The 241,497-nt window shown below is 45.0% G+C and overlaps 1 protein-coding gene across 2 annotated transcripts; it reads left to right on the top strand.

The window, feature by feature from the left end:
* The first annotated feature begins 87,770 nt into the window (after nt 1-87,770).
* PDC (phosducin) lies at nt 87,771-221,796 on the top strand. 2 transcript variants are annotated; one of them, XM_085601664.1, is made up of 4 exons: nt 87,771-88,013; nt 131,916-132,003; nt 194,965-195,125; nt 215,353-221,796. In XM_085601664.1, exons 2-4 carry the CDS (start codon nt 131,937-131,939, stop codon nt 215,875-215,877), a joined length of 753 nt encoding a protein of 250 aa, XP_085457790.1. In that variant the 5' UTR covers nt 87,771-88,013; nt 131,916-131,936; the 3' UTR covers nt 215,878-221,796. The 2 variants fall into 2 exon arrangements, with proteins under 2 accessions (XP_085457790.1, XP_085457789.1); XM_085601663.1 differs by having other exon boundaries at nt 87,772-88,018.
* Nucleotides 221,797-241,497: the final 19,701 nt, after the last annotated feature.

Below are 241,497 nucleotides of genomic sequence, written 5' to 3' on the forward strand. Positions count from 1 at the left end.
CCACATCATGCAAATCACACATATGAGTCTCTGCAAACACTACTCCATGTACATTAGCACATTACACTCTTCTGTGCATGTAACCCAGCTGCCTGAAGTACACAGTTGCATACACCATTGTGAGCTGTCAGATGATCACACACCTATATGTCACACAGGTCTTGTCTCTCACAGTCACATCTCAGATGTCCTGCTGACCCTCAAAATCATGGACACCCCAGTTGCACGTAACAGAAAGCAACACTATAATGACACAGAGGTAGACACCTGAAGGTACATGTCATGAAGCACAACCTGTAAGTTGATACACAGGAGTGAGATTACAGAGTGTGTCTAAATGCCCTTGAGGAGGCATGACTGCCCAGGTCTACGTGAAACAGTGTTTGGCCCTGGACAGTAGTCAGGTGGCTAAGCAAGTGTGACATACTTGATATACATACTCCTGAGGCCCACAAATTAGAGTCCCCTGCTGCATGGGTTTGTTTTAAATACCCCAGGCACATGTGGCGAGTCAGACCAGCAATTGGAACACATATCAAGGGCACACACAGATCACATGTCAGATAACAGGCATTGGGCAAACAATTGAACCACCCATGAAACACACAACAGAGTCACGGGAACAGATGCTGTCCGGTAGCTGAAGCACAGCTGACTTCCGGGACACAGTGCCCTAGTGACACAAACAACAGACTGTAGGGGCCACACCTGTGGAACGGATGAGGAGGGTGCATCACACAATTGAGGGACCTGAGTATTGGACTACAAGACCTACGTAATGTGGAAGTGTGACCAGACCAAAAGACTGCAATTCTCATGTCAGACATAGTACACAGATTAGGCATAAATTTACCCCCTTCTTGCTGCTGTCTGCCCTTCAGCTGCCTATCCAGGTCCGGGAAGACCTCCGCCAAGATCCGGAGCATGTGAGGGGTCAGGGTCCTGTTTCCGCCCCTCCTGCGTGGAGGTGACAGCTTCAGTTGGACCCTTGCGATACTCCGGGTCCAGCCCGAAGGTCCTGCCACCTCTTCTGACAGTTGCGGATCCGGCGCTTGTAGACCCCCACCGAACGAACTGCCCGGGCGATGGTCAGCCATATCTCCTGCTTCTGGTGGGCATCAACCTGTGAGGATGACAAAGTTAAAAGTACATTAACACACATGCCCCATATTTGTGCTGCACACATTTGGATATACATGTCATCATCACAAAGAGCAATTAGTTACACAGGTAGTGCAACCATGGGGAAGGACAAATCACCTGTATGTCTGACATGTTAACAATGCCTGGGAAGTTACATCTTACACTAATGCACTTTAGCAGCAGAACACCATTTCATTACATGTCCCTCCACACTTTGGGTGATGAAAGTAGTCAGTGAGAATGCTTGCCACTGGTGTACACACTGCTAGTACTGCTAGTCAGACAACATGCACAGTGAGGAAGGCAGTGGACTGCACACTCACCTGCTCCCCTGGTTTCCCATACAGCTTGCTGTACTGTGGAAGGAGCCCATCCAGCAGGGCCTGGTTCTCCTCCTCAGTGAAGGCTGGGGCCCTCTACAGAGTACGTGCCATAGCAGGAGCAAGAGGATGCAGAGACAGCAGCAGTGGTAGCAGGGATGTGGTCCAGGAGCATGTAGTGCAGGCAAGTGAGCTCCCTGGGGGCCAGCCAGCCTTATATCTGTGCCGCAGAGGCAGAATCTGTGCCTGGTGTCCCAAGTGACAGGTCCAACACGTTTGCATTCTATGAATCTGGCCAATCCATGGAAATGTACGACTCGTGCACGCCTTCCGCATCGTTCAAATCTTCACCTTCATGACAAACTAGTAGTTGCAACATTGTTGTAGGCATCTAACTGAATTTCCAGCGCACAAGTTTTGAATCCGCATCCGTCTCCATGACAGTCCAGAGCCAATGGGTGCATCTGGCTTGGTCAACTGACTGTACAACACGTATTTTGAAAATACACATGCACCCGTCTCCATACGATTCAATGGCCAAGGCGTACGCCTGTCTCGGACCATGCCTGCCCGATGCGTATGCATGATAGTCACCCGCGTCGGACCTCATTGCAGTCAATGGCAAAGCGTACGCACGGCTCGGTCATGAATCGTGCAATGCGTACGCATTGTCACCTGCGTCGGACCTCATTGCAGTCAATGGCAAAGTGTACGCACGGCTCGGTCATGAACCGTGCAATGCGTACGCATTGTTACCTGCGTCGGACCGCATTGCAGTCAATGGCAAAGCATAGGCATGGCTCGGTCATGAACCGTGCAATGCGTACGCATTGTCACCCGCGTCGGACCTCATTGCAGTCAATGGCAAAGCGTACGTACGGCTCGGTCATGAACCGTGCAATGCGTACGCATTGTCACCCGCGTCGGACCTCATTGCAGTCAATGGCAAAGCGTACGCACGGCTCGGTCATGAACCGTGCAATGCGTACGCATTGTCACCTGCGTCGGACCTCATTGCAGTCAATGGCAAAGTGTACACACGGCTCGGTCATGAACCGTTCAATGCGTACGCATTGTCACCCACGTTGGACCTCATTGGTGTGACTATTCGATGGATTCAACACACAATTACTTGCCAGCGACACCTGTGCACACCTACCACACTACAGCATTGGCCACACAGTGTCCCATGGCATGTAAGGCTGCATTCCCTGTGTGTTGGGGGGGGCACATTTGGTTTGTTGGGTGGCACTTTTGTTCAGCCACTCTCAGGCTGTGCACGTATACATAGGGGCAGATTCCTTTGTGTGTCGTGCACATTACCACTGTGATGTGCAAATGCACAGTAATGAGCATGAGTCACGGACACAGTTTCATGTTGGATCTGTTTGGGACATGTCACATACACCCTGAGTCCTGGGGGTGATGGCATATACGTCACAGTGAGATCTGTTGCCACAATTCTGATGTGCACCCACAGTCTGTGTGCATGTTGTGTCTCAGGTGTGGCTGATCAAATGTGCCCAATGGGAGACATTCTCCACATCCATGTGGTATATGCATCTACCTGGATGGTGTGTGTGTGTGTCTAAGAGACGTACACGTAGGGCCTGCAGGGACAACAGTGGCCACTACCTGTGGGACTCACGCTTGCCTTGTGGTGTGTACGTGATATGCCATGTCCATGGCATTGTCGATGTGGCAATACAGGGACCCTGGGTATCTGCATGGCAAAGATCTTGAATGCCTGGGAGACATCAGGCCTCACTTGTCACTGTGGTGTGTGTTTGTAACGTCACAGACAGTACATAGGTCGGCTGGCACAGCCAGATGATTGGCCATTGCACTACATGTGACTCATGTGGACATGTGGAATTGAGATGTGATGTGATGGACATGTAGGTGACATGTGTCCATGCCCAACAGCACACACCTCAGTACATTGTGTAATGTCATGATCTATCATGTGATGTTGAGACTGGTCATGGCCACATGTGTGGATGAACCGACAATCTTCCTTTGTTCATCTCTGTTCTGCAGGGCACCAGCTGTCCGTCGCCCATTCCCAGACCTTGCAACCATGCAGGAACGCGACTGCATCAGACGGTACCGCTTCACCAGGCCACTGATTGAGGAGTTGGCTGAGCAGTTGGCACCACATCTGCTACCTGGCCGGACATACCCTACAGCACTGACCCCAGAGGTGAAGGTGATGGCAGCCCTGCTCTTCTTTGCTACTGGTATCTTCCAGTACACTGTGGCTACAGCAGGTGGTATGTCGCAAACTATGTTTAGTCGTGTGCTACGCGATATCTTGGAGGGGATGTTGCATTTCCTTGACCTGTACATCAAGTTCCCTAACCCAGCTGAACTCCCTGAAATAAAGGAAGCCTTTTATACACTGGGGAGGATGCCGAACGTCATCGGATCTATTGATGGGACACATGTGGCCCTGATACCACCACAGGCACATGAGCAGGCATACCGTAACAGGAAACATTTCCACTCGATCAATGCTCTGGTGGTATGTCTTGCAGACATGTGTATCACACATGTGTGTGCACGGTTCCCTGGTTCTGCGCACAATGCCTACATAATGAGGAGTAGTCGCATTGAAACGCTGATGTCACAGATGCCAGCTCAGCATGCCTGGCTTGTCGGTGTGTACGGACTGTTTCTAATTGTGTGGGTTTGTCAATGTTGTATTCCGCACTCCTACAAAACTCAGCTACTTGTTCATTTTTGTGTGTGTAGGTGACTCCGGATACCCCAACATGCCGTGGTTGCTGACACCCCTCCGGAACCCTGTGACACCAGCCGAGATGCGCTACAATGAGGCACATGGTCGGAGCAGGAGGGTGATTGAGCGGACATTCGACCTCCTGAAAAGCTGCTTTCGCTGCCTGGGCAAGACCGGAGGGGCCCTCCCATATGATCCTGCAAAAGTGTGCAAAATAATCCTTGTATGCTGCATGCTACACAACATGGCAGTGTGGAAGAAGGTGCCTCTCATCCAGGATGACGATGACGATGACCAACCTCCGCACCTGTGGAGGATCCCGGCCTGGGCCAAGATGCCAGTGATGATGAGGATGAGGGTGACGTCCGCTCACAGCTCATCAACAACTTCTTCACCTGAATGTGAGATTCCAGGGTTGTTATGTCAATGTATGGAGTTAGCCTGGAATGTGTTGTGGCTGCTCTGTTGCTGTCTGAGTGTGTCTGTGTGCCACTTGACTGGATGTGTGCAGTGATGTGTCCATTCAGGTGGTGTGTATTCCACAATAGGGTAGTACTGCTAACTTGTTTTTGTGTAGGTTTATTGTGACATGTTTGGTGCATGTGTATTGCATTTCTCTCCCGTTTTGCTGTGCTTCTGACTGTGTCTTGTGTCTGTCCATCACAGGGTAATTTCCCTGTTGTTTGTTCAACTCTGACCCCCAACACCCAGAATCCGACACCAGTGTGGGAGCAGTCAATTGACATCAAGTGATGTGCCACACACCCCTGGACTACAAATCTCAGACAGTCTGTGACCGTGTGTCCACCGTAATGTACAATTGCCTTGCAACAATTTTTTAATTAACATGTTGCTGCTGTGTAATGAACCTGTGCTATGCTTTGTTAGGTGTGTTGTCTGTCTGCCCACATCTGAGTGACATTTGCTTACCTCACCTGTGGACTTGTTACCACTGACTGTGGATAAGTGTTGTGGTTGTGCATACCTATGTGCTTCAGGTCAACATCATTGTGTGTGATGAGTAACATGGCCATGGTGAGTATGTGTTGTGTTGCCATAGTGGTGTGTCTCCCTCACATGTGTCACATCACCATGACTCACCTGACATTGGTCACATTGTTGCAGTATTTGGCATGCACTGTGTTGTGTAGCAGATCGACATCTCCATGACACCTGACAATTTGGAATCACAACAGAGGCAAGTATGGTGTACTGGTGAGTTTATTTTTGAACATGTGTGATGAAAGTGCACAGGGTGGTGGGTGCTGTACATTGGTTTGGGAATCCAAAGTTAGAGCTGGAAGTGCTGGTAGATGAAATGTCCAGAGTGAAGTCCACAGTCATCTGGTACATTGGCCCAACATGAACCCTCCATGCCATGTGGGCGAGTTGTGTGCGATTGGACAAGGTGAACGGGTTGCGCACAAAGAACATTGTCCAGAACAGGTTTAGAGGCTCTGGGGGATGTGCTGTGACATCTGCCTCTCACATGTCCTTCTTCGGACGACCCCTCTTCTTCCTGGGGGATGAACCTCAGGTGCAGGCCTCTGCGTTTCAGGGGACTCTCCGTCAGAGTCCTCGTCCCTCCCTGTGGCGCTGGCAGATGGTGTTGCAACAGATGTTGTGGCCACACAGGGAGGTGTGGACAGGTTTGTGTTGATCTGGCGGAGTCATTGGAGTATGTCCCGATGCACCGCAGTATGGGCATCCCACTTGGCCTCCATGCGGGCATTGTGGGCAGCCTGCTCCTGTTGCATGTCCTTGAGGATCCCCACTACCTGGCCAAATCCTCCGGTGCTATCCTGGTACGCATCTATGATGCGTGCCAGTTGGGGGTCATCATGCAGTCCAGACCCCTCTGCAAGGCGCGCCCTCTGCCTCCCACCCCTCCCAGCACCCCTATCCACACGGGCAGGACCAGCGGCGGGACGCACAGGTGACACTGGGACCCCTTGGGTGGTATTTGCTGTAGCTTCCGGGGGTCCTGTATCCCTGTGCTGTGGGTGTTCAGTGGCCTTGGTCTGTCCGTGTTGATGGGGGTGCCCTGTCGGTGTCCAGATGCTGGAGGCGTGGGTACAGGGGGTGCAGATGTTGATGCTGCTGGTGCTGCATGATGACTCACACCGGAGGGGCCAGGTTGGTCGTCGTCATCCGAAGAGGACAGAGTCAAACCAGAGAGCTCAGTGTCCACCAGAGTCTGGGCCTGGGAATCCTCTTCATTTGGTGCTGGGTCCCCAGCACCACCTGTGTTTGGAAGAGACACACAATGTGAGTTATGTTTCTACAGGCATCAATGGTTCACCAACATGACATTTTCTACTGTACGAACAGATGCCTGCCTGTACACTGCTTTTTAGGTCTCGCCTTGCTATCGCGTAAGCGATCGCAAAGCGAGACTATTGTAAGGGGGTTTTAAAAGTGCTCCCAAAAAACGGATTGCATGGCTAGCACGCGCACAATCACGCGCATCGTGCCGCCATGCAATCCGTTTGGCATCACACTTCAAAGGGTCCGCTCCCCCGCCTGGAATGCGCTCCCCCACCCCCAAGCGCGCGCGCGCCACACTCCGCCGGGCTTGTCTTGTTTCACACGGTTCTGTCAATGCGGCACACACATCTAATGTGTCCATGTTTTTGCCAAGGTAGTTCCGCCACGGCGCGCGATGCGCATACCTCTAAGGTGCCTGTGTTTTTCATGAGGTTCTCTCGACAACATGCACACCTTGAATGTGGTCACGATTTTTTGACGAGGATCTTTCATCAGCAAAGATACCCATCCTCAACACTTAATTCACAAAGCATACACCTAAAACTAGCCAAACCCTGCGTGCCAGCCCCATGTTACACATTTGCTGCCAAACTCTGAATAAAAGCAGTGGATTGGCGGTAGTCGAAGCAGTCTGATCCAGGAATCACTCAAACTGCATCTCGGCTTAACACACAAGTGCTTCTGGTCAAAATAGCAAAACCGGCACACAAAACACACAAAAAACTACTCTACATCGAAGCACAAAATATCCGTTAACACTCTACAGCTCCATGTATAAACGTGCATGCATACACTTTCTGCCATGCATCTGTAAAAAGGTCTATGCACAGTAACACAAAAGCTGTATGCATTTTCCTAACCACGAATTGCAATTTTACATGTTACTTATTAATAGGCTGTCTGGAATTCGGTTAAAACCGACTCTCCCCGATAGTACCCTACCGGGTGAAAATCAGCTGACTCGGTTTAAACCGAGTGTCACTGATTTTCCTTGCTATAGTGCCACTTGGCCACTTGATGGAGCCAAAGCGTTAGATGCAAAGCCCCAATGTAGTTGCTGTCCGGACTTTGTCTGAACTCTTGCAGACTATGAAGCCGCAGGGTGGATTGGAAACGCTCGTATGTTCCTGAAATTAATCGTTTTCAGCTGGATTTTCATGATCTCCGAATGATTACATCATAAGCTGCCAATAGGCCTACAGAGTCTGGCTGCACTGTTGGCAGTGCCCCACAAGCTAGAAGTCTTATGTTTGCCCTGGCTGGCAGTTACTTTATTCCATGAACCCCTTACCCTGTCTCACCTTGCCAGGCACACGCCTGAAAAGATGTGCGTCTGGAAGCAAGGCAGTTGTCTACGCTTTTCTGTACTACAACGTGCCTAAGCACACCAACACGTCTGTCGTGGCACAATTGGTGCCCCCTCGAACCCATGCATGACACCCAACACTTCCCTCAAAACTCACACCATAAACCCGCCTACTAATGGTGCAGCTGAGTAACTTCTTACCCTACTACCCAGAAGGCACTTTGTGTCCTCGATGGGAGCATGACGAGATAAAATACAGTTTCCGTCCACGAGATAAAATATAGCTTCCGTCCCCCCTGTGTGTGGCACTGCTCCTCAGTATTTTGAATAGTTGATGTCTGTGGGACTCCCAGAGGGGTTCTGCTGTACAATCTCAGTTTATTTAGTGGACTGTGGTCGAGCTTCGAGAAACGGCCCATTCTTAACATTAAATCCTGCCCTGGAAGTAGTTTACTTATGTTGAGGGAAATGGAAGTCTGTCGGGTTTCTGTCGGCACGTCTGGTCCTCTGGGTAAAGGCACTGTTAGTGTCTTTGGACGGGGCACATGTGATTGCGTGCTTGTTAAGGATTCAGCACGAAGTAAGTTATTTGCTGGCTTTGCCGTCACGGGGTTTTGGTTAACTGAAATGGGTAGCTGTGCTTGTTAAAGCAGCGTCCTGAATGTTGGCTTACGTTTTGTAAATGGTTCATTGATAAACTAACGGCACGGTATGTTTGGACCGGATGTTTCAGTAGAACAGCGGGTTAGGCATCAGTGCTGAAGGGGCCCAGTGTGCTTTCATGTGACCAGTCATTATAACCCTGTCTGTATCTTGAATCCCCTCTGCTGGCCTCCAGTGAGAGGAAAGTGGCCTTTAAAACCAATTACCAGAGGGCAGGCGGGCAACTAGAGCCAAATTTCGGCGGGGCTGGAAAAGATTTCGGGGGGGGCTAAGTCTTCCAGCCATAGGCAGAGTGGCTGTAAGAAGGGGCGAAAACGCAACAAAAGCCTCATTAACGAGTAAATGGTCTTTTAAAGACCTGTGAAGTACTCGGGTCCGGCTGCAATTAGACGGACGCCAGCCCGCGAGGCTGTCTCAGCCGGGCTGACACACATGACGGGGGGGGCTGAAGCCCGGTGAGCCCAATGGGTGTTGCGCGCCTGCCAGAGGGGTCACATGTTCCATCTGACCAGAAGCCTCCGTTCTGTCACCCAGGGCTTACTGGCTACCGTTTAGGTATGAGAGATGGGGGTTCCGGGTGGGGGTCGATCTTTTAATCTTTTAATGTCTTGGCTCCTTCCTTTGGACTTTCTTTCTCGTTGTTAATTTCTGTAATCTCATTTTCACAGCAATCTCCATCTGATCGCTTTCATGCCGGGACCTTTGATTGCAAAAGCGGGCAAACTAGGCTGGCATTGTGTAGTGGATTACAAACGGCAGCTGCCGTCCCCTCATTTTACTATTGCTGAAAGCGTGCAGTGAACTTTTTTGTGCAGGTGGAAGTTTCCAAGGTGACTGACTCAGGCGCTTTCTGCTTGGATGGGAGCATACTCCTCTATGCCTTTGGCACTGCAACATGTTCCCTGTTAGAATGCTTGCCACTTGGTAAGCAGAGAAGTGTTGAGGACCAATTCAGGACATTTTATTTCACAATGCATGAGAAATGGCTAGCTATGATGCATAGAAATGTCCCTTCACCAACCATTGCGTTTGAAACCAATGAAGCCTCACTTTGGTATGTTATGTTATGTTATGTTATCAGGTGTTTTATTGAGCGCTCAGCTACTCAAGCAGAGTGTCCCGGCGCTATTAGACCCATACCCGCAGAGCCCCGGCGAGAAAGAAGGGGCTTAATGGCCAAACAGACACGTTTTGAGCTCCTTTCTAAATGACAGTAAGCTCTCGCTCTTCCTTAAGGACAGCGGGAGGGAATTCCAGGCCCGGGGTGCAAGATATTTAAAAGACCGCCCACCAATCCGGGCACGCCTAATTGTCGGGATCGTGGCCAAAGACAATGATGCCGAACGCAAGGCTCTAGAAGGCAAATGAAAACCAATTCTCTTCCTCAAATAGAGGGCACCAGTGCCATGAAGTGCCTTAAACGCCATGGTGAGAGCCTTGAATTCAATGCGTTTCTGAATTGGCAACCAGCGAAGAGACTCCAACAGTCCCGCCGCATGGGAGCTATGGCCGAGGCCAAAGATTGCCCGTGCGGCCGAGTTCTGCACTACCTGCAAGCGTGACAGAAGGAACTTCGGAAGACCCAGGTAGAGGATGTTAGCATAGTCCAGCCTTGAACCTATCATAGCCTGTACCGTAATTTTCCTACTCTGCGCAAGTGTTAGATCCCTTCCGTAAAGGGGAATTTTCGCCAGACTTTGAGAAGTACAGCTTCATTTTTGACCGCTTTAACACTTCTGAGGGCATATGCACCCAGTTCAACTCATATGTTTCAGAACCTGGCCCAGACAATGTCAACCTTGAGGTGCACCGGTATTGGCATGGAAAGCTACGTCAGTGGCCAGAGTTGGCAAATTGTGTACTGTCTGTTTTGACGTTGCCAGTCTCAAGTGCCAATGTCGAGAGGGCCTTTTCCCAAATAAAAGTGTACATGGGTAGGAAAGAGAGAGCGCGAATGACCAAAGATTCACTGAAGAAATATTGTATGGTGTACTACAATAAATTCGACTTGTAAAAATGTATGTTAACCTCATATACACTGTACATAGACTGTCTATATTCCATGCACCAATTAAGAAAGCAAACAATAATAAAAGCAAAGCGTCCCATAAACACCGGTAAAACACCGTTTCAGTTGTTTTTTATGGCGCGAAAATTAGTAACCACTGAAAAGCACTGTTTTTTTGAGGTATTGAAATCTCTGGAAAACACTGAAAAAACACCACCAGAATTTACCAAAAATAGAAATTGAAAACAGGAAAGCCTACTTATTAAACAACAAGTATTACCAGCGAAACTCTGAATGGCAAGCACATGGTCTTCTAAATGGCAAGGACATACTCAATTTCCCAGCACAAACAGGGATATTCAGCCCCTTTTGTCCAGTCTGTGTGAAACAGTTCACTTTTTCTTGCGACACGAGCCTGGCACTCCAAACCATCATCAGACTGACAACAATACCGGCTCTTTCCACATATGAGTCTGTCACTCTTTTCACTACTGGCAAGACATCCGGGGTTGCTAGGTGATGACGCAACCAATAGGCACGCAGTGCCACACACTAAGAAGAATGCTCTTTCGAACACGGTCTTTTGGACGGGAGCCTCGCTCAGGTGCTACACAATTCATTTTGAAAACAGTACTCGGACCAGCCAGTTGTTGGTATGCATTGAGCCGCCCAGAAACAAATCTACCCAAACAAGCAGTACAGGGAAGCAGCACTAACTTCCTGCTTTACTGCTGCTTGTAAAAACAGTCTAACAGCTAATGTTCTTCAGCATCCTGCCTGAAAAATGATGAAACGCAGAGCAGTAGCACCATTCTCCCTTTTCTTCCTTTCTGTAAACAGTTTCTCTTAAGTTTCTCTTAAGTACAATGGCATCACTTTTACGGTCACCCAGGGTCAGACAGGGGCAATAAACAGGCCTCGCTGTCTAAAATAAACAAGCATTTGCAATGCAATAGGTCTCGCATCCCCCACCACCAGATCCCGTTGCTCCTTTTTTTCACTTTTCCTCCACATCCCATCTCACCTTGTTTCACTTTTCCATTCACAGACATTGAGAGCATCGATGTCCTGCACAGGAGACAGCAACATACCAGACACACTAATTTCCGCTCAAGTATACAAGCATTTCATAAGCGTATTTAATTTGAGCGTAGCTGCTTTTTTAAATATAAATACTTGTCACCTTATTTACTTTACTTTTTTCGTTAACAAATAATCAAATTCTCTTTAGGAAGCTCATTGTACAAGATGGCGGCCATGTGAAATAGCCTTGTTTTAGTCCTTCGACTCTGTCCATGACAGAAGCCGTCGCTTCTCATCTCACAGCATGCTCCGCTCTAGCAAACAGCTTGCTGTGAGTGCGAGAATTGGTGATCATTAATTATTTTGTTTATGCAGGTACAGGTTAGACATTTTACAACATGTGATTTTTTTGAAATTCAGCGGCTGGTTTCGGGTAGTTCAGACTGGCGGGGATACTGGGTGACAGAGAAGTGGTGCCTTGCTGAGGATCTGCAAATTCTTCTGCATTCTCTTTGCTGAATTTACACGGATAGAGCTACCACCATGTTGTTGCGAAATTGGCAGTTTATCAGTTGCCCAACGACAGCGACATCATTCTGTAGCTAAGTTCCCTCCAGGGTGCACATTCCTCTCTAATGCCGCACACTAAAATGCCTCGGGTGCACAGACCAACAGGCTGGGAATATGCTGATGTGCAATCCACCTATCCTTTAAAAAAACGAAAAAAAGAAAATGACTTTCAGTCCAAAAGCACATGGACAGTTACATAAATGTAAGAATCACATTTATTTATAAAGAACTATAGGGCGCTGTGAGAAGTTGGCCTGGTATATGATGCTCACTAGTTAAAGTGATCACCTTGTACCATGCCAAGCAACCCTTATGGTGTGGTTGTAAGTCAACCTTTTCGGACTAGCTGCCCTAGTGGTAGCGTAGGCTAAGCAGTCTTTGAGGCTAAACTCGTGAAGCGTGTTAAGCCAGCTGTTTTACCAAATGCAACCCCCTTTTATACCAATGAAAGGACACCACACAGATATATATTCAAAATATATATGTATTTATTTCTCAAAGTAACCCCTAGTCTCTTTATGAGCACAGGAGCACAAATTGTCAAACAAGATTACAGTAGAATACACAGAAGTTGCACTTTATATGGATAGGCCCTGGTGGCCACTCGAACCATATACTAAAATAGTGGTATAAGTACCACGAACAGAAAAGGGAAAAGGCCTAGGGCCTCTAGAATCGCTGGGCCTACAAGGAGCTAACTTCAGTTAGTGACCAGGAGGTCCACGGGTGGCGTGTGCAGAGCAAATAGTCACACGCGTGCTCCCATAGGTTTCAATGGGTGCGTAAAAAGTACAAAGTTACTGCAAAGAGGATCTTCCGGATGGACTAGGAACTCAAGATTTGGAACACAGGCACTAGAGATGTAATACTACACTTGGGCACAGGTGTGCCAGCTTTACCTCACCCACAGGAAGCGGGTGCATAGGCCTCGAAGTGCGTCGGGTTTCTTCTATCTGTTTCGTGGAGCCTGAAGACAAAGATGCTGCAGGCGGTCGGTCCGGGAGAGATGCAGTGGATCCAAGAGTGGATCGGAGATGTTGAAGACCTGTAAGCAGAGGGGACAGTGTTCACAGTCACTAGCCAGTGACCGGCGTGGCACCAGGTGGGTACCAGGCAATGTCGGGTGCAAACAGGAAGAAAGGTGTAGCTTGTCTCTGCAGCCACGTGGTTCCTGGAGGTCGACGACGTCCAGGAGTCAGTTCACGAGCTGTCCCACGCAGGCTCTCGCTGTCGGCGGTGTCGGCGACTTGATCAAAGCAAACAAGCCTTGGCAAAAGCAATTGTTGTAGGAGATGAAATAAGCTGATGGTTCTGACCAGCAAGGTCAGAAGGACTGCTCCTTTGGAGGGGAGCAAGGGCCAGTCTGGAGCAACCAGACCAGCGGTGTATTTCTTGAAGTTCGTCGCCAAGATGGCTACTAGCCAGCGGGCCAGCAACCGGTTAGGCGCATCGAGTGGCAAAATGCAGAAGGGCCCCACGCAGATCGTGGAGATGCTGGAGGGCTCACCTTTGGTGCAGATGCTGCTCGGGTGTTGGGCTTCTCAGATCCCAAAGCACAACTTGGAGGGAGCCTCGGTTGTTGCACTTGTCAGCTTGTCGTAGTTGTTCCAAGATGGCTGGCTCCACGTGTCTCGGTGCCTCCACGGGTCTCCTCTTTTCAGGGACTGTGGATCGGGCGGTGAGAGGTCTGGAGGTCCAGGTCTTGTCAGTCTCTGGGCTCGGGCTCCGGCGGGAGGCAGCGGCAAAGCAGACGTTGATTCGCTGGATGGTGCTTGCGTTAGCAAGGTGGTCACTCCCTCACAGGAGCTGGTTTGCTGACACACACACAGTCATCCACAACCACTCCACAGTCCTCTGAGACCTCTCCCTCCCAGCCCCCTTCCCTTGCCTCACCTGCAACCCCATCCCCCCAGAAGCTCTTCCTCTGTGACCTTGGCCTCTTCCCCACCGACCCAGCAGATACTGATTACAAGGGGAAGAGGAAGTCCCCACACACAGAAGGGAGTGCCCCTCATACCCGGACACCCTCCCCCAGGCGCAGTCAGACAGAGACGCCCACCCGCAAGTCCCCCCGGTGCAAGAAGAGCAAGACCCCCCAACACCACGCAGCTCCAAGGCAAAGTCTCCATCCTCCAACCCCCAGGCCACCACTCCAGGGGTTCCCCTGCCACTCCCTGCCCTGGGTTCCTCCACACACAGATACACCATCCCCAAAATGCTAAGGCCATCCCCCCTAGCACTTGCTCCTCCACACCTGGTCAGGCAGTTAGTGCCACTGATGTGGGGACCGTGTCCCCACCCCCTGCCCTGCAGACCTCACCTGTCCCCCATTCTGCTCCCATGGATGTAGGCACTGCTTTGGAGTCCACGCCCACCCCGTCTGACTTGGGCACTGCAGTGGTGAGCCAATCCACTCCATCTGACCTGCCCACTGGAGTTGTGCCGGCACCCACCCCATCTGACTTGTGCCCCACAGTTGTGACAGCACCCACCACTTCAGTCATCTCCACTGCAGTTGCAGGGGAGATTGGCTTCAGTTCTCTGTGCAGCAGAGCGTCGAAGTTCCCGTCTTCTTCTTAGTGTTAAGTTGATTCCAGGATGTCTGAAGTCTTAGGACACAGCTCCTACCTTTAAGCGGATTCTAGGGGCCGGACTACCTGCTAGGTCCCTCCCTATGGGTGGGACCAGGAAGGGGGGTGGTCCCCTCCCCATAGAGCTTTCTGTACTCTGGAAGGAGCCCGTCCAGCAGGGCCTGGTTCTCCTCCTCAGTGAAGGCTGGGGCCCTCTCCAGTGTACGTGCCATAGCAGGAGCCAGAGGATGCAGAGACAGCAGCAGTGGTAGCAGGGATGTGGTCCAGTAGCATGTAGTGCAGGCAAGTGAGCTCCCTGGGGTCCAGCCAGCCTTATATCTGTGCCGCAGAGGCAGACTCTGTGCTATGTGTCCAAAGTGATAGGTCCAACACTGTTTCATTCTATGAACCTGGCCAATCCATTCAAAAGTACGACTCGTACACGCCTTTCGCATCGTTCAAATCTTCAACTTCATGGAACACTTGAAATTGCAACATTGTTGTAGGCATCCAACTGAATTTCCAGTGCACAACTCGTACAAGTTTTGAATCCGCATCCGTCTCCATGACAGTCCTGAGCCAATGGGTGCGCCCGGCTCATTCAACTGACTGTACAATGCGTATTTTGAATGTACACATGCACGCGTCTCCATACGATTCAATGGCCTAGCCGTACGCCTGACTCGGACCATGCCTGTCCGACGCGTATGCATGAAAGTCACCCACGTCGGACCTCATTGGATTCAATGACAAGGCGTACACGCGGCTCGGACATGACCCGTGCAATGCGTACGCATTGTCACCCGCGTCGGACCTCACTGGATTCAATGACAAGGCGTACGCACGGCTCCGACATGACCCGTGCAATGTGTACGCATTGTCACCTGCGTCGGATCTCATTGGATTCAATGACAAGGCGTACGCATGGCTCGGACATGACCCGTGCAATGCGTATGCATTGTCACCCGCGTCAGACGTCATTGGATTCAATGACAAGGCATACGCACGGCTCGGACATGACCTGTGCAATGCGTACGCATTGTCACCCGCGTCAGAACTCATTGGATTCAATGACAAGGCGTACGCACGGCTCGGACATATCTGTGTGCATGTTGTGTCTCAGATGTGGATGATCACATGTTACCAATGGGTGACAGTCTCCACATCCATGTGGTACATGCATCAACCTTGATGGGGTGTGTGTCTAAGAGACGTACATGTAGGGCCGGCATGAACAACAGTGGCCACTACCTGTGGGACTTACGCTTGCCTTGTGGTGTGTACGTGCTACGCCATGTCCATTGCTGTGTTGATGTGGCAATACAGGGAGCCTGGGTTTCTGCATGGCAAAGATCTGTGATGCCTGGGAGACATGAGTCCTCACTTGTCACTGGGGTGGGTTTTTTTAACGTTGCAGCAGCACATAGGTTGGGTGACACAGCCAGATGATTAGCCCATTGCACTACATGGGACTCATGTGGACATGTGGAATTGAGATGTGAGGTGGTGGTCCTGTAGGTGACATATGTGTCCATGTCCAACAGCACACACCTCAGTACATTGTGTAATGTCATGAACTAGCATGTGATAGTGATCGTGGTCATGGCCACATGGGGGGATGTACTGACAATCTTCCTTTGTGCATCTCTGTACTGCAGGGCACCACCTGTCCATGGTCCATTACAAGACCTTGCAACCATGCAGGAACGCGACAGCATCAGACAGTACCGCCTCACCAGGCCACTGATTGAGGAGTTGGCGGAGCAGTTGGCGCCACATCTGCTACCTGGCCGGACATACCCTACAGCACTGACCCCAGAGGTGAGGGTGATGGCAGCCCTGCACTTCTTTGCTACTGGTACCTTCCAGTACACTGTGGCCACTGCTGGTGGGATGTCGCAAACGATGTTTAGTCGGGTGCTATGTGATGTCTTGGAGGGGATGTTGCACTTCCTCGATCTGTATATCAAGTTCCGGAGCCAAGATGAACTCCCTGAAATTAAGGATGCCTTTTATACACTGGGGAGGATGCCGAACGTCATTGGATCCATTGATGGGACACATGTTGCCCTGATACCACCACAGGCACATGAGCAGGCATACCGTAACAGGAAGCACTACCATTCGATCAATGCTCTGGTAGTCTGTCTTGCTGACATGTGGATCACACATGTGTGTGCACGGTTCCCTGGTTCGGTGCACGATGCCTACATTATGAGGAGTAGTCACATTGCAACGCTGATGTCACAGATGCTAGCTCAGCGTGCCTGGCTTGTCGGTGTGTACTGACTGTTCCTCATTGTGTGTGTTTGTCAGTGTTGCATTCCGCACTCCTACAAAACTCATCTACTTCTTCATTTTTGTGTGTGTAGGTGACTCCGGATACCCCAACATGCCGTGGTTGCTGACAGCCCTCAGGAGCCCTGTGACACCAGCCGAGCTGCGCTACAATGAGGCACATGGTCGGAGCAGGAGGGTGATTGAGTGGACATTCGGCCTCCTGAAAAGCCGCTTTCGCTGCCTGGACAAGACCGGAGGGGCCCTCCCATATGAGCCTGCAAAGGTGTGCAAAATATTACTGGTCTGCTGCATGCTACACAACATGGCGGTGCGGAAGGTTTGTGCCTCTCATCCTGGATGAGGATGACGACGACCAACGTCCGGCACTCGTGGGGGATCCCGGCCTGGGCCAAGATGCCAGTGATGATGAAGATGATGGTGACGTCTGCTCCCAGCTCATCAACAACTTCTTCACCTGAATGTGAGTTTCCAGGGTTGTTATGTGAATGTATGGAGGTAGCCAGGAATGTATTGAGCCAGCTCTGTTGCTGTCTGAGTGTGTCTGTGTGCCACTTGACTGGATGTGTGCTGTGATGTGTCCATTCAGCGGGTGTGTACTCCACAATAGGGTAGTACTGCTAACTAGTGTTTGTGTAGGTGTTTTGCAACATGTTTTGTGCATGTTTATTGCATTTCTCTCTGTGCTTTTGACTGTATCTTGTCTGTCCTTCCCAGGGTCCTTTGCCTGTTGTGTGGTCAACACTTACCCACAACACCCAGAAGCCAACACCAGTGTGGAAGTTGACAATTCCCATCAACTGATGTACCACACATCCCTGGACTTCCATTCTCCAACACATTGTGAGCGTGTGTCCACTGTTACGTAGAATTACCATGCAACTATTGTGGAATAAACGTGTTGCTGATGTGTAATGAACCCGTGCTACGCTTTGTTAAGTGTGTTGTCTGTCTTTCCACATCTGAGTGACATCTGCTTACCTCACCTGTACTGGTAGATGAAATCTCCAGAGTAAAGTCCACAGTCGTCTGCTACATTGGCCCAACATGAACCCTCCATGTCATGTGGGTGAGTTGTGTGCGATTGGACAAGGTGAGCGGGTTGCGCACAAAGAACATTGTCCAGAACAGGTTTGGAGGCCCAGGGGGATGTGCTGGGACATCTGCCTCTCACATGTCCTTTTTCGGACGACCCCTCTTCTTCTGGGGGGGGATCCTCATGTGCAGGCCTCTGCAGTGCAGGGGACTCTCCGCCAGAGTCCTCCTCTCTCCCTGTGGCGCTGGCAGATGGTGTTGCGACAGATGTTGTGGGAACACAGGGGGGTGAGGACAGGTTGGTGTTGATCTGGCGGAGGCATTGTAGTATGTCCCGATGCACCGCAGTAAGGGCATCCCACTTTGCCTCCATGCGGGCATGGTGGGCGACCTGCTCCTGTTGCATGTCCTTGAGGATCCCCACTACCTGGCCAAATCCTCCGGTGCTATCCTGGTACGCATCTATGATACGTGCCAATTGGGGGTCATCATACAGTACAGACCCCTCTGCAAGGCGTGCCCTGTGCCCCCCACTCCTCCCAGCACCCCACTCCACACGGGCAGGACCAGCGGCGGTACGCACAGGTGACCCTGGGACCCCTTCAGTGGTGTTGCTGGTGGTGTTTTGCTGTAGCTTCCGGGGGGTCCTGTGTCCCTGTGCTGTGGGTGTTGATTGTCCTTGGTCTGTCCATGTTGGCGGGGGTGCCCTGTCGGTGTCCAGATGCTGGAGGCGTGGGTACAGGGGGGGCAGATGTTGCTGCTGCTGGTGCTGCATGATGGCTCACACCGGAGGGGCCAGGTTGGTCGTCATCATCCGAAGAGGACAGTGAGAGAGTCAAACCAGAGAGCTCAGTCTCCAACAGAGTCTGGGACTGGGTATCCTGGTCATTTGGCACTGGGTGCCCAGCACGACCTGTGTTTGGAAGAGACACACAATGTGATTTATGTTTCTACATGCATCGTTGGTTCACAAACATGAGATTTTCTACTTTTAAAACAGATGCCTGCATGTACACTGCTTTTTCCCAGCTTGTCACAGACAGAGTTTGATCTTGTTGTTGGCCATTTGCCAGCATGGCCTTGTGCTCCCCACAACAGAGCCCAGTGTCAGACATCTTGTCGGTCCCTTCCCACTCCCTGTGAGGCAAGTATGTTTCAGGTTGATCTTGCTGGGACATGTGGGTGAGTGTAGGTTGTCTGTGACTGCGAGTCCCATCATACTCTTGGCTACACCCCCCTTCCCAGCATGCCCATGCTTCCTCCCTCTTGACTCTGCTTCCCTGTGAAGGGGTGTGACAGCAATGGCAAGATGGCTGACTGTGAAATCCTGGTGTTTGTTTGGCTACAAGCCCCAAGTGAGCCCCTGTGCTTCAAACAGCAGCATGCAGTACGGGGTATCTTTTGCTGATATTTCAATGAGGTGTGTGTCAATGCATTGTACCCGGTGAGTTGTGTGGAGTTTGTGTTGGGGGGGTGTCTCCCCATGCTGATTAGTATGGTCAGGGCTGTCAGTCCTCCTTCCCATCATGACACGTGCTTCCATTGTAGGGCATGCAAGTTGTCTTTCAGGATGTCAGTCAGTGGTGTCCTGCTTCTGATTTGCGCACATGTCCTAGCAGGGCCTTGTGCTCCCCACAGCAGGACCCAGTGTCAGCCATCTTGTCAGTCATTTTCCACTCCCTGTGATGTGGGTATGTTTCAGAGAGGTCTTGATGGGCCAATCAGGAGGGGGAGCATTATCTGTGACTACAAACACCATCATGCTTTTGGATACACTCACTTCACCTGCATCCCCACTATTCCTTCCTGACAGTCAGCTGCACTGTGAGGTGGTGTGTTTGTGGTGTCAAACTGTCTGGCTGGGTGTATTTGGCTTAGTGCCACTGGCATGCTGTATTTGTCTGTAGGTTGGTGCATGTCATGACACAGTCCCCAGTCACTATGAGATGACAGATATTGTGTGTGTGTGACTGGCATACACATCTTGGTTTGATTATCTATTGGTTAGTGTAGCTTTGCTTGGGGTGCATGGTTTCACTGTCCCCTTGCCACACAATCTTGGGTATGTTGTTTGTGTACTCACCAGTCTCTGGGATGTCTGTTAGGCCATGGACGCTCTCTGGTGGTAGGATGACCCGCACCTTCTCCTCCCAGGTCCTGAGGTAGACTGGTTTGGCAGGAGGGCCACCGCCGGTGCACTGACTCAAGGCGCGATCTTTTTCGATGAGTTTCTTGACCCTCCTGCGCACATCATACCACCTGTTCTGGATATCGTCCTTTGTGCGCAACGTTGGTGCTTGTGCGTTCACCTTGTCCACAATCCTGGCCCACATCTTGGTTTTCTGTGAGATGGGGGTCCTTTGAACCAATGTACCTAACAAACGTGGCTCTACTCTGATGATCTCATCTACTAGCACTTCTAACTCCCTATCTGTGAACTTTGGATTCTTCTTTGGAGCCATAGTGATGGGTGGTGGTGGTGGGGATGTGTGTGTGAGGGTGCAAGTGATTGTGGGTTGGTGTTGGTTTTGCTGGGTGTATGTGTGTGTGCTTTTGTAGGAGGTGCTGACTGTGTGTGAGTTGTGTGATGTGTGAGTTGTGAGTGTGTCTGTGGTTGCTGTATACTGGTGTTTGCTGCTGGCTGTGTCTCCTGTTTGCAAGGGATGATGGTAGTGATTGTAGTCCTTTATATAGTTGTAGTTGTGGGTGTGTCTTTGTCCAATTAATTTGTTTAGGGTATTTATTGGCTTAGTCATTGCTTGTTTGGTCCTTTTTCTGTCTTTTTTCCTTTGTGTTTTGTAGGCATGAATGAGACGTTCATGTGACGGAAACGGATGCTGCTGTTGTCTCGTGCAGGCTTCTCCGCCTCGTTCACGCTGCCTGTCTTCTGTGTTTGGTAGGCGATGTTCACGGCGGTCTCTATTGCTTGTGTGCCGGGTTGTCTGTGCGTGTCGATCGTGCGGCTTGGTCTCTGTGCGAGTCGGTCTAGTTTTACATGCATTGCATCGTACTGAGCTAATCGTACATCGCGGGTACGGGTCGGTCGGGTTGTTTCCGGGTTCGTGTCAGTCGGTGAAAATCGCGTTGGTTTTCCGGCCGGATCACTATTTTCCCTCCGGCTCGGTCGTACGGCTTGTATTCCGTACGTGTCGGTTGGAATTCACTCGCGTTGCATCGTACTGCACGGGTCGTACGGCGCTGGTCCGTGTCGGTCGGTATTCGGTCCGGGGCCGTGTCGGTCGGTTCGTTTTGCCGCCGGAATCGGAATCAACCCCTAATTATTAATAAAAATAAATTAACTACTTAACACCTTTTTCTCCTATAAACCCCAAACCACACACATAAAATAAATTACACAATTACCATAATGAATGACCAATCAATTAATAAAAAGTAGTTAACTACCAATTATTAATTCATAGATTAAAAATAAATTACTTCCCACCCTTTACACCTTAAAACACACACCTAAAATTAATTACACAATTACCATAATTAATTACAAATTAAATAATTATTATTAATTAACAACAAATTATTAATTAATTAATTAATAACAAATTACTTTACACATTTAACACTATAACATCTCAATTGAACAATTAATAAATCGAAAATAATCAATGAATTTAATATAAATACATTACTTCCCACCCTATTCCCCTATAAAGCCACAACCAGCTACGGAATGAAAAATGCAAAATTAAAAAAAATTAAACTTGTAAAAATTTAACACATATATTAAAAATACAAACAATTCTATACAAAAACATACATCACATACATTTAAAACATATACTAAAATACATAACTCTAATTAAAAAAATCGATATTTTTAACAGCTATACTTTTGCAAATTATATTAAACACTTCGATATTTTTAAAATCGATATTACTTACCTTAATTTGATATTCTTGACCAAGATATTCCTGCTGTCGATATTTCTGAACCACAATATTTCTGACTCAATATTTGTGCAACTCGATATTTTAAACTCGATATTCTGTCTCCACACACTTTGATCTTTGAGCTTTTGGATATTTGAAAGAACCTCTCATTCTTTGGGAAAGGCCAACAAAGTGGTCAGTGATGAGTATTTTGCTTGTGCAAAAGTTTTATTAAGCTCAAAAGATTTGTGAAATGTAGCTAATTTTGTGGCAGCTACATGTCACGTAATTATTCTCTGATGAAGACTGCCCTGAGAAGAAAATGTCCTCTGGGAGCAGAAAACGTCACATGGGAGACATTTTATCTTTGAACCAGTCATCTTATCAGTATTTTGCCTTGGAAGATGAGTGGCTGCCATTTGTGACACTGTAAAATTTATTTTTGTGAAATGTGACATCATTTAATGTAATTCTTACGAAATTTCATAAAAGGACATTTTTGCTAGTTTTTGTGTTCCATTTTATGAGTGTTAAAACAGCTGGCTACAATGTAATAGGATAGTTTAAGTGTGCCCAGGTCCGTCACATGGCTTGGTGAAGATCAGTGAAAGGCTTTAGGGTACTGGAGTAGTTATTCGAAGAAGGGAGATAGAGCAGCCAAAGCTCACCTAAAGCAATTATTGTCTTTTAAAAACATGATTGGATCCTTGAAGAAATTGCTCCAGGGCAATTGTTGGATCATTTTTTTGCACGGATACCCTGGCCGTGGAGAGGAGCACCATTTCAAGATTCAGAAAGGCTGCAGGGGAACGATTCCCTACAGGTCAGCATGGACTTCCAGCACATATTGCAGCTTGTGTTGTTTATCCCCACCCTACTGCAGGGAATATAATTAATGTGGCAACTGTGATGATGCATCGAACTTACTAAAAGGAAAAAGTTTAACCTTATTCCCTTGAACATTGTATTTTTCAGAACAACATGTCTCATCAGGCAATTCGATGGTAAAATCGAGCCGCGCCCACTATGAGCGATGATGTAACCCAATAAAATGAATAAATCAAGGGAAATGAGCCGTCCTTGCCTCATCAGCAACAGCCCATGAAGAAGCGGCAGAGCGCTGTTAAACACGTTGGCAGGAGAAGCAGTGGGGAAGCAAAAGACGAGCTGATTTGCCAATACAGAACGGATGGTTGGAGCTCCGTCGTGTGCCCTCTCATTGCTTCAGGGCAATTGTTGAATCAGCCATTAACTTGCCCGTGATCAAGGAGAAAAATCTCCGAAACGCTTAGGGCGCAGTTTTATCTTCAGTGCATGCTGGTTTTACAATAAAGGGACCTGTAGAAATGTTGTGAGACCCGCCTGTGTTCGAGTGAGGTTCCGTCTGTTGGGCAACTTGAGCGTGTATATTTTCTGGCCTGTCCAAGGTCGTGGAACCGCACCACCACCAATAACAGGTGGCCTGCTGCTTTCGGATATACGGAAAGCCTAGCAGAGCACAGGTATGGATGAATTTACCGGCAATGCTGCTTTAGGCTCATTGGAGCTGTGAACATCGAAATGACTGTTAATGTGGCAAAACCAGTCCAAAACTTCAATAAAGAAGGCGCTGACTCCGTGGGTAAATAACCAAAGAAAGATTCTTTTAATTCCACAAGACCTAGATGCGTTTCGGCGGCGGACCGCCTTGCTCACTAAAGCAGGTATCTCATATATATAATTAAAGTAATAATTTAGAATTTTGACATTTATTTTGTTACTTTTATAATTTCAATACAATTTATTTTCATAATTCATAATATTAAATTGGCTTTGTTAGACGGACCGGGAGGGTCGGCCGAGGACAAGGGGAGAGGTCTCCGGGGAGAGCCGTCTCCAGCGATCGTACAGATGAATAACTTCCCCCCCACAGATATACACCACACAAGGATAAGATTTAGCGTTCTTATAGGTGATTTCTTAAGGTACGATGAAATGGTACAAGGAGGTCTGGACTCAGGGGTCCCCTCGATTCGAGTCTCTTGGTTTGGGGAAAGGGGGTAGCGGGACAGTCTGGTTACCAATCTGGTAGCTGAGATGGTATGGTGGATAGCTCACAATCCTCGAGCTCGGTGTTCTAGCTTGGACGGGCCGCGGCAGCGCCAGCAGGTCCCGGTGAAGATGGTCGTTACACGGTCCGCGGCGGCGCCAGCAGGTCCCGGTGAAGGTGGTCGTTACACGGTCCGCGGCAGCGCCAGCAGGTCCCGATGAAGGTGGTCGTTACAACGGTCCGCGGCAGCGCCAGCAGGTCCCGACGAGGATGGATGATGCAGAAGGCCGCGGCAGCGCCAACAGGCAGGACGATAGTTCACAAGCAGGGCTACGGCAGCGCCAGTAGTCCGTCAAGGCTGAGTTCTCTCGGTGTCTCTCGACTCCAGGATACAACTGCCCTCCTGCTCTGGAGCTGCCCTAGTTATAGGTCTGGCGCCCTTTGATGTCCGGACCCTCGCACTTGGAGGTCGGGGGGTCTGGGATGAGGGAGTCCAGACACCCAGCAGGGGGTGGAGCCAGCGCCTGGGGGAGCTGGAGGGTGATCGGCACCTGGCGGGGGAGAGCCCTTGACGCTTCTTTCTCCCATTGACCTGCCAAGTGGTCCGTTCACCTCCTGGGTGGATGGTGGTGCCGGGATGTCGGGGCCGGCCCGGCCCCGGGTTAGGGTCGAGCCGAGGCCATGCGGCCTCGTGGCGCAGCGCCCAAGATGGCGGCTGAGCCGGCCGGGGGAGCCGGTAGTGGTTCGGCCCCAGGATACATGGCTGTCCGGGGGCAGGAGTTCCGTTGGGAGACGGGGTGCGGGTTGCCCTTGGGGGTAACACCTGGGAGTCCGGGGCTTGGGCCCTGTCATGCGGGGAGGGAGCAAGCCCTTCATGTGGCCTGTCCAACAGGCTTAGATTGGAGTGAGAATATTAAATGTCTCCCTTTTAGGTGCCGATTCCGATCCTGTAAAACCCGGGTACAAATGGTCGTACGGAGCGTTTTCTCCGTCCGACTCGTACCCGGGAAAAACACCTTACAAACTCGCAAGTACGATTCGCACAGAAATACCATTTCCGTACGAGTCGTAAAAAACACCGACCGGCAAAAAAATACATACAAATCTGATTCTGGACGGCGCATACGCGACGTCTGGACGGAGTCAGGCAGTGTTTTATGGACCAGCAAGTACGATTCATGCCGACGTCACTCCGCACGTAGCATTTTTTATGGGAGCCAAAAACTGCCGGTAAATTGAGGACGACGCGAACAAGGAGCACCGGTACGCGATGGACAGCGATGGACCCCAACCTACGCGTCATTCCGGCCCTCATAGCCTACGACCTCGTGTTCAGAAACCGACGCAGGCGCCGCAGAAGGTCAGAACAACCCCCAGGGGCAAAGGGGGGGGGGGTGCAAGGGGCAGGAAACATAACCCACACCCCACAAAATACTAATACATCCTGCACATTAATTACCTCCATGGTCTGGTCACTTCGGGGGGCGTGTCCACCAATCCCACATCCCGCCACAACGGAAGTGGACGTGGACGCGTACCCGTCACCACCACAATGGTGGTACGGGACGTACCCACGCCCCTCAGAGCGTGGGTACGGTCCGTACCACCATTGCAGTGGTGATGTAGGGGTACGCGTGTACGGCCCGCACCCAGCCCCCAGAGCGTGGGTACGGTCCGTACCACCATTGCAGTGGTGATGTAGGGGTACGCGTGTACGGCCCGTACCCACGCCCCCAGAACGTGAGTACGGTCCGTACCACCATTGCAGTCGTGATGTAGGGGTACGCGTGTACGGCCCGCACCCACGCCCCCAGAGCGTGGGTACGGTCCGTACCACCATTGCAGTGGTGATGTAGGGGTACGCGTGTACGGCCCGTACCCACGCCCCCAGAGCGTGGGTACAGTCCGTACCACCATTGCAGTGGTGATGTAGGGGTACGCGTGTACGGCCCGTACCCACGCCCCCAGAGCGTGGGTACGGTCCGTACACGCGTACCCCTACATCACCACTACAATGGTGGTACGGACCGTACCCACGCCCCCCAGAGCGTGGGTACGGGCCGTACCACGCGTACCCCTAGGTCACCGCCACAATGGTGGTACGGCCCGTACCCACGCTCCCCAGAGTGTGGGTACGGGCTGTACCACGCGTACCCCTACGTTACCGCCACAATGGTGGTACGGCCCGTACCCATGCTCTGGGGGGCATGGGTATGGGTCGTACCACGCGTACCCCTACGTCACCGCCACAATGGTGGTACGGCCCGTACCCACGCTCCCCAGAGCGTGGGTACGGGCCGTACCACGCGTACCCCTACGTTACCGCCACAATGGTGGTACGGCCCGTACCCATGCTCTGGGGGGCATGGGTACGGGCCGTACCACGCGTACCCCTACGTCACCGCCACTATGGTGGTACGGCCCGTACCCACGCCCCCAGAGCATGGGTACGGGCCGTACCACGCGTACCCCTACGTCACTGCCACTATGGTGGTACGGCCCGTACCCATGCCCCCAGAGCATGGGTACGGGCCGTACCATGCGTACCCCTACATCACCGCCACTATGGTGGTACGGCCCGTACCCACGCCCCCAGAGCATGGGTACGGGCCGTACCACGCGTACCCCTACAGCCCCATTACATGATGGATACAAGGCGTACACACGCCACGGATGTAGGTGTACGGCTTGGTGCAGCACATCAGCTGTAAATTGGGAGTGGTGTATGCCCAGGACAGCAGTGTACCACAGCAAGGGCGCAAGTGGGTGGGTGCAGAGGAATACCAGCAGTGGACAGGGACATGTGAGGGGTGGGTGCATATCACTCCCAGCAGTGGACAGAGACATGGGGGTGGGTGCAGAGGACTCCCAGCAGTGGACAGAGACATGGGGGTGGGTGCAGAGGAATACCACTAGTGGACAGGGACATGTGAGGGGTGGGTGCCCATCACTCCCCGCAGTGGACAGAGACATGGGGGTGGGTGCAGAGGACTCCCAGCAGTGGACAGAGACATGGGGGTGGGTGCAGAGGACTCTCAGCAGTGGACAGAGACATGGGGGTGGGTGCAGAGGACTCCCAGCAGTGGACAGAGCCATGGGGGTGGTTGCAGAGGACTCCCAGCAGTGGACAGAGACATGTGAGGGGCGGGTGCCCATCACTCCCAGCAGTGGTCAGAGACATGGGGTGGGTGCAGAGGACTCCCAGCAGTGGACAGAGACATGGGGGTGGGTGCAGAGGAATACCACCAGTGGACAGGGACATGTGAGGGGTGGGTGCCCATCACTCCCAGCAGTGGACAGAGACATGGGGGTGGGTGCAGAGGACTCTCAGCAGTGGACAGAGACATGGGGGTGGGTGCAGAGGACTCCCAGCAGTGGACAGAGACATGGGGGTGGGTGCAGAGGACTCCCAGCAGTGGACAGAGACATGGGGGTGGGTGCAGAGGACTCCCAGCAGTAGACAGAGCCATGGGGGTGGTTGCAGAGGACTCCCAGCAGTAGACAGAGACATGTGAGGGGCGGGTGCCCATCACTCCCAGCAGTGGACAGAGACATGGGGGTGGGTGCAGAGGACTCCCAGCAGTGGACAGAGACATGTGAGGGGTGGGTGCCCATCACTCCCAGCAGTGGACAGAGACATGGGGGTGGGTGCAGAGGACTCCCAGCAGTGGACCGAGACATGGGGGTGGGTGCAGAGGACCCCCAGCAGTGGACAGAGACATGGGGTGGGTGCAGAGGACTCCCAGCAGTGGACAGAGACATGGGGGTGGGTGCAGAGGTCTCCCAGCAGTGGACAGAGACATGTGAGGGGTGGGTGCCCATCACTCCCAGCAGTGGTCAGAGACATGGGGGTGGGTGTAGGGGACTCCCAGCAGTGGACAGAGACATGGGGGTGGGTGCAGAGGAATACCACCAGTGGACAGGGACATGTGAGGGGTGGGTGCCCATCACTCCCAGCAGTGGACAGAGACATGGGGGTGGGTGCAGAGGACTCCCAGCAGTGGACAGAGACATGGGGGCGGGTGCAGAGGACTCCCAGCAGTGGGCAGAGATATGGGGGTGGGTGCAGAGGAATACCACCAGTGGACAGGGACATGTGAGGGGTGGGTGCCCATCACTCCCAGCAGTGGACAGAGACATGGGGGTGGGTGCAGAGGACTCCCAGCAGTGGACAGAGACATGGGGGTGGGTGCAGAGGACTCCCAGCAGTGGACAGAGACATGGGGGTGGGTGCAGAGGACTCCCAGCAGTGGACAGAGCCATGGGGGTGGTTGCAGAGGACTCCCAGCAGTGGACAGAGACATGTGAGGGGCGGGTGCCCATCACTCCCAGCAGTGGACAGAGACATGGGGGTGGGTGCAGAGGACTCCCAGCAGTGGACAGAGACATGTGAGGGGTGGGTGCCCATCACTCCCAGCAGTGGACAGCGACATGGGGGTGGGTGCAGAGGACTCCCAGCAGTGGACAGAGACATGGGGGTGGGTGCAGAGGACTCCCAGCAGTGGACAGAGACATGGGGGTGGGTGTACATCATTATCAGATGACCACAACTCCATGGGTGAATGTACGAATCCCTAACTTTGGACAATGATGATAGTGCCATAATAACACATCACTGACAGCAGTGTCCCACTCCCAGGAGGATGGATGTCTTTTCCCCACTGCATGACACACCACATGTGTGTGTGTGAGGACAAATAACACATGCATACCCACCCCTGGCAGATGCAGCACAATACACACACTGAGATCATGCCACAAGACTGTATAGTCATGTCACTGCCTAATAAACTAAGAGAGCCAAAGAGAACACACACTGTCACGCACATCCCAGGACTGATAGGAATGTTCAGGTGCTGGGCTAGCCACCAAGATGTTGTCTGTCATGGAAGGAATAGGGTGGAGTTCCCACAGATACAATGGCCACAATTGTGAGTCAGGTGTTCAAATACCCAGCAGTACCATATGTGTACTAGGCTGGGATAACACACATGCATTGTGCAGAAAAGGGACAATTTATCCATGAAGGCATGGCAAAATACTCTATACACAAGTACAGTGAGTACCAAGGATGGCACAGATGATGCAGCCGGAGACATTGCTGAGCAGGCATGGCCAGAGTTGAAGGGATCCATCACCAACAAAGGAAATGTAGACACAATATTAATATTTTATTTATATAATTTACTGAGGTGTATAGTAAATATTTTGTTGATGTAACATATTTTTATTTAATTTAGGTATGTGTATGAAATGTTCTGGGTTTATTTGAAGTAATTGTTTTATGTAAGAAGTGTTCTTTTAAACATTTATCCATGGTTATTTAATTATTTTGGCGATAAGATTGTAGTGGATATTGTGTGAATCGATATTTTTGGCATATATGTTTATTTAAAATTAATAATCATTTTGGGGGGATTTTTTTATTATATAGGTACAAATTGCTTACTTATAACAACAATATTTGTGTTCTCAATATTTGTAGTTTTATTAGTTAAGTATAGGAAGTCAATACTTTTGTTATTGATATTTAGTTTCCAATATTTTTGTGTTTTGGAATTGTATGCATCAATATTATGTGATTGATCCCAAATATCATGCAATAACTTACACTGTCCGTCATGCTCAAAACACCAATTTGCAAATGGGACAGAAACAAAAAAGAGCTATCACGAGAACCGCCGTAGTCGTGGTGGCGATCAGACCACCACCTAACTGCGGGACTGCCCGGAGTTTTTTAAGTGAGGCGGTCTGATCACCACTGTACCGCTGCTACTGCCATGGATCAAGGATCCTGCGGTCGTCTGGCAGCAGTTCAAGGCCAATATATGCTGGTGGTGCCACACTGCCAATGCCGAGCATATTTTGAGTTGACTCACCACGACCCTGTTCATGGTGGTCATCCCCTGGGGCCATTTGTTTTTTAATTAAAAAGGACTCCATTCCTCGGGCCACAATTTAAATAAATCGCCAAACAGGTTTGGGTGCGGGGGAGCCCACCCCCGAGGCCCGGCATCATGCAGTTCCCATCTCCCGGCCTTTTTGATCCCAGGAACCCTATCCCCTGGGACCCAGTGATATTGTGCAGTTGAAGAGGGACATGCCCCTACCCCTCCCGAGCCGATTTCTCCTCCAGGGACCCCATCACCCAGCACCCGGCAACATTTTGCTGGGGGACAGGGGCATACAGCCCCACTCTCCTGGCCAGTTTTGCCCCCAGGGACCCCATCCCCTGGGGCCAGGTGACATTGTGCCGGGAGAGTGAGGCACGCGAATACCCTCCCCAGGCTGATTGCGGGCCTGGGAACCCCCGCTCCCAGGACCCTCAACTTAAAGGCGGGTTCACTGGTGCCCACCAACGGCACCCACCATAGTGTCGCTGGGGTCCGTGGGAGGAGCCCCAAGTCCCCTGTGGTCCCTGCCGGCTCCCCACATACAGCAGGAGCAATATTTTCATCAGTTTCCCTGCCCGTTTCAGAGTGGGCATGAAAAAAAATGTAATGTCTGCTCCCAGAGGGCTGGAGCATTTTTTAACCTCCCTCCAGCTGGAAGTGGACTTGGAATTTGCTCCCGTTTAGCGGACGTTTTCAAAATACTTCTGCCAAGTGAGATCATACGTCAGAAATCGCTATGTGCCAGTGGTGGGCTCCCTGGGACATACCTTGTAACCTGGCCCGGAGAGGGGGGACTGCACGTCCCCCTTTCCCCTACTTAATATGTTTGGCCATAGGGGGGCCTCCCGGGGCCTCTGATGGCTTGGGACAGGGGTTTCGTGGGGTCCCCCCTCCCTATATGTAATATGCTCGGCCCCAAAGGTGGGTTACCCGTGCCCTTTGGTGGGCTCAGGGAGGGTGGCCACGCAACCCCCCCCCCCCCCCTTCTTTACTGATTTTGGCCCTGGGGTGGGCTCCCTGATGGCTCGAAGACGGGGGCTACACGTCCCCCCTTCCCCTATTTAATAAGTTTGGCCATAGGGTGGCCTCTCGGGCCTCTGGTGGCTCGTGGAGGGGGCCACGCAGCTACCTTCACCATTATGAAATCAGCCCCAGGGGTAGACTCCCTGGGGCTTATAGTATAAATGTGGCCCACCCACCATTTTGTTTGATTCCGTAATAGTCTTGCTGGGTTATTTATTAAATGTTTGGCCCCGCAGGGCTCCCTCTTGGTCCCCCATGGGACCTAGGGGGTCAGGGTATCTCTGCCCCCTAATAGTTTTATGTTTTGTAACTTCAGGACAGGGGACGTCTCTGGGTCCTGTAATGGCTGCCAGCTACATTTTTCTCACGTTGCTGACAGCCAATCAGAGCAAAATTGCCCAAGGGATAAAAAGCTCCCCGGGCCAATCAGAACGCTCTATTTTAAAATGGCGCTGCAGCAAGAGTCTCTTGAGACTCTCACGGACCCAACTGCCAAAATATACAATTATTTGTTACTTAAGTAGCTCAAAAACTACTGAACTAATTTGCACCACATTACATAAAATCTCTATACATCTTTTTCTCCTCATGACAAGTGAGAATTTCACCCACTCCTGCTTTTTCTCAGTGTTCTGCGACTGGCAAATTTTCTCATTACAAATACAAAACAATAATTACTTCAAAAAAACAGTTAGGATTGTATTTACTACTTACACCTGATATTGTTCAATTTGTGATCTTTGCATCGGATCAACTGCTCACAATAAAGTGTCACTCACACTATCACACATAAGGCTTGGAAAAGACACAAACAGGCAAAGAAAAACACCAAACTATCACTTGCACAGTAGCAACTTGGCAGTCCTGAAAAGGTGCTATTGCAAGTACCGTCCAGACCTTTGGACAGCTGATGCCATAGTTGCATGTTCGAATTTGTGCAGTACTGTGGCGCCACCTACTGTCTCTAGATGGTAATGCTGGGTGAACTAACGAATGAATAATACAAGTTAAAAGACCAATTTGTTTATTATAATTTATGCCGTTTTATATAGGGCGAACTAAGTGGAAGGTATTGGAGCGCTTTAGATGAGCACCGGATACCTTGCTGAAGGACATAATCTTTTTTAGACACCGGGAGATTAAGGCCCAGATCTACCAAGCATTCGTGTTGTACTTGTGTCCCCTTGTGTGACGCAAGGACAACACAGAGGCTTCAGAAATATTTACAAAGCCATGCAAAGGGGCGGTATGCGCGGCCTTGCGTGGCTTTGCAAAGAAAGGTAATGCAATGCAGCTGCTTGCACTACGTTATGTTACATTTCAACTTGGTGCCTCTAAGGTTTGTTTTAGTGCAAGAAGGTGTTCCGATAAGCTCAAAAACATATCCTGATCATAATGCAGGCACCCTTGCACTATGGCGTAAGGGTGCCTGCGCTGGTGCTAGGCAGCACATAGTACGCCAGAGCAAGGAGAGATCAGAAATGCTCTATATCTTTGTAAATATGCAGCACTTCTGCTCTCCCACTTTCATGCAACGCAACACACCAATGATGCTTGCTGCCATGCGTTGCGTGAAAGATTAGTATATATGCCTGTGAGGAGAGACGGGTTTCAGGGACATACTCCATCATGGCCAACAATGTAGGGCAGACCAGCGAGATCCAGTGCTTCTGGGGGCAGAGATGAGCAAGCGGACACGCCCCCAGGCATTCAAAAACAGGATAGGGAGAACGGCATGGCAACTGAAGAGCAGAGCGGAAGGAGAAATGCAGGAGTGACAGGGAGCACAACCTGATGACGAGAGCGAGAGTACATTATGCGGAGAGGAGTTACAGTGGTCGGCTTTGTGGAAGGAAGAAGAACCGCCTTAGAGGAGATAGCGGCGTGAAGAGTTAGCAAGGCAGTCGGCTGCGCTGATCGAGCAGAGGATGTTGCAGGACGAGAAAGAGTGGAGGAAGCATAGTGCCACCATTGGCAACAAACCCCACCGACACAAACACATAGCATGCATGCTAAGTAAACAACTTTTGTTTGGGTAAATATTGCTGCAGGTTTATTCCATACAAAAGTATGCAATATGGTGGGTTATCTTACGGGCGATCCAAGAGCAGGCAGCTGTAAGCAACTGTGCTGCCTGCCCGCATGATGAGGCAAGCAGCACTGGGGAGAACCCAATCAGTGCTACACCTTATGGGGTAATCCTCTTTCCAGATCACGTGACACATTGGTCCCTTATTACTCACGCCCCTTTCAGGGCAGAGCGTAGCAAGGCAAGCCCCCGGTTGTTCAGGCCCACAACTGCCCGAAGGACTAACAGGATGCCGACGCGGTTTGCTGGAACCTGCCATGAGGCTCCTGGGACTTGGCTCTGGCACCCCTATTGTACCCTGCAGAGGTACCCTTCTGTACCCATTTACTTACTGATCACCCTGTAACTCCGCCACAGCTCTGGAGGTGGCCTCCGTCGCCGCCAGAGCCCCCCACCAAAACAGCTATGGTCTTACCTGCAACCTCTCAACTCTAGAGACTCCTGCAAATCTAGAAAAAAGAAATACATCACCTACTGTTGATAAATGAACCCCATCTTTATCAAAGTATCCTTTCACCTTAGCTTGAATCAACTCATGTCTGATGAAACCCAGACCCCTCTGATCTGTGAACTTATGCATTGAACTAATAACCCACTTCTGGGAATGTTCAACGGCCTCCTCTGATTTAGCCCCGTTCCACACTCTACGTGGAATTATCTCAGACCACCAGAGCTCACATTGCCCGATGTATTTACTGATTTCCCCCAAGTCAGCTTTCATGGCTTGTAAGAGTGACCTCCTCCCCATGGCAATGAGGTCGTTGCCCCCTAGATGTATCACTAAGAAATTAGGGGGGACCCCCCTTTGGACTAGCCTCTGTTCCAATCTGTTCCTGAGGCTGCTCCGTCTCATTCTGGGGAAACCCATCCACACAAACTTAGTTTGTGAAAATCCCCACGTCCAATTCCGGCACGCAGCCCACTGTGCCACCCTGGCGACGAATGAGTGCCCGATCACCCATACATGGAATCCTAGTAAAGTAAAGGACACCATTTTTACACTCTGCTTTTTAATGTTCATCGTAATGATGCATAATTTGACATTAGTACACTCAAAGTCACTGCACACTATAATTACTATATACAAAATTGCTTCCAAGGGTGGATAAAACGCTTGTAGCAGAGAGACTCCCAAAGTCCCACCTTTTTTATACCCTCTGGTTCCATGCCTGCCTTGAATGCAGCTGTGGCCGCCCCAATCCTGAAGGAGGGACTAGAGTATTTTTCGTGAGGATGGGCAAGGCCTGCCCGCGCTAGGCAAGCCCTCATTATGCACTCTATCTGATATTTGGTATGGGGCCCCTGGTCGGTGTGAATCAGGAAGATGCCGGGGACCTTGGGGCGCAGCGCCAAGTACTCTTTTACCATGGCGACTGGGCAGTATCTTTGATCCCCTAGAGGCCTTAGTACCACATCGGCCCCTCGCTCTGTCTGATCAGTTTTGGACTTTCTGATATGAATGGACAGGATACCATCCAGGATGACGTCCTGTCTGCTTAAGGCATTGCCTGACCTATCTGTCTTGGACCTGGCAACCAGTTCACTGATTCAAAAAACCCCAAAGAACGCCAGACAGAAGGCCGCTGAGAAGAGTCTGGCCTCAAACTGTGAATAGGTGAACTGCTCAATCACATCCAACATGCCCTGGAGTGTGGGAAAATCAATGGGGGCCCTGTTGTCTGGGACCCTGAGCTCATCCCTGGCCCAACCCTTGAGGGCCACTCTGATGAGGAAGGACTTGGTTAGATCGTGCCCTCCCCTTAGTCTTGCGTCATGGCTTACTGCCACCAAGTGGCCGAATACCCAAGAATGGCTCCTCTCCTGTTCCTTTGCCAGTAGTACGAATGCCTGCACTCTCTGTTCCAGGGGTAGCGAGGAGTGGCCCTGAGTATGTGAAACTTCCAAGAATGTGGTAAGGTGCGCCTTATATCTCTTCCTGGTACCTGGTGCCAGAGAGCATTCGCCCAGTGCTCTCAATCACTGTTCCACTGCAAGATCCGCCTGAGGAGTGCCGGGAAGGGGGTCATCTACGCTCTCACTCGAGGCAAAGCCTCCCGTAAACGGAGCCACTGAAAATGAGAGAGAGCGTCAGCCGCCACATTCTTGATCCCCTCAATATGCCTTGCCCTAAACTCAACATTGCAGGCAGGCATGCCCTGACTAACTCTTAGCAAACACAGCACCAATAGGCACTTGGTTGTCTGCCCATTGATGGCCTGCACCACCGCCATGTTATCAGACCAGAAATAGGACCTTTCTGGCTGATAACGCATCGGGCCACAAATGTAATACAATGACAATGGGGAACAATTCTAGGACAGGGATGTTTGCCGTGATTTTACACTTGCGCCAGGCATTGGGTCACTCCTGGGCACCCCATTCTGTACCCATTATTGTCCCAAAGCCCTCTCTGCCTAATGCATCCGTGAAATGGCAGAGCTCCGGACTCTCCGCCCAGGGTGCTCTCCAGATCACCATTCCATTAAAATGCATTAGGAACTCGTGCCACATTGCCAGGTCCTTCTTCAAGCCCTTCCCCAGCCGAACCGGGTGATGTTTCTTGCTGACTTTCGCTGTTGTTCTAGCTAGTCTTCTGGCAAACATTCTACCCGCATGAATCACTCTCGCTGCAAAATTCAGCTTTCCCAAGAGGCACTGGATAGCACCCAGTGTGGCTTTGTCCTTCTCTAGCAATGCCTGAATGTCCTGACGCAAAGCCTGCACCTTCTCTGCAGGAAGTCTGGACTTGCCCATAATCGTGTCCAGCTCAATGCCTAAAAAAGTGAGAATCTGCGCTGGACCCTCTGTCTTACCAGGTGCTAACGGAACCCCTAGGTGCCTTGCTAGGTCTTGAAAACACTGCAGGCCCCTGCTACAATCCTGTGTACCTGCTCCCCCGATAAACAGAAAATCGTCCAGTTAGTGGGTCACTCCCTCAACGTTGAATGTCCCAGAGAGCATACATTGAAGGAAAGAGCTGAAGGCCTCGAAGTAGGCGCAAGACATGGCGCACCCCATGGGCATGCATCTGTCAAAGAAGAATTTACCCTGCCACTTGAAACCCAGAAGATGCCGGCTTTCTGGGTGGACCAGCACCAGACGGAATGCTGACTCCATGTCTGCCTTTGCCAGCCATGCCCCCCAGTCCCCTCTCCTCACCATGTCCACTGCCATATCTAGGGAGCAGAAAGAAACCGAACACGTCCCCTCCTCTAACCAGTAGTTAACTGAGTTGCCTTCTGGGTAGGACAGTTGATGGATCAACCGGAAGGACCCTGGCTCTTTCTTAGGTATCACCCCCAGCGGGGAGATTACAAAATTCTGGAGGGGGTGCTGGTTAAAGGGGCCCGCCACCCTGCCCAGGGCAGCTTCCTTCTGAACCTTCTCCATTACTACATCAGGTGCTCTGGCAGACTTAAGGTTCTCTGCATCCATGCAAACTAAAGGACCCAGATGTGGTATTTTGAATCCTTCCATAAAACCCTCTGCTAGGAGCAGTCTGTCCTTGGGGTTCGGGTAGTCTTGGATCAGGGGAAGAAGGTTGGAAATGATGATGGGGGAAGGACCTTTTTCCCTGGGAACCTTGGGGGACACCACCCAGGAGGGTAAGCCGAGAGTGTCAGCGCTGAGTGATAATGGAGGTGCCTGGGAGGATGGGATCCGGGGAGTGCTGGACACCATAACTGGACTACTTGTCCCGCTGTCCATCAAGTGTTGGGGTACCCTTTTGCTTGGCGCTACAAGAGGTGGCCGGATGGGTGGACCCACACTTACTGCAGCTGTGGGCAAACTTGCAAGCTTTGCCCCATGAGCAGGACCCCGCATTGTACAATCTACAGGTGACATTGTTGAATCTTTTACCCCCTTGTTTCTGACCACCTCCCTGACCTCCTCGAAAGGGCTGCTTGAACTGGCCTTTCCTTGCCTGCTTCTGACCCTTGGGTTTGTCTCCCCCCTTCGTGCTCGTGCTTGTCTTATCCTTAATTTCAGACGTGCCTCTCCCCATGTGCTGGACCCAGAGCCGAACCTCCATTTGTTCCCACCCCAGTTCGGGACACATTTCCATCTTTTTACGGAATTCACGTTTATAGTTGTACCAACCCATCCCACCATTCATTTCTGCCTCATTGGTAATGGTGCGGGCGTACTGGAACAACCCTGGCCCCTGTTCTGGGTATGTTTCCATGATCACTGCTGCTAAGATGGCGAAAACTTGCCCCCATGTTGCAACTGTTTTCTCAGGCCAAGCTTGGAATCGCACCTTCTTATCCTCTTTCTTACCTCCCATCTTTCTTGTGTCCACCACCTCTACCCCATGCATCAATAAGGTGAATATGTTGATGATCTCCCACCTCCAGATCCCCTCCTTTGTCTGCTAAGGGCACCTCCCATGCCAGGGAGCAACGCCCAAACACCAATGGTGCCAACGAGACGAGTGGCAGTGGCGCCGCAGGTGCTTTGGCCGGTTCAGCCGAAGGTGTGTGAATGCTAACTTCATGAGGCGCGGTCAGCGCGGGCACAAATTGGGAGGGACCATGGGGTTGGGCACAATTGCCGCAGTCGTCTGAGCAGCTGCCGCCCGCTGTTGCCCCCCCAGCTCTGGGGGAATGCTACTTGACACTGAGCTGCCGAGGATCTGGGTTGCCATTGCCCCCACCCTGCCATCTGCTGAGACCCCGGATTCCCTGCGCTGACGGCTGCCTTGGGAGCTCTGTGGCTGCTCGCGATGCAAGCTTGATCCCCCCAGACCTGTGTAATGGAGGTTGCCCCAATTCCGCCCCAGACAGGGGGAGTGGGTGGGGGGTGCGATGGAATTGTCTAGACGTGATTGAAAGCTGGCCATCAAGCTTAACATAGAGTCCATCATCTTACCCATCTTCTCCATGTTCCTGTCGCCAACAGAAGAAATGTTCGGTGCACCCACTGGTGCAGATAGCGCTGTCCCTGCTTCTTGCAGGTTGGCCACTACCCTGACCTTTGAGGCCAGGGGGTCCGGAGGGAAGTCCTTGTTGGTGGGCTGGCGAGCCCATTTCGGCCTGCCTGGTCCTACATCCACTGGTGCTACATGGGGGCAACTGGTAAGTCCGCCACCACCCCAGAATCTTCTTGCTCTCGGGAGTTGAGCATTCCTTTAGCCCAATCGACTCATTTGGCCTTAGCCATTGCCTTAGAGTCTGCCCAAACTGCATCCTGTGACGTGCCGGGTTGGGACTCATCCACACAGCTGATTTGGAAAAACAAGATGGCAGGAGTTCCTTGGCTATCCATGGCTCCGGACTTGTCGGACTGACGGTCTCTATGCGGGTCCTAAGGGGAATAAAGAATTGGAAATAGCTGCTCCCCACCTTTCCTGCTTGCGCCAACACGTGGCTGTGTCACCGGAGCCCAATGCCCCTACGCCCTGTCGTGTGTCCAACCCGCTTCAGCCCCCATTCTTACTTCCTTTCTTGCTCTCCTGATACCTATCTTGGCGAGAGGGTCCAAGGCGGGGGCTTCTCGTATCCATGATGACTGGAGCGTGCGTGGGTGTGATGCGACTTGCTTGCCGGCCCAAGGGCCTGTACTAGCTGTAATTGAAAATTGCACATCAGTTCACCTTATATAGATTGCTACGATCCCTGAGCCGCGATAAGCCCGAACGCCTCCCCACCCGTGTGCGCCCTGGCCATACCTGATCCTGTTCCCTGAAATCCTCTCTGTGGAGTGCCTAACCGCTTGTTTCAGTGTGTCCTGTAATTAGAAAACATTACATTCCATTTCTGGATATTCCTGCCTCCTGATACCCTGCATCACTGACAGCCGCGCCACAGTGTGCCCCTTTTAACCTGTACCTGTTGCTGAGCCGTGCACAGCCGTGTCTTTAGGCGTCGAACGGTTAATCACTGCGAGTAACTGGAATAGAAAACAAACAGGCATTAACAAAAGCCCCCCCCCTACCTGTACTTCAAACTAGGTCAAAGTGGCTGGTCATACCGTGCTCATAGCCACTGGTCGCTAGACTGCCAATTGGGATATGTGCACAAACATTCATAAATACTTTAACCTTAAGCGCAGGCCAAAGCCCCCCCAGTTCCTTCCTGAAAGAGGTTGGCGCCGAACTTGAGAGAGAGTTACCGTCCCTGTATAACAACATGTGCCACATTAGCAAGCCCTCTTGCAGCCTAAATATGTACATAGCTAACATTCGGTGGGGTCCTTGCTGGAGACCTACTTGCTGTATGTAGTACCACTAGTTCGAAACGCGGTCTGAAAAATTCAACATAAGTTAGATACCTTTGTGGCCACCCTGCCAATACCTCATCCCCCATGACACATGATATTCAGTGCATGTAGAACAGGAACAGCACATTTTTTCCAGTTGAGTAGGCGCACTGCACGATCGGCAGAGGGCACAACAGCCCAAGGGCTCCCAAACCCTCCTGAGCTACTTAGTCTGACAAAATAATATTTCTTTCTAAAGCATTTTGCTGGGCAGCTAGATTTTCTCGTTTTCCGTAAACGCACATTTATATCTTTATCTGACATTTTATTTGAAACTGCACATTATATATGTGGTCCAAGGAGCAAAGCCCAGCTTTTATTGCTGGTGTGTGTTCCTTCAGTGGGGCGCATGAGGTGTTCGCTGTAGTACTGCAGGGCAGGCTTATGTGTTCCAAATCCTGGTTTAAGATTATAAAGACCTGGTGTGTGAGGCCCAGCTTCATTAGTGGTTAGAAACATACCTATGTGAAACTCTCTATGCATAACCAGCATCCAGCTTCACCGTGCACTAGAAAGGGAGCCGCAAAAAGCACTGTCACCGGAAGCAGATGAAAACACTGGAGCGTCGGCAGTGTGGTAACGGAGCCATCCGGCCCGTTCTGCTACGCTGGACACGCATCCACGCACCCGGAGGGCGTGCACGCCCGAAGGTATAAATAAACGGGCGCAAGACCGCTCGTGGTCTTTGGCCCACACGAGTAACCCTGGCTGATGTGTCCCTCATGTTTGCGGCGCCTCACTACACTAGGCCTGCCCCCCCCTCCAATATTCCACATTGGCGACGAGAGCGGAGCCCACCCGCGCATCGCCCCTCCCAAGTACCTGCAGTGCGGCGATCCCGCTGTCGGCGTTCCGAGCAGTCCGCGGAGGCAGGACAGTCCGCGTGTCGTCACACGCGCCCTCGCGCTGACTGTCAGGGCCGATCGTGAAGTTCTGGAGCCCTGGAGGAGGATCTTCGTCCCGCCCACTGCCGGTAAGCTCGCCCCGGAGGGGGAAATCGACCCTCGCGAGCCCGGGCTGTGTCTGGCTGGGGTGGGGAGTGCCTTTTGGTCGTCTGCTGTGCAAGGCCCCCACCTGCCCTGAGTAAGCGTGCGCGAGGGAGGAGAGCTGCAGGGGCGTCCTCGGCAGTGCCTGCCTGAGAAGCTCAGCCCACCGGAACAGGCTGTATTGAAGGGAGCAGCCAGTGGTCTCGCCTGCGCGCAGCGCCAGCCAGGCAGCTACATTCATCCCAAGCGGGGGAGGATAGAGACAGTGGTCTCGCCCGGAGAGCGGACCTGCAGCCACGGCCAGAGAGAAGTGTGGTGACGGAGAGGTGCAGCAGGCATGACCACCCCCAGCACCAGTGGAGGAGGCACCCCGCAACCGCCACAGCAGCGGGCCGCGCAGCCAGCGCCCGCCGCGCCTGGACATGGCGCAGTAGCCCCGCTGCCTCCGTTTAGCGAGCTTTCGGACCCCTCTACGGCGGCAGTGCGATGGCGCTCATGGATCGGACGGTTGGAGCACTACTTTGTTGGGGTGGGAGAGTCAAGAGATCTCTCCTCATGTGCTACGGTGGCGAGGAGCTGTACGACCTCTTCGAGACCCTACCAGACAGAGGGAACGCCAACGACTATGCGGGTGCTATAAGGGCCCTAAATCGCCATTTTGACCCCCAGACTAACCCCGACTTCGAGTGGTTCAAGCTCCGCCAGGCGCGACAAGAAGAAACGGAAACCATCGACGTCTTCTATGCCCGCCTTCGCAAACTCTCGCTATCGTGCACGCTACCGGACCAGAGAGCAGAGATTCGGGCGCAGCTCATCCAGGGTTGCCGGTCGGTCCCACTGCGGCGCCTCATCCTACGGCAGCCAGGCATCTCCCTTGACGAGATCTTGACTCTAGGCCGGTCCCACGAGCTATCCAATGCACGCGCGGACGCGATGGAAGCGGCCCTCAACCGGCCGGCTGCGGCCCCGAAAGCGCCTGCAGTCAAGGAGGAGAGAGTGGATGTACTGCAGAGGCGACCGACCCAGCAGCGCGGAGCCACGAGGGCTCCCCAGAGGGACGCCTGCGGTAACTGCGGCCTAGACCACCCTCCAGGCGGACGGTGCATCGCGAGAGGACAGACGTGTCTGAAGTGTGGACGGGTGAACCATTTCGCGAAGGTCTGTAGAGGCGGAAGAGTGCGAAGCAGTGCCGGGGGCACGCGAGGTGCAGCAGCGAGTGTGCGCCAACTGACGTTGGAGGAATCCACCGCCCAAGGAGACAACACCAAGCTGGAATTCGAGGGCGAGGCGGAGGATGACAAAGTGTTCTTCGTCTCGTTCGTTGGCAGAGAAGGCACGAGGCGCAGGCCGGCGCCCATGTGTGTCATCACGGTGGCCGGGTCTCCGGTGAGCGCTCTCATCGACACTGGGGCGTCGGTGAATGTCATGGATAGCTGCCAGTACGAGAGACTATCGCCACGACCACCCCTGCGACCCTCCAAGGCCCAAATCTTCACATATGACAGCGACAAGCCACTGTCCCTGCGAGGGGTAATCGAAGTTGAAGTCGTTAGTGACGGCAGGAAACTGGCCACGACGTTCCACGTGGCGGAAGGTAAGCGGGGCACCCTGCTGAGCTGTCACACCGCCGAAGATCTGGCGCTGGTGTTCTTCGCGAACCAGGTGCACGACCTGCACGCCAGGGAGATGTTGAAGGACTTCCCCATGCTGTTCCGAGGTCTTGGATGCCTGCGCGGGAAACAGTTCAAACTGCACGTAGACCCTACGGTCCGGCCCATGGCGCTCCGGCACCGGAGGATACCATTCCTCCTGAGACCACGAGTGGAGGAGGAGTTGAAGAAGTTGGAGGACCTGGGGGTGATCGAAAAGGTGTCGGGCCCCACCCCGTGGGTGTCCCCCGTCGTTGTGGCGCCCAAACCCAAGCAGCCAGGCGCCATCTGCTTGTGCGTCGACATGCGCCTCCCGAACAAGGCAGTGAAGCGCGAAAGACACCTCACACCCACCATGGACGATATTGTGGCCGACCTCAACGGCGCCCAGTGGTTCACAAAACTGGATCTCAACGCAGGATACCATCAGCTAGAGCTCCACCCGGACAGCCGCAACATCACCACCTTCTCCACACACGTTGGCCTACGGAGGTACAAGCGGCTGAGTTTCGGGATCTCGTCAGCTGCGGAGGTGTTCCAGAATGCCATACGGGAAACTCTCTCCGGACTCCAGGGAGTCATCAACTTGAGCGACGATATACTGGTATTCTCGAAGACTTTGGAGGAGCATCACCGGCATCTTCGAGACACGCTGCAGCGGCTGGCAGACAGTGGCCTTACCCTGCACGAGGCCAAGTGCTCCTTCTACCAGGAGTCGGTCGAGTTCTTTGGCTACGTCTTCTCCAGGGAAGGGTTGAGAGTCGATCCGAAGAAGGCGGAAGCGATCTGAGCAGCCCCGAGGCCCACATCTGCCACCGAGGTCAGGAGTTTTCTAGGGATGGCAACCTACTGCGGACGATTTATCCCTAATCTCGCGTCCTTGTCGGAGCCGCTCCGGCTCCTCACAAAGAGCGGCCAACCCTGGACCTGGGCAGCGAAGGAAGATCTAGCATTCCAGGCGGTCAAGGACGCGCTCATCGACGACAAGGTCATGGCGTATTTCAGACCACATAGGCGAACAGAGGTGGTGGTGGATGCAAGCCCCGTCGGGCTGGGGGCAGTCCTGATGCAGGAGATGGAAGCGCGGGAGTGGGTCTCCACCGCATATGCCAGCAGGGCCCTGACGGCCACCGAAATACGGTATGCGCAAATCGAGCGAGAGGCGCTGGCCATCAAGTGGGCCTGCCAGCATTTTCACCTCTACCTGTATGGTCACGACTTCCGGGTGGTCACCGACCACAAGCCCCTTGTCCCGCTCTTCGCTGGCACCGCACGACTGGGCCCACCACGGATCGAGAGATTGGCAGTCCAGCTGCAAGCCTACCGGTTCGAGGTAGTCTTCCGACCCGGGGCCAATAACCCTGCTGACTTTCTGTCAAGACACCCGGGCCCAGCCCAATCGGGTCCAGATCCGTCGGATGCGAGCTGCACGGAAGAGTTCGTCCGAATGGTGTCACAAGCGGCGTGCCCGGTGGCACTCACGCTGGAGGACATTGGCAAAGCCACGGAGTTGGACGAGTGCCTCATCAAAGTGAAGCAAACGCTGGTGAACCGCAATTGGCGGAACTTCCTGGACGGGGTGCAGGCCCTCACTGAAGACGAGAGAGTTTTTCAGCAACAGGTGTGGAAGGCGCAGAGTGAGCTCAGCGAGGGGCCACAGGGAGTGGTCTTGAGAGGGGCCTCGCTCGTCATCCCGAGGAGCCTCCAAGGAGAGGTGGTTCGCCTGGCTCACCAAAGGCATCAAGGCGTCTCCAAGACCAAGGCCAGGCTACGCAGCAAAGTGTGGTTTCCTCGGATGGATGCCATGGTAGAGGAAGTCGTCCGCAACTGTCACTCGTGTAACATCACGGGGGGTGAGCCGGCACCACATCCGGTGATCACGGAAGACCCGTGTCTAGAACCCTGGTCCAAGCTGTGTGCGGACTTCGGATCTTTCCCAGATGGGCGACACACCTTGGTGGTAGTGGACTCGCACTCCAAATTCCCGGTGGTGGAAGTGGTGTCCTCCACAGCGTTCAGCCAGGTGAGATCGGCGCTGGACCGCATATTGGCCATGATGGGCCTGCCCGAGGAAGTCCGGTCGGACAATGGGCCGCCCTTTCAAGGAAGAGAGTTCCAAGAATACCTGGCAGCCCGAGGAGTCCGGCACAGGAAGATCACCCCGCAATGGCCCCAGGCCAACGGAGAGGTAGAACGGTTCATGCGCACGATGAACCGGGCGCTGAAGATAGGAGTGGACCAAGGGGAAGACGCGGATCAATGCCTCTCACAGTTCCTCAGTGCGTACCGCCGGACACCTCACTGTACCACTCGGTGCGCGCCTGCACACCTCCTATTCAGGAAGGCCCCCAGAGACAACATCCCGGCGAGTCAGGCGTGGCAGCCTCGGCCGCTGGACCAAGGTGCGGCTCAGGACAGGAGGCGGACCTCCAATGAGAAAGCCAGTCGGGCTCGGAGGGCCCAGGCGAGGAGTCTCCGGGTGGGGGACAAGGTCATCATGAAGGACCGGTATCCAAACTGGAAGTATCGCACCCCGTTTGAACCGGAAGTGTGGGAGGTAGTCAGGGTGCAGGGCACCATGGTGTCGGTCCAGAGAGGAACACGAGTAGTGACACGAAACACATCCTGGTTCAAGCAGGTCACCACGGCCCCACGAGAGACTGACCCGCAGGAGGAGGAACTGGATGCCGGAGAAGGGGGTAGCTCGTCCGGAGGGCATGCGAGCCCACAGCGGAGCACGCCCCCACCGTCTGGCGTGGAAGAACGGGAGAACGGGTCCTCCGAAGGTGCGGGGGTACCCAGTGGAAAAGGAACCTGTGGGACCGGACGAGGAGACGTCCCCCGGAGCCAGCAGTATGGGCTCCGGCCGAATCCGGCCCCTAATCAGAGACTGAGGGACTTTGCGTGGTGTGCGCAAGAGACTGTTCCGTAGCGAGTGATCTCTATATCTGAAAGATTGGAGGGATGTGGTAACGGAGCCATCCGGCCCGTTCCGCTACGCTGGACACGCATCCACGCACCCGGAGGGCGGGCACGCCCGAAGGTATAAATAAACGGCCGCAAGACCGCTCGTGGTCTTTGGCCCACACAAGTAACCCTGGCTGATGTGTCCCTCATGTTTGCGGCGCCTCACTACACTAGGCCTGCCCCCCCCCAATATTCCACAGGCAGCAAGCTCCGAGTGGGGGGGGGATTGAGCAGCTCTACCCGCTGCGAACAACAAAACCTCCCCGTGCCCAGAGACAATGACTCCATAATGAAATAGTGCCGCAACGATGCACTGTTCCCTTGCCGGACACCCAGGCCTCGAGCATGCCACGCGGTGGACGGAGTGCGCCCATGAGCACACACAGCCCCTTGCGTAGTCTCCTATTCTGCTAAGCAATAGATTTCATGCCCTGACTTCTGCCTGTCATAGGTCTCAGACTCGCCTTTGCAGAACCACCAGAACGGCCCCCCCCCGCAGCACTACATTCCCCGACTGGCCATGCGGAATCAATACACGTAATTTACTGACGGGCAGTGATTTGGCATTGCACCTGCGCTTCGAGTTCTGCGTGGGATGGGCACTTCCCGTGGGACGAACCAGAGTGGAGCCGAAGGACTACAGGGCCCAAGGTGCTGTGTGGCCGGAGGGATAAGCGTGAGCCCGCCTGAGGAAGTGAGGAGGAGGGAGTCAGGGGAGCGGAGAATGAGGAGCCCAATGAGGCGTTGGAGGGTAAGAGCCCTGAGAGGAAACGAGGATGTGTGGTGGACACAGGAGGGGGCGACCCTGCCGCAACAAACCCCCCTCGGTCCCAGGCATGACTGCCATCCCTAGGCCTGTGACCAGGAGCGGGGGAGGGGGGAGCCACCCGGTGCTCACCACTCTCTCCCCTGCGTAGCAGCAAGCCCCCTATCGGGCGGCTAACGGGTCTGAATCCGGCACTTCCAGCAACTGACAATGGTGGAGGAAGCCCCTTCGGGGGGGTTCCCGGGGACGGAACGCACGGCGGTGGAGGGGAGCCCCACGCTCTTGACCCCCCCCACCCTGTCACAATTAGCCCCGCACTGCTCCATTGCAGCATGCTGGCTAATGGCCGCCTCCCCCACCATCCGGGGCCCGCAGTACTACCCCACGTCGGATGGCAGGTGTCCCCTAATGCCTTTGGACACCCCGCCTGGAAGCCTGCTTGGGCCTACACCCCGGGTTTGGGCCCTCCTTGCGACAGGGAGCCCCGTTGGATACCTCCCCAGCGACCCTAACGGAGAGCCCGCTACGCTAGCTGGCTCCCCGCTCCCCCCCAGGTGCGACCAGGGCCCGGGTACTGGCCACGACCGCGGTGGGACCAGGGCGGCAGCTCTATGCCCCCTGTCGAGCAAACTCCCCCCCCCCCACAGCAGGCCAATGCCTCGGCAGTAGCTGGGCAAACCGCCTCTAATGGCCTACTGGGAAAAGGGGGGGGGTTCCACTCACTGCATGGAGACAAGTCGCAGCTCCTGGAGGGATCACACCAAGTGGCGTCAAGGGTCGTGGGAAGACGGCGTGTCCGGTGCTAAAGAGGACGACAGGATGGCGGGGGAAGCCTATATACTTTCCCCCACTCCTCGGCGCACAGCAAAGTGATGCACCTAGTGGGCCACAGGCAAGTATGGGGGGACTACTCACTGAGTCCCCACCTTAGAGAGGGGGATGGGTTGGTGACCAGATGGCATTAGAGGGCCGCCCTCTTGAGTGGCCCCCTGTGTGGGCCATGAGCAGCCGCAGTCAACCTCGAACACGATACCAAAAGAGGAGAGATTCCAGGAGCACCAGTTCTGCAACGGCCAGGGAAGTGACTCTGATGCCCGGGTCCAAACGCCAGAGCCCAGGAGACGGGTTATGGCCAGAGGAAAATGCTGGGGGCTGTGCCTTCATTGTGGTGGGGTGGTGGGGCTCACAAAATGCCTAAAGAACACAAGGGGGCCCTTGGTTGCACCAGGGAGATACGTTTCACCTGGGTGTATACAGGTTTCTTTTTTAGGTTGATCATGTCACTGTCCTGCTCTAAATGCTTGGGGGAAGTTCCAATAAGGTCAAGAGAAAGACCAAGGCCAAGATTGACCAAAGCACCCGATACTGATACTACCACCATGGACTGTTTTATAAAAACACTGATACCAAAACCCTTACTGAATAAATATGTGAACCAGTGTTTCTTAGTGGGTCATCATCTTCTTTCACTACCACAATGCCCCTAAGTGATTTACCCAGAATAAAAGGATGCAGCGCCAATGCTGAGACTCAAACCTGGTTAGCACTTCCAAAGTCGGCAGTTTTGGCAATAATGTCACTTCCTCACCACATCAAATTGTATTTTGCTTTGATTGGTCTCTCTTGGTAATAGGTCTTTTACAAATAAAGCACATCTGTTCAGTGGATGATAATTAGGGGTGTAGATTTAGGGTTGGTGTTTGGAGTGTAACACTCCTCACGTAAATGTATTCTTGGATGAAACAGTGTCTGGGGGCCCTGAGTCAAATCTGATATGTCAATTTTGGTTTTCCTCATCTTCCTGATTTCACTAACAGGTTTTAACTTGTTCATTTCTTAGATTGGGAATTTAAATATATATAGTGATCGGTTTATCAAAAAAGTAGCAAAAGTACCCAGATAGTTACTACTTGAATGGATTTTCTTCCGTGGTGGTGGGGAAATTGTCTTCACTGTCCCTTACTGCCAGTGGACAATAAAATAAGCCATCCGACTATCCACTCTAAATAGGGCGGATGGTCAGATGGCTTACCTCAGACGGCGCCTACTCCGTCGGACCGTCAGAGGAGGTTTTACACTGACAGAGTAAATTTTACTCCGTCTGCATAAAACTTGGGGTCTGCTTGACTCAAAATCAAGCGAGCAGTCCAGACTTAAAATCAGACAGACAGACAGACCTTGAGTTTAGCAAACAGGGAATTCTGTCACCATTGCAATGAAGTACCTGTTTGACAAACTCTAAAACAGCTCCATAGACCCACCTAATGCAAATCTTTACTGATCCTGTAACTCATGGACAATTCCATCCCAAACCTTGGTCATCTCACCCATTCTCCTGGCGGCGCACTACATTTTATTTGGGAAATTTGAGATTCACCTGCCCCACCGCCCCCCCCCCACTGAATCTCAGTATGTCTGCTAAATAAAATATGTGTGAAAGGACGTAGTAGAACTACATCCCTCACAGGCACATTCCAAATATTCACCTACAGAGTGCTGTGTTTTCAAACAACACTCCATAGATGGAAAGTTGCTCAGCCCCCTCTTCCTCCTCCCTATGCCATCATACGTTTAGAGCAGAGGACGAGAGGGCTGACCTGCACACAATCAGTGTTCATGAAAACTCAAAGTTGTGTTTTCAAAAACACTGCTAGGTTAAATATTTAGCAATGCAGGTTAAGGCTCACAGCATTATGTAGCACCTCACTAGTGGCAAGGCTGCGCCTTGATGCCTCTGGAGCATGGCTGCCACTCTGACCATAGAAGGTGGACCCTATCACATCTGAGACACCTGAGAGTGCTATAAAGTGCGTTCACATCACACACTGTGCATGTTTCATCTCTAAAATGAATCTGTATGTCTCGGAGACCAAACTCTCAAGGTCTTCAGAGTGAGGCATTAGCTGGAGGACCTCCACGCTTTCACCGACCTCGGCAAAAGAATATACTAATCAAGCCAGCTGATGTTTGAGGGCCACAGAGCTGGCAACGGAGCATTTTCAGACAAGTTCTTTATACAAAGTCTGATGAAGTCCCATGATAGGGACGAAACACATTGGTGGGGCCACTGATGTATCTATTGAAAAATTTTCACAAACTGCACAAATTTACAAAGTTAAAGAAAGTAAAAGAAATGAAAAACTCACCTGCCTTGGATATTGTGCTCATTTTAATACACTGATAGTGGAACATTGCCCGACCATCACCACGGAATTAGCTTTGTTGGCTTTTTGGAGTTGCCTTTCCTCTGATGGACTTATTAAATCACACAGGACGGCATCACAACACATCACTCTAGGTTACACTATTTAACACAACATAGCAGCCAACGTTATGCCACATCTCATGATACCAGACTATTCCATACAAAAGCCATATCACACTACAGCATATCACACTACACCATACTAGACTGCAGCATATTGTATACCCCACCACATGTTACTACAAATTAACATCCACTGTATGACACCATACTACAGCAAGACCTTTTTGTATGTACCACACCACACAACATCACAACACATTACACTAAACAAAACCCCGCCACAACACATCACTAGAAGCAGTTTCCTCTTTTACAAGTGAACTCTTGGGCTTTCAGGGTCTTAAAACAGCCTTAGTGGAACGACCTGATATGGTCAGCTCATCTACCAATGATTGGTCAAGAGAGTGAATACTAGAGTAATGTCCATATGGGTTCAAGGCCAACAAATGTGGCACACGCTCATTGCTAATCTGAGATTAAACCAAAAGAAGTTCAAGAAATTCCTGAAAATCAAATTATTTAACTTGCTTTCAGTTGATCTCCGCAACAATCAGGGGTCAGAACTGTAGAACATTGGAGGCAGTCACTTACTCTACTGATTGGCCTCTAAGCTCCCCCTACATAATCTTTGATCTAGATTTTTTGTCATCTTCTTCAGCGCTCTTAAGTAACAAAAAGCCTACAACTTTACAAATACTCAAAGTAAACACATTACACAAAATACATTTAAAATGTCTCTGAGGAGCTAGTGAACAGAAAAGCATTTAAGTATGTGGGAATATATCATGCTTAAAGCAAAAACAATATAATTCTGCAATTACATTTGATTAATAAAAAACGTTCGATATAATGGGACTCTATATATCAGAGTTCACGTGGGCTATATTCAAAGTATAGAAGTGTGAAATTTGATCTTCTCCACCTTTACAACAAGGTACAACACACCTGCTGCATCATTAATTGAATGATATCTAACTCTAGCATTTAGATTCAAACCATAAATCACCACATCACACCTGAAGTACTGGGTATTTTAGTCCCAGCGGTGCAGGGGCACACACCCTATGACTTCTGGGTTTCACCCTGTTCCGGACCTACAGAAACACAGAGTCTTCTGGGTGAAGTCAAAGAATCGTTTATTGGCTGCAGACCAATGACAGGTATCCTAGAAGTACAACAGCGTGTATGTTCTCAGGAGACTGCTGAAAATCATAGAAACGGGCTTCACTTTAAATAGGCCTTTTCTGGCCTCAAGCATACATTCCTAGGTTTTATGATACGGCCATATACAAGTATATATTACAAAGAAAAGGCAGAGTCATGATGACCATCCCACATTCCAGTTCGGCCAGCCCACAATGATTTACACAGTAAGGTTCAGATCCCACATTTGATGTTGGCAGACCCCCCAATAAACATGAGCATCTCCTGTTTTGGGAAACAAGTCATAAAGCAGGAACAAGCAGGTGTGGAAGAGATTAGCCGGAGGTTTGTGTAGAATGAAAGGGTTTTATGATGGGTCAAGCCCTGATGCTAATCACAGGTGGACGGAGGAAGGGGAGCTCGTGAGACCGGTTTGACCCAGGGCAGCAGAGCCAGCTGCCCAGGTCACAGAGAAGTCACGGGAAAGCACATGTACTGTGAGGCCCGTGTTTGCTCCATTATAGCCTATGTGAGGGCAATGACAAGATGGCCACTGCTTCCAAAATGGAACCCGCGTAGTGAAGCAGAATGACGTGTACACAGTGCATTCATAACTAGAACGGTATATAAAACACTCGTACATGCCGCATTCACCATTTGCGGTTCGCTAATACCAAGATAGACAGGGTTAGGGCCCTGTCCCCTACGCGGTGCGAGAAACTAGAGTACGACAGACCCTCCTTTTGCCCTTACATAGGCAATCACTATACCCATCTCAATCCGAGTCTAGGTCAATGTCCGCAAAGTCATGGAGATGTTGCTGTAGCATCATCCTATTACTTAGCTCGTCCCTCGATACAGGTTTCCTTACACATAAGGTAGCACAGAGGCCACATATCGCAGGAGCACACTGTATGCACAGACAGAACAGGAAAAGAATGGCTAAGATCATTCCAATGACCATCAGAACTTTCCAACCCCAGGCAGATATCAGTTCCCAGAACCACCCCATCAGTGACCAGTCTCCCTTATCCACGTGTATGGCTTCAGATATTTTATGGAGCTTGGAGATGGCTTGATACACTGTTGGAGCGTTATCTGGTATGAAAAATGCAGCAACTGGATTGAATAACCTTGCATACTCCACCGCGGTCTGCAAGGATAACGTCTAGAACCATGCGGTTCTGCAGAGTCATAAGGCGATCCGCTTGGAGCTCAGCTGTCAGATTACTAAGGGCACCAGCCGTTACATTTATAGTGGATTCAACCACACGTGTCAGTTGTCGCAGGTTTCTACTATTCACCATAGGTCCCCAAAACGGCAGGAAACCCAAGAAGAAGTCTCCTGCTTCCTGACCGGCAGTATCCTCCTTACTAATCACACCTCTCACAACTCTGGTCTTGTGATAGTCGGGGGCGGCAGTAAATGTTGGCGGTAGCAGATTCGCAATATAACATGTGCCCGAGAAATCAGGGGGCAACCATGTATATGCTCGGTCATTACAGATGAAATATGTGCCCTTGGCAGCCAGAAACGCAGGGGAGAACTGTGACGGGAAAGTGTACGTTTCAGTACAGTCACTTCTTCCCAGTTGAGCTCTAGGATTCTGACCATTACCCTGTAAGCAGAACCGTCCCATGTGGGGTACGACCCAGATTGGAGAGGAGATTTTTCGCTGTCTTTCACCCAGACTAATACTATACCCCGTCGCGTTCCATCCTACATAAGGTCTCAACTCTTCTTTGGGAATGGACGAGTATGCGTCGATATCTCTACTCATATCGGCAACTCCTTTCATTAAAGCCTTATTATTGGTGATGGGTCTGATGGAACGCGGTTGGCGAGGGGAGTACGTATCTAGAGCATAGAGAAACATGGTCTGGAATGCCCATGACGATCCATTGTAACTATACGGCAGCACCAGGTAGGGAATACCCTTGTTAATGGTATGTGGCATTAACCCACACACCCAGCAATTGGTCGTATTCATTACCAGTTGGTGCTGGTGCAAGAGCTGGATAAACGAGTTATTTACAAACTCCGATCGTCTGGTCTGCTCGTGCTCAGGCAAAGGGTGAAAAGAGTGAGAGGAGGCGGTAGAAGGAGATATAGGCTGTTGAGTGGGTGCAATGGGCTTTTGAGCGGAGAAAAACACAAATCCAACAATAAACATTACTGTACTACACAGTGTAAAAAGGCACAAAAAGACAAAACATTTACTTTTCATAATTTTACATATCCTTGCTTTAAAGTTCATTTCCTCAATGGGTCTCTCCATCTTAAAAAACTCCATCCTCTACTCGGGCCGCTCGCGGCGGATGAGTTTCTTCTGCTAAGGAGTACGCCTGTCAGTCCAGGGAAACGCCCTAGACCAACCAGAACCGTCGACCTAGCGTCTTCGGCCTGTACCCCAAAGTCTTGGCACCGCGACCCTGCGGCAGAACCCGGATGGTGGTTCGAAAAACAAAAATCAAGAAAGTCCTTCAGATGGGAGAGCAAAAATGTTAAAAAGGAAATAGTGAGGAAATCTTTATTTGTCCATGGGCCTTGGTCTCAAATTATAGCGGAGACGGCCAGGTGCTGTTTGGTCTCGGAACAAAAGTTCAGGCTCAGTGGTGTCCAGTCGATTTGATGGTGGAACAGCTTCCTGCAGAATATTGTCACTCTCTTGGTCTGAAACTGTGTCTTTTAGGCGTGCGTCACTGAATGGTACAAAACGAGGTACAGTGTCTGTCTCAGAGTCGGCGATACCCTCCTGGACCCACTGGTCATATGGCAGAGGCAAGGGGACTACTTTGCAGTGGGTGCCATGGATCCAGTGCTTCTTCCCTTTCACTCGCACTGCTGATCTTGTCGACAGTAGAACAAGATGAGGGCCGATCCAGCGAGGCTCGTCGTTGCTCTTGCGTTGGAAATTTCGGACTAGCACCCACGTACCAGGGTTGATAGGGTGTCCAGGAGTTTCAGAGGCTTGAGGGAGAGTATCATGTACCTGTTGGTGCAAAACACGCAGTTTAACAGTCAAATCATACAGGTAATCGAGCAGTGCTGGATGCTCTATCTCACTGAACTTCGTAGGCCTCGGTACACCCCATATGTTGGCCGGACGGCCAAAAACTACCTCGTAAGGACTAAGTCCCACTCGTGAGTGTACGGTCATTCTGGTGGACAGGAGTGCTAGAGGCAGAGCGTCAGGCCATTTAAGACCGGTGCTCGCCTGAATTTTGGCCAGCTTGAGCTTTAAGGCTCCATTGTAGCGCTCTACTAATCCAGCTGATTGGGGGTGATTTGCAGCATGGAATTTCTGCTGGATGCCTAAACCTTCACATACATTCTTCATCACTTTACCCACGAACTCACTTCCATTATCACACCACACCATTCTTGGCATCCCAAACCTAGGGAAAAACTCTTTCACAAGGGCTTTAGCTGTGGATAGGGCAGTGTTATCTTTCAGAGGATAAGCCTCTATCCATTTCGAGAAAGCACAAACAACCACCAGTACATATTTCAGGTTGTTACATCTTTCCATGTGAATAAAGTCCAGCTGCAAAACTTCAAATGGACATGATGGGGGTGCAAAGTGACCGGCTGGAGTTGGGGTTCCCCTACCAGGGTTGTACTTCAAGCATACCATGCAATTCTTGACCACATTCTCTGCACACTTGGGAATCCCAGCATTCTGCCATACTGGAGCCAACAACTTACAAATACCTTTCGTACTAATATGTGCCATTCCATGTGCCATAGTAACCACTGGAAGTACATATGCATCAGGCAATAACCATCGCTTATGTTCTGTCAGATCAATCCAGCAACCATTCTCATCCAACTTACCCATACTTTCTCTCCACTTGCTTAACTCTTCCTCTGTGGCTTCAGCTTGAAGCGACTTCACACTCTCTATTGTGTTTTCACACATCCCAACATCATTAACCCATCTTGCGGGGCCTGCAACATACATTCTAGTCTTCACATTCTGTGCCATTTCTTTCGCGGTCTCATCAGCAAACGCATTCCCACGTCCAACATCATCTGTAACTTTCCTGTGCGCACTGCATTTCATGATCGCAACTTGCAACGGTAGGGTCAGTGACTCAAGGAGATCATTCACCAGCTTGCCATTCTGAATTTTAGCTCCATGTGACGTCAGGAACCCACGCTCTTTCCACAGTCGCCCAGAATTATGAGCCACGCCAAAGGCGTACTGGCTATCTGTGTATATATATATTCACTCTCATTCCTTCAGACAACACACACGCTCTCGTGAGGGCGATTAATTCCGCTGCTTGGGCCGAATTATGTGGCACTCGTGCAGTTTCCACGACCGTGTGTAAAGTCGTGATAGCATATGCAGCAGTCGTGTCACCATTAGGGAGCTTGAAACAGGAACCATCCACCCATAAAGTGCCATCACACTCAGTCAGGGGAGTATCTTTGAGATCCACTCTCCCTTTCGTCTCTTCTTCCGTTCTGAACAGACAATCATGTTGCTCAATCTCATCTGAATCTGCTGGTATTGGCAACAATGTAGCTGGATTCAGCGTATTGCATCTCTTTATGTGTATGTGATTGGCTAACAGTGTGAGCTCATAGCCTGATAATCGCGCACTAGTCAAGTGCTGTGTCTTGGTCCTATTTAATAATGTATCTACAGCATGTGGAACCATAACAATCAATGTGTTGTCCATTACCAAACCAGCAGATTGTCGGATAGACATTGCTGCAGCAGCTGTCGCTCTCAGACAGCTTGGCAATGCCCTCGCTACAGGGTCCAAGGTTGATGAGAAATATGCGCATGGGCGCGGTCTGTCGCCAAAAGGCTGTGTTAACACTGACAACGCACAACCATCTTTCTCGTGAACATACAATGTAAAAGGTTTGCTATAGTCAGGAGTGCCCAACACAGGAGCCGAACACAATGCATTTCGCAATTCCACAAAACTTTTCTGACACTCTTCAGACCATGGGATAGGATTTGGTGTGTCTTTACATGTTAATGCTAACAAAGGTTTTGCCAACAAAGAAAAACTAGGGATCCAATGCCTACAGTATGAGGTGATTCCTAAGAAAGCACGCACTTCTCTCTGTGTTTTCGGCACACTCAACTGTGCAATAGCTTGAATTCTTTCTGGGGTCAGTTTCCTTCCCTCCTTCGATAAGAGATGACCTAAGTAGGTCACCTCTTGTCGACAATATTGCAGCTTAGAGAGAGACACCTTGTGATGGAAAGCAGATAAATGGCGCAACAATGACAATGTGGCTTCTTTGCAGATTTGTTCAGTATCCGCGGCGATTAGTAAATCGTCCACGTACTGAATCAGGAAAGCGCCACTGGGTAAAACAAGTGCATCAAGTTGTGCTTTCAAAGCTTGACTGTATATTGAAGGACTCTCACAGTAGCCCTGGGGAGCGCGTTTGAAGCGGAAGCTTCGGCCTCCCAGACTAAAACCAAAAATGTCTCTGCTCTCTTCTGCAATTGGGATACTAAAGAAAGCATTCTTTAAATCAATCACTGAAAACCATGCAGCAGAGGCTGGAATCATCGTTAACAAGGCAGTTATATCAGGGACAACCGGAAACTGTGGTACAACAATCTTATTAACCTCTCTGAGATCGATCACAAATCTGTAAACAGGTGGCTGTGAAGGGTCCGTTCGTTTTAAGACAGGTAAAATTGGACTATTGCAAACGTTGCCTCTTGTCTCTTCAATCACACCCTTATTAATCAAGTCGCTGACAATGTCTAACAATGCTTTCTGCCCTTCATTAGAGATCTTGTACTGGGGAATACGTGGCAGTCTGACATTAGCCTTTAAAGTCACCACGTATGGCGGTATCTCCAAGAGGCCCACATCATTGGGACCAGTAGCCCAGAGGGCATCCGGAAGGGATGACAGTTCAGGCGGCATTGTATTTTTGGACAAGTACATCGGGGAAATCACTTTCTTGCCTAATGTAAGTTGTACTCCTGAAGGAGAACAATACAGTGTAGCATGCAATCTTTTCAACAAATCTAATCCCAACAAATTCTCACCACAACCTGTTGTCAGAATCAGGGGTGCTTTCAGCTCGCAAGGTCCAACAGAAAGTGACATGGGACTGGAAATCGGGTTCCTAACAGGGGCGCCAGAAAAACCTACTGAAACATTTATATTGCCAGACAAAGGTGCGCCAGGGAGTTTGGAATGCATAATTGAACTCTTTGCAGCACCAGTGTCTAGCAGAAAAGGCTCCGTTACATTTGCTGTAGTCACCTCAACATACGGTCCACTCTGATCCACTGGCACTGAAACAACTCCCTCTCTCTGTCTATGGCTGTCCTAGTAATCATTATTTTCTGCATCACCATCCTCTGCATAATAATCATTATTATAATACTGAGCTGTATTACTAGTCGCATTAGGTTGCTGATCGAAGCTATTAATGGTATTTTGAGGCGGCAGAGGACGCGCGTTCTGGGGAACATTTCCACGCCCTCTACCTCTAGGAGCTTGCTGACCACCTCTACCTCTTGCGCCATACATATTACCGTTCCGCTGTAGTAATTTAGGGCAACTATATATAAAATGACCTTCCTCTTTACAGTATGAACATTGGTTGGGACCTACAGGGACACGTGGTTGATAATACCCATTCATTTGCTGATTGTTCTGAAGCAGTTGGGGTTGGTGATAGACACCTTGGGGTTGCCTATAATTATTCTGACCTCCACGTGGTGGATAGGCCTGCTGTAAAAGGACCTTTGTCTTCAATTCCTTCGTTTTCTTTTCTGTCCTATCTTTCTCGTCTTTATCCCGATTTTCGTAATACTGTGCAGTAGCCAGTATTTGCGCTGAAGAAGAAACAGCCCAAGAACTCTCTGAATCTTTCAACTTTTTACACAGATCAGGAAGTAAATTCTGCACAAATTTATCCACAAATAACCGTTGGCCACCCTCAGTACTCATATCCTGCCCACTGTGATCAATAAACGTTTCTTCAAACCTGGTAAAGAAGTCTGACACTGTCTCATCTTTCTTCTGCTTGCAGGCAGATAGCTTGTCCCAATTTACGCGCATCGCAGGCATTATTGTCTTCATATACGTAATGATTCTACCAGGCAGTTCAGCTACTAAAGGTTCTGGTTTCGCACCACCAGTTTGTCTAGCATCAGCAGCAACAATGTTAGCCCATGTGTCCCCTAGTTCTGCATCGTGATCTACATTACGGATTGACCCCCATAGGGGCTGTGGGACAACATTACCAAACAACATGTCTATGTCGGCCAGATTCATAATGCATGACCCTGCCGTCTGTGACAACTCTTTATAATAACCTGCTGGGTTTTTACGGGGATCAGGCAAGGACTGCTTAAGCGCTAACACCTCAGAGCGCTTCCATGGAACATGCACCCAAACACGCTGGAAATGTGCTGCCACAGCGGGGTTACCACCGGCAGCTGCAACCGCTTCCTTCCATACCGGGGGAACTTCTCTCATAGGGTATTGTCGCGCTTTTACCTTTTTCCCCACAAGGACATCAGGTTCAAACAACGACTGTTGACAATCACCATTCCTGAAGGACAATACAACCGCGACTGCTTTATCTACTTCGCGATCCACAATTATACCAGTTTCAAAATCAGACCTCACTCTACACAATTCCTGCGGGCTCTGGTTTTTACCACTATCCTCCAATTCTTCACAGAGAATCTCACACATTTTCTCAAACACATATCTCTGTTTCGGGGCATCCCACTGATGGAAGACATTAACCACTGACTCCACATCATACAGTGAAGGGAAAACAATCCATCTGCGCGCCATGCGATCTATTACCTTTTTCTCATCGGGGTCAGGCAACTGACTACGCAATTGCTTACGCTGTAAGCCAGGAGTCGCACCAGACGCATCAAAGAGAGGCGACATTAACGTAGTAACCACATTAGCTAAACGTTGTCGCGCCGAAGGAGAATTTGAGGCGAAAACAGGGGGAAAAACAGAGGGAAGAAAAGAGGATGTAGAAACAGGTACTGAAGTAGTGCAAGGAAAAGTGTCAGAAGAGGCAGCTGCTGAATTAGGCAAAGTCGCAGGGAGCGCGGGGGCAGTCGGGAACACCGCTGGCGGCTGCGGCAAGGCTTGCAGTATATTCACTGGAGGTGGCATATTTACAAGCTGGGGAGGCGCCGTGGCATTTTGAGCATACGGGGGTGGCGAACTCAACAAATGTGACATCAGGGGATCTTTCTCCTTTTCTTCGAACTCATTCTGCTTAGAGTGTGGTAAAACTGGGTAACATTTGTCGATACCTAACTTGCGCTGCCTGTGCAATTGCTCACTCATTTGCTCCTCCTCATTGTCTTTAAATTGTACAGCTGCTTGCATTACTGTCATACCTCTCTCTCTTTTATTCTTTTTCGCTAGCTTAATTTCCTTTTGTTTGGCTTCCTTTCGCCATAAGCGGAAAGAGTCAAACATCGCCGGCCGGGCTTTCTTCTTGAACAATTTAATTTCCAAATTATCTAAAATATCAGTATCGAAACTACCATTTTGGGGCCATTTTAAAACACCATCTTTCCTGGTGTAGTGGATCCATACTTCGTTATATGCAATGGGGCCTACGCCATGTTTCACATAGAGCTCATAAGTTGGGGTTCCAACCGGAGGAACCGGACATGATTCCTCCAGCTGGAAATCCTTTCCGCAACCCAAACAGGATAATCTACCAAATATTCCAGAACCAGGCATCTTCGCTCACTAGTCTAGATCCCAAACGTCAAAGGATTATCGATTACGATAGTCTCGTGAATACACGAGTCCTCTGGTTTTGGCGTTTGCAAACTCCAAATCACTAATTTCAAATGATCCCGAAGGATACCAAAACAAATGGGAGACGCTCCACTTATACTTAACTGAATATTGCTGATCAATGGCGTCACCAGAAGACTCTCTCGATTGTTTCGCTCTCTCAAACTCGTCAAGGGTCCAAAACAGGTCGATTAATCAGGGTAGCAGTCCTTCGTAGCCGTCGGGACGCGGAGAACCTCGCAGAAAAGACTTTCGGACCACGTCGACATGCAGGGGTCGATGAAGTGGCGGCCTTCCTCCGGAATTTCCACACGAAGCTCCTCACGAACCTCTGGCTTGGACTGGTACCGCTGAAATCGCCCCATGTTGGGCGCCAAACTGAAGTACTGGGTATTTTAGTCCCAGCGGTGCAGGGGCACACACCCTATGACTTCTGGGTTTCACCCTGTTCCGGACCTACAGAAACACAGAGTCTTCTGGGTGAAGTCAAAGAATCGTTTATTGGCTGCAGACCAATGACAGGTATCCTAGAAGTACAACAGCGTGTATGTTCTCAGGAGACTGCTGAAAATCATAGAAACGGGCTTCACTTTAAATAGGCCTTTTCTGGCCTCAAGCATACATTCCTAGGTTTTATGATACGGCCATATACAAGTATATATTACAAAGAAAAGGCAGAGTCATGATGACCATCCCACATTCCAGTTCGGCCAGCCCACAATGATTTACACAGTAAGGTTCAGATCCCACATTTGATGTTGGCAGACCCCCCAATAAACATGAGCATCTCCTGTTTTGGGAAACAAGTCATAAAGCAGGAACAAGCAGGTGTGGAAGAGATTAGCCGGAGGTTTGTGTAGAATGAAAGGGTTTTATGATGGGTCAAGCCCTGATGCTAATCACAGGTGGACGGAGGAAGGGGAGCTCGTGAGACCGGTTTGACCCAGGGCAGCAGAGCCAGCTGCCCAGGTCACAGAGAAGTCACGGGAATGCACATGTACTGTGAGGCCCGTGTTTGCTCCATTATAGCCTATGTGAGGGCAATGACAAGATGGCCACTGCTTCCAAAATGGAACCCGCGTAGTGAAGCAGAATGACGTGTACACAGTGCATTCATAACTAGAACGGTATATAAAACACTCGTACATGCCGCATTCACCATTTGCGGTTCGCTAATACCAAGATAGACAGGGGTAGGGCCCTGTCCCCTACGCGGTGCGAGAAAGTAGAGTACGACACACCAAAGCACACTACTTCACACAATAGTACAGTTTGCAAGACAGAACAACATATCACCTTACTGCACTGAACCACACTGCACCATAAGACTCAGCACAACACTATAACACATCACATCACTCCACACTGTACCATACCAGCCTACAGCCTACCACCAAACACCAGCCATATCTCAAAACATTGAATCTTAGGTCACGCTGCATCACAGAATACATATCATGCTATACCTTATCACACCACTCCACACACCTGAGGGGATCTGTCTATATTTCAAACTAAACCTTATTACACTCTATTTCACATTTCTTCCCCACAGCACATTGTTTCTTGCTATATCCCATTACATCACATTACGTATTATTATACCCTCTGACTCATACATCACAATACTACACATCATGCCACATCTTACTTCCTACCTAATATAATGCAACACTCTATGGAATCACTCCACTTAACAGCAGTCATAACATCACACTCCACCTCATTACATGACAGCTACAATACTGCTCCACACAGGACCACACTGGGACATCCATAAACACACTATTCCACATGACACTATGCCATAACTATACCACATCGCATCTGATTGTATCGCACTATATGGCCCACATCGGATCGTACTACATGACACTAAATCTCACATAATGCAGCATCATTAGGCAACCTACCACACCAGTCTGCATCATAACATGGCCCACCACACTGTATGACACATAAATGCTACCCCACAATATACCACACCACTCTATCCAAGAGCACATCATGCCACAGCACACAATGTCATGTATACCATACCATACCAAACAATACCAACAATGGTGCCATCATGATTCAGACCTGCAATCAGATTCTCCTGGCTTTCAAGGAGATAGCCAAGCAACTCAGAAAGCCTATCTTATACAAAACCTTACACCCTCAAACCACTTCCACCCTCTAACGATAATTGGACCACCCCAAGCTCATCCACTGGATTATCCTCATAATGGTACCAACCCTCTTTTCTTCCTGAGCATGAAAGAAAACTTAGCCCCCGCCCATCCACAGACTATTGGGGATTGGAACCTGTCTAATGATCCACAGCCAATTGTAAAACTTGCCTCATTGTAAGAAATTGGGGTATTGGTTGAGGGGGTGAGAACCCTCCTCAAGTAATAATCACAGTCCTTGTCAGAGTGAACCACTAAAGTTACTAAATGAACCTGAGCTCAACCCCCTGATAGCTATGGCACAGAATAGACAGGTTTAACTCTGAAGCATCATCTATAGTATTTATGCAGTACTAAGACGTATTAAAGTTGAAATATCAAACAATAAACATACCCAAACAAATATGAAACACAGAGCAAAATGTAACTAAAAAAATTCCACCAAAATGACAAATGTCCAATAGGGGAACCAGAGATATGGATTCTTAAAGTTTTAAGTAGAAAAAGAACCAAGAAGCACAAAGTGCCAATGATAGTCAATGGTTGTGGTAGAACAGGACCTTGGGGCAATTAAACATTGACCGTGATTGTAGGTTAGATATACTAGCCAGGTTCTTCCCGGACAATGATTTTACCAAGTGACTTTAGTCATCTAAGTTCCAATCAAAATCAGGAGTGCACTTCTAAAGCCTCTCAGGACCTCAGAGTAGGCACTTAAAGTCTGACAGGGTGGCAGGCAGAGGCCAACATGAGAGTCCAGTACAGATCCATATGCCACTGATCAGTTGTGCAGTTGCAGGTAAAAGCCTCTTCTAGCTTGCAGTGACACTGTAGCTTTAAAAGGAGGTCAACTTTATGACCCTTGAATGCACTTTTTAGTCCTATGTACAATAGGGAGAGCAAGTCCAGTCTTCTAGGCTCTTCTCGGGTCACAGGCAGCAGGTCCAGTCCTTTTCTGACATTTCATAATTCCAAGAGTGTTCTGAAGTGGGTGCCTGGAGATGCTACATTTATTCCTGGCAGGAGCTAGGGGTGGTAATTACTCCTAGGAGACACCATAACTAATGGGGTAAAGGTTCTCGTGACACCCTAACCACTTTGGGCATTTTAAAGATGGTTAAAGTCTTTGGCACACTAGTCTTGGGCTCTAAAGGCTGGGGATGAGTGTAGGTAGTTGAATATGAAAATCCTAGTATCCTACTACATTTAACACTAAAATGCACTCTGAGGCAGGTCCTGTCCCTACAACAACCGTGAAGACAGAAGACTGGTAGAACAGAGCTGTTCAGCAACCAGACAGGGTGCACATACAAATTGTTTTGGCACCCTGTTTCCCTCCTTTGAAGACCTCCTTAAATGTTACATGTAAAAATAGCAGACTTGTCAAAAAGGAGCTGAGGCTGTTACGCCAAATAGAGGCCCACTGTAATTGGGGCCTGTCTGGTTAGGGGACAATAGAAGGCCATAATGTTTCCCTGTGACAGAGAAGGCCACTGTGAAGTGCTCTTCAAGTGTCATATAAAAAACCCCAGCAAACCTGCAAAAAAAGATATGACATTCAAGGAGGACTTGACACTTCTTGGGTCAAAAAGGATTCTCACAGTCCTACCCTGCATATTCTGTCAGGATCAGATGGATCATCTCTGCCCATTCAGGACAGCCTATTCTTTGCTCATATGAGCAACTGCACACATCTTTCAGCATTTTCACATGCTGATGACTGTCTGGCAAATGTGGAAAAGCAAAATGAAGATTTAGCTTCCAGGGACTTTAGGCAGGACAAAGGTAACATTCTAACCAGGCAGGGCTGCCCCCTGTCACCATTATTGTATGCCTTAGTAGATGAACCATTGACGTGTGCTCTGCGAGAGTACCACAGCCATAGGGGGATACGATTTCCGAACTACAATCTTATTGTCTCCGCATACGCTGATGACACTCTCCTGTATATTAGAGACCCAGCCACCAAAGTGTCTCCTGTGCTGCGTGAAATAGTACGCTTTGGCGAACTATCGGGCCTTAAAATAAACTAGTCGAAATCGGTGATATTCCCTCTGACTCCAGCAACTACCCCAGAGTAATTGGATTTCCAGCTGCAGTGGTCTGTGGACCCGGCCCGGTACTTGGGGATACAAATACACACAGATCCAGATCTTGTGTTTAGAGAGAACTATGGTCGCGCAGAAGCGAAGTTAGAAAATGACATTGCGCGTTGGATTCGCCTCCTCCTTTCCCTCCTAGGCAGTATATCATTAATGAAAATGGTGGTTCTTCCCCGCTTTCTCTTTTTATTTATTAACATACCTATGGTCCTACCTGCCCAATTCTTCAAACATATCCACTCATTGTTAATTAAATTGGCATGGGCCAATAAACAACCCTGCGCCTCCTGGAAACTGATGGTCCTGCCTTATTCGATGGGCGGATTGGGAGCACCAGATCTTGATCTATATTATCGGGCGGCACAAGCCTCACACGCCTATTTTTGGCTGCACCAGCAGACTTCCCCTCTGCACCTGCACATAGAGCGTATAATGCAGTCTCCAGCGCATTTAGCGACTGCTCTACACCACCCACCTAGCAGAACTACCCCTACTCTGGATTGAATAAACGCTACATTTCATGCATGGCACAACCTAATAAACAGACAAGCGGCAACCATATTATACTCACCTCATGCGCCCATAGCCTGGTGCGAATGGTTACCGACTTTAACTTCACCAGAGATGGTAGCAGCACTACACACTTTGGGATTGACCACGATAGGAGACTTTTTCAGTGATGGCCGGTGAAAGGAGGGGACAGACTTACTAGAGAGGGAACCGAGGCCCAAGCTTATAAACACCTTCCATTACTTCAGAGCCCGGAGTGCACTAAGGCAAATGCTGGGCGATGAAATGCTGGAACCTCCGGAGGTGCGTTCTTTTACTGCAATGATTCAGGCAACATCTCCTAAACGAATAGAAGCAAGAATATACTCCCAGACACAGGAACTATATAGAGACCTCCATAATAAAGCCCGACTAGATTGGCAAATGGACTTAGAACTAGACATAGATGACGACATGTGGAGATACTGCTGTGAGGCTCCTAAGCGTATCTCGCTTAATGGGCGACATAGGCTCATCCAGTTTAGATTTTTGAACCGCATTTATTACACACCAAAACGCCTCCACAAATATGGGCTACGGGACACGACTAGCTGCGAGCGTTGCGGTGCTCCAGAGGCTCCTACACATAGCATGGCTCTATCCACAGATTGCTAGCTACTGGACACAAATCTTTGCTGAAATTCAGGCGATAACACAGGTAGAACTTAGCCCAGACCCGCTATTTGCACTACTAGGCTACTCCAAGAAGATACTGAAACCCATTAGGTGCCTGATGGACATGGCGCTCCTAGTTGCCAAACGAGTGTTGGCACTGCGCTGGTCCAGAAGCCCCCTCCCCACGCTGGAACAATGGTCTAGAGATATGCTGTATTGCAACATGCAAACAGAAACATACAGTGAGCTCCTCCCCCCTAGGAATCGACCAAAGAACGTTTGGAGCCTATATGCCACTTACACTGTGACTAAAGCCATGGAACTAGCTGTAACACCTCTAATGGCGGAGGATGATCCGCAGACACAATAGACATAGTTAATGTATTGGGAGATGAGAGTTATATACTAATGACATAACTGCCCAAGGCAACTAGAATCTTAAACCTATGACTTTGTTGTCCCATGAGAGGTAAATGCATTGGGTTATAACATCTTGCAAGATCTGATTGTTGGTTTTGATCTGACAATGTGGAGGAGCATCATTTAAACTATGATCGGATGGAGTGATTATTTGGATTATGCTTTTAACATATATGCTTTATGTTACAAAGTGAAAATGGAGTCCTTTCTCCTGTTCATTTTCTTTTGCATTCTTAATTCTTTTCTTACCATTATTATTCTTATGATTTGTTTGTATTGTATTATTGAAATGGGAAAAATAAAATAATCTATATTTTTTTTTTAAAAGGTGATATTCTAAAAGCCCCCTTTCCAGAATATTTATTCCAAATTCGACTGCATCAGTGGTTTGAGCTTATAATAAATAGTTCAAAAAGTCAAAAAATGAAAACTGTAGGTGTTTCCTCAATGGAAATAACATTTACTAAACTTAATATTGAATCCTAATGCTCTCATGTGGAACAGCCAACTTGCTACAGTGAAGATAGCTTTTAAGCCCTTTTCACTGTAAGGACATGTATAACATTGCATTTTTACAAGTCCTACTTTTAAATACCATGAACCCTTCCTTATGTGCAATAAGACCTACTAAAGACTTGTCATTATAGTTTAAAAGGAAGGGTTAGGCCTCTTAAAAAGGGCTCCTTATGACAGGTTGAATTTGCAGTTTTAAAACTGTGCAGCCAGGCTCCAATGGAAGACCTGGAGATATGATTTGCCGTTCCACCGCAGTAGATGAGACAATCAGTGCTGCAATCGACTGGTAACAGTTAACTTTTAGTCCCAGGGTACACTTGGTAAGATATACTAGGGACTTACAGCTAAATGAAATAGACAATCATGTGTATATCAAATGTACTATGTTAAAAGGAGGAGCACTAGCACTTTACGTCTTATTAGCAGGGGTAAAGTTTACAGAGTTCTATACCCAACATAAAGAGGGGTCAGCAAAAAGGCAAACAAATCTGGGGTGACCATGCAAAAAGGGCACATTTCAAACACTCATCAATACTCAGTCATTCTTAAAACATACACTAGTAACCCATGACCTCTTCTCCATTTCCAACTGCCGCATACTTGACTTTACAGAGACATGGTTTGTAGAAAGTTAAATCCCTCTCTCAATGGCTTTATTTTTGCTGGGCCACAAAATAATTCGAAAGAACCAGGAGGCTAAGGGGCATATTTATTTAAGATTTGCATTGCCCTTGCACCACACAAGAATGACGCAACTCATAAGTTTGATTTATCAACCCACGCAAGGCCACCATGCGCAAATCAAAGTGTTGTGTTACTCTGCCCCAGGGAGGCGTTCCATGAGTGGAGAGTGGGTGTACCCATGCATCCACCCATGGACTTTGGCTCATTCCCAGATCTACCATCAGTAGTAGACCTGGTGAGGGGTAACTAGGAGAATATCTCTATTTCTCCTTGTTACTTCCTCCTTCTATGTGTGCTGCATTTTGCAGAGCACATAGAATGAGGAAAATGCCTCTCAGGGTTGTTTTTGTGCAGGAAGGTGTCATTCCTGCACAAAAACAATCCTGCCTTCAACACAGGCACCCTTGCACAATGGTGCAAGGGGGCCTACGTTGGCGCTAGGCAGCACATTGTGCGCCTGCGCTAGAAAATGTCAGTAATGCGCAGTATATTGTTACGTTTGGTGCATTCCTGCCCTTCCCCTATCATACAACACAGCAAGGTGACTTACTGCGCTGTGTGATAATTTCATAAATATGCCCCTAAGAGAGAGAGGGAATGGTAGCCTTTGCCTATCATACTAATCTAACCTGTACTGCCATTCCTGACACAGCCTTCTCATCTTTCCCACGCACAGCAAACTGCCACTCTATCAATTCCAATTGCTGTATTATTGCAGCATTAATCTAATTCCCCTAGGCTAAAACCCTACATTTCTGGACGAATTCTTAAGAGTGACACTCCACCTTTAAATCAAGGCCAATAAAGCTGTGAACATGTGTGACATTAACTTACTGGATGATCTGCCTTATCGCAAACATGCATTGGAACTCACACAGAATATATAAGCCATGGCCTCATACAGAAAGCTGGTCAACAAACAGTTTGGCACACAGTAATTCTCATCTTCACATCTAACCTTGATGACTTGAACCCAGAGGTTACCCACAAACATGGCCAGACCATTTCTTCACCATCATATAACTGACTCTACCTTACGTCCAAACTTAACTTCTGCTGAACAGCCTCAACATAACAGTGGCCGTAAATGGGGGGTGTGGCCAAAAACATGGCAGACTATGCGTGTCTGACCGGAGCTCCGATGGCCACTGCTATTCCTGTCAATATTCTCCGCTTCACAAGTAATCCTGACCCTAGCAACGACAGGCTGAGAAAGGAACACCACGTCCGAGCAAGGAACACCCAACTGAAGCTGTTTTCGGTCGAGAACGAGGGGGAGAGGCGGCGGGAGAGAGCAATGCTTCCGGAGGCAAAAATGGCGAAGTGCCGCAGGCCCGAGCGACCAGTGTGAAACTATCAGAAAACTGCAGGCCGACCTGAGCCCCAAGTAAGCGGAGGGACTGGGAAGAGTTGCCTGAGGGACCTCCCCCTCCCCACCCCCGTGTGGAACCCACAGACACTGGGGTGCCTGCAACACTGGCGGTGCCCTACAAGGCTGGACTCCAGTGACAGTGGAGATGGAGAAGAGAACAACACTCACGAGTCAGCCGAGGCGCACCGGGCTGCGGAGTGCAGACCTGATGCCAACGAGGGTGTCCCTGGCATACCCCACGCAGGCGGAAGACGTAAGACCCAGAGGGGCCGTGATCCACACCTGCTGCCCGAACATCGAAGGTGGAACATGGAAGGAAGAGAGGCAAAAACAACACAAGACCTTTGACTCTGTGAAAGTAAAAATGTGGAACCTTCAGATCCAGTAAATGCTACTCTTTCCGGCCAAATTAAAAGTGACATACCAATCCAAAACGCTCTTCTTTTACACTCCAGAAGAAGCATGGCAATGGGTGGAGGAACGTCCCCCGAAGACAATAATAGGGAACCAAGCTGCGCCCTCCAGGAGAGGACCCCCACTGGACAGCAGACCTAGATCGCAGAGGTAAAAGCCGAAGATTAATGCTGGCTGCTCAGGAGATCCCCGCAGGGCAACAAAATATTGAAGCAGGAAAACCATTAATATCATACCCTAAGTTTCAGACTCCGATAGCACCCACCGAGAGACAAGACAAGAAGGAGGACTCACAAAACTGGGACTATACAGCAGCATTTCACGGAACATACAGAACAAGAAATTTCCTCAGATTCCGACAGCGACCATCCATTGCTACAGAACATTAACCTACTTGAGGAGCCTAACTCAGACAAAATGGCGAATTAATCAACATCTCAGACCCAGCAAAGCGAGATTGAAGACTGATTAACAATATAAGGCCATCCGAGAGCCAAAGGGACAGTAAGCCACCGAGTAGTTCTTCTCCTCCGTTTGTTTGTGTGCATTTGTTTTTCTCTCTCTTTTCTTATTTGTTTTTGTCCTTATTTTGGTTAGATTTGTAGTGTTGTCCCCGCTTGGCATAATGCCTCCCCACCCCTCTTCCTCAAGCGTAGGTCCTAGACAGAGACTCAAAGCTGGGGAACATAGCTCAGCCCGGTTTAGCTACGCATACTAGACAACCAGGGAGATAGGAGAGTAGAGACACACCTGGGGGTTTTTAATGGGTGGAGCGATAGACCTTGCCAATCCAACCACAACATAGTTGGTCATGTTGACCCATAGGGTTAGTTGTATGGTCGGTGGGGGAGCGTGGGGGGTAGGGAGGGTAAGGAGTTGGGCCATGGGAAATCAAACAGTTCAGTTAGGGGTTAGATCAGGCAGCATTCATTCCAAGCAACACAGTCGGAGCTAAGGATGCATGAGAGACACCTTCTGCACCGTTACCCAATACATGCAGATACAATATGGCAATACACAATAACAACTCATACTCAGTCCTATCCTGGAACCTGAACGGGCTGGGAAGCAAAGTGAAAAGAGGCCTAGTGTCGGCATAAATTAAAAGGCTGAAGCCCAAGGTAATATTCTTGCAGGAAATGCACCTAAAAGGTACACAATGCGGATTCCTAGGTAGAGGGTCACATAAGACACTAGCACATGCAGGCTTTTCCACCGGAGCAAGAGGGGTCTCAATCCTCGTCAGAACATCCCCGCCTTTCGGAATTGAACATACATGGGTGAACCCTTGCGGGACACACGTGGCATAAAAGGGCATTTGGAATAGGAGGGATATTACTCTGATAAGTGTTTACGGACCCCAGAGATTGCAGAAACAGATGCTGGAAAAGCTTGCAGACATCGTCCTGGAGGCAGGTTCCAGTACTCACCTTATAGGGGGAGATTTTAATGATGTCATGGACCACTTGTTAGATCGCACCACGGTCTCTACAGGTTGTCCCAATGAAACACAACTCTTTTTTTTTTTTTGTTAAATAATTTTTATTGAAGATAGCAATGCACAGAATTACAGAAAAATGAACTGAGCCAAGTAATAACAATAATGCAAGGAATAAAGAATTTTACAAAAATCAATAAAACAGGAGATAAAAACAAGGGTGATATACATTAACGCAATGAATATAATCTAGGTGAATAAGGAAAATAGAGAAAGCAGAAAAAAGAAAGAAAGTATATTTAAAGTAGGTAAATAATTTTCATATAAAAGGGAAGAGGAAAAAGAGACAAGAAGAGGAAGGAAAAAGAGAGAGATGAAAGGAAAGGAAAGGGGAGAAGACATAGAAGTAAAGAAAAATAAAGAAATATTAGGAGAAGATAGACATTATGGTGTTGATGACAGAAAAGAAGTAAAAGGTAGCCAAAGAAGGTCAGATTTAATTTGTAAATGAATAGAGGATTGAGGAATAGAGGCGATTCTGTGTTCATCACATATGTAATTCCACCAATGAAAAAAGGACAATTTTGAGTTGTCCTTCCAACAAGAGAGTATAACTTTAAAAGCAGCAGCAAGAAACAAATTCAGTAATGGTGAAACAGGAGGCATTAGATCAAAGTCCGGTGCCACAGTGCCTAAAAATACATTCTGAATATTAAGGTGTACATTGTAAGAAAAAATCAAAGAACATTTTGACCATATATTATTCCAAAAAGTAAAAACCTTAGGACAGTAGAATAGTAAATGTGCTAAAGAACCTTCAGCATTAGAACAGGACCAACAAGTTGATGTAACAGAGTGGTTAAATTTATGTAACACAAGGGGAGTGATAACGACTCTATTATAAATGAAAAATAAGGACTGTGTGATATGAGCAGCTTTGGAGGTCTTAAATAAGTTCTGCCAAAACTTATCCCATTGAGATACCGATAGAGACACAGAGAGGTCATGCTCCCACTCCAGTTCCACCTTAGATTTAATCCGTGTACAGATAGGAGTAGATAAAGATTTGTAGATAAAGGAAGCACTAGGAGTAACATCAGGAGAAATTTGAAATAGTGAGGGGACAGGAGGAGGGGAAGAAGGTAGTGGAAGCGGGAGGAATTTCTGGAGGCACCCCTGAAGTATTGGAGCTAAAGTATCATATTGCTGGATACAGGAGTCAGGGAGGTGAAAAGATTCTTGCAATTGAGGGAAAGAGAGAAGCACATTATTAACAATCAGTTGATGTACATAAATAATGCCCTTTTCTTTCCATTGTTTGTAGTAGAAAGATTTGTGGCGAAATTTGATGAACTTGTTAAACCAAATTGATGACGCTAGAAAGGATTGATAGGGATTCAATTCCTTACAAAACAATGAGTTTAACAAAACTTGAGAATTTTTCAAAATAGGATATTTGGAAATAAAAGTACAGTTAGACATGTGAATAACATCTCGTATTGAAAAGTCATTTAACAATGAGCATTCAACTTTAACCCACGGAGGCTGAGGAAGGACCCCATAGTCTTTGGATAAGGCAAAAAATTGACGAATCAAAAATGCATTATGGTATAAAATAAAATCAGGAAATCGCACCCCCCCTTCATTCTTAGGTCGAATCAATTTAGACAAAGAGATACGTGCATGTTTGTTATTCCATATAAATTTGGAGCACAACGAATTAATCTGAGAGAAATAATATTTAGGAATTTTAAAAGGTAACATAGATAGAATAAACAGTATCTGAGGGACAATCATCATTTTAATTGTATCAAGTCTACCCCACCAAGAAAGGAACAAGGGGGGCCAGAGATTTAACAAATTACTGATTTTAAGTTTTAAGGCAGAGAAATTATGAGATAATGTATCACGAATATTAGAGGAAAACCAAATGCCGAGATACTTAATTTTTTGAGGACACCATGTGAAATTAGATGATTCAAACATATATTGATAACATGAGGGATTTAAGGGTAAAATCTCCGTTTTAGAGAAGTTTAATTTGTAGCCTGAAACCTTAGCATATGAAGCGATTTCCTGCAGAAAGGGGGGTAGGGAAGAAACTGGGTTAGACATATAAATAAGAACATCATCAGCATATGCAGACAACTTAATTTGGTGAGATTTAAGATGAAAACCATTAATGAGAGGGTTATTTCTGATACGTTCCAGAAATGGTTCCAAACAAAACAAGAAAAGTAATGGTGAGAGAGGGCAGCCCTGACGAGTACCTCTTTGAAGGGAGAAATAAGGGGAAAAAAGACCATTGACAAAAATACATGCTTTAGGGTTGGTGTATAACAATTTAACATATGAAATAAACTTCGGCCCAAAACCAAACCATCTCAAAGTATGAATTAAAAATTCCCAATTAACACGGTCAAAGGCCTTTTCAGCGTCCAGGGATACAGCAGCTAGAGGGGAAGGATAGTTTTTGCTAAGAGCAAGGACATTGGAAAACATTCTGGCATTATCCGAGGCCAGGCGGCCTTTAACAAAACCAACTTGGTCTGGATTTATGAGCAAAGGGACAATTTTTTCTAAGCGAGAGGCCAATATTTTTGCAAAAATTTTACAATCGTAATTAATGAGTGAAATGGGACGGAAATTTTTACAATAGGAGGGATCTTTGTCAGGTTTGGGAATCACAATGATAAGGGCTTCCAAAAAGGAACCTTCAGCATGGGAGCTAGATATAAAAGAGTTGAAAAGTTCTAATAATTGAGGCGCAAAGATTGAAGAGAAAGCAGAAAACAGTTCAATTGAAAAGCCATCAGGGCCAGGTGCTTTTGCTTTCTTCAGAGCTTTAAGAGCATCAATTAATTCTGCTAGGGAAATATCTTCTTCAAGGGATTGGAAATTATCTTGGGAAAAATTGGGTTTAGGTATATCTCGGAAAAAAGAGGCGAAATCTTCTTCAGAGGGCTTGGTAGTGTCCGTGTATAAGAGATTGTAATATGATTGAAATGTGGCAGCAATATCAGCGTCGGACGAGAGGAGAGAATCATCCATTTCTGAGTGAATGGGGCCAATGGCTTTACGTTCCGATTTGATTTTTAGATAATTTGCTAGCAATTTCCCAGCTTTATTTTGGCCCCCGTGATATTTTGACTTAATCTTGAGGAGAACATTGCAAGCATCGTTTGTTACTATTTTATTCAGGGTGGATTTAGCATTGATTAAGTCTTGAAGTGATGAGGGAGATTTGGAGGAATAATACGTGTGTTCTAATGATTTTATGTGGGCTAAAGTGTCTTTATATTTAATGTGTAGCAGCTTCTTCTTCTTGGAGGAGTAGGCAATGGTAAAGGCTCTGAAAGATGCTTTAAAAGCATCCCAGTTGTTATGTAGGGAGGTATCTGAAGAATGATTGAAAGAAAAAAATTCCTTAATAAAAGAGGTCGCTTCTGAAATAAAAGCAGGGTCTGATAAAAGGAAATTATTGAACCGCCATCTGCCCTGTTTGCAAGTAGTAAGAGATAAGTCAATATGAGTGGAGACAGGGGCATGATCTGATATAAAGATAGACCCAATGTCAGAGGATTGTAGACATGGTAACAGTGGTTTGGATACAAGAATATAATCAATACGGGACCTGGTATGATGTACAGGTGAGAAGAAAGTAAATTCGGAGGAATCAGGGTTACATGTTTTCCAGGTATCAAAAAGTGGGCGAGAAGAGATGGCTGTTTGAAATGATTTGTGGGTTTTGTCAGGTTTGAATTTGCACTTGGATTGCCTATCCGTGAACGGGTCCAACCAATTGTTAAAATCACCCCCAACCACAATGTCAGAAGTGGAAATTGACAGTAGTTTCAATTTTATAGATTGCCAAAATTCAGTGTCTGGCTTGACAGGCCCGTAAATATTGAAGAAAGTCACTTGTCTTTTATTAATGAGAACCTCAACAAGTACCCACCGACCATTTGGGTCACACTCAGATGATATAATCTGTGCATTAATAGACCTGTGAAATAAAATAGCGACACCACCATGACGATCAATAGCAGGAGAGAAGACAATCTGATTTACCCATTGGCGTTTAAGCTTAAGTGATTCTTTATCATTGCAGTGGGTTTCCTGTAAAAAAGCAACTTGGGCGTTAAGTTTAGCAAGGTGAGACAGTACCTTCTGACGCTTGACGGGGTGACCCAGACCACGAACATTCCACGAGACGACATTAACCATACTTCTGGATGCAGGGGAACGAACAGTAATAGGGCCACAAAACTGCAGAATGGACAAGATAAAAATAGGAAGGGCATTTTACAATGAGTAAGAAAAATGACCAAATCTTAAGAGACAAGTCTATACATGAAAACAAGGGTGAGACTGAGAGGAAATAGAGGGAAGGAAAAGAAAGGAAAGAGAGAAGGAGAGAAGGAGGAGAGAAAAGTAAAAGGGAGAAATAGAGAAAAGTAAACAGATCAAGGAAAGACATCCAGACCTGTAAAGGGAAGGAAAACCTGAGAGCGGAGAATGAAGTGACACCGAAGGACGCGGATACATAGAAAAACAGACGCAGAGAATAACAAATGGGCGATGGGCCCAATAGGCAAACAGAGAGACAGAAACTCAATGGGGTGAAACAAATAAGTCAACCAGAACAGTTAAAAAAAAAAAGAAACAATTCCAACATTATGACCAATGTTTAAGAACCAGTAGCCATGCCATGTGAGGAGAAATTATGAAGAAAAAGTTTGAGCTTCTCCGGATCCTCAAAGGAACGTGTGCGACCCTCATGAGTTATCTTGCAAAGGCAGGGATGAAGAATTCCATATCGAATATTAAGCTGACGAAGCTGAGGTCGAAGAGCGAGGAATTCCTTGCGTCTGGCGTTAGTAGCAGTAGAGGCATCTTGAGATATATAAATGTTATGGCCAGACCAAATAAGACGACGCTTGATTCTCACAGCCTTCAAAACCTGCATAAGCTCTGTGAATTCCAGGAACAGCATTATGATCCCTCGAGGTTTGTTGGACGATGGTTGAAGGCGACCCAACCGGTGCGCTCTTTGAATGTTGAGGGGATTGGATGTGGACTGAAGATCAAGAAGCTCAGGCAGAAATTTTTGTAGGAATGAGACAAGGTCAACCCCTTCAACATTTTCCGGCAGGCCAAAAAGGCGTAGGTTATTTCTACGATTTCGATTTTCAAGATCCTCTGTGTGGAGCTTTAGTTTGAGAATTTCTTGCTCGAGGGAAGGAATCTTTACAGAGACATCTTGAATGTTACTAACCCGTTGCTCAAGGTCTAATACTTTACTTTCCATAACCATCCATCGTTCCTCAATTTGTTTGAGCCTGTCGTTGGTAGCGGACATGAAAGGCTGAAGGCCACGGACCTCATCCAGAATGGAGTCCAGAACAGGGTTCTGTGATGAAAGGATTGGTGAAGGTGGATCATTTTTGTGCCTTTTCGGTTTCGTACCAGAGACCGATGGCCTGGACACATGGGGATCACTAGCCATCTTTTAGAAACAGAAAGGCGGACACCAAAGGGTATAAAAATCACCAAGGAGATGAGAGAGCTTGACGGCACAGAACTGGAGCAACGAGGATACACCACACCAACCGGGATATTTCGTCAAATCAAGAAGAGCTAGTTGAATATGGATGTAGTCCGCAATTCCAGCAAGGTAAAATCTATCCCAGGATGGACACAGTCATAGGAACCAATAGAGCCATATCAAATTTGAAAGTAGCCCAGCAGCGGTATGTAGAAATCACCTCACAGAAGTAGAGGAAATTAGGGATAGTAGGTCAAGCTGTCCAGCGCAGGAGAGGAGAAGCACATAATCCGCAACATATGACAAGGCAATGCATTGTTGTAGCAGAGAACGCTGACATGCCAGTACTCATGCCCCGTATTTGGAGTAGCTTATATTAGGGGCAAAGAACAGTTACATAGCAGAAGACAGCCTAAGTTGATAACAATTCGTGAGGGGGATGCGAGCGCCGTGAGGAAACGTATCCAAATGGCGGCCGCTCGCATCTCTGAGGAGAGAGAAACGCACTGAAGAAAAAATTACATTCCAGATGAAGAAAATATAATATAAAAATCCGGACATAAAGCGATGTATTGACGGAAAAATGACTTTATCATGACAAAAAATGTGAGACGCGTTGAGAATTAATAGCTAAGAAAAAGTGTCTGTAAGATATTTTCCAATATCAACTGCCATGCCATCAATTTATGCATGAAAAACGCACTGAAATAATCTTTGCCTCCATCAGGTCACATGCGAAGCGTGGTATAAGCATATTAATCCAAATAATACCTCAAAAAGACGTTGGAGTGAGCACTTAGGCCGTGTGGTATAACCATTGTGGCGTTTTGGAGCCGGTAGAAGAGGTTGGGCTATAGCCGGTTAGATTCAGCGGTCGATGAAAGGAGAATGCGGGCGCCGCGATACAAAATGGCGGGTCACTGAGGTGAAAACACCGCTATAGCCCAGGTGCTCGAATGCGGCAAAATGACGACTCAAACGCGGTATCGGGACTCACCGCATCGTCATCCCACCATGTCCGCTCTCCGAGGACAGGAACAACGTCCGTAAGAGGTTCTTTGAAGGGCAGAAGTCCCGCGTCGCAGCGGAGCCTACGCCAGGTCCGCCATTTCGCTTCGGCGTCGAAGCCACGCCCCCATGAAACACAACTCTAACGCTTTACTGACACATTAGCATTAACAGATATATGGCGAAGACAACACCCGCACCAAGGCATACTCCTTCTACTCAGGCACCCACAAAGCCTTCTCTAGGACAGACTATATTTTTGCCCAAGTGACAGGGGTCCAAAAGATAGAATATCTGGCAAGAGGCCTTTCAGACCACTCACCCCTTTGGCTCACAATGGGTATGGGTAGACAACATTCCAACAACAGATGGAAACTCAATGCTTGGGAACTTAAAGACCCTTAAGAGGCCCAAGAAATTACGACAGACTTAGAACTCTATTTTAATGAAAACGTGAGATCCGTAGAATCTGCCATAATACGCTGGGAGGCTTACAAAACGGTCTTAAGAGATAGAGCTCAGAACATAATAGCTCATAAAAAAGTTAGGGAAATGGAAAAGATAACCAAAATTGAATCAAGACTTCTCCAGATCAAGACGCAAGCCCTAAACAGTGACGATCCCTTGCTGTTACGAAGTATGCAAATACTCCGCCAGGAGTACTTGGCTCTTGCTCAGACAGACACGCAGCATACGATTCAAGCGGTGTACCGGTGCCTATACGATGACAGGGACCAGTTACTTGCATGGCTCAGTAAGAAAGAATTAGATAACAGATGGGTGACTCAGATAGACTGAGAAGATGGACAAACCTTCACAACGCCCACCAGAATAGCGACTGCTTTTGCTCATTACTATGAGACCTTCTATTCGAAACACCCCCAAGCAGAGTTGACGCAAATAGAAAGATACCTAGCCGCAATAGAGGTCCCCAGGTTAGAAGACAACAAAGCTGAAACATTAGAAGAAGAGATGACACTTGGGGAAGTTAGAGAAGCCATTAGCTATCTGAAACCTGGGAAAGCTCCATGTCCTAACAGACTACCACCAGAGCTATATAAGCAGAACGCAGCCTGTTAAGCCCTCACCTTCTAAACGTATTTTTTGAAACGCAAGAAGTGGGCAACCTCCCACAAGATCTCCAAACGGTAATACACAAAAAAGACAAACCACCACAGAAGTGCAATTCCTATCAACCCATTTCACTCTTAAATATGGGAACAAAGATCTAGCTTGCATATTAACCAGTAGACTTGCTCTAGTCATATCCAACCTCATCCACCGAGACCAATACGGCTTTATGCCCAAGAGATCAACTAGACTAAACCTGCGTAACTGGCTGGAAGTAGCACGTGACAGACCAGACCCACACTTAATATTATCACTCGATGCAAAAAAAGCATTCAACACCGTCCATTGGCCCTTCCTCATGTTGACCCTTGAAAAATGTGGATTCTGCCCCAAATTTAGACAATGGATAACTATCCTCTTCAAACAACCAATGGCTTGGGTACGGGTAAATGGAGCAACCTCCAAAGAGTTTCCAATAGGGTGTGGTACAAGACAAGGATGTCCCTTATCCCCCCTTCTTTTTGCCCTTGTGCTAGAGCCCCTTGTGTGCATAATTCGGGCACACCAGGAGATGTCGGGTTTTCGGAGAGACGAAAAAGGGACCACGGATGAATGCATATCCTTATATGCAGATGATATCCTTCTCTATGTCACAAATCCCAGGGTTATGCTCCCAAGTATTTTAGATACCTATGAGCGTTATGGAGAGCATGCGGGATATAAAATTAATTGGGTGAAATCCTGCCTCTACCCAGCAAACCAGGGCTTTGAATCCCTTGAGTCCATGAACCAGCTCCAAATCGAAAACGATGGAATAACATACCTGGGCATATACGTCTCCATGAATAGAATGGAAGCTCTAAACTGAAACTTATATGGAGTCCTCGAAGAATTTAGCACTGACATAGATAGATGGAAAACACTGCCCCTGAAACTACTCGGGAAAGGGGCACTATACAAAATGATAACACTGCCAAAATTCCTGTATATCCTCCAGAACACATACTACCCATTCCCAGAAGAGGGTTTTGTTAAGATAGATGACGCACTAAGAACATTCCTCTGGGATGGTAGGCTCCCCAGAGTGGCACTTGCCACACTGCAACGCAACCAATACAACAGGCGCATATCACTGCCATACATTAGGGCATATTATTGGGGGCCCATTTAATAGTTGTCAACGACTGGGAACACATGCCGGGAGACCACCTCACAAACACATTGGAACGTGTACAATTTGTGGCACGCCCACACATGCACTACCTTTATGAAGGAAAGGGAGCTACGCAATTACTAGCAGCCACGCAGGTGGTGATAACAGCCTGGAAAAAAGCAGAAAGAGAAATGAAGTGGAGCAACCAAGTTACAAGAGAGACCCCGCTCTGGGTGGGAGGGAGACTCGAAGAATTTGCAAAATTGAAAGTGTTTAAGAAGTGGGACTTGTTGGGTATCTCCAAAATTAAAGACATACTAGACCGCAAGGAACTCGCCACCTTTTCCTATCTCCAAAAAGAGTATGACTTGCACCAGAAACAATACTACAAATATATGCAGTTGGCCCAAGCATGGGGGGTGCAGCGAATCAACATCGAGGGACTTCCTGAATATGCCCCGTTAGAGGGTGGACTCCTCATGGGAGAAATTAGCGAGAAAGCAGTCTCCTGGATGTACAGGACTTTAATAAATAACATGCCAAACACCCTCCTGAAAATAAGGGCAAAGTGGGAACTAGAACTGGGAGCCTTGGATGACCTTGATTGGGAGATTGCATTGATACACCTGCGAAAAGTGGCCATTAAGTCCCGACTCTGTCTCATACAAGTTACGTTCCTACATAGGGTCTACTATGACAGATCCCGTCTGCACAAAATGGGGAGGGCCGATACACCAACTGCCTTAGATGTAACTATGAGTTTGGCACATACACTCACGTGACATGGGAGTGTCAGGAAATACGGGATTACTGGGGAGCAATATTGGCAGAACTAGAGGATATATTAGGAGACAAGATACCTATGGACCCCCAATTTGTGCTACTGGGCATCCACACAGAAGTAGATCTCTCCCGGACAAAGTTAATACTGGTCAACCTGGGTCTGGTGGTCGCCAAGCGAGATTTGGCACGCAAATGGGGGGTGGCACTGTGGCCCATCCTATGTGAATGAAAAAGAGAGATGGACTGTATATGACAGGGGCAAAAAACACATATATAGCCTGTGAATGTCCAAAAGGTTTTAAAAATTTGGAGCCCATGGATACATCACTATGGACTCCCGGAAAAGGGCTCGCAAGCAATCACTCCAACCATATGGTGGAATAATGCGGAGGGAGGGATGGGTAGGACTGAGACACTGGGTATTGTATGTAGTAACATATACAAAGAATAAAATCTGGGGTATGGAAGGCATCAATGGGGCAGCAAAGGGGCAGATACCTACCTATAGTCACTTATAAGGCCACTCAAAGTAAACAAAGGTAGATGGTCTAAAGAATGGATGACATAGGTGTGTAACAGTGGATAGATTGCAATGAGAAGATACTATATTCTTCAAGTCTTTCATTGAGGGTGAAAAACTATTCTGAGAATCTTACTGGGAAAGGACAAATAGAACAAAAATAAGTTGGGGTAACTATGAGCACACTCCCAATAAACAAGCCAAGGTAGTTGGAGAAACAAAATACAAAAACCGAACGAGGGGCTAAGAGGGAAAAACGACCTGGTATACCGTAACATGCCAAGCACAAGGCTAACCATGGGGCAGGTGCAAGACGCCCCCTGCGCCCCCCCCAACAAGTATATGGTGGGTGCACACCTTTAAAAATATGGGCCACGAAAGATGAGGTCCCTGGGGCCACTAGCATCTCGGGAAGGGGACCGTGTGACCCCCCCTTCCCTTAAGATTTAGATATGACCTTAATGGATAGGGTCTCCAGCGCCTAAAGAGCCTTGGGGATGGGGGCCGCACTCCCCCTCTCCTTTTTATAAAGGAGTGGCCCAGGGGGAAGGGGTCCCAAGGGCCTAACAAGAATCTGGGATGGGGGCCACACGGCCCCCTCTCCCCTTTTAATAAAAAACAACAGTCCTGGGGAATGAGGTCCCTAGGACCTAATATTGCTTGACGAGGGGTGCTGCGTGGCCCCCTCCCCTTTATTTAAATAAGTGGCCATGGGGAGCGGGGTCACAGGGTGGGCGAAGGCGCCCCCCTTTAAAAAATATATGACCCTGAGGGGAGAGGTCCGCGGGGCCATAATAGGTTCAGGAAGCGTGGCCATGCGACCTCCTGCCCTATTAAAATAAAGGCCCTGAGGGATGTGGCTCCGTGGGCCAGGCCCGGTGGCCAACCCCCCACTACACACAGCCAAGGCCATGTGGAGAGTGGGGTCGGCTGCCTTTGGGAGGTTGGCTACAGGGTCAGGCCGCAGGCTAGGCCTTGTGTCCAACTCCCACAAGGCTGAAGGCCATGCACAGCATTGGATTCGCTGCATGCGGGGGTTTGGCCGCAGGGCCTGCATGTGTGGCGGGAGTTGGATTTACGTATGGTAATTAAATATTACTTTATGTTAAAATTACCCTAGAAATTCACTGAAAAAACAATGGTTAAAGTAACGTTATAGTTAGGTGAAATGTTCAGTAACAACGTATCCTTTTAAACTCTAAAACACACAGAAATTCACCAGTTATAGTTATCTCAAGTAACTATAACTTGTGCTGTAACATAACTATGACTCATGCTTTCACCATACACTGCTAATTACCCCAGATATTACATCACTCATGACATCTTCTATTACGTCATTGATAATATCACTACAAAACTGCAGTTAAATTATTGATGAGAAAACTATGCATGGCGAGGGCACGAGTTATAGGTGCTTCAGACCACGAGTTTTAGTTACTTAAGAAAACTATCATTATAACTGTTGAATTTCTGTGTTTTATAGAGTTAATTGTTAATGAACATTTCACCTAACTATAATGTTACTTTAACCTTTCTTTTTCAGTGAATATACATATATATGTATACATACGTATGTGTGTGCGCATGCGTGTGTGTGTGTAAATGTATATATATTGTTAACAAGATGCCCTGAAGCATTAGGTGGCACTCGACAGCACTCTGCCCTCAGGCTGTATCATGCAGCTTGCCTTCCTGCTCCGCTTTAAAGTAATTGCTGCCAACGCGTTTCAAGGTGTTCAAACCTCTTCTTCCTGGGCTATAACAGACGCCATTTGAAACTCGCATGTGTCATCTTTCACGTTTCTTTTATTTGCATATCAGCCCTCAGTGGGTGTGTGCTCAGTGCAATGCATTGTGGGACACAGAGTCTGACTGCGAGAATAATAATTCCTTCAAGTAAGTTCAAATGTACCTCTGAAAATTAATGAAATCCTTGTTTCCTTAGTAGGTAGTGTCACAGTTAGGCAGGCTCAATTTGCATCTCGAGCGCTGTGCTGACTCCGTCCTGAGCAGTGCAGAACTACAGCCTCGTCCAGCTGGTTAAACACTCTTTTCCCTGCTGGCGATGGTGCTCAACCTCACGGCCGGGCTGCCGTGTAAAGTAATTTTCAACAAGATGCCCTGAAGCATTAGGTGGCACTCGACAGCACTCTGCCCTCAGGCTGTATCATGCAGCTTGCCTTCCTGCTCCGCTTTAAAGTAATTGCTGCCTAACTGTGACACTACCTACTAAGGAAACAAGGATTTCATTAATTTTCAGAGGTACATTTGAACTTACTTGAAGGAATTATTATTCTCGCAGTCAGACTCTGTGTCCCACAATGCATTGCACTGAGCACACACCCACTGAGGGCTGATATGCAAATAAAAGAAACGTGAAAGATGACACATGCGAGTTTCAAATGGCGTCTGTTATAGCCCAGGAAGAAGAGGTTTGAACACCTTGAAACGCGTTGGCAGCAATTACTTTAAAGCGGAGCAGGAAGGCAAGCTGCATGATACAGCCTGAGGGCAGAGTGCTGTCGAGTGCCACCTAATGCTTCAGGGCATCTTGTTGAAAATTACTTTACACGGCAGCCCGGCCGTGAGGTTGAGCACCATCGCCAGCAGGGAAAAGAGTGTTTAACCAGCTGGACGAGGCTGTAGTTCTGCACTGCTCAGGACGGAGTCAGCACAGCGCTCGAGATGCAAATTGAGCCTGCCTAACTGTGACACTACCTACTAAGGAAACAAGGATTTCATTAATTTTCAGAGGTACATTTGAACTTACTTGAAGGAATTATTATTCTCGCAGTCAGACTCTGTGTCCCACAATGCATTGCACTGAGCACACACCCACTGAGGGCTGATATGCAAATAAAAGAAACGTGAAAGATGACACATGCGAGTTTCAAATGGCGTCTGTTATAGCCCAGGAAGAAGAGGTTTGAACACCTTGAAACGCGTTGGCAGCAATTACTTTAAAGCGGAGCAGGAAGGCAAGCTGCATGATACAGCCTGAGGGCAGAGTGCTGTCGAGTGCCACCTAATGCTTCAGGGCATCTTGTTGAAAATGTATATATATATATATATATATATTTATATATTACCGAGTGGATGTAGCCGGCCTATAGTTATAATTTGGATTCCGAGAGATAGGAATTCCTCTTATTTTCATTTGGTAATAACAGTGCCACCGTTTAAAGAATCTCTGCGAAACTTTTCAGACCAATTCGTTTTTTGAAAGTGGTTGATGATGTCAAGTTTTGCAGTGAATCTTTAGGGGGGTGCAGAGAAAAAAAGGCTTTGAAGGGAATGGAGAGCAGGAATTCACTGATAACATGATGTATTTGTAAAACTCATGTAAGGATGCTATGGTCCAGATAGACAAAAGCCACAGGCTTGTTTGAGATCAAGAAAGGTGTCTGTGGTGGAAACCTTTATTTGCTGGCAAATGACACATCTAAGAACATAGGGGCTGATTACAAGTCTGGCGGTCCCTGAACCACCAGACTTGCGGTGGCTGTGGTCTGACTCCCGGATTACGACTTTCTGCGTCGTTCCGGCGGTGGACCTCTAGCTGCGCCAGGTAACCGCCATTCCCTGGTGGTGGCACGGCGGCGGGGAATACAATATGCTGAGCGGGACTGGCACAGTCCCGCCAAGCATATTTCGAGTTCCTCTACGCCAGCCTTTTCATGGCGATGAGCCCGCCACAAAAAGGCTGGCAGTGGTGAAACAAAGGGGGCCCTACAGGGCCCCCATTCCCCCAGCATGGGGATGCATTCAGGGGGGCACAACATGCGCCCCATTGTCTGCTTGCAGCTCCAGTTCCAGCACAGCATGGACTTCACAGTCCATGCAGTGCTGGAACATTTTTGCCATTCCTATTGCAGTGCCCTTTTTCAGGGCATCGCCGTGGGAAAGGGCAAAAAGACTTCACCTGCATGAGTTCAACTCGTAATCAGGTGGGTGGTCTTTGTTTGGCTTTGGGGGTGCTGTGCCTGCGCAAAGCCAGCACAGGACAGCCAAAGTCGTAATCAGGCCTATAGTCTTTAGCCTGTTTGTAAAGACCTGGCCACCAAAAGTGTTGCTGCAATAATTAAATTGTAGCCGCCACCCCTGCATGAGCAAATGCTAGACCCTCATGTGCTGTTAGGATCGGTCCTAACGTGCAATCTGAACTAGGAATCACTCTAACCCCCATTCCAGGAATATGAGCAAATGGAATATTACGCACACTTAACTGGTAGGAATATTGTAGAAAAAAACATTTTGATAAGAGGGTGCCATTGTGCGCAGCACTGACAGCCATCATGATGTCTTCATCTATTATCATACTGGAACGAGTTATTGCAGTGACTGCAGCAGTTTGCACAGTTGCTTTTGCGGCTTCGTCGGCTATCAAATTCCCTGCAACATGTATTCCCACACGTTGGTGACTGTAGTGTGTGAATGATATACGCCCATGACAAACAAGTTTAGTTACTTGTCCCCAAACCATCTTATGCTTGATCGTGCACCCTTTGGAATCTCTAAATCTAATCTGGCTCCAGTAGTGTAAGTACTCATTGTAAGACTGGACACAATAATGAGAGCCACACGTTATAAGTGTGGGGAACTCAATATCTGTATTCTCAAGTGCCAGAATTAGAGCTTTCAGTTCAGCCAGCTGTGCAATGCAATCACCAAGTGATTGCATATATGTTTTATGAGGTTGGAACTCTCTACCCCTCATTTTATCCTTTACTGCTGTGCAAGCAGAAGAGTATTGGTGTTTTATCCCTATTGCAGGCTGGACAGAACCGTCAGTATAGGTTATAAAAACATACTGATCAAGAGGTATTATTTCACTGGGCACAGGATATTCATGTTCATATTGGAGGTATGGTTGTGTTTGTAGTGTAGAGTCAAATATGTAGTCTACATCTGTTGCTGTGAGTGAGTTGGCCCATTGAATCCATCTTGGATGTAAAGCCTTCGTGTTGGGAACGCTGGCCTTGGTAACAGCCTCTAAGGCTGGAATGTGAGTTACCACCATTATTCATTTTCCCTGAACCAATAATCTTTATTTCCATACAGCTGTCTGTACTGCAGTCAGGACCTTTTCTGTTGGTACAAAATGCATTTCTGCATTTGTAAATAAATGCAATTTATATGCAATTGGTACAGTGTCTCCTTCATTGAATGTGACATATGTGTATCCTGATGTACACACAATTATGTGGATCACCAGATTTGTGGTATTAACATGTGTGTGTAAGGTTTTTGAAGCTAACATGTCATCTTGTACTGGATGTAAAATCTGTGCATTCAGATGTCCAATATGTGCCTGAAAAGTTTTTACCCATTTTTACCCGTGTGCATAACTTGATATGTAAGTTCTGTCAAAATTTAGAAAACCCAATATTGACTGGAATTTTTTCAATGGAATTGAAGGTTGCAAGAGCGCACACTTACCTAAGAAATGTGTTGCAAGACTTTTGCCTTCACTTGACACCTTGTATCCCAAGAACAGGACACTGAGATAGGCAATCTTCTATTTTTTTAAATTAAATTTGTAACCCATGTGAGCAAACCCTGAAATGATGCTATCTACTCTGGTCACGTGTATTGTTAAATCATCATCCATTAGGTATATGTCATCGACATAGGACAATGCTTGGTCATCAAAAGCTTGTGACAGTTCTATTACATGAGCAGAAAACAGCCTGGGGTATTCTTATACCCTTGGGGCAAAAGGCATAATAGGCAGAATCACTTTTGAGAGCCTAGAGGGCTAAATGAGGTCAAGTGCCTGCTTTTAGGTGCTATGTTTTGGCAGAAAAGGCAATTTGAAATGTCTAATGTGGTTTATTATATTTTTTACACTATATCGTTCATTAGTGCTGCGCTATGAGCATTTTGTACAGCAAATGTGAATGTAGCAGTATTCAAGTGTCTATAATCTAAGACTAAACGATGTGAATGATCCTGTTTTGTTACATGAAACAAGGGATTATTAGTGAGCGACATGCAACTCTCTATTACACCCTGGTATTTAATTGGTGTGAGTGTCTCTGTAACTTGTTTCTTGGCCTCATGTTTAATGGCATATTATTTTTGTGGTTGTGGGCTGGACCTCACAGGTACAATGTGGTAAGGGGATCATTCATTCCAATCCATGTGGTTGTGGTATAATGCCAGAGCTTGTGCTAACGCCCACTCCTTGGAGTATGCAATTTACTGATTCTGAAACGAGGTTGGAAAAAGCGGACAAAATTACTGTTTCTCCTTGTGGGCAATCCCTAACAAACTCAGGTGGACAAACTTTTTTCAGCCAAGAGACATGAATGTGACATATGTGTATCCTGATATACACCAGACCTCTTGTGATGAACATAACTGTGCAGTACACTACACAAACATTGCAGTATGCACAGATGTCATGGGCACAAAATTACAAGTGAAGATCACAGCAAAAACGTAAACTTCTAACTGTTATACTACGTGGACTAGGGGACGTTGCAAAATACCAGTAGCTAAGGGCAGTCAAACATGCATGGCAGCTCCGCGGCAGTGAACTCGGTGGATGACATACTCACAATGCACCAAAAGACATCATGCTCGGTACATGAAGAATGTCCACATTATGGAAAGGTGGCATTTCAGATGCCTGGCACATCTGCATTGACTGTATGTCTTTCATGGTTCGTGCTGCTACGTGACTGCCGGCCTGTGCCTAATATTAATGGCAGCCCACTTTGTGTCATTAAAATGGGGAGTTCACCTAAGACCTTGTAGGATATGATTCATACAAGGAAGGCATTACTGCTTTTGCTGGTGTTATGCTATTGCATGATCCAGCAGACTGGCTGACATCACAAGTGCAACAACTGCATAATGCCATACTCTGAGTCCAGCTGTTCATCTTCCTACATATACATGTTTCAGCTCCCAAGATATTCAAACAAGTGTCAGCCAAGTCTCAATTTACATAACTTTTGACAATATTCCAACAGTGCCTTATCTGCACAAACCCCATATTAAATTGCACATCGCCCTAGTGGCATAAGTGTACATATACACTTTCCCTGTATAAGAGATAGCGCTAAGATGACCACACCGCAACAAGCTTAGCAGGCACAGAAAACATTAGAGGTTCACGAGTAATAGCATCGAGAAACGAAGCGCATCAAGTGTCGCGCTATACCGCTGGGCTGGAAATAAAGCACATAAAAGTTAAAATATCAGTATGGGTTATTATGAATTATATAAGGTTAGATGTTAAATGAAACCAAATAAAATATCACAAGGTACTGTGTGGTACATAAAGCGTGGCACACGCAAACCCGGCACTCAACTCGCCTATATTGGCTGACAAGATTACTCCTATTGCGTCTATTTCAAAGGAACCCACCATGCCGCATGAGAAAAGAAGTAAGCAGCCAACCAGACGTGACGTAAACAGGCGTTCGGACGCAGTATCTAGTGCAATAATAGGAACAGCCTTTTCAACAACTGGAGCGCCAACCGAGGCCTCCATCTTTAGAGTGTAACATGTCATCTAGTGCATCACGTACAGAACATTGGAGAGCGCCACACACAGAAAAAATAATGATACCCCATTAAGGCAACAAAAGCAGAAAAGAACCCAAATATATTATTTACAAAAAAAGGCAAGTACTTTGAAACCGCATAATGAAAACGGAAGTTATGTAAGAGAACTCTCGAACCCCGTGTGTCCACAAACTAGACGCAAGCTCCTATTAGTAATACCTACTCGAGCTCCGAGTTCCAGGACTCGATTCCACACGACAAAATGTTACAGCACATTATTAATATTGCGTCCTATTTTTATTCAATAATTTGTAATTTGAGCAGCGGGGCATGTGTGCATTATATTACCAACTGAGGGTCGTCCATTACTATGAGATATACTCATAAGGCAAATATCAGGCATGGTCATCCACAGTGTTAGAGCTTGGCAAGTTACTACAACATGAGGCGGAACACCTATACACAGTAAAAAGTGGAGAGTTACAGGACTGTGTTGTTAAAAATCGCTAGAGGCATCACGCTACAAGGATATATAATAAAAGGTACTTATTCTCCAAATTAAGCAACGGACAAACATAAAAAGCCGGACGGAGTGTTGTCAATACAGGTAACACCTGATCAACTATTTCTAGCACGTAGTGTCCTTAGGCACAAGCGCGCGCGCCACTGAAAGCAAAACAAACCAGCGCTGAAACACAAGTGTGGCCCAGCAGCCACGAAAGTTAATTAACAATTACTTGTGCGCGCGCGCTTTAAGGGTGCCCGCGAGCGATGCGCTTGAGCTATGCTCTTAATGAGGAAGAGATAGGAAAGACAGATGGCGGCTGTGCGCGTAATTGTGCGCGTAACCGCAAGCTCTAGGCCACACGAAAAGCTGTGGTCGGCTTTTTAAAGCTCACTCACTAAATATCTCTCCAGGGCAGCGAATGCGCTAGCTCAGGCGCGACCTAAAAATGTAACAAGAAGTGCCCCTCGCCTACATGGACAAAATACCTTTAGACTTCTTGTCTGTCCTTACAGTGACCTGGTGATGCACAGTGCTTCCAGTTACAAAGATGCAAATGGAAAGCCCAGTTCGCCTGAAAACTCGCAGACTGCAGCAACGTTTTCACCTTACAACAGTTGCACTGTGTCTATTTTCGGCACTGCTGCACCTCACCTCCCAACTCCCTCTGCCGCAGACTCAAAAGCCCTGGCGGTGCTCGGTTGTGACAGGGTTACCGGGCCAAAGACACGGCTTATTCCCCCTCGCAGTAATCCTCTCATCCGGCCTAACCCGTTGCTTCAAGTGTCATAATTATAGCGCATGCCCTAATCCCGCCAGACCTCAGCCCGTCCTGCAGCCTTCCAGAACACTCCTGCCCGCCGCGCGCCTCTCCTCTGCCCAACGCCCTCGAGGACACCCCTGGGACACCCGGTGAAGGCGAGAAGGTCAGGTGAGCCGCCATTATGGTTGGGGGCAGGTGATGGCCGCCCTGAAGGAAAGTCCAGTCGAGCAGTTACAAATAGTTCCACTCGGTCCAACTGGTGGCACATATTGAATTGTGTACATCTAATGAACAGGTTTTTTTTTTTTTTTTAAATCAGTTTGTGTTGTTTGAAAGGACGTATTTATTGGTCGGTGAGATGGATTGGTTTCTGAGCTGACATTTGTCCCAAAACCGACGCGCGACCCCAGAATTCAGCAGAAGCCGCTGCAAATGATAAACTGGAATTTTTCCCGTTGCGGAAGTTATTGAAGTTATTTTCTTTTAAGCGGTTTTATTTCCCTCTCACACTTCGTTGCAGCTGTTTACAAACAGCAGGGACTCCGGGAGAGGATAGTTAGTAAACCATGTGCGCTGAAGCCGAAATGTTTGCTCTACCCTTGGTTCTAAAATGTCCTCTTGACTCTAGGCGGCAGCCGGGTAAACGTCTGCTATGATCGAGTAGATTACAGCGTTCCTCGAAAGCTCATTAATTTGCCTTTAAGTCTGTGATGGGGAGCGAGGAATTTCCAATAATTTTTAGGTGTGACTTACTGAAGATGGTCGTGGCCTTGTAGCACATTTTATATCTGCAGATACATCACGGCTTATTATTAAGTACGAGAGCCAAGTATAATACAAATAGTTTTCCTTTGAAAGCAGAAACATGCAAATAAGTGAAATTGTCAACATTGTAACCAACAAATGTATGTTTTTTTGTCTAAACCACCAACCTCCTTTTCAGCAATTGCGAATGCGATATCAACTAAACGAAAAACGACAACACTGTCTCGGGTGGGCTTGCATGGGTACCTGTATGCTGGTTTGTCAGCGTGAGTGAAAATTCTTCTTAATGCTGTCTTTGAAGCTAGTTATGTTACCAGTCCACTAGCTCAGCTGGAAGGCTAAGACCCCAGCAGGGGTACCCCCCAGCTTCCGCAGCCAGGGCCAAGGGCACACTAAAACAATACAGACACTTGCTTACGGTGCAACCAGAAAAGGCCACAAGAAGGTGTCGAATTACAATAAATGTACAGTGGGCCTACTCTGCAACCCTCAGAACCTCGGAAAATTGTCATTGAGATGTAACAAAAATCTAAAAGGATTTTTAAGTGTCTTATTAGGTTGCTTTGATAATAGAAATGTGTTAGGATTCTTTGGTCCTATTACTTTTAGTATTACGGATCCAAGAAGGAGACCATCAGTATCTAGGTAATCAATTAAATAATACATTATTTAAGTAATAAACACTGTAAACACACTATCATTTTTGAGTTGGTGACACAGTCTTATAAGCTAATATTTGAATACAGAAAATGTCAGTTGTTTTCGTATTTTTCAGAAAAATAACTGTAAAATAATTGTTCTTAGCAAAAAAAGCGGCAGCAGTTTTCTCAAGTGATATTCAGTGGCTGTACATTGGGACTCACCACTGTAATGGTACCAACAAAAGCAATGGCTTCAGTTTAATCACAATTGGAAGTCTGCAATTCAATCAGTGAAGGATTTTTTGTGACATATTCTGATTGCATTTGCTTTCTACTATGTTTCAACCCTTACCAATGTTATTTAAATGGAGTCTTCCTCAGGATAAAGGTCCAGGAGACTCTAGAAATAATTACCTTGTAGGAGAAAAAATAGGATGGAGGGGACTTTTAGTCTTTATCATCCAATCATCAAACACATTTTGAGCAGCTTTAAAAAGGAGAAAAAAAACTGGCAAAATAACATCTGTTTCTAAGGCAGAAATTGCAAAATGGGAATGAGTATAAATATCTCAAAAACACAAATAAGCAAAATCATTCATGTTTAAAAAATATGTAACAAGCTCATGGAGGGCCAGCATTCATTTATCTAATAAGAATATGCTGCTACGTAGGATTTCTGATAAAAATTAGAACAGTCACAAGGGAAAAAACACTCGTGCATTTTCCTAGAGAAATCAATTTTCCCAAAAAGTACAAGAAGGCTTAGTGCTTACCAAATAAAGTTGGTAATCAGAGAAAATCCATGGACAAAGTTTCATCAATTGCAATCCTGTTTCATTGAAAAGCTCCTTAGAAGAGAACTAAATATTATGGCACATAATTTATAAGCAGGTTACAGACACTTCTTTGTGTTTCTTGTGGGAGCCAAGCAGGGTACAGTCCCCATGAAGAGAACGAGGGCAATCTAATGAGGTACGAAAATAAACAGTTTTGCAGCTTTTTACACTCCCTAGATCGCAACACATTAATTAAAAGTGACTTATTTCTAAAGAGAGGGAATGCCCAAATATCAAAGTATACTTTGTCTTTAGCTCTTAAAATCTTTGCACGGCCCCGGGCTTTGTGTAAACCCTATATCCAGCTGTATATTATAAAAGAGAGGACCTGCTGTAGACTCTTGTTATGTAACTAGAGGCCAGAGAAGTTTGTGTGGAGTGCATACTCAAAAGTACAGCACAAACAGCCAGCTTTAAAAAAATCACAATTGGCTTTATTAACGATTGTCATTATTCTCAGTTTTGTACATTGGTGTACAATAGCAATAAAATATTAATTTAAAATATATTCATAGTTGAATAATAATAATAAATGCGATTTTTTTTTATATAGAACTTGGTGTCACGTGCTTTGCCATTTCCTATTGCTGTAAAGAGCAAGTATTATCACCCAACTCGGTAGTGTGAAATTTACCGACCTCAGAAGGATAAACAGACGAGCCTGCCTTGCAAAAATTGAACATTTTTACCTATTGTTTCTGCACAGAACTCAGCGGCACTGTGTATTATTGTACTGGGTTTTGTGGTACGATAGATGTCTTTCAGCCACTCCAAGTGCCATCTCCATTATAGGCGTTGCCGCCTCAGTTCAGAGCCGAGCACCTGTTTTCATGCGCCGCCATTTTGTAAAGTCAGTTTACTTAACCCGATATTTCTTCGCACCAGAGCTTCATTTTCAGACTATACTGCTCGGAAACAGGGAGCAAGGTTTGCTGCCTTTTGTTTTTAAGTTGTGTTGCCTAATATAATGTACTAAGGGAAATATTGGGTCAAATGAATTGACTTTATGCATTGCAGGGCCAACAAAAACAGCTACGCCCATACTGATCCGTGCCCAAGTGCTAGGTTGTAGAAAAGAAGAGAAAAGGCTCAGAGGTTGTTCAAATCCCAACACATGTGAATTGGGAGCCTTGATCTCATGTTTTTTGGTTGCTGCTCCTGTTGACGAAAGCCTTCAGTCGAACAGCACGACTTTCAGGAGTTTCATTAATCGTAGTTGGTTTCGTTTGGCCCTTAATCCAGGGTAAAAGCATCCCAGAAACTTTGGTTATGGAATCCCTAAGAGTTAACTCCTTTCCTCGGTCGTCTGAAGGCGCTTTGGTGGACCAGATAGGAACTGTCCCAACGTAGGATACTGAGAGGAGTGTAGGGCAGTGTCTCAATTTGCATTCAACTTGTAAGGCGCTTAACTCACTGAGCCATTTTTCCAGTTTATGATTTCGGAGAATGGCACCTCTCAATAACTAGTGACATCTTTAGGGTGGGGCCAGGGGGCCTATGCCTGCAATCTTCATGGCCACCTCTGTCCCCCTAACCTACAGAGTATAACTAGAGTGGCTAATGGTCCTGAATTTTGTGGATTTTGTCCCGCAGTCGCGACTCCTGTCCTGCTACAGAGTGGCACTTAAGAACTGCAATAGCCACTCTTTTAGTCCTTTCTGAGCTGTAAAAGAGAGATACCTGTTGGTGGTTGGGAGGGAGAAGCTGCAGCTCCAGAGGGATACTGCTCAATCCAGCTCCAGGAGCAAATTCAGCTGTTGAGATGCAAAAACAGTCAAGAGCTGTTCAACATCTCTGAATGCATGAATGAAAACCGTGCTGAGCGCCTGTATTAAGAATATGTCTTTGGTGTTTATTTATTCCATTAGGCTTATTTCAAAGTGCTCACATATGTTCAGATAAGTGAACAGAAGCATACGGAGAGTGTGATTGCCCAAGATCAAACTGTTTGTTGAAGTAGAAGACCTGATTGTGCAGCACACTGCTACTTGCTCCAAGGACAGTGGTCTCCAACCTTTTCTGTATAATGAGCTACTTATGTTCAAAGAAATTCCTCTGGAGCTACTAATATTACTAGAGGTGTAAGGGTAACAGCATAAAACAATGTTATTTTATTGGCTACCATAGTCAAGATTATCCAGCAGTGATCACCTCAATGAATCAGGCACGGCTGCTAGCAGTAAAGTAAAAAATGCTTTGTCATGACTCTACATGAGTAACTCATAAAAGCATCACTGCGATGCCACTAGCAGCAGGTTAATATTAGTAATCAGTGATCCCCTATACAATTAGATTTTTACTATACAAATGTCAGCTTTAAATACATTTCAGAAATTTTCTGCAAACAGCAATTTATGAGTTCTGAAAAGACACACATTTTCATCTCGAATACACGTTTTTTATTTTTAATCTACATATATTATTTCAACCATGCAAAAGCTTCTAAGTTAGTTTACTGGACTCTACACAGGAGAATGACTTACAGGTAGCTGCAGAGCTACCAGTAGCTCACGAGCAAATCTTTGGAGAAGCCTGCATAGAGTTACTGTCATATTGCATTTTGATGACTATATTTAATACTGGGCACATCCCCCTTTTACCCCATGTAAAACCCAGGCAGGTTTTTTTAACCACACATATGCTCACAACTTTTCCATTGGTTCTAAAGACTCCTAATCATGCCATTGTGAGAGCAGAGGAATAATTTCAAAAAGTGGGTGCTCAAGAGCACACAATTTGCCAAATGGGGATGCTGGGATTAAAAACCATGTCTCCTGATTCCAAATTTTTCTCTCTGTGTCCCTGTCCATTAATCTGACAATATGTAAGCTGCAGACAGGCGTGACAGTGAAGAAATGCAGGGGTTGTGGAAAAATGGTGCAGTGAAGAGATGTTAAGACTGTGGATAGCTGAAACAGTGAACAGTCACTGGACCAGAGGAAACATTGGAGAGAGAAGATATGTAGACTGCAGAACAGTCTTCACCAATGAGTAGCGTGTGAGCTACTGGCAGCTCTCCTGCTATTGATAATTAGCTCTCTGGTGTGTAGCCTACACTTTTAAACTTGAAGCTTTGCGTTGGTTGAATTAATGTATGTATACCAAAATTGAAAAGTGTGTATTTGGGATAAAAATGTGTGGATTTTTGGAGTTTATAAGCTGATGTTTGGAAAAAAAATGGGTGAATATCTAAAATATGTTTAAAGCTGATTTTTGAGTGATAACTTATGTGGTGTCAGGTAAACTTATTGGTAATATTATTATCTTGGTGCCATGGCCAATGAAGCTGTGGCTGTTATTTATTAACCGTGTGGAGGCATTACAAATGAAAAAAGCATTTTTACATTACTGCTGGCAACCTTTCCTAATACTCTCAGGCGATCACTGCTTGTAATCATGCATATGGTGGACATTATTGTAATCTTGTCTGCTGTGGTCATTAATAATATTAGTCGCTCCGGATGATTTTCACTCAACATATATATATATCTCTTTTTAGAGAAAAGGTTGGAGACCCCTGCTTTACACATATATGTGATAAATTCAATAATAATAAAAAGGAGCGCTGAAACTCTGGAAGATAATTTTTATTTGGCTCAGGGTACCTCAGACCTTTTGTTCTGACATAGTACTGCTGGAGTCGTGCAGCAGTAAATGTGCACGAGCAGCAGTGCAGGTAATGAGGGGGATCCTGCCGGATCCTGGATTGGACAGTCATGATTGAGCCAGATCCAAAATCCGGGCACGTACCAGTGACTGTCTACAGAGTAATTTACCAATATCTGGACCCATTCTCCTCAGCCTGCAATTTGTGTTGTGCACAAAGCCTGCACCTAGAGGGGGGCACAGAAGGGTCATACTTTCACTTTGAGCTGGGTCCACATAAATGCCTTAATGAAAGGGACACTAGCTGTCAAGATGATAGGGCACCTTTTGGAAATAACATCGCCCCTGTATGGGGAGAACTGCAATCTGTCTTTTTGTGGTCAAAGGGGAGCCGTTGCATAAGTTACCTTCATGCACATCGTCACAAACTGTGATTCTTGAGGATGGAAATATGGATTTTATTTGTACATTTCAAAAAAGTATATGAAATGAACATCCTTAATAGCTCATTTCGTCTGCATGTATAGAAACTAGGGTTGCCACCTTTCCTAGAGAATAATGCCGGCTATTTGATTCGTAAGTAGAATTTTATATGAAATCGCCTGTATTCATTTTTAACATTCGCTTTCTTTCTTTGTTTACTTAATCATGAGTCAGGTGCCATTAGGGCAGCTGTAGAACACATTTTAAAGTATTTTCTTCCAACATTTACTTTTTAAAGTATGTACTGATAAGGGGAAAAAATACCAGGATTAGGAGATTTTTCTCATTTATTTACCGGCACGGACATTAAAATACCGATCATGCAGGTATAAAACTGGCCAAGTAGCAACCCTAATAGTAAATCCACGCCTCAACTATAGCACTTTGCCAGGACACGTAGTTCTAATGTTCATCTTACAATAAGAGGGTCTAAAAGCCCCGGTATGCAAGCGCTCACGGGCACCTGTAGGTCACCAAAATTCCTATCACCTGTGGAGTCCCCCGGAGTTCCATATTATCCCCTGTTGGTGTTCTACTCACAGATAACAGCATCAAGATTCACCAATATGCTGATGAAACTTGAAAGACTCCTCTGCTTCACACATCCAATGCCTCAAACACTGCTTCCACATCATCCAGACATGGAGGTCCAGGGCCTACCTCAAGTTGAATCCAACCAAAACAGAATTTCTGTTATTTGCCAAGAACAACAAACAAGATACAGTACAGACCTGGCTAATTGATATGAACTTTGACAAACCTGAACTTTCACAAAATGCCTTTTTTACTTTGATTCATCCTGGACATGAACCTCACCCTCAGGATTCAAATTGCAAAGAAAATAAAGGCAGCCTTTTACCTGCACTTTCTTCTAACAACAGTCACACCGTTTCTTCCAGAAAGTGACTTCAGAACTGCTGTTCAAGCCCTCATACCCTTGCATCTGGTTGGTGATAATGCCGTACCTTATGGCCTCCCAAACTTCACACTGACATCTCTTAGTGCTATCCTATTTGCCACAGCACGTCACATTTAGGGCCTGTAGAAATATGATAAAATCATCTCAATCCTGATGGAACTCCATTGGTTCTTTTTGCTGGCACGCACCATCTACAAATCCAGCTGAATCATTTACAAAGTCATCATGACTGACACCACCACTTATCTTGCAGATAAGGTCAACATCTGTAGTGGTTCTCAGCACACACGCAGCCAGGACACCATCAGACTGCAGACTAAGAAGTGTAAAAAATGAAAAAGCAAGAAAGAAGGCCTTTTTCATCTGTCCATCCAGGATCTGAAACAACACCTCCTTATCCATCAGGATAGCCCCTGTCCTGCTCCAATTTAGGAAAGAGTTGAAGACTTGCCCCTTTAAAGAACACCACATCTCAGTTCATCACTCATCCACAACCCAGCCTCTTCTGCTGTTTCATGTAGACACTGTGCTTCTCTTTGACCGTGTGCAGCACTACACTGTCTTTTGGCTAGGTTTGCGCTATAAAATTAATATATACATATACACATACATATGTAAGTTGACAGGAAGGTGAGATGTTGCTCACCTGACTTACTCATTGAAGATGCCCCAAACCATGCATGAGATGTTCGGCAGGAGGTAAATCACAGATGAAGCATGTTCCACAGCACTGGTCACTGTAAACCTAGCCTACACTATAAAACACGCTGCGCCTGGGCTGTGAGATTCAGACAAGGCACGCATATACCTTGCACTACCAGTGCCAATAGGGCAATGGTAAGACAGCGGTGACAGGTCTCAAAATGCTCTGTGATGAGCCCTCCTGTGTTCCATCTGATCCTATACGCAAGGGCAGTGCTACGCAAGCTGGAGCAAAGAGATCCTGCTCTGAGCTCAGCCTGGATCTCCCATCTTACTGCAAGGGTGACTGCCTAACACAGAACCTGAGTATGCATTATTAAAATGTAAATAAGTGTATTCTTTAACATTTGCAGTATTTTACTTTAGCACATTAGATTGTAGCACTGCACTGAGTGCTCTTTATCAGGATTGGTAATGATCCACCCCCTCTTCTGCACTTACAACGATTTTATTAGTGACTAAAGACGGAAGCCAGTTGTCTTGTGCTTCCGATATGAAGCTTATACTGTTGTTATAAGTACAGCAAAATGATGGTCCATTAAATTATATACAAGAGAAGTTTTTGTACAGTCTGTATCGTGAACTGAATTATTTCAAGGTGCTCTCAAATGTTTTGGTGATTGAAAAGGAGGCACAGTGAAGAAAATTAATTGCTAAAGTCACACAGATTGTCAAACTGGGAAGCTGGAATTGACCAAGTTTGGGTGAGGCCCTACAACTATTTTTTGTCCCCAGTTCCACAAAAGTTTCTGGATGGCCTGCGCATGTACACTACTCATTAAGGTAACTAGAAGACTCCATGCATCAGAAAGCGCAAGTTCCAGTCCTGGGCTTTTATTTCACAAGATTATGCATTGTAGTACTTTTAGTCTTGATTCCCACGAATGACCACAATTGGACTGAAGGTTACGAATCATTCAGAACCACTGTTGCTTTTTCATAGTTCGATGTAATTGATTAAAAATATAGCCAAGAATTAAAATAATGACCAGCCAGACCCCCATGCCTTAATGGCGTAGGAAAGTTGCTAGGGACTCTGCTGCAAAGAGGAGAAATGGGCACCTATTCCCTGTTGGGTGCAGAGAGCCCCTCATAGTCCTGGGTCACGGTGCCACTGTAGCACCTGTAGCTAAGACCCACGTACCCTCTAAGTGCTATATGACACTGTCTATACTAAACTCGGATGTGGCCAAAGGTCCAGTCCTACTGTTTAGGCAGAGGTCTCTGTTGCAGCCTCGCAGTGAGTGAAACATTAAGGCTCTCTCACCGCTACAGTAAATATGCTAGGAATTTTTTCCTAGATGCTCTCCATAATACCTTGCCAGCTCTGGACTCCATCAGCACTCTTGAGGAGGCAGCAGCTGCCCCGGCTCTGATGGAACCCTGTTATGTAAAAGCCAGAACTTCACATATTAAAAAACTAACTTCAAATGTCCTAAATGAACACTTCCACATTGGAAACCATCCCCTTACCATGTGACGTCTCCCAAGGCTTCATCCTTTCAGCAGTGATTTTCACTCCATATATGGAGCACTCGGGGTCCAAGTGGCCAACGTGAATTTCATCAATCTCTGGTATCCGCATGAAAGCCAACCATGCCTTGAGGTATATTTGCCAGCTGAATTGACCTGCAACCATTCAAGAATGAATGTCCTAAACCTGCCTCAAATTGAACCCAACTAAAAACAAGTTTGTACTCTTTGCTAACACTGTCAAGCACAAACCACTTAAATCCTTGCTCTTTCATGTCCATTGCAGATGAGAAGGAAAAAACGGAATCTGTCCAGTGAAATTAAACACATCAAAAGGCAATCAGTAATTTTTGCAAAATGATACGCAAATCAGTTTAATGTAAGTCAGGTCAAAAAAATATTGTGGCTCCGATTGTGTAGAAACCTGCAGAGATTCTGTCTTTCCTGTAAGTCCCTTTAGTTTGAAAAAATAAACATGTTGCCATAAACGTCTCCTTTCTGCTGATCACTATTTCAGAAAAACATCAGAAGCAAGAAGAGGCAGTTTCTGTTATCCTTGTTTAAACTGCAACAGTAATTATGGTCCTACTGTTCAACTTGGCTGGTGGTTCTGGCATTGAGAGGTCAGAAGTCAATTGGAATAACTTATTATAGTTGAGCAGCTATGTCAAGAAGTCAAACTCGACTACAGTAAGAAAATCAGAGATAGGGGTTTTTATGCAGGGATTGCAGGCTCCTATTCAATATATTGAGCTGCATTGTGTTATTGGGCAGCATAGTTTTTTATTTTGGAAGTACTGTGTTATAATGGGTTGCAGTCTGATATTGGGCAGTGCAGTGTGTTGTAGGGCAGTAGTGTGTTATAATGGTTTGCAGTGTGATATTGAGCAGCGCGTTGTGTTATGGGGCAGCACTGTGTTAGCCTGGGTTAAAGAGTGATATAGGCAGCATTGTGTGTTATTGGGAAGCACTTTGTTTTAACAGGTTACATGATAAATAATATGGGCAGTACCATGTGTTACTGGGAAGCATTGTATTATGTTGGGTTACGGTCTATTATTTGGTATCACGGTGTGTTATCGGGCAGCAGGGTGCTGTAGGGTCACAGTGTGATATTTGGCAGCATGGTGTGTTACTGGGTATATGTAAGAAATTGGATTATTAGTTGAGGGGCATTGAAACCCAACTCAAACAACAACCACATTCCTCGTAAGGGTGCACCACAAAAGTCTCTAAATTAATATGTACATAACCCTCTGGTAGTTTGGCACAAAAGCAATTAGACTTAACATAGAGGTATAAAGTATTTCTGCAGCCTACAAACAGTAATAAAGTGAAAACACTATTAATTATGAGTTAAGAATTTTTTAATTTTCCAGTGAAATCTAGCCCCTAAAGATCAAAGTGCCAATCACTGGCATCTGGTTGCGTGAAACCAGGGCAATGTCAAAAGTTAAGATTGACCATGATAAAGCATGAGCTGGATATACAAGGTGGATTAAGCCCAGTCAAGGCTTAACTTTGGACTAAACATTTTCTAAGAGAAAAGTCCAGGAGAAGGTAAAGTTCAGCAGGGCAAGGCAGCAGGCTGTGTCTGTTGAGGAGCCATCAACGCCGGGGAGACGATGGGTGAAGTCTCGGTGCAGCAGTCGAAAATGATTGGAAAAGCTCCGGGTGGGAAAAGCTGGATTTCTAGGCTGAGGAGGTTGTCAGCATCAATTGGGAGCATCTTGCTCTTAAGCCAAGTGAAGTTTTCTACATTCTGACTTAGGCAACTGTTTGGAAGTTGAAAACCTCCAGTGAGACAAAGCTGTAAGCTGTAGCCAAAGAATGCTACACAAGGCCGGATACCATCACTGAGTGGTCCCGCTGAACAGGATTTGCTGCTAAGGAGAAGAAGGTAGCTGGAGTTCTCAAAGTCAGGCCGATCAGCAATGCACCTTGGGGGGGATCAGCTGATAGGTGGGTTCTGGTCCCCTGATGGTCCTCCTGGTATTTTTTGGTGAAAATGCCAATTTTTACGGTAAGGCAGGAGCAGACCCTCTACTATTCACGTACAAGTTAGAGGAAGGGCTTCTGAGGCAAGAGTGGTGGAGCTGCTATATAAGACCCAAATAGGCAATGGCAATATGCCTGTCAACATCTTCCACTTGTTCCTGCTCTTTCAGGTTATACTCAGTTTATCACCCGTAATTGCATCCATACACTTTGTTATTTTCTTTCATCTTTGGCTTCCTGTGCCCATGTTGCCTTTCAGCTTCCTTCTCATCCTCTTAATCTGTTAAATCTGCATTCAGCCTTACTTGTAGCCATTACACTTGCCAAGAACGGTGGGCTTTGTGTGAGTTTTCACATTTTGGTTGTATGTAGCTACTCTCCTTTGCATATAGAAAATTCAGCTTTCCGCCAATTTCGGTGGGGAAAGTCAAGGAGCTTCTTATGAACATTAAGTCAGGTGCTCCTGCGGATCATTACCCCATAAACTTTTTCATCTGACTTCAGACCATGTAATTTAGCAGCTGTCTGCTGGGTTTCATTTAGTGATGGATTTGTCCCGTTTCCCAAAGTTATGGAAAGAGGCGATGGTAAGGCCACTGGTAAAAAAGACAAACTTAGACCCATTGGATATGAAAAACTATTGTCCTGTATCCCTGCTATCTTTTCCAGCTAAAGTGCTGGAGAATATCTAAATCAACAACTGATGACTTTCATTGAAACACAGGATCTGCTGGACCTATCATAGCCACAGGATCTGCTGGACCCCATCATAGCCACAGGATCTGCTGGACCCCATCATAGCCACAGGAACTTCTGGACCCCTCATAGCCACTGGATTTGTTGGAAGCCTGGTTTTTAAAGTGAGCACAGCGCGGAGGTTATGTATATTCTCTTGCCAAGTTCGTCCAGACTTTTGGTCTTTGCTGGCTATTGTATGCAGATCACACTTAAATTATCATAATATAATCACCATTATGAAGGATGTGCAATCGCTAGCCCGGAATTTCAATAACTATATCAGGGAGATTTGTTGTTGGAGGAAGGATAATTGCTTAAAGCTAAATGTGAATAAGACAGAGGTTCTTATGTGTGGCTGCAATACTTCTTTATGGAACAGCAATTGGTGGCCAGAGGCTCTGGGCTCTCCCTCTGTTCCTGTCAACTCTGCAAAAAATCTTGCGGTAATCTTTGATCATCGTTTTCTTTTGGCCTACAGGTCAATCGTACAGTTTCCTCATGTGTGACCATCATTAGGTCTCTGAGGAAAATATTTCATTATATTTCGATTTCAGTTATTTAAGCTGTAGTCTTAGCCTTGATTTCATCACAGCTTGACATCTGCAATGCTCTGTATCTTAACATCAAGAAACTTCTTTGATTAAGATTCAAATGATCCAAAATGCAGTGACCCGCCTTATCCTTTATGTTCCTGATCACCAAACAGTGTCAGCAGGACTTGCCACACTTCTCTGCCTTCCGGTGAGAAAATAATTATTTTCAAGTCATTGTGCATTGCACACACGGCTCTTAATAATCACGGACTGAGGTTTATCAGATCCACGTTTCACTGCTATGTTACTACTAGGATACTTCATTCAGCCAGTCCTAAGCTGATGGTGGTCCCCAGTGTCGTCTGGCCAGATGGGGTGGGAGATCATCTGCTATCGCCACAGAAAAATTGTGGAACTCTGCCATTTCAGCTGGCAGAGTCTGAAATCATTTGACATTCTGGAAACAGCTCAAAACATGGCTTTTTGCCCTATGGTTGTTTTATAACTCTTTAGGGAATGCTGGTTTTCCTTACAGATAACTTAAGTTTGGTAGGCTTTTTATTGCTTTGATTCCCATTAGGGTAGGTGTCGTGCTTTATATGTTCTTTTTCATTTAATTTCAAATGCCTTTGTCGAATTAACAGATTCTAATAGTTTGTTTCTCTGTGTGTTCTGCCAAGACTACTAAGTGTTGTTTCTGAGACAATACTTGCTGCTATTGACACCATTCCGAACTAGTGTCTCAGCAGAGTTACCCCTTCCTTCACTTTCCCTAATTGAAGTATTAATATGGAGTATTTCAGATGGAAAAGGTTGACACTTGGGACTGGCGGCTGTTTCCTTTGGGGAATTTTAACCTATTCTCATAGCCTTCTACCAAGTTTCAATTAATTGACTTATTCAGCTAGGAACCATAATAGGGCTCCACAAGTCTGAACGGGGGGACACTTCAGCCGAAAATGTCTTTACCAGTGGTTTATGTGAGCAGTAACAACATTTCAGATTGACTCTTTACAAGTCATCAGATAAGAGCTGGAATAAGCAAGTGTTACATTTCCTTAAAGTTATCTATGATAACATGGGTGATGTTGATGTGTGATGTTGGGCAGCACAATGATATTGCACATACCTGTGTGATATTGGCCTCACTGCATGACATTAAAAGCACTGTTATAATAGACATCACATTTTGGTATGAGGTTATTTGTGCCATATTGAGCCTCAATAACCTCCCCTCTGGGCATTATGTTGGCATATTTCACACCATTTTATCAGTGTGTTATCTTGAGCACCACAGTACCTTTCAAAGCACCTCATTTTAAGCTGAGTAAATGTATTCAGCTGAAATTAGAATATATCAAAACATAGAAAATATGAAAAAATTGAAAAGTGATTAGGGTTAGGGTTTAAGTATAGGAATAAAATGAGCTAGAATAAGGATTAGGTTTAAGGTCAGGGATAGTGGTACGATTAAAGGTGGAGTGAGGGTATAGGTATTGGGGTTAGGGTAGAGTTAGAATTAGAGGTAGGGTTAAGATTAATGCTAGGGGTGGGGTTATGGTAAAACAAGTTTTAAAGGTAAGGTTGGGATTATGGCTGGGGTAACGCTAGAGTGTAGGTGTAGTGTGTAGAGTTAGGATTAATTTTATGATAAAATGTAGACATGAGGTTAGGTTTAGTGTTAGGGTTATGCTTAGAGTTAGAGTTAAGGCAAGTGCTGTGCTGAGCCATACTTTTTGTGTTATTCCATACCAAACATTTTTTTAAAATAAAGGGCCATTTGTGTTTTAGCAATAAATGGCCACTTACTACTCTAAACTGCTATAAATCCCATATTGATAACCCACACAACTGCATTCTCATATGGTATGCCTTTTCGTGTTCTGTACTTCTCTCTGTTAATTCCTAATTTACAGATTTCATAATCTGATTTTAGAAGTATTTAGGAGAATATAGGACATTTTCCAGCCTTTAATTAGGGCCCTATTAAGTGCCATTGTGCCGTAGACCACATACAGGTTTTTCCTACTCCACTTCTCGTTTTTTAGTTTTCGCTTGCACAGTGCTTGTAAAATCTCTGGTTATGAAAAAAATCTTTAAAAGGGCTTATAGTTCACCCATTACTTACCTTTACTTACCATTGATTGGCTCACACATCACTCTAGTTCCCTTGCTTCCTATTGATTAGCAGCTCCTCTTGTCCTCTAGCTTCCTCCTCGGCTATGGAGTCTTCGTCCATGTCCTGGAGCATGGACCAAGTACTGCTTCCTACAACCAGTGTCCTTCCACTGACTGGAGGCACTCTTTAAAAAAAAAAAAAAAAGTCAACATGCACTCTTAGGGAGTGCATGTGACCGCAACCCCTCACCTTCACCCCCACCCTGCCCTCCTGCTGCTCTCCTATTTCTAACTCACCATCCACCTTTTCGTTATTTCTAACCTACACCGTTTCACCCACCCCCACTGTTCTGTATTTGTCACCCTCCTCCCTGGTGCTACTTGACCGCCAACCCCTGTGCTGTTTGTTTACATGTCGCACAGCAGCGTGCTGCCGTGCAACATGAAAAAACGGAGAAAAAGCCAACAGATTTCACATATGCGAAACCTATTAGCTTTGTCAATGCTTGTTTTGTTTCTCTCCACTCCAGATATGCTACAAAACACAGCAGATTTATATGTTGGAAGTGCGAATGTTTAAAAACAGAAATGTGGTGGAGTGTCATGCACTGGACTCGATGTGCTTTAAATTAACCAGTTACCACTAAGCTTCTGAAAAATTCTTTAATGGATCATTCTCATCCATAACGTTCTAGTTCAATCTTTTTTTCTTAAATTTTTCTATTTATTTAAAAACTTCAATGAACTACATGAGAGAACAAAAAAGTAAAATAACAGAAAAACATATGCACATTACGCCATATAGATTACATTGCATACATGTAATAACATACACAACGCAGTATCTCAGTACAGTCGGAGATTTAAGCAAAAACTACACTGAGGGAGAGTGTTGAATATTCATGTAGTCCCAATTGTGAATGGACACAGTACAACACTCCACTGTTTCTTGCCATTGCTCTTGGCAACTTTCACCCGTTGACATGGCACATTATAGGTATTCCTATGTTCCAGTAGACTGTGATTCATCATCATGACTTAGTAGTTTTTGAGTGGACCCCAGGTATCTGTGGGGTTCGAGGAAGAGGGCAGCGATTATGCATATGTTTCAAGATACTCGTTATAGTGTATTAAATGTTTGAGCCATTTATCTGGGGAGGGGGAGAGGTGTATGTGTCCCCCAACCCCAGTGCATCACAATTCGTCTTTTTGCAAGCAGTAGTGCTAAAGCAATAAACTTCCTCTAGCAATATTCTTAGCCAATCCCCGTAGACATGTGCCAGGGTCTGAGTCAATGTGATGAGCAACCATCTTGGTTATCATCTGAGTGATTCTGTGTCATTATGCTCGGGCCTAGGGCACCTCCACTCCAGATGCAGAAAGACAGCATCAGGAGCCTTACATCTAAGACACAGAACATACTACCTTATTCCACTTTTTCATCAAGCTGCAAGGCATGTAGAACATTCCATGAATTAACGTGCAGGGTTTAATGTGCATTCTGCTTTGGGTCAGTTTATGAACGGTAATATGACCAATCCACTTCAGACAGGGGATGATGAAGTATCTGATTCCACCCATCTTGAGGTATACTTAAGTATTGATGCTTCGGTCTGCATGGAATTGCATAGTCATGTTCTGAGACCCTTGTGTGTTTTGGTGGTGAGAAGGAATGACAAAGTTTTAAAGTAGGGGGTGAGGAGTTCACCAGGGAATGTGTCGAAGGTGGCCCGGCAGGCTGCGCACAGTCTATTATAGTAAAGGAAAATCGCTAACAGCGTGTGTCACTATGGTCACCGAAGTCTTGAGGCTAGATAAAAGTGGACTGTAAGATCAAGTCCATAACATTTATTAAATGGAGTTTGTTTAAAGTTTGAAGTAGTTTCTCTTCACAGGTTGGTGTGATTTGTGGGTGATGCAGTAACAGGAGATCTAGACAGTATAGGGGCCTTCACTGCCCTCTAGTCTAGACCCTAGTTAGTGCCATGCTATCGCCGTGCAGTGAAAAGTGTTATATTACATGACAGCTACCTGTTACTGTATGAAACCGCATGGCTTGAAGAGGACCTACAGTCCCTTTCGAATACTAAGTGTGGCAGGAGTGGTGACAGATAGTGCCAGTATTGGGCGTATTGGGCACAAAGATCGAACAGTTCCAGGTCTGGTGCTGCAAAGCCACCCATAACATATTGCAAAATGAGGATTTTCCATTTGAGCCTAGGATGTTGCCCTGCCCATGCAAGTCTGATTAACAAGGACTTTATGAATTTGAAAAATTGCTGAGTTCGCAATCGTGGTATGTTGTTGATTAGGTATAAAAACTTCAGGAGGACGATCATATTCATTAGATCTATTTTGCCCGCCAGGGAGACAGCAGGGTGAGCCATCTCCCTATCTGATCTTCGAGTCTGGGGATCGTCACACCACAATTTTCTCAGATAACAGCATCAGGATTCCACTTAATCCATATTCCCAGATATTTCACTGAGCTAGGGCTCCATTGCTGTGAGTAGTCAATAGACCGTATCCTAATGGAGCGAGTGATAAGGAAGATGAGAGACTTATTCCAGTTTATCTGTAAACCAGAATGGTAACCAAACCATATTAATTCTCTAATAATGGGAAAAAGGTTGTTCCAGAAGCTCCAGATATAGTCCACCATATCATCCAAGTATAGCAATATAAGCAACTTCTGGTCTGTGAAGCTTAGTTCACAATCTGAATAGTGCTGCCGCAGTCTACACGCAAGTTCTTCTAGTGCCAAAGTAAACAAAGTGGGGAAGAAATAGCATCCCTGCCCGCTGCCACACATTACTGTTACAGGATCACAGATAAGCCCATTGGCCCCGATCTATGCAATGGGATAGGTGTATAACAACTGGATCCAGCTCCCTAAAAGGTGAGGCATCCTCATAATCTGATCTACCCTGAACAAGGATTCCCACTCTGACAAATCAAAGACTTTAGTTGCATCCGGAAGTACTGCCACTGTCCCAGATCAGGATCCAGATGGAGGATAAGTGTGAATAGTATTCACAAGTTGTGGGATGTGGATGCTACAGGAATAAATCCTGATTCATCAGGTAAAACTAGGTCAGGGACCAATGGTAGCAGTCTGTTTGGCACTATTTTAGTCAATGGTTTGGCACCTGTATTGAAGCACGGCAGTGGCCTGAAGGATTCACAGTTCTGGCGGATTGCCCAGCTTGAGAAGGGTGACTAGCAGGGCCTGTCTCATCGAGGAAGGAGAAAGCGTTTTCATTCACTTCCTCAAATAGTGCTAGCAAATGCGAGGCTAGTGTGGGGGCATATTTCTTATAAAATTCACATGGCAGTCCATCTGTTTTGAGTTGATTGACTGCCAGGTATACCATGTGCATCTGTAACGATCTCTTCTGTGGTGATAGGTTGCATACAAAATTTGTGGTTCCCACCTCCTAGCCATGCAAGGGCAATCAAGATATTCTAGTGTTTTATGCTTTGCCGCGTGAGGTTTAACTGCATAGAGGTCTTCATAAAATGTAGTGAGGGCCCAAAGGGAATTTATGACGTTACAACGCATACATTTAACAATGCATGCCTTTACAACGCAGTTTTTACATCGCAACATCCTTTACAACGCATACATTTACATCGCATACCACTACAACACATTTTTTAAAACTACATTTACAAGGCATTCCATTACATTGCATTATACCTTAACAACGCATACCATTACAACGCATACCATTACATTGCATTTAAGGTAAGTGTTGGATAGTGTAGGGGTAAAAATTACTATTCTAACTCCAGGGGGTGCAACAGTAGGGTAAGTGTTGGATAGTGGAGGGGTAAAAATTACTATTCTAACTCCAGGGGTTGCAACAGTAGGGTAAGTGTTGGAAAGTGTAGGGGTAAAAATTACTATTCTAACTCCAGGGGGTGCAACAGTAGGGTAAGTGTTGGATAGTGTAGGGGTACTATGCGTTGTAATGGTATGCGTTGTAATGACATGCGATGTAATGCCTGCGTTGTAGTGACATGCGATGTAGTGTCATGCGTTGTAGTGACATGCAATGCAATGGATGCGTTGTAGTGACATGCGTTGTAAAGGATTTTGCGATGTAATGACTGCATTGTAAATGTAGTGCGATGTAATGACTGCGTTGTAAAGTTTGTTTCCCCCCAAAGGATATTCTCAGTGTCTTGGAATGGCTGGCCATCGCCTTAAGTTATTGTGCTAATGTTTTTGCTGACCCACGAGTACTTAAGCCAATCATACAGATTTTTGCCAGGTCTCTGCCCCTCTTTATAAGATCTTGCCACCGTCCGACTGGATAGAAGTCCTCATACTTATCTGTTTTTTTTTGTTGACTGACAGTTCACAGAGGATGGTCAGGGTTAATTTCTTGTTTTAGCTCTATTTCACCTATCTCTAGCTCTAGTTAGCTCTAAGAGTTATAAGGATTTTATTTTTTTTCGCTATAGAGACACCCTTCACCACCATCTAGAAAGCCACCCACATTGTACACATGCCCGACATTATTAGTGAAGTATTTGGTTATATATACTGTGAGTTCATCTCTGAACACTGCTCCGTCACCACACTGGGATCGAACTTCCATTTGAAAATGGGACAACATATATCTGGTAACTCTAAGCTCATCAAAACAGGTGAGTAGTCTGAGAGCGTTTTCATTAAGTCTTAGACCGAATGCATCCATGTGCTGTCATACTTAGTGGTAAACAGGTAATACAGCCTTGACCAGTAGCCATACCTTCCCAAACTGTTGACTGCCTAGTTCTCCATGAGGCTAATAGTTCATGCGCCTCAAGTAGGTCACTAAGTGCTGCAGTGGCTGCTCTCCTGTGCCTCCCTGATCTCTCTGATTTGTCCACTGCAGGATTTAAAGCACTGTTAAAGTCTCCTCCCCATAATATTGTCCAGGGCGATCGTGCACGTACCTAGTTCCATATTTCTTGAAGCTTGGATCATCAATATTCAAGCGTATGTATTCACAAACATTATGTGCTTCCCACATAGAGTGCCTGGTATAGCAGCAAATCTACTTTGATCACCCAGTATGCAATGAGTAGGATGAAAAGGCACATCACTCTTAACTAGAATGATCACTCCCTGTAAGATGAGAATCAGGGTGTGTAGCTAAATAAAGTCCAGCATGCAGCTGATGTTGTTTTGGTGAGATGGGCTTCCTGCAGTAGGGCAACCCAAAGCTGTGTCTATTGACTAGCACCTGTTGGATCTTGCTGAGGTTTTTTAAGTCCCAAATTATCCAAGTACAGAAATGAGGGGATCCAGTGCTCACATCATCTGAGAGAGGTTATGATTTAATATATCGGACACAATGTTTTTTGAGGAAAGACCTTTATTTTGTGTAGTGGCAATGATGTACTGTAATATGCTGAGGTGGAGATACATGGTCATAACGTAGTTAGCAGTAAACCAACCCCATGCCACCTGCCCACCTCCCACACCAGTAAACCAATAATGTCAGTGGCTGACCACCACCCAGTCAGCATAACAACACAACACAAATTTAACAGCGTGGGCCAAGAGTTCTCTATAACACATTATCAATGTAATCCGGTCAAAAAGGGAATATCCCGGGGAAGCACCATGTCTGCCAAATTAACCCTCTACTAGGAAACAGAGGCAGCCAGGAGGACAGAATGTGTCTGCATATTGTGGGGTAGATTTACATACACACACAACACCACTTCAAGATATCTGCAATATAGTACTGGCTAGGTCCAGTACCTGGAAATGGTACAAATCCTAGAACATATCATTGTGAGTAAGAAAATATATGACACCATAGCCAATAATCTTACCAGACCATAATTAAAGTGATGGAGAATATAGACATTTTAGTAATAAGGGTCACACCAGACAGATCAGATTAAAGTAAATATTCATTGAGAGCCGGAGGGGCTGGCAGATTTAGTTGGACTCTAGATTTTATCAATCATTCTTTTTTCAGGAAGGTAGTCACTTGCTCACCCTAGAGTGACATATTCAGTCTGGCAGAGTACAACATGATATAATCAGTTCTGGCCTGCTGCAATTTCTTCTTGAGTGGTAGGTATTTCTGTATTGCTTCCTGAACAGACAATGTAACTCTAGGAAGAACTGGAGTGATGAGCCAGTATAGTTCAAATCTTTTTTTCTCCCTTGCAAGCCGTAGGACAGTGTCCCTGTTTCTAAAATTAAAACGGCAGATAATTATGGGTTGCGCAGATGCACCCAGGGGTGGCCTCGGCATGAGGGAGCAGTGGGCATGCTCCACTACACACAGACAGGGGAAGTTGCCAGCTCTGAACACAGCAGTCAGAAGTCCTCAAGTCTGCCAGCATTTGTGGATTCTGGTACCCCAAGGATGCAAAGATTATTGAACCTGGATCTAGCTTACAAGTCTTCATTCTTATTTTTATTAACAGACAAGAGCTTTAACATAATTAGAAGCTTCTCACTTCATTCCTGCAAGTTATTCTCCATATCAGAGATGTTCTGTTCAGCCATTTACTGGCAGAGGTCTTCCTATCCATTTTAGATGACATGGGCTCCATTCTGACAGGAGGGACTTGGGTTCATTATCGTTGGAGGAGTGACTCTGCTGTATTACTGTCACTAGCCATTTTAAGTTTTGGGTTTCTTCCTGTGTCTGAGTGCACTGCATGCCCTGGCCATCCATCTGAGCATCATCATCGGCCATTTTCTGTATGCGTTTGATTCCGAAGGGCAGGCAAGACTGCTTCTTATTGTTTATCTGTATTAGTGCACATCTCCAGCATGGAATTTAAAGCCAACTGATGTTAGGGCCGACGTGACTGGTGCAGAGGCAGTTAAACAGCAAGGCTCTGAAGTGTGCAGGGTCCCAGGGAGCTCAGTTCCACCTCAGTATGTGTGCAGAGGGTCCAGACCTGCCAGGTCCAAGAGGGCAATGTGCAGTGTATGATTGCTGATAAAAAATGGTAGCCAAGCACAGCAGCCGATAGTCTTGTGTTAATGAACGGGGTACTGGCTGGAAGATAGCCCCATCACAACCAATAATTGTCTGCCACAGGATCCGGTCCGAGCGTTGTCAGTGGCTGAGATTAATTCAAGCATATGAAAATAAGATGGTTCACGCACTCCTATTTAATCTTCTCAATTGTAAAGAAAGGTACCATTATTAAAGTGTGCAGCAGGGTATCGCTTTCTGATCCGTGAAGCGTGTTTTAGCATATGATAAATATGGCGTTCCCAGGGAGGAGAACGCCATATTTAGCATTAATTCAAGCATTCCATCCATCACCTTGTTGTTTTTGCATTGATACCCTAAGAAATCGCCTCAGTTGATTGTTTTGCGTCGGTTACTGCACAAAAACAATCATCCTTAAAACGCAGACACCCCCGCACCATGGGGCAAAGGTGTCTGCGCAGGCGTATGGAAGCCAATTTAGCACCAGCGCAGGGAAAGAGGACAGGAATGCACCGTATCTGATAGATTCCTGCCCTATTCTTTTGCCGTGGGACAGCACCCCAGGAAGCATTGTGGTGCTGCCCTATTTATTTATGGGTTTGTATCGCGCTGGACTCGACTCCCGAAGGAGTATCTCCGCGCCATTGGACTACCATATTGCAACAGAAGAGGAGAATCGGACAATATATCTTATTAGTTATGAAATAGGAAGGTTTTTAACTGTCTCCTAAAGGGAAAATGATCGTCGCATAGTCTCAAAGATGTAGGGAGGCTATTCCATAAAGTAGGACCAGCAACTGATAGGGCTCTGTCTCCCTGTCTTGCCTTTTTTGCCCTTGGTACACATAACAGAGCCTGCTCACTGGATCTCAGAGAGCGCATGGGTACATAGGGGCAGAATTTGTTAGATAGATATACAGGGCCTCTCCCATGGAGGCATTTATGTATAATACAGCAGATTTTAAACTTCACCCTCTGTTTAATAGATAACCAATGTAGCTTATTGAGTAAGGGTTTAGAGGGAGTGCGGGGAGGCCGGTTTAGGACAAGGCGGGCAGCAGTGTTCTGGACCACTTGTAGTCTGGAAGTGACTCCTTCATTTGCCGCCAGCAATAGTCCATTACAATAATCCAGCCTTCTTAGTACCAAAGCCTGTATCAGAGTTTTTCTAGTTGAGTCTGGCAGCAGAGGAAAGACTCTCCGTAGCAAACCAATAATGTGGAAGCAAGAGCCCACCACTCGATTGCCGTGGTGTTTTAGGGAAAGCTCCTGGTCCAATCGGACCCCTAGATTTTTTACAACCTGTCTAGGTTCGGGGACTGGGCCAAGGTCTTGAGGCCACCAGTCAGGAGTCCACAGGAGTTTGGCCTCCCCGAACAGCATCACTTCCGTCTTTGCCACATTACATTGCAGGAAGTTAGATGCCATCCAGTGAGCCACTGCTTTCATCCCCTGGGCGAAGTCATTTCTAACTTTGGCCGTGAGGGTTTTAAAAGGGAAGAGGAGTTGGGTGTCATCCGCGTATGACACTGGGGTAAAACCATAAGATCTCATGATGTCTGCTAGGGGTGCCACATAGCTGTTAAAAAGAGTAGGGCTCAAACAAGAGCCCTGTGGCACCCCCTTGGAGATCTCCCTCTCCTCAGATCGATATGTACCCAAAGTGACCCTTTGTGTGCGGCCTGTCAGGAAACTCCTCAGCCAGGCTAAAGCCTTATCTTTCAAGCCGATGTTAGCTAGCCTGGTGGTCATGATGTTGTGTGACACTGTGTCAAACGCCGCGGACAGATCCAACAGGACCAGGATAACAGAATAGCCTTTATCCTGGAACATGTGGAGATCGTCCGCGACAGACAGCAAGGTGGTCTCTGTGCTGTGTCTAGGTCTAAAACCTGACTGGGAGGAGTCCAACCCACCTGTTGTTTCAATATAATTTGACAGATGTCGGTTTACAAATTTCTCTATTATTTTACCCAAAAAGGGGAGAAGTGAAATGGGTCTTAGATTAGACAGTTCCGTCCAGGGGATTGCAGTGTTTTTCCTCAATGGTCTTACCAAAGCCCTTTTCCAATCTAAAGGAACCTTCCCTGTACACAGAGAGATATTAATCAGATTCTGAATTTGGGGTCCCAGAACGTCTGCAAGCATAGGCATAATTTGTGCTGGGATGGAGTCTAAAGGGCTGCCACTCTTAATTTGAGCAATCAGGGAGATTACCTCTTCTAAGGAGATAGGGGGAAAACTTATGAGGCACTGAGTAGATTGTTCCTGTCGTGTAATCTCGTGAGGGATATTGTTGTTTCCTCCTACAGCACTCATATTTGAGGCCATAATCCTGTCATAGATCCCGTCTATTTTCTTCATAAAAAATATAGAGATCTCATCGCATAGATTCTGGGACGTCACCTCTGCGGTCTCACAGGCCACTGGCTTGGAAAAAGACTGCAAAATATTATATAATACCCTAGAGTCTTTCCCAGCCGCTGATAATTGCGCTGCAATATGGTTTTTTCGGGCCATTCTAATGGCCTTATGGTATATCTTGAGAGAGATTCTATGCTGTTCTTTGTCCTGTGGTTTTTGGGACTGTCTCCATATTTTTTCCTTTTTTCTGGTTTTTTGTTTCAAAGATCTGAGTTCTTCAGAAAACCAAACTTCTTGTTTATGTGCCATGCGTGGTTTATATATTTTTTCCGGGATAATGGCATTAATTACTGCTCTAACCGTCTCCTCAAATCTGCCAAGGGCAGTTATTACATCTCCTGTGGAGTTCTCAGACGGGAAGGTTTTAAATTTCTCTCTAAAATCTTCCATAGTGAGTTTATGGCAAAATATTGTAAATGAGGCCCAAAGTGCTTATCTCACTTTTATATTACAGTGTTTTCAGCTGTCCCAACCCATCCCTGTTATATATTATTGATATTTATATAGCGTTCGAATCACCCCCTAAGGGATCTCTCAGCGCTCCGGAAAACTGCATACATTCACTTGATTGAGATTTAGAGATTAAATAGCCAAATTTTCAGTGGCTTTAAAATACCGATAAATTGGCACAAAAGCTTACATTTAGTGGCAGCTGATTCCAGTGATGTGGTGACAAGAAGGAGAATGCGCGCCCCCATACCTGACCGTACGGATGCGGCAGGGGCTTAGTAGCAGTTGATCCCTGGATCTCAAATTCCAGCTAGGAATGTATGGTTGCACCCTGTTTTGTATCCATCCACACTTTTAAAATCAGACTCACCTCCCGGTATCCACTCATCATAACCTAAATCCAACCAATGATTACCCAACCAAGGAGCCTCATTCTGACCGGATTGAAGTTATTATGTGGTAAATCCCTCCAGGGGAAATATCATTACTCCATGATCATGGTATTATTTTAGTTTTACCTCCCACTTCTGAACCTCCCAGGTCGGAATGAGGAATAACTTGTTGTCTCGGTTTCTCCTTTATGATTTGTGAATTCTTCCAGGTAAATCATGGAAATTATGTGAGGAAAACCTAGGGACCACGGGCATATTTCTGCCCAATTGCAGATTTACCGGCCAACAGAGAAGTGTTATTTTCCCTGGCTGACTGAAACCCCAATCATCTCTTAGGTGATTTAAAACAGTCTTTTCTAGGTAATGAGAATTAGGAAGTAATAAGATTTTCCTGGGACCAGAATCACACGTTGATCACTTTAAAGAAGAAGATGAAGAGGTGGCCAAGGGCGTTCTTCCCTCTGTTACCCATCACTGCCTAATCTGTGTAAATTTACCTGATAGAATTTAAAAACAAATTAGGTTCTTCATGGCATCGTGATTTAGCATGAATGCGCCTATGCTGTACTCAGTTTCAAGGATGTAGGTACTGCTTGACAAATAAACTCATTGACTGGCGTCTCCTAATCTCGTACACTTAATCCCAGCCGAGAAGATTAAACATAGCAGAGTATCACCAAACAAAGAGTTTGGACCCGCATTACAGATTATTTTACAAAAGTGAATATTTTACCCTGTCATTACCTTTTTCAGGTGCATTATGGTTCTTCATGGCTGTCTAATTATGAAAAAAGGGAGTGTGAGACTCCCGGACAGGATCCATTTCTATGAGACTCTCATCTGCTTTTTTGTACTTTGTATATATCAGTAGTGCTGGAAAAATTTCAGAGTGGGAGTGCTGCCATCAACGTTGCGTCATTGAAGTGACAGGGATTGTGAAAAGTCCAAGCAGCAAACAAACAATAATTGTAGCAAATGACCATTGCCCATCCAGGCGGAGAGTGGTAATGATCTTGTACCGGGGTCTCCCACATTTTCTGCTAAAGGGCAACTCATTTTAAGCGAACAGCATCCTGAGTTACTAATATTATACATGTTGTAATCATGACCATGTCAGACAAAATTACATCAGTGGGTACAAAATGCCAAATTGTCAGCAGGGATCACCTTAGTGCTTCCGGAAGGGTTACCAGTAGCACTGTAAAAAGGCTGTATTCATTTGGAAAGCCTCTATATGGGTAATAGACAACAGCCAGAGCTGCAATGCCCCTGTCACCAAGGGAGTAATATGAGTTATAAGTCTCCCCAACACCGCATAAATTATTACTCAAAGATCAGCTTTAAATATATGTTCCAAATTCAACCATTTTTCATCATGCAACAGCTTATAAATTCTGGAAATACAAACATCTTCATCTCAAATCCACTCTTTTTGATTTTAGTATTCGTGCATGAATTCAACCAAGTAAAAGCTTCTAATTTAGTAGTCTGGGCATTATACAGGGGAGATACTTGTAGGGGGCTGGAGAGCACCCAGTAGCTCTCAAGCTACTCCTCGGAGAAGCCTGCTCGGGTATGTAGCTGGTGGTCCATTTTGGAGCACACTGTTGCAAATATATTACTAAAGTATGGAATGGCAGTGCACCGTCATTTACAGACAGCACATTTTCCATTGCAATGGGCACTACATTTGCTCAGACATGCAGTTTTACTGATAAAACTATGCCTTGCACAAGCGAAAATGTGTGGAAATCGGGTTTCTGAATATATCAATCATTTGCACATGACCTAATGAAGTTTCTTGATTTGTTTTGATCTTTCTTTCTAAAAGACTTTAGAATTGCAAAAGAAAGTTTTTAATTTGTTCAATCCTAATTGCTGGTCTATTTTGAGCTATTTGAACAGTTCATTTACAGGTATTTAGATTTTTCTGTCTGTTAGAAAAAAATTGACATCCTTCTACATTTCCTTTCACACTCCCTATACTTCAGAATGATTGTCACATAGTTCACATTTACAAAATCCTATCACTTTTCAGTCGGAAAAAGCAAAGTAAACATCAGTATCCATGTTAAAAGAATATGCAGCAATTTGTAAGATGTAAGAGTCTGACATTTGATCTCCAAACTTTAAAGGCATCTTTATTGCTTGTTCACCTTCAAAACTCCAGCATGGTTGTTCAAGTGCCTATGTTATTGATTTATTCTTAAAATACGAAGGCCCTGAAGTAAAACGTGGTGGAGGAAAGTGGTGGTCTCTCTCCACAAAGGTACTCCATCCCAGTCACCAATGACAAGGCTTTGGTTTATTAGTGACTTTTGTGGTTCACCCTTGCTTCAGTGGGGTTTTTATCCTCTCAAACAATAACCCAATTGCTTACACAGTGCTTAGTGTGTTTTTCGTTATATGTAGTTTTATATAGCACAAACATGGTCCATGGACGTTCGTGTTCTTTACAGTGGCGAGTACAGAGTAAGCGCACCTGTGACATTACAATACAAACATAAAATATGCTGAGTAAGATAAAAGCTGGTTAAAAATAAAACAGTGCAGTAAGATTACCACAGAAAATGCAAGTGAAGCCCCAGATTGTTTAAAACAGGTAAACAGTATGGTATAAGAGTTCCAAATATGTAAACATGGATTATGCAGCACGGCATCCTAGTTTAAAGTTTAGAAGATGCAGCTTCCTCAAGAGATAGGGAAAATAGTAGACATGAGAGGAAGGGGGTTAGACGTCAACAGTGAGACAACTGTATGATAACAGTGTAGGTTGGAGTGAGGCGGAGGGTAGAATAAGACATCTGAATAAATCAAAGACCTACTGGGAAGTATTGTTGAAAGACAAGAAGAATCAGCTCTTTCGTGTAGAAAATTTGTGAGGTGGTGGTGTGAAGGCTTCTGGGAGAGAGAATTCCAGACTCTTATGGTACTGCCAGAAAAAGAATGTGCTGTCATATGTTCCTTTTCGAAATCTCGGGGGCTCTGAAAGAAGAGTCTCCCTATTGTATAGGGATCTGAGCCACCTGATGGTTTAAGTTTCAAAAATGAATCTCAGGGGGCTGCTACTATATGTTTGTTTTCATTGCAGGCCTGTAGGTTATTGCTTGTTGCTCATGGAAGGACTTAGATCAGGTGCCATGTGTGCAGTGGCAGCTGGTCATCTTTGAAGTGTTTGGGTGGGATACAGAACCCAAATATAGTGAGTGAGTGAATCAGCGAGCCTGATTTGTTGAAGTAGTGTTTGGGGGGCTCTCTCCTGAACAAAAGTTGACATTAATTGGTTAAAATAGTGCATTTTAAAGCACAATTTTCACATACATTTGCCAAATGCATTAGGTTCTGAAAGGGCACACATGAAATATTCCATTACTTTTTTTGTAAGCCAATGAAGGTTATCGCGTCCAGGAGTTGAACCATTTTTTCAAACATTATTATGCCCCCCCCCCTTTATGTTAAGAGTTATCTCCAGTGAACCACTGCTAGCTTTCAATGATTGTTATTCCCTTTCAATCAAGAACTGTGTGCCCCGTTTATGTCAGCACCATCATTTTGCCGTTTATGCCTCCCAGGTATTATGGGTACTCCATATGTTAAAAACATCCTCTGGTTTGTCAGGGCCCACATTTACTAATGTGTGCCTCCCTCTACCCTTATGACATACATTCAGGCCATTAGGCAAATAATTAATTCCAGCGTTTTGCTGTGGGTACCCCCCTATTTTAAGAATGTACTCCAGTATGCCGGGACCTGCAGTTTGCCATGGTTACAAGAATTATTTCAAAAAGGCTAGTACCAGTAGTTGCCCATAAGTACCCCTATAATCCAAGAATTACATTGAGAATGCAATGGCCAGGGTTGACTATGCATAAGAAGACAAAAGAGGTACGGTGTTCCTGGGTGGCAAGTTGGCCACCTGGTGAGTATTCAGAGTGGTGGGGAGGTGGAAAATACCTCCTTTCGGAACTAGGACCCTCACACACCCAGCAAGCTAGGTGTCATGCTTCATCATATGGGTCTGCTCCTCGTCAAGCCGGCGCTGCAGTGCTCGATGGGCACCCATAAATGGGCTCTTTATCGGAGATCTTTTGTTCCTGGCCGTATAGGTGCCGTGGGTGTGAGGGGCCTGGTAAGATGTAGATGTGGTGTGTGGGTGAAAACAGGTAAGGGAATCCTCTATAATTATTTTTATTCTAGAGAGGTCACAACCTGATTAAAAAGTAAAAAGAAGAAGGAGGGCGACTTTTTTGTTTTAATCTGACAAAAATTACGCTCTACCCCTTAGTGGTCAACACGTTTCTCGCCTATAAAATGTCTCTAATAGATCAGTTGGCGTTCCTCAGGACCTAGTGACTAAATGAAAACTATCTACAGTGTGTGGTGTGGTTCTACATACCACTTCTTCTCTCGGTAGGATGTTCCCCCGGAGAAAAGCAGCCAACCTAGAGTACAAACATAAAGGATCAAAAAACCAAATGGAGATATTGGTACATGGTCCTAATAAATCCAGTGGGTGTATTTCATCGTACAACACCTCTTTGAATCTATACAAGTGATAAAAGCAATGTGATTTCATGCATATCACATTCTAAGTGTGCCTTCATTTGTATTTAGAATATAAAAACCTCTGTGTAACCAGTTAGAGTAATTGAACATCATGGTGAGTATGCATCAGCTCACCTCTTAAAGATTCAAGTGCGGCTTCATCAGACCGCTGCGGAGTATATGGACACTCAACGTAGTGTCGCTGTTTAGTAAAAGGAAAAAACAAACAACAAGTATGTTGGGTGTGGGCTTGCAGTCACAACGTTTAGTTGCTAAGGCCATGACTCTAGAGCATTAAAAGTGAAAGTGGGCATGGTTCAGGTTAAAGTAAGCCCATAGTCGTGAAATTGGTATCATTGACAAGGTTATTCAACAGACTCAAAAGGGCCCCAGACCGGCCTGCGTAGCTGCTGGCGCCTTCACCATGCGCTCCGACATTATGCCAATCGTGCGGTGTGTTAAGAGCACCTACAGCGCCCAAGATATGTCTTAGTGCGAAGCTCTACAGAACATCAGAGTCAGCGTACCCTTCCCAAACACCAGCGGTAACTTGTCAGCAATTCCCAGCACCTCTTACCTCTCTTAAAAGCTTGTGACCAGGCATAGTCTCAACGCGTAATCCATACTCACCTGCTCCCGCTCAGAGCAGTCCGGCTCACCTAACCGCTCCGCTGCATCAGGAAGGAAAAGACAGGTTGCCGGTTCCTGTCTTAAATACCCTCTCCTGGTGCCGTTAAGCATGGTAAATCAGCCGCACCTGGTGTGTGGTGTGATGGTGTCGGCATGACATCATCTACAGTGTAACCATGGAGGCCATCTTTGAATGTGGTGCTTCAAATTTGGCATTGAGTGGCGGGGCTTTATCAACAATGTGAACAAGAATATATACAGTGCAAAAGCGCTCACGTCACTGCGCTAAATTCGTGCATAAGTCGCCGATTGGGTGATTCGTATGTCCGCCATCTTAGAGTGTATTATTGTACTCTATTGTTAGTTATTAGATATATCGTCCTAACATAGCCTAATCTCCATATCTGACTAGCCTGATGTCGATATCATGTGGCAGAGATGTATTAAGAGGTGAGACAGATTAGCGTGAAGTCCTAAACTGATATACTCATTCGTTAAAGTTGTGGACAATGGTTGTATATATCAGATTAATTAATGGTGCTCCAGGGTATGGCATCATTCAGGCCGTCATTTGCTAAGTCAAGACGGAACACCCGCCTTTGTTCAATCCTGAACAAAGCAGTCTGTGTTATTTGTTGGTGGGATTCTAGGACGACCCAGCGTAGACTCTCTGGGGGATGTCCGAGTTCAGAGAAGTGGGTGTATAGTTTGGTGGTAGTTTTATGGCAACGAATATTGCTCTTGTGCTCAGTGATTCTGACCTTAACGGGCCTCATGGTCATGCCAACATACCTCTTGTCACAAGGGTAGGTCAGCATGTACACACAACGTGGGATGTTACAGTTAGTGTGTTTGATTAGCGTCCATGTAAATGTGTCTGATAGAACCAATTGTTTGGTGTGTCTGGTCTGTGGGCACACAGTACAAGAGTCGCAGGGATAGTGTCCTGTCACGGGTGGGAGATCCCACAGTTGCCTCTGGTTAGGGATGTTGCTCTTCTTGGGTCTAGTGTGCACCAACATATCTTTCAAATTGTTGGTATGTTTAAACGCAAACCTTGGTTTGGGTATTGACAGTGTACCCGTGTTCAGAATTGCCCAGTGTTTGTTCACTGCCTTCTTTGTTAGATTGGATCTAGGTGTGTACATGGTCACACAGGTCAAAATGTCAGTGGGTTCTTTCTCATGTACCTCTAGGAGGCTTTCACGATTATTGTTTCTTTCTCGTTTCATGCAAGAGTGAACCTGTTTCTTAGGGCATTGTCTCTTCAGCAGATTGTCAGCCAGTATCTCTGCTTCAATTTTGTAGTCCTCTGTGGAACTACAATTTCTTCTTATTCTTAGAAATTGGCTGAAGGGAAGGTTATTTCTCAGTGTAGCAGGATGATAGCTGCTGTACAGTAGCAAGCTGTTTCTGTCGGTAGGCTTTTTGTATAGGGATGTCGTTATTCTACCCTCTTGTAATCTGATAGTGAGATCTAGGAAGGCAATGTTCGTGGCAGATATAGTGTGGGTGAATTTCAAGTGCTGGTTTTTTGTGTTAATCCACTCGCAAAATTCAGCGCATCTCTGTATGTCCCCCTGCCAAAAGATGAGGATGTCATCTATGTACCTCTTCCACAGTCTCAGGTTAGCTCCGCAGGGGTTACTCGCATGTTGAATGGTCTCTTGTTCAAATGCTGCCATATACAAACATGCCACACTGGGGGCAAAGGTACTCCCCATCGAAGTACCCTGAGACTGGTGGAAGAGTTGGCTGTCAAACTCAAAAAAGTTTTCTGTTAAGGCCAGGGTGGCACATTGCATGATGAACAAAATGGGTGTTGCTGCTGTCCATTCACTCCCACTTAGTGCAGATTCTATTACTGCCAATGTCTCTCTCTGTGGGATATTGGTATACAGTTGTTCCACATCCAGGGTGACCAGGAGGTCAATATCGCCTGTGTTTTCTATTTCACCTATAACACAGAGGATATCTGTTGTGTCCCTGATGTATGATGGTGTCTGTTTGACCAAAGGTTGTAGGCAATGGTCGCAGAATTTTGAGAGCGGCTCTAAGAGTGAGCCGATTCCTGAAACTATAGGTCTGCCCGGGACAGTGGTGGTCCCCTTATGTATTTTTGGCAGAGTGTAAAAATAGGGTGTTTTGGGATGTTTGGTAATCAAGAAATCAGCTTCTTTACCACTGATCCACCCATTACTCTCTGCCTCATAGACCATGGTGGTTATCTCAGTCGTTAATCGAGTCGTGGGGTTCGTTGTTATCGGAGTACAGAATTTACTATTCCGTAGTTGGCGTTGGCACTCGGTGTTATAATCCGAAGTGGATTTTATGACCGTGGCGCCCCCTTTGTCAGCTTGCTTTATTGTAATGCTATTGTCCTCAGTCAATGATCTAATCGCTGCATGTTCTTGATTAGAGAGATTATGGAAAGGAACTCTGGTATCCTGGTTCTTCAGTTCTTTTAAGACAGCCTTCTAAAAGGTCACCACCTCCACAGGTACCATGCCAACGGTAGGTGTGAAGGTCGAGAGATTGCGAAGGCCTGAATCCAGTCTGGCTGGTTCCTCAGTACCATCGAAGTGGGCTTTAAGGCGTATTTTTCTTAACAGGTTCTGGATTTCGCATTGTTCCCGAAAACTGTCCTCTTTAGGGGTGGGGACATAGCCAAGCTCTTTCTCAAGTACTGTTTGTTCCGTAGGTGTCAGTTGTCTATGTGACAAATTAACCACTAGACTCTCCTGCCCCGTGTTTTGCTCCTGGTTTCCATCATATTTGGTTCCTGGTCCTGCCACTGGACTTGTTTTTGTCCTCCTCTTTTGAGCCCTCTTCCTCTGCCCCAGCCTCTGCCTAAAAAAGGTGGATTGCTGGCAGGGAAGTATTGCGGTTGGCCCTGGGGATACATTCGAAAAGGCCAAAAAGGAGGCTGCGGCCCTTTAAAATTCTGTACAGGGTAGTGGGGGTTTTGTGGATAATTCTTTCTCCTCTGATTCGAACTCTTCCAGCTCCCATTGCTGGAGTCACTGCTAGCTGAGTCTCTTCTGTCGGATTCACTATTTTCATCAGAAGAGTAGCTAGTTTTGCTGTTGGTATAGTCTGTTTTCAGATAGGGGTATATTTTGTCTTTGTTAAAGCTGCTTATATCCTTCTGAAGCTTGCTGACCTTCTGCTTCATCAGAAATTCCTTGTGCTCAGCAATCTCATGGTTGAGTTCTGTCAATTTGGTTTTAAATACAGTGCCATGTATGGTAGTCTTTATGGCCCCTTCAGCAACCTGTATTCTAATAAGGAGGGCATCAGCTATCCTCTTTGCTGAATTAATAATGAGGATAAGTAAGTCCCTGGTGCATTTCCATGCTACCAGGGACCATTCCTTTTTGAAGACAGCGTCATCCAGGAAAAGTCTAGGGAAGTTCTTGACAATTAGGCCGTTTGGTGTAATATTGGCCCTTAAGTACTCCGTCATCATTGCACCGTGGAGCGTTATTTTCACCCAGTCTCTTTTCATTTTGGTAAGGGAGGTCCAGTCCTCAGATGGTGATCCAGAGGCTGATGAACCTTCACCTCCCAGGATAGATGGTGTACTCCTGAGAATTTCTGCAGCAATTGCATCATCAAAGCTAAGTCAGGGATTTTCATCCATGATGACTGGTATGTCAGAGGATTTGGGGCAAGGCAAAATAGAAGGGGCGGGACTAAATAATAAGTCCCAGAAAATGGATCAATAAAGGATATTATCCTTCTGGTACCCTGAAGAGTCCCACGGGAGGTCCTGTGCAGTACGTAGTAAACAACAAGGGGGACAACTAGGGCTTGATAAAGGTCCACCGTACTTGCTCTGGGTAGAACTAGAATTCAAAAGAGGTACGGTGTTCCTGGGTGGCAAGTTGGCCACCTGGTGAGTACTCAGGGTGGTGGGGAGGTGGGAAATACCTCCTTTCGGAACTAGGACCCTCACATACCCAGCAAGCTAGGTGTCATGCTTCATCATATGGGTCTGCTCCTCGTCGAGCCGGCGCTGCAATGCTCGACGGGCACCCATAAAGGGGCTCTTTATCGGAGATCTTTTGTTGCTTGCCGTATAGGTGCCGTGGGTGTGAGGGGCCTGGTAAGATGTAGATGTGGTGTGTGGGTTAAAACAGGTAAGGACTATGCATAACACACACTCACTCACACTCACTCACTCACACTCATTAATTGTAACTCACTCATATTCAAACACTCACATACCCTCACTTTCAGTTCAACTCATACTCATACTCAATCTACCTTACTCCCACAAATATACTGATACACCCACACGCACTGTCATTCACAGTATCACTTTCACTCTCACTTTTTGATTCTCCCTCTCTCTCGTTGACACATTCATGAAGACACTCACTAGCGAGGCAAATCAGGAGCCACACAGGAAGTCACAGGTAAGAAGAATGCATGCCTCAAACCCTCTCTCAGCTTCTGATAGGGCTTGAATGCCAGCCCCTACAGAGGCAGAGGCAGGGCTTGGTATCGCATAGCAGCTTCCCGGTGTGGACTCTCATTGCACTGATGAGCACCCTGACAGCACCATTTCAGCAACTATGTTGTGCTGCCTGAAGCATGCTCAGTATGTTTGCTAAATAAAATGGACTGTGACTGTGTGAGTGGACCTTAGTTAAATTACACCGCCATACATGTGCAATACAGCCCTTCTGCTTACAGAGTGCCATGTTCTTAAACATCACTGTGTAGATGGATAGTGGCGTAAGCCCTTACTGGCTGTCATCAGGAGTCAAGAAAGGGTGTGAGGGCTCACCTGCACACTAGCAGTGCTCTTGAAAACACACAAACGTTGTGTTTTTTTTTATAAACACTGCTAAACTAAATAAAGAACAATGTGGGCAGTGGCAAGGGGCAGTATGTGGCGTCTCACAGGTGACATCGCAGTGACCACCTGTCCCTGTTGATGAGTTCTCACTATATTTCGGGCTGTTTTCATTCATTGCAGACTTGTGAGTCACTGACCCGTCACACCAGGGGGAATATACAGAGCATTTGCAGTTCTTACCTATATCCAGTGCATGGCTGGGGGTCCCTCATCTATTGCTCCAGGTGGAATATATACAGCATCTGCCACGGCTGCCTGTATCCAGTACATGGGTGGATTCTGTGGAGACATGCTTAATGAGAGACAATAATAAAGGTATGTAAAGTTTATGCACTCTATCTCTCACTCCTCTTCCTGTCATTGCGAGTCTAGACACAGCAATCTAAGACAAGGCAAGAGAAGTGTTTTGACAGAATATCGGAAACAGAAACATTGTGGGACAAAAAACTGTCATGAATATCAAGGAAAAATATTGTGAATGTAAGTTTCTATAGGTAAGCAAGGTTTTACTGTAAATAACTCCACATATATCTACCTTGATGATATATATATATATATCTTTAAGATACATAGAGGTGGAGTTCAGAATAGTAAATCCCATACTTACCCACTTGCACTTACTTGCTCAATATTATGGTCCTCAATATTTTGACACAATATTATATCCACATGATATATCTTTTTCCGATATTATATCAGTGATCCAATAAGAGCCCCTCTAGGGTCACTCATGCAAAATACAAAAACACGTGCACATGGGCCACACTACATTTCAATGCTCATCCAACAAAGCATTCCCGGCAGTGGGACAAGCTGCCTATCCAGGAGTTCGTAGTGGCAGGAGCTAAGCCTTGTTAGAGGTATTCCTGGAAGCTAATAAGAAAGGGGCACACCCGCCTAGCATGTGTGAGGGCCTTATTTGTATGCTCTCTCAGCCAGGAGTGTTACCTCCGATCCTGCCCGCAGGTGAGAGACTTCAGGGAGAGGGTAATAGAGAGGGTGACTCAGACCACTGCACTGCCTTGTACGCTCACACCACAACTCTGCATGCAGGGCAACTTGGTGCAACTCAAGAAGCGCAAAATGACATACAGGTTCCTGCTGTTGGTGCTAGTGCTGTCAAGGAGGCGGGCACCCATCACTTGGACGGGAGTTCAGGCCCCACTGAGAGACTAGGGGTGCGGGATGTCACTGAATGGCCGGTGGTGGAGGAAACTCAAATGCGACTCACCCGCTCAGATGCTAAACTCCCAGTTGACTTGAAAGCCTGGGGCATCCAAGGGCCAGGAGGGCGATGCTTCGGAGGAAGACTCCAAAGACAGTGAAGTGCAGCTATAGAACGGCAGTGCATAGGTGGGCGATGGAGATGGGGCCCGACTATGTTGACGAAGCATACTGTCTGTGCTTGGATGTGCCTCCTGCCCCCTCTGTTGTGCTTCACAACTGTGTCTGCTACCATGAAACGAATCGAGAGTGACGCAGATGCTATTGCACTGTAAGGTTTGGTTGCGGCACTGCTTATGTTGTCAATGGTTTATAAACCGACAAATAATAGTTTAAAAATAAAAAGTTGGAAACTTGACCGAATCCACTCAGCATGTGGCTAATATGCATCCTGATAAAGTGAGTAGCACTTCATAATTACAGGGCTATGAATCGTCAAACCTGAAGCAGCAAGCACTATCTTTAGAAAACAAGTTATTTCTTAACTATAAATGTTCAAGAGTAGTTGTTTGTATGTTTTTCACCTTTGGTTGTTTTACCAACTACATCCCTGTGGAAGAGAGAGATGATGTCAACAAAATGTAGCTCTTTCAATGAATCCAGCCAATGGCATGCCACTATAAACGAACTAGAAGGTATTCAGGAGTGACATCAGGTCGAGCAAATGAAAAGAGCCAATCACGTTCCAAGACATACACTGGGGACAATGTTATCAGAATCCTCGCCATTTTCTGCCATAGACGTTTGATCAGAGAGAAAAAAATGACAACAACTTTGGAGCTTTATGTTGAAATAATACTCTACGGCCGGTGAGGTCAGCGCCTAGAATACTGCTTTGGACAATGCACGAAGCGCTGCAGAGATGCAGATTAAACTAGAAGATGGCAAAGAGGATCAGAGGGAAGGCGGAGAAAACAGGCTCGGGGTGACGTCAGCAGCTGTCACCTCCACTCTCTTCAACAGGGGCTTATTGGATTACTTTTATATCTGATTAACAAAGCGAAGCTGCTAGTGCACCTGTATTAACATATTTGAGCAGTTGTACTGCAGCGATGGTGGGAGGTCTTTGACGTGACACAATTTAACCACGTACGACACGTTTTTTGTTCTGCAGCATTAGGTGCGATAGTATAACATGGCAAAGGTGCATTATAATTTTACATCAGCGTTTTTGTCGACCAACCAATGTAGAGGCACGATTTGCACCAACAAAAATAGGTGCAACAATACAACATTTGCACAAGTCAACTGGTATTACTGTTGATTGCAAAGGTTGTCTCAGGCGTTGCACTGCACTAGAGCAAACTTTATATAACCCAGCCCCAGATATGTCCTTATGTCAGGAATATTGGCCTGTTTTGTAGTTCGTTGGTTTTAAGAATTCAAAGCTCCTCATTTACTATATTTTGACACACTGCAGCGCAGCAAACATTCCTGCTGTGCGTCAAAATAAAAGGGCAGTATTGCGTCGTAAGATATGGCACCAGTAGCGGTCCGTGGAGGGAGTTCGGTGGGGCAGAGAGGCGGGGCGGGGGAGGGGCAGGGTGGGGAAATGTAAACACCGGACTATGGATGAACGGAGGTAAGTGCACATTTAAATAAATAAAACGAATTTCGTTGCGCGCGCTGCATCGCATGTTGCGATGCAGCGCGCGCAAAGGAATTTGTTTTATTTATTTAAAAAGAAAAAGAGATAAAGAGAAAAAGAGATAAAGAGATAAAGAATAGTTGAAGAACCTGTCTTGGGTCATCTGGTGAATATTGGAGAGCCTTATCATCGAAAAAGCCCCTGCAGAAGATGAGGCACAGACGCATATCAACATCAAGGAGAGACCTTTGATTGAGGTACCTCTTCCCAAGCTCCCCTGCTGGGTAATCAACAATAGAGGAAACTTTCCATGTGGAGTAGTGGAGCAGAGGAGGTCTCTTGAGATGGAATCCCTTCACAATATGGCACACCAGATGTCCTTAATAGTAGACACAGAGTGCCTGAGGGGAAGGTGGGAGGCAATGGCTGACTGCAACGATTAATTTGCCTGTAGTACACCTCTTGGAGAAAACAAAAGTGAAGACATTTACAAAAGACAATTGGGGGAGAAAGGAGGACTAAAACCCCGTTTCAGCCCCCAATTAACCCAAAGCAACTAGAATAACCCATTAGCATGCCTCGTCCCTGGGCCTAAGACTTGTAAACAAGTTCCACAGCATGCTTTAGAAAGTCCCCCAAATGTCAGACTCTACACTTAATCTGCCATGGTTGGCCAACATTCACCCATGCACAGTGTAGGCTGGCTGCACCAGGCCCTACGCCCAACCCTCCACTGTTTGATAGTAGTTAGTAGAGACAACTCATTTATTGGGTTTTTTGGATGTTTTTCAAAGGAACCCATATTTGGGGGGAAGTGGCTGGTGTTTTATAGAACTTTGGTGCAACTGTTCGGTGGTAGAAGGTCATGTATAAACTTTAAACAATTCATTTTTTGTAGATTTCTTTTCAGTCTTCCATCTTCTCATTTACAATCCTGAGGTTCTGCACTTTACACTGCACATTTGTTTTGCACTCAATGAAAAACAACATAATGATTTTCTTGCACTAACTCACATTGTGGATGACGCTCTGAAATCCCTTGATCATAATGTCCCTTGTCTTTTGAGCCTTCTGGACCTGTCTTCTGCTTTCGACACCTTCAAACATGAAACCTTGATCAATATTCTACAATGTAGGATGGGTTTAGCGGGTCCGGTCCTAAAGTGGTTTACCTCTTTCTTACACAACCGCACTCAAAGGATTAAACTCAACCAGTCCCTTGCTTCCAGTATCCAGGTCAGGATTGGAGTTCCACAAGGATCCGCGCTCTCGCCCACGCTCTGCAACCTTTCTATGGAGCAGCTCACTGTCATTCTAAAACAGTCTAACATTCATTACCACATGTATGCGGGTGACACACAACTTTACTTGAAGATCTTCTCTCTAGATGACATTAAAACTTTAAATGAGGCTCTTTGGCAAACTTAACAATGGTTAGCCCAGAACCATATTTATTGAATACCCTCACAACTGAATCCGTGCTGAATGCCCCCCACAATCACTCTGCACCTACCCTGGACTGGCTAAAGCAACTCACAGCCGTTAACTGCACCCCTCACGTGGTTGATTCCACTAAATTGTTAGGCCTTACCTTGGGCAAACTACTTAATATGCAAGCTCACATCCGAGCCACTATTAGGGGTGCCAACTTTCATCTTAACACCCTCAAGAAAATCAATCCTTTCCTTCCGACCGATGACATACAACCCTGGTGATCTCACATCTTGAATATGGGCTGGTGACCCTGGCGGGGCTGCCTAAAGCGAGCCTGGCCCCCCTCAGAGCCACTCTCAACACATCGGCCAGGCTCATCACAGGCTCCAAAAAATACAATCACATTACACCTGACCTTGTGCAGCTTAACTGGCTGTCTATTGAAGTGAGGATTCATTTTAAAATAGCTTGCCTCACGCATAAAGCCTTGCATTATAACACCCGGCCTATCTGGCGAGTAAGCTCATTCTTTCTGGCTCAAGTCGGAACTTCAGAAGTACGTCCATACTTCTCTTGAAACCTCCCAAATTTAAGAAGAAAAGTACGTACAAACATGCTTTTTCCGGCCTTGCACCTAGAATTTGGAATGCTCTTCCTACTGAGATTAAAGCCAATCCTTTCACTGCCTATTTCAAGAAACAGACCAAGCTGATTTTCCTGAATGATCATTAACTGCATCATCGTGTTCCCTTTTGCATGTCCGCTTGTTGACGGACCTGACATTTTTCCCAACTTAGCGTACTCCATTTATTTCATATTTGGTGGTTAATTGCTATTTTACCCGATGGTCCTCACCCTACAGTTTTGTCAATTATTTTACTATGTTGTATCAAGTGCCCTTTTGCTTGTTTTGCTGAATGTTACAGGAAATATTTTACACCCTAGGAGAAATGGATCTAGTGTGGCCCACTACCATGTCCCTGATCTTGATTGTGTACTCCTTGTTGTTTCACAGAGTTGACCTCTAAGTTTACGGAGTTTATTTATGCTTACGCCGTGTGTACAACTCTCTGATACCCGCAAGCGTCATGTTCGCGCCTTATAAAACTTTCTAAATAAATAATAAATTATGGATATTGTTTTTCTGTTCTGCTTGCTGGATCACCTGAGCAAGAACATCCTACAGTGGTTCTACGGTAGAGCAAACTGGTGTTTGGGTTTTTTGCCTGTTCCTGCTGGAACACAAGATGCTCATTTACATGCTTTAACTTTATGTCGGGTGATTGCCGAAGTTCCAAACAAGTACAGACCTCCCTGCCCCATGCTTAGTTTTTGGTCGTGAAGTTTGCAAGATGCCCTCCTCGCACTCATTTGTTTTTTTCCCTTGGGAATGGGTTTAAACGCCTAAATGATGGAACCTTTCCTGTGTTTATTTGGTTCCATTGTCCACCCATCGAAAATCACTTCTCCATCTGGGAAAACCAATGTTTTTCTTGAAATCTCCCCATCCGCTCTCTCTACCGTGGTTAAGTTGTAAATTGTAGTGGTAACTGCCTGTAGCACATCCTAGGGTATCCTGCACTTCATGAAACAGTGACTTGGGCTCCCTTTGAACAGGCACTTTTTAATCTGGTGGAAGAATCTTACAATTTCAATTACTAAAAACCTGAGAATGTTCCAAAATGAGCTGGAAAATCAGCAGATTTAGGGCCTAATATATAAGTTGGCAGTCGGCCCGTTTCTCTGTCAGGGAGATGGAGTAACTTTCCCCTTCGCCCTGATGGAGGTGTCGCCAGCCAAATTTAGAAATGACCACCAAGCTGGAAGTCATTTCTAAAGCACTGACAGGAACTGCAGTCACAGTGGTTCCTGTCAATGCCTTTTGAAGTTTGGTGCTCGGGTCGGTCAACATGACGGGGTCTTGCACCAAACTAGTTTCCTTTTATTTTCAAAAAGAAAATATCAAAGTGGAATTTTCTTTCGGAAAATAAAAAATAAAATGCTCCTCTTTCCCATGGCGAGTGGAGCATTTAGCAGTTTTCACTGCCCCATACCGTCAAAGTTTTCTTGGAGGTGACGGGCAGTAAAAAGTGACCTCTAATTCAGCTCATGTAAATCAAGTGGGTGGAATTAGATGTTAAACTCTGATGGTTTGTGCTCCGCAGGTCCGTCGGAGGGCTTTAATCACGGTGGAGACGGAGTAGTCTTCGCTGTGGTCATTATTTAATGTCCGGCCGTTTTGAAATTTGGCTGGAGGACCACTATCTTGGCGGGATGTATAATCGTATGTATGTCGCCATTGCAAAAAAGTAAACATATCACCAAGATATAAATTAGGCCCTTAGGTTCAAGTCCATAGGGGCAGATTTATGTTTCCTGGCGCATCCCTGCAAATCAGCAAGGATGCGCCAGGAAAGATGCGTCACGCAAGTTTACCCTTGCGCCACCCATGATGCGCCGCATTGTAAATGCGGCGCATCATGGCGCAGGAATAAACAGATGCGTGACGCATCCGATGGCGTAAGGTTGGCGCAGTGCTTAAGTTGTGTCGCAAGCGCGACGCAACTCCAGCACTGTTCCAACCTGCCCCATCCCTAACATGGTGCGTCAAGCCTTACGCCTGCTTCAAGCAGGCGCAGGGTTTTGACGCATCAGTGTCGGAAAAGTGACTCAGTCAAATCTTATAGAGTCACTTTTCCGAGGCTTTTTCCGCCGTAACGCCCACCCTGCATACATTAAACCTGACGCAGGTTTAATGTAGCGCAGAGCTTTACAGCGTGACTCATCTCCATAGATGCGTCACGATGTAAATAAGGCGCAAAGTGGCGCAGGGTTTACGCCGCCGCTGCGTCACAAAAGTGACGCAACGGCGGCGTAAAAGGTGCGCAAGTCCCTCATAAATCTGCCCCATAGACTTTAGAAAATGCTCAGCCATCATTTCTAGACATTCAGAGTTCGCAGATTCAAGTTTAGATCCACAGACTAGGAGCATTTTTAAAAAGTGTTTTAAAAAGTTTTAGTTCACTAAGACAACACCCCCAAAACACAATGTGACCCCAGCCCTCTCCTAAACAAAAAGAAATAGTTAGGAGATAATGCCTCTTTTAATTTGTTTTATGGCGCCAAATGTGTTTTGAGTTTGTGGACTTTAAATGGAGCCCATGGATTCAAAACACACTCAGACAGTGAGTGTAGCCCTCAAACTCCTTGATAGGGTCTGCAACAAAGACGAGGAAACCAACAGGGATCCAGGAGTTTCATAGTTCACAAACACTGTTCAGAGCCTGTGGACAAAGAACAGGAAAGCCACCATGGGCCCACATTTTTCATAGTTCTCAAGCGCTGTTCAGTGTCCACAGACTAAGACAGGGGACCCACCATGGGTCAAAGAGTTTAATAGTTCACTAACTTTGTACAGTCTGTGAACTAAGACATGGGACTCAACATGAGTCCAAACGTTTTATAGTACACAAACTCCATTCAGATTGCAGGAACTTCACATTGAATTTGTAAGAATCTGGGCCATTCCTTTATCCGGAGTTTACCAACCTTGAACTGAGTTCACAAGCCCCAGGCAACACATATTTTATTTTCAACTCTGTGTGGGCCTGTTAATTGTTCCCTTACCATGGAAGGGAGTTCGAGGTGTGCTCAGACTGCCTCCTTATGTGGCAGTTTTTTCAGAATACGGGGACCTTGCCCCTTGTCCTGTAATGCAGCTTCTACAGATGTTTGTTGCAACCAGCCAATCAGAGCCTTTTAGCCCTCTTACTCAGTCTTGAGTTCATGGGCCCTAAATGGATGGTGTGTGTGAAAACTTACTTGCCTGAAAGGTACTTCATTTTTCAAATTTGGGTGCACATGCTATCCTCAAATCCAGTTTGAGGACAGTTTGCAAATTAAGAGTCCTGATATCTTTTGATTTAAAACATTGGAGCCCACCTGATACAATGTTATAAGAGTACTTTACACCAAACAAAGCAAAGGCACTTCTCTGTGTAGAGTTCTAGTTTCATGACAAATTTAGTGTAATTCCATTCAGCAGTTTATGCTGCAGCAAAGAGCAAATTTGCCTTCCCTTGGAGAGATCTTCATAATACTTGCCATGCTGAACCTAAACTAGATGTACTTACATTTTGGAATGTTTCATTTAAATGAATAAAATAGCACTAATATTGTAAACAGATCAAAAATCACATGTCAATGGAAAATCTGAAATAACCATAACAAAAGAGTTGCTATTCCTGATTCTTTAGTCTATAACTGTATAAAGGAAATACATGGTCATTAAAGAGTCATAGGCAAATTGAACCATCATCATCAAACTGTCCGATAAGGGTAGAAATATTGTGATCATAATCTGGAAAGCAAAGTGAATGAGCCGATGGACTATCAGATGAAGTGTGATACCAAAATACAATGAAAATCCCAATCATGAGGTCCAAGGTTTCTAAAATAAGGTGAGTTTGAGCTGAAATCAAGAAGCACTCATTGATGATGATGAGGAGAATTAGACAATGGACTGGGTAAGGAGAGTCCTCTAGACCTGGCCTTGAACCTTTCACTACATTGAAACACAAGCAAAAAACACCAAATTCAATGACATTTCTAATGGAAGAAGTACTCTATGAGCAGCCAATGACAAGAATAAATGTATGGCAGGCGGTTAAAAGATCAACCCCATGTCCTCATGTGCTTGGCTCTTCACGTAAATGTATTTTATTTTATTTCCAGATATCAAATAAAGACAGTCCGATGGAAGACCATGAAAACCACACTTGTGAGGAGGAGACCGATTTTGAAGGCTCGGCAATGAATACAGGTAAATAACTATAGAAAATAGTAATTTGTGCAATTTGTTTTCAGGTCTGTTGAGCAGTTGGTCCCTTCCTCTTGGCACGCAGACTAAAGCGTTGACAGGAAAACACCAGCCAGGTCTATTGATTCGGCCATACCCGTTGAAGCTCTGAGAGCGCCTTCTTAACTTGCCGCAATATGCGTTTTGGTACTATAGCGTAGAACTAATGAGTTCAGCGAGATCCTGGGGTTATTGGGCGAAAAGTATCATGTTGCAAATTACATTTGTACCGGTCATCAAGTGTCTTTTTTTGCCCTAATTACATACTGACCTTAAAAAATTAGAGGAAATGAGTAGAAATATTTTTGAGCCCATTTTGCACGTATTATTAATGAGCACTATTACCAAACTGGCATGTAAGTGTCCAGTAGCGGCTGGAGCAGGTAAGCGTGGTTGGGTTGGGTGAAAGTGACAAACCACGGGAAAGGGAATGTAAAATAAATAAATAAATGAAACCACTTACCTTGCACTTGCCGCATCATCGAGTCGGCGATGCGGTGGGCGCAAGGTAAGTGGCTATATTTAATTATTTATTTTACATTCCCTATCCCAACATTTGTCACTTTACCCCCGCCCCCGACCCGCCCCACCGTGCTTACCTGCACGGGCCACTACAGGAGCTATTGGCATTGTAAAGGACAATGTTTCTTTTACCCGCAGGTCTGTAAGCAAAAAAACCTAAGGGATAGGAAATGTAGCACAACGAAGCAAGGAGCAGCAACCTAAAATGGGTGTTAACATGAATGTACATGGGGCAGCACCAAAGAAAGGTTGCGTAAGAGGGAGCAAGCCAGCAACTCTGAAACATAGGTAACAGGTAGTGCGAGTATGTTAAATACACCTCTAGGAAGGAAAACACACTTATTAAGAGTAAAACAAAACACTGGGACACGAGTACAATACAAATGTACTTACAGTAGTGGAGGTGGGTGCATGAGGTCCCAGTAATAATCAGGAGTGCTGCATACACATTACAGAACAAAAGCAAAGAGCGGAATGAAATTATTAAAGGGAAAGCGCAGCATGACACGCTTGTAAAAATTAAAAAAATAGTACTGGAAAAGTTGATTTTTGGAAGCAGCGCTGAAGAAAACAAAAGCGCAGCCTCCATTTTAAATATCAAGCGCTGTGTGCACAAAAGCAAGGAGTGGCCTCTATTATGAACGTGAAAGCGTGGCATGGCAAGCTGGCAAAAATGGAAAAATTATGTAAGAAAATTTGATATGGATGAACCGCACATTAGCAAACAAAAGCGTGGCCGCCATGTATAAAATGAAGCACGGTGTCCCGCGCTGTAAAAATAAAATGTAAAATGTTTTAATCCAGGCGCTGATACTGAGCAGTGCACTAATGTGGAAGTCACAATGCAGTGAGAAACCAGCGCGGGTGTCCAATCAGGAGAGAATGTCGTGCCTCCTGCAGCAACCACAAAAAAAAGCATAAATTAACTGAATAGTGCTCAGTAGCAGTTAATGAAACATACAGAGTAAGGACACATGTAAAAGGGGCTGTCCTTATGGGAGGCTACAAGTAAAGAGAAGGAGGCACTAAAGATGGACAAAGAAGAACTAGTAAACAAACCAAGGAAATCAACACAATTACAAAAGACACTGAAAGGAGCCCATAAAATGCATTTGTGGTACATGGGCGGAGCTTAATGTACATATCCTAAATACAGCATGTCTCAAAGAGACATCGCAAGCGCTGCATAGGAGGGACCTAAAAATGATCTCTTTGAAGAGAAGCTCTCCTGTACCTTTTCAGGGCACATACCAAGGCTGCCAAATTTATGTATAGATTTTGAAGCAAACCAGCCCTGTTTTTAATGATGAAGCAGATATTGTGGCTACACCACTAGATGGCACTAGAATCTGAAGCTGCTTTGTTCTCTCTTTCCCTGGAGAATAAACAGATGCCCATGATATTTAGGGCCTGCATGAAATGTTTGACCCTGGATCCTCAAAAAATGTTCAGATGCCTGATTGGTGTGTCAAAAATAGCACTGAGAACCATAATATCACGTCTTTTTTTCAGCCAGTATACATAAGATGCATTTACACACTGACCTCAGGCCACCATTTTGCTGGTCACTACTTTGATTTTCCCAGTTGTAACAAGAACACTAGTAGTGAAAGGAAGTATGTTTGTGATTACAAATATTCTGCAGCTAAAGCTACATTTCAAGTACTTAATGCTTATGTCTTTATTTTATTTTATTATTGAGCACTAGTCAACTAAAAGTCTAACAAGCCACCCGTAGCTTGTTTTTCTTACAATTGGATTAAAAAGCTGGTTAGACACTGAACTCCACATAAAATGCTACTGTTATAAGTAAAAAGAAAATACAGAACCAAATGCAAAAAAATGGCTTCATCAATGCTTGTTTAAGCCTTCTTTTGGTACTATTTGGTTGGCAAACATCAGGCAGCTTGAGCTTTTGCCTGTTTATGTGTGGCTCTGTTAACATATATTTGAATGTTGTTTGGCATCACAAGGGCTTGAATGAGACAAAAAGGGGATAATACATTTAAGTTGCTCCAAACAGGGGGCCACACAATATGTTGCATGGGCCCCACAACTCCTTAAGATTAGGCTGATCCTAAATTGCAGTGATACCATGCCAGAGATTGAGAGACAGAGACATGTTTTCCTGGAGCTAAATCTTTCTTCCAGGCTATAACCTGTGCACAGATTTCGTATGAGAGGGCACATAGTAACCCGACTGAAAGGAAGATCTTTTTTGTTCGTGTGTGACCCTGCTGCGAGTACTGTTGCTGGCAAACTATAATGCAGCCAATACAAATGGTCCCAGTGCAACCGTGTTAAAAGCATTCTGTGCATCGAGAATCTGTTTAGGGTTGTATGAAGAGTTATCACTTGCTTTCTTCTGCAAGTTGTTGTGTTTTTTTTAAAATAAGTATATGTATACTAGGTCCTAACTATAACTTCCTACTGGTGACCGCCAGTATATATATATATATTCACTGAAAAAACCATGGGTTTCACACACGTTAGAGTTAGGAATTAGCATTTAAAAAACCTTAGAAATTCAGTGAAAAAACCATAGGTTTCACACATGTTATAGTTAGCTGGACATTTTACTCGTAAAAAACCAATGAAATTGCCCCGTTATAGTTAGTTCAGCTAACTATAACTCGCACGCGCCCGCAATGCACTGCTGATGACGTCACATATTACATCACTCATGACATGGTCAGTGACATCACTCATGACATCACTGATGACATCTCAAATGACATCACTGATGACATCATCCAGTGAATGTGTGTTTTTCAGAAAATTAAATATGTTTTATATATGTATATCTCAAGGTTGATGGAAGAATAAATGGGTATATAAGTGTCTAAATGGATGATTTGTTTTTTAAAAATTGATTGTGTAACTGACTGATTAAGTGTATCATAGTGAATACATGGCTTAGTGAGTAATGTTTAAATATGTAAATATCTGTATCAGTCTCTCACTTGTATAAGTGGCTGCATGGGTTGGTGAGTAGCTACATGGGTGTCTATATAGGTTATTAGTTGGTTTTTTGAGTGTCAGTCTGAGTATCTGCATGGTTCGGTGGGGGGTATTATGTAGTGCATAGGAACATGAATGAGTCACTCACTGTTTGTATGTGTTGAAGACAGCATGTGTGCAGGACTATATGGGTGGATGAGTGTGTGTATGGCTGTGTTAGTGAGTGAATGACTGTCTCAATAGTGACTTTATGAGTAACTACATATGTTTTAAACTAGTATATGTGACTATTGGTGTATATAAGTGAGTATATGTGAGAGTGAGAGATTGAAAGAGTTCCTGTATGAATAAGTATGTGTTTCTATAAGTGATTGATTAAATGACTAAGTATGTTTAAGTTTCTGTAGAAGTAAGTGTGGTGGTGTGTGTATAACTGTGTATGCAAGTAAATGTATGTTTGATTCTTTATTAGCATGAGTGACTATGTGTGTGAGTAACTCTATGGATGAGTGGCATTGTGTAACAGGATGTATAGGTGTATGAGTACATATGATGAGTGAGTACATGTATGAGTGACTGTATAGGACTGTTGGTGAATGAGTGGATGTGTATGTGGATCTTAGAATTACTGAAGAGGTTGTTGTAACTGGTATTGGTATGTCCATTGTTTTAAAAATTTTAGTCTCTATTATTCAATGTGTGTATCAAAGGTTATATTAGGGTGAGAGGAGGTCTGCCACTCTATCACAAGGATGATGTCATCAGTGATGTCATTTGAGATGTCATCAGTGATGTCATGAGTGATGTCACTGACCATGTCATGAGTGATGTAATATGTGACGTCATCAGCAGTGCATTGCGGGCGCGTGCGAGTTATAGTTAGCTGAACTAACTATAACGGGGCAATTTCATTGGTTTTTTACGAGTAAAATGTCCAGCTAACTATAACATGTGTGAAACCTATGGTTTTTTCACTGAATTTCTAAGGTTTTTTAAATGCTAATTCCTAACTATAACGTGTGTGAAACCCATGGTTTTTTCAGTGAATTTGCAAGGTTTTTTAAATGCTAATTCCTAACTATAACGTGTGTGAAACCTATGGTTTTTTCAGTGAATTTGCAAGGTTTTTTAAATGCTAATCCCTAAATATTTCGTTTTTGAAACCTATGTTTTTTTCTGAGAATTTGTATGGTTTTTTATATGCTAAGTTATGTATTTTTAATTAAAGATATTTTTTTTTATTTAAATAAAATTACTTTATATTCATTTATATATTATCTGTATTTTTTTATAAATTATTTTTTTAAATAATTCAATTTGGATATTTTTTTTTTATAATTGTTTAAATTATTTAATGTCCTCTTTTTTTTTTTTATTTATAATTTCTTGGGGTGCGCGCTCTGAGCGCGCACGTAGTACTATTTCGTATGTTTTTTATGAATTCCGGCGTACGTTATTTACGTACGCAAATATACTTGTTGGTGCGCGCTGGGAGCGCGCACCCAGTACGTATGCGTACGTACGTACGCACGCATGCGTCCTACGCCCTCGACGCGGTTTACTTCCGCATACGCTAAAATTACGCGCAATAACGGTCGCGTATACGCGTGTTAAACGTATGCGCGCTAGGTGCGCGTATATGACGTATGCACCTGCGCGTTTACGCGTTCGTGCATACGTCATCACGGGGTGTGCGCTCGGAGCTTGCGCAGTGCGCGCACCTCGGGTTTATACATAATAAAACAACATTTCTTATTGGTTATCATTACTTTCAGTTTCTAATTGTTTCAATACCACACCCAATCCCCTCATGGCAAGTCATGTGATCAAGAATCATCACTTTTGATTGGTTTGAAGTACTTTCTGTTCCAGATTCTTCCCAAACCACACCTACTCCCCTCATTATTAGTTCTGATTCCTTTGGAGAAGGAGCTATTCTGTTGTTGAGAGACAATGGCTGAACAGCAACCTACTTCAGACAGTGACCAGGACACTCTTGAGAGGCAGAGGAACAGGAAGCAGAAAGACAGCTTTATATGGCAGTTTTTCACTTTTCCAGAGAATGAGAAAAAGGTAAATGCACCGAAAGTTACATGTGTACTTTGTAAAAAAGTCTTATCTCGTGGGAATCCTAACAAGAAATATTCTTTTAGCATTCACACTATGTTAAGACATGTTGACAAAATGCACCCAGTATCTTTTCGTCGAGCTTCTGAAGAAAACTCTTCACCTGCTCAGCCGACGACATCAGCAGCAGCTCAGCCGAGCACATCTTCGGCAGCTCAGGGGAGCACTTCAGCTGCGATGGTGCCTTCACCTGTTTCTTTACCTCTTGTTGGTCCACCTTGTTTGGCGAGGTTGTCTACACGGTGCACTGATTGCGGTTCACTTATTTCTGTGGGGGAGACCAGTCTTGATCTCCTTCAGAGAAAATTTGATGCGCATTCATGCACTAGGCCATAGATTTTTTTTCATTTTTTGCGTTTTTCTCTTCCTGTTTCCCTCCATTAACTCAAGGGCTCTTTTAAGAGCCACTTATAAACTTAACCAAAAAAAATTTTTTTTTGAAATTTTTTGGGGAATTTTTTTTGAGGTGCGCGCACCCTGCGCGCACCCAAGGTTTTTTTAATTTTTTTTTTTTTTTTTTTTTTTTGAGAGACTCCCCCTTTTTCCTACTAATGCAACTGTGAAATCACCAGAGGAAAACGCAACAAATCTCTTCCTGTAATTCCTATTTGCACACAGAGTCATGTTTTCACATTAGTCACAAAACGAAAAATCTTTGCCAATTTGAATGCACACTTACTGCTCTTTTTTGTTGGCAAGTGCAAATTACTTTTACAGACTGACACATTATGAATCCACTTTTCAGATTTTTTTAAATGCACATGTCCAGACTGCATTTTCAGACCACAAACCATGTGTATGCTGGGTGACTGCCTACACTCCAGCAAGGGCAACCAGCCTTAGTGATGCTGAATGTATTTGCATTACAGACTGAAACCTCAAAACCCCACAGCACATTATCAGAGCCAGGACCTTTGTTCTCTACACCTCTCTCCACTCAGCAGAACCAGATAATGGCAATCTTTCCCTCTATTTTTCCACACATATAGATGTTAATTTCAAATCACACTGCTTCCCCCTTTTTTTCAAATGTAATCACACATTTCTATTGCTTGAAAACCAACCCTTTTCCAAATGTACCCTTCCCCCAACTTGACTTCTGCCTAGTACCCTTCCCCCAACTTGACTTCTGCCTGCTACCATAGCAACAGCTCATGGAACACTGCTGTGTGGAGTTAGGTCAGAAGTTCGCCACACAATGTTTCAATTCCACAGAGCAAGAGTGCTTGACTTTTCAAACCTTACAGCAAATCCATAGTACTGTTCTTTGGTAACACATTTTTCTGAACCAATACAAAACATGCTTCTATTAATTTACACATACAGCCTAGTTTTTAGTGTAGAATGGTATGAAACAGCCAATCAGTTCTTTTTTTTTAATAAAAAATATGTATGCCTCCATTTCCAAACTGTCTTTCATTTCTTTTTACCATTCTACTGAATTACACCTCCTGAGTGCATCCAGATCTCCTTTGAAGATGTTCACAGTGTGGATTGTAGGACACAGCTATGTCTTCTGGAGTGAAAAATTTGCAGAGAAAAGAGGTATGGTGAGAGACCTTGCTTTGCCAAATGTAGACATCAAGTGGATTGGTCAGAGAGGGTTAAAGTGGCACCAATTAATGCCTTTGGTGAAAACCTTTCTACATCTCCCACAGCCTAACCTTATTATTGTGCACTGTGGTGGTAATGATCTAGGCACTTTAACTGGGGTAGGTTTGGAAATGCTTATTAAGGACACCTTTGTGCAATTAATGTCGCTTTTTCCTCAATCTGCCTTTGTATATTCTAACATATGCCAAAGGCAAAAGTGGAACTGGTCCAACCAATTTTGTCCGCAGATTGACAAAGCAAGAAAGCACGTCAACAAATCTGTTTCTGCTTTCCTCCGTGACTATGGTATGGGTTCCATTTACCACAACAACTTGCGTTACGACATGCAAGACATTTATAGAGGAGATGGTGTGCACTTCAATGATGAAGGGAACAGAGTCTTCCTCTTGAACCTCAGACTCTGCGTTGGTACTTACTTGTAGGTACCGAAAAACAAACAATAAACACAAGGGCTCTTTTTAGAGCCACCTTATATCTAAACACTTAAATGCAATTTTTTTTAAATTTCTTTTATTATTTTTTTTTCCGGGTGCGCGCAGGGTGCGCGCACTCGGCGATATTTTTTTTCAAAATATTATTCTTTTTTTTTGCCCTACAAGGTCCTACTTTGACCCCCTTACAATGCCTACTGGGTCTATTTCTACCCACTCTGCCCCCTTTTCAAGTGCTCCCCCTTTGTTTATCACCCCCTCTTTATGCGATAGACAAAATGGCGGCCGCCGCTTCCTGACTTCCTCCGATTCGAATGTTTACTAAGATCTAACAACCAATCAGAATTGCGCTCGCGCACGGCAAGGTGCGCGCACCCAGCGCGCACTCTGCGCGCATACAGATATATATATTGATTCAAAGGCTATTTTCTCAGAATCTACTGAACAGATTTACACCAAACCTACAAAAGGCACTTCCTTGACCTAGGGACTACCTCTCTGCCAAATTTTGAGTAATTCTGTTCAGCCGTTCGGGCTGTAGCTCGTTCTAAAGGTCCTATGGAAAAATGCATGGGAAAAACGCGTTTTGGGACCCCCCTTTTATCTCAGCCCCCGCTTGACGAATCCCCCCGAGACTTTCAGGGTAGGAGCGGAGCGTAGCGCCCCACCTATTTTGAAAAATTCGCGAGGATTCGTCGACCGGCGCCAAAGTTATTCAAAATAGAATGTTGAGGTTTTCCTATGGAAACGTGGTCCTAACTATAACTACCTACTGGCGACCGCCAGTAGGTAATATATATATATATTCACTGAAAAAACCATAGGTTTCACACATGTTATAGTTAGCGGAAATTTTACTGATAAAAAACCAATGAAATTCCCCCGTTATAGTTAGTGCAGGCAACTATAACTCACGCGACCGCAATCTTCTGCTGATGCTAATACTGTTTTTAGACACTTATTTGCCCATGTCTTCTTCCATAAATTTTTAGCTATACATATATTACAAATATTTTTTTTTCATAAAGACACATATGTCATCAGCAGAAGATTGCGGTCGCGTGAGTTATAGTTGCCTGCACTAACTATAACGGGGGAATTTCATTGGTTTTTTATCAGTAAAATTTCCGCTAACTATAACATGTGTGAAACCTATGGTTTTTTCAGTGAATTTGCAAGGTTTTTTAAATGCTAATTCCTAACTATAACGTGTGTGAAACCTATGGTTTTTTCAGTGAATTTGTACGGTTTTTTAAATGCTAAGTTACTTTACGCCATTCGTGGCGTGCGCGCCCACTTAACGCAGTTCGTTCCGTGCGCGCATGGTGCGCTTCGCGCACCGTGCGCGCACAGTGAGCACGCGGTGCGCTTCGCGCACTGCGCGCCCACTTTACGCAGTTAGTGCCGTGCACACACGGTGGGCACGCGGTGCGCTACGCGCACCGCGTGCCCACGTTACGTTAGATGGGCCATTTACGCACGATGCGCTTCGCGCACCGTGCACACATGGAGGACATATGATGCACTTCATTTTGAAAGGTAATATTTTACATTTTCTTAACAATTATAAGCTATGCACAAATGGTGCCCTTCGGGCACCTTTTGCACACGGGGTGGGGAGAGTGTGGATAATTTTTTTTTTTATATATTTTTTTTCCGTACGCGTACGGTAAGCGTAATCGGCGAAATTAGCGAAAAAATAAAAATTCCGTTTTTGCCCTTGGGGGATCTTTGGGGACTGCCTGAACATGGCTAGGTGTTTTGGAGCATCCAAAACAGCCCCTTTACATGTTTTTGGGCTTTGTGTTTTATTCCACAATCTCAGTGCGAGAGAGAAAATGGCGGCCGCCGCTTCCTGGTTTCGGCCGATTCGAATGTTTACTAAGATCTAAGAGCCAATCAGAATCGCGCTCGCGCACGCCACCGTACGCGTACGGTAAGCGTACCGTAAGCGCACCGTAAGCTGGCTCAGATATATATATTGATATAAAGGCTATTTTCTCAGAATCTACTGAACAGATTTACACCAAACCTACAAAAGGCACTTCCTTGACCTGGGGACTACCTCTCAGCCAAATTTCATTAAATTCTGTTCAGCCGTTCGGGCTGTAGCCCTGTCTAAAGGTCCTATGGAAAAATGCATGGGAAAAACGCGTTTTGGGACCCCCCTTTTATCTCAGCCCCCGCTTGACGAATCCCCCCGAGACTTTCAGGGTAGGAGCGGAGCGTAGCGCCCCACCTATTTTGAAACATTCGCGAGGATTCGTCGACCGGCGCCAAAGTTATTCAAAATAGAATGTTGCGGATTTCCTATGGAAACGTGGTCCTAACTATAACTACCTACTGGCGACCGCCAGTAGGTAATTATATATATATATATATATATATATATATATATATATATATATATATATATAGTCATCCCAAAGGTGCCCTTGCAATAGAGACGCACTCCTCCAGCCGGTGATTTACCACAAACCTTTTTATTTCACAACAGGCATTTTCATTCCAAATTCTTTCATCCCCCAGCCTGACGCGTTTCAAAGCTTCATGCTTTTTCTTCAGAGGCTTTTTGACTGCAAGCGGTATTTTGGCTCCCACAGTTCCCTGCGTTGTCAACTTTTATTGGCCTCTGGTGTGCCTGCTTCAGTGCTTAATACTATTGCACGCCGGAACTTGTGGTTCAGCTCAAAATTAATTAATAAACTCCAGTGCTTTCCGTGCAGTTCAAAAACAATTCAAGGATCATTAAAACCCTCCAGTGGGCTCCAGAAAGAAAAGTCCTGTTCTATAATTAGAAACCAACTGCGCCGATCAAGTTTCACCAAACAGTTCAGGAAAATCGGACCCTTTTCAAATCCGAAGGGTGGTGCGTTTCTCTCACGGCTGGGCTAGCCGTGTATTTAGTCATCTCATAGGTGCCCTTGCAATAGAGACGCACTCCTCCAGCCGGTGATTTACCACAAACCTTTTTATTTCAGAACAGGCATTTTCATTCCAAATTCTTTCATCCCCCAGCCTGACGCGTTTCAAAGCTTCATGCTTTTTCTTCAGAGGCTTTTTGACTGCAAGTGGTATTTTGGCTCCCACAGTTCCCTGCGTTGTCAACTTTTAATGGCCTCCGGTGTGCCTGCTTCAGTGCTTAATACTATTGCACGCCGCAACTTGTGGTTCAGCTCAAAATTAATTAATAAACTCCAGTGCTTTTCGTGCAGTTCAAAAACAATTCAAGGATCATTAAAACCCTCCAGTGGGCTTCAGAAAGAAAAGTCCTGTTCTATATATATATATAATATATATATATATTATCTACTGGCGGTCGCCAGTAGATAGTTATAGTTAGGACCGAGTTCCCATAGGAAATCTGAAAATTCTATTTTGAATAACTTTGGCGCCGGTTGACTTATCTTCGTGAAATTTTCAAAACGAATGGGGCGCTCCGCTCAGCTCCTAGCCTGAAAGTCTCGGGGTGATTCGTCAAGCGGGGGCTGAGAAAAAAGGGGGGTCCCAAAACACGTTTTCCCCATTCATTTTCCCATAGGACCTTTAGTCGAAGGTACAGCCCGAACGGCTGAACAGAATTACATGAAATTTGGCAAAGAGGTAGTCCTCAGGTCAGGCATGTGCCTTTTGCATATATGGTGTCAATCTGTTCAGTAGTTCCTGAGAAAATCAAAATCACATATATATCTGGGCGGAGCCTAACCTCACATCTCATCGCGAGATCTGATTGGCTGTCAGCACTTCATCCAAGAAGTGTTGCCAGCCATCTTGGGACCAATATACATGATAGCACCTCATTAAAAAGCATTGCAGTTAATAGAAGGTTTTAAGACTTTAGTTACATTATAAATCATTTGTTGATGGTACCATACTCATTTTAGGAATTGTGGTGTGTTCTAAGGTGATTTTACCATGTGAAAAAGCCTTTTTCTGTGATATCATGAATCATGTTTGAGAGAAAACCATTTTCTCATGCTTTTCCCACAGAGGTTTGGAAAGTGATCTATAAGCTAAACCGAGAGCATATTTTCTGTAAATTCACATTATCTTTCTCAGTCATGTGAGAATGAAGTCTGACATTCTCAGTAAAACATGTACATCCAACAAGGGCAGAGACTGTCAGTTGATTCCTTTGTGTTCTACTGCAGCTTCCCAGAGTGTTCTAAAGAACAACTAGAGCGCTAACAGTCCTACTTATGACAAAAGTATTGCACACCTAAAGCCATCTTGAATGGAATAAAGTGGTAACTCTTAAAATATTTAATTTAAAAAAGAACACAATGAGGGGGTTCATTTTGCCATAGAAAGTATGATTAGTGCTGCAGAAAGAAACATTAGGGCACATTTTGAGTGACTTCTCAAATCCTCTTCTATTTCATTAAAAAATTCTGACATGCAGACTGAAACATGCACTTTCAATACCAGCAGCAGACTTCCCTGGTGAGCAGTAGCTTTACTATAGTGATCTAATAAGCAACTAGAGTGCTAACATTCTGAATTTATGGCAAATGTGTGACACATCTGAATGCCTTCTTGATGGAATCAAAGTAAAAAACTGAAAGTATTTCCTACTGAGGAGACTGTAGTAAATGAGGAAATTAAGAAACTTCATAACAAATAAGTCTCCCAAAATGGCCACCAGAGACAAAAGAGCCCAAATGTAGCACAAATATCACCCAGATGTAGCCCAAGTATAGCCCAATGACAGAATGTCCCAGAGTGTTCTAACGAACAACTAGAGCGCTAACAGTCTTACTTATGGCAAAAGTATGGCAGATCTGAAGCCATTTTGATTGGAATAAAGTGGTAACACTTAAAACATTTAATTTACAAAGGAACAAAATGAGGGGGTTCATTTGGCCATAGAAATTATGATTAGTGCTGCAGAAAGAAAAATTAGGGCACATTTTGACTTCTCAAATCCTCTTCCATTTCATAAAAAAATTCTGACATGCAGACTGAAACATGCACTTTGAGTACCAGCAGCAGACCTCCCTGGTGAGCAGTAGCTTTACTACAGTGATCTAATGAGCAACCAGAGTGCTAACATTCTGAATTTATGGCAAATGTGTGACACATCTGAATGCCTTCTTGATGGAACCAAAATAAAAAACTGAAAGTATTTCCTACTGAGGAGACTGCAGTAAATGAGGAAATTAGGAAACTTCATAACAAATAAATCTCCCAAGATGGCCACCAGAGACAAAAGAGCCCAAATGTAGCCCAAATATCACCCAGGTGTAGCCCAAGTATAGCCCAATGACAGAATGTCCCAGAGTGTTCTTCAGAACAACTAGAGCGCTTACTGTCTTGCTTATGACAAAAGTATGGCACACCTGAAGCCATCTTGATTGGAATAAACTGGTAACACTTAAAACATTTAATTTTAAAAGGAACACAATCAGGGGGTTCATTTTGCCATAGAAATTATGATTAGTGCTATAGAAAGAAAAATTAGGGCACATTTTGTGTGACTTCTCAAATCCTCTTCTATTTCATAAAAAAATTCTGATATGCAGACTGAAACATGCACTTTTAATACCAGCAGCAGACTTCCGTGGTGAGCAGTAGCTTTACTACAGTGATCTAATGAGCAACTAGAGTGCTAACATTTAGAATTTATGGCAAATGTGTGACATATCTGAATACCTTCTTGATGTAATCAAAGTAAAAAACTGAAAGCATTTCCTACTGAGGAGACTGCAGTAAATGAGGAAATTAGGAAACTTCATAACAGATAAATCTCCCAAGATGGCCACCAGAGACAAAAGAGCCCAAATGCAGCACAAATATCACTCAGATGTAGCCCACATGTAGCCCAATGACAGAAGTGTGCAAAACACATTTTTTGTGTATTTGCAGTTTTATATAGTGCAGACTTGTCAGGTATTGGAGTGCTTTACGTATTGGAGTGCTTTACATAGGTATTGGTTACATCACACAAGATCAAATTCATTTTGGTTGTAGAAATGGGGTGAGTAAGTGATTTGACCAGAATCACAGAATGTTGAGCTGAAGCAGAAACTCCAACCTGGTTCCCCAGTTGCAAAGTCTGCAACTCTGGAAATAACACCACATCCTCTCCCCTAGGCGCAACATTTAATCAAGTGGTCAACTGGATAAAAAAAATAAAGATTACAAATAATTTAAAAGTTCTTTGTCGCTATTTGAAAACTCAGAAAATATGTCCTCATTTTAGTTTTTTAGAGCACTAACCATAATTTTGATGCAAATAAGACCCTCTCATATATGTAATTTCTAAAGGAAATGCTCTAGGTATTACAGTTTTGATTACATCAAGATGACGTCAGGCGTTCCACACTTTTGTAATAAATATAGAAGGTTAGCAATCTAGTTGTTCATTGGGATACTGTTGAGAGGCCGAGGGCAAGGGCACGGACTCTGAAAATTGAAGGCAGGTAGGAGAGTGCAGAGGCAACAATTTGACCACACTGGGCAGGCAGGAAGGGCAGTGGCAGCACAACAGACTATGGAGGGCAGTGGAAAGGGTGGCAGGGGCAACAAACCAACAATACAGGACTGGCAAGAGAGGCTGTGGCAATATAATAGACCATTGTGGGCAGAAGGAAGAGGCAGTGGTAGTACAACCATACATGCCAACAGACCCGTTTCAGCCAGGAAACGTCCAATGTTTTTAAGCTCAAATGGGCTTTATTTGATCTGTCTCCTGTCTACAATCTCCTCTTTTTCAATGTAACTCAAAGGGGAAAATCAATACCCCAGTTTTTTTTCAAAATCTCCCACTTACCAAGTTCAAAATGTTCGCAAGTATGGTACTTTGGATCATGGTAGGCAGGAGGAATTGGGGTAGGGACATGGACTCGGATAACAGAGGGCAGGAGGGACATGGAGAGGTGCACCAAACTGACCCTACAGGGCAGGCATCAGGGTTTGCAGCAGCACAATACACCACACAGGGCAGGCGGGACGGGAGTGCAGCACCACAATCCATAGAAAGCAATAGGGAGGGGACAGGACCATGCACATGTACAACAGAGAACAGAGGGGAAAGAGGCAATGGTAGCTAGCTGACTATAATGGACAGACAGGAGAGAAAGCTGCAGCATAACAGACCATAAAGGGCAGGAGGGACAGATCAGGGGCATTACAATGGAACAGACAAGCCAGGAGGGAGGGAATAGGGGTCTGCACATGGAGACAGAGGGCTGGGGGCAAGGGGGCAGGGCAGGAGCAGCAAGATGACCATGGAGGTCAGGCAGGATGGGCACTAGAAACAAGACACACCATGGAGAGCAACAATGAGACTATGATGGCATACACACAGACCATGGAGGGAAGGTGGGAGGGGGTCAGGGGCAGCTAGCTGACCACACAGGGAAGGTGGGAGGGGCCATGGCAGCACAGAAGGCCATGCATGTCAAGCGGGAGGGTTAGTGGCAGCACAATGGCTATGATGAGCAAGAAGGAGGGTGCAAGGGCATGCACAAAGGACCATGGAGGATAGAAGGGAGGGTCAGGACCTGGGCACAGACAAGAGAGTTCAGGGGAAGGGGCCTCACAACAGACAGCACGGGGCAGGCAGGAGGAGCAGTTGCAGCACAACAGACCAGGGAGGGCAGAAGGGTGTGGCAGTAAAATGGACCATGGAGGACAGGAGGAAGAGGATAGGGGCATGGCATGTGGACAGGCAGGGTGGAGGTGGCAGGGACAGGTTGCAGTCATCTGCCAATGCTAGGCAGGTGGGAGGGGAGTGGCAGCTCAACATAACACTCAGAGTAGATAGGAGTGGCAGGTCCATGGTACATGGTGGGCAAAAAGGATGGAGCAGGGGCATGCACAAAGACATAGGAGAGCAGGGGGAAGGAGAATAGGGGCAGCAAGCTAAGCACAGAGGCTAAGCAGGAGGTCAATGATGGGCCATAGAATTGGGCAATGGAGGGCAGGAGGAGTGGACTGGTACATCATGCTAAATGGAGGGCAGTGGCAGCACATCAGACCATGCATGGCAGGAGGGAGGAGGCTAGTCCATGGATTCAGACAACAGAGGATAGGGAGGAGGTGGATGGGGCAGCAAGCTAACTGTTCAGAGAAGGTGGGTATTAGGAACTTTATTGTTTTTAAAATGTGTGTCTGTGCGAACTACTTAAAATATGAACAAGTATGCAGCATAATCTCACTTTTATTCAGGAAGAAGAGGACGTTTGTGACTGTGACTCTGGGCTCCCTTGCGAGAAACACCCCCTGACCCTCCACCCCCCATCGCAAAATGTAATGCCCGTGAAAAGGGTAGGTGGACGCAGTGTTATATAGAACATAGTCCTGAGAGCACGATTGAAAATGAAAACAAGATATAGTATATGGTATAAACTATGCACCAAAAAGTGTGATATAAGATGAACCGGGGCGTGAAATATAATATGCAATACATTGAGCGCAATGACAGATTAATTGGAGAGCGCGAGATAGCACAGGCACTAGCGCGTGCTATGCGTTATGCGCCTTGGAGTGTAATATGCACAGGGCAGTGTTGTGTAACCTAACTAGTCTCTAAAGTTGTAATATAAAATATGTGCTGGGGAGTGTAACATTGCATATGCACAGTGACAAAGATATGGATCCCAGATTGTAATATGTATGGCATAGCGCTGTCCGTTATAACATAGGCATCGAGGAAGGCACGTTAGATGGGGCAATATAACCCGTGCGAAGGCAAGTGTGGCATGACATATTCACGGGGTGGTGTTACAGTGCACATGGGCTAGAGAGTGTCATAGCATACGCACTAGCTGGTGGAATACAACACAGAGGTGTGTGGCACTCGGTGGGCACTGGTGGGTGTAACACAGCATTGGGCTCAGCCAGGAGCACGCTGTGACTCTCAAGTGAGGTTCGTCTCCTTTCCAGAGAGTAAAATAAAAAGAGTTACACATCCGGCGGTGGATGTGTGTTTTATTAACCGTGAGGGGGGTTTCTTGCATAGTTTGGTCGAATTTTTGTCGAATCCCCTTTGAATGGCTTGGTGTGCGTGTGTATTAAATGTGCCCGTCAATAGCTACCCATCTTTGTATAAATAAACGACAAGGGTGTCTACTTGGAGAGTACCCACCGGCGGGGGCGCCGGGAGTAGGCAGGGTTGGGCGTCAGACACGTCAGAGCTTCACTAGCGGTGTAAATACAATCCACGTGGATTCATTGTATGCATAGTGGCCTTTTAATAAATATCACGCAAATCGTCATGGTGATAGGTACATACGGTTTGTCCAGCATGTCCTAGGTGTTTCTATAAATATATATTTTTTTTAAATAATAAAAAACAAAGGCCGGCCCCGGGGGATGGGGTCCCCGGGGCCATAAGTGGCCTGAGGAAGGGGGCAACGCAGCCCCCCTCCTAAAGAATAAAAAAAAAAAAAAAAGGCCATGACCCGGGGGTTGGGGTCCCCGGGGCCGATGAAGGCCTTGGGAGGGCCACATTTATTTTTTCAACAAAAAAAATTAGGGTGCAGGCCCTGGGGGATGGGTTCCCCAGGGCCAATAAATTAGAAAAAGAAGGGGGGCCACACAGCCCTCCTTCTTAAAAGAATAAAATCAATAAAAGACCGGCATCGCGCCGGAGGCCACGCCCCCTCCTTGCAGCACTCTGCAAACGCGCCCACTGGCCAGTTGTAAGTTGGGGAATTAATTCCCCTTCAATACTGAGGGTCTCTGAGGGCCAACTAGCCCAACAGGTATCTCTAGTATGCGCCAGGGAGCTGCGTTGCAGACAGGTGTTCTGAGGCCACGCCCCTTTTTACACCTCTATGCAACGCAGCTCTGTGGCGCTTACTGGAGGTACCTAGTGGGCTAGTTTGACCCTAGGGACCATTAGGATTCAAAGGGACTTAATCTCTCAACTTAGAACGGCCACAGGGCGCGTTTACACAGTGGTGAAGGGAGGGGACGGGGCCTGAGGTGACATGTGCAAACACGCCCTGTGGCGCGTTTTAAGTTGGGGAAATAATTCCCTTTCAAACCTGAGGGACCCTCGGGGCCAACTAGCCCACCAGGTGCTTCCAGTAAGCGCCACTGCTCTGCGTTGCAGAGAGGTGGTGCAGGACGTGCCCCTTTTTACACCTCTCTGCAATGGCGCTTACTGGACGTACCTAGTGGGCGATTTTGCCCCTAGGGACCCTCAGGATTCAAGGGGACTTAATCTCCCAACTTAAAAAATGGCCACAGGGCGTATTTACACAGTGGGGAAGGGAGGGGACGGGGCCTGAGGTGACGTGTGCAAACACGCCCTACGGCGCGTTTTAAGTTGGGGAAATAATTCCCCTTCAATCCTGAGGGCCCCTGGCGGCTAACTAGTCCACCAGGTGCTTCCAGTAAGCGCCACTAAGCTGCGTTGCAGAGAGGTGGTCCAGGCCGTGCCACTTTTTACACCTCTCTGCAACGCAGCTCTGTGGCGCTTACTGGAGGTACCTAGTGGGCTAGTTGGACCCTACGGACCCTCAGGATTCAAATGAACCTAATCTCCCAACTAAAAACGGCCACAGGGTGTGTTTACACAGTGGTGAAAGGAGCGGACGGGGCCTGAGTTAACGTGTGCAAACAAGCCCTGTGGTACGTTGTAAGTTGGGGAAATAATTCCCCTTCAATCCTGAGGGACCCTGGGGGCCAACCAGCCCACTAGGTGCTTCCAGTAAGCGCCACTGCGCTGCGTTGCAGATAGGTGGTCTAGGCCGTGCCCCTTTTTACATCTCTCTGCAACGCAGCTCTGTGGCGCTTACTGGAGGTACCTAGTGGTCTAGTTGGACCCTAGGGATCCTCAGGATTCAAGGGGACTTAATTTCCCAACTTCAAACGGCCGCAGGGCGTGTTTACACAGTGGGGAAGGGAGGGGACGGGGCCTGAGGTGACGTGAGCAAACACGCCCTGTGGTGCGCTTTAAGAGGTAGTTTTAATCCCGTGCCCTATTATATACTAGGGGCTTACAGAGGACGTCATGCTAATCACAGGGGGACCCCAACGCATAGTGTTCCCTAGTGTATGTAGATGTTTTCACTGTATTCTGAGTGTCTTTTAACATAGCACTGGCTCTAGGACTGGTTAGTCAGACTCAGTTACCACCAGTATCCGTCTGAAAAAGTTGAGGGTACAGGATGATTTTGCAACAAGGCTTCTTTCTGCTCTTCTGTTTGTTCTTTCAGCACGTTATCCTTCTTCCTGCACTTTTCTTCGTCTTTGAGGACTTCTGTTGCTTCTTTCTGCATTTCTTTTTTTTCTTTCTGTGCGTTTTTTCTTCTTTCTTCACATGTCCTATCTCTGTAGGCATAGTTAGAAATTAGCATTTAAAAAACCTTTGAAATTCACTGAAAAAAACATAGGTTTAAGGCACATTATAGTTAAGAATTAGCACTTAAAAAACCTTAGAAATTCACTGAAAAAACCATAGGTTTCAGGGGCGTTATAGTTAGCTGGACTTTTCACTCGTACAAAACCATTGAAATTCCCCCGTTATAGATAGTTCAGCTAACTATAACTTGCGCGCCCGCAATGCACTGCTGATGACGTCACGTATTACATCACTCATGACATGGTCAGTGACATCACTCATGACATCACTGATGACATCTCAAATGACATCACTGATGACATCATCCTTGTGATAGAGTGGCAGACCTTCTCTCCCCCTAATATAACCTTTGATACACACATTCAAAAATAGAAACTAAAATTTTCAAAACAATGGACATACCAATACCAGTTACAACAACCTATTCAGTAATTCTAAGATCCACATACACATCCACTCCAAAGAATCAAACATCTATTTACTTGCATATACAGTTATACACACACCACCACACTTACTTCTACAGAAACTTACACATACTTAGTCTTTTAAACAATCACTTATAGAAACACATACTTATTCATACAGGAACTCTTTCAATCTCTCACATATACTCACATGTACACCAATAGTCACATATACTAGTTTAAAACATATGTAGTTACTCATAAAGACACTATTGAGACAGTTATTCACTCACTAACACACCCATGCACACACTCATCCACCCATACAGTCCTGCACACATGCTGTCTTCAACACATATAAACAGTGAGTCACTCATTCATGCACCTATGCACTACGTAATACCCCCCACCGAACCATACAGACACTCAGACACTCATACTGATACTCAAAAAACCAACTAATAACCTATATAGACACTCATGTAGCTACTCACCAACCCATGCAGCCACTTATACACAAAGTGAGAGACTGATACAGATATTTACATATTTAAACATTACTCACTAAGCCATGTATTCACTAAGATACACTTAATCAGTCAGTTATACAAGCAATTTTTCAAAAACAAATCATCCATTTAGACACTTATATACCCATTTATTCTTCCATCGACCTTGAGATATACATATATAAAACATATGTAATTTTCAGAAAAACACACATTCACTGAATGATGTCATCAGCGATGTCATGAGTGATGTCATGAGTGATGTCATGAGTGATGTCACTGACCATGTCATGAGTGATGTAATATGTGACGTCATCAGCAGTGCATTGCGGGCGCGCGAGTTATAGTTAGCTGAACTAACTATAACGGGGGAATTTCAATGGTTTTGTACGAGTGAAAAGTCCAACTAACTATAACGCCCCTGAAACCTATGCTTTTTTCAGTGAATTTCTAAGGTTTTTTAAGTGCTAATTCCTAACTATAACGTGCCTGAAACCTATGTTTTTTTCAGTGAATATATATATATATATATATATATATATATATATATATATATATATATATATATATATATATATATATATATATATTACTTACTGGCGGTCACCAGTAGGAAGTTATAGTTAGGACATAGTATACATATACTTGTTTAAATGATTATTCATTTAAATATATATATATATATCTATATATATTACCTACTGGCGGTCACCAGTAGATTGTTATAGTTAGGACCTAGTTTCCATAGGAAAAGCAATCTTTGGCTTCATTGAGCAAATCTTCACGAAATTTTCCCAAAAAGTGCTCCGGTGATTCTTGTTGCGCATGGAAAGTTTCAGGGTGATCCATGAAGTGGGGGCCAAGAAAAAGGGGAGGAATCACAAAACGTACATTTCCCATGTTAATTCCCGTAGGAATTTTAGACACGACTACAGCCCAAACTGCTGAACGGAATTACACCAAATTTGGCAGAAAGGTAGTTGTTGGTCCAGAAGGTGACCTTTTTGTAAATTGGTGTAAAACCATTCCGTAGTTTTGGAAATATTAAAGAAAATCCAAATTTGTATATATAGGAGCGCGGATCCTCTGAGAATCCGCCAGTCCCCATGCTCAAATCTGATTGGCTGCCAACGCTTCTAATAAGGAAGTATTGGCAGCCATCTTGGGACTCGGCTTGTGTCCCATAAAAAAACTTTATAAAAAGAGAAGGGGCAGGGTGCCAATACGCTGACCCCTAGGCCTCTTGGTGGAGACGCTGCCAGGGTAAAAAAAAAGTTTTTAAAAACCAATTGGATGAGACCTGTGCTGGTGCCGTGGCTCCCACTGAAAATAAAAAAAATAGAAGCGCAGGAGCTCCCGCTCTTCTCTATTATTAAGCCCCCTGGTGGGCCATGTCATGCGGGCATGCAGCTATTATTGTTTAAACAAATGGGGGTGTCTCATGGATCCTGCCTTGCATCGGGGACCGCCACCTTCCCGGGGCTATTGCTATATAAATCGGGGGGCCTCTCAGATCAACTGCCCCCTTTCTCCACTGCAAACGAACCTCCTGGCGCAGCGCACTACTTGTTGAGGGATGAAGTCCCTTTGGATGCTGAGGGTCTTTAGGGGCCAGGAAGCCCTCCTGTTACCAGCAGAAAGTCCCACACAGTGGGATTGCTGAGAGCTGGTTGGAAGCCCGTCCCCTTTCTCCACCACTCTTCAAATGTGCCTAGTAGGTAAAAAAAAACAAAGGTTACAGGGACGTTATAGTTAGGAAATAGAATTAAAAAAGCCTTAGAAATTTCCTGAAAAAAACAAAGGTTACAGAGATGTTATGATAAGGCTCAGATTTCACTCGTACAAAACCAGTGAAATTCTAATTTACTGAGCAAACTATAACTTTCACCCCAAATGCACTGCTTATGACTTCATTTATTACATCACTCATGACCTGGTCAGTGACATCACTTATGGCATCACTGATGACATCTCAAATTACATCCCTGATTACATCATCCACAGACCCACCACAGACCCGCTCACACCCCATTCAACTTCTCAAACACCCAAACAACCACTCACACACTCTCTTACTCACCAACAGAGCCACCCACTCACACACACAGCCACTCAGCTACCCATAAACCTATCCACACAGCCACCCACTCACCCATACAGCCACTCACACACCAATATAGTTACTTAAACACACAGTCACTCACCCATTCAGCCTCTCAAGAGCAACTCACACACCCACACAACCTCTTACTTACCCATTCACACATCCATACAAGCACTCACCCCTCTACTCACTCACCCGTAGAGCCATTCATAGTCACTTTCCAACACAGCCACTCCCACACCCACTCAGTTAATCAAATGCACACTCAAACAGCCACTCACTCACTCACCCATACAGTCATTAGCACAACCACTCACTAACCCATACAGCCACTCACTCACCCATACAGTTACTCACATACCCACTCATTGACCCATACAGTTACTCACACACCCACTTACACATGGATGCGCAGTCACACAACCACTCACATAATATATGTTATAAATAGTATCACTCAGTAGTACACAAAATTTACTAAGGTAACTTGTGTAGTACCTTAGTATGTATGTTTAACACTCATACATTTTTAGAAATCACTCACAATCACTGTATACAAACGTACATACATAATATATGGTATGTGTAGGGGTTACATTTCTAGAGTGTTAGTGAAGTTACTAGGACATGAATACAGGACCGATAAGCTAGACTGAGAGGGGTAAAGGAAAATACCTAGTTTAGGGGGAAGGTGTTAGCCAATGTATAGGAAAGTTAATGAAAAGAGGTAAAATAAAATGGTGGGCCACACATTCTATAAAAAAATAACTGTGGATCTATGTGGTCCTGGAAAAACTGAACACAAGGATATTTTTGCACATCAAGCGCACTCACCAGGATACTCTTGACTTCCTGTAAAGGATGTTCCTTATACAGTAATGCCATTCTTTTCGATAAATGGAGGAAACAGGTTTGTTGAGAAAGTTTCTCCAGCCAGCACCGTTTCCTTTGATGTGTTTTTCTCCACATTCACCCACAGCCAACTAAAGAGCACATTACATTTACAAAGACCCTATTGCATCTTGCTCTCCCTCAGTCCATGCGTCAATGCACCACCATGGTGTTATTAATTGATTTGTTTATTTATTTATTATGTAGTCTTACTTTGGGTGAATGCTAGAATGTGTTGGTTTGCCAGTTACAACATTTGGGACTGGTGGCTGAGCAGTGAGGTACCATACTCCCGGTGGGCTTTCTTGTAGATGCTCTTACCTGAAAGTCAACCTGATGCTTTCTCAGCCTATAACGATGTGCTCAACTACTCTAAAAAAATATAAAGCTTGAATAAAATGAAAAGCTCAGTCACCAAGCTGCTGTACAATGTAGAATAAGTCTACCCTAAGGAAGGGGAAACATTGTACATATGGATGGAGGGTTCCCAATCGGGCTATACACTCTTTTCTCCATTAACTAAAAAGCTCCCTGCTTGTACTCCAGACTCCTTACTGTGTACCGAGAACTTTGCTGCATTGGTGACGAATGTAAAGACTTATCAAGTGTGGAAGAATTAAAAGAATAAAGTATTGGGTGCCTCACTGGTGTCTTCATCGTCAGGTAGCCTCATGTTAGGCAATGGTCAGAAGAGAAAGAGAAAAAAGAATAGGCCCTAACTACCAATCTCTTCTACCAGTGCCAAGGAAGGATGTGGTGTTATGATCAGAGCAGAGGGCTTGTTCACTGGAAAACCAGATTCGAGTCTCGGTGTCGGCTCAACAGTCTGTGGTTCAAAGCAAATCACTTAATCTACCTGTGCCTTAAAAAATAAATGAATGTGTCCTTGTGTAATGTAACTGGTGCTCATGTAAAGTGCTTTAATACCTTTGAGTCGAGTTCACGCTATATAAAACTACACATAAAATAAAGAATGACCGGGCTGCCCTATAGACAGCACCACCACAAACCCCCTGGAGTTCCAGGAAGAAAGTACTGAGTTTCTGGCAGAACACATGGACAGGACACCTGCACACAAGGTGCTGGCTGAACTCTGGAAGCTGTGTGGCTAGCCAGGGAAGGCAACACCAAGGGACGAATTTGTTCACCTTTCACGCAAAGCAGTACGCAAGGCAACTTGCTGTTCTGCATTGCGTGAAATAGAGAGAGCAGATGTGCAGCATATCTGCTAAGAAATGGTGCACTTCTGCTTTTTCATAGTGCTGGCGCACTTCAGGCAGCCTAGTGCCAATTCGGGCATCATTGCACCAGGGTGTGAGAGTGCCAGCATTACAAGGAGAATTGTTTCTGTGCGGAAAGAGGGATACCTTCCTGAATAAAAAATAATCCCTCAAGGCATTTTCCTTTTTCTATGTGCTGCAGAAAGATTTTTCTCCATATTACGCCGTCCTCTGGGAGACATAGCGATTTCACGCGATCCCAGGTTTACACATCTTTGTAAATCTGGGGGCATATTTATCAAAAATTTACTTCACTCTCGGCCATACAAGGCAACGCATGAGCGGCGTAAAACCTGGATGAGATTTACCAGGCCACGCAAGGCTATTTTGCGTGGCCCAGTGGTGCTTGGTAAATGTGGAGGAATGGAAGGCAGTGCAAGTCGCTGCTTTCTTTTACCCTGCCCCAGCGAGGCGTTCCATTGGTAGAGTGAGGGTGCTCCCGCGCATCCACCCATGTATTTTGGCGCATTCCCAGATTTACCATGAGTGGTAGACCTGGGAAAGTGTCAAAATGCCAGGGGAGGCATAACAAGGAGAAAAAGCCTCTAAGGATTGTTTGTGTTCAGGAAGGTGTCCCTTCCTGCACAAAAACAATCCTGCCTGCAAGGCAGTCACCCTTTCACCATGGAGCAAGGGTACCTGCATTGGTGCTAGGCAGCCAGAAGTGTGCCAGCTCAAAGGAGAGCAAAAATGTGCCATATCTTGATAGATACAGCACATACCTGTCTTTCTTCCACAGAGCGCAGCAAGGTGTGTTTCTGGGTTGCGTAAAATAATTATAAATATGGCCCCTGGGGCCATATTTGAACACCCATGCGCCACCAGGCAGTGCAACCACAGCATTGCATTACATGTCTTTGCAAAGCCATGCAAAGTGATGCAAATTGCCCCTTGCGTGGCTTTGTAAATAACTTTAAGCATTTTGCGTTGTGGCTGCGCCACGAAAGTGGTACAATCACGACACAAAATGTTAGTAAATCTGGTCCCTGGTGTTGAGGAGTGGGAAGTGGAGAAACTGTTATACTGCATAGCCATGGTCTACCCTCAAATCTTCCCGTGCACTTTTGCTGCCAACTTAGGCATGTGTGGATTGGGGGGAGAAAGCCTAGAACCGAGACAGCAGCTGTCCATGTTCATGATACAAAAGCCAGTCCAAAGGGGCCTGAAAAAGAGGCCACGCAAGCATTTGTTACACAGCGTTGACAAGAACAGGGAGTGTCACACACTCACCATTATCTTATTTCAAACAAGGTCAGGTATTTTCCAGCCCTGGTTCAGTGTACTTTTTTTGGTTTGCTTTGCCAGGGCCCACTTAGAGCACCGTTTCCATTGATTGCTGGCTGCAGTGAGAGCTTTACTTACATATAGAGGTGCAAGTGAGGAGGTCTCACAGAATCAGACATCTCTCTATAACACTTTTACATCCAACATTAGTGGCCCTTTACTTTTTGAATTAGTCTTTATGCTGGTTGGACGACTTTTGGTTCCGCTGTACGTAGCTACAAATCCCAGCATGAATCCACAATTTTCAAAGGTCAGCTACTGAGTTACAGGTTCAAATTGCCACAAGCCCACTTGATGGCAAGGGCTTCTCTTTCCATCTGGGTGTGTCTGGTTTCTGTTGTGGTGAGTGCTCTGCTTGTGAAGGTGAGCGGTGCCCCCCCCCCCCCTCCCGGTTCCACCTGCTGCATCAGTACAGCCCCCAGCCCTACTGGGCTGCCATCAATGAGGAGTACCGTTCTCTGCTTGGGGTCAAGGTACGCCATTGTCGACTTTCTGAGGAGTGCGCTCTTAATGCATCGAAAACGTCTCATCCTACATGGTGCCCTAGGTCCACTGGCCATTGGACTTCGTTATTGCTCTGAGAGGTTCGGCAATGGTCACCAGGAAAGGGATGAAACACCTGCAGTAAGTGGCGATCCCCAGGAAACTGCAGACCTGTTGTAGGCGTGGGTGCTTGCTGGATTGCATGTGATTTCCGGGGTCAACCTGGACACTGACCTTTGCTAATAAAAGCTGAAGAAATCGAAGCGTGTCTTAAAGAAGTAGAATTTCTCCCAATGAAGGGTGATGCCGTGATCACACGGCTGCTGCAGTGTGGCCTGAGTCGGCGGTGATGTTCTTCTGCTGTTGGAGAGTATAGCAATATGTCAACGCTGACGTTCATCACTTCCTGGAGGACGGAGAGATCCTCCTAAATTGCATTTTGGAACACCTCAGCTGCGGACGAATTTCAAAGTTCAGGTGTTGTACCACTGCAGACCTAGGTGCGTAGAGAAAGTTATAATTCATCAAGCTGTAATTGGTGTTTCTTGGCATTAAGGTTGAACTTTGGAAACTACCCGGCCCTTTGAGATCACCAATGAGGTCGTCTATTGAGGGTGTGATGTCTCTCTCCCATCTGACGGATTTACTGGGTAGGAGCATATCTATGCACAGGTGGATCATCTGCGCCTACACCAGGTAAGTATTCAAACAGTTTGTAGATCTCCTCCCCGTGTAGAGGCGCAGGAGGGAACGTTTCACGGTGCCATCTGTTTTGTGGGCTGCCCTGAAATAGTTATTCAGGCAGCCAACCCACATCCTCCATCTGGGGGCGGCAGTAGCAGGATCGGCTAGCTTGTTGAATGGGTGAAGCGTCGTTGCAGAGTTGTGATACGGGGGTAATGGAGCACATTCAGCATTCGCATCATCTGCCATGTTGCACATGAACCTGGTGCAGCACACATGAGGAAGGTTTAGCTTCTGTGCCTCTGGGGCTAGGTACACTGTGGATCGTCCTTAACCGGGCTTCTGTATTTTGACCTGGGCCTGCAGGGTAGCTGTGGTGAAGTCAGGAGACCTTCCTGCAGGTTGGCGCCACTATAGCCTTTCTTCACTGTTCAGGGCTGGTTGGCAGATGAGAGATCACCAGTACAGCGTTGAGCGCTGATGATACGTCAGTCAGCAAGGATGCGGGCCCAACAGGCCAGGTTTAAGGCCTGTGATGGGACTGAAGGCTGAGGAAGTGTGAGTGTTTGTCCCTCAGGGAGCGGGAGCCCGTGGGCCATAGGCCTTTTGCAGAAGAGGTCGCTTGGACAAGCTGCCAGAAATCAAGTTCCCACAGGCCGGAGCAGGAAGCCCTGCATGCCGCTGGAGACATGTGTGCGTGCTGGATCTGCAGGACATTTGCTCCTGAAGACAAGTGACGGCCGTGGCATGTTGAGTTGTTGCGTGAGCGAGGCAGTCAGTGTTGGTGCTTCTGCTCAAGTGCTGGCCAGGCGCGTGCAGGGGTAGGTGACGCAGGTGAGGCCGTGGGGGTGTGGCGTCCACATAGAGTCATGGGCGGCAGTGAGCATGATGGCCTTCCTCTTAGCCAATGTAGTGTCATGCTCACAATAGACAGCGGGCACTGATGCTGAATAGATGAATGGCACTAGCACGCAGTACATCGAGCGTTCTTACCATGACATAATTTAGGGGTCTCCCTGGCACTGCCTTTGCGACCCTTGGCCTCAGAGTTAGCAAAAGCAGTGCCTGGAACACAGGAGCAGCTCATCCTAATGGACGTCGTTTGGAGCTCTATTTTCCTGGTTTTCGGTCAAAGTAGAGGCCAATTGTGTGTGATGTCCCTTCCGCTACCCCAGGCATTTTGGTGAATTGCCCTCCAGGGGTCTTACATGCCTTTATTTATACCCTTGGCCGCACCCAGACATAAGGGTTGAGATTATACAACATCTGGGTCATGGGGAAGTCCATAGTAGCCGGGTGGCTCACTACTCCACCCACAGTCATATGTAAGGAAATGGCTTCCTCGCAGTAGGACAGATGTTGCCAAGCATTGCAGAAGTTTTCTGCAGTTATATCTTACACCTTCGGCCCCTGTTGGTGCCCTAGTCAGTGGCGTAATGCAGACCCCTGCGGTGTAGGAACATCCTTGCAACCCTTCAGGGTCCCCCCAGTCCTTCTGGGGACCCCCATTCATCCCAAGGCCAATGAATATCTGTGAGGTATGTAAAAGTCAGCGGCCCCTCATCGCATTTTGCAGAGGGGCCCCATCATTATTCATTACGACACTGGTCCCAGCCCTTCCTGGGCAGAAGCTTGCTTGACTGTGGGCCAATTACAAAAATGTGGTTTTATATGTAGGGTGTTAGTTGAGAGGGGGATGTTTGTCACTTGTCGTGGTGCTTATGGTAGTGATTTACTTTCTGTGTGATGTAACGCTATCTTCACTAGCTGCCATACCGTAAGTTGTCATACATGTAGGGTGACCAGATTCTCAAAACAAAAAACGGGGACAGGTCATAGACATAGAAGTAGGACTACAGTTTGCAGTAACCATCGACATAAAAGTAGGACTATTTGACAGCTGTCATAGACATAGAAAAGGGACTACAATGACAGCTCCCTCCACAGACCGAGATGAAGCATTACAGACAACAAATCCGCAGTCTTTTATTGGCACCCCTCTCCTTTGCACAGCAGCATTAGTACTTTTTATTACATTTACACTTTTAAGGACTATAGCATATATTTGCCAAAAATCAAAAAAACATCACAGGCTAGCAAATGCCAGATTTACTAGCTTTATCAATGTTCGTTTCTATAGCTGCGCGTCAGCACCACGTAAAGTACAACTCACCAATGTTACTTAGTTGCTCATGAAAGAAAAGCATGGGAGGTAAACTGCGGAATGCTAAATGGCCAAATGGCAGCCATGGACCAATGTAAAAAAAAAAACACTTCTCTCCAGGTATTACTGCCTTAGGGTCTTAAGGGTGTCAAAGGCTGGCCGACCACACAGTCCTCCCACATTTGCGTGGTCACTGCTGGGATGTCATGTTACCTTACTGGGGTATGTATAGTGTACTCTAGCAATTGGTATCATCTAATTGTGCAATAGTGTGAAGACCTGAGCAAAAAGCTCGAGCAGCGCTGCTCGCTTCTTCCACAGGCGTCAATACTGCTCCTTTAAGTCCTTCCAGCTAAACAGTTTGCCATGATCGAAAAGGTCAGTCAAAAGGTCAAGTCAGCTTTGATATGGAGAACACAGAGCATGCATGAATTGGTTATGAATAAAACATGCATTGAGCAATGCATTAATCCTTGCACGGTATGCATAAGGGCTACTGAAAAGTTTGTATGGCTATGAATACAAGCTACAGGACGAAGAAATATTGTTTTATCCAAAGTAGAAACTTTGACTGGCACGATGACGTAGGTGGCGCTGAGTGTAAAATGTCTCTCTTCAAAGGATTTTCCTTCTTGCTACAGCGCTCACCTCAGTGACGATACATGCCGTAAACAGTGCAAAGAGAGCATGTGCGCACATGCTCAACCGGACCAATGAAAAACAGGGACATTTCTGTGTTTAACCTGGACACTGTTTGAAAACAGGGACATTTGAGTCACTTGGAGAAAAGTGTCGGGACACGGGGACACTTCTCCAAAAACGGGGACCGTCCTGGGAAAACGGGGACGTCTAGTCACCCTACATACATGGCAACATTTTAGAGCAGGAAAGTGGGAATTTAAAAAAAAATAGTCAAAAATGTATTTTCCCCATTGACTTAGACTGAGGCAGCGGCAATCTGTCTCAATTGGGTCTGTTGGCATGTATGGTGACAGACAATCAGCATTTTATTTTTGGCAGTTTAATAACATAGCGCAAACAAAAACAGAGTACTAAAGTCTTTTTTTGTATGCACTATGTAAACCTGCCAACAATTAATTGTTAAGTCCTGTCACACCCTCTAATCTCCCCCTTCAAGAATTAAGGGCAAAGCCTTCCGGCTCAGGATATATATTTCAGAGCTCAAGCTGCCTTGTTTCCAGCAGATCATGATTCGCCAATCCGAATCTGGTTTCTGCACGTAGGAATCGGGAGGGGGGAGACTAGCCTTGAAATCAGTAGCCAGTCACCTGCCTGAATCAGGAGGGCTGCAATGTATGAGCTGACAGGTATTCTTGATATTTGCATTTTTGCATTTTCAAGAAATTATTGATAGCTTTGTATATTAAGGATATTGAAATATCAACGTAGCCAGGCATCTGAAAGACCACAACCCCGCTCTGTTAGCTTCAGATGGCAGTTCACTGATTTTGCGACATCCCACCTGCCCCTAATGAAGCTACCTGAAATTGCCACTATTTATTATAATTATCATAACTACAATTATATATGACATGGAAAATGAGTGGGCTGTTGCACATTCACGTGCCTCAGTTATTTGTGAACCACTGAAGAGTACAGCTCAAATCCCAGCAGGGCCAACTCAGCCTGTCATATTTCCAAGGATGATAAAATAAGCACCTTTCAATTGGTTAATAGGAGGCTGGGTTATAAAACTACAAAATCGTGGTATCAAGAGCAATTTAAAGTCCATTTGCATAAAGATATCTATGGGGCAAATTGTGTGAGAAAGTTTGAGCATTGCCCCTTTTGCACACTGTAGAGTTTATTGATTATCCGCTTTCGATTACTGATTTATATAATTTTATGTATGAAGTGCACTATTAATAGCTGTTGAATAAAGTGGATTAGTGGATTTCTAGACCCAGTTATAGTTGTTTCACTCACAATATTGCCCTTACTTTTCAATTTCATTAATTTGATTGGTCAGTGAAGTTTACACATTGTATGGCCAAACTGGATCACCCACAATAAAACACTGATATATGAGAATACTCACTATCGGAATGTTTAAAATAATATGCAGTAAGCCCATGGACAGAGAAAATGTTCACCACAGGATTAGATAACACTACTCCCTTCTTATATATACCTGTCTAAAAATAGTATATTTACCTATGTATATGTCACTATCAATCGACATAAACATAGCTAGCTTACGCATTTTTCAAAGGCATGCTCAACATAGCAGGAGATCTCTGTGGAACTTTGGCTACTTTCCCTCCACCAGCATGTCTTTTGATGCTGTCTCCTTGCTATCGCAGCAGGGCCGGACTGGGAAAATAAAGCAGCCCTGGCAATTTTGTCGGACCGGCCCCCACCCCGATGGGGTGGGAGAGTGTTGGGTTAGACATGAAGTACTGCTGCCTTTGTTACTGGGGGCCGATACTGCAGCACCGCTGAAAAATCGGCCACCTGTAACAAAACTGGCCTTCATTGCTCCAACACCAGCCCCCAGCCTTCCAGCCTCCTGGGAAAACGCCCGATGCTCGCTATGGCCAGTCCGACCCTGCAGCACACACCAAACTCCCAAATGCAACTGAGAGGTCTACCTTTGATCCCACACCATGAAAACATTGCAAATGATCATAGTCACACATAAAAAGCAAAAACAAGTAGTTATTCCATTCAGGACATGAGCTCTACTCATTTTGCCAAGTAGAATCTTACGACAACTAAACACCAAACAAAACATCATAATAAGCACAGGAATGCATCAGAACATAAAGCTATAATGGCTTGATAATGCTTGTTCGTTTTAGAAGAGACACCCCAGAAGCACCGAAAACATGACTTCCGTGACATGGTTTACTATGGTATATCTTTCACTCTTGTTTATGAAATGAGCTTCTAAGAGTGGTCTTAAACCCCTTAAATGTTTTGGATCCCTGCATAAGACATGAACCAACAAGATGTGTCCTTAAGCTCTGCTTGAGATGAACCACCAGAGCATGTGTAATGATGAAGTCTAGTAGCCGAGATGTAGTTTAAGTAGTTTTATTAAGTCTTAGTTGCAGATTGGAAAGTTTATGTAGAGAAGCCCCACCAGGAGCAGCCTGCTTGCTACTCAGCCCTTACTCCAACTGCCACAGATCACCTCACAGGCACCCAAACATTCCATTCCTCATCACCACACCAACATTCCACGCAGCACATTCACACTGGCTGAGCAGCTAGGGAGAAGGCAACAGGAGAGAAGGATCAATACACATACAGGATACAACAACATGTCTTTAGCCCCTGCATCTGACCCAAGCCCCAAAGATATATCTTAAGTTTCTGCGTGTGACACAAGCCCATAAGACGTGTCTTTAACCCTCGTGTATGGCATAAGTACAAGACATGTCCTAAGCTTGTGAGGAAGGACTTGTGTCCATAAAATTAGATGGCATGGTGGGCAACAAACGATGGATTGGGATGCAGCCCGAGGGGTTGCCAGTGGCTGAGATTAATTCAAGCATTCCATCCATCACTTTGTTTTCTTTGCATTCCTTTTTAATAAAATGTCTTTGACACCTTAAAGTATGGACAGAGTCTAGAAGACATGTCTTGGAGAATAGATTTATGACTGTGGCCTCTAAGGCATGTCTTGAGCACAAGGTATGACTGGAGCCCCAGATATATCCTGCTTTAAATTAGAAGACATGCTCCTGCTAGATATGTATAACAAACTGGGCCGCATGAAATGTTTTGTGATATTAACATTTTATGTAAGACGTATCTTGAGAAGCTCCTGAGGAGTTACTTTATTTCCCAAGATGTCCTCAGTGACTGATGTAAGACCCAAGCCCCTAATACCCTTGATCTCCATGAAGACCGCTGCCCACAGGAGGCCTGAGTTACTGCCTATGATTCAAGTCTCCAAGACTTGTGATGAGCTGCAGTGGTATGCCTTCATCCTTGCAACCAGTATTTGTACTTCTGGGGTGACTTAAGCACATGTGCCCCCAAGTTATGATATGACACTCAAATATGTCTTTAGCCAAGGCGTGATCTGAGACCCATGGACTTAATGAGTGTCTGCTTGTGGCGTGACCTAAGCCATGGCTTGTACTCAGTGGTCAATTTGTGAAAATATAAGTGCTGGGTCTCTCGTCAGGAGGCAGCTTGCACCAGTCCATTACTCCTGTTAGCATGGCCTATAACAGAACCAGCTACTAACCATGAAACCTTACAAGTGGGGAGAGGATGTGTCGTAAGGGTCAGAGCTGCCGACTTTGGAGCTGGGGAACCAGGTTCGAGTCTCGGCGTAGGCTCAACAAAACCTGTAATTCTGGGCAAATCACTTTATCTCCCCGTGCCAACCAAAAATGAATGTGTCCTTAACTGGTGCTCATGCAAAGCGCTCCAATACCTTCGGGCCGAGTTCACGCTATAAGCACTGGTGCTGACGATTAATTGCTGGTGCCGAGCACCGGAAACCAGCAGCTCAAATTAAGCACTGGCTGTACTTCAGCTTTAAACATGTAATATGCCATTGGGATAGGCCTTGATCCCAAAAGACACGTTTTGATTCTCTAAGGCATAGCTTGGTACAAGAAGCATGTTCTGAACCCTTTGACTTCCCCCCCCCCCGAAGCTACATAACCTAAGGCATATCACAAGCCTCTGTTGAATCACTATGCTCCTCCTCCCTATCACTTGCCCACTCTCCCTGCATCTACCGAAGAAGAAGTGGAGGATGCTCCTTCACCTACATCGCAGCAAAGACCTGAAACAGCCCCCCCACGCAACTCCGCACCATCACCTCACTTCCAGAATTTTGAAGGGCTCTCAAGACTTGGCTGTTTGAATGAGCCTCTGGGGCCTGCAAGCGCCTTGATGCCCTATCAGGTAATTAGCTGCGCTCTATAAATCCTGAGTGATGATTGAATGGAGATGTCGATGAAAGGCTTGAGTACACAAGACATCTTGGGCAGCTGAGAAATGGCTGGGTGACCTAAGGCTTACCATAAGCTGCTGTGGTAGGACCTGACAGCCCAAGAAATGTCTAGAGCCTCAATGTCTATTAAGGGCTTCGAGGTGGATTGGCACCCGCAGCTCCTTCTGAACCCAGTCTTTCAACATTTGTGACCGTCGAAAGCAAGAATGACCATGAAAAAAACAGTAATCTGTGCATTGAAAAGTATCCTTTGGGGAGAGGTGTGGCACCGCGGCCAGGGCGACTGACGCTGGACGCTGGGGATCACGGTTCGATCCCTGGCTCCAGCGGCAGGGGTCTGCCCAGCACCATGCGACTCTGGGCAATGGCTCGCTTAATCTTCCCAACGGCCCCCAGCGCCGAGTGACCCCTTCGGGGGTGATTCGTGCGCTATATAAGTACTGGATTTATTTTATTTATTTAGCCTTTAAATGCTGCGTAAAAATTACCAGTTTGGTGAACAGAATCCGTATAGTGTGATTTCTACCGTGGCTCATGAGTTGAGATATCACACCTGCACATTACACAGACCCAAGCACTGCTCTTACTTTCAAGAAGTGGCACGATGAATTGAGAAAGTTAAAAATAGATAAACTGTATTGCAAAGCCTGTGTGAACATGAGACTTCTGTTGTGTTATCTCAGATTTTCCATCTTTTTAATTAAAGAGGCCCGTCCAGCTGTCTGTTTTCATTGGATTATGTGTGGGTGGACAGTATAATTGCATGTTTCGCTGCTGCAAGATTCGCGGTGCCTCAGAAATAAAATGGCTGCTCCCCCTCAGCAGTCGCTCATGTGATGTTGAGATGGCAGTCTGTCATTTTACGTTTATTTTGGATAGCAACCCATAAAAAAAATCAAGCAATATACAATAAAACAAGAATTTATAAAACAATACAACATTCATCATACAATCGGAGGTAGATATAGGGACGCTTTATCCAGTAGACAAGGTAACGTGACAGTGGAGGAAGGGGACATTTCTTGAGGTGTCTGCCTCACTTATTTCCGGAGTCTGCCTCGTTACAAACAACCAGATTCCTCATCAAGCATCGAAGCCAGTTTGCCCTGGGATAGCATAATTCGGGCACAGAAACAGGAAACGCTTATCATCTTCTGCCCAATTATTACAGTTGAAGCAACACATGGTCTGACTGGATGGAGAACCCCATTTATCAAGAAAAAGTTTCATAGCTAAAATGCAAAGCCTAATTTAATGTTAGCAACCATTGCCAGTCTAGGCTCAACCTCACCCGAGTAAGACTGAATCTTGAGCACATTTCTCATCTTTCCTGTAGCTTCAGGTGCTTCAGATGCTAGACTAGTGGAAAAAGACCAGAGATGAGGTATACCTGTCTTCCTCAAAGGTTCGCAAACATGCCTAAACCAGCCAAGAAACCTCTTGCCCACTGAGTCTAGAATGTCACACAAGCACTCCCTCAATTGACTTAGCTCAGAGATCGTCTAAACCCTTACCAAATAACCAAGCAGTATTAACATAGAAAAGCGATATATATGAACAATACGAAGGCCCCTAAACAATGGAACTGTGGGGGTACCAGGCGGGAGACTCAAAAGGCATTTTAGAAAGCCATTCTCACGTGTGTTTATTATTATGCTTTTATGTAAACCCCACATTTTCACTCCATAGAGTAAAGCATTTTAACAGCACGCCATATAGACTTCTTGGGCCCTTATAGACTTCTAGGGCAGGGTAAAGTATCTGCTTATCATTCTCCTTTGCAAAGCGCACTGTTGCATCCCCGTCTGTGCTAAGAGATTCCTGGACACCCTGATATGATTTTTCCATTTTACGTCCGGCCATACGTGGAGACCCAAGTACCTACATTTTTGCACTTGCTCAAGAGGTGAGCTTGGCCAACCTAAATGTAGTCCTAAAGTTCTTGTGTGGTCTAATGTCATTAGCTTGGTGTAGGCAGTAGTGAGGACTAGCTCTTTCAGTCTGCAGAATTTGTCAAATCTGTGTAGTGAGTTCTGCATGCCTCTTGACATCTTTCAGACCAGTAGGACTTCTGCAGCTAATAAAAGGTTTGCCATTGTGGAACCAGTGCAGTGGTGAGTCATCGAAGCCACTGCTCATGAACTCAACAACTTGATTGATGTACAATGACAAAAGCAGTAGGACGAGTGAGCAGCAATGGCGCTTGCTGTTGTGTTCAGGAAATGGCCTTGTATTTTTCCCTGCTGATCCCCTGCGCACTGTTGCATAACTACCATCATTCAATGTAACCAAAATATTCAGAGGACGATAGGGATGTCCGGATCACATAATGAGGTCTAGAGAATGTGTTTGGGGACATTGTCAAAAGGAATGACCCGTTATTTCAGCATTTGTGGCATTATGTTATCTGTTTGAGTGTTTCAGCACAGGAACTTCGGGAAGAACTAGATCTGGATTCGAGTAATAATATTGGAAATGACCTTTGCCATAAAATAAGCTCAATAGCAAACTACAAGAGACACCATATGTCAATGGAAGACGATGATGAGTTATTCCCTCGGCAATTGACGCAAGCAATTCCATGCAAATGTAGCAATCCATAGCATCCATAGTATCTACATACTCTTAAAGCAGCTTTGTATATACGTTCAGTGAGTAATCTCCTCTAGAAGCATCTGCGTGCAATCTTGCTCATCTAATGCAGGTAAACTATTACTAGTAGGATTAGGCTTTGGAGGGGTGCGAGTAAACGTACGCTTATCATCATGTATGTCGTGAGGCAAGCTAAGAATTCTAAGCAGAATAACTAGTACTATAGTGGCAACAGCAAACACTCCAGCACACATGTGTTTGCATCTAAGGGATCTTGGGGTAGCCTCCATGAGATCACTAGGATCGGACTGTTAGCTTTAGAAGATAGTCGCATAATACATTCTTGCAGTTAGTTCTAGGGGGCACAAGCAGCAAAGTACAGTTCAGTTTTCTCTTTCGCAGGTACAAGTGTAACCTTTAGTAAAGGTGCAGTTTGAATTCGCTTATGATCACTTCCCGAACAAGCTGAGTCAGTCTTTCAAGTGGCAATGCAATTTCAAATCTCAGTTCATCCATAAGGTTCACTTCAAGGAGGCTCAAGTGGATGCAAATTGTTATAGCAAAAGTTGTAAAATGCTCTCTTCCAATCATTGTCTGTCAAATAAGACCATTCAGGTGAGGAGTACCTTTGGCAGGGTACTCTAGCTCTCTTTGACTTTCTCACTACTGGCCCTTCTTCTTCACTGCCCCTCTGGCCAGGTTTGTCAGTACCCTCTGGTATAGTGCGGTGCACTTGAACTTCAGTCAGAGAGGATCTTCCGCTCTCCTCTCTTCTGAGCCATCGGTCTCCGGGTACAACTCGCATTAATATTTCACTAGGCCCTCTGCTGGGGTCTAAACCTTGCATAGTCAACTCTCCTGAACCTGACCCTTCTGTACCAACAACAGTGGACTCTCTCGAACCTCCCTCAGGCCAAATGAGTGCTGTCCCAGCAGCTTGCTGATCCCCAACAGATTGACTAACCTGCTTCCTCTGGCTCACTGTAACCACCGGCACATTAGGAACAGATGCTTTTATATCATCCAGGGGACATGGGACTCTAAGTATGAGCAGCATATACCCAATTCAGGAAACCTCCACACTTCACAGCAGTAGTGGTTATCAGAATCACTTGGTATGGCCCACACCAACTTGTACATGTGCTTCTTCACCATAACCCAGACGCGGGCACTGAGGTCATGGCACTGCTTATGATGAGTTGTGGCAGTAGCCTCTCCAACCTGGCGAGACACAGAATGTACCACGTCAGCCAGTCCTTTACAGTAATCAAGAATAAAGTCATCTGTAATGTTCACAAGCGCATTCACAGGCACAGCTGGCTGTCTCATAGCCCTCCCCGTGATGATTTTATGGGACGACAACCTTGTTCTCCTGTCTGGGCTACTTCACAGACTCATAAACATAAGAGGCAATGCATCAAGCAACATCAGAGATGTGGAAGCACACACTTTCGCCAGTCAGGATTTTAGTGTTCCATTGACCTGCTCCACAATTCCAGGAGCTTCCAGGTGATAACTACAATGTAGTCTCTGCTCAACGTGCAATGCTGCACACAACATCTTCAGCACCTCATTATTAAAATGAGTTCCTCGGTCTGACTCTAGAGAAGTCCGGAAAACAAGCCGCGGTATAATCTCTCTCAATAAGAGTCTTGTTAATTTGAGGAGGTCATTTCTCCTAGTTGTTTAAATTTCTACCCACAATGAAAAGATATACTCAATCCCTAGGACATTTCGCAAGCCATTGCAAATGGGCATCTCAATAAAGTCGATTTGCATTCTACTGAAAGAACTTCCTGATCTCCCTATGTGACTCATGGTAACTTGTTTTTCCTCCCTGCGTTCTGTTGTTGACACACCACACATCTGTGACATAAAATTTCAGCCACCAGCCTAAATTTCAGGTTAAACTAGGTTTGTCTAAAAGACGCACCATAGCCTCTCTCACTACATGTGTGGGACCTTGATAATGCCGTGCTATAGGAGGTGGTAAACTTTCAGGCAACACAGGTCTTCCATCTGTGAAAACCCAAACCTCATCCTCTTCACGTTTGATACAACCTGCTCTGATCCAACTTTGCTGTTCTGCTTCTGGCACTTCTTCCTATGATCTCTTGACTTCCTCCAAGTATAAACAGCAGACAACAACTGCAATTTGGAAGATCTGAACTTTTAATTATGTATTTCCCAATAAAGATGCATGAATTAATTATGCACAGTAACAAGTAATCCCATCAGCATACTTATTGCAGAACGTCACATGGTCTGTACCTGATCTGTGGGCAGTTCATTTCATCACAGCAATTTGGTCAGGCAGTTGCAAGGACTTGAGAAGATTTTTAACGCTCTCCCTATTTCGATTTGGTGACCCTGAAGAGGTAATAAATCTACTCTGAGACCTTAACTGCCCAAAGTCATGAACGACACCAAAGCCGTACTGACTATCAGTGAAAATCGTCCCTCTCAGCTGGTCTGAAACACAGCATGCTCTAGTAAGAGCAATCAATTTGGCCACTTGTGGTGAAAAGACCCCTTGAAGCCAGGAGGCTTTGACCACACCTGTAACAGTACAAACTGCATAAGCAACTCTTAAATTTCCATCTTGGTTACGTAAGTAGGAGCCATCAACAAACAGCACGTGATCTGACTCAGTTAGTGGCACATCTACTATGTCAGGTTTTGGCTTTGTGCATAGCTCAGTAACATCTAGGCAGTCATGCTCAGTTTCATCACCCACAGTCTCATTTCCAGGTAGGGCAATAATGTTGACGGGTTCCGAATTGTACACCTCCTAGGGGTGACATTCTCGGCACCCAGGATGATTTGCTCATACCAGGTCAGCTGACTATTTGGTAAAATGCTGTGTGCGCGTATGGATCAACAATTTCTCGACTGAATGGAGCACAGACAACATGAGAGGGTGACCCATCACAATGCTCTTGCATTGCTCCAGGCTCACACATTAGGAAGAAACATCTTTTAAACAACCAGGCAATGCTGTGGCTACAGGGTCAAGTGTGGCAGCAAATAGACCACTGACCTGCAAGCATTACTGTGAATTTGCGTAAGCACTGAAAGTGCTTTGCATTCTCTCACTGCAAAATATGGCAAAGCACTTGTTGTAATCAGGTATTCACAGAGCCCGAGCATGGCAGAGACATTTTCGCAGCTCTGTGAAGGCATGCATGCAGCTGTCATCCCATGGTACTGGATCAGAAATGTCTTTGTGTGTCAACCTCTGAAGGGGTTTGGCCATCAAGGAAAATTTAGTAGCAGCCCACCATTCACAAAAACATTTAGACTTCCTTTTGTGTTGTTGGCGGATTAATTTTCAGAATTTCCAACATACTTTCTTGGGACACCTTTCTTACTCCTTTCTCGATGTGGTGTCCTAAATACAGGCCTTCCTTTTTGCATAACTGCAATTTGGTCAGGGACACTTTATGTCCATTCTCAGCTAAGCTAAGACAAACTGGCTATCCTCTTGCAATGGAATAGAAAAGAAGGCTTGACATCAATCAATGAAAGAGAACCATTCAGCCTCACATTGAATCTGAAAGTTTCACAGCTGTATTTGGTACCACAGGGCAACAAGGAACCATAATTGTGTTGAATTGTTGCAGGTCCTGAACAATGCGGTACTTGCCGTTGAGTTTCTGCAAACAATTGATGGTTGAGTTACATGGACTCCCAATGATCCGTTTCTGGATGCATTGTTCAGTCAGAGTCAATCACAGGAGTAATCCCAGCAATGGTTTCAAATTAAATTGTGAGATTCTCTAGAACTCCACATTTGGCTTCACAGTAATGTGAACAGGTTCAACACCTTTGATCAGTCCAATATCCTTCCCTGAAAAATCCCAAATTTCAGGTATCACTGTGTCTCTCAACTCCGGTGGCAAATAATCTTTGGTCAGCAAAGGGTACATCGTAATGTCTGATCTCCGCCTGACAAGTTGGAAGACAATGTCCTCATCATGCGTATGGAATTTGATTCCTTTGGGAGTAGAATAGATGGAACAATTGAATTTACACAACAGGTCCTATCTAAGTAGGTTGACAGGACTCGAATCCCACACCACAACTTTGTGACAATCCTCAAAAGACCCTATTTTGATAGGTACTGCTTATGAAACACGGCTGGCCATTTGTTTATTTGCAACTCCTACAAGTTGGATTCTTTCCCAGAGAGGGGTAGGTTGGGAACCTCTGTTGTTCTCACAGTAGCATTAGTGTTGTGGAGGAATGAGATAGGATTCTAATTTACCTCACCATCCACATATGGACCACTCTAGTCTACCTCTAAGGTTGAGCCAAGCATGCAATCCTCCTCCTCTCTGAGGCTCTGTCATTATGACAGGTATGCGTTGAAATCATCCATTTGAAGCATGGAATACTGTTAGGACATGTTCTGATTTACATAGGGATTTATTTTGCATTGGGAGCCTGATTTGTATTATACCTTTGAACATTTGCATTTTACTGTGGCATGGGAGCTTGGGAATTTTGCTTCATTTTGGCGTGAGGATTCTGTAATCTTTGTCTCTGTGCTTGTTGGGGTTGGACCATATTGTTTCCCTGAAACTGCACAAATCCACCATTCTGAACCTGATTTCCATTTCCCACATTTCCAGCATTAAATTGACATTTCGTGCTTCCAGTGCCCCAAACTGATGCGGGTGTGGCAAGGGTTGGTTTTCTTCAATGTTGGCACATCAACACCCATTCTCAGATCAATCAGAACACCGCATCCTCTACCTTGTGGGGGAAACCTCTGTTGCTAGATGCCATTAAGACCTTGCATCATAGGGACATGCTGATATCCTCCCTGCACAGGACCCACAATGGCATCAAATGGCTCGCTGCTTGCATTTTAGCAATCATCAATTTCTCCTTTAGCCTTTTATGTTTTATTTCCATCTCATTACTGCAAGATTTTGCATATTACAGGATTTCATCAATGAGCTTAATCAGGTCTCAATCCATGCACAAATCTATAGACAAAATGGCCTTCTCTTTAGCTGAGATATTCTCTGCTCCACTAAACCTCTTGAATGCCTGCAACAATCGCTCATAGTAAGCATGAATTGATTCTTTAGATTCTTGGGTCATCCTGTCAATTCTGACCCAATCTCTTTAGGAGAGATTTTCGATTTCAAATGGGTAATCACCTGTTGGTATTTCTTCATTACCAATGGGGACACAGCTTGTGAATAAGGATGTCTCATCAGTTCTGCATCAGGCCAATCAACAGCAACCTTGCATTCAGTCCACAAGTCACTTTGAACCACATTTTCAAATAGAGTATCCAAATCCTTCTACAAAATCTTGTTGACAAATCGTTCAACCGTTCTGTACCATTGCACTAGATTCTCTCTCAAGTTTGGGAAATCTTTTGTAAAGGATATAATATCCACTGCTGTTGCCGGACACGGACTTCTCTGTCTACCCATACGGATTACACAGGTACCATTCCTGACCACACTGGAGGCTGGATTTGCTTTAACACTCAGTTCTTCACCATTGGATCTTGAGTAGGACCATACTGGATCTTGTAAATCAGGATATCCATTACTGGCTTTTGGCCTCGTGTATGAAGATCACGTCCATTACCGAGTACGTGGTGTTATCTAAATTATTGCTGGACCTTACAAACTGATGCAATTTTCTAGTCATTTTACCGTTGCCCTGAAGAAGCCCTTGTGAAGGGTGAAACACATTGGCTGTTCTCTCCATATGTACAAAGGACTTTTAGAGAATAAAAGATTTGCAAAAAAACTAACTACGTCTATGGAATGAACTTTGCTTTTTGTGCACTATTGTCTGGTTGATCTTATGTATTGCCTCTCATCAGCCTCTTGGATATGATATCAGCTCTGCTCCAACGTACATGTATATACCTTCCACCAGGTACGTCTCTCATGGGAAGAATATGTACATTTTCATCATCCTCCTCTGTTCTAGATGGAGGCATTTGTATCCTGATTTTCTTTGCCTCTTTTTTCTTTGACCACCTACCTTCCCATTTATCCAGCTCACTCCATATCCCCACATAGGGTAGTAACTCCCTAATCTGTAACTTCATTCCAGGTGGGCACATATCTCAGTTGCTAAAGCTCAATCTATATCTTCTCTGTAAAACTTTGGATCTTTAAATGTCAATTCCGTGTTTCTGTGCAAATTCTGAAAGTCTGCCCTGGTAATGTCTTTGCGTTGGAACAAGAGCTCATCTTCCTTATACACCTCCAATCGAATTGGACTAAGACGTCCAACTAGGATTTCCTCCATGTCTATTTTCAGTTTGGCCACATCCATGACTCTCTCTCTCTCTGAAGTCTGAACAGTAGATCCTCCATTTGTCCAAACACTTCAGTTATTCGTTGGGGTATCCAAGCCTCTAAGCCAATCATTGAATTCTCGTGCAGAAAAACTTGGCTGTTCTGCCATAGTATTCAAAATTATTTCTCCACTGTAAGTACCACTGCTTAAAGCAGGCGGTAAATGCAAAAGGGGCATGTCAGAAGCTGTTGTTCCTGTAGGTGCTAATACCCTAGGAGAGTGATAGTTCATCATCTGTGGGGCACTTGATTTAGGTGTGAAAAGGGGTGACGGTCTCTGGGCCAGTCAATCCCTGTATAATTTGCAGTGGAGGTTGCACCTGGAACACTTAAAGTGCTCGCATGAGTCTGGCCCGTGGGAGTCTACCACCTTTGGATCTACAATAAAGGGTGCAAAAGGCGCGTCAAAGGCTCCACCAACAGGTGCACTACTTGGTCCAGCAATGGGTATTTCGTTATATGATGGCGGATGGTTTAACAATAATTCAGTCACAAAATCCTCATCTAGGTCACTATTGCTATCCTCAGGATTGTTCCCTGTCTCTTCTGTCTCTGTACGTTTTTCTTCTCAGGATATAATCTGGTTCCCTCTATTATGTCAGCTCTCCATGCTTTGTGTTGGGCATCCCATCCAGCATCTGCACATGTGCGTATTGTTAATTTAACTCTTCCCTGATATATCTCCCATCCCTTGAGATGCACAACACGTTCCCAACAACTAAGTGCTTCAAACTAAGTAGGTCTAGGAGGTGGTTTCATCTCATATAATTTCCTCCTCAAATTCTCAATAATTCTCAAATTGAATGTCCCATAAGAGGGAAACTGCAATTCATCATCTTTCTCAGTGATCGTATGCCATTCTGCAAGCTAAAGATGTGTGGAACCCCTAATTTGTCACCATAAAGCAACCTGGAGTATCTTCAGGTGGTGTTTCTTCTCATTCCATAATGGGTACAGTCACATCGCCCCTAACTATATTTTGTATAGCCTTTAAGAATTTCATTTTTGCCTAATTTGTCAAACATCGTTCACAAATGAATTCTTGTTAAATCCAGGAAATACATTTCACCCACAATTCCCTTGTTTGGCAAACACAGTCAATGCCAGCTTCTACGACATATGCAACCAATCCAAACATGGCTTTACACCAACTAACCTATACCAGCGTGGCACTCTGTAAAGCCAATTCTACTCTTTGCAGCATTTCAATCTTGTTTATAATTTTCCATTTCCCAAGCAATTCACACACACAAATGCAAGCAAAATCAACAACAAAGTCTGTCTGCGCCACTAAAGAATAGAAAGATTATTCCCACACATAAGAGCCACATTAAAATAATACTCCTGACTTATTCTACAAATCAATTTAAGTGAAACCTCGCTCAGCAGGATCTCACCCAGACTGATACAGTTATTCTCTGTTCACTGAGATCAACTATACCAACCACGTCTCACTATCACACAAAGTAAAGTCACTAGCTATCAACGACGTCTCATGACAAACATCACAACACAGCAGACAACTACACTCAGGCCCTGATTACGAGTTTCGCGGTCCAACAAATGCACCATAGTTGCAGCGGTCACAAAAATGTTGCCAAGACGGCAGCATCCCCACCGCCACATTACGACATTGCTACTGGCATGGCATTGTTGCAGCAGCGGTGCCACTGCTGCGGCATGCTTCGGCTCATAGAAAGAGCCTGAATCACCGTCGAAGTGCAGGGCCACTTGCACATGGGGTGCACTGTGTACCATGCGCCATGTTGTGCATAACACGCAGTGCACGCACGACAGTGCAAACAGAGGGGGCCACAACATGTGCCCCCATGCACAGTCTCAGATGAGCAAAATCGCCCGGGCCATGTTTGAGGTCCTTGCCTGCTATTCTGCCGACCATTTCATGGCAGGGTCCCGCTGTGAAAAGGTCGGCAGAAAGGCAGGTCCTAATCAGCACAGCAGTGCCGGCATCGGCACCGCCTCCATGGCCCGCTGCTTTCCCCATTGCCGACTCTGCAGAATCCAAGATTCTGGTGGTGGTGGACGTCTCGTAGCGGTCCGACCACCATGCTTGTAATAGGGCAGTAAGACCGCCATGGTGGCGGCGGTCGGACCGCCATGGTGGCGGCGGTCGGACCGCCATCGATGATACGTCGGTTCCTATGCCGTAATTGTAATCAGGCCCACAGTGTGTTCTGTACTGGGACCACCACATAGGTGTGTATCCTGGGATCTTAGGCCGCGGAGGACCCGATAATCACTTCAACTTCTATGCATTAAGGGCCACATTCACACATCAACTTAAATCAACTCCAAATGACATCACACAGCAATTACAAGACAACGCAATCTAAACATAAGCAATCACAATGCGCAACCCTATTAATACTAACGCTCCTCCGCTGCTACAAGTCGCCCCCGCATCGGCAGTACTCCATCACTCCTCCGTCCGACCGAACCAGGTACATTGTGGTTTGGACTGGGATTGGGGAATTTCTAGCGCGGACACCCTAACTCTCTCTCGGCAGTGGACGGAACCATCTGACATGCTACTAGTTCTGAGCCAGCAGATAAAACATTTTGTTCCTGGCCCTCTGGATACTGAGGATAAACTCATTTACGCTCACTTACGATCATTTACGCTCACTTACTTGCTTGATAATTTGGTACTCTAATGAATCTATCTCCATCGCAGGGGAAAGAGAGTTAATATTTCTTGTCCGTTCAAATCAAATCAATTAATAGTACAAACAATTGGCTACACAATCAGGGCCATGAATCAGTAGCCAATCCTAGGGTTGGCTACTGATTAACAATAAGATTCAGATAGATCACTCTTAGGACCATGCTATACAGCAATAGGTAAACCTAGTCTTCAGAAGAAATTGAGGCAAACTAAGATTACCAGGGGCGGCTCCTCCACTATGTTGGAGGAGCATCGCCGCACTGCTATTAAGCAGTGCACTGCAAACAAAAGGAAACATACAATGATAATAACTTTGAGTTAATATCATTTTATGTTTACTGCTGCTTTGTGGACGAGCGGGCGTGTGGGCGGGGCTGCTCTGCTCTCAGAGCAGGCCCGGGGAGGAGTGGTTTGCCCACTCCTAAGTACGCAATGACTGTTTGGTCCACCCTCTCGGACCGCCCAAACCAGTCATGCGCACTTTTCCCGTTCTCCATGCAGGCTGCATTACAGCTTGCCTGGAGAACAAGCCCAGGGCCCTCATTCCCTGGTTGAGCATCGAACCAGGATGCTCAAAACCAATCACAACGCTGCATTGCAGCTTTGTGTTTGATCAGGGGAGCCTGGGTGCTTACCAATTACAATGCTGCATTGCAGCATTGTGGTTGGTTAGGGGAACCTTTTCTATGCTTCCAGTGCCTCGGTCTGACGAGGAGAGCAGGAGCAGAGACTCAGGACCAGCACGGCAAGGTTAGTGTTTCTTTTAAAAAACATTTTCATCTCGCACAACAGAATACAGCAGTCCTTTGTTTATGTACAAGTTTCCATGTAATCCTCGTTTGACATTCGGTCCCAGGCAAAGTAGCTAACATTGTTACTATAAAGTATCATTTCTAACAGTAGCAAGTGTGAGAATACCTGCAAAGGAAGCAAGTCAGCACAAAATACTGAATTCAGGTGATTACCACGAGACAAAGATTCAAGCCTTTTAGAGTGAAACCCTGATAAATTAAGAGATTGAATCAATAATGCACAATTTTTTATAGGTGTGCATATTCAAACATACATTGAGCATAAGGTTCTTTAGTACTTTTAGTCCATTTTGGCATTAGTTAATCAATATACATTTAATAATCACATTGCACAATGCCAGGTATGATTACATGCTACATTCTTTAAAGTATAAATGTGCAACATATGTGTATACATTTATGAAATATTATCGTTCAACCTAATTCAGCATCCTACACATATAAGGATCCTTTAGCGCTAAGAGCAACATTTCTAGAAACTACACAGACAGAATTGCACCTGTTGTACATCACATGTAAAGTTTCATTGGTGAAATGGAGCAGACAAGATTTGTGGGTAAAATGCACTCTAGCAAATGTTAATTAGTTCTTTAATGATAATAAAGTATATAATCTTTATTAATGCATCAGTCATTTTACAAATCTATATCACTCTATTATCTCAAATTCATTTGGATTAATACATTTCTCTCAATAGAGGATGGTTAGAAGTTAAACATCAAATGCTATTCTCAATTAGCGAATGGTTAATATATATATATATATATATATATATATATATATATATATATATATATATATATGCTAAACATGTAAAGCATTCTCTTTAATTTCTTAGTGAGCATTCTATGTGAGCAACCATAAATTCTATAACAACAACTCTCTACATCAGCAGTGTCAGATGTAACGCATGCAGGAATCATGAAGACATGTAGGACTCATGTCAATCAATCAGCATTTGTACTGTGATGCACTGTCTCCACTGGGGGTATCTGGGCGCTAGGGTGCGAGGTCTCGGTCAAAAAGTCAGTTCTTGAGGAAACGGTGGGAAGAGGGAAGGAACAAGCAGAAAAGGCAAAACAGAGGGCAGAGGAACGAGCAAGCAGAAAAGGCAAAACAGAGGGCAGAAAAAAATGTGCAAAGTGCATATTCATTTTGCATATCAGCTCGTAATTAGATTTTAGTAAAGCATTCAGAGTGGGCAATTTTACGCTGTACCAATAGTTAGGGATCGACAATATCAGCAGAAAATGTCTTGCAATGAGGGTCATCTCCCACATGATTGACAACATCATAATACAGACACAAAATGTGTGCTTGCGTGAAATCTTAAATAAAATGCACTGTATAATTTTACACAATATGCTTTTCTGGTTCTGCATTTTGCTACCATTTGCTGCTATATGTGAGAATAACGTCACATCTCTTGAACCAACTACATCGAGTAGGTCAAGCTCCTACAACGCTGCTACGCTCTCTTTTCTCGATCAGCAAAGTTTTATAAAGTTTTATGCGTGCTTTTATAACCTGTAGAATATTACTCCTTATAACCTTCAAGAGGGAACCTTTGGCTTATCTACAGTCTCTGTCAAACCATGGATGTCCCTTTGTTTTAATTACCCTCCGATTAGAGGGCATTTTAGTGAGGCACAGAACTCTGCCTTTACAAACTACAATATATAATTCTTAACACTAGTGTGAATCCGATGTCACAGACCCTAAAGACACCATGACACTTTGAAGTTTGTTATGAATGGCAAAATCACGCCTGCCTCTACATAATCCCATTTCCGTATTCACCGAACAGACTAACAACAATTAAAAGAACTGAATTATTGACTATAAAACAACCAGAAAAAGGAGGATCCATGAATCAAATAAATATTATCCTATAGTCGTCAAAGTCACAAAATCTATAATGTGATTAAAAATGCTGGTATATTATTGAAAAGGACTATATTTTAAATATTAGAGTACAATCAAACCTATGGCGGTATACAGAAGAAAAATAAATCTACTCAAAATATTGATACATGCTGAAAAAAACACAAAACAGATGTTCAGAGTTCCTTATCTGCACCCAAAAATGAGATAACAGAGATATATAAATTACATATTCTGAACCTAAAAATTGGATGTTCCTGTGTTTAAATTGTGCCAATTGCAACAATGTTATTAAAAGCATCAACTGACATGCAACAATAATAACGTGCATTTATATTACTACGCGTACTTGTAGGAAAAAGTGCATGTGACAAATATCACAAAAAATTTGAATAAGACCGAATGGATGCAAAAGGAACATAGATACACAATCAATTTGTGAAATGCGCCACTCAAGAGCAAGAATTCAATTTTAAGTATGTGAACAAGTAAAGATAAGGAGGCAGCATTAGAAACGTTTTGCTGCATTGGGAATGTTGGTGTATATATTACTGCAAACAACACAACTAAATGGATTAAATGATAGGCTGGAATTTTCATGTTTTTTAAAAAAAAGAGTAACATGTTAATACAGTGACGCTGAGATCTACAATGACAAATTTGTTCTTTGAATAGTTTTATAGTCACTATTGAAAGACGAATTTGCCTAAATGAAGGAATAAGAACATTTAAATTCCCAAATCCTAAGGATAATTACAGCATTTCACGAGTCATAGAAATATACAAAATGATTCCTGTCTCTTTCACAGATGAAACCAATTCATTTGTCAGACAGAAAGTAGTTTTGTTTGAGGAAATACAAGATATGTATGGAAGCGAGTTTTCATTGAGCTTCCCTTGGAATTAATATTATTCTGTAGGCCTATAGTTTGCCAGGTCATATTCATCAAAGCCTTGCTTTTAAAGTATTGGCTTAAAGCGTGAAGATTTTAGTTTATTGGGAAGCTGTCCTGTTAAGAGGATTTAATTAATGCTTACTCTGCCAAAAGTGATAGCATGCCAAGTTAGGATGATTTTAATTTTTGGAATGGAGATAGATTTGATTAGTTCTGTAGTTTATTCAAAGTACATTAAATATCGATAGTCTTGGAACTGAAGTGAGGCTTCAGAATAATAGCTATTTCGAAGAAGTGTTCAGCTAGAAAGTTGCAGGGCATTTGAGCTTAGTTATTGCAGTTTGAATTGCATCCCTGGTTAAATAATACAGATATCATTTTGAAGAGATCCTTGATTTGGCTTGCTTAGTCCAATTTGCGCAGTCAGTAGTTTGATCTCTTAGCTTTCTTTGTAGCTCTTTAATATACCCTGTGCTGTTTCGGCTGCTGATTTTTTACATTAGTGTTTTGACTTTTGCTCCACTGAACTTTAATTCTTCGTTCTAAGACTTTTTGCAATTTTAATGGTTTGTTGAGCCTGCCATCCTCCTAATGTTCTCAATTTCGTGAGTTTTTTTTTATTTTTAGCATAACCACTTTGTTGAAAGTCTTCAAAAGAAATTGGTGAAAGTGGTTGACAGTCATCTGAGGGTTCCGTGGCTATTTGCCGAACGGCTGTACCCTAAAGGCATCTAGATTCTATTTTTTTCAGTGTCTGATCAATGCATTTGTGTTTCAGGCAGGCCAAGGTCAAGGTGGAGTGGGAAGTTTGAGATGGAAGTTGATAGTACAAAGATCACTCAAGGTTGTGGGGCTGTTTCATTTGACTAAGATAGGTCCCTTTGGGACTATGATTGCCAAAGCTTATGCCCATCATGGTAAGTACAGTGGCCAGTTGGTGGGGGCTAAAGGATTAAAAAAGATCAGCAATGTGGTTGGTTGTATGCCAGAATATCGAGACCTAACTGTCGAGCATCAAAATACCATTAAGGTATGTATATGAAGGGAAGAATACGTTTATTATTCTTAACTTCATATCCTCATACCTTGAAAAAAAATATATATATATATATATACATATATGTCAGTTTTCGGCCCAAGTGTTTGACGCTGGCGCTGCAAATGTAAGGGGCGGTGCATCTCTTCCGCTAGAGCCCCGCCGGTATTAATGAAACAGATCACGGGATCAAGGTCAAAGCAACTTGACCGAAACGCGTAGGGCATGGCAGACTTTGAATAAATCCGCCTTATTACTTCTGAAAAACGAGTGAGTGCGTTCTTTTACCTTGCTGAAAAGCAAGAACTGTTTTATATATATATATATATATATATATATATATATATATATATATATATATATATATATATATAAATAACGCCAAGGTCCATTCTGTTAAATATAGTAAACCTACATTTCCTTATGTATATTTATCTTGAGAATATCTTGGTAGCCAATATTTTTGCTGCTATTTCTTTAGCGCATTCTTTTTCTAAGAATTCTCAAACTATGCCAGTGTAGTGCGATGCATTTCTACTTAGCCAAACAAGGTATTGAGGTTTCCAAAGATACAGAAAAAGATTGGCTGGTCAGTTATTCTGTACTGTTTCTGTAGTTGATTTGTGATGCTGGTGTTATGTCCATTCTATTTCAAGTACTCTAGTTAAAGCCTGGTGTAATTTTAGAAAGTGTGCAGCCCACTGGGCTTGCAAAGCTACTGGGTTCATAAGGTATTTGAGCAAAGCCAAGTGATTAAAATATGGGTGCAAACTGCCTAAATTTGCAAGTGGACCTGACAGTTACCCTGCACCTGCATAAATGGGAGCATGTACATGGTGAATAGTGTTATTTTATTTGTGTTAGCATATTTATGGTGTTTTCCATACGCCTTTCCAGCTATACTAGTAAGTATCTCCTCTATTTTTTGTGCACGTGATTCTACCCTAAAACACTTTGGGAGCAGCAGAGAACTGTGACCATGGAAAGAGGTGGTCACGAGTCTAGCAAAGATGGTCTCTCTGCAAGGCCAGTGGTTTGGCAGCCCAGCCACCGCACTTGAAATGACCCCTTACGTCTCTTTAAGAGAGTTGTGTGATCTATATTATCATACATAATTAGGAAATCTAGCATGAGGAAAGTTGGTTTACTGTCATCCAGAGTAGTGAGGACTTATTTTCTTATTTAAGCTAAGGTGGTTTGAATACCCCCTTTTTGTGTGACCACAGGCTGTTGGTTGTGAAGGGTGTCATTTTGTTCAAGGTATTCCAGAAATTATTTCCCAAGACTTTTGCTGAGGTAAAAAAGATATGAAAACAGATGATAATTTCACAAGATAGGAAGGGCTGTCTTCACAAGTGGGGCAACAGTTGTATGTTTCTCCGTGCTTGCCAGCTGTGTTCAGAATAAAGCATAATTTAGGTTCATGACATTGGTAGCTAATGATGGAAGGAATTGTTTGAAATAGGAGGAAGTACTTGGCTCCACCAGTAGATTAAAATATTAAATTTTTTGAGCATGCTTCAGGATATCCACCACTTTCATGGGCTTGAATAGTGTGAGTTTGTTTATTTGCTGTTAAGGAGTTATAGATGTTGGCTGACGAAAGGATTTGTTTGACCAAGATAGAGGTGTATATTTATTTTTGATTAAAAGAATAGAAGATCTTAGCAATGTTGTTGAGCTGTGGAAGGGTTATTTTCACTATATGATGCATTTTTAATTCTTTAAAAATACTACGTTTTTTTTTGTTTTGTTTGGAGTTTTAATGATGGTTGAATTTTTCTTTTCAATGGCACTTTCAGGGGTATTTTCAGTTTTCTGCATACAAGCTCATCAACCATGACGTTTTTCAATGATTACAGTATTGAGTCTATTAACTGGAGTAAAATATATGAAGTGTCAGTTAAAGAAAGTATATTTTAGTTTTGCAGACAATTTGCTTATGCCAACTAAACCTCTAGGAGTTGACCTGACACTAGAAAAGGTAGCTTGAGATTGCTGGATTGATCAAGTCCCAGGCCTCAGAAATATATTAGAACCATGATAGTGGAATAGTGGAATTTCCCGACAATACAAAAGTGCATTTTGTTTTCAATGAATCTTCACTGACTCCTGCTGGAGAGTGAGAAATTGAATGGCAGTGTCTTTAGGGTTCAATCATTGCAGAAGGTTCCCCAGAATTCTAATTCACAGTTTTAAGGATGTGCTTGTTTGTATTATATGATTGAGTGAAAAGGATATGATCTTGAGAGAATGTTTTATTGTCAGTCATAAATATAAACCCAGAATTTGCATTACCCAAATGTGAGTTTTCTTTTGAGGAGCCAGATGAGCATCCCCACAACTGAGGTTGCAAGCTTTAGAGGTGGATGGAGATTTTCGCTAATAAAAGGGCTGTGTTGCTCTACACCACTGTATGAAAAGAACATTAAGGGCCTGATTTAGATCTTGTCAGACGGCTTACTCCGTAGGATATTATTGAACATATATTTCCACAGACCGGATATCTGTCACTTTCGTGACAGAGTAAACCGTCTGCTGAAATCTAAATCAGGCCTTAGGAGAGGTAAGTGAAAGCTGTCAAAAGTCAGGCATACATATGGGGAGGTCATGGACTCTCAGAGTGCAGCAGAGCTTGTCTCTAGCAGGCATGGTGCAGGGCTTACAAGAGGAGTACCACCAGTACAGACGGGACCTGGCGGTTCAGGCTGGATTGTTCCAATTGGAGTAGGACTGAGTCGTATAACATGATGATGACTCTTGTCTGGATGGATTGGAATGTGGACCTGAATAATTACTAGATTATATAAAGCATTCACCCCATCACATTTTTGTTTACCTTTTTAACCCTTGTCCTACATTTGATAGACAGAATAGATAGATGATTTCAGAGTCCCGGAAAAGGAATTCAGAGAGAATTGCGAGTGGAAGGAGGAGAAAATTGAATGATGAGGTGGGATGTATGCAGGGGGAATCCTTTTAAATCTAACTTCTTTGGCAGAAAGGATAGCCTGTGAAACGTTTGTGATTGCACCATACTGAGAATAGATACTTTTTAAAATACATCCACAAAACAAAAGGCCACATGGATAAAGAGGACCAGTCGTTGGACCATGAAATGGTTACGTTGCCATTGTAAAAACTGAATTGGCATGTACATTTGATACTTCAAATATAATTTAAGTTTGGCTGTTCCCTAACAATGAAAAAGGGCTAGTGGATTCAGAAACTACAAGTAACATTGACACTAGACTTGTATAGAAAATACATTTGGATGAAAATAATTACTTAATCATGGAGTTTATACGGTGGTTAATCTGATGACTTGGGTAGTGACATATCATACTGAAAAACCAGAAATTAAAAATCCATGTCATTAAAAGAAAACTCAGATGGATGTAATTGATGTACCAATATTTAATGTAATATTGTACCTGGTCCTACCATACATTGAAAAATATGTTTTATGATGTGTAATTCCAAGTAATGTCTAAATACATAGATTTTAGCTAAAAAAAAATGGGTGTTCTTTCCTAACATTTTGTATGGTGTTTGTCTGGCACAAAACAATGAATAACATTGTTAGACACACCAGAGATAATAAAGCATGTTGGAGTTGCAGAAGTGGCAATTTATGGGTTATTATCAAGAATCTACCAATGCGTTTAATCCCAAGGGGACAAATAGTTGGAGCCACATTTCCTTTATGATTGTTTAACTCAATTGGTATCTTGAAAAGAAATTCCTTGTGGCGAAGTCTGTGTGCTAACAATGAATTAACAAGAGGTCCTAACGACGCATTTGAAACCAAGTACATAGGAAAAATTTATGCATCAGTTATCTTCACTTGTTAGGGTCTTATTCTTCTGTCTAGCTATGTAAAATGGTAGACTGAATGAAATAAACATTAAGATGTTTACTCTGTGTCATTGATTAGAAAATGAGTGCCTTAGGTCCAAGGTGTTCCATATTTGAAAAACTGAATCTATGATAGTTTGTGATATGGTTTGTAGAAAAATAAAAAATAAACTCCATTTATGTTTTTTTTAAATTCTTTATTTATGCATTTTACCGTTGTCATATACAATGCGCAAGTACAAAAACTGAAAGGACTATTAAACCCATCTCTTTTCTGTGCCAACATCCTGTTACAGATCTATTACCCCTGCCCATTGATGTGTGATCCCCTCCCATCGAAAGCTGTATATATGGCTGTTTAACACCTTCTCAATATAATGTCCAGCCATTGTATGTCATTGCCTTTCATTGTTTTATGGATGATTTATTGTAGGAAATGTTGAGTGTTTCATAAGGCAGTTAAAGACTGGATAAGCCAAAAGATGTCAGAAATATTCAAAGCCTCTTAAGATATGGTCATTTTAATCAAGGCCAAGCATTGTGGATAGTCCCCATGCCTAGACTGATTCAAAACATATATTGGTTCTTTTTACACAAAAATACAATCGGTAGTAGCAAATGGTATTGTTCTTACACAGGGTGGAAGTTTCATCAAAGTAATCCCTTCCATTGGGATGGCAGAGTGGACCATTCCTCACTCTTTAATCTGTTTCTGTCTGGCTCCTAGGAAACACTAGGCTGAAATGTCTCCGCTGGGCAAGAGGGTTGTATAGTTCCAAACCTTAAGAGGGTTGGTTTCACTGGGACACTTTCCCAAAGGTTGGATGGGATGCCTTTGGACCCCACAAGCTAGTGGCACTCAGACTTGTTGGTGCCATCCTTTGTACACTACCTACATCTGGCCTACATGAAAACTGTATATGCCCTCAAAGAACAGGTTCTATAATACCAAATCATTTTATGGATCTGGTATTGTGACTCTTTTGGGGAAATTAGCTCCTATTACTGGTGATTGGTGGGAATTCCCATTTGAAGGGGTTCCCCACCACTAGGAGAGCCCACCAGTTACCACAGCTCCTGCTGCATTGAGTGAAGCATTCCATCTGGCAGTATCATCTCCTATTGCAGGTGAATGAGAACCCTGCTTTTTGTGTGATGTAACATTGTTATAGAAAATATTCTTTGCATTGTCAGATTTACAGAAACCAGGCAATTTTAAGAAGTTTTATATTGAAACTGATGCTTCTTCTTTAAAAGTAATAATCACAGATCAATAAAAATGATAATCAATAGTGTCATATGTTTGGAAAACATCACATTTGATTCAGTGTACCTATGCTGTTTTAATAAATTATTGTTTATAGAAACAAACACTATTAAAAAGATTTCTGGAACTCTGAAGCATTTAAAACTGTTATCATGGCACATTTTGATTTGAGAAAGAAGTAAATACTGTGGCCATGAGATTGGAGCTTTGAAGTCTGAGGAAGATTCTTCCTCCTTTCACCTGTAGTTAGTGAAAATTGGAAATACTAAGGGTCTGATTATGATGTCTGGCATCTGGACCACCGCCCGACATAACAGCGGTCTGAAGACCACCCTACATGCAGACGGTCGTTCTGACTACCAAATTATGATCAACGGCGTGCCAGTTAGAAACTGTCCTTTTCCATTGCGGCTTGTGCTATGACCCAGGTAAAGGGCTGCAGCATATGCCGCAATTGAAAAGTATAATATGTGTACATCCATGCACTATGTGCAATGCCCCATGTGGTGCATAGCACACAGTTAATGGCTGTGTGTGGCGGCACTACATGTGCCCCCAGGATCACTTTTCAGTGACCCAAAAAAGGAGGGGGGGCCTGTTCTGGGCCCCCAAATGCCATTTTCGACAGCCTTTCCATGGCGGTGGGACTGCCATGAAAAAGCTGTGGGAAATGATAACCATAATCCCAACAGCTGTGCCTATTCGGCACTGCTGCTATAAAGGGAATATGATTATGAGCGCCATCCCAATGTGATCATAGATCCTGTCGCGGGTGATGGTCTTTCTCCCCTATAGTTTCTATTCCAAATGCCGGCATCATAATTTGGTGGTCGGCCCAAATACCTGACTGTTGGGCGGAACGCCACCGACAAACCGACAGCAAGTTGGTAGTGATCCGTACGGCATTGTAATGATACCCTTAGAAAGGATTGGTGCAGGTCCGTCTGGATGTATGACGTTACAACGCGTGCTGTTACAACACATGCTGTTACAACTAAACTGTTACAATGCAAGTGGATTTACAACGCATGCCATTACAACGCAAGTCTTTACATCGACTTGTGCTAGATGGCGTGCTAACATTAGAAAAGTGTAATTTACTATTCCAACTCCAGTCCACTTAACAGTAGGGAAGGTGTTGGGATAGTAAACTACACTATTTGTAATGTTAGCACGCCATCTAGCGCAAGTCGATGTAAAGACTTGCGTTGTAATGGCATGCGTTGTAAATCCACTTGCGTTGCAACAGTTTCGTTGTAATGGTAGTGTGTTGTAAAAGTTGCGTTGTAAAGGTTGTTCCCCGGTCCGTCTCAGTTTAGGTGTGTTAGAGAGAAGTCCAAAGTTTGAGATGAAAAATATTCTATATTCCAAAATAAGAAGATTTTATTATATCACTTTGTCGAAGTGAAAAGTATTGTGCTATTGCACACCAGCAGTTTCATAATTTGCCCCCACTGCTCATGTTTCAAAAATATGGATGGCTGCATTTTGATCACAATATCACCTGCTATCACAGATGTTATGCACACTACACATTCACTATGTTAACAGGCAAGTTTCCATTTGTATAATGCATTTCTGTCTCATAATCTTCACTCCTCATTATTCAAATTCTCGAGGCAGGGTGCAATGTAGCCTCTCCCGTAGGAGAGCTAACGTAGACAGTTTCAATCTCTAGTGATATTTGGATAGAGGGGGCAAAACCAGAGGGCTACACATGACAATGTTAAGTTACCCAGAGAACATGAGATTATGTATGGAAGATGAAAAGGTTAAAGGAATTAAATGAAAACTGACGGGATATACAGTAGAATATTATGCCTGTGTGTCCAAATAGGTGCCCATTGATCAAATTTTTAAAAAGAAATATGAGATCAAAAGATACAAATAATTCTGGTAAAAGGAATTTAAAAAAAATAAAAGCTGGTACTAAACACCGAGCTAATGAGAAATGAACCCAAATGTATCTTTCGCTGTAAAGATGCTGACCTTCTACTCAGTAAATATAAGCAGAAATTTATCACAGAAATCCTTTATTGTGGAAAAACTAAATGTTATAACACATTAGGTAAGTGCCTATATACTTAAGGGAAAATGGTTTCAAAAGTTGGCAAGGCTGGCTTCTATTGAGAAAGTAACATATTTTTTATAACATGGTAACTCCAAAGAGATTTTAAAAAGCAGGACAAATCTGTGTGTATGAATATATTGTTAAAAAGGTTCTTCTGTACTCTAAAATTGTATATTGAATGTCTGTATTTAACTGCATACCGTCTTATTTGTTTGCGTGTTTTAAAAATAAAAAAAGAGTCTGCGGCATACTTTCCCAAAAGTGTGTGTTGGAATTAGCCTAGAGAGTCTAACACTAGACCTATAAAGTCTAATAAATAGAATTTACTTCAGGACTTATGTTTCTTTATATGATGAAGTAAATACATAAGTAAAACATAAGTAACTTAGAAGACATATAATTCAACTGCTTTCAGAGAGAAAAGTTTTAAAATGCAAATGCACCAAAGCTTTCCCAGCCTAAATATACACCAACTACATTTACTCATGTGTTATGCCAATCATGTGTATGTCCTGGTATGTGCTGATTGTTAGAGATTTCTAGGAGTACTCCTTAATTTTTTTAATATATAACAGCAAACCTATGAGTGTAGATTTAAATTTTTCTGGGAGAACTGGCTCTTGAACATCTACATTTAAGCAGAATGCTTCTTCTGTGCTATTAAGACAACCTCAAGCAGACATCAAAACTAGAATTCAAGAGTTTAATATTTCTTCCACCCTTAGGTGCCCAGTAATACCATTTAAAGTCTAGGAAAGTCGAGCCTCTTATTGCTAAAATAAGTCTTAAAATGTTCTAAGAATCTTGCGATCAAAACTTGATAACTAGAAGGTTAATAGGCATTTCTCAGATGTCATTTACACAAGAGATGAAATTGATGCCAAAGGACTTTAAGGGGTTGCTTTATTAACACATATCATTATTTTCCATGTGTAACTGATAACTGAGAAACAAACTCCTTAGCAACTTTTTTGAATTGTGAAGTTAAGATCTAAATACAGCAATACTACCAGAATAAAACTACGATTTCACTCACAAGAATATGCATAAAAGCTAGATTCTAAGTTTAATTTCACTTTATCTCCAAATAAACAGTGGTACCTGGTTAACTGTATGTACGTTTTATTCATTTTATAATGGTGTTATTTCTGCCACATTTCTAAAGGAATGAATATAAAAATTTAAGTTAAACATTACTGAAGCCTGAGTCAACATTGAGGATTATTTCTGCAAGCAAAGAATTGATCTTCAATGTGAGCATTATCTATTACAGTAATGGCTATGGTGGCACGATCATATAAAAATATGTTGCTCTAGAGAAATATGTGAAATTACTTTAATCGAATAAAGAGTTAGGATCTTTACAGACATTTTAACATCTGGATTCATGAATAGTGAAACCAGATGATATGAACAACATGTAGTCCTTTCTTGTCATGGAGCAAAGCGTTTGATGCATTTTTCGTTAAAAAAAAAGCTGCTGGGAGCCCGTGCAGGTAAGAATGGTAGGGCTGGGTGGGTGGATTTTGACAGTGACAGACGATGTGGGAAAATTGATTATTTATAAAATGTTCCCTCTTGGTCGCCTGTCGAATCCGCCCCAAGCTTGCCCCACCGCTTTTACCGGCACGGGCCACAGCTGCTGGGAGCCTATTACCACCACCAGCATTGTTATTTGGAAGGTTCTTATTAACCCGAGAAGATCTCAGAGCTTATTGTGAGTGACAGTAGTAACTTAGCACGAGTAGTGGTTAATATCTGTCCCTCAAAATTGCTGAAGCATGTGTCAATTATGGTGTGACTGGCCATGCAACCCTGCTGCATTTTAAGGCTTTAAATTAATTTCTTACTATTCTGTTTGGACGAACTAAATTTGTTACCTATATTTTAGATTTTACCTTCATACAGTGTATTATTTTTTGGAAGAGCAGCATTCTCTCCCTTAAATAATTTACATTTAAATTCCAATCATGAGCATTTTTTAAAATGCAGTTGCTTCTATGGGCCTAGTATAGATTTCCGCGGACGGGTTACTTCATGGTGATGGATATCCCGTCTGCCAAAATATACATGCAATAATATCTTATGGGAGTAACCCGTCGTCTGAAATCTAAATCAATCCATATATCTTCGGATCATCTGAGAAGGACTGCATGCAGATTTTTCTATATCAGAGTCATTCTCTTATCTGCTTATCTGCTTAGATTCCTTGGACTTTAAAACCAATTGTGCTTGCTAACACAAAGTCACTCATTTCCCTTTAAAATGAGTTCAGTACATTTAAGTTTGTTAAAAAGGATAAAGAACAGACATCATAGTACCATCAAGACAAAGATCCAAATATGTATCTATGTTTCGGGAATAAATAATATTTGTTTTAATACCATTTCAATGAGGTGTGCATTCCTGGATATAACTAAGAGGATTAGTAAACCATAACAGCTTACTATCACAGACCAAGCATTATTCTTCAGTGCAAGTGATCAGAAACAAAAGTAACATCTGTTAGCTTTAAAGACATAATATACGTACAACACTTTTTCTGCTGCCATTCTTTTTAAATGAGCAGGCCATCTATTAGTCTGAAGAATTTTTTATGTGAATTGTTGAGTTTATCACCCAGCTGCAGTCTCTCTTGTTTGAATTCTTATTTTAAATTTGAGGCATTTTGCTGTTGGCTCATCAGGTACCAACCTTTAGGCTATTTTCATCCAGCATTAAAAATGGTTTAGTAAAAGGCGCAATTTTCTCTTTGAACATGAAATTGTATAGACAAACAGTTATTGGCTGGGGAATCATAGATTGGTTATTACTCGTAAACTGCAACCTTTGCATCCTATGTATTTGTTGATTGAGGGGCCACTTTGTAAGTTTTGGTAATTACTACTTTAGCAGTGGCAGAATATAGATCTTTTTTCCTTCCTTGCAGGTTCCAGAACACACAATCCCTTCCTAAAAGTGCCAACCCCATGAGTCTAAAGAACTTAAACTTAGATTGCCGGGCACATGTTTTTCATTCAACACTCCATTTGCAAGTAAACCGCCTTATCAACTTGTAGTAGTATGGCCTTATCACTTCTGTTGTCTATTCCTCCATGCAAAGCAACTGTACTCAACTTCTTCCACTTGGGCTGCCATTTTGTAAAATCTACTAACCAATTCTATTTAACATACTTTAATTGGCATCAGATCAGCATCAAATGATTTCTTTTAGTTTCTTGGAACTGTTCTATTTCTGGAATTTTGGGGCATCCAAGATTAAGGAAATGTATAATTTACCTCAGCTACATACTACAAACCCTTCACTAAAGAGGTCCAGTATAATTATGCAGTTTAATTGCCTGGGCCCTTTCCACATCAATAGGCATTTGCTGCCTTTACTACAAATGAAACAATTACCAGTTGTCTGGAGTAGAATTTCTGTGTGGGATTTCCACTCACCACAATTATCAGTGGGTTGGTGTTCCTGCACCTGGATTTCCCAAGTATGAAACCTCTAGATTCAGTTTTAAATGCCATAAAATCGTGTATACAAACTCGCTTTGGGAAAGGTTTGCATAGGGGCCCAGGCCCATTCCCTGACCACTGCAAGACCCTCTGCCAAGGGACAAGGAATCATATATGTGCCCCAGCCGCGTGGACAGGCAAAATCATTCCCTTCAGAATCTCACCTTCCCCACCTTCCACCTTCTTTTTTCGCCCCAGGCCGAATTCTGGGTGGTATTCAGTTGTTCATCATTCAGAGGCGGGGTTTTGGCTTGGAATAGAATGGATTATGTGTGTAGATTCCATCATGGTAATATAAATTACAGCTATGCGGTATCTCCACACAGACTTCCTCATTGCAGTGAATCTGAGTCATAATCTACTATCTATTGCATAATTTGCAAATGTAAACAAAAGAAAATGACCAAAAGTTATCAACTCTGCAGATGGGTTCCATGGCAATGCCTTATACTTTTCAAAAGATAAATGGTCACTTTTCAGTTAATAAATGCTCTCTTCAGGCATCTAAATGTGTGACAATATTTCCCAGATGCTGTTAACCTCTCTGACAGAGCTGGCAAAAAAAACGCTGTCTACAGTATAAAACAAATGCCTTAAATAATTCAGTTAGACATCTCAGCATGAGGCTACCTAAGTGAGGTCATCATTTTCTTTAAAAGTATTATTTCATCACTGTATTATCCCATGTGGCCAAAATTCATATAAGGCCACCACCTTGATGCACTAAAGAGTCTAATAAGCAAATGCACTGGAGAGTTCTAAAAACTAAACCTCTGCATTATGAACAATAAGAAAGACACCGGTTTTTCAAATCAAAGAGGGATTTTGGTCTCATTTTAAAAAGCTTGGTAGGACCAAATATGTTTGCTTTATCCAAATGCCCACCTTCTTTACGAGTGGAACATTCTACAGTCTATTGATGAAGTTCCACTGCTGAGTAGTATTACTCCTCCCAATAGATATTATGTGTGGAGTAGTCAATTCAATTCAATTCAAAACAGCTTTATTCGGAGTAAAATATACATCCATAAAAGCATTCTAAAACAAACCATGATTAAGTTGATCCAAAGTACAATATGTACATTTTAAAAATTCAAACAATTTCCATTATTATTTGCAAAGAAACCACATGATCGGTAATCAAGATAAGCGGGGGACGGGTTACAAAAAATGAATTACTACTTTTCTTAAGACCTTATTAAATACAAGTGTTATCGTTGTGTATTTAAAACAATTCTATATACAATATATTAGTCTAGGGAATTATGAAAATCTATGTTTCATATTTACAATCAATCTGATTTCGTATTATTAGTTTTTACAAGAATGTAATGGTTATGTAGTGTGGTAAGCCTTGTGCAACTCAGATGCATAATGTGCAAAAATCGCATATAAATAAAATCACTATAAAATGTAATTTCTACACATATGTTGTGACAGCTCTAATTGTCCTCATCAGTGATTTCGTATAATAATGCGTCTAAATGCGCCAATTCCTTTTGTTTCCTAATTGCACATCCGATAAAGTGTACAACAGTGCACATAGTCTTCATATTATCCAGGCTACATAAATAATTAAAAGCATTTTTGTAATTATACAATCTATTAGCAAGAAAGAGGGGTTTTATAATTGATTTCCTTATATCACTATACAGAGTGCAAAATAATATAAAGTGTAGCGTAGACTGAGGGGTTTTCTCAGTATCAAAGACACAGTTCTATTTATGTATTTATTAATTTAAGAGTTTTATATTGTCCTGCGCATCACAGTTTGGCAACTTCAGATGGCTGAAGGCAAGGAAATGAAGTTAAGCTTGCTTATCGGAAGGGGAAGTTAGCAACTAGTGGGCCAGAGTGAGCTGCTGTGATCAATATTCTTCAGTATGGCACGTATTCCATGTTGATTTTTGAGTCCTTACTTGGCACGCGTGATGACCTCGGAGCAGATCTATGATTTTACCAGTGAACTAAAAAAAGTCACCCACAGGGAGGTCTCACTGCCCGTAGTTGAAACCTAAAGAGTAGGTTTGGAGCTCTGAGCTGTCTACCTAAGAGCTCTGGTAGCGCACGTCAAGCACGCATCGACTGCGATTCTTGTGTTTTCCAGATTGGGTGCCCTGGTACCTAATATGATAATATCATCGATTCTGTTAACAAACTATTCCTCATCATTGCTACCCGAGGTACATGGAAAGAGCACTTGTAATAAATGATATGTTGAACAGGAAGTGACTATTAATGCTGTTTTCTCAATACAGGCCCCAAGGGAGTGATCAAGGACTGGAGAAAGTTTAAGTTGGAGAGCGAAGACCTTCATTCCATCCCTCCCAGCAAGAAAGAGATCCTCAGGCAAATGTCATCTCCATACAAAGCGCAGAGGAAAGAGGAAAAAGACACAAGGGAGAAGCTGAGCCGGAAGGTGAGGACATGTGACCGGGAAGCAAGCACTGTGCTGCATGCACAACAGAAACAGCAGGGTGCAGGGCATTAAGCCAACACGAGAGAAGCTGACATGCAGATAAAGAGCACTCACTGTATTTCAACATTTCTAATACTCATAAACACGTAAAAATAAGCACACTGCTAAGCATTGCCATAACGTCAGCAAGTATCAAAAAGAAACAGAGATTCATGCATGTTGTATTTTTGTTTAGTCCAATTATTTTAGTTTTTGTTGACCTGACCAGGTCTACACATATAAGCAAATACAAATGATAATTAAGGCTCACAGTTTTATGATATTTCTTTTTTATTTGGCATTTGTATTTATACTCATTTGTCATTTTATCTGAATTTATCCACATATTGTGTTCTGTGAAAAATAAAGTTGAGACACGTTTACCATATGTATTTACATGACAAATTACGGGCATGCTGCTTTTTGCAGTAAATTAGGAACAATACGTTTAGTTACAGTTTTGCCAAAGAAAATTAGAGTTTTATTGTTTTCTGTAGCTCTTACGCCCAAAGATATACAAGCACTGTGAACATAAGTGATGACGTAAACATTGTTGGACTAACAGTACTGAAAAGTCATATCCTCAAAATAAGTGCGAGTTAACTCACATGCCACACATCCTGAGAACTTCTTTTTGCAGGTGGGACGGTAGTTATGTCATCATTGTGAGAAACATTTGGTTCATTCAGACCCTCATTAGAGCTCAAGCAAGACAATCCGGAATAATTGTCTTTACATTTCATTAAACCAATAGCCTGAGCTGCAGATTCCGATTTCATTGAAGTCATCTGCGATAGCGCAACTTTCCCCATGCAGTGAATCTGCGCAGGCATTCGCTCGGTGTCTTATTGACGGTAAAGAAAACTTATCAAAAGACCAATTCTTTCATCAGACTGTTTTCTGCCCATATTGATGTGTAAGAAGTAGTTAAAATGGAAAACTAGGAGGCTTATTTATAATAGTATTTAAGCATAATCATTAAACTACACATATAACCTTTTTTACTTACACTTTGCATTAAACATTCCTTTTAAAATAAATCTGTGCAGATAGCTGTCCATGTCTGCAGTTGGCAAAATAAAATGTATGTATGTTTACATTGATATTTATATAGGAGAAACCTAGCTAGAAAGCAAAATAGTGGGCCAGTAAACAATTCATGATCATCTTCAAGACAGGACATTGTACAAGCCAAAACCCCGCCTCTGAATGGGGAACAACTGAATACCACTCAGAATGCTGCCTGGGGCAGAAAAGAAGGTGGAAGGTGGGGAAGGTGAGATTCGGAAGGGAATGATGTTGCCTGTTCAGGCGGCCGGGGCAAATATATGGTTCCTTGTCCCTTGGCAGAGGGTCTTGCGGTGGTCAGGGAATGGGCCTGGGCCCCAATGCAACCCTTTCCCAATGCTAGTGTGTATACACGATTTTATGGCATTTAAAATTGAGTCTAGTGGTTTCACACTTGGAAAATCCAGGTGCAGGAACTTCAACCCACTGATAATTGTGGTGCGTGGGAATATTTAGTGCTCTTTGAAGAAACAAGCCTTAGAGTTCTTTCTGAACTGAATGCGGATAGAGGCTTTTGTTGATGAGGATGTTGTACCAGATCCTTTGTGTATAGATAGAGGTGCCACGCCTGCTAGTGTTTTCTTTCTTGCAGTTCTTCAATTTGGTAATTTTCTGGCTCTTGGTTTGGTGCTGTCAAACTGAGGTGGTCAATTTCAAAGGTCAGGTGTTCAGGAGTTTCATGTTTTAGGGCCTAGTAGGTGACACAGTTGGTCTTGAAGAATATCCAGGTTTGGAAAGGCGGAGCTAATATAGCTTCTTCAGTGGTGGTGCGATGAAGCCGAACTTCTTCAGCAATTGATGAGCTGAGCTGCAATATATAGGATGCTTATAGTGGTGTCAGGAAGGCAGTTAAACAGAGTTTGGCCTACATCAATATGAGAGATCACCAAGACCTTCACTGTCACCCAGCAGTCATTTTGGTCTCTGTTGAGTTAATCTTTTGTTAGGGGCCTGGCATCCAGCTCAGGACTGGAATACCGTAGGTTCTGAAATGATGACTCTGGTCAGTCGATGAGATTGTGAGAGTTAGTTAATGAATTGGTGGATCCCGATGCTGTTGTCGCCATTTATACAGTCAATGAGTTCCATATAAAGATTGAAGTTGATGGAGGTGTATGAACCATTGGGGGACTCCACAGGGAGTTTCTTGGAGCTCGGTATTCCCATCTAGCTGAGTTGATGGTGGTTAATGGGGTTCGAGGTGGACCAATGTCGGGCTGTACCAGAGAAGTCCATGCATGTTTCCTGGGGTTGTATCAATGCTTGCTGTTCAGTTCTGTCAAAAGCTGCATAGATCGAGGCAGCAGTCACTTTGCCATTGATAAGTGGTTTGTTGTTGGTTACTTGAAGAATAAAAGTCTCAGTGTAGCCTGGAACTGGGTTGTTAGTCTTGTAGGAGCTGGTTCTTGGTAATCTGGTTCTGTAGTTGATTGGAGTCTGCTTTCTCGATTAATTTTCCAATGAGATGTGTGTGGGTGATGGCCCTGTGGTTGAAGAGACTACAATGGCCAAGGGTAGATTTCTTAAGCAGGCTTAAGATCTGTCCTTTTTTTAGGAGAAGTTAAGGAAGGGAGTGATATATAGGAACGATGTAGAAATAGGTAGAGCCGTGCATCTCTGATAAAAAGTACATCTAGGTTGTAAAGTGTGATGATGTCAGCAATTTCAGGTGCTTGGACAATTGCTGATTGTGCACTAAGGAGCATACATTGAGGGGTTGGTTTGTGTGGCTGCCTGTGGGGTGAGTGTGCTGCTTTAATGAAAGTTCAAGATTCCTTTTTAGGTCTCGCCTCACCCAGCGCATGCGCTGGTCTGGCGAGACTTATTGAGAGGGCTCCAAAAAGTGCTACCAGGCCAGCCTAGAGCTACAGTGCATGTGGGCGCCCGCGCTTAACCGCGATTACTTTCGCGGCCGCACGGCCGCTTTGATGTTTGATCGCGATCACTTTTGCGGCCGCACGGCCGCTTGGCATAGCCAATAGGTCTCGCTTTTGGGACCTTATAAGTATTTAGTTATGCAACTGTTGCATGGCTAAACACTTATAAGGTCCCAAAGGCGAGACCAATTGGCTATGCCAATGCTTGTTTGAATGGAGATTGAGACAGGAAAGCTCTGATGTTTGCTGATTAGCTGGGTCGGAAAGAGCATGTTGAGGGGCAGCTGCTTGTGGGCTAGTTTGCTACTTGAATTAAGGCTGATTGATTCTTTTTAAATTGGAAGTTCAGGTGCGAAAACTCAAGAGTGTGAAGGCAGGAAGGAGCATGTCAAGGATTGGGCCTGGGGTGCGATTTGAGCATGTCTGCTGCCTAAATAAAGGCAGAGTGGTCAAGGTTAATAGACTCAAGTGTGTGCCGGGCTGGCGAGAACATGTCAAGTATTGGGCGGGGTGGCACAAGTCAGCATCATTCTGCCACCAGTTCAACAGCATAACTGAGCAGGTAACAATATTAAAAATCTACTCCTAAAATTGTTATGACAGCAACAGCGTCACCGTAGGTGAGCCAATAGTTCAATTATTATATTTGCATTTATAGTATTGCATTTAAATTGAATTTATATAGCGCTTATTACCCATGACGAGATGTTGAAGTACTCATTTGCAGGGACAATTTGCAAAGGATTTTGCATGCATGATTGTAATTGCATTAGAAAAGTCACTTGCAATTTCACACACTAACTCCTAGTTTCAGGTTTACAAGTAAAAAGTGCATTGATGATCTGGCAGTATGATGGTTTTTACCCACTCGCAGATAAAGGGTTTTAACGATTTCTAGTTACAAAAGGGTACCCTCGGACACATACACCTGTGGGCATTCACAAGCATTTTGGAGAAGGTTTTCCATCTTGAATACACATTAAGGACTTGAATCCGAAGGAACAAGACATAATGGTGGCTGAAATATCAAAGAGCCTAAGGTATGAATCTTGTTTGGATGTCGCAAACAGCCCGATTCTCAGAATTGGGCAGTTTGCTGCCACAAAAACTCATTTTTGAATGTACAAAAGACAAATTGTGATTCAGTAACTTATTACCAAATCGCAATTTGGGTTTGTGGTTGGGTATTTGAAAGGGCTGTTTTTAGGGGGTTCCTTCCAAATACCGATTTGCAGTGGTATGTATTCATGTTTTACAACTGAATTTTGGTTCCAACACATATATTTTTTACTGCCACCTCAAAGAAGTTGGTAACCATTTGCAAATGCGAAGGAGTCTCCAAGGGACCCCTTCCCCTTTGAGAATGTTAAAAAAAACTTTTTTAAGACCAAACAGTGGTCCCGTGACCTTTACCTACTCCTAAAAAATTAGACAAAAAAGTTTCATTGTTCATTTTAAACGCCTCCAGTTTTCCAATAAGGAAAATGGGCTGCATCTTAAAGAAAAAAAAATTGCTTTATTAAAAAGCAGTTACAGCCATGGTGGTCTGCTGACCCCAGCAGACCACCATCCCTGTGATTCCTAATGGGTCACAAACTGCAACCTATCTCATTAATATTCCTGAGGCATATTGAAACTCAACAAGTTTCAAACCTTAGAAATAGTGATTTCCTAATTGCGATACAAAAAAAACAGCTATTTGGAAATCACTTTCCCTAAATTTTGTACATCTGACCTAAAGTTAATTCCCGCAGATTGACTGTTTATTGTGATTTTATAGCAGAAAAACACTGGAATATAAATAAGCTATTCCGTTCGCAGAAGCCTTGAGAAAGTTTCATGACTTGAGTAGAACAGGTGTTGGCTGAACTCCTTTACCCCAGCCCCAGGGATTACGGGGGGCCCCCCAAATCTGCTTCCGCCAGCCGTTTTGTGGCAGGTTGAACGCCGCAGAACGACTGGCGGAAGGGATATTATAATCCCTACAGAGGTGCCTTGCTGGCACCGCCGCAATGCTGCCCTTCCGGGGGGGTCCGACAGGCGGTCGGAGAAATACTGCCTGTCGGGAGCGTGGCGGTCTGTCTTTCCGACCGCCACCTGTCCGCCCACCATAGTTATCTGGCGGGTGAAAACCTCATTCCGATGGGCTGTTGGTGGCCGGTCCTCCGCCATCCTAATGAGGCCCTACGTTTTTTGATTGCATATGAAATTCACCATAATACAGTGTGTAAAAATTGCTAAATTTAATCTGATATAAAACTAATCCTGCCAAGGACAATAGAAGCTGTTGTTGCAGTGTGCAAGGAGAAAGGAGTGCCCCTATATTTTACATGGGTTGCAGGAATAGATTTCTGCACATTACACATATTTTCCCTGTGGGAAAAACATAAACGTTAAATTTGCAAATGTACATTTCTGCATGACTTACTCATGCATTGTTCCCAATTTTACAAGAGTACATTTTGGGAAGGGAGAGTCTCCTGGATATTTACAGTTGTTGTAGATGTCCAGGGGTACTTTTAGGATTCTGTATTAATTTCCAACATGTCAATAATCTACTCCATAGAAACAAACTTCTGGGCATAGCTCTCTGGCATTTTAATTTAGGACTTTGACTATCTGACCCTAAGGATTTAATTGGACATATATATTCACTAAATTGACCTTTAATTTAAGCTTCAAAGCTTTCAGATCTTTAAACGGCATGGGGACGTGACCAGCAACACCCTGGAGCAGATGTGAGCTGAAAGCACCTCTCGCCCCAAATCCCATAATCTGACAAAGAGCTTGTTAAATGTAAGTAAGATGATTGAAGGCAATAAGCCTTAGATAACTCGGAGAGTGAAGTCACTTTCATAGAAAGAGAATATACTGTAAACCTCTGTGTCCCATCACAAGGAATGAAGACAAATCGTAATTGACGGTGTCACAGGACAAGACAGGGAAGCTTTTACACCAATTAGTATGTGAAACAAGCATTTGCAATGCAATAGGTTTCGCATTTACAAGAGTTTAAGGTATTGGCAATGTAAATGACAATGCATTTTATTTTATGTGTTTGTTTTCAAAACAGATAAAAATCTTTGTCATTTACAATGCCAATAGGTTAAACTCTCGCAAATGCGAGACAGATTGCATTGCTTCCTGAAAAGAAGAGAGGGAGTGAATGGGGAGGTGGAGGAGTCAGCTGTAGTGAGCCGCATCAATTAACAGAAAGGCACGGTTCGTTGAAGTCTATTTTTTCAATATTGTATGATTTTGGTAAGCAGCGCAGCACGCAGCCTGTGACTCGCTGCTTACAAAATGTTTACAATTTTGCAAAAAATAGACTTTGGTGAGCCGCTCCTTTTTTTTCATCATTGATTGCTGAAGTCTTTTTAGGTCTCGCCTAGCAACACAGCGCATGCGCTGCCCGCTTGAGAGACTATTGTCGTCGGTTTGAATTTGGAAGTGGGGTGGAAGCTCCACCCATGCTTCTAATTGGCTCACAGCCAAAATGCGTGCTTTAGATTGGAAGGGAGGCATGTTTGTTCCCTCCCTGTCTGCTGCTTGCCGTGCCTGCCCCGACAGGAGATGTGCACGCGCACGGCGTCTCTTTTGCTCGCGGCGTTGTAGCACGTATATAAATAAACAAGATAAGGGTACAATGTCAGAAAGGGAGGGTTGGGGCTGCTTTCACCCGTTTCCACAGATTTGCAAGGAGAGAACCCCAGCTGGTAAGACAGGCGCGAGTACGCATTCATGTTTTCTATTTAGAATAATACATGCGGCGCATTATTTACTGGGGCAGAGCTCGGCAGTGTGGCGGACCCGTGATAGCGAAGCATGCCCCGCAATGTATGAAGGCTCCCCGGTAACAGGACTTGGTGTGACAGGGTGGGTGAGTGATGGGTGCGGGAATACTCATGTTTTGTAACGTTGCACATCATGTTGGTCGCGTCGGGTTTCCTTTCAAGTGCCTAATTGTACCGGATTAGCTGAATACAATGTTATCTGGTTTGTGGACAACCTAATTAGGAAGTTCAGCTGCACTCAGCTCGCAGGCAGCGGCAGGAAATGTTATTGTGCGTGCAGTTGCAGGCAGAGAGACTCAACCATGTCTCTCGATTGTTTACTTTAGCCCTGGAAGCTGCTTTCCTCAGCAGCATTCTGCGTTCTCTCTCACACTCAAAATTACCAACGGCGCGGCTCACTTCACAGGCCTGCACGCGCTGTGTGGCTTTAGTCAGCAGGCACAGCTAAGAAGAAGTAATTTGTTCTTGTTGACAGGTATGACAGTTTGATGTCGTGATACAAACGCAAGAGTGCAGCCTTCTTCCTGGCTTCCCCTTGCACCCTCCTCCCGCCCCTTCATATATCTGTATATTTTGGAGATGCCTGCATACACTGCCCGGTTATTCTAAACAGAACGGTGTCAAGGGGAAGACGATGCAATGGAGATACTCCACTGTGACTTTCTCTGAGCTTCCTACCAACAGCTGGATCCTGACTGGAAAGGCACTGGTGGGAAGTGGCAGGGCGGTGGAGGAAGGGGCCTCCTGAAAGGAAGGGTCATTGCAGTTATATAAAGCAGGATACGTTTGAATCTCCTCGCAACCGGATCCATTTTGAAGTAAACATGCGGGGGTTACCTTCCAAGTGGCCCCATGCCATGCGTGTGCCTTCAGCCAGTTCTGACTTTTTAACCAAGTACATCTGCATACTGCAGTTTTCCAGACTTTCTCGTGGCCAAGGCACATACTTAGTTACACTGCTCATTAGACATTAATACAAAATTACACTCCACATATATCCACTTGGCTCCAAAACACACAACTACACTCAACAAAAGTAAACTCAGCAACGCGCCCCATATTTACACTCCAATTAATTCCACACCATGCCACACTGTTCCACACAATGCCACACCACACAATTTAATGCCACACAATTCCATACGACACAACAAAATTACACTCCACTCCATAGCACATAATCACAACACACATAAATATACTCCATGGCACACAGCAACACTCCACATAAACACACTCCACACCGTGCCACATAATTCTACTCAACATAATTTAATTCAGTCCCACACAATTCCATGCAACACAATTCAACTCCACACAATTCAATTCCACAGCACACAATTCCACTCCACAACACATAATTCCACTCAATGCATGATACTTCACAACGCACAATACCACATCAGTCCACTCCAGTTAATACCACATAATTACTATCCACATAATTCCATTGTACAAGCATACCCTCAACCAACATTTCTCATATTGGTTCACTTCAGGTCTTACAGCACAGTTTCTTTACCATAACTTTTCAAAAAATCCAAACTGCAAACACACACTCTCCTCCACTTCTTTCGGTGTTTACACAAACGCAGCCTCTTTGTGTCTATAACCTTCTCTCCCATTCATTCTCTCTAACACACTCTTTCTACTACTCTATCTAGTCTTCATTCGCCACTTGACACACAAACTACCTATTCCTCGAAATCTTACTTGCTATCTATTTTATACAGTTCTCACCCCTATCTATTCACCATACCTCATAATTCCACTACATAAATACACTACACACCACACAATTCAACCCCACATTATTTCACAACCAACAATTCCAATCCAAACCACATAATTCCACTACAAACAACATACATCCACTCCACTCCAAACAACAAACTTAAGACAAAAACAATATCATGCGATCAATATCAAATGCGAGACCTATTGCATTGCAAATGCTTGTTTTTTACTATTGTAAGATTTTGGTAAGCAGTGCAGCACGCCACCTATGGCGCGCTGCTTACTAAAAGCTTACAATATTGAAAAAATAGACTTCGGCGAGCTGCGGCGAAGAAATGAAATGTCCGGCTTGCCGAAGTCTATATTTTTAATATTGTAAGGCCTTGGTAAGCAGGGCAGCTCACAGGAGCGCCTCCTCCATTAGGGCGTAGGAGCGCTGCCCTGCTGCTTTCTCGCAGTGCGAGAAACAGAAACATAAAATGGTATTTTTAATACCATTTTATGTTTCTGCTTCTCGCGGTGCAAGAAAGCAGAAGACAGGGGTATGCCTGGGTGGGGGCGGGGGGAGGGTATGCCTGTTTGGGGGCGGGTTGTTTGGATTGGGTCGGGCAGGATTAGCTTGCACCACTCTGAGTACCCTGTCTGTTTGGTCACCTCTGGGGCTGCCCAAAGCAGTCATGCGCACTCTACATTTTCTCTATGTAGGCTGCATGCAGCCTACACAGAGAAAATGGCTTCCCTGCAGGTGACCGGCTGGGCGCTGTCCGCGTTTCTGCACCAATCTCAACGCTGCCATTGCAGCATTGTGATTTGCTTACAGGAGGGATGGGACCCTGCCTGCTCCTTTTTCTAAACTTTTTCTTTTAACCCTCCCACGGTAACCCCCGCGGTAACCCCAGCGCGAACCCCCGCCCCCCAAACCGCTAATATTGCTAGCCGTGACTGGAAGCACACCGCCTTCAGCGCACTGCTTACTAAAAGCTTACAATATTGAAAAATATACTTGGGCGAGCTGTGAATGTCTTTTCTTTGTGGCAGCTTGCTAAAGTCTATTTTTTCAATATTGTAAGATTCTGGTAAGCAGCGCAGCATGGCGCCTGTGTTGCACTGTAGGAGAAAATCATTAAAGAAAATAGTGCTGACCGACTGTAAAGAAAACATAAGTGTAACTACACAAGTAAAAGGGCCAGTCCTCATGGGAGAATAAAAATGTAGACAGGGCGGTACTAAGGAGGGACTAGCAAGCCTATTAATGAATCAGAAACCAACATTTACAAAGAACAATGACACAAGCCAATTACAAATATGGGGGGAGAGTGGGCAGTGCTTCAAGTCCATAACTGAAGAACAAGTTACTTACCATCGGTAACGATATATCTGTAAGAAACATAGGTTAGTTATAGATTCCTTACCTTAGAATTACCTCCAGGCGTCAGACTGGATCCGGAAAGTTTTTCGTCAGCAGTACCCCTGCGCGTTGGAACGTGGTATCGGTTGACTCTGCATTCGCCGTCGGCGACGTCTTGGTTGCCTGGATGACGTCGCAGTAGCTACATAGACGCCGCCCTCGCACGCTGACGTCAGTTCTGTACATGACTTTCCATGCCAGAAGCGCAGAGCCATGCAAGACACTCACCACTGGTGCACAAAACTAGGGCTCTGAAAGGAAGTCCTTAATCCTAGAAATCAGTTCGCAGAACGGGGAGGATGGGTGGGGCGGTAAGGAAACTACAACTAGCCTATATTTCTTACAGATACCTTGTTACCGAAGGTAAGTAACTTGTTCATCTGAAAGAAACAGTTAGTTATAGATTCCTTACCTTAGAATAGATACCCCAGCAATACCAACCCCAGAGGTGGGTCTGCGAACTAAGTTCACACCAGAAAGTCCTGGAGAACAGAACGGCCAAAGAAGCCGTCTCTCCGTACTTGACTGTCCAGGCAGTAGTGTTTGGTGAATGTGTGCCCAGTGCCAGGACCCCTGGCCCACGAAGACCCCGACCGACCCGCCTGACGTACACCGCCGCCAACCTCAGCACACTCAACGCCGGTCGACTCCCAGGATGCTACCAAGCCACACCACGACGCACTCACGGCCCTTTCTGCTGCCACGCCTGCAAATTCACCTGCATCCAGACCTGCCTCGCACCAGCAGCCGCCAAGTCGAACACCAGCAGCACCCACCTCAAGTGCATGCTGCTCAACACCCGCTCCGTCCACAGACACGCCGTCGAACTCTGGAACCTCCTAGACGCCACAGCCCCTGACGTTGCCTTCCTCACAGAGACCTGGATGAACGCCTCTTCAGCTCCCGACATCGCCATCGCTATCCCGGAGGGCTACAAGATCATCCGGAGGGACCGCAACGCCAACCAGATAGGAGGAGGCATCGCCATCATCCACAGGAACACCATCCGCATCACGACCAGCACCGACGACACCCTGACCACCGCCGAACACCTGCATTTCCAGATCCACACCGACCCGAACACCACCCTCAGAGGCACCCTGATCTACCGACCCCCGGGACCACGCACACAATTCAGCGAGGACATCGCCGACTTCGTCAGCCCGCATGCCCTCCCCTCCGCCGACTACATCCTCCTGGGGGACCTCAACTTCCACCTGGAGAACAACAACGACCGCAACACCAGCACCCTGCTCGACAACCTCGCCAATCTTGGACTCAAGCAGCTGGTGTCCACCCCCACCCACCTCGCCGGACACACACTTGACGCAGTCTTCTCGTCCTGCACAGACATCGACTTCAGCCACGCCACAGAGCTACAATGGACGGACCACAGCTGCGTCCACTTCACCTTCAAGAGAAAGACGACCCACCACCACCAGCAACAGGCCGCCCGCAGAAGCTGGAACAAGATCACAGCAGACCAGCTCGCCACCTCCCTGAGCCAGCACCCTCCTGCGAGCTCAGCGAACCCCAGCCAGGCCGCCGACAACCTCACGAAGTGGATCAGCAACTGCGCGGACGAACTCGCCCCGATGAGGACCCCGCCCAGCAGACCCGGCAGCAAGAAAGCCCCGTGGTTCACCGACAAACTCAAGAGTTCCAAGAAGAACTGCCGAGCCCGCGAGAAAGTCTGGAGAAGGGATCCCACACCGGACAACAGGACCACCTTCAAGCTGGCCACCCGGAAGCACCACCAGCTGATCCGCGCCGCCAAGAAAAATGCTTTCAAGGACCGGCTGGACAACAACGCACACAACTACAAGGAACTCTTCAACATCGTGAAAGAGCTATCCAACCCCAGCGCAGGAAACAACGACATCACCCCATCGCAAGACCTCTGTAACTCCCTCGCTTCACACTTCCACAACAAGATCGCGGACATACACAACAGCTTCGACAACCAACCAACGCACACCAAGACCGAACAACCACCCCTCACCACCACCCTCCACGCCTGGACCCCGATCAGCACCGAAGACACCATCCGCACGATGAACTCCATCCACTCCGGATCACCGACCGACCCCTGTCCTCATCACGTCTTCAACAAGGCTGACGCTGTCATCGCACCTCACCTGCGAGACATCGTCAACACATCCTTCAACACCGCCACCTTCCCTGAGAGCTGGAAGCACGCCGAACTCAGCGCCCTACTCAAGAAACCCACAGCGGACCCCACCGAACTCAAGAACTACCGCCCCATCTCGCTCCTCCCGTTTCCAGCCAAAGTCATCGAGAAGACCGTCAACAAGCAGATGGCCGCCTTCCTCGAGACGAATGGATCCCTCGACCCCTCACAGTCCGGCTTCCGAGCCAATCACGGCACCGAGACCGCCCTCATCGCCGCCACCGATGACATCCGAGCCCTGATGGACAACGGAGAAACAGCGGCCCTCATCCTCCTAGACCTCTCCGCAGCATTCAACACTGTCTGCCACCGCATCCTGATACAGCGCCTCAGCAACGTCGGAATCCAGGACAAGGCGCTGGAATGGATCATCTCCTTCCTCGACGGAAGAACACAGAGAGTCCGTCTACCACCGTACAAGTCAGAGGCCACCGAAGTCATCTGCGGCGTCCCTCAAGGATCCTCACTGAGCCCCACCCTCTTCAACGTCTACATGAGCCCCCTCGCGGCCATCGCACGCCAACACAACCTCAACATAATCTCCTACGCCGACGACACCCAGCTGATCCTCTCCCTGACCAACGACCCCGCCGCCGCCAGAGCCAACCTGCACGAAGGGATGAAAGAGGTAGCCGAGTGGATGACGACCAGCCGCCTGAAACTGAACTCGGACAAGACGGAGGTCCTCATCCTGGGATCCTCACCCTCCGCCTGGGACGACTCCTGGTGGCCTCCCGCCCTGGGCACCGCACCCAAACCGACAGACCATGCACGCAACCTGGGCTTCATCCTGGACTCCTCCCTCTCCATGACCAGGCAAGTCAACAACGTCTCCTCGGCGTGCTTCAACATCCTACGCATGCTACGGAAGATCTTCTGCTGGATCCCCACCGAGACCAGGAAGACCGTCACCCAGGCCCTCGTCACCAGCCGACTGGACTACGGCAACGCCCTCTACGCCGGTACCACCGCCAAGCTCCAGAAGAGACTCCAGAGGATCCAGAACGCCTCAGCCAGACTCATCCTCGACATACCACGAACCAGCCACATCTCCGGACATCTGAGAAACCTGCACTGGCTCCCCGTCAACAAAAGAATCACCTTCCGCCTCCTCACCCACGCACACAAAGCCCTACACGACCAAGGCCCGAGCTACCTCAACAGCCGAATCAACTTCTACGCTCCCAAACGCCACCTCCGATCAGCCAACCACGCCCTCGCCGCCGTCCCCCGCATCCGAAGAGCGACTACAGGAGGAAGGTCCTTCTCCTACCTGGCCGCCAAGACCTGGAACTCCCTCCCGACCGACCTGCGCCTGACCCAAGACCACCTCTCCTTCAGGAAGAAGCTGAAGACCAGGCTGTTCGAGCAGTAGCGGCACCCCCCCACCCCCAGCGCCTTGAGACCCTACGGGTATGTAGTGCGCTCTATAAATGTCACTGATTGATTGATTGATTGATTGTGCAGCGAAGCCCACGTAGCTACCTGACAGATGTCATTAAGGGGGACTCCCCGTCCCAAATCAGTGGTGGTTGCCGTCGCCCTGGTTGAATGGGCGCGCAGTCCCACTGGAGCCTCCTTCTTTGCCAAAGAATAGCAAGCTTTGATGCACAGAATGACCCACCTGGAGATGGTCCATTTGTGAACAGCCAGACCATTCTTAGCGCCCACGTAACCAACAAAGAGCTGGTCGTCCACCCGGAATTGCTTTGTGCGATCCAGGTAGAAGGAAAGCGCACGTTTTGGATCCAGACGGTGGAGCCTCTCTTCCTCTTTTGAAGGATGCGGAGGAAGAAAGAGAGTGGGCAAAGTGCTGTTTTGCCCAATGTGGAAAGAAGTAACCACCTTGGGAAGAAAGGAAGGTCTAGTTCTAAGGACGACCTTGTCTGGATGAACAGCCAGAAAGGGAGGCTTGGAAGAAAGGGCTTTTATCTCACTCACCCTGCATGCTGAGGTGATGGCCACCAGAAAGGCAGTTTTCAAAGTAAGAAGCCTGAGAGGACAGTTATGTAGCGGCTCAAAGGGAGCACACATAAGATAGGTAAGCACCAAGTTCAAGTCCCACTGGGACATTATGAAGGGAACAGGAGGAAAAATATGAGTAATGCCCTTAAGGAATCTATTTACAACAGGGGACTTGAAAAGAGAAGGCTGATCAGGAAGCCTAAGGATGGCTGAAATGGCTGAGAGGTAGCCTTTTAGAGTGCCCAGATCAGAGCCCTGCTGTGCCAAATAAAGGAGGAACAAGAGAACATCAGAAAGAGGGGCAGAAAGCGGATCCACAGCCTTTGCTGTGCACTATGCCACAAATTTGTTCCATCTGCAGGTGTATACCGTCTTAGTGGAGGGACGCCTGGCTGCCAAGATAACATCGCAGATTTCAGGAGACAGGTCAATTGACGTCAACTGGTGCTGCTAAATCTTCACACAAGGAGTTGGAGGCTGGACAGGTTCGGGTGGAGGACCGTACCCTGCTGCTGCGACACAAGATCCTCCCAAAGAGGCAGTCGAATCGGAGGATCGATGGCCATGTTGAGCAGCTCGGGATACCAGACTCTTCGTGCCCAATCCAGAGCCACAAGAATGACTTGAGCCCGGTCACGCTTGATCTTCTTCAGCACTCTTGGCAGAAGTGGTATAGGTGGAAAGGCGTATAGAAGACCGCAACTCCACTCACAACGAAAAGCGTCGCCTAGCGAGTGCCGCCTTGGAAATTCAAACGCGCAGAATTGCTGACATTGCGTGTTCTCTTTGGTGGTGAATAGATCTAACCAAGGCTCTTCTCTCTGCTGAAAGAGACCTTGCACCACCTCCGAGTGAAGACGCCATTCCTGATCTATCATGCACCCGCAGCTGAGTTCGCCCACCCTGCCAGGTGTTGAACCACCAGGGATATGCCCTGATGTTCCAGCCATGACCCCAGGCCACCTTGTTTGTTGCCGTACCACTTGGCGGTGGTGTTGTCCATGAACACCTGTACCACTCTTCCCCGGACAGACAGAAGGAATGCTTTGAGTGCAAGACGAATCTCCCGAAGCTCCAGAAGGTTGATGTGGAGCCCGGACTCCGCCGGAGACCAGAGGCCTCTGATCTCCCCCTACCCCATGTGGCTGCCCCATCCCAGAAGTGATGCATCGGTCACCAGTGTGAACTCAGGTTGAGGAAGGGAAAGGGATCTGCTGTTGACCCAATCCTGGTTCGTAAGCCACCACTGCAATTGGTATGCAGTGCCCTCTGAGATCTGGACACAATCGAACAGATTCCTCTGATGTTGTGCCCACTGGAACTTCAGGTCCCATTCTAGAGCCCAAATATGCCATCTGACCCACCAGCATGATGCAGGAGGCCATCAGACCCAGCAGCCTGAGGTCATCCTGACCGAAATCCGGGATAGAGGCTGAAAGATCGGAATCATAGCCAGAATATCCCGGACTCGCTGTTCAGGAGGATAAACCCAAAACTGCGTTGTGTCCAGAACCGCTCAGATGAAGAGGAGCTTCTAAGAGGGTTTTAGGTGTGACTTCAGCACATTGATGGAGAACCCCAGCGAATGCAGGAGGTCGGCCGTAGTCTGGAAGTGGGAGACGACAGCCTGGGGCGAGCCTGCCTTCAACAGCCAGTCGTCGAGATAGGGGACGACTGGAACCCCTGATCTGCGCAGATGAGCTACTACCACCGCCATCACTAGACTCACATAGGGTTTTAGTATTCCTGCCTCATTTCATAAAAACATCCCTGAGCTCCTCCCTCGCAGCGAGGGGGTTGTAGCCCGCCTAGAGACTAGGTCTCTCACCCAAGGAGGCACACCTATAATGAAGCATGACACCTTTGGTGTGTGAGGGGAACCGTCCCTAAAAGGGATTGCCACCAATGTCTGGTGGAGTACACCCAATCACTTGCCTGACCTCTCTTATTCCTCTGGACCCGTGACCCTTTTTTGTGATATGATTAATGAGTGGTGAGGTGGTCCATGCAGGTCCTTAAATATCCTCTAGCCCCCTTGTGTGAATACAAGACCTGAGTGAGCGTCAACATTTTGAACTTCTCCTTCTGGAGGAAGAGGTTGACGTTCCTGAGATCCAAGATAGGACGCAGGTCTTTGTCCTTCTTGGGCACCAGAAAGTAGTGGGAAAAGCAACCACGACCTACTTCTAGGACAGGAACGTGCTCGATGGCTCCCTTGGCCAAGAGTGCCAAAACTTCCTGTTGGAGTCGGGCCACATGATCCTCCAACATGCGATGGTACTGAGGTGGCATGGAGGGAGGGGTAGTTTCGAAGGGGAGGGAGTAGCCCCTTCAGAATATCTGCAAAACCCACCTGTCCGACGTGATGGTGAGTCAGTGGGGGAGGTGATGGGGAATCATGCCGCCCACTGGCGTTTGGTGGCCCTGAAAGGTCGGACTAGGAGGGTTTGGAGGCTGCTGTAGTGGGGGCTGTGGTGGACTGGCCCGCCCGCTTGCCCCCAGAACCACGGCGCTTGTTCCCATGTCCCCGGCCGCGCAGAGGCTGAACAGCTTGTGCCGGCCTGTGGCTCTGGGCGGGGCATGGAGGGGCACCCCTTCCGTAGCCACGAAAGGGGCGAAAGGCAGACTGCGGTGGAGAGACCCAAGGACCTGGCCATAGCCCGAGAATCCTTAAAGCGCTCCAGCGCATTGTCTGCCTTGTCGCCAAAAAGGCGACGGCTGTCAAAGGTCATATCCAGAGTGGATTGGACATACCCGGAAAAACCAGTCGACCTCAACCAGGCGTAGCGTCAAAGGGCTACCGACGTGGAAATCGTCCTGCCTAATGAGTCGGCGGTATCCAGCCCACAGCGGAGGGTAAACTTTGCTGCGTCTCTCAAACTTGGCAACTGCATGGGAGAGCACGGCCGGGCCTCCTCCAGGGACTGGGGCAGCACCTGCGCTACCGTATCCCACACAGAGTGAGTGTAACGGCCCAACAGACCGCAGTCTCAAGCCGGAGGAAGAAAACATTTTCTTCCCAAGGTTGTCCAGCTTTATGTATTCCCTATCAGGTGGTGTGTTAGGGAATGCACCTTTGGAGGTGGAGGCTTTGACCACCAAGCTCTTGGGGGTGGGGTGTTGGGCGTCGGGCAATCATCCTGTCCACAGGAGCCCCTGTGTTGGGCCTGGACCAGGTGCCCAAAAGGATGTCTGTGAGGGATTCATTAAATAGCAGCAGGTGCTCCGAAGAGCTCACTGCTGATTGAAGCACCTCTAAGTTAGCCCTGACTGCCACCGTAGGTAGCTCGAGGTGGAGAGCCTCGCCACCCTACGCAACATATGACGCTCTCTCCTCCGTAGCCACGGTAGAAGGCAACATGCCAAGGTCTGAGGAGGTATCCAGACCACTGGCTTCCCCCAGTTCCTCTCTCCAGTCCGATTCACAACCTAACTGGTCAGTTAAAGGGTCACCAGACCCCTCCCAGTCCTACTCACCCTCATCTGGCTGCCAATCTGGTCTCTAAGAGCCAGGGTAGAACAGGGGTACAAAAGTCTGTCGACGCCGGTCCAGCTCCGTGTCTACCTCGAGGTGGAGGCTGGGGTCGACATTGGCTGGGGACACAGCCGACGCCAGCTGCAGACATGGTGCCGGTGGAATCGGTGCTGGGGGTGGCGTAAACAGGTCGCCCGGCGCCGATCCAGACCCAGGCCTGGATCCAAGGGGACCCTGCGGCACCAAAGCTGCCGGCGTCGAAGGCTCAGGGCCCCCAGCCAAGTTGGCGCACCCGAAGGCAGGATGGCGGAGTCGGGCTGCCCAAAGATGGCGTGCATCGCTTCGTAAAACTGATGAAGCTGGGCAGGGGTCGCACCCAGTCCCGGGAATGGGAGAAAACCCAGAGCCAACCCTTCGGGCTCCACACGTGGATCCGAGGGAGGGGCACCACCCGCATCCCTCGTCGCACCAGTCAACTGACAAGAAGAAGTCAAAGAGCGACAATGCTTCTTCGACGACTTCTTGTGCTTCGACTTACCTGACTTGGATCAAGAATGGTGGTGGCTACGCGACCGGTCCCTCGACCTCCTATGCGACCGGGACCTCGAGCGACGCGGAGCCGACTGACGTGCCTCAATGCCACCTGGCTCACCATGTGGACTGGGAGCATTTTTTCTGTTTTGTTTTTTACTAACAAACTGCTCAAACCCAAAGTTTGGTTCTGGAAACCAATGTGTCTGGTGTATTTGAAGTTCCGGGCAGGAAAATACTGTCATATTGGCAAGCGGTTTTTGGTATCATGGGGAGTCACTGATGTCAGATTCAGCGTTTCACAACTCCACACATCAGAAGTGTCTTTATATATGTAGCATAACCAGAGAGTCCAATATATAGTGCTGAGTATGCCAGTGACATCTGTTCTGTTGGGACATGAAAATGGAGTCAAAAGAAAGGAAAAATATAAATAAAAATTACCAATCATATCACCTCAAGAGGGGAGCATGAAGAGCGTTAAGGAATCCCCTGCAGCCATATTATCCATCAGCTAAAAGATTTACCGAAGGAAAGTAACTACTACTTTGAATGAATAAGAGCTCCCATGGATTTTTTACTTGAACCACTCTCACAGTGTCCAAAATGGCACTGGCTGAGGAATTCAATATATGACTATAAAAAAAAAGACTGCAACACAGCTCTTCCAAATTGATGAAATCCTTTACAGCAATGCAATTGTATTTCAAGAAAGAGCAGCTTCCTCAATTATTGGCTTGCATTCCACACTCTACCTGTTTGTTAAAGAAGGCTAGGGTTATACAGATGAGGTTGTCAATTTCTTTAACTGAAAGCATTATCTAAATACAGCACCCTTGAGCATATTTATTTTTCCCACCACCTTGTCCAGGCCCTACACCATATTGAATCATCTTAGCAGTTCCTGGACTTTCTAGCTCTTTGCCTGGCCTCAACAATTCAGGACAGTTGCCGGTTTCCTTTTCTCTAAACTCATTTTCAACCTTCCAAAACATAATCTCACTTACTTTCCTGTACCAGGGATTACGTCCTGGTTGGCTCTGGAGACTTCCCTTCCAATTAACCCAGCTTCTGCTGCTCATCAGGGACCTGGGCATCTGGCAGCATGGTTTCTGGTGCCACCCACAACCAGTCATTAGGACTGTCTTGTATTTGCTGGTTGCTCTTTCCACCCAGATTCCACATCCATACCCTCCAAATGGTGCATCTAATGGCTTTCACTCCTCTGACCCAAGCAGCTACTTCCCATCACATGACCCTGACAGCTGTTTCTCTTATAAAAGCCAACAATTTTGCAGCACTATTGTGAGCATGTACCAAATTCCTCAATCTATTGGTGCCACTTCCACCATGGACATCTGTGGACTTGAACACATCCTAGCCCGGCTTCCACGTAGCAACAACACCATAAGAAAGTTAGTTTCCCCTCTAGTCAAATTTGTTCTAGTTCCCAGCCCCTAGGATCTCCTTGCTTTCAAACCAATAAATACCCGTCTCCATTGCACTGCCTCGGCCCACCTCATGTGAGCACCATCACCTTCCACTAGTTCATTATTCTCTCAGCCCAGCCTCTCTCTATTAAGAGTATTACGGGTGTTTGCCAACTCAAGTATCAACGGTGAACAACAATACTTAACTATGATTTACCTTAATAACCATTACTGCAAGTATTTTTTAAATATTAATATAACTGATAACATTATAATAGAAGGTGTTTTATAGGATTATGACATAAATTCTAATTGTGCTTCTTCCTAGAATGTGTATGTCTTTTAAGTAATTGAATTATGTCTAATTAACTAATTCAGTGATGCCTAACATTGGTCCATAAGGGCCTGATTCATACAGTGTTTTCTGGATAACAAGAAATGATGTCAATGATGCTCATTTGTATTCATTGCATGTACATTTATCCCATGCTGATAAGGTGAAAACCTAGTATGGATATAGTCCTCATGATGCAGGGGTAGACACGCCTGTATCTTTTCTAAATTGTTTTAGGCATTTTGGGTGAAAGAATGCAATTCCAACAGCCTACACTGTAACTCAAGCACTTAATAATGTTTTTGAATTGACTGCACAGTTACCACAATGCTTTATTCCGTGGCTAGGCGTAACAATGTATGTTTATTATCATTGCAGATGAGCATGCAAGAGTATGAGTTGATCCACGACAAAGAGGATGAGAACTGCCTAAAAATATACCGTAAGCAGTGCATGCAGGAAATGCACCAGAAGTTGAGCTTCGGGCCCAAGTATGGCTGCCTTTTCGAGCTCAAGAGTGGGGAGGAGTTCTTGGAAGCCATAGAGAAGGAGCACAAGAGCACAACGGTAATCGTACACATCTATGACGACAGCGTCAAGGGCTGTGAGGCCCTGAATAGTTGCCTCACCTGCCTCGCCTTGGAGCATCCCACCGTGAAGTTCTGCAAGATCACGGCGGTGGACACTGGGGCAGGGGACCGATTCTCCAAAGAAGTGCTTCCTACTCTGCTCGTCTACAAAGCCGGGGAAATGATCAGCAACTTCATCAGCATCACCGAACAATTCAACGAGGAGTTCTTTGCTGTGGATGTAGAGTCCTATCTCAATGAGTTTGGGCTGCTACCCGAGCGGGAGACCCGGGCCCTTGGAAATGGCAATGGGGAGGGAGGGGACATTGAGTAATTAATCACTTTGAAAAATTTCAAAAGAAAATCTTGCTTGTCATGCATTGGGCAGAACAGTTTACACCCGGGTGACCCGAACAATCTAAACGGGGTGCTAAATTTATTGCCGATTTTCTAAGCAATATACGTTTATCATTTCATCATTTAAATCAGTTATTAAAACAAACTGTTAATGCAACATTCGCGCCCCCGTCGTGTGACAGAAGCACAGACATTTGACTCGGAAGACTGCAATAAATGTTGCAACTACTATAGCAAGGAGTCTTTCAAGAAAGTCATATCAGGCCTGATTTCCAATAGATTTAAATAATGTATTCTCTGTATCTATTAAGGCTGCTGTGGTGTCACTTTTCAAAGGAAACAGTTTTTGACCTCTGGACTGCTATCTGCAGGGGTCCACCAAAACTGCCAACAAATGCAGTTTATTTTAAAATAGCCTCGTGGGGAGCATACGTAACCGAGTAGATTCTCGCATACATGAAACCAAAGCAGATCTTGGCTTAGTCAAGGACACACAGTAGGGGTCAAGCAATGAACACCTGTCTGTTTACTAAGTAATTGTTGCATAATGAGTACATTTATAATGAGTTAAAAAAAATCCTAGAGAGAATATGGTTTTCAGTGTGTGAAATCTCAGTTGGGAGGAACAGGCAGCACACGCAGCTGTTGTACCCTTAGCAAGGGACAACATTTCTAGAATCTGACACTTTGTTTGGAAAGGAATCTGTCCAGAGCAAGCAATGGGTCCTGGAGCGTTGGACACCCTATGGCCCACCCAGCCTGTGTGTGTCATTCAGGGCTTCTAACGAAGAAACATGAATGACAGATTTAGGAATCCCTATGAAGACATTGAACTAAGCATCTGTTATCCTTCAGGCACTTTTGAGAAAACTAATGAATGCAGGCTGTCCTGGTTAGAGGGAGCTTACTGCACTAGTCATTAAACTAGTCATTGAACGAGCCTGCGAGTGGAGGTTGCAGCGGGGTCGCTAGGTTTGGAGTATAGGAACACCGTAGGTTCCACAAGAGTGGGTAATTTCACTGTGCAGTGTTTCACTGTAGCAGCTGTATTTAAATCACTCTGAAATAGTAACACTGTGGAACAAAACACTACATACAAAACAAAGCATTATTACAAATGTTGAAAGGACCATTTATCCACATTTATTACCCACAATTAGTGCTGCTCAAAAAAGTGGAGGCCACAAAGAGCAGCCAAATTTAATCTACGTCACAACCACATCTCTAGACCTCTGCTTGGTGGAAGAAGCAGCTGTCAGACAGGAAAAAGTTTGGCTATTAGGATTGGAGAGTCTGACCAAAGGCAACTAAACTCAGCAATCACGGTCTATAAATTTAATGGAATGTGTTAGTTTGAATGAAAGAGACTATTGGGCAATGTGATCAGAAGAACAGATACCAATCATATGGTGTGTCCTCATCCTATTGGACTCAATACCAAAAGCCAGCTTATCTTGTCCATATAATGGACCATAGATCTTCAGGAATGGAAAGTCCCAACCCTTCTTCCCACTTATCGCTGTTTGTGTCATACTGATTAGCGGCTGCCACACATAACCCTCTGTATATCACAGAGCTGTTCTCAATAGGATCATTCTTGTGTGTCCACTTTTTTGACTGTTTGGTCTCTCCCAAGTTTCTCAATTATATCTGCCTTAACTGGTCTCTGAGGGTTAAATGGAAGAGTTCCATATTCAGGTCATAGTCTCTCAGTTCTTCATTGTCCAGGACTGATTTTTCAACAACAGACTTTGGCCCAGAGCAAGAGAGGGAAAGCCAGAAATTTGAAAATGGAGGAGGAAGAGAAAGACAGGAAAATCGTCAGGAATGGAAAAAATCCACAAGAGTGAGATAAAGAGACAGAAGTGTAGGGGTGGTGTAAGAAAGAGACCTGACAAATCACAAATAAGCCGTCTTGATATTTCACAACTACATCATTCAGAAGCACTGGCTGAGAGCTTCTGAGATCAATTGGAGCAGCCCAAGTAGAGAGCATTAAGACCACTGGCACAGTTGAGTCAGAAAATGTCAGGTGTCTCAACAATAGTGACTACAGAGTATGTGCCAGGTATACAAAGCCTCGGCATGGTACAATGTAAGAATCCAGCGTTGGAGACATCTGTGATTTCAGGAATCATCTATAAAGGTAGCATGACATCCATATCCCTGATCAGAAAAAGGCAAACCGGGTGCTGGTGTAAGGCAACTCGAACTCGTGGAGGACCCAGCAAAAACACCTGAAAAACACAGGCCAACTGGTAGGAAGACCTTAGACCTCTGAGCCAGTACAAGAAGTAAAAAGCATAGATACCTTTGCAATGATACCAACATGGGGCACTAGTATAGATACAGTGCCCCTCTTCCTGCATTAGCAAAGTGGCCCTTAGTCAAATTTTCTAATCCTCTGTCTGACTCTTATGTTCTCAGTGTGCATGAGATTAACCTCTGAAAAAATTGATGGTCACCAACTTCCTCCAAGACCTTTTCTTTGGTGTTCTGTTCTGTCCATGAATGGGTGAGAAAGGCACATAGTTGTGTAAATTATCAACAACTTGTATATGCAATCCTGTCGTAGTTGTTCAGTTGTGTAATGTTACACATGTGGCGAATATTGGTCAAACAGGTTTGTCCTTTCAAGACGAACCTGTCATGTAAATAGGTATTTTACAATGCTGAATGTTTGCTTGAATGCGGACATTGTGCACCAATGTCAAGAAGTGCTTTGCTGTACTTTGTTAGGGCACAATTATGGTTCTTGCTCGGACGCTAATGGAACTGCCACTAATATGTACAAAGAGTAATCAGCATTGGGCAGAAGCTCATCCTGTGGTATGTTAGAGGATGTGTAGTGCAAACCTAGCGAGCTGCCGTCCATATCCAAGCTCACATCCATCTAATCAATCACAGCTAGCGCTACTGAACAAGTATGAAAGAGACATCATGGATTCCACTTTCTGTGTCACAATGACCGGTATGTGCTTTGCATTTCCTTCTATCTTGATCTTGTAGCAAATTAGTGCTGCCCCTTTCCATTATAGTATATGTGGATGATTGATGGTGTTGGCCAGAGCAAGATGTGTCCTACATTTAGGAAACTAGCTACAATACAAAATTCCTCCTGTGTAAGTTCGAACTCCGCAGACTTGGCAGAGGAGCGGATTTAATTTCCATAAGCATGAGATCCAGGAGCCAGACTAATGACATGACTTCTAATTTTTCATCACCCACATACCACAGCACCAACTTATGAATGTAACGTCCATTGTGCTGATGTGCGTAAAGAATATAAAACCAGCATATGTAAACACATCCTGACTGGGCTATCTCTCTAGTAGTGGATGCAGATCTTGAAAGAGTATATATTTTATCTGATTGATGAGGTTAAAACACTTACTTCTCTCTTTGGCCAAATATGCCTATAGAGATCTGTCCCCTCCTTTGGTTCCAATAGGTCCATCTATTGCACTATTGAATAGAGGACAGCCTTTGTCCTTGGTGCATCATAGAACAGTTTAATACTTTGCCCCTCGTCACCAAATGAAGCAACATGCACGTTTTTCCACGTTTGCGTGATCATTCTGAATGTTACATGTTTTGTATTTGCCAGGAGTGATTTGGTACATCTACAACACATTATTGAAGACCTGGAAAATGAAGTACTCAGCTCTAAGCGAAGTTTGTAAATCATTCCTTTAAAAGCGATCTGTATCTCCTGAGCCATTTTCTTATTTGCTGAGTTTACAATTTGTTCATAAATTGCAAACCCTTTGTACATGTGGCACAAAATATTTAAAAAGTACTATAATTCAAACTAGCCCATCAATGAACCAAAACAATGGATAATACACATAATAATAGTGAGTCATTCTAGGAGTTTCTAAAGCTTTCTAAGGCTATTTACTACTACAGAGTTACTATTTGTCCTCAGGAGGCCTTTGAATCACTGCCCAAAGGATGGTGATTAAGGTTCTTGTCTGTATACACACTCATTACATGAGACTATTCAGTGATATGCAAATAGAATATTCTTTAAAAAAAGAATCTAGGGAATATTGTGCATCCTTTTTCTATTAACAAGACTCCATTTCTTATTCTAAGCATTTTGCCACAATTAATCTATATTTATTTTGTATTCCATTGCCAGGAAAATGAGATCACAAAAACACTGGCTGAATTAGATGTACAGTTTATCTGTGCCCTCTTTTGCCCTCTCCTGAACTAGGGAAAAACCTACAGCTGCAAGTAACATTCATAATGATGTTCATGTTTTTTCTGCTGTTTATATTTTCTGAAGTTACTTAAGTCAATACTCTAAATGGTGCATTTCCTGGAATTAATTCACTTTGAATAAATGCCTATGAAGAAATACCATTATGAAGAATGTACCAGAAAAAAAATAACTAATTATGAATGTAATGAGTAATGGGATCTTTCACACAAGGTAGGCTTTGTAAAGTTTCATTGTCAATAAAGTCATTTAGGGGCATATGTATCAACATCCGTGATTGCGATTCTCAAATAGCGATATTTTGAGAATCGCTATTTGAGAATCGCAAAATGGGATGTATTTAATAAATCGCAAATATTTTGCGATTTCTTGTTATTCCTTAATTGCGATTAGCAAATTGCGAAATCGCAATTAAGGAATAACTTCCCATTCATTCCTATGGGCCAGAAGGCCCATAGGAATGAATGGGAAGTCATTCTCAATTTGCGATTCGCAATTAGAAAATCGCAAATTGAGAATAATTGCAAGGGTGTCATGAGAACACCCTGAGGCACCCCTGAAATGAGCATGTGTGCGCATATGGCGCACATACATGCCCTAAGGGCATGTATGTGCGCCACTTGGCACTTTGAAAAATGCCAAAAAGTGCATTTTTTCAAAGAAATCGCAACTTACCACCAACTTGGAGTTGGTGGTAATTTGCGATTTCTTAAGGAGAAATCGCACAACTTGGGTGCTTCATACATAGCATTTAAGGAATAGCAATTTGCGATTCCTTAAATGCTTACGCAAAATTAAGGAATCGCAAAATTAGCGATTCCTTAATTATGCGAGGTGAAAATGTCTCATACATCGCGAGTTTGTATTCGCAAACGCTGTTTTTTTGCGAATCTCAGCGTTTGTGAATACAAAATCATTTGATACATATGCCCCATAGTATTTTAATGCATTTTTAATTCATAAATAAAGCACTTTAACACACACCTTTCATTTAGCTGTCCAACTGATTTCTCAAAGCTCAGCTTGTTTTAAACAAAATTCTGCTGACATTTGTTTTGCTCATGCCTATACTCCATTGAGCTATTTCAAAGTACAACATTAATCTTGTAGTTACATAGTCGTCTTCTTCGTGAGTCTAATCCAGTGAGAAGATTTGCTATTGTGGTATTTGCTAAACTGTGCACAACATTTATCATGGTTAAAGACTCTAGAATGACTGAACGCTTAGTGACTGATCTAATCATATGACAGTTTAGCTAATGCCATATTATCAAAGGCTAGAAATCAGGATCAAAGTTGAAGATAGGATAAGACTGACAGAAGTGCATTTTTTTAATGAAAGCATACATTATGGAGGTTTTGTGATTGCAGTGCATCTAGTTATAACCAATCATGTTGTTTTCTCATATAGATCATAGTGTATTCTTTATAACAGTATTTCTTCTTACAAGTGTTCTTCATTTCAACATAGATCCTAGCCACCAAAACAATGCATACACCTAAGTGTCACATGCTAGCTTTGGCCGCGAGGAGTAATGTTATATTTTTTGTTTGCTAACTACTAATGTAGGATGTTACTGTTGGTGACAATAAAGTAGAACAGGTATTCCGGATTGCGTGTTGTATTTTTGAACTTGTGTACAAAAAATCCAAATAAACTCTTAAACAAGGTAACTTTGGTGTGTAGTCTCACAATGTTATGTGCTTGCAGCATTTTCTGAATAGTGTCTATAGAATGAAATTCATGTTAGACAATCCATGCCATCAAATGTTGATGATATATACTGTAAAAGGAAACAGACATTCAGGATAGTGCATAGACATCTAACACACGTTTAATGAAATAGCCAGCCAGACTCAAAATGAGCAAAGACAAAATGACAAATTGACGCTTCACCCCCACTTCCCCCCGTCAGTTGGAGCATGTAAAGCTAAAATTGATATGTTTTGGTGCTACATTTATGCACTTTATCTCAGTAAAAGTTAATTTAGGCAGGGAAACGTAATTGCCCAAAACTGCTTATGGGCACTAATGAGCTCGTATGAAGTTTTTCTTTCAGGAAGAATACAAGAAGATCTTGGGAGAGAATAATTTTCTTGCGTAAAAGGCTGAATTCACTAATTTAGACAATCCCTGCTTCATTTAGCCAACTCCACACTAAAATGTGTAATGTACAGCATAGGATACCAAATGGGCGTACATTTAAAATATGTATACATGTGCAATAATGCTAAAACAAAGTATGATTACACATATGGGCTATAAGCAGGTATAAACACAAAATTTCAATTATTAACAAAAACTGTGAAATATAGAAAATCTACGCTACCGGTACTATACAGCATCTATAAACACACTGGTCTCTAATTCATATGTACAAGCAATTCAGGAGTATCTTACAGTTTAGTAACGAGAAGGCATTTCTGCTCTGATGCACTATTTGGCAACATGAAGGCATTGAATGTGTGAGCTGTTATGCAGTCCAGTGAAGGCAATATAACAGCGGATTACTATTTAGTAATTAAAAGACATGTAATGTATGGGTTGCAATGAATTCATCTAAGGGCAGTTAAAATGTGTGAGGAAGTCATCAACAAGAGGAGAAATTAAGAGTTTTATGCATTCCAACATCCACAACTAACAACTCACATGCAAAGGATCATTAAAGTCTCCAAAAGGCACACACTCAATCTCAATCTGGGTGTTGGTTTGACACCCTGACTTTACCTATCAAGAGATGATCTCGGATGTTAGAAATGAAAAGCAAAATGTGATTCAATCACAAGACTAGGATATCAAGGACATCAAATCTAAAATGGTTTGTTTTCAGACACCTCAGAGCACAGACTTTAAGGTTTAGTTACAAAATGGTAAACAAATGTAAAACACCACAATTGCTTTTAGAAGATAACTTTAAAAAAAATCCAATTGAATGATTGCTTTTTATGAATATCAGCTGTGTACTAAATTACAAACTTGTCATCCTTTCCCCAATTTATATATTTTTTTTAATCAACATTTTATTGTGATGAGCAGTAGTTCATAATGGATGGTGGGGCCAGAAAGGTCCGTAGATAATAAAGAAAGGTCCAAATGCTCAAAAACCAAAGACCGCGTTCCGGAACAAGAGTGAGGCCTAGACAGGATTGCTGGAGAGCCGATCACCTGATGTGATCAACTTTGCACCCTGCGGCCAAAAGTGAAGGCTCACACCCAGTATTGGCATCAAGAACACTAGTGAGGCCCACAGAGAACTTGTGGAGAACTGATGAGATGATACAAATGTCACTACCTTTTCAGTGCTATCCCTGAGATAATCTCGCCAGGTGCATTTTGAATTGAAAGGTTAAAGAATAGAATGTCAAACCTTAGGTGACTCATGTTAGTGTCTGGAAGACCTGAGGGTTACCATCCCCATTTTTGCCCTGCCTGGCACTTTTATGACTAGGTGCTCAAAAACAACCGCTAACCATACAATAGGTGTCTTCACATGAAAACACATACCTACCACACACTCATGTGTCTCCCTCGTATCCAGTCTGAATATCCACATTCACAATTCATTCTCCCCACCATACAGCCCACCCACTGGGAATATTATTCTTCACAATCCTCAATATCAACTCCATCGCGTACCATGCTGCAGGCATTACCAACATCATCATCACACACAAATCAGACACAACCTTCAATCGTCATCTTTAGACGCAAGGAAAACAGTGGCTTTTGCACTTATAACTTCAAGGCTTGACAACTGCAATAGCCGCTATGTTGGAATTTCAAAGCAAGTGTTTCATAGGCTCCAGATGGTTCACAATTCGGCTGCCAGACTTGTGCTCAGGTTTCCCAGGTATAATTCTGCATCCAAGGCACTCAGAGTTTCATTGGTTGCCTATTCATAAGAGCGTTCTATTTAAAACTTTGGTGCTGGTATTCAGGACCTTTTATGCTACAGACCCCAAATATCTATATGACAGGTTTTGCCTTTACAGGACTCAGAGGACTGTCAGATCTTGCAACATTAATTTGCTAAAACCTCCCTCTTTCAGGCTCAAATCCATAGGAGGCAAATCATTTATGCTCCTAGGATCAAGAGGCTGTAACCAACTTCCTGGTTCACTTCAGCCCATCATGAATGAAGCCAGTTACAAGAAGAACCTGAAGACCTGGCTGTTAGTCTTTAATATAATAAGTCTCTCTTTTTTTATCTTTATTGCAATGGTTGCTTAAGGAACTGTGCAAACACAACAAGATGATGGATGCAGTGCTGAAACTTTTCAACCACTCACACTCAGTCACAGATCTGGGTTAAATCCATCGTTCTTTTGCTCACTATGCCACCCCAATTTGGACCCAGCCAAATGCAAATCAGTCTTGACCCTGTTCCTCAGGGGAACAGTCCAGCCCGACCTGCCAGGGCAGGTCCTTCCTGGACCAGAAACAAGCATCCTGGGACCGGTTTTGGGGGTTTCACCCCTCATCAGCCAGGCTACCTTGAATCCAGTGACACAGCGAGCAAGGGACCCACGTCTGGGCATACCCATGGCCACTTAGGGCAAACACATGATGATGGACTGAGTGCTGAAACTTTTCAACCACTCACCCCCAGTCACAGATCTGGGTTTAATCCATCTTTCTTTTGCTCACTATAACACCCCAGTTTGGACCCTGCCATATGCAAATAAGTCTTCATCTTGTTCCTCATGGGAACAGTCCAGCCTGAACTGCCGGGTCAGGTCCTCCCCGGACGGAAATCAGCAAACTAGAACCGGTTTGGGGGTTTCACCCCTCATCAGCCAAGCTAGCTTGAATCCAGTGGCACAGCGAGCAAGGGACCCATGTTTGGGCATACGCTTGGCCACTTAGGGCGAACACAGCAAACACAGCTTAAGGAACTGAGCTAGGGCCAGGATACTCTTGTTTGCGTGATAGTGAGTTTGAAAAGTACCATATTCATTAATTCCTCACAGAATCCAGCCATAATCCAACCTCAATTCAGATGCTTGAATACAGAGACAACTTTGGCAGCCACTTTCCACACTCATACTCTGCAGGAGTCACCTTCCACCAATTTTGCAGGCCACCAGAGGCCAAAAAGTAAAGAAATCCTTTGTGACAGTTCATGACATAGTCACAACCATGTCATTGAAGAGCTTGTTCAGTCTTTCATGAGCTGCTCTCTTGAAATGTTGTGTCAATACCTTTTTTTGCTGACACTCTCCACACAAGACACACCTGATGCTCATGTATGCCTTAAAGCGGGCACATTGACAAACACATACTACAAAATCTCAAGATCATCAAATCATCGAAAAGACATTTGCACAATGATACATACAAGAGATGAATATAAGCAAAACTTGCCACACAAGCAAACACAAATTAACCACTGTACACTTGCAGAAGTAAACAATAGGCTGCTCAACATCGTGTCTACATATTTTCTGAAACAAATACACCCCATGCCATTGAAAAATTCACACCCATCATCAAATTCTTCTATAAGATGCCTGTCACAAGGTGTCATTTCATCAAAGCCAGGATACATATATGCTCTCCATCTCAAATAGCCCCTGGTGAACATTCTTCATAACAGCTCTTCAAACTACTCATATTAACAGGCCTCAGCCACATCCTCAATGCTTTGAAAGTCACCTCCTGGTTGCTTATACAATCCCTCACAGAAGACACACATATTCCTAAGCCTTAAATGGACAACACCTCCCTCATACACAGAGTCTTCTTATTGACCTTCCCGACAGGATGGAGCCCCCACTTCTAACAAAAGCCAGCCTAAAACCCAGATCACCAGCAACTATTGTTCAATTGTTCATCTCACTTCTTCCATCAGATATTCAGAAAAACAGTATGCTCCATAACAACTAATCTGACATCAGGTGATGTAGAGCACAGAAAACGCCACCATTCATTTCATGGATGGCTACCCATGCAGAACACATAATGAACCTTGCCTCCTGGTACTTTTCATCATCACACCTGTTTTTGGGTTGCCATCCCAAGAAAACATTTACAACCAATATAAAAAAGAAATAAACAACTGCAATTTTGAAATATACCTAAATCATGCTCGTTTTGATACAGAATAAATAGCCATTATTAGCAGCTAAAAACGGCACGTCATCATTCAGCCAGCTTCAAGTTACTCCATATTAAAGTAAAGATGGCATATGCAGTGCCAGCCAAAAACACAGCTACGTGTCTAAGCTTGGTATGACAACAACAAACAAGAGCAATTCCTGCCTGGTGCACAAATACACTTCTAATTAAAAAAATCATACATTAAAGCGCGCAATAATGTCTCAAAAAAGCCCACCAAACCACAGGAAAAAAAATCCCTTACAATGATTTCTATAACACAATATTAATTTTTTTTACAAAATGTATTCTTTTCTGTTTCTTGTTTTTTTATATAAATATTATGTCATAACGTAGGCAACGACGATACAATACAATATAACACAAACATTGACAAAAATAGAAAAGTACTTGTATAGTACAGATGATAAACACCAAAGTTCACAAAAAGCCAGGAAGCATCCCTCAAGAAAGATACCTCATACAAACCCGCATATACTCTACTTAGGCATACACAAAACCCAAAACTTCACTCATTCAGACAAAAACATTCTTAAATAAGATACAAAGCACAATAATTGTCAGTAGAAAAGAAGGGCAAAAACAATATATATTTCTTTAAATGAACGTCATATTGGATAAATATTTTCAATTGATTATAGTTTGCAGCTGTAGAATTGCCTGTATTTATTACATCCGGAGAGGGCTAAATTGCCTTACTGGTCCTGGTCTACTGTTCTTAACAGAAGCGCTGACGCATGTTTTGGTGTAGACCACAATCTGAGGTCAACCTTCTTCAGGGTGACAAATGTAATAGGTATACCAAGATCCAAAAGAGGAAGAGGCCATAGTTCTCCAAAAAACTCACTGAAGAATGAGTCCCTGTATAAGATTCTGCCTTAAATGTAGGCAAAACAAAGTGGGCGAATGGCAGAGTTAATAGGAAAGTGGCGCTTCAAAACAGATACTATACATATAAATAAATAACAAGAGGTCATGGAAAAATATGTGAATAGAGAGCAATCTCAGCATACTGGATCTACGGAGATATCCAAGTATATCGACATCAACGAGATGTCAAAGCAACAAATAATTCCACGGAGTTTCTTCTTTACTCCAAATGCATGAAAACTCAGTCCATTTCCTGGTCGGTCTTCACAGTCTCTGGGAAGCCTTTACGTATCAACTTGGTTTTCATAGGTATAGCTTGCTGACAAGCTCAAATATTTTGATATAAATATGTTAGATCAATCCTATATTTCTCCTTTTAAAAGTCACCTATTCTGCTACAGATATTTCTTAGGTTCAGGGGGGGGGGGGAGGGGGGTTTGCGGTGTTACACCCCCCCTGAAAAATGTATTCTGTAGTAAATAGTTGGGTACAGGTGCTTCCAGTCGGGTATGGTGAGGTGTCTGTCGGATTCCATCCTAGATTTTTACATGCCCATGCTGACAAAAACACCCCCCTCTCATCTCTGCCTTAAATCATGGTTATTTTGAAAACGATTGTGTTTTAAGTACCTCTAACAGTCCGCACACCTATCTCTTTTCCCTGCCTCTTAAGCCCCCCTTGTGTCCTTCTTCTCATAATGTATTTTAACAAGCTATGCCAGGGTGGTTGAATGAATGAATGAATTCCGATTTGTAGAGCGTGAACTTCTCACCTGTGAGGGTATCCAGGGGCTGAGTAGGTTTGGTGGCTCAGGGAGTCACTCGAAAAAGCCAGATCTTCAGTTTCTTGCGGAAGGTTGTAGAATATGGGGCTGTCCTGATGTCCAGCTGATGGCGTTCCAGGTCTTCGCTGCGAGAAGGATTGTCCACCTGCTCTGTTGCTGTGAATGCTCAGGGTCCGGGCAAGGGCTAGGTAACTAGAACAGAGGTTTTGAGGAGGTTGGGGGAACTGCAGACGGTGGTTGAGGGAGGCAGCGCCTTTCTGGTGTAGTTCTTTGTAGGCATGGGTGAAGATTTTGAACTGCATGCATTTCTGTATTGGGAGCCAGTGCAGCTTGCACAGGTGCAGTGTGATGCAGGTGCAGGTTGTTGGGAAATCTGAACCTTACACCTCCTCACCCCCCACCCCAAATCTTATTGACGAAGTGAAGCCCCAGTTCTTGTGAGCACTTTTACCAAGCGCCAATTACACATTTTGGATATCGCTGTTAGCAAGTTCTGATGATTAGTATAATACATTAATATCACAAAGGGAAACAGTTCCTCTCTATGGGCCTGGGTAGAGGGTTACAATGACCTACTACACTATTACGAGTGGTATCCGGGGGGATCTGCAAATCCAGATCGTAATGCCCTCACACACCTGTTAGGGTGTCATGCTTCATCATTGGGCGCTCCTCGTCGGACCGGCGCTGCAATGTCCGACGGGCCTGGTGGCATCTTTATCGGAGATCTTTTGATCTGTGAACGCCGTATGGTGAGTGCGGTGTGTGGGGCTATAGGAGAAACATTGTTTGGTGAAGGTGTAGATTGTGATTATTAAAAAAGGCCCCTAACCTTTTCGGTTCACTTTATTAAATGTTCAAGGATGGGACTTTGTTAAAAACAGTGAGGCTACGTGTGATAATTAAAGGTATTCTAGTAGCCATTGGTGGACTAAGTCAGGTCAACATGTTTCGTGTCATGTGCTTCAAGGTAAAGCGACACTTCTTCAGGACCAGAATAACATGACCGCTTAGTTAACAGTCATGGGAGGTGAGTTCCCTTTCTGAGAGATAGAATCCTCAATTTGGGGTTATCCTAAAGGCATTCTTCCTGTGTAGATAAGGCCAAAGGAGAAAAGAAAGGGATATGGATACCATCAGAATTCATGAGTGTGACCTATTCAGCTGAGACAGAAAACAGGATATCATCCAGACAAAAGACAGTATATCATCCAGACTGGGCCAGATAAGGCCGGTATCTATTAATAACAAGGGGATTAGTATAATACAACCATGTATTCTTCAAATCTCTTGTGGCGGAACGATTCAAAGTTGGCTTCAAGCATTGTAGTCCTGGAAAGCAAATAGGGAGTTGCTGCAATGCTCTCAATCGAGTAAGCATAATTCTTAGGGTCGCTTCAAGTAAGAAGTCAGAGAAGACAGCAATAAAATTCAAGCCAAAAATTAAACACTATTATAAATCAGGGTTATTTGGATCAAGATTCCTGTCCTTTCTAGATTATGTTCTAGACCCTTTCAATTGTTAACCTGCTGTCACTAGCAGACACAACAGGTAGGAGATTGACACAATTCATGATTGTGTTTCACAATGGCAATTCCTGAACTTCTATTTTATATAGAATGGAAATTTGTACTTGGTTAGACCAAAATACATTGAGGGCCATATGTACAAATTCCCTTCACAAAAAATTGTGAAAATTGTGCACTAATGTTTTGCAAATGGAATGGAATTTTGTGAGCCAACCTAAAGTATATGTGTTGGTTCCCAAAATTGTCATTCAGGGTGGAGTTGCTATCTGTTTTACCTCATAACTATTCGTGAGGTAGCTCGAAAATTGTGACTCATTACACATCGTGGCCATCGCAGCGATGGTCGTCTGCTGGGGTAAACAGACCACCATGTCTGTGATAGTTTTTTAAATAAACTTTTTTTTTAATACTGCCCATTTTCCTTAATGAGAAAGAGGCTGGATTAAAAAAAAATATATATATATATAAAAAAAAAGTTTGCTTAAGAGTTGGCAGTGCTCCCCTAGATCTTAAGCCTTTGATGAATAGCACTCCGAATCCAAATTTGGAATGAACATTCTAAACCCGCCTCTTCCAAATTGCTATTCAATATGTATTTCAAAACCCATTTTGCACTTCAGTAATCACTTACTGAATCGCAAAATGGATTTAGAATTTGTAAAAAATCCAATTACCAGTTGCAAGCCCTGTGATTTAGTGAATCGCAGTGTCTGTTACCACTAAATGGCTTTGAACATATGGTGCTGTCGTTTGGTACCCCACATACCTTCGGTAGATCTATTTCAGTACCACTTCAACCACTACTCATCAAATTCACCTTGTCAACTACTACCTTGTCTGCCTCTTATGAATATTTTACCATTGCCTCGCTACGATTATCTTTGCCTCATCCAGTTGCCCAACCCACATTTTTGCCCTGTCCTTTATCACAACCTTAAATGTTTTTCTTTCCTGATGAATACTTCAAACTGTAGATAACTTACCTTGTGAAGCTCCCCAAGCACCAAACCTCCTCTGGAGACTTGCAATAGCTTCAGGATGCAGAAGGGTACTGCAGTAGACCTCTGTTGTGACTCCATTCCACCTCCAGAGATAATATGTAAATACATAAAGGTGCAACTACTGCATGCTGACGTTCGTTCCCCTTTTTCCACACCTAAAGATCCACTCCTACCAATTTCAGTTGCTTGATAAATTGTTATACTCGTAACTTTGACAGTCTGCATTGATTTCGTCCACGAAAACGATAGGTTTCAAGCTGTGCAGTGCATGTTGGAGCAAATGTCAGTGACAGACCCTCAAAATGTCCACTTACATGCCACAGGACCAAGACGGACTAAAAGGCATGCGGCAAGTGTTTTTGATGCACCCTAAGGCCATTAGAGAAATATAGGCTAAGCTCTATTTTACAGAACACAGAAACAATACTGTCTAGGACGAAGTCACCCTTGTCAAGTCGGTCAATGGTGAAGTTAAAAGACAGATCAAGGAAGAAAGATAATAAGTGCACCCAAAGCTCCTCGACATCCAGACACACCCACTACAGGGGGAGGTCAGACTGTTGGCAGCTGTGGCACCCATCTCTGTGTTTGGTGTCAAACCTGGACTCTATGCAAAGCATGGAGCTGATGTTCTCCAAGTTCTTAGGGTCTCCGCAGCAGGTTGTGGCCAAGTGGCAAATTTTTCATCTCGGCTTCCCATGGACATGTTGGCACCTTCAGCTGAACTTCTACCAGAGCACCTTCTCCAGCACAAACTGACCACGGATGAAGCCAGCCTTTGTGCCAAATGCACCAGGCCATTTCTCCACTTTATGCCGCAGGCCCTGCCTTCAAGTACTTCATCAAATCTGGCTATAATGCAGTTGGTGCCAGCTCTAGATCCTTCACAGTTTCAGAAACTGGGATGAAATATTTGCAACTTGGCCACAACCCACTGCGGAGCCCCTAGGAATTTGGAGAACATTGGCTCCAGGCTTTGCATAGAGTCCATGACCATTTAGTGCAATCAGCAAGTAATATGTTGGATTCCATTGGTAAAACAAACCCCTACGTTTTGGAAAAAATGGTACGCATGAATGGTGAGCCCACTAATTGGATCCCCAGTAAATGAATATTACTAATGAAGGATGGTATGACACTACCAGAATGAGTTAACCCCTACTGGAAACATAACATTATATAGTTTAATTGACACTATGCACTTCTTGTTAGTCAGAAATATTAGCCTGGTATGCACCACAGCCGACTGGTTTTAGTTTGTTTTGTTAGACTGATGCAGTTTTCCATCTATTATATCATTGGGATGAAAAGATGGACTGGTATTTTAAGAATTGGATGCACGTACCTCTGAGCAATGACATAAAATGCATGTTTAAATAAACCCCTGCTACATAGTAGATAAATATTGCTTATGAAAATAAAACATATTTGGTCAAATCATCATACTACTTGACAATATTTGGTAACCGCAAAGTGTGATTGGGATAAACAACATGATAAAATGGTATGTCAAGCTTATAAATGCACTGTCAATGTTATATCATCACAACATAGAAGTCAAAAGCTGTTAATAAAATTGCTGCTGGTGGAGGGTCCCCGCACCTAGTCTCTGCCTGCCTACAGACAACTGTGTTATTACTATCCACCTTAGGGTTTTCTATCACTGAGTCCAAATTCCTTTTTCAACTGGTGTAGAGGATTCTCTTTCTCAAGATCAGTCTGGACACAGTTACCCTGAAGGCATTCCTGCCCCAGCAATGATTACCCGCATGTGCAAATGCACACTCCTCTGCCCAAGCTTCTAGTTCCACAGCCTCCAAACCAAGACAACAAAAAAGCTGCTGTGATGGTCTTGATACCAGGCACATATTCCACATGGAAGACATTCTTGGAGCTTAAAAAGTATATGTGCAATGTAGGATGTGGCCCTCCATACAAAGGCAGTTTGGAAACACTGAGTGCTTCCATTGAGGGACAGTGAACCATACACCATCCAAGGTTTCTCACCACCTTGAAAAAGGCCGTTGGCAACCATGTATAAGTCATAAGGTGACACAGATGCCAACAACGACTCTCTCTTTCTTCAGCCATGGAATGGTCTTGGAAGTATCTGGCAGTGTGTATTACAGTGTTCGGGCATATGCACTGCCGGGATATTTACAAGTCACCATATGACGTCTGTAGTGTCTTTATTCAGCAAAGAATATACCAGTCTCAACACCAAGATGGCTAGCCTGCAACTGCCACATCTCCCTTGCTCCACTAACATTCCATTCCAGATTTTAGACGTCACACTTTCACATGGGACTCAGAACAGAACTACACAATACTACAATGAGTTTTAATTCACTGAAGCTAAATGGAGAAAACAAACAAGGTCCTTCTCTCCAACAACATCTCCAATATTTAGAGGCCAGCATAGTGGCCTTCAGATTTGGGCCAAACACCCAACTGTCACTTTGGTCTGCAACCAAGTCATTCTCTTTGATTCTTTTCTTCCTTTTAAGATTCACATCAATAAAACTGCATTGGTCGGGTTCTTTATTAATAAACTAGTTAAGAAAGTTCTCCCATTTCACCTTACTAACCTTCACCAACAGATCATTTGGTCATTCACTCATATTTACCTCAAATAGATTATGATTATTTTTCTTCTTTTCAGTTGCTGGTTTTTCTTCTTAAACATCTACAATTGGTCCAAAGATCGACAGCCTGTCTGGTCTGAAAGCTCCTCAACAGATCCTTGATCTCCAAACATTTGGATATTTTATATTGGCTACCCATCACTAAATGTATCCTCTTGAAAACTCACTTAATTTGACAGTGGGCACCACACAAACATCTGTATTAACCTAACAGACCGCTGTGTGCTCAGCTCAACTTCTTATGTCAGCGTTTTTATATCTCCTGGAATAGTATGGAAGTTCAGTCAGTCAGTCAGAAAATCTTTATTCGGCTGTATACCAGCCATAAAAGAGTGCATCATAAAAGAGAAAAGCATTTCTAGTTAAAAGCACAATGGAATTAATAGAGTTACAAACATCAAATAGAAATTCCATAAGTAAAAAGAAACAATTTACAAATGTCCAGATATCAATCTCTTAAAATGAATACTACAAAGGCATATAAGCACAACGATGTTTGAACTGGAGATGGTACAAATGGACACAAAGGAAGCGTCTATGTAGATAATAATTATTGGCAACAGTTTCAGATATCATCATAGGTCACTGTGGGAAGCAATCCCATGACAAGGGATCTTAAGTCCTAGGCACAAATTATAGTAAAATACATGGAAATCATTTTCCAACAATATTCCGAAGTCAAACTGCAGAAGAGATATAATTATAAACCATTAGGCAAATTAATTCATCTTTTAAAAGCTGAAGATAGTGCATGGCAGCCTGACATTTTCTTATATTTAGGAATTTTAAAAGTGGTATTAAAAAAGCATGTCTTGGCTTGATATAAAGTTTACAAAAAAAACATGAAGTGCAACGTACTCTGGACTGATTCTGAATCGCATGGACATGCTTCCAATTTGGCATCAGAGTATACGTTACGTGGGTGTGAAACGAAGAGATGAGAGATGCCAAACCCGAACCTAATAAGATAATGCAGTTTAGCATGGCCAAAATAAAAGGAGAGATAAGGCTCTCAACGCCTGGAGAGCAAACTAGAAGTGAGTGTTCAATTACCCTTTTTTTACCATCTCCCGAGTGCCTCTTGTCAAATAGGAGTAAGCCAAAAATTCTCTCTTCAACTTTGCCCTTGATATTTTAGCAATATTTCCTGGATTTTCGAAACAATCCGACATTCCCAAATTCTTTAGCGGGGCTTTGACACAAGAAATCCAGGGGATTTTATTCACCCACTCCAATTTTAAACAGTCTGTGATAACAGCACGGTTCAGGACTGCTTCTTCCTTTACCCAAACGTTATACCACAATAATAGAGGATGCGAAAGGACAGGGGGAATCACGCCAAGTTCGCTGTGACAAATAGTGGTGGCAGTACTTATTGGAACAGTCAACAAGTGTTTCAAAAACATATTCTCAGCTCTCTGTAGGCCTGCAGTGTTACAAAAACCCCAGACTCGAGCACCATACAAGGTAGCAGCACACGTGTGTTCCTTATAGATTTCAATAATTACTTTTATTGGACGGGAGCCTAGTTTTTTAGTAAACCTAAAGATTGCCTACAGATTTTGATTGAAGTCCCTAGTCCTTGTCTCTACTAAGTGAAGCCAAGTGCTTTTAGAATCGAAAAGAATTCCTAAATAGGAAAAGGTAGGCACATAAAGCAATTTCTCATTGTTTATAAAACATGTCTTTACAATTGTGGGAGATTTGCCCACCACCATAATGTGGGATTTCGCTACATTAGTCTTCAGGCCGAGGTAATTCATAAAATTATTAAAACTAGTTAAAAGCCTTTGCAGCCCCACCCCAGTTCTTGACATTAAAACACAATCGCCTGCATATAATAATGCCTGTAACAACCTTCGGCCTATCTGGGGAGCACCCACATTCCCATTTTTAATGTAACTTTCTAAGCCATTTATATACAGACAGAATAAAAATAGGGCAAGAACACAGCCCTGGCGGACCCCGCGGCTCATATCAATTGGGGCAGTTTGTTCCCAGCCTGCTCCATAGCGAACTCTCCCCATGACATCCCGATGCATAGCTGCTAAAAAATACACAATAGCCGGTTCAATACCCATTACCAGCACCTTCTCCTAGAGCCTCCCTCTCTGCACCCAGTCAAAGGCAGACGTCAAGTCCATGAAACCTAAAATAAAGGGATCCAGGCTTGGCTATGACCAGATGCAGGATAAGGCACTGTTCTACCGTGCCCAGGCCTCTCTTGAAACCATATTGGGTATCAGAAAACTTACCGTTTTCTGTTACCCAGGCCTCCAGCCTTTCTAAAATTACTTTGCCCATGATCTTACAGGTGCATCAATTAAAGATATTGGTTGTTAACATTTGGGATCCGCCCTATTACTTTTTTAAAAGATGGGCACTATTGTCACAGATCTCCAGGAATCGGGGGGGGGGGGTGGTCCCTGAGCCACATAGGATGTTTGTTGGCAGTGGGAGCCATAGGGGTATATTGGCAAAGAACAGATCCGCGGGATACCGTCAGGGCCAGAGGCCTTGTTCCTCACAGTCTGGGATAACGCCCTGTCCACCTCATCTAATGTTGGGGGTGCCATAGTTATTGCCCCATATTTAGTGTTAATACTAAAATCAGGATCACTACCGATTTTATAAAGACCTGAAAAATGTTCGACCCAATTCTCGGGCAGAATTGCCACATCAATTTTACCACTGTTGGTATCATTAAAATAGTCCTGGTTAGCAGTTTGCCAAAAGATGTTAGAGTCTCTACTCTGGCAAGCTACGTAAAGTTGTTCTCAAGCTTCGTGTCTAATTTCTATTTTGCGTTTCTCTAGCGCCTGCTTATAACCAAGACGTGACTGCCTTACCTCGGGTATATTTCGGGGTTTGGTTTTCAATGTCTTGATTAATTTGTTATGAAAAAAAGTGCAGTCACTGTTAAACCACCTTTGTCGCTCTGTGGCCTTGACTTAGTTTTCTTGGTTAATGCAACATTTATGGTCTCTGTTATTGCCTCGAAAGATGTTACCATAACTAAAGGGTTTAAGTTGTCTTCTAGGCAGTCTAGGATTTGAGTCAAATTAGTTGTTATAATTTTACATAAAACCAGGTCAGGGTTTTTGGTAGACCACTTCCGTAATAACTCCTTGTTCTTGACATAAGTTAATGGACCTGATCTAGCAGATGCAATTTGATCATCGAATTGGGACACCAGCTCTAAAGATAAGGGGTAGTGATCACTGTAACAAATATTATGAATGGTAAAAATCAAGGAGTGAGGTTTAAAATACTCAGAAAATGCAATAAAATCAATTAAAGTACCTTGGCCTCTCCCAATGTATGTTACTAAATCAATGCCTACTGAATTAATAAGATCCACGGTAAGTAAAAGAAAAGATTTTGACAATAATGAGTTAAAAATATTCCCACAGGGATTATGATTAAAGTGACAACTACCGTCTGTGACCCCAGCTACTAAACAGCATGCAGATTGTTTCGAAAGGGGACATAATTTACAGTTAAAATCGCCTCCCCAAAGCACTTCAAAATCCGTATTTATCTCCACCACGTGGCTTGACAATGCATTTTCCAGCTCTTGGGCAATACTTGTGCTTGTAACATTAAAATTATTATGATAAAAATTTACAAGAACCAGTGTCAAATTTTCCCTAAAGGAGATATTAATAATCTAAAAATGCGATGAATCTGCCTTAATCTGTCCTAAACTGCCATTCAGTGTCTTTGAAACAACGGTGAATAGTCCTCCCTTTGCCTGTCGGCCTAGCGAAACATTAGCTGGAGTATGAATGGAGAGAAAACCATTTATGTGTGCAATATCTTGCATCCATGTTTCCTGGAGGCATACTATGCTATAATTTTTAATGGAAATTAATTTCTAATTTTTGCAACAAGCCTGCAATGTTCCAAAAAAAGACTTACATAGGCGGTCATGTTATTGTGACAAATAGACCCCTCCGCTGTGGGAGGCAAAAGTGGAACAAGGCTGTCTTTGGGTGCCATATCAGTTGATGCCGCGGGAGGTTACAGCTCTCCACACAGCATAACATTTGATAGTGATACAATGCTCTCTAGTGGTAAATGCGAAGTTGTCCGAACCTCATGCATGAACATGAGGCATCTCTCCTTGAAGTCTGACATTGGGAAGTCTTGAAAGATTCCCTGCCTAATTGACATTATCTATCACGGTCATAAAGGCAGATGGTGAGTTAACCATCCCTGACACCTGGACATTAGGTAGTATATGTGATGGGTCCCGTTTAACCCCAGACAAACTCCAGGCCGAAGAATGCAGTCCATCTACATGATCTAAAGGAGAGAAACGATTAAAAGTTGGAATAACAAATGCAGATGACATATTAGTAGCTATAGGGTCAAACCCAGGACCGCTATTTGTTAATGGCTTATAAAAGTACCCCAGTGGTACTGCCTCAATGGGGCCCCTCGAGTTGTCACTCCAGAGAAGCCTATCCATGAGCCAGTAAAATAGGGACCTGTCCCTAAAGTTGACAACAATACAATTGTCTATTTCTGTTTTTGCCTGTGAGCCCACCCATGACACCCGTTCAACATTATTTATATTGTAATAGAATTAATCGCTACTTGACCAGTCCGCAGCTTTTGCCAACCAGTGAACAGTTTTATTCTTGAGCTGCTTCCAGTTCTCTTCCTTATCAGTTAGCAAGGGTGGAACATTTTCAAGAACAATGAGGGGTAGTATCTGGCGGAAGATGAAGTGTTCTTTTAGTGTCTTTTCGATTACCACCTAAGCGTGTATTATGTTGCCATTCTGCGGAATTTAACACTCCATTCTCCCTGTGCCTGGATGTTGTACATGTCCGACCATCACCCAATAATTTAGCTTCAGCTGTTTGCAGCATCGCTGATTGCAGTGAAATCTGAGGGGTGTCGATAGAACACTCTTTAGCTGGGGGTGCCAAATGGGAAGACATTACTTTGGGTATATCCTGATTTTATTAGAAGTAGGATTAGGCACAATACCTGAACCAGAAAGTAGCTTGGAAATGCTGGAGCCAATTAATATTTTTAAAGACGTATCCATGCTGTTCAGTACTCCCAAATGTGGTTCAAGGAGTGACTTGATGGTAACCTCCAGTGTGCTGGTAAGATGTGTCAATGACAAAGAGTCCCCTATAGGCTCGATGTTTTTAGAGCCCGAAGCAGTATCTAAGACTGTCGCCCTTTCTGCTTTCCTTGTAAGGGGCACCAGGGATTTCTTTCGTGTTGCCGGGGGCAATGAGTCTTTCTTAGCCTTACCACATGCCTTAGGTTTTTTCGATGGAGGGGGGCATAAAGTGTCTAGAAAACCCCCCTGATGTATGTTGCTAGTATTGGCTACAGTCCTGCCTAGGTCAGGATCATTTGATGCTGGGGCCCCCACGGCTTGATCAATACTCCTTGAACTTTCGCCATCAGCATTGCACTCCAACGCGCGCTCCAGCTCAGGGTCTAACTCAGCCAGTGTACCACTGTGTAATGCTCTTTGTGTGGCCCCCAATCTCTCCTCCACAGACTCTATTTCACTTGTTATTGCCCCCACTGCTGTTGTCAAAAAGCTAGTAATTGATGTTGTTAGAGGGTGGTCCTTTGTAGAAGGCATGACAGTTTTACGCTTCCCCATTTTCCCTACCTTTAGGTGGACTAGCTTTCCCAATACGATGACCCTGTCCTTCTGGCGTGGAACAAAGAGTCCTGGCCCAGCTCAGCCTTGTCCAATCGCGGACAGACGCAGATGGGCCGCGGGAGCCCTCAGCCGCTTAAAAGCGCCACCTGGCGCGAGCGATGCGCGTTGGCGCCTCCTGGCGCGAAGACTGCTGAGCAATGTGGTCCCGATGGACCTGCCAGTACAGCAAAAGTGACAACGTGCGGGTAAAGTGCTCTGTGCTGCTCTGTCCTGTGAATGCTGCCAACCGATAAGAAGGACTCCCGCCCCGCAGGAGCCCGCAGCCGCTTAAAAGCGCCACCTAGCGCGAGCGATGCGCTTTGGCACCTCCTGGCGTGAAGACTGCTGGGCAATGTGGTCCCGATGGACCTGCCGATACTGCAAAAGTGACAACGTGCAGGTAAAGTGCTCTGTGCTGCTCTGTACTGTGACTGCTGCTAACCAATAAGAAGGTCTCCCCTTTTTGTTCACATCATCGATTGAGTAAACCTACTTGGCAGTATTCAGAGCACATGATCCCTCAGTGCCAGGTCACCTTCCAGGGTAACAATGCGCTTTAGCAATATATAAATATGTATTCAAAGCACCCATTGTGGTGCTTTTTCTAAAAAAACTTTCATACACATTTCCTTTGCCTACTTCATTATGCCACAGTGGAACCTCAATTTGGTTCTAACTTGCTTGATCTGTGCTCCTTTCAAGACTGTTTCTTATTGCCAACGCTTTTGCGTATTGAGGTAGCAAGCTGCAGGCCTTCTCAGTTTACCACCTTTTACCTGACAAACTAGTGTTTAGGACACATGCATCCTTCCTCCCAAAAGTTGAGTCATCCTTCATAAGGCAATACGTCACACATCCTACATTATTTTCGCTGCATCATCCATCTAAAGAGAAAGACGGGCTACATTGTTTGGATCTACAGCATGTTCATAGTTTCTATAGTGACAGAACTAAGGAACACTAGATGGGTGACCAGCTGACTGGGTTCGCTGGAGTTAAGAAAGGAGAGGCAGTCCAGAAACAAGCCTTGTCCTGATGCATTCTCCTCTGCATCAAATGTTGTTATGCCCTGGCCATAAAGGTTGCTTTCACATTCTGGTTTTGGACATCGAAATCTGCGAGTCAGCCACTTCGGTATCTGTCCTTACTTTTTCCAGGTACTCCTACATCCATTCACAACTTCTAAGGGAAGGTTGGTTAGCCAGCTTAGTCCTGCAAGACTTCTAGATGTAAAATCCAGTCCTAACACCCGTCCTGTGAGAGAGACATTGCCTTAGTACCAGTTCACAAGGTGAGGAATCTGCGGTTAGAAGCATTCATCAGAAGACTGAGGTAAAAGCTCTTTTGGTGGATACTCTAACGCCAGGTTCCTCACCGCCCACTCACCTCCCCCTTTCTGGGGAGTAGTCGTTAGAGTATTAATAAAGTCCCATGATAGCTGCCACAAACTGCCATAGAAATATCAATTCTCTTAGCTCCACTCTGCGTTCCTATGCATGGAGAGTCTAATAATTAATCTGCTTTCAGGACACAAGGTGGCGACTTAAAGCATTTCCGTGTTCTCATTTTAAGAGTCATGATGGAGGCTCATTGGAGGGCGAAAGCACCACCCTTCAGCATGCCAGAGCTGTGCAAGAGTTTCCTCATTCAGTCTGCCACCCGGGGAGATGCACAAGGTGATGAATCTTTAGTTCTAGTATCTACCAGAAAGAGCATTAAGTAAGAAATAGGAACCTCAGGCAGCAAGGCAAAAGTAGCTTTTCATCTTCTGATTGAATGAACTGTGATAGCAAGAAGAGCAGATTATGTTCCCTGTAAAGAACAATTACCTGATTGCGACAGTTTGAAAAAAGTGTTACTTTCAATAAAGTGTGAACGTTGTCTATTAGCCTTGGATTCAAAGAATTTCAATGGGAAGGAGGAAAATGATGCGGTAGTTGGTCCATGCGGAGGAGTCTGTGTAAGGCAGCGTAATTAGTCCGTTTTTGCAAGAATGAATGCAGAGGACAGTTCATATAAAGATAGTTTTGACACAGCTAGGGATCTGGTCTATACACTTTAGCCTGAGAAATATAGAAGCTAGTGCAAACAGTCCTCAGACTTAGAAGGATGAGAAGGAGGAAAAGGGTGAGCAATTAAAGCTTCTTAGACAAATGTAATTCAAATCCAACTTTCATCATCAGAACAATCTTTTCAGACAAGAATTAAATAAAAAGGTTATCTGTGTAAAGAGCCTGCAGTTCCCCCATGTTTCAAGCTAAAAGGGTTATTGTATGAAAAATTGTTCTCAAAGTAAGCAACCCCATTAATCATAAATGTATGATCTTGAATTGAGCACTATAAAAAGTCATATCACTGGAATCAAAATAAGAAGTAGAGGAAACTTTCTTAGGGCCTTTCAAGAAAAGTAGCACAACAGATACTTCAAATAGGCAGAACCACTTTGGAGACATCTGCAAAAGTGAAAAGGACGGCAAGTACACCTTGCAAGTACTCACAGTGCCTACGTTAAGACGCTTCTGTAGGTTGACCATTTCCCTCAAGGTCATTGAAGTCAACAACTCTTGCAACTTTTTGTGATGCAATAGCTTACCTCCAGTTAGAAGACAGGGAGAAAATGGGGGCAAGGGCAGAGCACTAGGCGTCCGAGTACCACGTCTCATCAGTTTGCCGAGGACTATCGGGGACACCTTTGATCAATAAATCCTGAGGTTTCTGGATTCCTGAAGCAGGAAGAG

This window comes from Triturus cristatus, chromosome 4_2 (assembly GCF_964204655.1).
Source record: "Triturus cristatus chromosome 4_2, aTriCri1.1, whole genome shotgun sequence".
Lineage (NCBI taxonomy): Eukaryota > Metazoa > Chordata > Amphibia > Caudata > Salamandridae > Triturus > Triturus cristatus.

Coding starts and splice junctions, on each gene's coding strand:
- PDC (XM_085601664.1), top strand. CDS start 131,937: ATGGAAGACCATGAAAACCACACTTGTGAGGAGGAGACCGATTTTGAA. Junction 132,004..194,964: donor AGGCTCGGCAATGAATACAG/GTAAATAACTAT, acceptor TTCTCAATACAG/GCCCCAAGGGAGTGATCAAG. Junction 195,126..215,352: donor GGGAGAAGCTGAGCCGGAAG/GTGAGGACATGT, acceptor TTATCATTGCAG/ATGAGCATGCAAGAGTATGA.